The sequence below is a fragment of the Eretmochelys imbricata genome, chromosome 6 (assembly GCF_965152235.1).
Source record: "Eretmochelys imbricata isolate rEreImb1 chromosome 6, rEreImb1.hap1, whole genome shotgun sequence".
NCBI classification, from domain to species: domain Eukaryota; kingdom Metazoa; phylum Chordata; order Testudines; family Cheloniidae; genus Eretmochelys; species Eretmochelys imbricata.
In genome coordinates, this window is record NC_135577.1 from 119,477,148 (window position 1) to 119,719,845 (window position 242,698).

Below are 242,698 nucleotides of genomic sequence, written 5' to 3' on the forward strand. Positions count from 1 at the left end.
TGCCAAAAGGCAATGAGCTGCTGCTGTGTAGCAATGCAGTACCGCATCTGCCAGCACCCAGGAGACATACAGTGACGGTGACCCGAGCGGGCTCCATGCTTGCCGTGGTATGGCGTCTGCATGGGTAACCCAGGAAAAAAGGCGCAAAACGATTGTCTGCCATAGCTTTCATGGAGGGAGGGAGGGAGAGAAGGAGGGGCCTGACGATATGTACCCAGAACCATCCATGACAATGTTTTTGCCCCATCAGGCATTGGGATTTCAACCCAGAATTCAAATGGGCAGCAGAGACTGCGGGAACTGTGGGATAGCTACTCACAGTGCAACGCTCTGGAAGTTGACAGTAGCCTCGGTACTGTGGACGCACTCTGCCGACTAAATGCACTTAGAGCATTTGTGTGGGGACACATACAATCGACTGTATAAAAACGCTTTCTAAAAAAACGACTTCTATAAATTCAACCTAATTTCGTAGTAGATTCATACCCTAAGTGAAAGGAGAATCAGACTTAAAAAGGGGTCTGATACCAAAAAGAATGAGAGGGGATGGAGGGAAAAGTAGTGAATAAAGGTCATTCTCAAAAAAAATTAAGCATCTGGGTGCTTTTTAAAAGTGGGGAAAGTTGGTTAGATGGGTGTTGGGGCTGGTGGAGGAGGGACAGAAAGAATGACTTGTGCCCCCTAGAAATCAGCCGAGTAAAAGCCTGATTTCTTACATACTGAAGACCCATCCAAGGCTAAAAAATCTACCATGTTAAAACATAGATTCATAGATTCATAGATATTTAGGTCAGAAGGGACCATTATGATCATCTAGTCTGACCTCCTGCACATCGCAGGCCACAGAATTTCACCCACCACTCCTGCAAAAAACCTCACATCTATATCTGTGCTATTGAAGTCCTCAATCGTAGTTTAAAGACTTCAAGGAGCAGAGAATCCTCCAGAAATGGTCTTAGTCCAACAACATTATAGCTTTCAGCTTAGTCCTCCAGGAATTAAGTGGAGTATTTGCAAGTTTGAGATTAAACTGTGATGCAGCCATGGTAAGGAGCTTTGCCCTAGGCTATTTTTTAAAAACAGTGCTAAAAGCAGGGTTTCTTAACATGGTTTAAATATTCTATGCAGAAGCAAGGCCAAACATGGCCCCAATCCTACAATCAAGTCCATGTAAGCAGACCCTCGCGCCCATGTGGAACTGATTGCAGGATTGGGACCCCCATTACTGTGCCATTACTGTGTTTAAATGTGGTGCTTAACTCCAGTGGATTTTGTTATGTAGATGAGGCTTAAAGGGAAATGATGCGACTGATGAGAAGTGTGTGGTGTAAGCAGCCTGAAGTTCAACTCCCTCACAAACACAGCCAAGGGCTGCCCAGGAGGCCATTTTCTGTCCTCAGTTACACACCTGAAATTCCATTCACTACATGGTTGTGAGTTGCACTTTTCTAACTTCCTTGCTCTCGTCCACCCTCAAGATTTTCCATTTCTAATCTTCTGATAAGGGTGAAGGTAGCAACAGGTTTCACTGCAACACCAAGTCATTACAGAAATGAACTGACAGTACCTTAAATACAATGGAGCAAATTCGTCCTCCTTGCAATGCAGAGACAGTCTTTTCTCTGTATGGGCATATAGTGCCTAGCACAAACGGGGCCTCGATTTTTGTGAGCTACTGAAATACAAAGAATTAATAACTGCAATGACTTCAGTGGAGTTTGAATCTGGCCTAGGAATTATTTTATCATCGTTTAGTCAGATTCTATTTTGCTGTACAAAAATATCTCCAAAATTCCACTTGCTCACAAAAGAAAACAAATATGTTTTCCCTTCTGTCTGTAAATATATTGAAATGATCAGCTGAACAGGATTGGCACTCAAGGTTAGAACGCATGCTTGGTTTAGAATAGCTTTTCCCTCGATGATGTAATTTACTTTATTCTACAACTGTGTTAGTCGATCTAAGTAGATTAATGCTGATGCACCAACCTGGCATGCACTCAATTTGCCCAACAGTTATTCAAGAAGGCTGTTATTTTAGGTTGCAGAATGCATGGTCCACATGACTTTCAGATGGCCATTGGTTTGTTTGTGTGTAAATAGATCTAAAATCCCTGAGGACTGACCCAAATACTGTATTAGCAGTTACATAAGAGGAGAGCTAATGTGTTTCCCCACATTGTTACTTGGCTATACTGAATTCATCCCTGTTACTAATAGATGTTGTTTCAAAGGGTACACCAACATCTTTTGGCATATTGATAAACTGATTCCTAAAAGTTCTTTCAGCTCCCCTATGTTCTTAATTTAAAACCCAAAAGAACATTGGATTTGTAGCTCTGAGGCAGGAGGGTTGTTTGTTTAACGTTAGTGAATTTAGTACTCATAAAAAGTGCTGGCCTGACAGCTCTTGGGAAACATATTTTATTTAAACAGAGCTGTCAAGGTTCCTTCTCCACTCTGAACTCTAGGGTACAGATGTGGGGACCTGCATGAAAACCTCCTAAGCTTATTTTTACCAACTTAGGTTAAAACTTCCCCAAGGTACAAACTATTTTACCTTTTGCCCTTGTACTTTATCACTGTCACCACCAAACATCTAACAGATATATAACCAGGAAAGAGGCCGTTTGAAAACATCTTTCCCCCCAAAATCCTCCCAAACCCTACACCCCCTTTCTAGGAGAAGGTTTAATAAAAATCCTCACCAATTTGCATAGGTGAACACAGACCCAAACCCTTGGATCTTAAGAACAATGAAAAAGCATTCAGATTCTTAAAAGAAGAATTTTAATAGAAGAAAAAGTAAAAAGAATCACCTCTGTAAAATCAGGATGGTAAATCAGGGTAATCAGATTCAAAACAGAGAATCCCTCTAGGCAAAACCTTAAGTTACAAAAAGACACAAAAACAGGAATCTACATTCCATTCAGCACAGCTTATTTTCTCAGCCATTAAAGAAAACAAAATCTAATGCATATCTAGCTAGATTACTTACTAAGTTCTAAGACTCCAATCCTTTCCTGTTCTCGGCAAATGCATCACACAGACAGAGAGAGAGAGAGTTTGTTTCTCCCTCCCTCCAGCTTTTGAAAGTATCTTGTCTCCTCATTGGTCATTTTGGTCAGGTGCCAGCGAGGTTATCCTAGCTTCTTAACCCTTTACAGGTGAAAGGGTTTTTTCTCTGGCCAGGAGGGATTTTAAAGGTGTTTACCCTTCCCTTTATATTTACGACAAGAGCATATAGAGCAAAGTTAAGAATAATAAAACCTTTCCCATGACGCACTGTTATGTGCCTCAGAGCGGCCTGTTGGAACTACCTTTAAGACGAAAGACACTAATGACCTCCATGCAACCTCAAGCCTTGGTCTCTCTGCTGAGTTAACACACTGATTTTGTGCATCTGATCATGTCTCCCTCTAGTAGCTGGCTCCAAATACTAAAACACCCTCTTACATGAGGCTAAATGCGGTCTCCAGTAGTTTAAGTGCTAGGCTGCTGGTGCTAAAGATTCCAGCTTCAGACTCCGCTAAGGCAATGATGCATGGCAACGAATGACATAAACTGTGGTATGCTCTTCGTTACACTGGGATGCCCAACAGAATGTCACTAATTGCAACATCCTCAAAGATCTAGACGGAGCGCACAAGTCATTTTACATAAGCGCCCAGACAGCCATTAGACCAGGGGTGGGCAAACTTTTTGGCCCGAGGGCCACATCAGGGAATAGAAATTGTATGGCAGGCCATGAATGCTCATGAAATTGGGGTTGGGGTGCGGGAGGGGGTGCGGGCTTTGGGGTGGGGCTGGGGATGAGGAGTTTGGGGTGCAGGAGGGTGCTCTGGGCTGGGACCGAGGGGTTCGGAGGTCCGGAGGGGGATCAGGGCTGGGGCAGGGGTGCGGGAAGGGGTGCAGGTTCTGTCTGGGGGTGCAGACCCTGGGGTGGGACTGGGGATGAGAGGTTTGGAGTGCAGGAGGGTGCTCCGGACTGGGATTGAGGGGTTTGGAGCAGGATCATGGCAGGGGGTTGGGATGTGGGGAGAGGCTCAGGGAGTGAAGGCTCCAAGTGGCGCTTACCTCAAGTGGCATATCCCTTCTCCAGCTCCTATGTAGAGGTGTGGCCAGGCAGCTCTGTGCACTGCCCCATCCGCAGGCACCGCCCCTGCAGCTCCCATGGAGTGTGTAGGAGCTGGAGCAGGGCCATGCCGTGGCTTCCAGGAGCCGCGTGTTGCGGCCCCCAACTCTCTGCCCTGGCAGGAGCACCAGAGCGGGGCTGAGCAGTGTGGTGCGGCCCTGACCCAGCGCCCTGGCCGGAGCAGAGCCAAGTCGCATGGTGCAGCACACGGGCTAGCTTAAAACGGCTCGTGGGCTGCATCTGGCCCATGAGCCATAGTTTGCCCATCCCTGCATTAGACAGCAGCAATTTTTTGGACATTCTTGGCCAAGGCTGAATTCAAATCATGGATCTAGAGGTGAAGATTCCATATCCGTTTACAAGCCCCTGACCCACCCAATGCTCTAGTTTTTCTGATTTCTGACCTCCCATTTTGAGGTGGCAAGGCTGGCCAAGAAACTGACAGCATCTGCATCCGCAGTGACAAGAATGCCCCCCCCTTTCTTTTTAGGTGCTATAAATATTCACTGTGCATGCAGAATGTACACAGATAAGGTCGATTGCACAGAGACAAGTAGTTAATCTTGGACATACTCAGTTTTTGTGGAAGGTATTACCTATGCTCAAGACTTTCTGCTGCACTTTCCTCCCTTAAATAATAGCATTTTGCTACAGACTTGTGAAACAAAACTGGGAGCTCTAATGGCTGCTCCTGTAACTAGATTTATCTCCCCGCTAACAGTTTTATGGCAAATGATATTTCATTTTGATGTAAAAGCTTTTGAGCAGAAGCCAAATTGCTCCAGGCAAAGCAGATTTTGTTTTCCTACCATTTAATCAGTAGGAAATTAAGAGACCAATGAGGCCAATGGCAATTTTGGGATGTATAAGTAGGGGCATTGCCAGCAGATCGAGGGACGTGATCATTCCCCTCTATTCAACATTGGTGAGGCCTCATCTGGAGTACTGTGTCCAGTTTTGGGCCCCAAACTACAAGAAGGATGTGGAAATATTGGAAAACATCCAGCGGAGAGCAACAAAAATGATTAGGGGACTGGAACACATGACTTATGAGGAGAGGCTGAGGGAACTGGGATTGTTTAGTCTGCGGAAGAGAAGAATGAGGCGGGATTTGATAGCTCCTTTCAACTACCTGAAAGGGGGTTCCAAATCTAGACTGTTCTCAGTTGTAGCAGATGACAGAACAAGGAGCAATAGTCTCAAGTTGCAGTGGGGGAGGTTTAGGTTGGATATTAGGAAAAACTTTTTCACTGGAGGGTGGTGAAACACTGGAATGCGTTACCTAGGGAGGTGGTGGAATCTCCTTCCTTAGAAGTTTTTAAGGTCAGGCTTGACAAAGCCTTGGCTGGGATGATTTAGTTGAGGATTGGTCCTGCTTTGAGCAGGGGGTTGGACTAGACGACCTCCTGAGGTCCCTTCCAAACCTGATATTCTATGATTCTATGACCAATATTGTACTGCCACTGACTTGAAGTCAAACATTTGAGCTCACTGAAATGGGCATTTCCTTTCTGTTGCTCTCTGCATTCTCTTTGTAATGTACCTGGGAGTCAAACAAAGATTCGGTTGGGAAAATATAATTTTAATTTTCTTGTTCCATTGATCATGTTGCCTAATATGAAACAGAAACCAAATCCCAAACTAAACTTTAAGGGGCAGAGCTTCAGCTGGTGTGAATGAGTACAGCTTCACTGGTTTTACAGGAGCGATGTAATTCCCACCAGCCAAGGATCTGGTCCACAGAGTTTTAGTGGCCATTGTCTTCTGAAATGTTCTAGGATCTGACTCATCTAGTTGCTGATTATGTTAAAAATAAATGTGACCTGTTAAGGCGAAATTGAGGACATTGCTCAAATTCCTGTTTGTGCTTTTGTTCCTAAGCGGCTTCTGCTCTGGCAGCTATTCAAACAGCATGGACTTCTACAGAAATGATATTTTAGGATTCCTGCTGCAAAGGATCATGGTGTGTTGCCCTGAAAGAAGTGTTTCTCGAGTAAACCCGCATATGACAATGTAGCATGTGTCTCGGCTACCAAAATATAAGCCCTTTTGAAGCATTTTTATTTCTATGAAAAACGTGCTCCGGGGCCCTGTGTCTGCTAACGCCAGGGCTGAATTTGACTCAAAGTCTTAAAACTAGATGCAATTTTTCTCAATTTGGGGGACGGATTGAGGGGAGGGGGAAGAAAGAGCCTTTTTTTCTTTCTTACCCATATGGAGCAAAATTTTATAACATTATCTATAACAGCCATGCAAATGCTACACCAGGTTCCATAAGTTTTAAGTCTGGATATGAGATCATATATTTACTCGTATGTGAATATAAAAATGGCCCTTCTTATATTTCACTCTTAAGTTATACGTATAACATCTATTACTTGCAACCCATGGCCCTGATCCTTCAAATGTGACTGTATGAACAGACCCCTATGCTCAACTCAAGCAGAGACTGATTGATTTCAATAAAGCTTTGCAGAATTGGGACCTATGTGTATTAAATATATGTCCTTTCCACATACATAGAGCCATATTTGGCACTGTCTTCGAGCCACACTGTGGCAATTGAGGATACAGCTTGAGGGCCCAAGATTTACTGCAAGACTGTAGTTAAGTATGTCTTTTCTACCTATTCAAATATCGCTGGCTATTAGCAAACATGGGAGGGGGGAGTGAGTGAGAGGTACATTGATTTGCATCTCATCTGATATTTGGAAGTTTTCAAAGTACAAATTCTAATCACAACTGGGAGCAAACAGAACGTGGGCCAGATCCTCAGCCGGTGTAAACTGCCCAAGCTCCACTAACTCCAGTTGAGCCAAGTCAATGTACAGCTGAGGATCTGGAGGGATGCCTGTTAAGGACATACCCCTCTTTAGCATCATAAAAACCCAACTGTCACTGCAAACCAGAAAACATTGTAGAACATGTCTGAGGTAATACAGGCTTCTCAGGGATGATACTGTATAGAATGCAAGCAGCAAAACAGAAACTGCTCAGACCTATTACTATACTTCTTACAGGCAGTTCTGAGGTTGTTCCAGGGTATAAAACGTATGTAACCAAAAGCAGGTCTACCTTCTTCCACGTTTACAGAGTGTCTGGAAAATGCTTCCAGTTTTTTCATGGCCCCCAGCCTAAGGGCTAGGCACGCTACAGAAATGTACAACGATTTTAATAAAAGGCTAAAACAAGATACCCAGAAATGCCTGGACGCTGCACAGCAAAAATGGGGATGAAGAATCACATTTATAAGCACAAGTAATACACAGGACAGAGAGGACGGGGAACCTGATCCTGCATTAATGAGGGTGCTGCTGCACCACTAGGAACTTACTTCTGCTTAGTGGCAAGAATATGGCCAAAGAGGAATGTAAGCTCATGTAACTAAGCAGTTTGGAGAAGATCCTGGCTCCCTTGAAATCAATAGGAGTTTTGCTTCTGGATTCAATGGAGTCAGGGTACCCTTTATGTGAATGAGAAGGATCATACTTGTACTCCCATCTCCACACACCCACACCTTGCCCCTTTTTTACCCTCTGTTGAGGGCACAAGGGCAAACACACACAAGGCTTCAGAACTTCAGACTTGCTCCCCGTGCTGCTCCTTACATAGGTGGGGGGGCTCATTCTGCTCTGTACATGAGGGTGAAGCAGATTTTGTTCTCCCCCAGCAGTTCTCTGGCTCTGCTCCACAGGCTGGTGGGCCCAATTTGTCCCCACTCCCTTTTTGGAGATCTGCTATCTAGGGGATGTAAGAGTGAGCAGTTGCTCCCTAAATGCCCAGGGAGCAGAGTGTGTGTTGTGAGTGGTCTCTGTGCAACAGCTAGGGAAATTACTTGCTTGTCCCCACCCCTGCATACACACTCACAATCTGGGCCTTAAGCTTTGTACGTTACTAATTTCTTATAAGCTTGTAGATGCTTAGGGCCAAATTCTGCTCTTGGTTACATAGCCATACTCCAGAGTAACTCCATCTAAGAACAGGACCTGTCTACACTAGGAACACAAACACTTTCTGACAATGGTAAGAGACAGAGTATCCTTCCAGAACCTCATTAGGAAGCCATTTGACTGCTAGTGTAGGCCTGGGCCAAGTTGTTGGTAACTTCATTACATAAAATATACAAGACCGAGCAGAACCTGATGCATGTTCTACAGGTTTGGTCCCTTCTGTGCTGGCATCCAAACAGTTTTCAACAGGAGCTGCAGGGGGCCGTCAGGACTGATTAACATTGTCAACAGCAGTTCAGGGTTCCAGGGTAGCAGAGCTTTAGATTTCTGCCTTCTATTCAGGGGCATCTAAGGTGACGGCAGCTGGCACTGCATCTGCCCAGTCCTCTTAAAAACTCATTATAATCAATATTGAATTGAAACTAATGTCAGTGCTTAAACGGACTCTCCCCACAATGGGAATTTCCATCACATCCTTGTCAGGTTTTGAGGACAAGACATCTTGAATTTGTGAGCTTCATAACTAACATTTCCACCCTTTCCATTACAATGTCATGGCTAATGCCTTGTGAATATGTTTTAAGTAACTAGCAGATACAGCTAGATTATCAGGGTTTGTGGGGTTTTTTTTTTAAAAAAAGGGAACCTTAATATTCACTTTCTATTTGGCTTCTGATTTCATATTGATCTCTGTCCTTACCAGTGTCACCTCTTACCCCGCTCTCCCCGCAAAGAGTCTGTGGGAGAAAGACAGCTTTTATCTCTGCTGGCATCTCTCATCAGCTGAGGCTGCAGCAGGCACGCATTGAATCAGCCCATTTCCTGGACCCCAAAGCCACCACCTTTCCCAGGCCACAGTACCAGTGGGTTCTCCGTGAATGCCTGCAGAGTGAGATTGGTGATGCCTCACGCTGCCACAGGGCTTCCATTATCCAACCAGGTTGGTCTTGGCTACTTAGCCTCCACAAGGGTTTGCACCAGCTTTCATTGGCATGGACTATGGAAGGAGCCTGGCCCATTGTACCTAAAACCCAGCAGATTTATCAGTTCTGTGCACTACACGCTCTGAAATACTACACGTGCCTGGTTTTGCTTTCCCATATATTGCATGGTTTAATTACATGACATTACATTCAAGGTCATACATGAACCTCTATTGCCAGCATCATCATACCACTTAGCACTTCTGCAGCAGCTCAAAGCTCTCAGAGCAATTTACACCAAAAACCCACGAGTGATTCATTTTGACAAGAAGTGCACACTAAAACATCGGCAGGGATGATCAGTGTTAAGGTATCTATTTCACAGGGTAAGAATGGTCTGTTGGCATAGCTGAGCCATTGTAATGGTTTTCAATGGAAAACCAACGGAAGCTGATAACATCTGTTCTTATGGCAGGAAATGGGAGGGAGACTAGGGGATTGAGCTCAGAGGGAACCAACCAGTGCCAGCTTTCACCAGGTTTCCTTATTTCAAGCGTCAGCGTTCTTTACAATACCACTTCTGGAGAAACTATTTAAAGATTTTGTTAATTAGTCTGTGGTCTCTAGCTATTCCTGTGCTAACTGTTGTGATGCCTATGTGATGCCATATGGTTAAATTTGCCCGATGCAATGTCTAGACATATGAACTGCAAGGAAACAGGGTATTTGCTCACTCCCAGATGTACTGTAGAGTGAAAACAGCTAAGCTGGGATTTATTTGTGGAGGTATCCTGATAATAAGGGACAGTCTTTCAATGAGCCTTGCCTGCACTCAGCCTCATTTGCAGAGGGCTTCTAAGAGCTAGGCTCCAGGCAATCAGTGCCTGCACTGATCACAGCAGGGGTTGCTGGGGATTCTCACTAGAATATCATCAGGGAGCAACTGCTCAGATTCTGAAAACTTTTGAAACTTCCTCTTCCCCATCACAACCTGCCATACAATTTATCAGTGTGTTGGCCCTGAAAGCATCACAAAAGACATGCATAGAGAATTAAGTATGACTATACCTCCTTTTCCCATAACCACAGCCCCTGGCACAGGGAACTGCACCAAGAGTTCTTTCACCTCCCCTCCTTCCCACATGCTGAAGGGAGAGGAGCAGGTGATTTTTTGGGGGGCTCTTCCTCAGAGCCCAGCAGAAGCTTAAGTAAATGTTTAGCTGATGGTGGGAAGGGAGCACAGCAAACAGGGTTCCCCTAGTTCTGCTTATCTGTAGTTCAGACCCAAACTCAGGAAATTAAGAGTGGATGCTCCCAAGTTAGCAGAAATGGAAGAATCACCTAAAGATGGGAATCCATTCTCTTCAACTCTATCACCATGAGGCTCCTACTGCTCATGCCTTACCCCTTCCTCTACTTCCTATTTAGCACACACTCACTCCTTCTCTCTCTCCTGCTGCTGCTCTCAGACCACTGCTTGGGCTGCCATGGTACGGCATGCCCAGGGACCACCAGTGGCACCAAATGAGGAGGCCCTCCACCCAAGGTTTCTGGACTTCCTCAGATTTCCATAGGCTGCACGGCTGGGGTGGGTGTGGCCTGACCACTCTTAAGGGGCGGCCCCATCCCAAATCAGTACGGGTGCTGCCAGAGCGGCCTGGAGCATCACTCCAGCTGCAGGGCCGCAACACCCCTGAAATCTGGCGCAGCCACCCCCTCTGTCGAGACGGACAGGCAGGCAGGCTAATGCTGTGAGCTGGTGCACAGGGTACGGTGGAGTGCGGACGAGCCCACAGAGAACTTGACTCCTGGCAGCACCAGCTCATGGACATAAGGAGACAAGACCTGGGGTCCCTGTGGGAAGGGGAGGGTGGCGATGAGTGGGGACAGGAATTTACAGCACTAACCTCCTCCCCCCGAAAAAAAAGAAATCACCTTTGTCTCAAAGTGCTTGTAGTGAGTGAAGTAATTCAATTGCATAGGTAAAATAAACTGGAAATAGTTTTTCAAAAAGAGGTTTAAAGACTGAACAGTATTTTCCTTCACTTAGGCTGGCATTTGATATTAGTAAAGAAGTGTAATTTGATTCTTAAAGTAACTCTTAATGCCCGTGAGGGATTACATACCTTCCTCATCAGGATGCTGGGAGGATTAGGTAGTGAATGTTTGCTCGGTGCTTTGAAAACGTAAAGTACTAGATAAACCCGAAACATGAATCCCTTTCCACAAGGCTGTAAAATGCCAGGGTTCCTGGTATTCTACCACCCCCGGTATCTTGTGCTGTGTCTTGTGCCACTGCATTATGCTGTACAAACAGCAGGCTGAAAAAACCCTCGATTTTGTCACGGATGAAAGATCAGGATTCTGCTCTCAGAGCAGTGTGACACCACTGATTGAAGCAGAGTCTACTGATTTACACCAGGGCATACAAGAGGATGGCTGGGGCCGGTCTGTAAAGGCCTGCGGCTTTCCAGGCCTTTGTTCTTTGATATTCTTTGTGACGCTGGGAAGTACTGTCCATAATTCCCTCCCTCTCTCTCTCTCTCTACTTAGTGTGGAAAGAAGAACCCTGCTGTCTCTCTAGATATCCTCCAGAAGTCCTACTGCCAACATCAGGGAGTGCAGCATCACTGCAGATGTAGCCACATGGATCGGGCTTGGGTAGGGCTTTGCCTGGGGACATTCAACCCAAGCTAGGCTAGTCCAGGCCAGGTGCCCAATCTCCTGGGCTAACTCTGCACTGAAGGCACACCCTGCCTACATCCTGCTCAACACTTGGCAGACCTGAGTGTGTGTTCACACATGAGGCTCTTTAAGTGAGTTTGCCTTTTTAAAGGTTTCAGAGTAACAGCCGTGTTAGTCTGTATTCACAAAAAGAAAAGGAGGACTTGTGGCACCTTAGAGACTAACCAATTTATTTGAGCATGAGCTTTCGTGAGCAGCTCACGAAAGCTTATGCTCAAATAAACTGGTTAGTCTCTCAGGTGCCATTAGTACTCCTTTTCTTTTTGCCTTTTCAAAGGGGATTGTCAGTTTCTCTACTATAAACACATTAAGTTTCAGCCTCTTTAATGAATGGCCCTTTCAGCCTTTGGGGGATAATACTCTGCCAGGCACCAGCCTGAGGCAAAGCCATTTGAAAATCTCCTGGAATAACACCACCACTTTGAAGATATCTAGTGAGGCGACACACATTGTGTTAGGGTAACTGAGATGGGGTGAGGGAACCAGAGACTCCGACAAGGTGTGAAGAGAGAGAGCCTCAACAAAGAATAAAGACAAAAGGCAGATTATGCTAATGGCCAGATGCTACTCCCCTGCTGGGGAATTCCTGTTCACTGTCTGGGTGTTAGCTATCTCTATGCACCCACAAGATGGGCAAAGAATATTTGTATGACATAGCCATTAGAATAGGATTTGATTCAGAGGGTAAAGCTGTGTCTTCAATACTTCAGTGATTACACTTAGCTTGTTAGTTAGGGATACCTGTCATCCTATTTAATTCCACGGTTTTATAGCTGTGCATTAGATTGGATGTTAGAATCAGAATAAAATGCACACACAGTATGGCAAGTCCTTCATTTTCCACATTTTTCTTTTTGCAGCAATTGAATATTTGCCTCTGTGGATGAGAGCACATACCGACGCGAGTGGCTGCCCTGAGATCTGGGGTGTGAGAACTGAGCATGCCATGAGCTACCTGCGCAGGGAGAGTGGCTTGGAAGAGGATGGGTAACAACAAAGTGGTGTGTTTGCAGTATATGTATGTATTTACACACAGAGGTCTGCAGATAGATGCACTATCTAAAGCACAGAGCTTACTGACATTTATTATTGCAAGAGAAAAAGAGGAGATAAGAAAATGAAAATCTTTGCACCATCATCTTTCAGAATCACTTAGCAGGTTCTGCATCTTCAAATTTAATTGCCTTTGCATCACAGCTATAGAAGCTGGAAAAATCTCATGAAGTAAACATTTCAGAGAAACAAACAAGCCAAGCTCTGTCTTTGTCTGCCTCAGGAGAGCACCAGAAAGGACTTGTAGTTACTTTAAAAAATATCAACTTACTCATGAAGGCTGGCCACCAAAGTTCTGATACCTTCAATCAAAGTGGACATGGATGTATTTTAAATTGGTGCTTCACCACTTATTACAAAGGAGCTTGTACCTAAAAAAGGCTCCCTGCTTAGGAGAAAATGCGGTTATATTAGGGCCAGATCTGGATGCACTGCTTAGCACCTTACTCTGTGAGCATCCCCATCGACTTCAGTGGGACTGTTCCAGAAGTGAGGTACCAAGTGTGACTAGCAATGACAGACTACAAGACTTGACCCTTAATTTCCAACTCCAATTAGCCTCTAAAGCAAAACAGATGATTCTTTGCAAAGAGGCTTGAAACAACACATTACTGAGTTTCAGAGTAGCAGCCGTGTTAGTCTGTATCCACAAAAAGAAAAGGAGTACTTGTGGCACCTTAGAGACTAACAAATTTATTTGAGCATAAGCTTTCGTGAGCTACAGCTCACTTCATCGGATGCTGTAGCTCACGAAAGCTTATGCTCAAATAAATTTGTTAGTCTCTAAGGTGCCACAAGTACTCCTTCACATTACTGAGTGTCACTCTAACGGATGAGAGAATAGCATAGTTTCCATTTTATCACTTCGAATCAGCAACACAAATCAAGATAACAGGATTGGACAAGAACAAATATTTTTGGATCTACACAGTTTTCCAGATTCAGGCTTTGCTGTTATCAGATTCTGGGAAAGGGTGGCAGCATGTTTTCCATAGATGGCCTGATTGATTGCTAAAGAGGCCATATGAATTATGCTCAAAATTCCTGGATAATTCATTATCTAAACTTGCATTAGCAAATTCTACATACGCAGTTTATACTTTGTAAAAACAAGAGCGATTGCTCTGGCAACGAATGTTTCCCTTCTGTTATGTTTCCTTCGCATTAAGTACCTTTGACATCAGTGTGTATGCCTAAGTAGAGACATTAAGATGACTGAAATTGCAAGATTCTAGGAATCACAGATTCCACACAACCAGTAATACAGCTGCAGTGTATCTCACCAAGACCGAAAGGCATAACCATAACACAAGGGAAGAAACTGTTTGGGGTTTTTAAAGAGAATTGTTCGGGGGCAGAGGGGAAAAGTCAAGAGTTCTGCTCTGTTAATGGTGCTCAATCTCTCTTGCTTCTGGGTTCTGCATGAATTGGAAACAATTGGCACCTTTTCAGTCTGGTTTCAGAAGACACCTACTGGATGAATCAAATGCTTTCTAGGGACAGGTTGGCTAAAGAGCCATTTCTTAAGTACTAGTCCTAAGTAGAACTGGCCAAAATACTTGTGTGTGTATTTTACTGAGAGATTATCATCATTAGGTTTGATTCTGCTCTCACCTACATGGGCTGTAAAACCAGGAGTGACTCCACTGAAGTTAATGGAATTACACTGGTGTAAAACCAGACCAACTGAGAGGAGAATCTGTTGATGAGTTGCCAGGATAGCACCAATCAAATATTCTGAGTTGGGTTTATCCATGAATCTTGAACTCTAAATGCAAAGTGGGAAGAACAGGCCATTCTTCACATTAAAGGTGAACAAGAATCCAAATACATTCTCTAGCAATACGTGGCTACCATTTTTGCCCTTTTTTAATAGGACTGATGCATAGGAGATATTTTTAGATGACAACTGAAGCGCGCATGCAGAGCTCATTGCAAGCTGCTATGAATTACATGGTTTAAAATCAGTTGAAGAGGGGGATAGAATGATTCTGAAATAACAGAACTTGCCTGATAGGAACTTTGAAACTAAAGCGTCCTGCTTCTCCCAAGCATTGCAGTGGTGAAGTGCATTTTTATCTCCCGCAGTGTCATCACCGTGGACTTCTTGCTGGGAAGTAGAAGGGCAGCTCTTATCAGGAGATACTAACACCAGTCATGGAAATCTTGAGATGGGGATAGTCTCTAAGGTGCCGCAAGGACTCCTCGTTGTTTTTGCTGATACAGACTAACATGACTACCGCTCTGAAACCTAAAACCTCTGGGGAGCTCAAAGCAAATCATTACCTATCATCTTCTATGAATTGACAGGATCAGGTTTATTCAGGCTCACTTTTAACTACTCTGTGCATTTTTTCTTTAACAACACTGAAAGCCAGCAGCTTTTTGGGGAAGAAAAAAAAAAGTTGGAACAAAATAGTTCCAAGTCACTCAATTGCACTCAGTGGTGCAAGTTCTTGGTTTCAGAGTAACAGCCGTGTTAGTCTGTATTCGCAAAAAGAAAAGGAGTACTTGTGGCACCTTGGAGACTAACCAATTTATTTGAGCATAAGCTTTCGTGAGCTACAGCTCACTTCATCGGATGCATACTGTGGAAAGTGTAGAAGATCTTTTTATACACACAAAGCATGAAAAAATACCTCCCCACACCCCACTCTCCTGCTGGTAATAGCTTATCTAAAGTGACCACTCTCCTTACAATGTATATGATAATCAAGGTGGGCCATTTCCAGCACAAATCCAGGGTTTAACAAGAACGTCTGAGGAGGGGAGGGGGGGTGGGAAAAAACAAGGGGAAATAGGTTACCTTGCATAATGACTTAGCCACTCCCAGTCTCTATTCAAGCCTAAGTTAATTGTATCCAATTTGCAAATGAATTCCAATTCAGCAGTCTCTTGCCGGAGTCTGGATTTGAACTTTTTTTGTTGTAATATCGCAACTTTCACGTCTGTAATCGTGTGACCAGAGAGATTGAAGTGTTCGCCGACTGGTTTATGAATGTTATAATTCTTGACATCTGATTTGTGTTCATTTATTCTTTTGCGTAGAGACTGTCCAGTTTGACCAATGTACATGGCAGAGGGGCATTGCTGGCACATGATGGCATATATCACATTGGTGGATGTGCAGGTGAACGAGCCTCTGTTAGTGTGGCTGATGTGATTAGGCCCTGTGATGGTGTCCCCTGAATAGATATGTGGGCACAGTTGGCAACGGGCTTTGTTGCAAGGATAGGTTCCTGGGTTAGTGGTTCTGTTGTGCGGTATGTGGTTGCTGGTGAGTATTTGCTTCAGGTTGGGGGGCTGTCTGTAGGCAAGGACTGGCCTGTCTCCCAAGATCTGTGAGAGTGTTGGGTCATCCTTCAGGATAGGTTGTAGATCCTTAATAATGCGTTGGAGGGGTTTTAGTTGGGGGCTGAAGGTGACGGCTAGTGGCGTTCTGTTATTTTCTTTATTGGGCCTGTCCTGTAGTAGGTGACTTCTGGGAACTCTTCTGGCTCTATCAATCTGTTTCTTCACTTCCGCAGGTGGGTATTGTAGTTGTAAGAATGCTTGATAGAGATCTTGTAGGTGTTTGTCTCTGTCTGAGGGGTTGGAGCAAATGCGGTTGTATCGCAGAGCTTGGCTGTAGACAATGGATTGTGTGGTGTGGTCAGGGTGAAAGCTGCAGGCATGTAGGTAGGAATAGCGGTCAGTAGGTTTCCGGTATAGGGTGGTGTTTATGTGACCATCGTTTATTAGCACTGTAGTGTCCAGGAAGTGGATCTCTTGTGTGGAAACTCTTGTTGTTTGGTTTTGATAATAGAGATTTGTAGAGTCTGAATGTTCTTCAAATGAAAGGGACTTAATGCTGGTAAATCACTGCCTAAGAACTGTCCCCATCCCGCAACAACATTTCTAAAACAATCAGTCATGGAAATATCTTCTGGATGCCTCAGCTCCCAGAAGAAGATATTTTCTAGGTGTGCCTAAAGCTCAGTCAAACAGAGAGAAAATGGCACAAGCAGAGAAGTGGAGCTGTAGTGAAATAATGAGTAAGAAACTTGACATTTTGTCGCTGAAGAAAAGAAAATAGCAGAAGATAATGATTCTATGAGAAGAGAAAATGTTCCTTGGATGCAGATGCTTAATTGAAGCTTTTCCAAACAGCCTGGACCAGATCTGGCTGCAGTTGCATCCTTAGTTGCATCCTTTGCATCCAGGGAACTGCTTATCTCAAAACACACTGAGACTCAAGCTATGAGCTCCAATGAAGGACATGAATCCAAACCGCACGCCCTAAGTTCTATCCAGCATGCAATGGGCTCAGTGTAAAACCTAGGATGAATCATCTCTGGAAATGGCCTTCTCTTTGGCTGTTCCAAAGTCCTGGTCAGGATTATGTAAGAGGCACTCCCTGGACATTACAATGACCTTCATTCCCTGCTCTGTTCTCTTGAGGGGGCAGGGAACTGTTAGCTGGCCTGCTTACCCCTAGCTGATTATAGCTTTCCTCTATGGACAACTGACTAGTCAGGTAATCAGCTTATCCCTATAGACAGGCCTTCCCATTAGGGAAGCACAAAGGCAGCACAAAGCCCAACTTAATTCTCATTAGGCTGCCTAGACAGTCCAATTCCCTCCTCAGTCTTCTGCATGGGACTCAGTAGCCTTTCCATTGTGGGTCCTGCTTTATATTTTAGAAGGCCCTCCATGTCTTCAGCAAAATTATCTTTCTTGGAGAATCACCTGCTTGATTATGAAACCCTAATATGCAAGATCCTCCCTTTCCCCTTTTAAACTGTAAAGTAGTAAGAGAAATCCTAACTACTCGCACCCCTCTGTGCCTCAAATAGACTGTCCTCCTCCTGGGCACAAAGGGATCTTGCTCTTCTCCTTCAAGCTCAAATCTCCCAGCCACCCTTCCACTTCCAACCTCCCCTCCAGGGCCACCTACTCCTGAGCTTATGCCTGAATAGATGCTCTTCAAATATAACTCGCCAACAACAAACAAGAAATCAATGTTGGAAGAGGAGACAATCCCAGGACTTTATCCTCTTGAATCCCTTCCTCCCCCCGGCCCATCCTATTTCTGCCCCGACCCTACACTGTGGTGGTAGCTGAGCCTTCACAGGGGAGGTCTGCATGCCGATCTGGGCCTGTAGATCTTTGCAGTGACCTTTATGGAATCCTCTTACACTTCTATAGAACCCTAGTTGTTTCATTCCTCCATTACAAGTTCTATAGATTATCAATCAATCAATCAATCAATTATCACCAGGGGATGCATACCTAGGGCACTATATAAATAATAAAGCAATGGGGTCTGCCCCCACAAAGGAGGGCTAGTGGGTCCTGTTGCAGAAGACTGGGGTGGATAAGGAGAAGAAATGGACTGCAGACCCTCTGATGAGATCTGCCTTAACAGGGGAGTCGGCCTTTTCTTGCTGCCTGCCCACCCACCAACCAACCCACACCCAATAGGACCTGCCGCTGTATGTAAATGCCCTTAACTAGGCATTGTTGCACCTCCAGGAGACTCCCTTTGCCTTCTGGGATTCATTCCCAGGGAAGGGCTCTCATTTTATCCAACCCCTTCACCCATCACCAAAAACAGTTTCCTGCAGGTATCAAACTTGCCGATAATCCTATTAAAAAAATGAAGCTGTGAGTTTGCCACCAGTGAGCCCTCTGCGTGTAGTAAAGAGCCCTCATGCGAGGCTGGTGAGCAGGAACATCGGAAATGAGTGGGCAATAAAGAGTGAAGTTTTAATGGATCCTGTACATCACCTTTCAGGATGTTCAATTGTCTGCTTGAGCCAATAGCATTCAGCTCTTGCTGCTGTTGCAGGATGTGGAAAGAGGAAGTCAGACGAAGAATGGAGACAGGCTATTGTTGCAAGATCTTCAGGGTTTCCCCCTTGCTGCAGCATGAAGCAATCTGTATGCTTGCTATGCTTTAAACTTGCTGATTTAATTTTCCAAGAGGACTCTCTCAGAATTATTGTTCCGAGAGGTGTGTTAATAATTCTGCATCATGATCCGGTGGTGCTAATGAAATTCTGAAAACAGGGCTAAGGAGAAAGGATGTCAGTAGCACCAAAGACAATACTATGAAGGAGCAATATTGATCTGGTGGTTTCTACTCAATAGTGACAGAAATGGAAAAAGACTTGTTTGGGAAAGTAGAAGATTCAGTTGGGGCCAAACTGGAATGGGCCATTTCCATCTAGGTTTACTGGTCTCCGAGTCTATCAGTGCTTTTTGTGCATTGCTCCAAGATTAGATATAACAAGTCACGGATCTTTGACCTGTGCTATTATAATGTATTGGAGAGAGTAAATGAATATGATCTTAACTGTCATCTCTAGAGCAGGAATCCAGTGCAATTCTAGATGATTTAAGGGTTACATTTCAGATTGATCAGTGAAGGATGCCAATGTTCCTTTCCCATTGTCTGATCCCACTGTTCTAATATTAGTTCTTAGCTCAGCTGCTTTTCCATGAACTTAGTGGTATTCTGGGAAGTGTTATCAAGAGATACAAATCCAGGTCTTAAATTTGCTCTTTCTACCCCTCACTTATCCCCTGAGGAGATCTGAGATGTCAGTGAAAGAATCCTAATTTTCTTTATGCAATTGATTGTTTTATAGTGACTAATTCTGGCAGCCAAATACTGTGCCTGCCCCAATAATCTACCCAAGAGATCTAGAAATTGACTTCCTTGGTCTTTTCTTTTTTGGCTTTCAACTGGTATCACTCACGGGTCAGTACTTGTGAATAAGGCAATAAAACAATGTAAAAAGAGCCCAAGACTGCTGGGCTGTGGAACTAACTGCTCCAAACGCTCTGGAGCTGAAACATTGACCTTGATTGCTCTTGGACTGCCTAAACTGCTGTCTGCCCTCTGGCAAGGATTAATTCATTCACGTATTGATGTTTCAAGCAACTGTCTTGAAATCATAAAAAAAAAAAAAAAAAAAATAGCAGAAAGCTGTTCCATAAAAACTTTGAATGTTAGTTCCCTATCTTTTTCCAGAGATGCGCATTAACGGGTGGGAACGGTGGGAAAACTCCATCTTGTGTATGGGTAGCAGCAGCCTTTAATGTCAGGCTAAATTTTCTTTAAAGAGACAGACAGATTTAGGGTCTGATTCTCCTCTCATTTACACTGGGGTAAACCAGGAGTAGAAGTCAATGGATTTACACTGGTGTAAGGCTAGCAGAAGTGAAAGTGGCAGTATGCATCCGATGAAGTGAGCTGTAGCTCACGAAAGCTTATGCTCAAATAAATTGGTTAGTCTCTAAGGTGCCACAAGTCCTCCTTTTCTTTTTGCGAATACAGACTAACACGGCTGCTACTCTGAAACCTGAAAGGGGAATGTGACCTCCAGGCTCAGATCTTGAGCTGGCGTCAATCAACAAATTTTAAAGGAGCCACACTGATTTACACCAGCTGAGGATCTGGCCCTTAAGCTTTATTTTGTGGACAACTTTATAAACTGAGACTGGATCCATCCATCAGTTTAGATTTCAATTCAACTCCTATCTTATTGTCCACCTTGAAGCTGGCACTAGTTCTATCTCCTGTTCCTCTACTGGAGCTCATCTCCCTTAGATAAGAGTTAACACAGTTATCTTTTCTCTTTAAATCTATCTGAACATGGAGACATCCCATAATATTCAACAGTTCACGTGATCTATTCTGACAAGTGAATTTCTGCATTAAAGAAAGCTGTGCATGGCCCCCACGCTTTCTTCAGTACAAAGTGTTATAAATATACCTTCGAAGTCAGGAAAGCTATATTTAAAAAGCTAACACCCAGGGCTTGATAATTTTGACCCTCAGTTACTTTTCATGGGCTATTTCCACATCACCTTGCACCAAAAGGCACCAAAGTTTCCCTTTGTGAACATTGCTGTAAGGAAGAGAAAAAGTGAGTAGGGGAATGTCAAAGAGGATGTTGGTGTGGGAAGTGTGATGTTTCCTAGACCTGACTGTTCCTCCTTGCTTTATATGGAGATGCAAAAGAAGCTACAATTTCTGATTGTCTTATATATACACATTTGTGACTGCTACCTGAATGATCAGATTAATTAAATTCTTTGTTGGTTCCCTAGACATGAGCTGCCCGAGGAAAGATCAATGGAAACTGGCACAGTTAGCTTTGGCTGGGAGAGGATGTTGGTCCTTTTCACATGTTGCACGTGACATGGGGAAGAAATCAGTGCACTGGCAACTAAGCACAAATCCTTTTGTTTGCTGCTATGAGGCACCAGCACGGCTGGGCAATAGGGGAGAGGTGGAAGAATCTGCTGGGGTCTGGCATGTCAATGAGCATACAAAGCACCCCATTTTGCTTGAGAACATCTATATCTGGCACTGTCACTATAAGTAGCCAGTCAAGAGATACACTGCAATATAAACATGGCCCTACCAAATTCATGGTCCATTTTTGTAAATTTCATAGTCATGGCGTATTAAAAATATTGAATTTAATGGTTTCAGATATTTAAATCTTAAATTTCACAGTGTTGTAACAAAGCATGAATATGTATTTAAAAAACACAAACATAATCATGTGAAGCCCTTAAGTTAACAAAAGCTGGTGGGGAAAAAAATAGTTCTGGTTTCAAATGTCATTAGTTGAATGTGAGCATAGAGAATCCTGCAACTGTGTCTTTCTTCCTTCCCTGTCTCTGTGCTGAAAAAAATCTGTCTGTGTTTAGACACAGCTCTCCACATCCACGGAGTATGTTGGAATGGTCAGACAGCGCTGCACTAGCCTTTTAAGGTGGGCGATTCTGCCTTCCATGGAGTTCCAAAACCGTAGCACAAGCAAAGTTCAGTCTGCTGCTTTTGTGATGTTTTTTGTAAGCAGGAACCTGCCGCTTATAATTCTTGTCAAAGCCAGGAATTGCATTAAGGGAAGTTAAATCCCCCCATCAACAGGAGCATTTGTGCAGGGTCAAAAATATGCACAGCTTTTAGGAGCCTTGCTGCAGGTTGCTGAAACTTTTGAGTCAGTTTTTTTACATCGCTTGACTCTTCCCCATAGCAGTAATATTGTCCGAGTTTCTTTGCCATGCAAGAAAACACTTGCTGAGCACGGGCATTTAACTCAGTGTTGTCAGAGTGATTTTCATTTGACTGTCAGCCAAGAACAGTGCGTCCATTACTTCATTGTAAACTTCATGGATTATGACATGTCGAGATTCGAACCAAATGATTAAGTCCATCAGCCCTGTGTCATTCTTGGCAATGAACTGAACTTCCTCATTCAGCTGAGCATTGTTCAGAAGGATTGAAAGTTCTGTTAAAACCTGCGTTTTTGCTGTCAGTGTCAATTCTTCTGAGACAAACTCTGAGCAGTATGTCAGGTGAGCTGCATGATATTGTACAGCCCAAAACCAGGAATTCCAATAACTGGCTCTGGGGGAAGTGCGATTTTTTGTTCTCCAATTTCAGTGGCATTTGCAATGTATGCCTGTATCAAAGTTTGTGGCTAGGGCAATGTTTAAAGATCCTTTTAATGTAGTGACCAGTTTATCAACTTCACCAAACTTGCATCTCCACACCTCACTGACAAGAGAAATTATCTGTGTATGCACAGCATTTGGCATTAGACGTTGGAGAACAGATCTGAAAGATTTTGTCACGTAAGTTGCATCGTCGCTCATGAAAGCAGATACTTTGCCAAAGTCTGCACTGTATTTTGAAACGGTTTTAACTATCACTTGAGAAACTGTAGTGTAGTTAACAGCATCCAAGTAAATGCAGTTGATGAGCACGGTTGTTAGCTTTCTGTTTGTACATCTTTGGCCTGGTCAGAATAAAATCAAACAGAATGTGTAGTACCTAGCTATCTTGCTCATCAGTGGACTCAGCAGAAATAATTGCCAAAGATTCACATGAGTTAGAGACCTCATCTCCTCAAAATGTGTTGCAAAACCTTTGGAAGATAGTCCTGTCATAGCTTATTCGCACTTGGTTAGCAACCGGCATTTTGTACATTCTGTTGAATAAATTCATGTAGCTTTTGGTGATCACGTTTTTCAAACAGTATATTAGCACTTGCAAATGCATCCACAAGTTCCATTTTAGCTAAATGACAGGCCTCAGAGCTCTCTGACGTCTTCTTACAAAGAGAAGAAATTGTTTGTTTGTTTTTTTAACTTTCATTTCCCAGCAATGCACTATCTGCAGCCCTCTTGCTGCTTTGGTGGCTTTCCAAGTCTAAGTGGCGCTGAGCCATTGCCCGCTGTGTGTGATCCAACACAACATTGCAGCTTGTACAAACGGTTTGTCACCATTGGCTTCCAAATTCTTTCACACGATCCACTGCAGCAGTGATTGTAGAGGTTTTTGATTTATTTTGGACACTCATTTTAAAATAATTTCACTTGTTTTACGGTAGGCTACCAATTGAGATCACTATGCTACAAAACCACACTGGATGCCCCTATCTACCAATCAGTGAGTTGAGCCCTGAGTGTTATTTGCTGATGTAAAATGTCAATCAACAAATCCTGTCAAGTTCATGACCTTTCCTCTTTTTATATTGAAACAAGCTAATAATCGTATCTGGAACCTGTAACAGCACATATAATTGCATTGCATTTTATGATAGGGTAAAAGTACACAAAAATACCAGATTTTACAGGGAAAACCAGATTTCATGGTCTGGGATATATTTTTCGTGGTCATGAATTTGGTAGGGCCCGAAATATAAATGCCATAGAGAGACGGAATTGGAGACAAGCGTATCCACAAGATTATCCCTTCTCCTCAGATTTGTTGGATATTGTCAATTTTCAGGGTGGTTAGTCTTCTCTTTATTTGGGACTTGTATAGTAGTGTCGTGATGTTGCACCATGTTGTCACAACAGAACATTGTCATGCAGTCACACAACATCAGGAAATGGAGATGCAAATCATAGAATCATAGAATCATAGAATATCAGGGTTGGAAGGGACCCCTGAAGGTCATCTAGTCCAACCCCCTGCTCGAAGCAGGACCAATTCCCAGTTAAATCATCCCAGCCAGGGCTTTGTCAAGCCTGACCTTAAAAACCTCTAAGGAAGGAGATTCTACCACCTCCCTAGGTAACGCATTCCAGTGTTTCACCACCCTCTTAGTGAAAAAGTTTTTCCTAATATCCAACCTAAACCTCCCGCACTGCAACTTGAGACCATTACTCCTCGTTCTGTCCTCTTCTACCACTGAGAACAGTCTAGAGCCATCCTCTTTGGAACCCCCTTTCAGGTAGTTGAAAGCAGCTATCAAATCCCCCCTCATTCTTCTCTTCTGCAGGCTAAACAATCCCAGCTCCCTCAGCCTCTCCTCATAAGTCATGTGTTCTAGACCCCTAATCAAATATAGAAAGGGCCTCTGATTAGAGCACTGGATTGGGAGTTAGGAGATCTGGATTCAATTCCTCGCTCTGCCACAGAATTTCTGTGTGATTTCATCTGTGAAACAGGGAGAACACCACTTCCTTTCTCCCATCTTTTGGCTAATTCTTCAGGGAGGGGACCGTCTCATACTATGCAGCACCTAGCACTCTGGGACCCCAATATCAGTTGAGGCTCTAGCCACTTCTGAACTACAGATGAGTACCAAATAATCGTTGTGGTGTTGCCACAGTGTTGCACTGTCACTAGGCAGTTTATTTTATCCTACCAGGGTAATAGTTACAGACAGCTATACACACCACAAGCAGTGATTGTTTTCAAACATTCTTCAGACTTCCGTCCCGCATGGGATTCAAGGAGAAACACCTACACCAGAGGAGGCAGAAATGCTTCCCAATAATCAGATTTTCAGTGTTTGCCTTTATCATCAATTTGACTTTTCTCCTACCAGAGGCTTTCCTAAGAGTCCCTGCATTTTAGGATTTTTCTTTCCGTGTCTCCCTTTAGGTTACTTGATTTTGGAACGTGGCACCAAATCCACATGCAGTTGCCCCGTTCTCTGCCTTCCTCTGAAAATTTTGCTGTGACTCAGATTCAAATGACCCCTATAAACTTGGTGAATCTGAGCCCTAACCTGCATGGTTTGCCTTGGTATAAAAGTTTTGCACAGCTTCGCAGGGCCAGTGTGGAAAACTGTCTACGGCCAGACAAAAAGCAGCAGCTAAGACACTCAAATCAGTTTTGTCTAGACCCTAGACTGCACTGCTGCTGCATTATACGATGACTGTCAGAAATAAATACCACACCACTTTGATTAGCTGACTCTATCCTACAGTCTCAATGGGTTACCTGGCATTGAGCTATCAAACCAGTTATCCAACAAAACATGAACAGACTTCTCACTCATCTGCCCAGGGCCAGATGACCTTCAGAGCCCTAAGCATTGAAAAGATTATGGAGCCCCCCCATATGTAATTCAAAATAAAAACAATACTATACCGTAAAATAAAATTTTATTTTTCGAAATAATACAAAACTTACATGTATGCTGAAATTAAAATAGCTTCTTTCTAGGTTTTCTGATTGCAAAATTCTGGATAAGTTCATCGAAGCGGACTCGACGAAGCATGTCCGCTTCCATACACAATAGGGAAAGTGAATCAAGTCTGTCCTGACACACTGTTGTTCTCTGAGGGTTTTTTATTCTTTTCAGCTGAGAAAAAGAGCATTCTGCGGAGCAGTTAGTAACCATCCATGTTAGAGAAATACGTCGTGCGATCTCTACATTTGGAAATACACATTGTATTCCATCTTTCAATATTGTGTCGTGAAGATCAATGTGACTGAATTTCATTTTTCCTGTTTCATTAAACTTTGCGTGCATATAACAGTGGAACTGCTGTACTTCTCCACAGAGATTCATGTTCAAGTCAACAGGGTATGCATCAACTAGCTTTTGGGAACCTTGTGAATATTGTTCATCAGGTAAGTCCATATTGTTTAGAAAAGAAAATCTACTTGATACTTCTTTGTACGCTTCACCTCTTCTCTTCATATGAGCTTCAAGTGTATCAATTATAGCGTAGTAAGTAGATACGTGCAATTTGTCTCTAGGATTCAATGCTGTTTCTGTTGCACTGCTATCATTTGCTTGTTTTTTCCTGATTCACTTGCAGGACTGGGCTTCTTTGTAGTTAGTATCAGGCAAGATATCTTTTGATATGTCTTCAAATCTTTCGAAATCATTCCTCAAAGTGTGTAAGTGATCTGCTAATGATTGACAGAGGTCTGCATATGTTTTCAAATCCAATTCTTTTTCTTGGAGAGCTTGACTTGTGTGGTAAAAGTGTTGTAAAATTTCATTCCACATGGTCAACATGAATACAAACTCTAGTTCTTGCATCTTGTTTGCAATGTTTTCTGCCTCTTGTATAGTTTCTCCCTTTTGTGATTGGTCTTCAGCTATACTTTCTAATGCATCCACAATCTCTGAGTAGGACTCCAGAATTGCACTTGTTGCCACTGCATATGCCTCCTAGTGAGTATTAGAAAGAGATTTAACACACAATCATTGCCCAAATATGTTTTAAGAACTGCCCATCGGTGTGTTGAGGCAGAGAAAAATGTATAAAGTAACTGGACTGTTGAGAAAAAACTCACTGCCACCAGACAATAATCAACAGCACTGCAGCCAACAAGATTGAGAGAGTGTGCAGCACATGGTATGAATATGGCATATTTGTTCTGTTCTAAAAGCTTCGTCTGCATTTCTTGATACCGCCCTCACATGTTGGCAGCATTGTCATAAGATTGACCTCTGCACTTTGAGAAATCTATTTTGCAAACTTGGCACAGATAATGCAGTACTTGATTTGCCATTTCTTCACCAGTGTGGCTTTTCAACTTGAGGAATGTTATAAATTGTTCAACTGGTTTTCCATCTGTGGGAGACACATATCTTAGTACAATACTCAACTGATCAATATGTGAAAGATCAAGTGTAGAGTCGACAGATAAACTGAAGTACCCAGCAGTACTTATTTCATCCACAATAGCTGACAGTTTCCACGGTATGCATCTGATGAAGTGAGCTGTAGCTCACGAAAGCTCATGCTCAAATAAATTCGTTAGTCTCTAAGGTGCCACAAGTACTCCTTTTCTTTCTGCGAATACAGACTAACACGGCTGTTACTCTGAAACCTGACTGAACTTTGTCACTCATTAGACCAATGAGTTCATCACATATTGTCTTGGATATGTATGACGAGTTACCTTTGCCAGCCTGAGATATTGCCTGCTAAAAATGGCTCAAACTGCGCCACAAGCTCCAACAAGAATATAAAACTCAGAAGAATAGATCAATAATAAAACATAAATTTATTGCAATACATGACAGGATCTGATTTCCTCACATTATTTCGATCTACGGTAGTAGGACTCCCCCCGGTTTAAGTGGGGATAAGTAATAAAAAAAGAGAAAAATGGGGGAAGAGTGTGTAGTGGAGTGTAAGGAAGTCTAACAAAGTTCTCATTTTTCCCATGATGACTACTTAGACGCTTTTTTTTTGAAATATCAAATATCAAATTTTTTCAAAAAAAAAAATCTCATTTTTTTTGGTGCCCCCTGCTTTGCTGGTGCCCTAAGCACGTGCTTAGTCTGCCTATTGGGTAATCCAGCCCTGCATCTGCCCATTATGGGACTTTCATAAGTTCAAACCTCTTTCTATACCAAAACAGAGGGGAATTTATTAAGAATTAAATAATATACACAGTGAAGTTTTCAACATTTTGAGACCTCCTCTATATTCCTGCCATTGAAGTCCAGCCAGTAAGGCTTCATCTTCACAAAGAGCTCAGTTGTGTTTAAAAATTATTTTTAGCAGTCAAGTTAGCCAACATGATGCTGATTGGTGAGTATAGATAAGACGAAGTTGTGTTTAGCTAGTCACATGTAAACCTTACTGGGACAGGGGTTATCCACAACTAGCTGACATGATGTTGAATGTGACTTGCCCTTGTCTATGTTGACCAGTCAGCTGTGGTCAGCATAGATTGTTAAAAGTCAAATTTAAACCTGATTCAGATCTCTCTAGCCCCTTTAAAACATAGAATCAGAGAAATTTAGGACTGGAAGGGACCTCGATGGGTCATTCTAGTGCAGTCCCCTGCACTGAGGCAGGTCTCAGTGTTATCTAGACAGGAGTTTCTCTCACCTGTTCTTAAAAACCTCCAATGATGGAGACTTCACAACCTCCCTAAGTAATTTGTTCTAGTGCTTAATTACTCTTACAGTTAGGAAGTTTTTCCTAATGTCCAACCTAAATCTCCCTGCCATAGTTTAAGCCCATTGCTTCTTGTTCTGACCTCAGCAGATAAACTGTTCTCCTTATTATGCTCTTCTTTATAAAAACCTTTTACATTCTTGAAGACTGTTATCATGTCCCCCGCTCCTCCCCTCAGTCTTCTCTTCTCCAGACTAAACAAATCCAGTTTTTTCAATCTTTCCTCATAGGTCATGTTTTCTTGACCTTTCATCATTTTTGCTGCTCTTCTCTGGACTTTCTCAAATGTATCCATGCCAAAGGGAACAGGTGTATTCTCCCTTATGTTCATGCATGGTCTACACTGTTCTAGACATCCAGGGTGGTATTCACAAAGGTATTCAGGCACCTAACTCCCATTGGTTTCAATGGGAGTTAGGTGCCAAAAAATTTCCAATCTGATCTCACCAGCCTGCCCTCACTCCTGCAAATAAGGAAAGAAAACAGAAATCCACCAGGACCACATAAGAGGACGCACCACTATCCATTTCAAGGAAACCTTCCCCCTGACTTTTTCTAACAACATCAAGGTAATGTAATCTATGAGTGCCAGAGATCTGAGCAAAGCTGCTCCATATGTCACAATTGATTCCAACATCATATTGTATTGGGTTTAATGCAGACTTTTCCACCCCATCCAGCTATACCCCTGACCTGAATATCCGTAGAATTATCGATTTCAGAGTAGCAGCCGTGTCAGTCTGTATCCGCAAAAAGAGGAGGAGTACTTGTGGCACCTTCAAATTTATTAGAGCAGAAGCTTTCGTGGGCTACAGCCCATTTCATCAGATGCATAGAATGGAACATAGATATAGATATAGATTGTGACAAAGTTCCTGCGCCACCTTGGTGGGTCTTGCGCTTATTGGTGGATTTGCTCGCCTTGGAGCTTCACGGCAGCCCTCACCTTGGCCATTTTTCTGAATTCACAGTCCAGGTCGACTCCTCCTGTGTCTGACCAGGAGTTGGGAGGATTTGGGAGGAAATCGGGCCCGCCCTCTACTCCGGGTTCCAGCCCAGGGCCCTGTGGAATGCAGCCGTCTAGAGTGCCTCCTGGAACATCTGTGCGACAGCTACGACTCCCTGGGCTACTTCCCCATGGCCTCCTCCCAGCACCTTCTTTATCCTCACCATAGGACCCTCCTCCTGGTGTCTGATAATGCTTGTACACCTCAGTCCTCCAGCAGTCTGCGTTCTCACTCTCAGCTCCTAGTGCCTCTTGCTCCCAGCTCCTCACACGCACACACAAACTGAAGTGAGCTCCTTTTTAAAACCCAGGTGCCCCGATTAGCTTGCCTTAATTGATTCTAGCAGCTTCTTGATTGGCTGCAGGTGTTCTAATCAGCCTGTCTTAATTGTCTCCAGAAGGTTCCTGATTGTTCTGGAACCTTCCCTGTTACCTTACCCAGGGAAAAGGGACCTACTTAGCCTGGGGCTAATATATCTGCCTTCTATTACTCTCCTATAGCCATCTGGCCCGACCCTGTCACAATATACACATACAGAGAAGGTAGAAGTTGCCATACAAACTATCAAAAAGAAAAGGAGTACTTGTGGCACCTTAGAGACTAACCAATTTATTTGAGCATAAGCTTTCGTGAGCTACAGCTCACTTCATTGGATGCATACTGTGGCATCCGATGAAGTGAGCTGTAGCTCACGAAAGCTTATGCTCATATAAATTGGTTAGTCTTTAAGGTGCCACAAGTCCTCCTTTTCTTATTGTAAGGAGAGAGTGGTCACTTTAGATAAGCTATTACCAGCAGGAGAGTGAGTTTGTGTGTGGGGGGGAGGGTGAGAAAACCTGGATTTGTGCTGGAAATGGCCCAACTTGATTATCATACACATTGTAAGGAGAGTGATCACTTTAGATAAGCTATTACCAGCAGGAGAGTGGGGTGGGAGGAGGTATTTTTTCATGCTTTGTATGTATAAAAAGATCTTCTACACTTTCCACAGTATGCATCCGATGAAGTGAGCTGTAGCTCACGGAAGCTCATGCTCAAATAAATTGGTTAGTCTCTACGGTGCCACAAGTCCTCCTTTTCTTTTTGCGAATACAGACTAACACGGCTGTTTCTCTGAAACCATCTGAAACCAAACAGCTATGAGAGGCTAATGAATTAAGCAAAAAGAAAAGGAGTACTTGTGGCACCTTAGAAACTAACGAGAGACTGTCCGGTTTGGCCAAAGCCCAGTGCTAACTCTGTCCACATACTTATTCAAGTTTTAGAGTAGCAGCTGTGTTAGTCTGTATTCGCAAAAAGAAAAGGAGGACTTGTGGCACCTTAGAGACTAACCAATTTATTTGAGCATAAGATTTCGTGAACTACAGCTCACTTCATGGGATGCATATTCATTCAAGTGACACCATCATAGGACCTAATCACATTAGCCATGCCATCGGGGGCTCATTCACCTGCACATCTACCAATGTGATATATGCCATCATGTGCCAGCAATGCCCCTCTGCCATGTACGTTGGCCAAACCGGACAGTCTCTACGCAAAAGAATAAATGGACACAAATCTGACATCAGGAATCATAACATTCAAAAACTGGTAGGAGAACACTTCAACCTCTCTGGCCACTCAGTAAAAGACTTAAGGGTAGCAGGTTTGCAACAGAAAAGCTTCAAAAACAGACTCCAACGAGAAACTGCTGAGCTTGAATTAATATGCAAACTAAATACCATTAACTTGGGTTTGAAAAGTGGCTGGGTCATTACACATATTGAATCTATTTCTCCATGTTAAGTATCCTCACACCTTCTTGTCAACTGTCTAAATGGGCCATCTTGATTATCACTACAAAAGTTTTTTTCTCCTGCTGATAATAGCTCATCTTAATTAATTAGCTTCTTACAGTTTGTATGGCAATTTCCACCTTCTCTGTATGTATGCTCTAATAAATTTGTTAGTCTCTAAGGTGCCATAAGTACTCCTGTTCTTTTTGTAGAATTATCCTTTCCCTTTAGGCTCCAACCAGAGTTTTCCTGCTCTGCTGCCTACACTGTGAAAAGACTGATGGGCCCCTTGCTTTGCCAGGCTTGGCATTTTTCCACAGTGCCTCCCAAGTGCAATTGCAATGTAACGTCTTGCCTTCAGCCAAGAGGACAGACATGTGGCTTCCTCTTTTATCTGCTGCCAAGGCTGGGAGGAAGTCCTATGGAGTGGAAGGCTGTTCCCTTTGTACCTCTCTAGAGCTCCCAGCCTCTTACAGCTTGTTGTACAGGGTAGCCAGAGATCACACCACACTAGAGTTTCCCCAACAGATTGTAAAAGCACGGCCAACACATCTACACAACATGGCAGACAGGAACAGCCAAATCCTCCTCCCACTGAGAGCGAGGTCACTTGATTGATTTCAGTGGAGATGCTCTTGATTGACCCTGCTGTGGGAAGAGAATCTGGCTCTGAACAACTAGTGAGACACGTGTCATGACAAAAAGCTTCCCAACAGGGGGCATTATGGTATGATTATACATAGGGGAACGTCTAGGAACTTGGAGAACTCTATTTTCAGGAAGTGCTTGCCGAGAGAGGACAGTACATGTGAAGGAAGGACTAAAGCCTGAATATTGCCTTATCTTGGCTCTTTCTTTTTCCACACCCAACAGCATAGTACTTTGCCATAATGACCAACAAACATAAATGCAATATTTCCCAGAAGGCTCAGCAATCATTTCCTGAGGCTTTTCACCGTTCTTGATTAGGAGCAGTGAGTGAGGCATGCTGTGCAAGGCAACCAGAAGACCATCCTTTTGTTACTGTTCCACCCATTTATTGCTATTGACATCCACTGATAAGCCTATGTTCAGGGCCGTATTAGCACACACCTCACTCAGCCACACGTGGGAGTGAATGCCCGCCTGCAACCTGCTCCCCTGCTTAGCCCTATGACTTTGGAATGGCCAAAGCAGATGATGATGATGATATTTGCCTAGTATGTCCCTCTGAAGGAAAGTGGGGGTAAGTAGAAGCAGTCCTGGCTCCACCCCTACCGCTCACCAGCCTGACACACTGGTTGGGCACATGGGGCAATTAAGCTGCTCCATTGAAAAGGGGAAAGTAATTTACTCTCCACCCCAGGGCAAACAGGGAGCAGGGCAGGACTTGTGACTCAGAATCCCAATTCACTCCCCAATCTGATCCTGTGGCAGTGCAGCGACATATCACCCTTTGCCTAGACCAGACCGTAAAGTTACAATCTAGCCCTAAATGTTCGATATGACATTGTGAGGTTTTCTACTCCAGTGCTGTAAGGCAAAATACACAATACTGCTGGATCTGGCACTGCAATTCACTCTGGCTAGAGCAGGCTGGACATGAGAATTTCCATCCTGTGATAAATTCCAATACATCAACTCACAGACTCAGACTTTACGGTCAGAAGGGACCTTAATGATCATCTAGTCCAGGGGTGGGCAAACTTTTTGGCCCAAGGACCGCATCTGGGTATGGGAATCGTATGGCAGGCCAGGAATGCTCACGAAATTGGGGGTTGGGGGGCAGGAGGGCATGAGGGCTCCAGCTGGGGGTTTGGGCTCTGGGGTGGGGCTGGGGATGAGGAGTTGGGGGTGCAGGAGGATGCTCCAGGCTCGAACCAAGGGTTTGGAGGGCGGGAGGAGGATCAGGGGGGTTCGGCACGGGAGGAGGGCAGGGTCCATGGTGCTTACCTCAAGCAGCTCCCAGAAACAGTGGCATGTCCGCTCTCTGGCTCCTATGCGGAGGCACGGCCAGGTGGCGCTGTATGCTGCCCTCTGTGCAGGCGCTGCCCTTGCAGCTCTCATTGGCTGCTGTTTCCGACCAATGGGTGCTGTGGGGACAGCACTTGGGGTGGGGGCAGCATGCAGAGCCCCCTGGCTGCCCTTAAGCATAGGAGCTGGAATGGGGACGTGCTGCAGCTTCCGGGAGCCATGCGGAATGGGGAGAGACCCCAACCTCGCTCCCCGGTTGGAGCGCCAGAGCAGGGAAAGCCCCAGACCCCGCTTCCCGGCAGGAGGTCGAGGACCAGATTAAAACATCTGGAGGGCCGGACGTGGCCCCCAGGCCATAGTTTGCCCACCTTTGATCTAGTTTGACTTCCTGCACATCACAGGCCCCACAACCTCACCCACCCACTCCTGAAACAGACGCCTAACCTCTGGCTGAGTTACTGAAATCCTCAAATCATGTCTTAAAAAGACTTCAAGTTACATAGAATCCACCATTTACACTGGTTTAAACCTGCAAGTAACCCATGTCCCATGCTGCAGAGGAAGGCAAAAAACCAAAAAGACCCACCAGGGTCTTTGCCAATCTGACCCAGGGGGAAATTACTTCCAGACCCCAAATATGGAGATCAGTTAGATCCTGAGCACGTGGGCAAGACCCTCCAGCCAGACACCTGGGAAAGAATTCTCCGTAATAACTCAGAGCCCTCCCCACCTAGTGTCCCATCAGTGGCCATTGGAGATATTTGCTGCTAGCAGTCACAGATCAGCTACATGCCACTGTAGACAGTCTCATCGTACCATCCCCTCCATAGACCTTTGTTTTAATCCCAAACTGGGAAGAAATTTTTTCACAAATTACATTTTTCAAGAAACAGGAAGCTCTGAAAATTTTTGATTTAGAAAATAAAAGTTTTGACATCCCAAAATTTAAGTATTTCATTTCCAGTGAATTCGACATTGAACTGTGTCTGCCTGAGCTGCTGCAGAGCCTCATGGGAGTTATAGTTTGATAATGGGGACATGATGCAGCTAATGGGTTTTGCTTCCTGGCTGGACTACATTTTCCCATGAAGCACTGCAATCTCACCTTTGGTTGAACCACCATGGAGCTTCATGGGATTGCTGTGGCAGTGGTGCACCATGGGAGAAGTAGTTTGACTGCAAAGCCCAGCCCTTAGAGGAGAATGGGGACATGATGCACTCAGACTACAAGTCCTATGAGGCACTGCAGCAACTCCTGTGGAAATTGCATTTTGCATTGAAAAAATATTGACAGAAAGTTCCTGACCAGCTCTACCTCTTTGAAATCATTAGAAGATTTTAGCAAGCATGTCCAAATTAACTCCATTTTATGGCATGTTCAAAAGCCATCAGGTGGATACATCAAATCCTGATAAATTAAAGCTAAGTAAAGCCCAGATTCAGTGTCCCAAACTTTCTGTACGTAGGATTGCATAATAACTGGTAGCCTAAAAGACAAGGTGCCAAGTGTGAAGTAACAGTTAATTATTCATACATTTCAGTTGTCTCAACCTGCTGACTTCCTGGCCAGGAAGGAGAAAAGGGAAGTAAGGGATGAGCAACTAAAGCAGAGAAAAGAGGTTGTTAGAGATGCAAGACTCATGATGGCTCCCGATTCACAGTTTGGGCCTGTCCTCCTTCTACAGGCCAATCCTTCTAATTAGTGCCCTCAACACCAGCTGAAGTTAATGGAGCTGCTGAGGATGCTCCACACCTTAGCAATTGGGCCTTTAATTCCTACTGGATGGCGATGGCAATTAACATTTCTGGGATTCTCAGCACACCGTCCAGCGGACTGGAAGAAGGAGACCTGTGCTCTGTTCCCAGACCGGGTATTGGCTTGCTTTATGATCTCAGGTCAGGTGCTTCAGGTTCCTCATCTGTGAAATGGGGCTATTAATCAGGGGCAGAAAAATTCAGAGCGGTCTGGAAAGTTGTGTCAGCATCCCCACTTCTGCCTTCCCGGTGAGGCCGTGGGGTTAGTGGGCTGGTCCCATGCCAGAAAGGGGGGGGAGGGGGAGGTGGTGTGCTGGTCCTATACCACGTGTAGGGGGTCCAGTGGCCTGTGGGCTTGTCTCACTGATGGCCAGCCTGGTCAGGGATTGGGGCCTGGCTCGCTCCGCACTCAGCTCAGACTGCTGCTTCCTGTCTGGCCACTGCGGGGGTTGGGGGCCGTGCTGATAACCAGGTGATTAGGAGCCCTGGCATGGCCCACGCCACAGCAGCCCAAGGCAGGTGTCACAGCACTGACTGGTGAGGCACTATGAAAAGTCAGGGGAGGGGGACAACTACCTCTCTGCCCCATAGAAAACAACACCCCAGATATTAACACTCACCCATCTTTGCAATACAGAGATGAAAAGCACTATGTAAAAACTAAGCATTATTAATGGCCAGCCAGAGCCTATCTGTTCTGAATCCTTTTTTCTTTTATATCTCTAAATAAGTACGTTTTAAAATGTCTGTGCGTTTCTCTTCTAATGGCAGTGAGTCATCAGTCTAGTGTGATCACACCCCAGCAGCTTGCCATGTTCTGACAGACTTAGAAGGAGCTTTCCCTCAGGCCAAGGCCATCCATTTAACTGGAGGGGAAACGGGGGAAATTTACCTTAATATGGGAGCCATTTGTTACTTTTAGCAAGAAATTCCGCCCTCTGCAGAGATTCAACACCCGTTGGAATCCCACGCAAGTCCTATTTTCAGAGCCTAAGCAGTGCACACGATACTCTGTGCATGATCTGCATAGGTGTGAATTTTACCTGTACAGAGGAGTTTTTACTCCCTAGATTTTACAGGCCAGTTTCCCTGCTGGTGTAAATTGGCATTGACTTTGGTGGAACTCTACTGATTTACACCAGTTAATAATCTGGCCCTATATGTTTTGACCTCAGTACATTGTCGCTCACTGTGTCCCCTAGTTGCAGGCAGATTAATTAGGACTGAATCCTGCACAGAGCTGAGTGTCCTCAACTCCCACTAACCTCAGTGATCAGGTTTCAGAGTAACAGCCGTGTTAGTCTGTATTCGCAAAAAGAAAAGGAGTACTTGTGGCACCTTAGAGACTAACCAATTTATTTGAGCATAAGCGTTCGTGAGCTACAGCTCACTTCATCGGATGCATACTATGGAAACTGCAGAAGACATTATATACACAGAGACCATGAAACAATACCTCCCCACACCCGACTCTCCTGCTGGTAATAGCTTATCCAAAGTGACCACTCTCCTTACAATGTGTATGATAATCAAGTTGGGCCATTTCCAGCACAAATCCAGGTTTTCTCACCCTCCGCCCCCGCCCCCCCAAACTCACTCTCCTGCTGGTAATAGCCCATCCAAAGTGACCACTTTCTTTACACTACAGCAGGAGAGTGAGTTTGGGGGGGAGGGGGGGCAGAGGGTGAGAAAACCTGGATTTGTGCTGGAAATGGCCCAACTTGATTATCATACACATTGTAAGGAGAGTGCTCACTTTAGATAAGCTATTACCAGCAGGAGAGTCGGGTGTGGGGAGGTATTTTTTCATGCTTTGTGTGTATAAAAAGATCTTCTACACTTTCCACAGTATGCATCCGATGAAGTGAGCTGTAGTTCACGAAAGCTTATGCTCAAATAAATTGGTTAGTCTCTAAGGTGCCACAAGTACTCCTTTTCTTTTAACCTCAGTGAGAGATTTCACAGGAGGTGTTCAGCAGCTCACAGAATTGGACCTAAAAACAAATGTGACATTTATGATGAATAATACTTGCACTTCTTTCGGTAAGTGACACTCCAGCTTACTGATCAATGTTTTGACCCAGTATATTACATAACTGTTACACGATTTCTTATTACCCTGGAGGGACCTTTAAAAATTCTGTTTCATATTCCATCAGCTTGACTTTTAAAAAGTTATGCTTCCATTATCTGTATGCAGTACAAACAGAAGTGCCGTTTGCATTTATGTTGCAATGTTATTATATGCAATTCTCCTTTATGCTGATATCTGTGGAACATTGAAGATTGCATTAAAAATGCACAAAACAAAAAAAGGAGTGCCGGCCAAACTTCGCTCTCAGTTACACTGGTGGAAACCTAAAGTAACTCCACTGAAGTTCATGGAGGTACTTGATGTTTACATCAATGCAAGAGCAGAATTTGGCTTGACAAGTCATAATTATAGCTATGAGGAATGTTCATAGCCAAAACCAGATAAAACCTGGAACCATGTCAGTTCTGTTTCAAATACAAAACAGACCATATTCATCAGAGAGTTTGTATGGGTTCATGAACCCTTTTGAGTGTCCTGGGGCAGATTAATGGTTTCAGACCACAACCACGCAGAACGTGTCATTTTGACTCTCAAAGCCAGAGAAATTTGGGAGTTTTCCTTTGAGAGCCCGGCTTGTTCAAACTGAGAATTCAAAGGAAAACACTGGTGCAGGAGCACAAGGGAATCATCGCAGAAGGAAGTGTTCACATGAATCCCTGCAAAGCAAAACTTCCAAGTATTGTATAAGTCTGCAGCTGCATCCGAAAGTTGAATTGGGTTCATTACAAGCTTTTTCCATGAAGTCCATGAGTTGTGCCACTTACACCAAGGATAACTTTGGTTCAGTGATTACTCTGATTTCGTTAAATGAAAGAAACCCATCTCACTGCAATTGGCTGTGCACTAACATAACAGACATAAGCTGTCTGATGCTGCCACTTTTACTCATGTTGTGCAGGACCTTACTGATTCTATAGCCTCATTTATTTCAATGAGATTACTCAAAGCCTAAATTAGTACTCTGAGTAAGGGGGAAGGGTGGGGGGCAGGATCTAGTTCCTAGGATGTAGCTTGTTTCTGCTCAGAAGGAAGGGTTAACGGCAAGACACCTCCCAACGAAAGCAAAATTTGTAAAACAATTCACACCAGCAAGTTTTATTCTGATCAAAGCAAGTTTGACAGGAATAGTGTCAAGTCCCAATAGGCAGTAGTCTGTATTCATGCCTGCCTCAACTACTATGTAGCTCCAGGAAACAAAGGGTTGAGCAGCAGAAAGAAAAATCTAGATGTATCCCAATACAGGGTGTGCATACTCTGTAACAACTTCCTTTTTACCAGAGATGATACAGACCTGAACCAAAATAAATTACTCAATCACCCGGAACTTGGAGAGAGGCTTTTTTTTGAAATCCTGATTCAGGTCTGGGTCTGGATTTTGTGATTTATACTTATCTCCGTATTCACCTATTTCAGCTTGATAACATTCCTTGGTAAAACAGAGGCAACGCTTTAAACTTTTATAAAGTGAGAAGATTATTGAGGCCACGATTTTCAAAGCAGCCAGTGATTTTGGGGTGTCCAACATGACGTCTTAGAGAAGCAGATTTTCACACAGTCCTGAGCACCCGCCTCCTGAAAATAAATAAAATCAGGCACCTTTAAAGTGTCTCAAGTTGGGTACCCAGAAAATTGAGGCGCTATTGGAAATCTTGGCCTAACTAGTGCCCAGTTCACGCTAAGTAGTTTCAAAGGCACTGCTGACGGAGCACGGTAGTGCTCAGTGGAAGTAAGGTGGCAGAATTGTTGGTTATTTATTGAGATTCATCACAACTCCATAAAAATGAGCTCCCGTCCCCAGCTGTGGACACCCCCAAAGTCCAATTCATACATAACACACTCAGGCCACTGACTTGCTGAGGGCACTACCCCAGCAACATCACTGATATAACACACAGTGAATAATAAAAACCCCAGCAGCATCCCAATCTCATCCCTCGTCCTATTCCCTGGGGACCAGTGAGACGAGATGAGCCCTGGCAGTTTACAAATTTAGGCTGCTATGAACCAAGTGGTGAAGCGAGCTACAAAGACGTGGGGCTCCAAAGGTAAATGCCTGCCCAGCCAACTTGTCTCTTTTATACCAGTGGACTTGTAGCTCACGCACCTGGAGTCACAGATTCTAAGGCCAGAAGGGACCACTGTGATCATCTAGTCTCACTTCCTGTATAGCAGAGGCCAGAGAACTTCCCCAAAACAATTCCTAGAACCGATCTTTTAGAAAAACATTCAGCCTTGATTTAAATATGGTCAGAGAAGGAGACTCCAACACGACTCTTGGTAAATTGTTCCAAGGATTAAATTATTCGCATTGTTAAAAATTTTACCCCTTATTTCTAGTCTGAATTTGTCTAGCTTCAACTTCCAGTCGTGTTACAACTTTCTCTGCTAGGCTGATGCGCCCATTATTAAATATTTGTTCCCCGTGTAGGTACTTACAGACTGTGTTCAAGTCACCCCTTAATTTTCTCTTAATTAAGCTACATAGACTCAAGGACCTCAATCTATCACCATAAGACATGATTTTTAATCCTTTAATTATTCTCCTGGCTCTCCTCTGAACCCTCTCCAATTTATCAACATCCTTCTTGAATTGTGGGCACCAGAACTGGACACAGTATTCCAGCAGTGGTCACATCAGTGCAAACAGAGGTAAAATAACCTCTCTACTCCTACCCAAGTCTCCTCTATTTATGCATCCCAGAATCACATTAGCTCTTTTGGCCACAGCATCACACTGGGAGCTCATGTTCAGTTGATTATCCACCATGACCCTCAATCTTTTTCAGAGTCACTGCTTCCTAAGATAGTGTTCCCCCATCCTATAAGTACTTTCTTTGTTCCCAAATGTATACATTTAGCGATATTAAACACACAGTCTTTGCTAGATCGCTCTGAATCAGTGACTTGTCCTCTTAATTATTTACTACTCCCCCAATTTTTGTATCATTTGCAGACTTTATCAGTGATGATTTGTTTTGTTACAAGTCATTGACAAAGATGTTAAATAGCACAGAGCCAAGAACCAGCCCCTGTGGGACCCCACTGGAAACAAACCCCACTCAGTGACAATTCCATGTTTATAATTACATTTTGAGACCCATCAGTTAGCCAGTTTTTAATCTATTTTATATAATTCTTGTTTTTTAATCAAAACGTCACATAGCACCAAGTCAAACGCCTTGCAGAAGTATATTACATCAACACAATTACCTTTAACAATCAAACTTTTAAATACACAAAAAATATCAAGTTAGTCTGACAGGATCTATTTGCCTCAAACCCACGGATTGCAATTGCAGCAGGGTACCATGATTGCCTCTTACTGAATGTCAAGATATGAATTGGTAACCTTTTAAAAAGAAAGACCATTGCATATCATGCAATCTCACATTACTATAATGGTAAGGATTCAGAAATTAGTATAAACTGCAGCAGCACCATTAAAAAAGGACAACCACCCAGACTTAGCAGCAGTACATGTCACTGTGCAGGACGAACCAGCCGTGGGTACAATCCTAGATCTTTGGCTGCAGGGACAGGTGGAACATGGGTATGTTGCCAAGGTGACATGAGCCGCCCTAGGGTAGAAGGGTGCCTTCTGTCAGCCAGTTCACTGAGAAGCATTTGGCGATGATTTCAGAGAAAGAGCTCAGCTGCCCTTCTGGCTGCCGGTGTGTTCCAACCTGTTATGGAAGGGCATGATCGAATGGGTCTCAGAATTACTGCTCAGGCCCCATCTCAGCTGGCCTCAGGTCCACCAGATGTGGCTGCAGAGATGGCTGAAGTGTAAACCCACCAACAACCAGAAAGACGGCAAACATCTCCCATGAAGTTTTAACTGGATTTGGTTCATGTCTTAAACTCTTATGTGCTGTTCTGTGATGGTGACTGTATTGGTTACACAGTGCAGCTCAGAACAGCAGTAAACATCCCAATCCTCAGATGGGATTGCTCTATTAGCTTCAACAGAGAGAGGTTAATTTGCACCAGCAGAGGTTCTGGCCCCTGCCATCTTTTGAGAGGTGGTCTGGTAACTGCACAACTACAGACTTGGAAGCAAGCGCTGTAAGGTTTGTCCCAAGATCTGTGAGGCTGGAGCCATATTCTCTGCAGATCCATGGGTGCTGTATGAATGGAGTACCCGGTCTATGCGCATTTCCCTAGATTGTGCACCTGCTGAGCCACCAACATCCAGATCCTATGATGGACACGTGGAGAGAATTCCAGACATTTCCGCTCCTAGAGATTTTTTTTTCTTTTTTTACTTCATTTGTGCGAAGGGAGAAATTAATTCTTGAAAACAAGTGCGTAGTTCTTCCAGTGGCCTGAAAGCAAATGCAATGACATACCCAGCCTTGGCAAATATCTGAAACATCTACTCCCAGACTTCATTTTCTCTGTGGGTGAAATATGCAAGTTTTCCACCCAAGAACTGTTTGTGAAAAATATATGGGATAAAGGCCTAGAATACTTTGGTAACCCAAAATAGCCAAGGATCAAGACAGCAAGCATGAGAGCCAAATGCATCTGTGTGCACCTTTTTCTTTCTTGACTTCATAACCTTGACTTAGTTGGCAGTCTAAGTAACTGAACATGTTTAAGTCTTAGAACAGGACGTGTGATTCAGAGGTAGAATTAGTCAGACCTGGCAAGAGTCTAAAGGAAGGTAGGTGTTGTACTGAAAGTAGTACAGAGAAGACAAAAGATCCAGGGATCTGCAAAATGAAGAGCTTTGAAATGCATAGTAGATCTGCAAACAATGCACGTATACTGGCCCATGACGTGTATTGGGGGGGATGAATGGATGTGCAACCAAAATCTTTTATAAGAATGTTATGATTAAAGATGCCATGAGGGTGGGGGGAAGGAGGGAAATGTAAGGTGGATTCCTGACAATGATTGGCTTGTGACTTCTGGCAAGGTTACAGCCTCAGGTGATGTGGTGACAGCACATATTACTGTATCTAGGAAGGCCACAAATTAAAGGGAAGGGCTTCCTACTCTACCTTTGCCACCTGCCCTTTTACTCTTTATTTGAGGGGCTGGGAGAGAGATACTTTTATAGTTTAAATTGGACTGTAAGCTGTTCAGAGCAGAGACTGCACCTTCCTAGGTGTTTGCACAATGCCTGGTACAATGGGAACTGACGCTGATGGGGTCGTAGGGCACCACACCAATACAAACAACATTAGCTAGCTGCATAGTAGACCATAGTAGATTAAAGTGAGTGACTTAAACAATGTTTCTTCAAGATGTTGCAAGGGGCACAGACCCTTTCAGTTACATATTTCAGCTAAGTGAAAATGAACAGGAGAGAAGTGGAAGAGTAGTTTTATCGCGACTTCCTGAATTATCTTGTCAGACAGGGCAGGCCTGTCTTTAATCCTCGTTTAGTAACGATGGGGTTTTTGTTAGTGTCTGTCACTGCAGTACCTAAGTTGCTTCTGCAGGCGTGACCAACAAAAGCCCAATGCACTTACTTGATGGCAGGAAAGGGCCAGCTGTGTGGGAAAGAGGCTGACCAAGAAGAACTCTGCCTCCTGAGTAAAGGGAAGAGGAGGAGGAGCTCTGGTTCAGAGATTGCAAGTACACTGACCTCCATGCTGAACAGCACAACTCAAACTTCTCTGGAGTTGCTTACAGCTTAAGTGCACTCCCATCCAACAGGCACTTTGCTTTACGTTTACCGTAACCCCACCATTCTTGTCTCTCTGTGTGGTTATGGATTAGAAAGGCTTGCACCTGTAGGCTGCCAGTTCAAAGCCTGCCATGGTCAGTAGCTAAGAGAGGTGTCCTGTGGAAAGTGAACTGCTGGTCTCCTTCCAGTGGAGAAGTGTTCACAAAACAAAGACTAACCCGCAGCCTTGTTGGCAATATCAGAGACCATGGGTTGCACAGAGTGCATGGAGACTGAGTTACCTCTCCCTTCAAAGGCCTCTTACCTGAGGCAGGATAGTGGCTTGAGGCTCAAGGAGAGGCACATTGGTGGGTAGTTTGGGGGAGCCTAGGTTGCTGCCACAGCTCTTCTTCTGGGAGGTCTCCAGGGCTGTCAAGCCGACACCTTCCATAAACACAACATTTCACGGCAAACACAGCTTTCAAAGTCTTTTGGCCAAGATTTTTCAAATGTTTCAAGTTTTGGGTGCCCAACGTGTCATGAAGGAGCCCGATTCTCAGCAAGTGCTACACGCCCACCCTCTGAAAACAAGGCCTCTTTAACATAGTCTCAAGGTGGGCACCCAAAAATAATTGGTCACTTTTGAAAATCTTTGCCCCTGCCTCTGTACTTTCAGATCCACATGTAAAATATGGTTAGTTACCACCAGCCCCAGCCCACACAACCGCAGGATAGTCCTGATTTCGGAACATCTGTCCCTACACACAAGAGACAGAGGGAGGGAGAGAAGCTGGGCTTTTCAAATTCTCCCTTGCGGTGGATTTTGGGCATCCAAATCCCTTAAGTTTCTTTTTTACAGCTCGAACTGGGATTTTTACAAGCATCACAGTGGAGCAGTTAGCTTCCTGGTAGGAGTAAGGGGCTTTGTCATTCTTCATCAAACTGAACTGATTATAAACTATTTTGTAGAGGGATTATTAGCAGATTTTGCAAAAAAGCCTAGTCAGTAAATGATTTACCAGGGCAATAAGAGATCAAGGAAGTTATTCAGATTGCATCACAAAGCATTTACAAGTTTGCAGTCTATGCAGATCTTGTCTGTACCCAATACCCAGCCCTCCAGCTCTTTTGGAACTTTGTACCAGTTAATTGCCCTGCGTTAGATTTTTTTCAATAAACTCATGACTAAGCCTACATGTCTGTTAATGTGTGCTTTGCTCCAACATGCATATGTATCGGATCCTAGTAACAGCCCAGAGAAGAGACACTGTCAACAGTCTTGAATTTCACATACGATAGGGCTAGGGAAACTGCTAGGAAGAAACAACCGGGAGAAGACTAGGAACAACTAAACAACAGAGGATGTTTTGAAACCTATCTAGTTCCAATGAGAAAATGTGAAAGTCTCCTAGCCACAGTGCTGCTGAATGAGAAATCTACCCGGACCCCCACAATGAATGAGGCGGAATTCACAGACTATGTCATAATGTCTTAATCAGAGAGATTCCACAGCCATGGCAACTTCTACCATTGCTCACGCAATACAATCACAGGGCCAGATCCTCAGCTGATGCAAATCAGCATAGCCCCACTGACTTCAGCTGAATTATGCCCATTTACACTAGCTGAAGATCTAGCTTCAAGCTCTACTTGAATTCAGAATTAATTTGCAAACCAGACAAATGAATAAAAATAAGTGGCTACAAGCAACTTATTAGATCAGGCTTCAGATAATCAGACCTGTCTGTTCCCCCCTCTAACAAGTTACTCTTCTCTTTCCTTGAAAGGTAACCAAACATGCACTAAAAGAAAAGACCATAAACAGACAAGAAGGAGGGAAGAGATGAAGGATAATAAGAAGCTGCATCTACTCTGTGAGGCACATACACATTGGCAGACCGTCACGTAGGCTCCCGAATAGGCTTCTAATGGTAACAATTTTCAGCTAGTCCTACAGTAGTTTGGTTTGAGTGTGAACTGCTGCCCAGGAGGTAGGATGGCAATGGGAGATGGAACCTAACTCCAACTCCCTGAGCTAAGCAGTCTCTCCTTTAGAAGAAAAACAAACTGGGCTGAGATGTTCAATACCACTGACAGGATTTGAACATGCAATTCTCATGAAAATGAATAAGAACTGGGCATCTGAGACTCTTGGCAAATTTCAGAGCTTCTCGAGCTGCCTGGATCGTTAGTGGCCCACAATCTTCTGGAACGTTAGTTGTGTTTTCTTGCTGAGATACAATTTCAGCACAGTGCAAGGAACAACATTCACGTTCTTTCTCTTCCCCAAACATTTAAACAGCCCCCTCAGCGAAAGCTGAATATCCTTTTGGTTACAGTGACCGCAGACAACTACAGTTATTTCAGTTGGTGATGCAAGAACTTGTTCTGCAGCTGAGATAAAAGCCAATGTCTTGCCGTTTCCCTACAGGACTAAATTACTTTGCCTGAGTGTTTGCAATATTGCACAGGGAAAATACAGGGAAAGACTTGACTAACCTTCTCTTTTTATCTAAGCTGAAGGCTGGAGGACCCATATACAGCTCTCATGTGTTCCAGGAAAACTCCAAGCACATAGAACTATTTGAGAACTTTTAGAACTTATGCAGACACCACAAGAAGGTTTGTTTCAGGCCGTTGTTTGCTGCTAAGTTGGGTTTATCCCTTGGGTTCAGGGGCATGCACAAGGGGGACATGCCCCCTCCCCAATCAATGGAGGCAGAAAACTCCTCTGGAGCTGGGGTGTGGAGAGTGAGCTCCTCTGGCCCTGGGTTGCGGTGGGAGATGACAGCTCCTCCAGCCCTGGGGCAAGATCCAGTTCCTCCAGCTGCCGGGGGAGAGCAAGTTCCACCAGCCCCAGGGTCCCGGTGGGGAGAGGCAGCTCCTTCGGCTCTGGGGAGGGCAGGGAAGAGCCAGCTCCTCCAGCTGCAGAGGCAGGAGAAATTCACCAACTCCACTGGGGCTGCAATGGGGAGAGCCAGCTCCTGGGGTGCGGGGCAGGGGAGAGCCAGCTCCTCCGGCCATGGAGGGCACAGAAAGTGCCCCTTCAAAAGCGGCCAAATTTTTATTCCCGTGCACGCCCCTGCTTGGGTTTGTGTCCTGTCTACACTATGATTTAGTCACGCTGTTAACGTGTTAATTAACATGTTAAAGCATGTATGTTCTTTAGAACAATGCATATGGTGGACTGGATTTTAGTGTTACTTTCACTAGGATTACCTGCACTCCTCCCCCCATGGGAGGGAAGGGAGTGAAACCCCCCATGAGTTTTGTTAGCGAAGGCAGGGCTGCCTTTCATCCCGGGATCCAAAGAGCCCCACAGACAGAGGCTGCCCAGCTCTATGCTAAATGTACTATCCCAAGATATGCTCCTGTATCTGCTGGGCTGGGCTCCAGGGCCATTCCCCTTCCCCAGCCTGCTTCTGGGCTGCACCAACTGGCTCCGGCTCCTCCTTCAAAGTAAGGATTGCAGCTGCTTGCCTTACCTTGGCTCCACCCACCCTCACAGCAGATTTTCATTAGCCCAGATTCTGCCAGCTTCCACTGGTGGAACCCAGCCAGTGACCCACACCCACTGGAAACAGCAATTCAGCCTGTACCTCCTATAGCAGAGAAGCAGGAACACGTCACATGCTAGTCTCCATTTGTACAAACCCCGAGGAGCCAAGCCTTCTCCTCCCCCCCAGCTGCAGTATGTTTCCACAGGTGTCACTTTCTCCTGGTGCTCCGCTGCTGTGACCGTCTGAAGCATCTGTGCTAAGAGCCCCCGGGTTTACGTAGGAGATGGTTGGGGGCAGCACATGCTCAGGGAGGGGCTGCCAACTTTGGAATTCATTTCTCCCTTTGATCTGCCAGAGCCCAGGTCCTTTTTGTTCCGTCTGTACAGTGCTCAGCACAATGACCCCTGGGACTGAGGCTTCCAGGTGCTACCACAATACAAATAAATCACAACTCCATGGTGTGATCTTTAGAGATGTTAAATCTCATCTGTTTGCAAAGGCTTTTTCTGGAGGGGGGAGGGATTCATAGATTTCAAAGCCAGAAGAGACCACTGTGATAATCTAGTCCAGTGGTTCTCACCCTATTAATCATTGTGGGCTGCATATGCAGCCCACAATATGTTACCTAGGCTGCAGGTTGAGAACCACAGCACCCCCCCCCACATCCTTCCCATCCCCCTCCACACCACTAGGCCCAGCGCCCCCAGCCCAGAGACCCCTCCACAGGGTGGGGCCAGGAGCAGAGCCCTGGTGGTGGGGCCAGGCAGCAGGGGCCCTGTACCCCGTTGTGTGGGTCCAGCCCTGACCCAACCCTTCCTCCAACCCCAATCCCCGTTGTGCAGGGCTAGGCGCCAGCCCCAACCCTGGACCCTGCTATGTGGGGCCAGGCAGCAGCCCCGACCCAACCCTGCCACCAACCCCTGCTGTGTGGGGCCTGGTGGTTGCCCCAGTCCTGGACTTTGTTGTGCTGGACCCTGCTGTATGGGGCCAGGCAGCAACCCCGACCCAACCTCTGCTGTGCGGGAGCCCCGACCCAGGACCCTGTTGTGCGGGGCTGTGTGGCAGCCCTGACCCCAACTCCAGACCCCACCATGTAGCAGTCGAAGCCCTGGACCCTGCTGCCCTGGGCCGCGGCTGTGTGCTAATTGGGCCACATGCAGCCCACGGGTTGAGAACCACTGATCTAGTCTGACCTCCTGCCTAACAAAGGCGGTAGAATTTCACCTAGGGATTCCTGCATCGAGCTACCTAGTTTATGGTGGAACTGGAGCACATTTTGAATTAATCTCAGATTAGAGGATAGCTGGGTTTGTAAACTCTTAAGGGCAAGGACAGTCTCTTTACTACATGTGCCTGCGTGTATAGGACTTACTGAAATGGGGATCTGATGCTGACTCAGGCCGCTAGGTACTACAGTAATATAAATGATAAATACCCCATTATTATTATTACAGGAGCCTGTTGTGGGGATGGGCTGCTCTTCCAGGAGCTTTGTTTTCCTCTGAACACTGCTTGGCATTTTTGATGATAATTGTTTGTGGGTCTGGTTTCTGGGATGGCCCTGGAGAAGCTGATAGACGCACAAAAGAAAAAGGCATCTGAATAAATGAATCCAGAGCCCCATCCAGCTCCATGTTTGAGGATGCTGCTGAAACCTTTGGGATAAATGGGTTTGCACCAGTCCTTGAAAGCAGCCATCACATTTTTAGCCTTGCCCACAGTCGGACCTCTCAGTGCTTTTGGTTTCAGACAGCAGCTCTGGCCTCTCGAGTCTATAGTCATGGCAGATTAGGCACCCACAATTCTTGTGGCTACAGAAGGAGCCCCTAAAAATCAAAATAAAATTGCCTGCTCCTGCCAAGTGGTGGGAGAGCGTCTTCTCCACCCAAGGAGGTTCCCAACCTCTCTCTCACCATTGAGGGGAGGAGACGTAATGAAGACCAGATCCACTTTTACATCATTTCCCTCCCTGTCTAAGAGCCTGCACCAAAGCCCAATGAAGTCACTGGGAATTTTTCCATGGACTTTGTTGGACTTTTTGATGAGGGCTTGAGAGGGGAATAGGCTGGGGATGCTCTGCTAGCTTTGCAGAGCCACCAGTCACACCTCTCAGTACAGGGACTGTTACACATTGACCTACTTTCCCTTGCTTTTTATCATAGCCCCATTGGGCACCCACTCCCAAACGTACTGGAAGTGAGCACAGCTCCACTGAAGTCAATGGAGTCGCATAGCTTAAATCCAGCAGAGTTTAGCCCTAGAGCTCCATCTTACATCCTGCTGCCTACCCCACCCAGACAATTCCAGTTCCTCACACTACATTGTGGGATTCCCACCCAGCTTCCTTCCTTGACACACCCTCTAACCTTCTAAGCAAGCCCCAGGAATAGCCGTATTTTTATTCCCCAGGTACTCTCGTCGAGATGCCAAAGAGTTTTTGCTTTACAGCAGTTTCAAGGTCAGTTTTTAAAGGGACAGACTGTGACATGCTGGGAATTTTTAAGGTAACAGCACCATTGACTGAAAGGTTTAAACACTTAAGCACACTATCATTTATACCCATTGCAGATCCTTGACCGAATGTAACTGTGTTTAGCCCTTGCCCTGTGACATCCCTTCTATCTAATTGTCTAGGCCTAGATCCTCAAAGTGCCTAAATCCCATTGACTCCAGTGGAAGTTAGGCACCTAAATACTTTTGAGGATCTGGGCCATAGAGGCTGATTTTCAGAGTTGCTAAGCACCTGCCATTGACTTCCACTGGAGTTTTGGGGGTTGGCTTCTCTAAAACCAGTCTGAGACAGAGTATGACACTGAAGGACCTTTGCTGGGTTTGACAGAGGACCACTTTAGTCACTGAGATAAATGTGCCAGGTGAGCAGAATTTGACCATTAGTGAACAATTAGCATTGCCCTAATTGATATCTGCCAGCAGAAAGTTTATGGGGTCATCAGAGAGTTTATGGGGTCATCAAAGTATCTCATTAAAGGGCTAATTCATTTGTGACTCTGCAAGAGCTTTTCAGCACGTTTGAAACAGATTAACACATTCTCAGATACATCATACATTTTAAAATCCAACACACACTATTTATGTCATTATGACCTTGACATTTCATTTCATTCTCCATTTAGTTGAATGCAATGGGGCCCAAAGGTGAAACAGCCTAATTAGTAATACCACAAACTAAGTAGTGATCTGATTACAATAGCCCATCTATAGTGTGATCTGCACACAGTATCGCTTAACATGATAATCACTAAGTGCAGCATGACAGGTTTCAGAGTAGCAGCCCTGTTAGTCTGTATCCGCAAAAAGAACAGGAGTACTTGTGGCACCTTAGAGACTAAAAAATTTATTTTGAGCATAAGCTTTCATGAGCTACAGCTCACTTCATTGGATGCATTCAGTGGAAAATACAGTGGGGAGATTTATATACATAGAAAACATGAAACAATGGGTGTTACCATACACACTGTAACGAGAGTTATCACTTTAAGGTGAGCTATTACCAGCAGGGGTGGAGGGTAGGAAACTTTTTGTCATGATAATCAAGGTGGGCCATTTCCAGCAGTTGACAAGAACATCTGAGGAACAGTGGGGGCGGGGGGGGGGGGAATAAACAAGGGGAAATAGTTTTACTTTGTGTAATGACTCAACCACTCCCAGTCTCTATTCAAGCCTAAGTTAATTGTATCCAGTTTGCAAATTAATTCCAATTCAACAGTCTCTCATTGGAGTCTGTTTTTGAAGTTTTTTTGTTGAAGAATTGCAACTTTTAGGTCTGTAATCGAGTGACCAAAGAGATTGAAGTGTTCTCCAACTGGTTTTTGAATGTTATAATTCTTGATGCAACAGAACCACTAACCCAGGAACCTATCCTTGCAACAAAACCCATTGCCAACTGTGCTCACATATCTATTCAGGGGACATCATCACAGGGCCTAATAACATCAGCCACACGATCAGAGGCTCATTCACCTGCACATCTACCAATGTGATATAGGCCATCATGTGCCAGCAATGCCCCTCTGCCATGTACATTGGTCAAACTGGACAGTCTCTATGTAAAAGAATAAATGGACACAAATCAGACGTCAAGAATTATAAAGAGCTCCTTTTCTTTTTCTGAATACAGACTAACAGAGCTGCTACTCTGAAACCTTTCCTTAAGTTAAGTATCCTCACACCTTCTTGTCAACTGTCTAAATGGGCCATCTTGATTATCACTACAAAAGTTTTTTTCTCCTGCTAATAATAGCTCATCTTAACTAATTAGCCTCTCACAGTTTGTATGGTAACTTCCAATTTATCTGTATATCTATCTGTCTTACTATATGTTCCATTCTATGCATCCGATGAAGTGAGCTGTAGCCCACAAAAGCTTATGCTCCAATAAATTGGTTAGTCTCTAAGGTGCCACAAGTCCTCCTGTTCTTTTTGCGGATACAGACTAACACGGCTGCTACTCTGAAACCTGTTCTAAGTGCAGCATATGGTTTAAATATCTCCTTTATACTAATGCTAAATGCATTTATAGTCCTAATCTCCTAATTGATTGATTCTAAATGTGACAGATTAGCATTCTAACTCATTGTATGTATCTAATCAGCAGCTGAGGGGGTGTATTTCCTATTTAGATAAATGGAAAAACATGCCTCGCAACACCAACACCAAATGCATCCGATGAAGTGAGCTGTAGCTCACGAAAGCTCATGCTTAAATAAATTGGTTAGTCTCTAAGGTGCCACAAGTCCTCCTTTTCTTTTTGCTAACACCAACTAAGGTAAGGTTACCCAGCACTTGGTTCATTACAGTCTTCTCCTCCTCCCCATCATAGAAAGCAGTCACCATTTATATTATGACTGTGAGATGGAGAGAAAACCACAGCAGGGTTTCACCTTAATTTGAAGGCCTGAGTGAAGAAGTATTGCAACTAAACTGTAGGGTGTGTCACCACCCCACCATACCCCCAAATCATGGTGAATTTCTTGCTCCTCTTTCATCACAGCACTTCTGAGCATTATAATGAATCTGAATCATACATCTCTGAGGAACTCAACATATAGGGCTCTATTCTCCAGGGAGCTGGCTGATGCTCCCTGATCCTAAATTACCTAGTCCTGGCATAAGCTAGAACAGCTGAAGAGCTACTTTAATTTATATCACTTGTGCAAGGGCCTTAAGTGATCCTACACTAGCAGGGAATAGACATATTGGAGCTCTGCAACAGCTCCTCACCCCTTCCCACACAAGACCCATAGGCCAAAGATTTGAGGGGGATGGCTGAAACAGGAGTCAGGTACTAGCTATGCCACCTTTGCTAGTTTTATGCCAGCGGAGAGTTCCCCTATGATTGAATGGTGCAAAGTGGCCATAGCAGACCGGAGAATCTGGCCTATAATGCATTATTGTAGCAGAATACAGATTAAAGGTGTCATGCCCTGAGAACAGAGATTTGGAGAAGGCATCCTGGGTATGTAAGAAAAAAAACCTCACTCATTAAAGGCAAAAATAGTCACCAATTAATTGATAGGGAATGGTTTAGAAAACCTGCATAATAAAGATCAGTAACAGGCAAGAATAAGAGGCATGGGAGGCACCCACCAGAACAATTTCATCTCAGGAGAGCAACGTGTTCAGATCTGTTTATCGGGCAAGGATATTTAAAACTTATTGCCCAAAAGTCAGCTCAAAGAGTTTTAACCAGATGACTCAGCCTTACTCATCTCTAATATGATCTCCTTGCTTTAGGCCACAGGGTTTCCAGCTGCAAGTGGTGCTACTATGGGGCTGGTCTCACTTCACAGATTCCAGCAGAAATCGCAGACGTTGTCAGTAAAATCGCAATTCTTCTGGCTTTCACAAAAGCAAGGGCCCAGTTCTTAGGTCTCTTAATGGCTACTTTTGCACAACGCCTGGAGCACAATAATGTTGTAAAGCTAGGTTAAGTTGGCTACTGGGGAAGCCCCTGGCAGAAAAGGGAATCTGGGGGTGGCACTGAACTGGTATAGTGACTCCATAAACCCGTCCAGCCCCATAGTTGCTGTACAGGGCGATGTGATCAGGAGAAAGGCTGTGTAGACTTTATGGCCTGCTGTTCCTGGTTAATGGATTGGCCTCTTAGGGGAGAGGCAGATGGGGGCTAACTAGTCTGTGGCTGGCTCTGGAATTAAACAGCCACACAGCTGACATAAATCACTCCACATTTGTCAGAAATGGGTTTTCCTCAACCAGAACTGAAACATTGTGACTGCAAGTATAGACAAGGCAATGCTGTTTCAAACCCTTAGCCAGAAAAATACATTCTGGGGCTGCGCTGAAAACAGTTCTTGGGTACTTAAGTCACATAGGCACTTTTGAAAATTTTACCTGTGGTCTCTAGATAGCGAAGCAGACATTGGGTCTGACCACCAATTGTCCCCACTTCTGTTCCCCCACAGCCACTTCCTTTGTTTTATCATAGCACAAGCTTCTTCCATAGCCCTTACAAGATAGATCCAAAGCTTCTGGTGTTTTCCTGGTCTCTCCTTGGTCCGAGAGAAGGGGTTGTTGATATCTTCTGGCACTCCCTCCCAGCATCCCTCTTGTGACAGCCTCTAATTCCCACCAGCCCTGGGAACTACAACTCCCAGAATTCTCTGGTTCTGACTCATCTCAGACCATCCTGAGTGTGGCGGATGCCTTATTTATCAACTCTTAATACATGTGGGGGGTAGGGAAGGAGAGAAAGTCCCTCCAACTACCTTCATTATTTCCTAGACAAATGGGGCTACAAACTGATTTACCCCTCCCTGAGTGTGAGAGACTGTGTAAGCAACCAGAGCTTTCTGCCCTTCCCAAGATTGGACCCCTGAAGTGGGCTGTGGGTGGGAATGGCATAATGTCCAGCCTAGCTGCCCAGATTCAGGGCCTCTACAGAAATAACAAACGTGATATTTGCTGTCACAACCTTCCACAGCCTTGGGGGAACACCCGTACCCCAGTTTCATGGAAGAATAGAGCTGGGCACAAAGAAATCAGGGCGAGAGAAAGTCAGAGAGGAAGCCCAGCAGTTCATAACCACCAGAGGCAAGAGGTCACAGCAGCATTCTTCATGGTTGGAGACACAGGAGGATGGGTAGGCTGTAGCCACCAAAGAGAAGAATTATGTAGGAAGAATTCTGCACAGTTAGAAGTTTCTAGTTGATACCAGGTTCTCAGCGTGGAAACTATAGAAGATAACTCTTGAAATCCAGCAGGTCCAAAGGAAAGGAGACATACAGGACGCATATTGGGATGGCAGCTCAGCCCAACCTGTAAGAAAAATCAAGCTTCCCCACAAAGAGTTCTCCAGCAGTCCAAGGAAGACAGACAATCCTTGTTGGCGATTCAGTACTCAGAAGAATCGAAAGAACATTCTGCCAGGGACATGTGGGCAACAGGACAGAGTCCTGCCTTGCTGGAGCCAAGACATGCAATGTCCCTCTAAGATTGGATAGGCTACTGAAGGCAATGAACAAGGATCCATTGAAAATGTTTCATATCAGCACTAATGACGCTGCATTGTGGTATATCTCACAGATAGTAGATGACTTCAAGGAACTTGGAAGCATGCTGAAGAAGAAGAATGTCCAAGCAATCTTCTTGGAGATTCTTCCTGTCCACTAGTAAAGGAAGACAGATGGTAGAAGATTCTGGAAGTAAACCGCTGGCTAGGTAAGTGATGCAGGGCTTTGGTTTTGTGGAATACTGGTCCACCTTCTGTGGGGAGAGGGCGGTGTATAGTTTGGATGGCTTTCCCCTCAGTAGAAGGTGGACCAATTTGGGGATAGGCTGGCTAGAATAGTCAGGAAGGAGTTAAACCACTAGCAAAAGGGGAAAAGAGGGAGGATATGAGCACTTAGCACAAAATCAAGAGGTTGAGAACAAAATCAAGAAACCAAAGGACATGGAGAGAAGACATGGCTGAATTACCTGTATACTAATGCTAGGTGCCTAGGTAATAAACAAGAGAAATCACTCATTTATGAACATAAATTGGATCTAGTTGGTAGTACTGAAACCTGGTGGGATGAGTCGCACAATTGGAATGTTAAAATCAATGGTTATAACTTATTGGGAAAGGGGAGGTGGAGTGGCAGTCTACGTCAAAAATGGGATTACCTGTTTCAAAGTCACTGATCACATGGAAGAAGATTATCTTGAATGCTTATGGATCCATGTCCAAACACAAAAAGCTCAAGATAAGGTTCTAGTTGGGGTCTGCTACAGACCACCAACTCACAGTAGGGAAAAGGATGGCCGCTTCCTTACACACCTATAAGGTGTAGGAAAAAATACTGTGTGATCAAGGGGGATTTCAATTTGAGTGACATACAGTGGAGATCTCATGCTGCCCACACTAAAACATCCTTGGAATTTCTAAACATTGTAGATGACAGTTTCCTAACTCTAAAAGTGTTCTGGCCATGTCCTAACAGATAAAGAAGAACTGATCACAGAGCCAGAAGCTTATGGGAGCTTAGGTACAAGTGATCATGACATGATCACATTTATAATGTGCAAGCAGAATAAAGTCTAGACTAATAATATATTTACTTGGTGCTTTAATAGGGCCAATTTCACAAAGCTGAAAACAATTATGAGCCAAATCAGCTGGGAGGAAGAATTTAATCAGAAAAATGTGAATGATGTGGTGGAGAGAGAAAGAGCATGGGGCCTGGTACAAGACCTGAAGCCTAGTCAGCAAAGCTAGGCCATGCTCTGAGCCAAAGTCAGGCTCTGTCACAAAGCAGACACTTGCTTACAAGTTCACAGTCTAGTATATGAACTTAGCAACACTTGCTGAATCTTTGCCAAAACACAGGCTCTCCCAAGTACTGGCTCTTCATGTAAACACAATCCTGGGAGATAGTACAGGAACACACTGACCCCGAGTAAGACAAGGATCGGAGGACAGGATAACAGAGGCGGATGTTTTGTTCCAACCAGCAGGTACAAGGTGTAGGGTTGGTAACTAACCACATCAGGAGTCAGAGTGGTAGCTGTGTTAGTATGTATCAGCAAAACCAATGAGGAGTACTTGTAGCACCTTAGAGACTAACAAATTTATTTGAGCATAAGCTTCCATGGGCTAATGCCCACTTCATCAGATGCATGCAGTGGAAAATACAGTAGGAAGATATTTTTATACAAAGAACGTGAAAAAATGATTTCTTACCATACCAACTTTGATGAGACTCATTAAGGTGGGCTATTATCAGCAGGAGAAAAAAAACTTTTGTAGTGATAATCAGGATGGCCCATTTCAAACAGTTGACAAGAAGGTGTGAGTAACAGTAGGGGGGAAAAAAAGCAAGGAGTTCTTGTGGCACCTTAGAGACTAATAAATTTATTTGTGCATAAGCTTTCGTAGGCTAAAACCCACTTCATCGGATGCATGCAGTGGAAAATATGGTAGGAAGATGTGTATACACAGAGAACATGAAAAAATGAGTGTTGCCATACCAACTGTAACGAGACTAATCAATTAAGTTGGGCTATTATCAGCAGGAGAAAAAAAACTTTTGTAGTGATAATCAGGATGGCCCATTTCAAACAGTTGACAAGAAGGTGTGAGTAACAGTAGGGGAAAAATTAACATGGGGAAATAGTTTTTATTTTGTGTAATGACCCATCCACTCCCAGTCTTTATTGAAGCCTAATTTAATGGTGTCCAGTTTGCAAATTAATTCCAATTCTGTAGTTTCTCATTGAGGTCTGTTTTTGAAGTTTTTTTGTTGGAGAATTGCGACTTTTAGGTCTGAAATTGAGTGTCCAGGGAGGTTGAAGTATTCTCCGACTGGTTTTTTAATGTTATAAATCTTGACATCTGATTTGTGTGCATTTATTCTTTTGCGTAGAGACTGTCCGGTTTGGCCAATGTACATGGCAGAGGGGCATTGCTGGCACATGATGGCATATATCACATTGGTAGCTGAAGTGAAGAAATAGATTGACAGAGTCAGAAAAGTACCCAGAAGTCACCTACTACAGGACAGGCCCAAAAAAGAAAGTAACAGAACACCACTAGCCGTCACCTTTAGCCCCCAACTAAAACCTCTCCAGCACAACATCAAGGATCTACAACCTATCCTGAAGGACGATCCCTCACTCTCACAAATCCCTCACTCTCACAAATAACAAACCTGATATTTGCTGTCACAACCTTCCGCAGCCTTTGGGGAACACCAGCACCCCAGTTTCAAGGAAGAATGGAACTGGGCACAAAAATCAGGGAGAGAAAAAGTCAGAGGATCGTCACTCTCACAGATCTTGGGAGACAGGCCAGTCCTTGCTTACAGACAGCCCCCCAACCTGAAGCAAATACTCACCAGCAACCACATGCCACACAACAAAAACACTAACCCAGGAACCTATCCTTGCAACAAAGCCCCTTGCAACAAAGCCAACTCTGTCCACATATCTATTCAAGGGACACCATCATAGGGCCTAATCACATCAGCCACACCATCAGAGGCTTGTTCACCTGCACATCTACCAATGTGATATATGCCATCATATGCCAACAATGCCCCTCTGCCAAGTACACTGGCCAAACCGGACAATCTCTACACAAAAGAATAAATGGACACAAATCAGATGTCAAGAATTATAATATTCAAAAACCAGTCAGAAAACACTTCAACCGCCCTGGTCACTCCATTTCAGACCTAAAAGTCGCAATTATTCAACAAAAAAACTTCAAAAACAGACTCCAAAGAGAAACTGCAGAACTGGAATTAATTCGTAAACTGGATACCATTAAATTAGGCTTCAATAAAGACTGGGAGTGGATGGTCATTACACAAAATAAGAACTATTTCCCCATGCTAATTTTTCCCCTACTGTTACTCACATCTTCTTGTCAACTGCTGGAAATGGCCCATCCTGATTATCACTACAAAAGTTTTTTTTCTCCTGCTGATAATAGCCCACCTTAATTGATTAGTCTCATTAGAGTTGGTATGGCAACACCCATTTTTTCATGTTCTCTGTATATATCTTCCTACTGTATTTTCCACTGCATGCATCTGATGAAAGCTTATGCTCAAATAAATTTGTTAGTCTCTAACGGTGCCACAAGTTGTCCTCGTTGTTTTCATGTCAGGAGTGTAATAGGTAACTTGTTTGTATCAATGTATAAAAGAGAAATCATAGAAGGGGCAACATTAGAAAGTCCTGTTGCTGACTGAGCTGGTCCGTTGATCACGGGCATACATGTGCTAGTGTACCTGTAGCACTTATGGGGCAGTAGGATCGTGATTTGTCGAAAATAAACCTGGCTGAGCACCAAACCGAGTCTGTGGTTTTTCTGGATAGAACTATCAAGGTCTGTGCAGAGGTGGGACAGCCCACGGAGAGAAAACACACATGCCACCTGACAACAAATGATAATTGGGAATCATTTAAGAACACCTTACTAGATGCCCCAAAATTGCACAATTGAGGAAGGTGGCTTTGCTGGTTGGCAAAAAGAAAAGGAGGACTTGTGGCCCCTTAGAGACTAACACATTTATTTGAGCATAAGCTTTCGTGGGCTACAGCTCGCTTCATGGGAGGCATGACTAACACGGCTGCTACTCTGAAAACTTTGCTGGTTGGGTAATTTACCTCCAAATTAAAGGGTTAAACCGCTTGAAAATCTCCGTTCTCTCCTTTCTCTTCTCTCTTAATCAGGGTTACAGTCTTCTCTCCACTCTAGGGTACAACTGTAATGGCCCCCTGCTGGTCCCTTGGAATCAAAGGGGAGCTCACACCCTCCCACTTCCACAAACTCTAGTCCTGGGGTAGAATTTTTCCAAAGCACCTACATGACTCATTCCCATTGACCTTTAATGAAATGTACACACCTAAGCCACTTAGGGGCTTTGGAAATTTTTCATCCTTGGGGCCCAAAACATCAGATCTGACCAAGTTTTTCTGCTTCTCTTCTCTCTTTTGTTGGGCACAGTTCAAGCTTCTTCCAGGGCCCCAACAAGAAAGGCCCAGAGCTCTGGGTCATTTCCTGCTCTCTTCTTGGACTGAGAGAACAGGTTGCTTATATCCTGCCGCACACCCTCCTAGCATCTGTTGATGTGACAGCTCTTATTCCTGTCAACCGTGGAGATTACAACTCCCACAGTTCCCTGGTTCCGGGCTGAACTGGGAACAGGGCTTTGCTTAAAGGACCAGCACACCCTGGTTATACAATGCAAAAAATAAAACCAGGTTTGTGTGCCACCGTGATGGAAACACATTGTGTATGAACATGCCAACAGCAAGAGGTGCCTGCTGCTTCATGTAGAAAACTATATGCCAAGGCATGGACACTTAATTAAGGAGCAATGAGATGTAAGTGCAAAATGAGTGCATTAGTAACTGTAGTATCACCAACCACAAGCATTCAAATAAGATTTTTTGGTTAAATTTTTATGGTTTTTAGGCCAATATATCTTGGTTTCTTTTTACTTGTCTTCTGCCTTTAGAGTCTTTAGGATGCACTTGAGTCCCATTTTTAACTCAGTCAGAAAGGTTAGACAATGACGGTTTTGTTAAAAATGCAAGCAAAGATTCTTATATTTACACGACTGCAGGAACTGGGGCTCTAAGAAAAAGAAGAAATATCACGAGACTTGCAGATCCCGAGAGTTGACAACACTGTAACTGTAACATCCAGTACGCCATGACTGTAGGGTGACCAGATGTCCCGATTTTATAGGGACAGTCCTGATTTTTGGGTCTTTTTCTCCCATAGGCACCTATTACCTCCCACCTCCTGTCCCGATTTTTGACACTTGCTATCTGGTCAGCCTACATGACTGGCAAGCAAGAACAGATAAGATGTCACTGACAAACCCTCTGCTTCATCCACTGTTAGGTACTTTAGCAACCAGCAGGCAGCCCATGCCTCATTCACAGTGTGGAGGGTGTAAGTTGCAGAAGGTACAAAAAAGACCTTCTCGTTGCAGGCACATTCTACTCTTCAGCAGCTGCAGCTTTTGAGCCTTGCAAGAGAAAGGATCCTTTGCAGTTGCTTTCCTACAAAAATTCTGAGCTCCCTTAACTGTGTCCCTGTGTCCTCCTGCACTAAACGAGACAGGGGTCACCATATTTTTACTACAGTGCCACCAGCACTATAGTTGTCAAGCCCATATAACTCAGCTAAATCAACAGAATTTTTGCCAGGGTAACAAAAGCAGTATTTCCCACCCAGATGTTCAAAAAGCATGAGCCAGCCCCCCAAAAATCATGAGGTTGGCTCAAAAATCAAAGAATTAAAAAAAAAATCATTCTGAGTTTTTTTTTTTTATTTATCTTCTGGTTTCTGAGTCTTTTGGGAATATCTGGGTCACATTTTTTCAGCTTTCCTCTGCAACCATGAGGACCAGAAACTTTTGTAAAAAACAAAACCTGAGGTTCTCACCTAATCCCATGACTCCAAGAGCAGGGGCTTTAAATAAAACAACAAATATTGCAAGACTCACAATACAATTGCAAGAATCACCAATACTGTGAAAGGCACTTTGACGCTATAAGGGCTTTGCAATTCAAATTGCTTAGTTTGAGATATTTTGCAATGGGAAAACTGAACTTTACTCCTTGCCCATCCCCTTGTTCTCAAGCTTGAAAAAAGATATGGAAAATTTCATCCTGGAAGTTGAAAGGTATGGAAGGTAATGAGGAGATTAGGGCAGAAATGCTTAGACAACATCAACTGTATGCAGCCATTGCTTGTGCTACAGTTCGAAAATGAGTGAAAACATGATGTGGCATTTTATAACTTACGCAAAGCATCTTTATACAATTGCTAAATTTTATTTTAAAATTAAATTCCTAGAAATATTTCGAGGCTATTGACAATGTTTTTTCATTGCCTTCCAAGCCATTGCATTAAAAACGATTCCTTTGATAGCCTACTTGTCATATATCTTGAGCCATCTGCCTTCTTTGAATTGCATCTTCCCCTAAACTTTCAAAGGCCTTGTATGAGATTTAGCCCATTGAATTTTATGGCTAAATCTCCTGCATCTTTGAAAATGAAAGGATAGTCCATAACAAGAATTCAGAGCTGAGACATCAAAGAGACTTTTCTTTTTAATGCAAGTATTAAAAAGCCTGCATTTACCTTTTTAGGGCAAAGTTGCTTAATAATAATTTGCTCCATGGCCAATTTTCATACTGGAGTGAATACAAGCTCTCTGTACTTTAATCTTTGGAAACCAGTGGCTGCTAGTTTAATGCATGGTCTAAAATTAATATACTAAAACTGTCTAATCATATCCACCCAAGCTGGTCATGCTGTCAAAATAATTGGCAGAGGAACTCACGCAGGAGCTTCTCCGTATGGACGCTTTGTTTTAAAAATCAACCTTTAGCTGCATATTCAACAACAGCCTAAATGCTAGATCTGCTTTTGCAAAAACCAAAATTATTGCATGGATACTTTCTAATGAGCTGATATTCATTCTACAGCCAACATGGTCTTGAAGGAGTGAAAGCGAAATATCAATTCCTTCTAAAAGAATGACAGAATTCAAGGAACCTGGCCAATTGCGCTGATTCTGCATCTGCTGACTATGGCAGCTAAATCATTATGTTTGCCATTCTAGCTCCAGGAAGACAGCAGAGATGAATGGTTATTCTGAATTGTGAAAACCAGTATGATTATTTTACACTGCACAGCAGAATTGCAAATTACCATTGAATTTCCAGCCCAGGCAAGAGATCTGCACGCACATGCTTTTACAATGATGAGGATAATGTAAAAGGATCTATGGGGTGAATTGCTGGGGCCAATAACATCAATGGCAAAATTACCATTGACTTCCATGGGGCCAGGACTTCACCCCTGACATTTTACTCACCCGTCCAAAAACGTTACCCCTGGTGAATGACCAACCAGAAATTGGCTGTACAAGGGGAGATTTTTTCCTGCTGGGCTCCCTTCAGGATGGTGTTATGTGCAATTAGAGATACTCCTACTCCCTACTTTCTAGCAGAGATTTTTGTGAAATGTAAATCAGAAACCATGTCACAATGGCCTGTTCCTTGGATTCACTCCCAATATGGATCCTTGGGGGTACATCAATAAAAGTCTTAAAAGTTGGGTTTTCCACATTCATCTTGCAATCAATGATGTAACCATTGATGTAACAGGAGTCCGGTTAGCAGGGTGATGCAACAGTAAGATTCAATGTTTATGGGTGATTTGGCAGCTCTAACTCCTGAGGAGGGATTCAAGAATGGCATCCCATGAGGCCCATGGATGTTCAGAGGAGCAACACTACCAATAAAAGTGAGAGGGATGATACCAGCCATCTGGTGAAGGAGGCATATCACAAATCACCTTCATGGCACAGGTATCCCCAGGAGGCTACTCTACAATTATCTCCAGTGGGACTAACTGCCAAAGGGGCTTACCCATGGAGAATTTGCCTGCTGAAGCACTCCTTCTAGTGCTGAAAGTAAGGTTTTTCTAATGATCATTTTTATTCATTTGGTGCCCACCACGTGCTTATTGCTTGTTAAAGAGAGAATCTCCATTTTTACCAGTGCTCAGATGTTGCTGTGGTGGGTGTGGCCTGATCCAAAGACCACGGAGGTCAAAGAAAGGATACCATTTGACTTCCATAGGCTTTGGATTGGACTGTAACGTCTTGTCTACATACACAACTTGTACCACTTTAACTAGCCCAGCATAATTAAAGTAGTGCAGCCCCCAAGTATGGATGCAGTTACAGTGGTATACAAGTGCTTACAGCAGTATAAAATCTATTCCTGTACAGGAACAGAAATAAACTATAACAATATACGCACAGACTTTATACTGGTAGAACTGCATACATACTCGGGCTTGCATGCATTCAACTCTATGAGTAAGAAAAATAAATATAATAAAATAAATCACCCCCCTAACCAACAGAGTTTTGCAGGTATATTGTCAGTGTGTAGACCAGACGTGAGAACATGGACAGTCTTCCCAGACCACCCTTTTTTCAGATTAAACTTGTGACCTGTGATACAAAATAGCTTTGCAAACTGTTTAAAACCCACCTCCTCTTCCCACGAATTGGTATCTGCCCAGGAGGTAGTCAAATCCTCAGGAAAAAATGGTTCTAATCCTGACATGCAGGCTGAAGCTTAGCATTGGCTAAAGAAGGCAGCATTGGAAACGGACATATGATATGTCCGCTTTCCAGAAGTGAAGGTAAAGCACATCTGAATCTCCTACTGGAGTGACTGGTGTCTAGAAGCTGCTTTCAGCATTGTACCAACTTGACTATGGCTCACGTGCTTAAGGCTACCATTGATAAGGCATCCCTTCTGAATAAAACCAAACTAGGTCACCTCTCTCCTTGAATCTTAGCAAAGGTTTATCCTTCTAATGGGGAGAGTGTTGTCCTTTTATGTCGTTGCTTATTATTTGACAATTCTGCTTTCAAACAGCTTGCCAGCTTTGCAGCTCCCGTCACAACAACACTACGAATAATTTAAGAGCTACCATTTTCCATCAAAGTTTTAATGAGCCAGGGAACTCGCAAAAGGGGCTCCGTATAACATAATTAAATAAAATCTAAGTAAATGGCAAGGTTTCACACACCATATTTTAGTTGAAAACAGCTGGTATGCAGAGAAAGAAAGGAGCATCGAGTGTGCATGATGCAAAAAGGCATTTCACAGAATGCAAATGCTAAAACTTTTCATATCACACACATACTAAAACGCTGAGTTACAAGTGGCTTCACTCCGATTTGGAAGAACAGGTAGGGGTGACACTTTTTTGATAGTCTGCACAGTAAAATATTTGACATGGAAGCCCAAAACAGGTTCAAAGAGCCATTTGTCCTTAGGATAGAAATAAATACTCCAGAAACAGGTAGCGCCACATACATCATCTTGCTCAAGGAGCCCAGTGGTTGCTGGTTCTTTCCCATGTTTCCAAAGAGGGGGCAGTTCTGGATCCCTCAAAGCTGAGTCTTGCAGAGGTCGGTATTGTAAAATGTCTGTTTGGCTCAGAGCTGCAAAACTCTGCTCATTTCATGCTCACACCAACTCCCCAAACTCATTGCAAATTGCAACTAGTCAGATCTGTGCTGAACCACATAGCTCAGCATTAATAGTCTGCATTGACTATTTATGATACTGTACCATGTTTATTCCAGCCCTATAAATATTTGATATCAGAGTTGCACAAATCCTAGAGGTTTTGTTGTTTTTTTTTTAATTTCACATTAAGGTAACTTTGTTGTTGGTGCTGTTGCATAATATAAGGCCGTTTCAGTGTATTCCTTGAGAATGAAACTCCTGGTAAACCAATTTTCACTTCTTCCATCAGATTCTATCACCACCTTGCACAACCTTCCATGTGGCTATGGCTGTAATTCTGGATCAGTGTATGAAAAGTTTCTAAATTCCTCTTGGTTAATCATTGCGATAATCCCTTCTTCAATGGGGGTTAGAGCTGGTTCTTCTTTTATAAAATCAGGATCAAAATTACTAACATCTTCGCTGCATTTCTGCCAAACAAAAAAAAAGACAAAAAGAGGAGAGGTCAAAAACTTGCACCATCACTTTTCTATTCTCTTTGTTTGTAACTTTTTCTGGTCTTGAATGAGATGCGTGACTGCCTCCATGGAGTGCTCAGCTATTCTGTAACTCACTTTGGGCTGCACCCTGTAAGATGCTGCATGGCCCTGCTTAGCCCTTTAAAGCCTGTCCTTTGTAAGCCTCCATAGGCCTTTTGCTGGCAAACCGCTCGCTGACTTAGTTGACATCAGCTGGAGTTTTGCCTGCAGTGCTGCTGAATGGCAGACCCCATGGAGCAGTAATCCCTTACTTTGTTTAAGTGTCAGATTGCACAGGCCCAGCCATTCACAGTAATTATACACACTGTTTCCAATTAGCTGAATCTACACAGTCTTTGCTTATCTGTGCAGTGTCTGAAATGGCCTAGTTGGGGGATCTTCTCCTTTGTTCAAAAGCCATTATACTTGTACAATAATGAATTAGTAATGCCACAGGAGGAACAAACACCCTGTCTCCAGGTGCCAGACTCCTACCCACCCAGTACAAAGTATGATTGTTTTCAACAGAGACCCCAAAGTTGGCTTATGGTACATTTTGACACAACACTGATTTTGCCTGCCCCCGGAACAGCAAGGAGAAGTTTTATCATCACAAGAGTTTATTTTTCCAGATCCACTCTAGCCAGGGAATTCACTGGACCCGGTGGAATGGTCACTTTACACTGTGCAAGAACATGTGTACGTTTAGAATGGGATTTTCAAACATACTCAGCATTGGCTCAACTCTGCTCCCAGCTGTGTCTCAAAAGGGCATTTTACCACTGATTTCTGGGGGGCTGAGAAGGGCAGGGCTGAGAGCCTTGGAAAATCCCACCCTTATGGTTTCCTTGACAAGTCTCACAAACCTTGCACAACCCAAAAAATTTGCAAGCTCAGCAGACACACAGGTCTCTGGATGGCAATAGAAAGCTTGGTTCTGAAGTCCGAACTCCTCATTAGCCAAAGCAAAGGCCAAGTACCAGGGACGGCTGGGCCAGGGTCCCAACATTAAGACTGGGGAAGACCCTGGTCCCAGGAAGATTTGGATTCAGGTGAAGAAAAAGGCATAACATAAAGAGCCTGATCCTGAAAAGTACTGAGCACCTGCAAGGACCACTGGGCCTGATTCTGCATGCTCTGAACTCACTGGGATTTGAACAGGAGGGGGCCCACTGACTGCAATGTGAGATAAAGGAGCTCAGCAGCCCTGAGGATCAGGCCCCAAAAGGGAATTTAAAAGGCAGTCGTGCCATAGGAAGCTAACTGGAGAGAATGAGTGTGAAAGCATCACGAGGAGCATCCGTGGGGCAGTATGGTATCATGGGACAGAGGCATCAGCACTCTGTGCTCCCCGTCATCGTAACTATTCAATGGCATTACAGTAGCACCCAGAGGCCCCAGCACGGATTACTGCACCACTGGGCTGGGCACTGTACAAATACTCAGTGAGAGACATCCCCTGCCCTGGACAGCTCACTGTCTCAATAGACAAGGCAGGGCTAAATTGGGAGAAGGGAAGGATTATTACCCCACATTTTGTATAAGGGAATTAAAGCACAGAGGGGAGTTAGGTGCCTAATCTGCTTAGGCTCTTCTGAAAATGTGTCTTTAGATGCTTAAGTATCTTTCTGTCCCAGGCAGATTAAGTGACTTGACCAGCATCACACAGGGAGTCTGTGGCAGAACTGTGAATTGAGCCCTCTTCTCCTAAGTCCCAGTCCAGTGCCTTAATCACAAAGCTGCCCTTCCACTGCATCCTTCTCCCCAGTAGTTATACAGGTAGGGAGATAATTCAGCAAAAGGAGGGAGCGAGCAAGAGACTCCATCACTCACAATTCTTGGCCTGAAGGGTGGTTCCATCTGGCGCTGGTTCAGCAGGTCCCAGTCCAACCCTTTAAAGTAGGGGTGCCTCAGGATAGTGTTCTCCCCACCCTGAGCCAGGCTGCCCAGGCGTGAGTTGGGGTTCTTGGTCATAAACTGCAGAGCAAAATAAATGAACCTGGTTAGTCCTTTACTCACACCCAGCAAGGAGACAGGGGAGACACCTATTACTAGCAATCACACAAACACCGGTCCTCAGCTTTCTTGTTGAGCCGACTTTGCTGGCCAGACTTTCCACCTTCGTTACACTGGAAGAACATGCAGGGATCCTGACTCCTCTTTTAGGGAGGAAGCATGAGTATATTTATGTCCTTGGCCACTTCTATTCCATAAAAAAGAACAGGAGGACTTGTGGGACCTTAGAGACTAACAAATTTATCAGAGCATAAGCTTTCGTGGACTACAGCCCACTTCATCGGATGCATAGAATGGAACATACAGTAAGACATACGTCTCCACGCAGAAGAATAAATGGACACAAATCTGACATCAGGAATCATAACATTCAAAAACCAGTAGGAGAACACTTCAACCTCTGTGGCCACTCAGTAAAAGATTTAAGGGTGGCAATTTTGCAACAGAAAAGCTTCAAAAACAGACTCCAACGAGAAACTGCTGAGCTTGAATTAATATGCAAATGAGATACCATGAATAGAGACTGGGAGTGGCTGGGTCATTACACATATTGAATCTATTTCCTTAAGTTAAGTATCCTCACACCTTCTTGTCAACTGTCTAAATGGGCCAGCTCGATTATCACTATAGAAGTTTTTTTTCCTGCTAATAGCAGCTCATCTCAACTAATTAGCCTCTCACAGTTTGTATGGTAAATTCTAACTTATCTGTGTGTGTATATATATATAATCTTACTAAATGTTCCATTCTATGCATCCGATGAAGTGAGCTGCAGCTCACGAAAGCTTATGTTCTAATAAATTTGTTAGTCTCGAAGGTGCCACAAGTACTCCTGTTCTTTTTGCGGATACAGACTAACACGGCTGCTACTCTGAAATCTTCTATTTCAGATACATCCTTGGTTACCATGATAATAAAAGAAAGTTAAAGTGCATCATCTGCAGCACTATAGACATTGCACATTTTGTTTTGGGGATTTTCTTTTTCAAGAACAAAAGCTCTTTATAAGGTTGGTATTTGCCAGCTGCCTGGGTTTTGGATTAGAGTCAGTTTTTAACTGTGCCTTTTTCCAAAACCTCAGCCTGCTGAAGTGAAGCCAGAAACCTGCCACGTTCTTCTTGAAGTCTCTCAGAAATCAGAGACGGCTGAGGAGAATGAGGAAGGGTTTGAATGTCACAGATCATTAAGAAGGAAGCGGCAATCCAAAGAAAACTGAACATATGAATTCACAGAGGTGACACCACCTTGTGTGTGTGAAACCCATAGGAAGACTCTCCCACCTCTGCTACGAGAGGAAAGAAACCTCTGTATAGCAGCATCAAACTTCAGCTAGGGGTTCTGATCTGGAGGAAAGTAATAATAAAAGCTATGGCTCATCTAACTGGTTCAGTACTGGTGTGAGAGGGATATGGCTTGTATCTTTCAGATTCTGGAAATAATACTCAAGTGAGAATGCATTTTCAAGCAGTTTGGAAGTCTTTTCTCATACGAGGAATATTTTGTTTTGTTTTTAAACTTCAGGACCTAATTTTTTAAAAGACTGAAGAAACCAAATGAAAATTCCACCCCGCCACTACAAACATTTGATTCACTAGAGTAAGAGAAATCCAGTTCAATTTGCCGGCCCAGCTGAAATGGCAGCAGAAAGGAAAATCAGGATCGTTGGCTGCGTTGTCCAGATGAGTTTCTTGAGGAGGAAAGAGCATTAAATTCAGTAAATACTGCGCCAGTCACACCAGTCACTGTTGATGGAATTTTAAGTCTACTGCATCCTCGGCAATGAAAACATTAAAATGGGCAGGAGGAGCTTTGAGAAATCTTCTTGAATCTGACTGGAAGAACCTTTCAGAAGGCTGGAATTCCTCAAAGAGGAGTTACTAAAAGGCCCAGTCATTCCCTCCCCTGGACAGACCCATGAGAGGGGACAGAGAACACTGGAAATTCTGCAAGATTCACCTTGAGGAGTTTCCTCCACATTTACCCCCTGAATGGGAGGGGCTTTCTGACCTCATGCAAGTGTGCATGGGCGATTTTTCAGCCTGGGAAGCCTATAGGACCCTCAGCTCCACAAACAGACCAACCACCACCCTGTTAGACTTCAGGCCACCAGCACAGGGAGCTAGCTCCTGTATGGAGCTTTCTGACCTCCCAACCTCCTTCCTTGGCAGCATGGCTTCCATATGCTGTCACTGGCTCTCCCATCCTATGTCCGTTTTCCACCAACCCTGTCTGAAGGTGCAGAAGGGAAGCTAATGCCGTTTACTGCAGCTGATAATCTGGATTCACAGGTGACTGCACCATGCAAAGCAACTGCTCTGTGGCTGTGCCTTAAGTGTGCCCCTTTTTTACCACAAAGCTCCAGCTATGTGGTATCTCCTGGGTGGGGACAAAATGCAGTGGAGGGGCTGTTTACTCCTATGAACCCCCCTCCTAGTCTACCTGCTTTTGTTCCTCTCTGCCAGCACAATCCAAGGGAAGTACACATCCCCAAAACACTCTGATTTGGGATTAGTCGATTCCCCTTGATCTATTTCTCTGTAAGATCTTCCATGACAGCTCAGATTCCAATCCATATACAAATCAGTGAGGGGCAAAGCAAAACCCATTCAGAGTCTTTATATGAACTTCTTAGGTTTGCAAGAGTGGCTGGAAATCACATGATAACATATTCGCTTGTGAGATTCCCTGTGCTTTTGCTTCCGGTCATGCTGGAGAGATGAGAACCTCTCTCCTACTGTTTCAGCAAACCCACTTCTGGACCCAGAGAGAAAGTAAAAATTACTCTTTCTTATTTGTATTACAGTGGTTCTTAGAGGCCCCTACCATGGTTAGATCCCATTGTGCTAGGCCCTGTACAAACACCTAGTACAAGCGAGTATTTTCCCAAAAGAACTTAGATTAAATAGGCAAGACAAAGGAGGGGAAGGAGAAATGGAGGCACATCTAGATGAAGTAACTTATCCAAGGTCACACAGCAGCTGGAAATAGAGCCCAGGTCTCCTGACTCCCAGCCCAGTACCTATTCACTACACTATGCTGCCTCTGCTTAGAATGAAAAATAACAAAAATTTTCAAATCTCAGCAAAGTCTCATGGAGGATAGGTCCATCAGTGGATATTAGTCAAGATGGGCAGGGATGGTGTGCCTAGCCTCTGTTTGCCAGAAGCTGGGAACAGGTGACTGGGGATGGATCACTTGATTATCTGTTCTGTTCATTCCCTCTGGGGCACTTGGCATTGATCTCTGTCGGAAGACAGGATTCTGGGCTAGATGGACCTTTGGTCTGATCTAGTATGGCCATTCTTATGTTCTAAAGGGTTGGTACATTTAGGTTCAAGTCATGCAACCAAAAAAATCTGCATGGTTCTGTCCATTCACAAAACCAATCCAGAGCCCTGGGAAGTAGGAGTGTGTTTACAGTCTCAATGGCTTGTTTTATCAGCATTATACCAAAACTGCATCAAGCAAAGGCATCCAGTGCAACAAATCAAGTCCATCCAATTGTTCTGGTTCGGTTAGCTGGCTCTGATTAGCACAGTAGACCTCCTGCACCTCCTCAGGAAATTATAGCTGACACAAGGTATCTCAACCCCAAATGTGTCTGGTTTTTGGTATCCAAAGGAGGGAGGAAGGGAATCAGCCTTTCCCATTTGCTCACTTATGGAACGCACTTCTGACTGCCTGCCCCCTGGGGCAGTTCTGGGAAGATGCATAATTACTGCCAAGCTCATAGCTGGGCTGCTGCGAAAATCCTTTTGAAGTGATCCCTGTTTCAGAAGGGAAATTATTTGAACCACTGGATCCCTGATCAAAGAGCCTCCTTCTCCCGTGCTTCATATTTTATGTATAAATTCAGTCCTGTTCTGCAGTTGGTCTGGTTTTGGAAGTGTGAGTGTTCAGTGTGCACAGGCATTGGGACTCAAGTGATAAAGCAGAAGCCTGAACAATTATCTTTATGTCTCTCTAAAAAATGAAGGGCCTCTACCTCATTTACAGTAAGGCCCCTTTACACCACTTTGACAGAGTAGTGGGGCCTTAATAGTGAGCGTAAATAAGTAAATGTTCCAAAGGCGCCTTTACATGACCAGAGTGATAGCAAAGGGCTTTATTAAATGAGAATCAGGCCCAAAAGATTCTGTTTTAAAACAGGCAGGATACAATTTGAAAGGACAGGCACATTTATTATCATCCCACATAACTGCATCCATCTCTGACTGACTTCTTTTACACGGTACTGAGGCATTTTGCATGCAAATGCCGCTCAGTATGTGTGATTTATCATTCTGAAATTCTAGTCCTTAGATGCCATTATACAGTACCTGTAAACTGTTACTATAGTCATGACACCCCAGAACATCCTACCCTATTACATAGGCTGATGTGCTGGCCTCATGCCTCTGTGACCCAGGGGCTGTCACAAACACCCTGCTGTTTGCCATTTCTAGTCTTTCAGAACATGAAATCTTACCGTGCTTTCTGGAAATAGTGGGTCTGGATAGAGTCGACATGCTTTATGTGGGAAATGGTTGGGTTTAACATCATCGAGTAGGTATCTGGCAACTGAGTCCCAGGAAAAACAGAACACGAACAGCGCCTCTTACTACTTGTGTCAATTTTAATACTTTGTCCCATAATGTAGTTACATATCGTATCATATGATGCACTTCAAATTAAAGGCTGAAATGTTCAAAGCCGCCTAAGGGATTTGGATGCCCGATTCTCATTAAATTTAATAATCTAAAAGATATGCTCTAATTCAGCCCAAAGTAATGGGGTTCACGCAGGATTCACTGGCTGAAATTCTAAGGCAGGAGGTCAGACAGATGATTATGATGGTCTCTCCTGGCCTTAAAAATCTATGAAACTCCCTAGGCAGCTTAGAACCTCAGTAAAAATGTTGTATTATTTATTCTTTGTATTACGGTAGCATCTAGAGGCCCAATAGCAGGGACTCAGTATGCTACGTGCTATACATATACACAGTCAAAGACAGCCCCTAAATAGACAGGACAGACAAAGAGTGGATGAAAAAAAACAGATTATCTCCATTTTACTGATGGGTAACTGAGGCATAAGTGGCTCAAGGTCACAGAGCAAGTCTGTGGCAGAGCAGGGAATTCAACCCAGCTCTCCGGAGTTGCAATCCAATGCCTTAACCACCAAGACCAACCTTCCTCTCCAAAGTGTTTATGTGACATTATGGGAGATTGAAGCCTGTGCCAATGGCTCAAAAAGTTTAGCCAACACCTTCCTCACTAGTCAGTGGCAGGACGGGTATTGCAGCATGCCATTCTAGGCCACCAGAGAGCTCTGAGGGCTTCTGGATACCAGATGAAACATGAATAGGGCAAGGGAAAACACATAAGGACATTTAAAAAATCCAGGGCCTGGCCTCTAGGATTGTACTGGGAAATGATAAACTCTGGAAGAGGAAAGTCTTGGCCCCACTTAGAATCCAGAGAGAACCAAGACTTATCCTAATATATATTCATAATCAGGCCCAGGTCTGAAAGACCTACAGGGCCTTCCAGGTCCAACTCTATTGTGTTTTGGCAGGTAATGGGAGATGATTCACAGGTAAAAGGTTTCTCTCGGAAAATGTCTTTTAGTACTTAATCAGTATCTGTATTTTGCACCAATATCTAGACAACTAATACGAGTATCTGCCTCTTTCCCCAGCTCTATCTACAAACTGCCCATCAAAGAGTTACATAGAAAGAATGAGACAGCCCTTAGCAAAAGCAAAACAGGTTAAAAATCATATAAGTCACTTGATCCTGCTTCCATTGAAATCAATGGCCTAGACTCCTCTGTCTACATGGGTTTGTAAAGCTGTAAACTCACAGTTATTTTGAGCCTGACCTCATCTGAACTTCTCAGAGGCACGTCAGCCAAAAACAGCACATTGAGCCAGAACACCTGACCTCCATGGGATTGTTGATACATATTTACTGAAAGAACATGTAATGAATCACTCCATACAGTTAAGAGTGGAAGATTAGTCTGCCAGCGAAGCTACAACAGAGATTGTAGGCATAAGGGAGCTCACCCACTCGGAAAATATTTTTTCACCCATAAGAGTTAAATCTGTAGACAGGTGGACTATTCTGTACACTGCTTGCCCCAGAGCACTGCAACTGATTTATAAAGAACCATGGCTTTATAACCTTGTCTAGAGACTTGAGAATGTGCAGAAATATTTGTACAAACCAAGTTTCTAATAATAATTTCCTTGCTTTTTAGAGTTATATATAATGATCACACACACACGCTCAGCATTATTTTAACATATCTATTTTGTATTTATTTATAGCAGTGTTGATTAGTTTCACACACAATATTGTGTTGAGTAGGCTACTTCTTAGTGGGGGGAAATGTTAAAAAAAATAAAATAAAATAAAAAAATCCAAACACGAGGGGTGAGAGGAAAAGCACCTCAGGAATCTGGATGGGTGAGCAATGAAAATGACTTCTTTAGCCACAACAGTTGGATTCTACTAGCAATAATTATTACTACTTGTACTACAGTAGTACGTAGCTGTCACAACTCAGGTCATTAAGTTAGGCTGTTTACGTACACTTAGTAAGACACAACCGAAGCTCCGAGGAGCTTAGGATCTAAACAGGCGAAGGAGACGCAGAAGGTAAGTATTTAATGAAGTGTTATTATCCCCATTTTACAGATGGGGAACTGAAGCAGAGAGAAGTTAAGTGACCGACACAGAGAGTCCGTGGCAGAGCCGATGACAGATCTCCTGAGTCCCAACCCATCTCTCTTAACCACAAGACGAACCTCCCTCAAATGGACACTAAGCCAAACCATCCCAATCCAACTCTTGCCTTCAAGATGTTAAGCAAAAGCAATATTTCCTTGTACTTTTTCTTAGCGTTTCCCTCTTGTGGTTAGTGAACTATGATAAACGCAAAAAGGAAAAGCAAGAGTGCACTAGACTAATGGAACCAAAATGCAGCTCCCTTGGGAATGAGACAGAATGGGCTTTCCAGGATCTCAGGCTCATTAAGAGGAGTGGCCTGAAACAACAAAACAGAAATTAACTTTAAAGGAAACGGGGTTTCTCAAAGATCTATCTGATTTTAGACAAAGGGGAATTGTTATATAAATAGAGCAATTACTCTAATTAAGGCTTCCCTTCATGAATCTTGTGACTGAACACTGGACTTGCAGCAAACGTGGTTTGACTATTATGTAAGCAAACCAAACCAACAATATATGATTTCATTAGCCTTTAGCAGCCCCTAAACGAAAGGGAAGAAAGATGGCTCTACATTTGTTAATGACGTGAAGTCAGGAGGCACTCACACAGCATAAAGAAAAGGAGGACTTGTGGCACCTTAGAGACTAACAAATTTATCTGAGCATAAGCTTTCGTGAGCTACAGCTCACTTCATCAGATGCATCAGCTGTAGCTCATGAAAGCTTATGCTCAAATAAATTTGTTAGTCTCTAAGGTGCCACAAGTACTCCTTTTCTTTTTGCGAATACAGACAAACACGGCTGCTACTCTGAAACCTGTCACATAGCATAGGAGCACTTCATTAGCAGCTCTTACAGGGCTCGGTCCTGAGCGTCTTTCTTGGACAAGACTCCCATTACATTCCACGAGAGCGCTATCTGAATCAGACCAGGAGTATAACTTCCAAAAGTGTCTAAATGGCTCAGAAGCTGTAATCCTATTTTCAAAAGTGATTCAGGTTCCACTCACTGTCACTGACAATTAGGCTCCTAAGTGCTGAAGTCATTTTTGAAAATAGGATTTAGACTTCCAAGTCAGTGAGGCACTTTTGAAAATGTCAACTCTTCTACATTGAGGATTTGCCCCGATTACAGCTATCAGCACTGCTGCTTGGCCCCTTGTGCAGTGTGGTAAATTGCTATAAGCTGTGATTCCTGCCAGGCAGTTTACCATAGGGTTTAAGCAGGGGTGAGCTCCACTGATGCAAATAACAGCTTTGCCTGTCTGTGTTGGGGTTCTGGCTACTGATGGCAGGAATCAAGGTAAATTCTCCTATGTAGACAAGGCCTAAAGAATGCAGCATTAGGTCTAGGGAGTAGAAATATACTTGAAATGCATTTTTGAAAATGGGGGAAAATTTTTTGGTTATTTCACCTTTCCATCTATGAAGTAAAAGGGATATGGGTAAGACTACATCACTCCTCTCTGCTCTGCCGAAAGCCACATGGAGCATAAAACTTAACAGCTATCACAATGGCACTAGCAAAAGCTTTAGTGCTATAGCCCCCTGGTGCTAAGAATAAAACTGTCAGGGCTGCAGAGGTTAACTTCACTGATATTAAATTGAGATAAGTTTGGTCTCACTCCTGCTTGGTCTCTAGATGATCATGTGACCACTGGATGAGGGGCTGACAATTCCAACCGCTATAGAGAACAAAGAAGATTACTCTGCTGTAAGGATTGTTGAGGAAGATGGATACTCAAAATAAACCAGGGTAGAAAGAGGAAGCAGTGTGAGTGATCAACACATCTGGGGCCACATTTTCTGCAGCTGTAAATGGGTAAAGCTTCATTGACATCAAAGGAATTTTGCCCATTCACACAGCAGAGAATCTGGTCCCAGAGGGTGGCTCTCTGCCCCCAGGTGAAGTTAGAATACTGATTGTTTAGCTTCACACTAACTTCTTGTACTGGAATCTGCTTGCTTCCCCCCAACTTTTTCAGATGTTCCCATCAACACAAATACAAAATAAATAGACTTAGGCCAAAATTAGGCCTGGGTGCCTAAAATAAAAATATTAATCGCAATTAATCATGCAATTAAAAAACTTAAGCACGATTAATCGCACTGTTAAACAATAGAATATTATTTATACAATATTTTTGAATGTTTTCCACATTTTCAAATATATTGATTTCAATTACAACACAGAATACAAAGTGTACAGTGCTTATTTTAATTAACACTTTTTTTTTAAACAAGTGTCATCAGCATGGAAGCATGTCCTCTGGAATGGTGGCTGAAGTATGAAGGAACATACAAATGTTCAGCATATTTGGCACATAAATACCTTGCAATGCTGGCTACAAAAGCATCATGCGTACGTCTGTTCTCACTTTCAGGTGACATTGTAAATAAGAAGCAGGCAGCATTAACTCCCGTAAATGTAAACAAACTTTAGCAACTGGCTGAACAAGAAGTAGGACTGAGTGGACTTGTAGGCTATAAAGTTTTACATTGTTTTGTTTTTGAGTGCAGTTATATAACCAAATAAAAAAATCTACATTTGTAAATTGCACTTTCATGTTAAAGAGATTGCACTACAGTGAATTGATGCGAATTGAAAAATACTATTTCTTTTGTTTATCATTTTTACAATGCAAATATTTGTAATAAAATAATATAAAGTGAGCACTGTACACTTTGTATTCAGGGTTGTAATTTAAATCAATGTATTTGAAAATGTAGAAAAACATCCAAAATATTTAATAAATTTCAATTGGTATTTTATTGTTTAACAGTGCAATTAAAACTGAGATTAATTGCGATTCATTTTTTAAATCACAATTAATTTTTTTGAGTTAATCACGTGATTTAACTGCAATTAATTGACAGCCCTACTAATAATGTATTAATGTAGATGAGTTTCTCGTAGGCTTGGAAGAAGAGAGAATATTTAGTGTGATCCCTTTGGAAGTTCCCTCAGCTGGGAAGCTACAGCGATTCCAGAATGATGGTTCTGAGGTCAGACCTGGAGAACTGCTCAGGAAACGCAAGATGAAAAGTAAACAAAAGTTGTTTACAAGGATCCAGCATGGAGCTTCAGAAAGCGAGTCAAATATTTGAGTGTGGCTTTGACAGCCAAAGCTCAATCTAACTATAAGACAGAATTTATTGGGTCTGCCAACTCAGAAAAGATGCCAAAGGGAATGATGTACTGGCATATTTGAAGGCATTTTTAATATCTGCTTTTGTTAGCCAGGCTCCTTGACTCTGAGGAGAAGCAATGAGTTCATCATGGCTCCTCTTTGATTTCAGTTGTGTCCACCATAGTGTTCATTCTTTACCCTTTAATTCTTGTCTAAAATTTTATAGTAACTGGTTCATTGCACAAACAAAAGTTCACGCTGCTTGTTCTGACACTGTGTGCAAAACAGATTAGCTGCTGCCTTCTATTTGTTCTTAATACAAAGAACTTGGGCTGGATCCATGGACAATGAGTGCAAAGAAGGGAGAGCACTGTGGTAACACTCCATGTGTTCTCTGGGTTCTGCCGGTATAGCCAGCTGTAAGCCACCAGCTCCTGGTTCTCCCCTCGCACACTCCAGTCCACTGTAGGATGCATTCTGGGGTGCAGCTGGAGAGCACACCAGCCAGCAAAAGTTACAGCAGTCACAAGGTTGCTCTGACTTGCACAGGGGCCAAACTGGGCCTAAGATTGGCGGGGGGGTGGGGGGCGCTGAGGCAGAAAGCTGAGCTCAGTCCTATGGATTTTGTTTCTCTGCTCCCCTGGCACTGGCAGCAGTTTGCTCGTATCATGTTCTTTACAAAAATCTGCTTCATAAAAAAAAAATCTTTTTACTGCAAGAACCCTGGTCTCTCCCACCATCTCTCCTAACTAATGACAGTTTCAGGTTGCTGATTGGGACGAGACTGAGGCTCATGACTGCATGCTCTCCCTCATGGACTCGGGAAGGCCTTTGTAAAAGTATGCTGATGAGCAAGCGTAAGGTTGTCCTACACCAGGTGTAACCAATATAGCTGGTAAAGTTGACATCCCCTAGGATGTATCGTTTATTTCTCCTGCATTCTCATTGCTTTCTTTACTGCTGCTTGCCTGCACTGAGGGCCATAGGGGAATTTTTTTCAGTATCTCTCAGATCTAGTTTCTGGCCAGATTGTGGTACGCTCATTTGGCACAGATTTAGTCTCTGAGCACTTCAGTTTGGAGCGATTATCTCCATTTGCTCGGACTGAATTACATTTAGCACTTAGCACATAAGAGATTAAAATGATTTTAGCTCTGCTTTAATTGCATTTTTGTGGGGGCCTCACCATTTTTTGTGCTTCCTTACTTGGTATCATCTGCAAACTAGGAAAACCCCTGTTTTCTATACACTGTTCTCTACCTAATCTATACAAACAAACTGGTTCACTGCACTAGAGTTTGATTAAAAGGTGCAATTATGGTGTTATTTATATGAACACACAAAGCATTGACCAGACTGCACTACCAGAGTTCCCCTATTTAGCATGCTGCTTTAGTGCTCGATTCTGCCATCCTTATGCACCCTGAGTAGTACCTAACTCTGAGTAGCCCCACTGATTTCAGTGAAACTACCTGTGGAATTACTCAGTGTAAGTAAGGACGGCTGAATCACACCTCAAAGCAACATGCAAACAGAGGCACCCTGGCAGCAGGGCATTCTGGGAAATTTGGTGTGCTCATTTCTCTCCAACAGTTACAAGGTGGATGTGTGGCTCTGAACTAGCCTCAAATCTTTTGCTCTTATGGGCTACAGTGGAATGACAACTCTTTACAGAAAATTGTACTCTGCTTTTTTGATTAATAAGATTAAAATTGGGGGAGGCAGAGGAAGGCACTGTGCCTTCGTATGAACGTACAGCACCCAGCATCATGGGGCCCTGATCATGACTGGGGCCCACTGGGCAGGACTGTAACACAAACAATAGTGATAATAATAAACAATTAAACTTTTAAGTAGCTGTTAGGAGTTCTACACACAAGACTCTCTCTCTCTATTGAAAATTAAGTGACCTTCCTTGTGCTCTGCTCTGAAAGACTTCAGAGCCTTGATTGATTGGGGATAGACGTCAGGGCTTTTATCTGCTCCAGTCACCCTGGCCTGTCACTCGGGGGTACTTTGGTATTGGAATCCTGTCTTTGAGCCCCTGAATGAGAAGTCCCTCTGGAGTGGGATTGAAAAAGCCTCAGTCAGTATCCCAAAATACACTATTCTGGGGCCACGGGGTGGGAGCAGACACCTGGTTCCATGTTTAACCGTTGCTGTTAAAAAAGCTTCAGTCTCTTGAAAACAGGTTCAGAGGGCACATTGGGGTCAGTGCAGGGGCCTTTGACCTCCAGACGTGTTCATATACTAGATCAGGACACACATCCCAGCTGATGGAGCTCAGCCACTAACGGACACTCTCCTGAAGTCATACGGTTTGGAGCGATACTATATCCAGTTGTCTCTCTACATGCTCTCGAGCACTATGGGGAGATTCTCCATGACTGACTGCATCCGGAGAAGAAACTCCCAATTCCCTCTTTCTCTATCTTGTGCACCAGTGGCCAAGAACTAGAGCACAGACAGGCCCCGTGAGAGACAAACTCCCAACTGGAGTTGTCATGGAATATACAAAAACCTGAAGGAGAACACTTCAACCTCCCTGGACACACAAGAGCAGATGTAAAGGTAGCCATCCTGCAGCAAAAAAACTTCAGGACCAGACTTCAAAGAGAAACTGCTGAGCTTCAGTTCATTTGCTAATTTGACACCATCAACTCAAGGTTAAACAAAGACTGTGACTGGCTCGCCAACAACAAAAGCAGTTTCTCCTCCCTTGGTATTCACACCTCAACTGCTAGAAGAGGGCCTCATTCTCCCAGATTGAACTAACCTCGTTATCCCTAGCCTGATTCTTGCTTGCATATTTATACCTGCCTCTGGAAATTTCCACTACATGCATCCCACAAAGTGGGTATGCACCCACGAAAGCTTATGCTCCAATACGTCTGTTAGTCTGTAAGGTGCCACAGGACTCTTTGCACAAAGTGGCGGGACCTCCTGCCACCTCTAGAGGGTGAGGAGCCCCGGTGGGCCAGCCTCTATTCCACCTTAGTCCCGAGGCCCGCCGGGGATATCAGTTGGCGGCTCCTTCACGGGGCCGTGAGCACGGGCATGTACTTGGCGCGGTTCACCCCAATCCCAGACACCTGCCCCTTTTGCGGCGTGAGGGAAACCCTGCCGCACATCTATCTGGAGTGCGCCAGGTTGCAGCCCCTATTCCGGCTCCTCACGAATATTTTGTTAAGGTTTTGGTTGCACTTTTCTCCTCACCTCCTTATCTATGCACTCCCTGTCCATGGCCCCACTAAGTCGCGGGACCTCCTGGTCAACCTCCTCCTGGCCCTGGCTAAAGTGGACATCTATAAAACCAGGGTGAGGAGGTTGGCTGATGGAGTCTCCTGCGACTGTGGGGCCTATTTCCGATCCTCTGTCTGCTCACGCCTCCGGGCAGAGTTCCTCTGGGTGGCGTCCACTGACTCCCTTGACGCTTTTGAGGAGTGGTGGGCGCTGTCCGGGGTTCTCTGCTCAGTGTCCCCATCCAGTTCCTTTCGTTTGACCCTTTGACCGCACTCCCGTCCCTGTTGTTCATTAGTTGTCCCCCGTAATTATTTGGTTTCCCAGGTCCTGTGGATCCCCCCCTTAGGCTGGGGGGGGATCCTTTAGCAGTGGGCGAACTTCGCCCACCCACTTCCTGGATCCCAATAAGGCCACAGGACTCTTTGCCTCCTGTTGTTTGTTCCCACTGTGCACAGGAAGCAGAACTTTGTACACTCTTTGTGAATAAACAGGATTGAACAAAGAGATACCCGACTCCCAACATCAATTTCTCCTCCTAATGGAAACAACCCAGCAAGGCCTCCAAATTGGCTCACCACTCAGCTGAAAAGAGGCAACAATAAGATTCTGGAAGTGCGTTGATATGAGGAATAGTAAGGAAAGATATTGGACAAAATATGCTAACTTCTGCTGAACTTGAGAGAGTGGCTTTTCCTATTCATTGATCTATTTGTATTTTTCAAAACAAATTCAATAAAAGAATAAGTGATAAAGAGAAATATGGAGGACCAGCGATAACACTGACCACTCTGCTCAGGAATTGACATTAGAAATCCTTCATGACAGGTACTCAACTTTGCTGCTCTTGTTTTAATGCTGGGTTCAGACATCTGCAAGTGTTAACCAGCATCAAAGGGGTTATGTAGATAACCACAGAAGGAAGTGAACTCAGCGACCTGTGGCAACAGACAGTTTGGTAAACCAGAGAATTTGCCTTCTGAGTCAGTGTCAATTCTAGATAATTGTGATCTATAAACATAGATCAACTTCCTGTGTCTTCTTTTCCCCTCTTTTTGTCACTGTACTTCTGACAACATCACTACCTCCAAGTACTTTTCGGGCACCTCTATGCCAGCAGGATTGGATTAGCTCCTATAACCATGCCCATTAGCTCTTTAAATCATCCCCTCTACAGCCTCATCGAGGCTGGAGAATGCTCTTTTTGCTAACTCACCAACATAAGGATTACCCCTCAGTATTACACCTGCATTTCCAAACTACGTGTTGAACACAGACTACTGAGACCCCAGGCTGTCCTTCTAGCATCTGACTCTTCTCTTGCAGTATGTTTCAGCTTATTCACTCTTCATTCAAAATCAGCATTGCAGGCTCCTACCCCAAGTCTTGATTTTGACCTCTACAGGGTCAAACAACAGCAGGGTTTAAATAATACTACTTTTTCTCCATTATATGCATCTCCAGCCAGGGGTGCTGGAACAATTTTTACAGTGGGGGTGCTGAGAGCCATTGAACCAAACTGTAAACCCTGCATATGATAGAAACCATTTCAAGCCAGGGGGTGCAGCATCACTCCCAGTTCCAGCACCTGTGTCTCCAGCAGGCCTGAAGTCTAGTTTGTGATCCACACCAGTTTTTGGAGGAGTGTCTGAGTGTAAGAAAGTGTCTGAATGCTCACATTGAGCACAGAAGTTAGCAGCCATCTCCCAGTGAGCACCAGGTTCCTCATTTGACTATCAAATATGAGGCGGGGGTGGGAGGGGCCTGATGGTTAGAAGCTCTGGGCTGAGAAGGCAGGGATAAAGCTATCCTGGGGTGCTACCATGCCTTAACCCTTGAGGTTACCTACCTTGTAGAGTGAGGCTTTAGTACAGTTGATAAGCTCCAGAAAACCTTGGAAAGCATCTTCAAATCTCCAAGCCTTTGGCCCACTGATTACCAGTTTTATCTATTACCCACGCCATCATCCCTTGTAATGACTCCATTGTCTTTGGGGTCGTTTAAACTTACAGCAGCGTAGCGCTTAGTGAAGACTATCTGTGCTGTCAGAAGAACTTCTCCCGTGGTAGCTATATGGGCGGGAGAAGCCCTCCCGTTGACATAGTGCTGTCTACATCAGGGGTTAGGTTCGTATAACTATCTCGCTCAGGGGTGTGGATTTTGGTAGTGTAGACCAAGCATTCCTTTTCCCCTTGCCCTGAAGCCAGGTGCAGAAAGCCTGTGTACCTTTCATGGTTTTACCTCCCCTTTAGACCATTGCTCCTTGAGCCTTGGTTTTTAACATGTCTCCTTTTCTGTTAAACAAAACTTCCAGCAAGCTGGTGCAGGATCGGATCATACTCAAGAAAAGCACACAGATATGAACTCAACTAGAGTTATAGTGATGGTGCTGAAATCAGATATACCATGATGCTCCTGGGCAAAAAGGATGAAAAAGACAGTCATATTTCAGGTGGTAATTCATACGGCTGGGATCCCAAGATCTCCAGCTGCTTGGAATACCATTAGCTCCACTCTAAATGTTATTGTTCACTAGTGAGAAATCAGACATCAGACTTCTGTGTTAAAATGAACCCTAGCTACACACAGCCAATGTGAGTCACTGTCTAGGAACTTGCATAATGACATTTCCAGTACAAGTTTCCTTTTCACAGAGTCCTCCCCAGAAGATGGGGGTAACTAGGTCAGCTTATATCAAGGAGGATTTTGAGGGGGTATATTTTATAGACATTTATACAGCAGGAACAGGGGCCAGATTCATTCCTGGCATAGCTAAACAGAATTACTTTGGGGCTGATAATGAGTAGTGGGAGACGGAAGTTGGAAAATGAACCTCACACAGCTCTAGTTACAGCTAATGGGCCAGGTCCCCGGCTGGTGTAAGTCGGCATAGTTCCACTGACTCCAACACAGCTTTGCTGATTTACACCAGCTCAGAATCAGCCTGCCCTTCCCTCCAGCCCTTTACAAACATTTTTAAAATGACACAAAACATTGAAGGGGAAACAAGGAACAATTTCCTTTTTAAAGCACAAATGGTTTCTGCTCTGGCTTCTACACAGGCTCCATGTGCATCTAGGTTGTTTTTTTGTTTCCCTACAGCAGCAATGCTCAAAAACATTCCTGGAACAGCTGCTGACCAAACAAAAGCTTATGACCTAAATCAGCACTTGAGAATGGATAGTGGCAACCTTCAGGAAATTACAAAGATGCACAGGGTGCAACCTACCTCACAGGATACAAGCACAGATGACTTCTAGGGTGGAGGGAGCTGGGCAAAGAACAGTGGTGAAAAGCAACTTGAAATAGGCCCCAAACTTCATGATGCTGAACCACAGCATAAAGCGATACACAAAAATAAACTGCTCCTGTGCTTATTTATCCTCTGTATCAACTTATAAAAAAATCTCAAAAGGCCAACTGTTTAGCAGATCAAATATCTTCCCACTTAGTTTGATGGCCCTTTGCCATTCTGGCTGGAGGGAGAATTTGATTTTGGTTTCAGGGATGTGTGTCACTCGTGCTCTGCATTCATTAGTATTACTAGAACTGTTGAAGGTTTCAAGCCAGGCCTGTTGGTGAGGAAGGATGGTCCAGTAGTTAGGGCATTGGTCTGGTATTAAGACGACGCAGGTTCAATTCATGCTCTGCCAGACCTCATGTGTGATCTGTTCCATTCTATATAGGCTCTTCTACCATGCCCATCACTGTAGTGTCAGAGTACTTGGACAAATCACTTAGTCTCTCAGTGCCTCATCTGTAAAATGGAGTTAATGGTTTCCTGCCTCACAGGAATGATGTGAGAATAAATACAGTAGAGACCGTGAGGTGCTCAGACACTATAGTAATAGAAACCATATAAGTAACTTAGAGAATGTTAAAAGCAGGAGTCCTCTACCACCTGAGCAAGTCTCCCAACCGGCAGCTATAGTAAGCTATCATCCTTTCATACAGACCAACCATTAGAGGGGAACAAAGACCCACATTGTACTAGAGTGTGTTATATGGGAACTTCATATATAAATATTGAACTGAGCTAATATCTGTGGCAAATATATAAATTCAGTTATTAGCACTAAAATTCCTTCTTACAATTCAAAAATAGGTAAAGAGCAAACAAGCATGTCAATTATTCATTGGAATTTAGAGGCCAAAAACATCCCTTTGTATCTAGTTACAAAGAGTTGCCTTTTCTCTAAAGTTGATGTGCTTTGGCACTATTGAAAGTACAACATGAGAAAGTGAGAAGGGACCAGTGAAACTACCTGATGAAATGGTCTGTAACCAAAAGCAATTAATCAGGGACTGAAGGGAGCTCATGCTCAAGATATACAAAGTGTCTTAGTGCTGCAAAAAGTGACTTCATCTCTTCAATCATAAATAAAAATGTCTGGTGCAGTCACCTGAAGCAGAAGCCACCTGGAAAGTGACAGATGTGTAAGGAATTGAACCAAATGGCATATATAAAATTCTGTGATGCAAACTCTCATCAGTTCATCACAGACTCCTGGTTATTGCTCTGAAATTGACCTGCTCATAACTTCAGTACTTTAAAGTCTTCTCCCTCCATGCCCCATTTTCTCCCATTGCAGAAATTCCTTTCAGGGCACAGCTTTTTGCAAGCAATGCTTGTAAAGTGCAGAAAGGCAGTTCTGCTCTGGTTTGTGTTTCATGAGCAATGAGCAATGCTAGGGTGAGAAAGTGTTGTAGGAGAGAGATCTTTACGCATTATGTTGAGGGTCTACAGCAGGGGTCTCAAACATGTGGCCCGTGGAGCTATTTGCTGCGGCCCACCAAGCTCCCCGCCCTCGAGTTACTTCCTGTGGCCACCAAGCTCCCCTCCCCCGCCGTCCTCCTCCCCCTCAGCACATCACATCCCTGCTCCTCTGCCTACCTCCAGGCGCTTAGCACCTTCCAGGAGGGAGGGAGGAGGAGCAGGGAGCTGCGCGCTCGGGGAGGAGGCGGAGAAGAGGCGGGGATTTGGAGAAGGGGTTTGAATAGGGGCAGGGAGGGGGTGGAGTTGGAGTTGGGGTGGGGACTTTGGGGAAGGGGTTGGAATGGGGGCGGGGAAGGGGTGGGAAGAGGCAGGACAGGGGTGGGGCCTCATGGAAGGGATGGAGTGGGGGTGGGGCCGGGGCAGAGGGGCGGGGCTTTTGTATCTTTATATGAAAAAGTGTCAGTGATGTGGCCCTCAGGCCAATGTACTAGTCCTCATGTGGCCCTCGTGGTGATTTGAGCTTGAGACCCCTGGTCTACAGTTTGAGGGAGCTGCTTGGCTTCCGATTACATTCCTAAACACCCTGGTGTCTTACTGAATTAGGCCCCTCCTGAAACCTGACCCTCTTTCACCAATTCCACTCACCATGCTACTATTTGCAGTTACACGAAGATTACTTAAAGTAACATGTTTGAAAGCTTATTGTGATGACTATGATTAGAGAGCTCCTTGATTCTTTGCCCCTGCCCTGGCGCCAGCATGGGGCAGAACAGCTTGGGGGTGAATCTAACTTGCACCAGCTGGTGTGCCGAGGTGCCTGTTGTAATTAGTGAAATAAAAATGTCATCAGTTTAATCCCCCTTCACCTTGTTCTGACACGAAATAGGTCATATTACACTTCGTACTTTCTTGTGTGATTAGCGTCTACTGTATCACACTTTGCACTCTGTCTCAGGCTTACGTAAGATTCCTGGTAATGTATGAAAGTACAACTTTAATCTGGTTTAGAACTGATTTTTGATTAGCTGGCGCTCACACACCTAAGAAGGTATCCTTTCCAGGACATAAATTGTCCGAAGCATTTAAGAGCACTGATCTAGCACTTCAAATACTGCTCTTGAATTTCCACTGCTTTGGACCACCATCTTTTTTTTTCCTTTTAAATTGTTTTGAGAGATTTCCAAGCCCAAGAGAGCCTTCAATGAGAAAAGTGATCATCTCTGGCCGGAGCCTATGGATTTCATAGCACAATCCTTCCTTAGGAGATGGATTTTGTTTTTAGTGTGCTTTTAGGAATATTATGGATGTGCTGACAATGTTGCAAACCGTATTATCTGCTTTATATCCCACAGAAGCCTTCCACATCAATTTCCAGAGTTTCGTTACTAGATTACTGCCCTTTATAGAGTTGTTGCTATGGTGCTGCATTTATTTATGCCGGTGTTTCTCAAATCATTAATTACTTATGTTAGGTATTTATATGGTGTTCCCCGCATTAACAGAGTATCTGACTGAGCATGTCAAAGTCTTTAATGTACCTACCTTCACAATGCTGCTGCAAGGTAAGGAAGTAACTGAGGCACTGATAGGCTTAATGCCTGGGCCCAGGTTACACAAGAAGATTGTGGTGGAGCAAGGACTTGAATTTAGATCTTCTAAATCCTAGGGGAGTGCCTTAACCCCTGGACTACCCTTCCACTCCTTACAGCAGTGCCAAGCAGCTCCAATGTGGTAGGTGCTGTATGCACATAAAGTAAAAGACAGTCCATGCCACCAAGATTTTACAATCTCAATGAACAAAGGAAGGGTGGTTATTCCCATTTTACAGGTGGAGACCTGAGGTGCACAGAGACTGAGTTGTCCATGGTCACACAGCAGTATGTGGCAGAGGTGGGAACTGAAACCAGATTTCCTGAGTCCCATGCCAGAGCTTTAATCACAAATCATTCTTCCTCACACTGTTTGTTGAGACCTCTCCAAAGCGGGTCTCCAGGCAGGTGAGGGATTTTCCATTGTAAACATTAAAAAATGAGAATTTTCTAGTGATCCCCTTGGGAAAGTCAACATTACCTACAGTTAGTATATAGGACTATCTGAGATACTGCAGATATTTCCTGCTTCGCTCACACAGCAGTAACATGGTATCTGATGGTACATGCTGAGCACAGTATCGCTTCTGCTATGGAAGACGAGCATGTGCTACAATCATGTAGTCTAAGAAGGAGCATGCATGCTGCTTGCCAGCCTGATTGTTGAATCAGTTAGGGGATATAAGCAGCAGGTGAACACATGTTAGCACTGCAGTTCTTACCCTTCACCCCAAGGTAATGAAAGGATCCTTGCTACTCCACTCATCCACTTGCTTTCCAGTGTGTCTGCCCCCCTCGTTTTAACTTTTTTGAATGCTTTTTAACTCGGGTTTCCCGCACTTCAGGAGAGTGCAGTATCCCCTGTCCTATAGCATAGCCTGGTGTAGGCCTTTCTCACTCACTCCTATGAAGGCTGTTACACTTTGCATACATAATTATACAGTCATTGGGCCAGAGAGAGGGAGTGACCTTATAGCCAAGCGGGTAGGACACTGTCCTGCAGTGTGAGAAACCCAAGCTCAAATCCCTGCTCCAATTATTATTGAATTATACGTCAGACAGAGGGGAGTCCTGAACGCAGGTCTCCCATATACTGGGATAAAACTTATACATAGGCTTAGCAGAATTCAATTTTTATAACTTTGATGGATAATATCAATGGTTATTTTTAAGCCTTTTAAAGATTTTTTTTATTGATTTAAATTTTTCACATTTGTGCAAAAATTATGGGTTTTAAGCTTGTTTTTAATTTTTATCAATTTAACTTTCACAGTTGTGGGAAATTTTTTATGGGGTGTGTCACACAATACTTCTTTAATGTCAGCAGACACTGAGATTCAACAAGAAAGCTTTATGACTGTTCAAACACAACTTCACATGTCACAACATACAAAAAGAAATCTCTTCAAATCAAAACTCTAATGAGTTCTCAAGCAGCATATTTCTTGCTTTGCCTATTGGAAATTTTAATTACAGATGGAAATATTTTTACATCAGTTTGTGGGCGTATGGTGAAATCAATGTTTACCGACAAAAATCTAACCCTTCCAAGCCCGCTTATAAGGAAGACACTAACTTCTTCTCCAATCCCCTGCCCACTCTGTAAATCTAGCCTCTTATAAACTCCCAGAAATAAAATGTTTTGTGTCGAATGAAATGTTTGTTTGACCTGATTCCCCTACATTTTTTTCCAGAATCTTCAAATTCAGTTAAATCTGAGCCAAAATATTAATTATTTTTTTCCATTTTTGGGAACTGCCAGGGAACTGAAACATCAATTATTCACCCAACTCTATTTGCATCAATGATATCAACTATTAGTTTAAAGAACACATCAGGCTAGTGTGAGCTGGCATAAAGGACACAGGACACAAAAGCAAAGGAACTTACAGCTTTCAGGATCCCTACTGCATCCTGCTGAAGCCAGGTTGGGTAAACAACTTCATCATTCAGAATGGCTTCAAAGAGGTCATCTTCATTCTCTGCTTCAAAAGGGGCATGGCCACATAGCATCTCGTACAGCAGCACCCCCATAGCCCACCAGTCTACATCAGGACCATAGAGCATCTCCTGCAGAATCTACAATAGGGATGAGGAAGGGGATAAATATTACTCACTGGGCTTAACCATTGTTTTTCTAAGTGGGGGAGAAAACGGATTATGGAATATTAATGTGAACAAAACACATCACCGCATATTAACTAATAGTATTCTCTTCTGTGCTTGCCATTCCTCCTTTCTCAGAGCCCCTCTGTGATGTACATGTCCAGCTGGCAACCCGTTGATTTACATCTCCAATAAACAAGGGGTCTGCCAGCTGTACTCACTTACCAGACGTGCTTCGGAACAGACTCTTTAAAATAAAGTGCTGAGCAGGAGCTGAAAAGTTTTTCAATCAAATTGTTCTAGAGAAATGGATCAGCTGGGTCTGTGGCTTGAGCCTCTTCACTCCCCTTTGCCTCCCAGAAGGAAAGGCTTACATGGCTCCAAAAACACATTTCCAGCTCAAGGAGGGACAGGGTGTGAGAGCAAAAGAAGGCATGAGTGTGAGGAGTGGGGCAGAGGAAGCATGACCACAGAGCTTCTTAAAGCTGTGTTTATTCATTTTAAAATTAGACAGATGAATGATGGGGGGGGGGGAACAGACAGAGGCAGAGAAGGGAATTGGGGAATGAGGGAGACAGCAGCCTGCTTTCAACCACACTGGGATGGTACCTGTGCCATTTGCTGTAACCAGCATTTTGGCAGCTACAGTCTGGCATCTATGTTTTTCAAGATGTATTTTCTTTGCCCCCAAGGGAGCTGATGCCCCTGTATCAGCCCATAACAATCTGAAGATTTGTTTAGTCTTCACTAGCCCATGGGGCTGTAAATCTCAGTGCGTTTCTGAGACGAAACTTTCCACCTGTCAGCCCCATAAGATGCAGCCAAATTAAGTGGAGATCTCATTCGTTGCGTTTAAACCAGACCTGCTAACAGCTCAATGGACTTTCCAGTGAAGAAGGGTTTCCTGTACCTCTGGAGCAATGTAGTCCGGCGTGCCACAAAACGTTGCTGTAGTAATTCCATTGCGAATCCCCTCTTTGCACATGCCAAAATCTGCCAACTTGCAGTGGCCTTCGTGATCCAGCAACACGTTATCCAGCTTCAGATCCCTGCAATAACAACAACAATTATTACTCTTATTATTTCAATTGCTGCATAGTGGGAGCTATACAAATCCAAATGAAGACACAGTCCCTACTCTCCAGAGCTTAAAATAAAACCTAGACAAACATGTATCGCTGGACCCAGCGGCCAACTGCACCATCATCTTTTGAAAAAACAAACGGTGTGCATGAATTTGGCACTTGCGGAAGGGAGGAACGAATAATGTTGGGCTGAGCCAGATTTAATGTGGTCAGGTTTTGTATGAACTTCCCCACGTGGCTTTCCTAAAGCACCACAAGTCTGGCCTGCAGAACACCCTGCTAATTCAGTTTTGAGATGCGTTCGAGCAGAGTGATAGTTCTACATACACAAAGGCCTAAATGTTTTTAGTTGCCCTGATTTCAGTGAGGTTGCACAGTGAGGTTGTATCCAAGAGGAGGACTTGCAGCCAAGAATCCTGTTATTATTTATGATTTCTTATCTCATCCCCACATTATTGTCAAAATGTCCAGTGGCTGCACCCAATAGAATAGGAACATAGGAAATATGCACTTTCCAGTTCACCACCTATCGGGATGGAAGACCGTAGTTTAAGCTAAGTCCAAGAAACAGAGAATCTAGAGGATCAAGCAGTGTAGAAAGCTTGTCAGCAGCTTGACCTTGAGATGGCCCCAGGGAATATTCCACAGTCATAAGTGCAGTCAGGAGCATGGTCAGAGCATCCAGAGAACACTGGAGCCATCTGCAGACCCAGGCAATGCTTTCCTGAAAATATACTCCAGCTCTTGGCATCTGGCCCCTTCAGCTGTCAGGCTTATCCTGCGCACACTCGCAGATGGGGGGAAGCAACCACTGTCACAGAGCTGCCCCAGTGACGTTAACATCAACAGCAGGACGCCTGTGTACATGATAGGAATGGGCTCTGTTTCCTCTTCCTGGGTCTTGAGGAAAAGATATGTGACTTGGCCTCTCGAACATATTCTGCTTGCCAAGCATTCTGTCAGATACGTCAGTGCCTTCCTGGTGTGGTACAACCCAAACGTTCTGGTCGGGTCCCAGAGCAGACACACTAGCTCTGAGCTGGACAGACATTCTGGGTATCTAATGTAGGTACTCATATGGCCCCCCATTGCCATGGCATCTGGGCACCTCACAGCACACCAAGGAGTTACAGCAGGGCTATTACCCCATTTTACCCAGGCACACAGAGACTAAGGCACAGGAAGCCTATGTCAAAGAAGGGACTAGAACCCAGGTCCCCGGCTAGCATTCTAACCATTGGGCCACCATTCTTCTCTACTACAGTGCCCTGAAAATGAGAAGGCCAGTTATCCCACTCTGTCTCAGAAGTCCTATAACCAGAACCACCACAGGAAACATCTCTTAAACTAGCGTTGAGACACCACGGAGTTTATTATTATTTCTATTACAGTGGAGCAACTGGCCTCACTGTTCTAGGCAACTGTGTTAGTAAGAGTCAGGTCCTGCCCCAAAGAGCTTACAAATAGACAAGAGAGTGGGAGAAAAGAAAAATAATTATCCCTATTTGGCTGTTGGGGAACTGTGGTGCAGAAAGATTAAGTCACTTGCCCAAGGTCACCAGAGCCAGGAATGAACCCTGATCTCCTGAGTTACACTACAGCGTTTGCTCTGGATGGGATGCAAGCAAGTAGCAGAGTTTTTCTTTTTAAAATGAAAAATGGTCATAAAGCCTTATGGGCCAAAACCAACCCTGGAAGGGACTAGGAGGACACAGAAACATATTACGTGTGTTGGGTCATGACAACCTTGCAGTGTGGTTTAAAGAGTGGTTTACAGTTAGAGTTCCTGGAATTCTGCTATGCGCTACTGGTACATCAGGAAACCTCTCCAAGCATAAAGGCAAGCCCTGTTTTCCAGAAATTTGCAGGAAAGTGGTTAAAACAGCAGATTATTCTTTATATCCAGTAAAATCCTTGTTGGTTCTAGGCAAGACTGGCTTTGGGGCCACTACAAATATGCAGGTGGGCAAGGCATTTTGATGAATAGGTGAATGCCTTGGAGATACCCCAAATAAAATCCAAGTGGTTGGAGATTCACTATTTACTACGTTTCTTGGAAACAGTTTGAATGGAAACTCTTTACTTAGGTTCAGACAAGATAGATACATGAGAGAGGGAGGGAGAAACCAGGTACAACCACAGTCCTTGAAGGCTTTAGTCCCTCTCAGAGGCTGTGAGGTTTAAGCAAGCTTCAGGCTTCATAGTGGAGCTGCAACACCGGGGCCTGTTTTGCCTGGAAGCCATGTCTAGAATCTCCACTGCCTCCCATCCAATGAGCTACAGCAGCCCTGGGCTCCCTGTTAACTGGGCAATACAATATGATCATTAGCGCACCAGTATGAAAGGAGCATTTGCAGGTGCAAGCTCATTGTGCCCCCTAAAGGAATCTCTGTTTGTGTAATTCCCATTAAATTTAAACCAGCTGCTGCCCACTCACGTTCTGGATGCAAGTACAGTTTTAACCACATCAAAGCAAAGCTCCAGCCTGGGGGCTTCTCAGGCTTCCATATCAATCCTGTTAATAACGTCTGTCCCACACTGCAACACGGTGGACATTTGCACATACTGGCATCTTTTTAAGAGATGTGAAATCTAAAGCTCACATTTTATTATTTCATGTGGCCCAGAATGGGGTATTAATTGAGTGTTGCTTGGTCGCAAGATGCTCCAAGTTTGGCTCCTAATATAGGATATGCCCAAAAGGGTTTATTTCACTCTTCACTAACCCTATCCGCAGTCAGTGGTTTTCTCAAGTGATGTCAATGGTATTAATCTGTATACTTGCTGCTTTGCATTCACTGGTCCTACTGTTCTTTATGCCAAATGAACCAGTGAGGTCAAATTAAAAAAACCAGGATTCTAAAGATTTACAAGGCGCTCTTCAGTTCAGCAGCAAGAACTCCAAGAAGCTGATGAAATTGGAAAGTAGCCCACTCACAAAGTCAGATTTACCTCAGATTCCCTTAATGCTTGCATTTTCCAGTCAACATTTTTAGTAGTGTCATGCAGCAATAAAGGGAGGGATATTTTCGAAGGTCATTATGCAGTTGTTATGCTGTTATTCTGAGGTCATGAAGTACTGATGCAATCATTTTGCAGACAAACTCCTACTGGAATAAGGACTTTATGCATACGAAGGAATGAAACACTTGTCTCTACATGTAGTTACAGTGTGTCAGTTTAACGCATCCTGTTATTTTAGGCATGGAAGAAGTGACAAAAAGCGAGCTGTTCTAGCCTCTTGCATCAGAACACGTGCATTTGCTATGTTGGCAGTTGTGACGGGGCAAGGCCAGATGTCTATAGAAAAGTAGTGGGAGATAAATATATTAGCTCCAGGCTAAACAAATCCCTGGTACCAGGATAAGTGAAATGGCAGCTACTCCAGGTCAATTAAGACACCTGCAGCCAATTAAGAACTTTCCAGAAGGCAGGGAGAATGCTAGGTTGATTGGGACACTTGAAGCCAATCAGGGGCTGGCTGAAACTAGTTAAAAGCCTCCCAGTCAGTCAGGTGGGTGTGCATGTCAGGAGCTGTGGGAGGAAGTTGTGCTGTTGGAGAGACTGATAGTACACACCATATCAGGCACAAGGAAGGAGGCCCTGAGGTAAGGGTGAAGTGGAACTTGAGGAAGTGCGGGCTGCTGTGGGGGAAGTAGCCCAGGGAATTGTACATGTCATGTTTCTAAAAGGTCAGCTACCATAGCTGATACTATTAGGGTCCCTGGGCCGGAGTCCGGAGTAGAGGGTGGGCCTGGGCCCTCCCCCCTTTGCCCCCTGATTAATCACTGAGACTGGAAGACAACAGAGACCGTGCAAGGAAGGATAACTTCTCCTCACCTCCCTTGCTGGCTTATGATGAAAATGGCTCAGTAGACTGTGACCCTTGTCTCTAGAGAGAGAAGGGTTACATGGAGGGTCACAGTGAGCCTCTGAGGCTAGCGAAATCCGCCAGGAAATGCAGGACCCACGAAGGCAAGGACAGAGCTTTGTCACACAGTTTAAAGATCAAAATTTTTCCAGAAAAAATATACAACTTGCCTGGTTCCCTCTGCAATATTTGCACATTTTGGCTTCCTCTGCACTATTGGGAATTTTGCCATGGTGCACATAGTGTTCAGAATAGCCTTTGGAGTTGATCCTGCTGAAATGTATCTTAAAAGGGCTTTCAGTTCATCACCTAAATCACTCGCATCAATATCTCGCATGTCATCATGTGTCATCACTGTCTCTAGTGCCCTGTATTGCTCGTGTAGGTTTTCTTCAGGTATAGTGAGGAGTTTTGGAATATCATACAACATCCCAAATATACTGCTGTGTTCCTTGAGCTGCATGAAATGTTCTTCAATTGTCTGTATTGCACAATCTAGCACCTGGTTAAAAATTCAACTTTGAATTGTTGTTTGGGGTCTCTTATGGGATTATGCTATGCCTCGTAAACAAAATGTCGTCTTCTTCGGTGACTCTTGTATTCTTGAATGGGTGGGAAAATAGCTTCAGTGTGAAGTTCCTCTGCTAAATTCTGAGCACTCTTCAGAACGTTTTGAAATCCCTCATCTGACCCGTAAGACTGAAGGTATGACTTTGCTTTGTCCAGTTGTTCCATTGCTCCAGATATATCAAGGTCAACACCTTGGAGTCTCTTGCTTACAACACTTATTTCAAACAGCATGTCATGTCTCAACACTAAGCCACACAGAAATTTGAAGTTATGTAAATTTCTGGTGATTCCATTTCCCTCTGCCACTGTTCTCCCACGAACAGTTCCTGTCATAGCATTATCCTCCATAATGGCAACTATGGCATCATCTATCTTCCCAATTTGGTGTTTGATGAGCTTTATCGCCTCCACTTGACTTTCCCATCGTGTGGCACTCGGTGGTTTCAGTGTCAGAGAGGATGTTCCCAGATGTTGTGGAGAAGAATACATAGATGCTTTGAATTACATTAAAAAATTCAGTAGCCTCACTAGAAACTGATGCTGCATCACTAATCACCAAGTTCAATGAATGAGAACTGCATGGGACAAAAAAAGCTCGAGGGTTTAACTCTCGGATCCGTGTCTGTACTCCTCTGTTCTTTCCTCTCATGTTGGCACCATTATCGTAGTCCTGACCTCTCATGTCAGGTATTGCAATTCCCGTATCTTCCAGCTTTTTAAGAAGCACATTTGTCATAGCAGCTCCTGTGGTATCATAAATGTCAATACATTCTAGAAGATGCTCTCTGACTGTCACCATTGCAGGGACATTTTCACTAGGTTCTGTTGTTGTTACAAAACGCACCATTAAAGTCATTTGTTCCATATGGCTGATGTCAGGTGTGCAGTCCAGAATAACAGAGTAATATCTTGCAGACTTCAGATCTGCCACAATCTTCTGTTTGACTTTTCTTGCCAGTAACTGTGTGATCTCATTTTGAATTGTTTTTCCAAGGTAGTGGTGTGTGTACATTTCTTGGGTGGTGACTCTTCTTAGATGCTCCTGGAGTACAGCATCAAACTCAGCCATCAGCTCCACAATTTTAAGGAAGTTTCCATTGTTTGGCACACACTGCTGATCAAGCAGTGCTAGGTTTTGGGTAGCAAACATTCTCACAATGGCAGTGAGCCTTTTCAGAACATTTTGCCAGTAAAGAGACTCTGATGCAATCTTCTCTTGATGCTGATCATCTATGGTGGCCTTTAACCTTAGTCTCATCTCAAGCTCTTTCCACCTATGGAATGCTCTCTGGAGATTTGCTGCCTTCTCATGACATGCCAGATTTCTAGCCAGATTTTTCCAGTCCTTTGTTCCTGTAGAACCCAATGTGGCTGGAACATTAGACTGGAAGAGTTTGCAACAAAAATAGCATGCAGCATTTTGGGTTTTTGAGTACATAAGCCATAGCCTCTCCACTTTGTCACCATTGGGGATTTCACACCAGTAATGTGTTGGATGGAAACTTCTATTTTTATTGTCTTTGGGGAACATGAAGTTTTTCACTTGCTGTGGCCCATGCAGTACAAGGAAGTCCCTCAGGCTACTGCTCAAGTGGGTCCACAGTCCTGGATCATCTAGACTTAAGGAAGTAAACTCAGCAAGAGCTGTTTCTTGCACCTCCACCACACTCTTCTCTGATCTACCCTTTTTCTTCAGGAATGTGCATGGTTACATCCATTTGAGATAGAGATATGGATGCTGCAGTAGCTGCCAGGTCACCTGCACTCTAACTGGAAGATCAGGCATCTCCTCACCACTCACATCCTCACTGGGGCAGGAAGGCTCACTGTGAATATTTGTGTCTATGTATCTCAGGAGAGCTCCTTCCTGCTTAGATAGAAAAGCTTCCTTTGCTTTCTTTCTTTTTCTGAATGCTGCTCCAGAGAGGCTGTCAAGGTTCCTTCCCCACTCTGAACTCTAGGGTACAGATGTGGGGACCTGCATGAAAGACCCCCTAAACTTATTCTTACCAGCTTAGGTTAAAAATTTCCTCAAGGTAGAAACTTTGCCTTGTCCTTGAACCCTATGCTGCCACCACCAAGCGTGTTAAATGAAGAACAGGGAAAGAACCCACTTGGAGACATCTTCCCCAAAAATATCCCCCCAAGCCCTACACCCCCTTTCCTGGGGAAGGCTTGATAAAAATCCTCACCAATTTGTACAGGTGAACACAGACCCAAACCCTTGGATCTTAAGAACAATGAAAAATCAATCAGGTTCTTAAAAGAAGAATTTTAATTAAAGAAAAGGTAAAAGAATCAGCTCTGTAAAAATCAGGATGGTAAATACCTTACAGGGTAATCAGGTTCAAAACATAGAGAATCCCTCTAGGCAAAACCTTAAGTTACAAAAAGACACAAAAACAGGAATATACATTTCATTCAGCACAGCTATTTTTACGAGCCATTAAACAAAAGGAAATCTAACGCATTTCTAGCTAGATTACTTACTAACTTTTTAGAGAGTTCTGAGCTGCATTCCTGATCTGTTCCCGGCAAAAGCATCACACAAACAGACAGACCCTTTGTTCCCCCCGCTCCAACTTTGAAAGTATCTTGTCTCCTCATTGGTCATTTTGGTAAGGTGCCAGCGACGTTATCTTAGCTTCTTAACCCTTTACAGGTGAAAGGGTTTTGCCTCTGGCCAGGAGGGATTTTATAGCCCTGTACACAGAAGGGTGGGTACCCTTCCCTTTATATTTATGACAGGGGCGTTTTCTTCTTTCACTCATGATTGTTGTTCTGTGCCAGCTATAGTGCCTCTCAACACTCAGTTGAAGGGGACAAATGAGCAGGCTCATAGCAGGGCCTGAGTGAGGGAAGATATCAGTGTCTTAAGGGCCTAACTGGCTCCTACTACTTCAGTTGACTGCCTGTTCTCCTCAAGTGAGTTCAGGAAGCAGCAGGAAACAGGAAGCTCCCTGAGAAGCTGGGGTTAATCAGTCCAGGCCCCTGGGGGTGCTACAGAGGAACATAAGAGGCGGCTCCTCCTCCTCTCTCTCCCTGCAGCTCCTGCTGCTTTCTGTTATTCCTGCTCACCTTTTCTTCTGCCTGCCTGTTATGTCTCTTGTGCCCTCCTTCCTCCAGCACAGCACTCCACCATCTCTGTGCATCTAGAGCAGAGAGAATACATATGCACCAGCAGCAGACACAATTTTCTACACGCTGGGTCCGAGTGGCGCCCCCGCCACAGTCTGGCACCTGAAGCGGCCGCCTCATGGTAAGGCCAGCCCTGCTGAGCAGTACTTTACTCTGAGAGTGGTCACAGGGGCTACTTGCACTCCACTTGAATAGGAGGAGCAGAATCTGGCCTAATATTTGTACAGAGACCTCATCTTGTCTCACCCTGTGACACATCAAAGGGCTTGAGCCAAAGGCCACTGAGGTAAATGGAAAAACTCCCCTGGGCTTTGGATCAGGCCTCAAGTGATCCTTTACCTGATGGTATTTCATTAATGGTATTTGCAAACCCATAACTTGAAATCATGGAGAAATCATTATTGAATAATCATTTTTTTGAGAGGAAAAATCTCACCTCTTCCAGATTTTTTCCAATAATAAGGCATGCACGTGGTCATGAATATTTTTATAACCAGGAATTACCTATCACACTGCATCATGAGAATGCTTTGCAAATTTCCAGAGCACCAGTAAAGCTGAGTAAGCATCAGCAAACAGTAGCAAATGGTGTCTAAGGAAGACTTCTGCACCTGTTACGCTGGAACGCAGATAGAAAAACCAGTCTGAGCTGCTGTTCTTTTGGTTAGGTGCCAGCGAGGTTATCTTAGCTTCTTAACCCTTTACAGGTGAAAGGGTTTTGCCTCTGGCCAGGAGGGATTTTATAGCACTGTATACAGAAGGGTGGGTACCCTTCCTTTTATATTTATGACAGGGGCGTTTTCTTCTTTTACTCATGACTGTTGTTCTGTGCCAGCAATTTTTGTCAATGTTACCACATCAGTAGGTTTAGAGAGAGATTGAAATCACAAATGGAAAACCAGGGTATTGATTTGTGAAAAAGGAAGCCACAAAATGGAGATGAGAAATAGATGCAACTGTTTTTAACATAAGAAAAACAGCTTGCAAGTTTCAGGTCTGCAAAATAAAAGACAGAATTATCACTATCTTTCAGCTTTGGATGCTTGCTATAAATCTACTGTTGTGGAACTTTAAAGAGAAAATCAGTAGAGCCAGAACAATTCTGTCATGAGAAACAGTACATATGGTATACACAGAGCTCAGAGAAGGAACACTTTCTTTTTGGCACAGAGACAAACGGAATACTGAAGGTGACACATTAGGCTGATTAGCTAAAGAAATCCAGTACCCATACTGCCATTTATGGCCACAGTATTCTTGCCTGGCCCAAGTTTAGAAGGTTGGAATTGTTATAGCTCTGTCCTTCCAGAACATGATCCCAAAACTTTGTCAAGATTTAACTTCAGCCTCCTCTGCTACTTTCCCTTATTTAAAATACGAAACAATGGATGTTGTAGGTATGTGCACAGTCCTCCTGATCTTTGAAAATGAAGCATCAAAATAAAGCTTTCAGTTAGCGAAACGTTAGCTCACTAACCCCCAGTTTTCTAGATAAATGTTCTGTTTGTTGAGTGTGTGAAATTCTCTATCTAGTTTCCAAGTGGCTGTTAAAAGCCCCTGTAGTGTACGAGCAAATTCGGTTTCAGATCACTAGTGCACTGAATGTGATGGCTGGTCCAACATAACTATGGAACATGGAATGGTTTGCAACTTTAAATACGATAAAACCAGAATGAAGTGAAGGACGAGCCTTCATGGGGTGTCATGGCTCCTGAAAAATAAACACAACTTAAAAAAAGGAGGAGTTAAATGTAATGATGTGCACATTAAACTTAATGTAAAGATTGTCAATGAAATGCCCTGTTTGTTGTAGTGATAGCAGACAGCCATTCTGAAATGCTTGCCAGACCTTAGGATAAAGGAATGAGGAACATTACTGTAAAGGCTCCAACCTAGACCTCCACATTTCTCCTGAATACTAGCATAGCAAATGGTAATTTAATATACAGTGAAGTCAGAGAGTCAAATCCAGACCTTGTATAAGTGAGTTTAACTCCATTAAAAACGTACACCAGCACTCATATAGAGCCAGATGCTGGCAGGTAGCTACTTGCTCTTGACAGAGTCTGGGTAGAGTTGTGGGGAGGGAGAGAAGGCCCTTTGGGAAGGACTGTCCCTCAGGAAACAGTCCCTGTGCAGCTCCTCCTGTGGGCACGGGGAGTGTTCACACTGCTCCATTCCATGGGATTGTACAGCCCGCTCCCCCATAGCACAGCCTGTCAGCTTCACAGGCCAGCGCTGGGAAAGAAGCAGGTGATAGGGGGAGAAGAGAGCCACGGAATGGCCCCATCTTTTCTCCACCCCCTCTTTGATGTATCTTATGCCCTCAGGAATGTATGGGTTTGTGTTGGGAAAGAGAGGCGTGTGTGAGTGTGAGAGAGACACAAAGAGAGAAAAGGCTCCTTGCCTTCCATTCCCCTACTTGTGCACCTTTGCATAGTCCAGGGACCATCAGATTTATGTTGTTTTATGTACCCAATGGGATAAATCTCATTTAGCTTTAGAATTAGTTCCTGCTGTGTCTGTTGAGCTATATGAAACAGTATCTTCACATCTAGAAATATTATTATTCCACGTAATCTTAAAGACAACTAGCACTTTGAGCACACAGATAAGTTTTTGCAAGCTGTCTGTCCAGGCCATGTCAATGCTATTCACTTTTCAACAGATCTTGGACTAGAACACAGGAGCTCCTGGCTCTCAGTTTTGCCCTCACATCACTTGATACTGCTGCCTTGTATCTTGTATCTGTATACACCTGCAATATAACTACACAACAGCACCTGTAAGACCCAGAAGGCTTGGCTTCCCAGGATGGTGTTTACAAAGACGCAATGCCCAAGCGGCTGACTGCAGGAATAATACATGAAGGGATGCAAACACTGATCAGACTTTTCCTGCTTCAGAGACCTCTCTGCATTCATTTTAAAACCCTGCTTCACCATCTCAGCCCCGTTTAGACAGTCTAATTGCTCAGAAGAGCTTCCTAGGGAAGATAACTTTTTAATATGGCTTCATTTTTACTGAGCCGAATGAGGCCTGATTCAGCTCCCAATTAAATTTGAGCTGGTAGGATAGAAAATACAGCCACTGACAAAACCTGGCACATCACAGTATATAATCACAAAGCTTCCTTGATGCTACTGGGCCTGAGAGATGCAGAACCAATGGGCAGCAGTGGGTGTTCTACACCTTTCAGGATTAAGTCCACCAATAAAAGCTGCACCCTTATTATACCAATGGCGGCTACTAGATGGTGTAACGACAGTTTCAAAAAGCGGCCTTAAAAGAACTGAACTACTCTGGTTTATGAAATTGGGCAGCAGAAAAACATTACTGCTGAAGCACAGATGCTGCTAGAGATTGCTACGTTAGGGCAACCCCAACGATCCATCCTTATGTACATACATAGCACTTTAGCACACATTTACTTGCTGCACTTTTTCATGGTAATCTCCTCAGGAAAGAGAAGGAAAGGAGTTACACTTGAGGCATTTCCCAGAATTCCAATGAAAATATTCTCTCATTTACTATGCAGAGGAAAGCAACAGAAAAAAGTCGTTATTTCAAGTTCATAGTATGTATGCTGTACACATCCTGTCTGGATCCTGAGCCACTGGACTGACAGCCTTGATCTGGAATTTGCTGGCCCAGGCAATGCCATTTACCTAACAGTGCTTCTATTTTATGCTTGCCAAAATAATTAAAAAAAAAACCAAACATTCCATCCTCGTGCCTGAAATCATCATAGTAGGTGCACGGTAAGCATCAGCCATAAATATACCAACAAGAGTAAGATGAAGATTCATGACTGATGGTGCCAAGAGAGAAAGAGGGCGAGAGATTAAGAAGCATTAGCCGGTTAGGTCACTGTGACCGAAATAGACCCACACTGAATCCTGGATAATAAAAATGAAATTAAAATGAAACAGCACTTGTGCCAGCTGTACATCTGGGAGTGATGAGGTGGATGAACTACCTGACAAGATGAATGATTAAGCCCAGTTATAACCAGTTGTTCAGTATCAATCCACAGCCCACCTAGTCGTTAGTATCTGCTTAAAGGGCCAGCCAGAGCTCTGTCCTGATAGAATTAGAGCTGATTTATTGAAAAGGATTCTGATTGCACCGAGGGAGAGAGAAATGGCCCCTTTTTGCCTGAGCCTGCCATTTTGAAACTAGAGAATGGCTCAAGTCAAAGCAACTCTTTCTGCTGCTTGGTCACTAATCTCACAACTGCCTGTGAAATCTACCTTCCCCAGGTCCAGAGTAACAGACGAAATATTTCATTTCTGGAAGAAGCAGAAAACAGTTGGCAGAGTCGATCTGGATCATGTGTGCTGATTGCTGCTGGGAACAGCCCAGACAGTAAACTAACCTGTACCAATATTTGTAATGCCTAATAGGGTTTTGTGGGGAAGGAGAAAATCCTGAACTGAACCTAAATGTCTGGCCAAACAAACAGGTCTCTCCACACTCATAGAATATACACCTGCAGTCCTCACTTCCCCAGCCCACTCAAATCAGTGCAAAGACTTCCATTGACCCTGGTGGGCTTGGATCAGGCCCTTAAACAAGAAAACCCAAACATTACTGAGGCTCTGATATACTTATAAAGACTTCAGAGAGACAAAGTGGGTGAGGTAATACTTTTATTGGACCAACATCTGTTGATGAAAGAGACAAGCATTCGAGAACAGAGCTCTTCATCAGACCTTCCTCAGAGCTAAAGAAAAGCTCTGTGTAAGCTCAAAAGCTTGTCTCTTTCAACAGAAGTTGGTCCAATAAAAGATATTATCTCACCCAACCTATTCTCTCTAACATCCTAGGATCAACAAACACTGCAAGCTCTCAAGGCTTCAGGCTGTTTGGTAGCACTTCCTCTGTTACCCCTTTCTATATAGAAGCAGGAAAGCAGATGGTAAATTATGAAATATTCTGGGTGCAGGGATTTTCAAACATATTCAGCTTTGGCCTGTTTCCACTGAAGCCAATGGGACTTTACTACTAACTTCAGTAGGTGCAGCGTCAGGCTAAACACTCAGTATTTCTGAAAATCCTCCCTCCCCTTTGTGTATAGCTTCTGTTTACATTAGGAAGAACAGGCTCCAGGACACATTCTCGCTGGCTACAGAGCAACACATTGGGGGCATAATGCACTTATGATACATCTACACAGCAAAACAAAACAACCAATCCCCTCCCCAGTAGCAAGTTTCAGAGCTTGGGTTAACCAATTCAGGGTTGTAGGGCTTGTGCTGTGAGGCTAAAACTAGCAGTGTAGACATTCGAGCTTGGGCTGGAGTTCAGGCTCCGAGACCTTCCCCCTTCGCTGAGTTTCCAAGCTGGGCTCCAGACCCAGCCTGACTGTCTCCACTGCGACCCTGTCACAAAAGCCCGAGTCTGTTGAGACTCGCTGCTGCTGTGTAGACACACAAATATTTTAAAATATTTACTGGGGGAACCGGTCTTCAGATCCAGTTACAATAAAAGCCAAGACCAGCATCGGCATTATTGGTACTCTCTCTTTTAAGACTCTGTAGAAGCTGTGGCTAAACAAAAAAAAACCAGACAAACTCCTCTGAGCTCTCTCTTGCCACAAAAATCACTTAAAATCCATTAGTGAACTTAAATGGAGATATATTTGTCAGAGCATAGAAGATGGGATATTGTCCAACGTTTTAGCTTCTCCTTTAACATGGATTATTATTGCTATTCACTCATTAATGGTGATTCACTCCACCCCCACGCGAGTTGCAAGTATCCTGGCTTTTTATGGGTGGAACAAAGCAAGATGAAATTCACCCCACCCACCGCAGTGCCAGGACGCTGGGCTACTATGCAGCCCATCCTACATCTATAGGAATGTCTGCCCAGCTGCTCAGGCAGCCCGCACGTAGCTGGGCAACTGGCTTTGCGTCAGCCCTCCACACTTGAGGCAGATTTCACTCTGCTTGCCCAAAAATGCCACACAGACAAGAGATGCCAGTCCTGAAGAGCCTTGATTCTAAATGCCACACCTATGAAGCAAAGTAGCGATGTGGAATTGGCACCAAGGGGAAAGGTTACGTGACAAAGGTGGTTTGAACAACTGGCTGTTTTAGAAATAGATTAAATAGGTATAAATAAATAGGTGACTCATTCAATAAAACAAAGCTGTCTTGGCTGACCCTCCCTCCCCTTTGTAGGAAGTGGAGGTGGGTCTTGAAGCAGGACTCAATGAGGAGAGGGTGGTGTATGGGGAATGTATGTCTTTACACTGACCATGATTTGTCCCTCTAGTAATAGGAACAGCAGATAGGGCCTATAAGGCAATACTGGGACTGGTGATTAACTGTGGTATGCAGTGAAGACGGGGATTTTGAAGGTACCATCCATGAGTAACATGCGCCTGCCTGCCAGCTCATCCTGAGTCAATAATTGGAGGTTCGTCTACTAGGTTCACATTTTTTCCCCCTAGAACAGAGGTGGGCAAACTACGGCCCACGGGACCCTCCTGCCCGGCCCCTGAGCTCCTGGCCCGGAAGTCTAGCCCCCGGCCCCTCCCCCGCTGTTCCTCCTCCCCCGCAGCCTCAGCTCACTGCGCCGCCAGCGCCATGCTCTGGGCAGGGGGGCGGCGAGCTGCTGGGGCAGCGCAGCTGCAGAGCCCGGCACGTGGCTGGCTCCAGCCAGGCGGCACAGCTGTAGTGCCGCAGCCACCGGTGCTCCAGGCAGCGCGATAAGGGGGCGGGGAGAGGGTTTGGATAGAGGGCAGGGGGTGGGGGTGTGGATAGGGGTCGGGGCGGTCAGGGGGCGGGGAACAGATGGGTTGAATGGGGGCAGGGGTCCCGGGGGGGCAGTCAGGGGTTCCGGGGGCAGTCAGAGGATGGGGGGGGTGGAGGGGTAGGGGTCCCAGGGGGCAGATAGGGGGTGGAGGCCGGGCCACACCCCTCTCCCCTAACCGGCCCTCCATACAATTTCCAAAACCCGATGAGGCCCTCAGGCCCTCAGTTTGCCCGCCCCTGCCCTAGAACTAGACCTTTTTGATTAACAGAGGGTAACTGTGAAGGTCTATCACTCACTCCTCACCAGATTGAAACTGAGGGTCTACTGTTCTCAGACTAGACTATTTAAAACCAAGGAAGACCTAAATTGCAGATGAATCCTTCTTCCATATAGCCCTCGGTTGAGGACGTGCATTCAGGTATTTGCATTGTGAGTCACTTTTCTTCACTCCAAAAATGTTTTATTTAAGCTTCTTTTAATCTACGGAGACAAGAAACAACAGGCAACAAGGAAAGAAATCTTTGCTGGATGGTGTGCCTGGAAAACACCTGTCAAAATCTGAGATTACATATTCTACCCTCAAACCTCCCCTATTTTCACAATATAGAATTGCATAACCATAAACGTTTCCTATTATAATCTGAGGTTTGTCTCAATCTTAAAACAAGATTTTTCAAAGCACTTCTGATCTAGGATTGTTTGAGGTACAATGACCCAGGTCAGATCTAAAGTGCACTGTACTTCACTCATGTGCTGATTAACTGATTAAACTTTTAATGCACAACACTCAGAAGTCCTATTTTCCCCATCATTCTCCCGTCGCATTGCTGTGTTTCTGTACAATGGCAACTGAGCGGCTCTTAAGTTCTGTATGCATAGCTATTGTCAGTAACAAGGACACCACATTGAACAGTACACTCAAGTGTTGGCACAAATAATACCATCCATTTGTGTTTGCTGTTTTCAGACACACTCCCTTCAATAATAAATTCAATGGCAACTAATCAAAGGCAATGGAAGCTAGTGGGAAGCTATGGGACACCCTATAAAGGCACTGAATGTGAAACATTTTTGCTTTTAGTGTATATTCTGGAGGTCATTCATTCCACCACATAAGCTAATGAATAATCTGAATTATTAAGCGCAAGGAGCACTTGGCAAGAGCAAAGAATAGGGTGGTACTATGTTCCTGTCTCTGCATTTTGGAAAAACACCACACACACACTTTTATGAAGCCCATGCCTCCGCTCACAAGCAGAATCAACCATATTTCACATCACAATTGGCTCTCAAACTTTTCCCACATTGAATCTAATCTTAAAACAGAGATCCTCTCTTTCCCTCCTGGCCCCACACCTTGCCTGAGGCAACTACATCACCCAGTTACATGATAGCAATGTAATGGAGACAAGTGCATCATTTTGTCCTACTGAATGTGTCTAGGACTTCACAATCATTCGTACCAAATAGCCCTTTGTTACCTGAATCCTGCTGTGATGGGGTAGTCGGCCCCTTAAGGGCAGTAGTGCCTGATGATCAGCCCTCCCTGCCACATGGCATGGCCCTTTAAGGGTTTGAAAGGGCATATGGATAGAGAGGAAACAGTCCTGGGAATGAGTGGTGCATGGCAGGAAATCCTGTCATTTTATCTTTAGGGGCCCAGGGCCAGGAGCATTGCAGAGGGGCAAGGCTCCCCTCTCACCCAACTGATTGGGAATGAGCTGGAAGTGGGGGACTAGTATATATCATAGCAGACACCAGCAGAAGGCTGCCAAACCTTATGAGCCCGAGGACTAAGTGGGACCAGCTCAAGGAGAAGCTTCCTAATGTCCTATAGCCAGCTAAACTACAACCCAGCTCCAGCAGGAGAGCTGGGGATTCCTGGTTTAAGAAAAAGGATAATTGTCTGTATTACCCAGCTCCAAGAGCAGGGCAGGGGGCTCCTACCATAAGGAGACACACACAGACTGAGAGGTAACCCTAAGGGTTACAGAGATCAGAGGGTGAGCTTCAGAGGAACCCCAAAGGCCAGAAGAACTTTTTGTATATTTGGGACTTTTGTTATGGACTATTTTGTACAAGGTTTTATAAGAAACCAGCGCCAAAAAGGGTATTATTGAGGGTATCAAGAGGACCCAAAATGGAGTTACTGGCTTCCTGAGAGGGGAAACTGAGGCAGGGAGTGCCTGGAATGCCACACTTAGCCAGAAGGAGTACTCCAAAGCAGTCATGCCCTGTGACATGCTGTGCTGCTTTAATCAAATCATTCTGAAGTTGGTTCTATCCCCCCAAACTGAGCGTTTGCTATCCCTCACATTTTGGCTGTGTCAGCAAATAAGATCATGGTTGAATTGACTCCAAATAGAAAACTCTCAACAAAGAATTAAGCAGTAACATTTTATCTCCTGTGCAGCAACCCAAACGGGTTCCCAGGGAGATTCAGCCTGGACACTGACACGCATAGCTGACACTTTTGTAGGATGTTTGGAAGAGCGGCCTGCCTCTGTTGATCACGTGGAAGTGCTCCCACAGACCCCATCATCCACATGCCATAGTCAAAGGCCCTTGCAATGCATGATAGGTTGCCTTGCCCAGCACTTTTAATTGCAACTTTCTCTCTCGAAGCAAAGTGCTCTGAAGGTTGAACACGGCACAGTCCATACTGCATCTTGACAAGACAGAAAGCTAAATTTGGCACCTGGTCATCCGTGACTTGCTACTGAAACTTGCAGCCAAGGAAAACTTCTTTCTGTCCTTAAAGAAAAGGAGTACTTGTGGCACCTTAGAGACTAACCAATTTATTTGAGCATGAGCTTTCAGCTCACGAAAGCTCATGCTCAAATAAATTGGTTAGTCTCTAAGGTGCCACAAGTCCTCCTTTTCTTTTTGCGAATACAGACTAACACGGCTGATTTCTGTCCTTAGTTGCACCCTGGTAGCTACAGCTCTTCCTAGCATTTCACTGGCAACTGTACTGACTTATATAGGTGGAAAAACTAAATAGAGAATCAAGCAGCTGCTGGTTTAATTTCTTCACCTTTAAAGAAAATGTTAAGATATAAAATTGGCTCTGGCCAGCTGTTCCAGACACCAGAAGGACTCTTTTTTAATGAGGTAGTTTTCAGCTATATGGGCATGGCTGCCATTAATCCTTCATGTTCTGGTCTCCTTTCCAATGGTGTTGCCAAACACTTTCCTTACCTACATCTGTCACATGTGTTTCGTCCTGTCTGGGTTACCTTGCATGCTGTTTGGGGCAGTGATGGTGCCTCACGTGGTGTTTATAAAGCACCACACATCTATGCACTGCTCTGTAAATAAAATATTACACAATTCAATTTCGAAGCCCTTTATGCTCCTATTGTGAACTCCCTTCGTAGAGCTGGAAGCATTGCATATTGTGTCAATAGGGGCTTCCCGCTGGGAGGATTTTTATGACAGGCATTTAAATATCTCAAACAATAAAATTTCGTAAGTTGCTCTGAGCCACACTTTGGGTGGGCTACCGGCTCTCTCTGGAAATGTAAGTCAGCTTCTTCCCTCACCCACTCATGCCTTTCTCCTTGCCAGACTGCCACTCTTTCTCGTGCTGAGTTGTACCTTACCTTACCACTAGTGAGTGGGGCTGTTTCTGGAATGGGTCTACTCCAGGGGAGAAAGACGGGCAAAAATCTGTCCCCACATGAATGCTATATTCTCTTGTGATTATTTTTCTACCACCCTTAACCCAGATCTGCAGCCAGTTTGAGTGGTATGGGCTGCATGTATATACACCATCTTCAGAGGAACCATGGAGGGGTTAAGCCCCTTCCTAGGGCTGAGAGGAAAAACCCAATCTGTAAACACTGCCTCAGAGGGAAGGCTTGCAGAAAAGGGCTGACAGCTGTAGCACCTCAAAGACTGAGCCAAGAGACATGACTCAGGAGCACCAGCACCACAGAAAGTTAGGGCGTTCGCTGGGATGAAGGTGCTCCTGTAGGAGGAGATTGGCACGTCCCTCTAGACAGGAGAGGAGCAATTTACCTCCCTTCCCCTCATGCAAGAGAGGCCTGGAATCATGCAACTTCCCTGCCAAGAGAGGAATCTTTATTGCTCAGATATTTGTATTAGTCTGATCTTGATAAAAAGGGGAGTGTGTGAAAGACTAATTGACTCCCAGGAGGAAAACAGTCTGAGCTGCTAGACTGTCTGTGTGGATTGTTGGTTGTTTCCAGGCTGACTTAAATGGGTTAATGACTTCCATGGGCGGGGGAAAGGGGGAGGAGGCAGTGACCCAATGAAAACATAATCCCTACAGGCATCTGTTACTAAATTTGCCCTAGACATAAACCATCACTACAACCTCACAGTATTTACTCACCAGACCAGAGTTTGCTGTTCTTGCCTGTTTGAGGTAGCTCTACAAGGACAGGTTTCAGAGTGGTCACCGTGTTAGTCTGTATCAGCAAAAACAATGAGGAATCCTTCTGGCACCTTAGAGACTAACAAATTTATTTGGGCATAAGCTTTCGTGGGCTATAACCCACTTCATCAGATGCATCTACAAGGACAGAATAAGGGAAGAGGCTAAGGCACATCTTGAGGTTTTTTTTATCCAGCTGATAGGAATTCCCAAACCTCAGCAGTTTAAACAAACTTTTATGGTAGCTTGCTCAGAAAAAGCTCCATGTGACTTCAACATGGCAGGGAAATGAAGTGAAAGTCACTGAAAAAAATGTATGTGCAGAGAAAGAGCATGCGCTTAAAGGCTTCTCTGGGTACAGGAAGAAGGAGCTATTTATAAATTATGTAATGCATTAGGGGGTAGGTGGGTTCTTAATCGTGTGTGTTTGTTTCACTGTTAAAAGGACGTAGGTGGGTCTTGAAAAATCACACCCACAAAAAAGTGTTACAGAAGGTATGGACAGCCCCGAACCAACTGGATTGAAAAATCCCTGTAGAAAAAGCCTCCAGGACATTGCTTTAATTCTGTATTTGTTTACAGCAGTCCCACTGAAATCAGTGGGTCTATTTTCAGAGCAAGGTACTACTCAGGGGGAATAAGAGTAAAGAATTGGGCCCTAAGCCAACAGACATTTATTAAGCACAAACAGCTATTTATTATCTTGGAGCCCTAGTTATGGATCAGGGCCCAATTATGGTGCGTCCTGTACAAACACTGAACAAAAAGACAGTTCCTGCCCCCAAGAAGCCTCGAAGCATTACTACATGATCGATAATCACATGATATCCCTAGGTGTATATATTGTCGTGTATTGGGGGTAGGATTTTTCCAAGGAACCCAGGGGAGTTAGCCACTCAGACCCAGACCCTTAAAGTTATTATGTGGCTAATTCCAATAGGAGATAGGCACCTAAATACCTCTGAGGATTTGAGCCTCAAATCCAGACTTCCAAGGGGATATGGGCACCTAACTACTTAAAATGCCTTTGAAAATCCCAGACTCTGGTGTCTTTTGATTCTTACCCTTCCCTGGAATTAGCTGTTTTTTCCTATCAAAATTCACATTCAGGGCCAGATCCTGCAAATGTACTGAGTTTCTGCTGGGAGATGCTCAGCACTCTCAATTCTAGGACTTCAGTAAGTAGAGAGGTTGATCAGCTTTTATCAAAAGTAGGTTTCAGAGCTAACTTTCAATCGTCACAGCAGGGTTACATCATCACATAGCATTCAATCGCAGTCTTTCTAATCCTTTTGGATGCCAGATGTTCAGAAGTCAGCTTGCTGCAAGTGACCAGCTTGAGAGCACTTGTGCAAAACACTCAGTTGCAATTTCCCACGGAGGAAGAAAGGGATCACTTTCTTGTGGCAGCCTCAGTCCAAATGAAAGGTTGCACACGCAAGCACTGGGAGTTGTGAAGAAAAAAAAAAAATCACCCCCACATTATTAGAGGCTCCTTGTGAAAAACCGCCTGTAGACGACACAGCCAGAGAGGTAGTGAAGAAGGGTTTAGAGAAGCTGCTTGGATAACACAGCCTATGCCACATCGTCTGCGGTGAGCTCCTCCATGCCAGCACTGTATCTTTAGTAGCAGGTGGCTTTTTACTTGGTGACAGCTGCTGAGACTTTTATATCGAAGAGAAAGAATGTTTGTTCTGAGGAGGAGAGGAAGACTCACACCACTTGTGGTTCCTGAGACAAGAGGCTGTATGGCAACAGGTAAGGCACCAGAGTCCTATTAAAACCAACAGAGGTATCAAAACAGCCATAAGAGGAGACTACAGCATTCTAGACATCCAGATGGGTCTATTTCAAAAGCAGACAAGCTCATCCCTCTATTCAAATAAATCCCACTGAGGGATGGCCAGACTGAAGTTATGCATTTCCCACAGATGTCAGTAAGCAGCAGGAGGAGCAGGACTTGAACCATGCAACAGCAGACCAGGGTCTGAGGTGCCTTCCCATGGAAGACAAAAACAAAGCAAAGGTTTGGAACATTTGTTCTACATTAGAAATAACAGTGGGAGTAGTGGGAGGAGTTCTAGCATTTTGGTATATAAGAAAGTAAAGAACTCTGAGCAAAATCCTTTCCTCGGTCAAATATGGATAATAGTAGATTGACCTAGATATGCCAAAGCCTGGAGGTGTTTGACCCCTGTACAAGGTGAGGGTCTGCCAGGTTTGCTGCTTGGTCTCAAAGAGTTCCACCTGACATCCCTATTGTCCCAAAGCATGCTCAGTTTAGGATTCGCCTCATGGTCTACTCATAGCTCAGTGCAATTTGGACTCTGTTCCTTGCTCCCTGGTCCAGCAGGGACTATGTCACTCGAAAGGCTGCCTCTGGTTGACATTCACATAGACAAACTTTAGAAGAAATCCCATCTGGCCAAGGGAATGTCACCTTTCAGGGCCCTTGAAGGTGGTTGCGATGGGAGATGCTCTACCTCTGTAAGTAGTGAGGAGCTAAGAAAGCTTTCTGCACAATCTTTATAAAAGAAAACCACTTTTCCCTTCACTGGGCCTTCAGGTTAGCCAGCAGTTTGCATGGTCAGGGTGGAACAACTTCCATAGATCCAAAGGAAGTAGGGGACACAATACGGAGAGCTTCCACTCATAAGTCACAGTTGCTGAAATTGCAACACTTTCCCCCGGAAAGTCACCTGATTTCCATCTGAAACAACAAAGCACCATGCTCTGCTCCCATTTCTCCACAAAGCATTGCGAAGAGATGTGCCCTTGTGGGCTGCATCTTGATAAAGTTCACGATTTAATAGCAGAACTCAGAACCTCAGCAAGTTCCTGATCCATGTTCTGAGTTGCAAGGGCTTCATGGTGTTTCATACAATGATGAGTCCACGATATATGTGGAGCAGTTTCAAACCTTTGATCTTCAAGATAGAAGAGGTCCAGCTGTGCAGATTTGGATGCAGGCTTCCCAGTCCAATGCGTGAGAAATTAGGAAGTCATTTAAAACGTTAAACAGTTCAGATCCAGTTGCACACATCTTAATTGGCTTACAGACCAAAAAAACTTCCAATATTGATGTTTCATGAGAGTAACAAATGTAAGCAATTAAAAGAACTTCTTTTGAGATATATATATATATATATATGTTGCTTCATCCAGCTGGATTGCAAATAAACTGGACTGCAATTGAGAGATCAGCTGCACCTGGATATTTTCTGACATGTCAGAGATTTGGTGACTGACCATGTTGGCTGACAGCAGGATCATTTTTAAACTTCTCTGCTGTGCTGTCACCAAGTGTGGTCCTGCAAATGTCAATTGCTGCTGGGAGAATCAGCTTTTCCCCAGTTATGTAAGGCTTTTTATTCTTGGCAATGTGGTACGCAACTTGATATGATGCATTTAAAGCAGTTGCAAGGGTGGATACCACATTTTTCATTGTGGTTTTTTGTTTGTTAATTTCTTGTAGATTTTGTTCAAAAAAATCTCTGTTCTTTCCTATCAAATCGCCATGTTTTGTTTCTAAAAATGGCATCTTAATTATGGCCTAATTTCTCTGTTAACTGCAAAGGAAGTGAAAACAAAATCCAAAAAGGTTTCATCATATTTTTTGTTTTTACAGATTTGTCCTCTGTATTGACTTCAGCAGTTTCAGCTTCTACCTTTTGTTTCAGAACATTACCATCTTTTGGCAATATGTACCCATCCATTTTTGACCACATAATGATATGAAAAAATATCAAACTCACCAGCAGAATAAACATTGCACAACTGCTTCCTGTAACGACAGGATATGACATACTAAACCAGAAGGCGGGAAAGGTAGTTGTGGCTATAGAAGATCGTCGGCTTATAATTAAATACATTAAAAGAAAAGGAGGACTTGTGACACCTTAGAGACTAACAAATTTATTTGAGCATAAGCTTTCGTGAGCTACAGCTCACTTCTGTTAGTCTCTAAGGTGCCACAAGTACTCCTTTTATTTTTGCGAATACAGACTAACACGGCTGCTACTCTGAAACCAATTAAATACATTGTAACACACTCCTGTGTACTGCATCAGCAGCCTTGTATCAGCCAAAAAAGTCCATCTGATTAAATAAGTTGCAAAATGTTTACTCATACTTAAGACCCTACTTACCTTGCGACTTTGCGGATCCTGCAATATCAAGCTTCCACCGCAATTTGTCGGCTGGGTGGTTGGTTGCCGGGGCTCCCACTGTCAGCCCCAGGTGGCTGACAAAATTGTGGTGGGAGCCTAATATTACAGGATCTGCAATTTCCACAATATCGCAAATTAAGTAGGGCCTTAGTAATAATAATTTTTTTAAAAGTAAAAAATGCCTTGCACATCGCACCCCCACAGCATTCCTCCAGGCCTCCCAAGAGGGGCATGCCCCACAGTTTGAAAATCTCTGGATTAGACACTCTGTCAGGGATGGTCTAGGTTTACTTGGTCCTGCCTCAGCACAGAGGGATGGACTAGATGACCTCTCCAGGTCCCTTCCGGCCCTACGTTCTATGAGTCTATGATTGTGGGTTGTGTTAAAGTGCTAAAACATAGATACAAATTTACACATTCTTCAAATTTCATTAACTTGGTGTGTTTTGAAATATAAAATACACCAAATTCAAACCCTTTTGCCAGAATTAAGTCAGGACACATGACAAACCTCTTATATTTTCTCACTTAGGAAACTCTCTCAAGAGACCAAACCGGATTCATATCAAGAAAAAAGCCTGTATGCTACGTGCCACACATCAGCTCAGCCACTGCTTCCAACGTGCTAGAACCTGTGAGCACTGGAGTCTGCAAATGGAATACTCTGCAGCCTTCCGGCGTACATACAGGCATATTTACAGAAGAGAGTTTGGATTAGTGATTTCTGTTTTCAAAGTTCCTTTTTCCCCACAAACTTGCATGTGATGAAATTCCTGACTGTTGCATTCCAACGTCCTATCTCATACTGCATTTCTCTGTCCACCCCGGCCCAAATTTCAGTTACTCTGCAAAAAACAAAAAAGCCATGGTCACTTTGGCAAGGCTTCATGACTCTGCAAGCCTTCTCGGAGATGGCATGTATCCAGTGAGTTTGGACACCTCACAATACCACATTCTCCCACTGCTTTAGCAGCTCATATTGAATGTTAAAGCTCTTGGATGAGTTTTGCGATGGCAGTATGCCTGGAAGTGGGATTTAGCTGCAGGAAAACACTTCCTAGGTGGAAGTCATTTTCCTGATTCACGAGTACTTCTTTGCTATTTCTAAGCTGTTGAGAGAGACACTTGTGAAACAACTCTAGATATTTATAATTTATGCCTCTGATATGGATATAAACAATTGATTCAAATGAGGCCTATTCAGAATTTGGAATAAGTGTTTCTGTGGTTTCTGGAGATATTATATCTTGGATGTACTTCATAAATCTGAAATCAGACTCTGAAAAGCTCTGCTGTTAGTTTCTGAGGTCTGCTCCTATTGCAGTCAAATGGGAGTTTTTGCCACTGGCACCAGTGGGATAAGGATCAGGTAATGCAGCTTATGGACTAGACTGTGCCTTTAGGCACAGCTCCAAGCAAGGGGTGGTGGTGTGTAAACTGCACTATCCCAGCAGGTATTGTGACACACCTATGAGGCACGCTTCTCCATTTGCTCTGTAGCTGGGGTGTGGTTTAGCAATTTGAATTCTGGTCTGTACCAGCAGCAAGTCATGACACTCCCTGCAACAATTCAACTGCACCTGGCTGGTGTATTATGGGATGGAACCAAGGCTTTACCCATTCTCTACCCACCTGCCCTGCCCTGCCCACTGCAGGGATTAGGTGAGTGGTACACACCAACAATGTGGTCAACTTCATGTACCCTCTCTACATGCATGCACATCATACATCATTTGAAAGGTTATGATGTCTAATTTAAGATGAGATATGATGTGGCAATGTCTACTGGTGTTGTTACCATAGAAACAGGGATAAACAATACCACCATCAATGCATCAAAATGACCACTTTGAAATATTTGCATTCTTTTCTCTGAGTTTATTAACTATTATTTCAAGACACAAAATTGGATTTCTTTGTGACCTCAAAGCACCATAACAATCTAAAGGGTAAAACAAAATCTAATAATAAATTTGGACAAGTATCACTGAAATGTAATAGCTCTGGTGACATTTCTAGTCAACATCTTGTTCAGCATTAAGATCCCTGTTGAGTGTATGTGGGTAACCACAGTCTTCAATGCCTTGGCATGTACAGAGTTCTGTGCATGGAAGATTGTATTAGTAGGGGTCACTGCACAATCAACTATGTCCGTAGTCAAAACAGACATAAATAAGGTTTTGTAGAAGCTCAGATGCCATTGGGCTCTTGACGAATAAATTTTTTCCATCCCTGTTGCAATGGTGATCCAATATCTAGTTTATCTGTGAGTGAAGAAATTCAAATCTTTGTTTGCTAAGATGCTCTTTTGACATGCTCTTCAAAACTGTCCTCACACTGTGGGAGTTTGGCCAGTGACTTGTCCTTTTTGATAGCTAGATTGAAGCACAAGCAACTGAGGTCTTTGTGGGTCTCTTTCTTTCTCACTCTGGTCAGACAACACTACTACCAACTACTTTGTTGCAGAGATTGTGGCTTGTCTGCCACTCTCCTAATTCAGCAAGATCTCTGAACCAGTAAGCATCCTTTGTTTCGACAACATTAAACACAGATTTTCCGCTCCCAATACCAAATAGGGATGACACAGAGTCACATCCCACTAATGCACATACAGCAGGAAGTATGTTGGAGAAATCAGGAGTGAGTGTGTCACAAGTTGCATGCACAGGTATGAAGTGAAGCGTGTCAGTTATGCTCATAATGGTGCCTGTTTCAGTCCACATTATCTGTGCGTTCCATTTTTGGAAAGTAGTGAACAGCAAGGACCAAAACATCTGTATCAGGTGACCTAATTACTACGGTTCCTTTGACACCAAGAGACCCAAAAGCCATATTGGCACATACAGCATCCTTGCGTCTGGTTCCTCCTGAGTACTGTACAAGTCTTTGGCTTCTTCAGTACCTCTACTGGCCACTGGAAAAGCTTCCAGCAACAGTGTATTTGTGTTGAGCGTGCTTCTACACATTCAGGTGCATTTTGAACAATACATTCACAGAGGAGTTTTACAAGTGACTGCATGTTGGATGCCACATTTAGAAACGTCTTCCTTGGAGGCACAGGGCGTCCAAAACTCACCTGGTATTTCTTACATCCAACCTTAGATCCTGTCCAGTGCTGTCCTTCTGCAGTTTTCACAGACTTACTGTTCTCATATCTGTTAAAGACTTTGATTAAAGAATTAGCTTTGTCAAATCCTTATAGGTCCTGTCTCTAGTACTCAGCAGCCAATTAATTGAATGTGTGGAATTTGTCTCCAGACATCCAATTGTATGACAGCCATGGCACCTCTGATGTACATTGTGGTTTCTTTGTTGCCTGCTGTTAGCTCATGGATTCTTTCTGTTTAAACTTCCAGCTGTTGCCATAATTCAGCTGTGACTCTTTTTTCCATTGTTACATCAGCATAGAAGGAGGACATAGGCACAGGTCCTTTTGGGTGACTAAGAACATTTGCCACTGAAACACCATTTCTGTATTTTGCTAAGGACAGGGCTCCGTAGAAAACAAATTTCTGGATTGAGAGCTGCTGGGATTGTCCCTCCCTTGCCAAACTTGAAGTTGGTCTTCTTGGTCATGTCAGCAAATGGTTTGATGAGACATGTCTTGACAAGGCTGAAGAATCTACATGTTTCACCAAAATCAAGCACACCTCTCACAAATCTCTCCATTTGATCTTCATCAAAAACATCTCTTTTTTCAGCAGAGACTCTTCTACATCTGATGGTACATGCAGTCTAGTAGATATGTTGATAAGCACCTCTGGATATGATTCCGGGTCAAATGGGTTTGTCATATTGTTGATGACATGGTTGGCAAAGGCTGTAACTTCTTCTTTGTAATGCAGAGGCATGGACTTGTTTGTGGAGTTTATCTTAATTAGGCCACTTCTTTCTCTCATTGCTTTTGCATACTCATAATCTAAAACTGGGTATTGTCACCTCTAACACTAATACTGAGCTGTGCATAAGTGTCACTGAATTAAAAAGCTGGTTTCTAGACTATTTCGAAGGCTAGTAGCACATGCATAGGCAGTTACAAATTAAAACCTTCTACCAGGCAGACTAAATGCTACATTGTATGTACAAAAGCTTACAAATGGGGAAGTATTACTTTAGGATTTCACGCACATTTATGTCTACCCACTATGCAGTACAAACTGTGGGCACGCACTCTATTGCAACTGGTGCACAACGTGCAGTGTGAGACTGATCTGGTCAGCAAATTTCAACTTAAAATATAGAAAACTATTATACTTGCTTGTGAAATCTTTTGACAATTAAGAATATGAGGTGTGAAAAATTTTCATGTTTGTATATTGCATTTTTGCCACACGCTAAACAGCTTAAACATTTCTGGGGGGAAATAATACTTGCCCATGCAAAATCAATAAAAATGCTCCAATATATTGTTGTCTAGTAGCTTTGACAAATAGACACCACATTAAGGTGTTGAAATTAACTTAAGCAGTAAAAATTGCAGTCAGTCATATTGCAGTGTTTCTGGAACCATGCAAATAAATGATGCATTCTCATTTTGAGTACCATTGTTTCACCTCACCTACAGTCTTATGGCACCACTTGACAGCTCCGCATCATATCTCATCAAAACAAACTTCAAATATGTTTTCAAATGATTTATGATGTAGGTGTGTATAAGGTGGGTGCATTAAGCTCCAAAAACATGGCCCTTTTTGGAGAATTGCCACATGCCTAGGTAACAGTGGGGTTCCCGCTCACCTACATAAGCATGAGTCCAAGTCACAATCAGTCCCCATAGCAGGTATTAGTTACTACTAGTGATGAAGATACCGCCTAGAACCCTTGTGAGAGAAGAAAATTCCGTAGGAACAATTCTACACCTCACCCTGAAGTTCTTGTTCTGCAACTCATAATAACGTTGGCTATTCATTAGTTAATTCAAGAATGTAAAGTGCCAGACAAATACTAAATGGTATTAGAATTATTATTTATTTGTACTGAGGTAGTGCAAAGGACTCCCTGTCATGGACCAGGACCCAACTGAGCTAGGCGCTGTCCAAACACAGAAATGAAAGATGGCCCCTGTCCCAAAGAGCTTACAATCTAAGTAAATAGTAAAGCCAAGTAATATATTGCACATACAATGGTTATTCTGTTTCTATGGCTTATTGCTCACACTGAGGCTTAAAGGAATCAGTGACATCAAACTCTGGTAACTTAATTTGTGTCTTTTTTTAAATTTGTTTTCAAGGAGAACTTTAAATAATTGATGTAGGCATCAAGAGAAAAGTCACATGCTACATAGAGGGCTACCATAACTGTGAGATATGCAATACGGCAAAGACAGAGTGAGAACAGCAAATCAAGTATGTCAAGCACCATCTGAAATAACAGAGTTAGAAATAAAGGCTTATACAATTCATCTCCTTATGTGTATATATATTTTACTTGCACGCACACACACAAAATGTTTTAAAACTAATTGGAGTACTAAACAGGAATTATAGACCAAGGAAACCTCAGTAACTGGACCTTGCTACTCTGAAAAGCTAATTCAGATTTCCCCGGTATAGCCTTTCTATCTGCTAATGACTAACAATGTCAATATTGCTGATTTTCTTACTGCCACTATTACATACACAGTTGTTTCACCTTCAGTAACATGTCATGTTGCAACAATTCTTCTATTTCAGCAAGTAGGAAAGAGTTAATGAAATGAAATTCCGTTGATATAGTGTTCGTTTTTAAAAGTATACAAAGCAGTCATTATAATTAAGGTTGATATATCACCTCTCCTAATGCAAACTTAAGGGTTAGGTCTCCCAGTATCGATGTTGAAAATTTCCTTCAGAAATGGTTCAATGTCACCAATTTATTTTAGATGACAAATGTGTACTAAACTGACAAAACAATTATGGTAATAATACGGGACAATTTTAAGGGTGCGAAATATAAGATTTTCAAAGCTGGTTGCCAAAAATCAGGCTCTTAAATCCATAATTAGGCACCTACATGCTCAGCACCTTTGAAAATCACTTATTCAGGCACCAACATACTAGAGCTAATTGAAAGATGACAATAGTTTGTTGTGGGAAATTTGTAAAAATAAATAAGTAAAAATAAAAAACTGAAGTTTCCTATGAAAACATTTTATTTTTTGACAAAAAAATTGAAACACAAAATGTTTCAATTTTCATTTTTTTGCCCCTTTTCCCTCTTCCTTTTTCAATTTCCCACCCCTTTTCCAGCAGCAAAATGGAAAAAAAGGAAAGGGGGGAGGGGGCGGAGTTTGTACTTACAGAAGAGGCTGTTTGACCAAAAATTGTCCATTATCTCTACTAAGTATGGATTTAGGGGTTTAACTTCAAACTTGCATACCTTAAAATGTTGGCTGAAATAGTTATATGTAGCTATCTCTTACTTGTATGCTTTAGTGAAAAACTTTAAGGATGTATTATTAAAAATAAGAAATACAGATCATTCCAAATTTGAGCCTAATCTCATATACCCTTATGCATGTGAATAATATTGCTTATTTGTATTACACTAGCATCCAAAGTCCTCAATCAGGATTGCCCCGCATTGTGCTAGGTGCTGGGCAAACACAGAGTAAGGAACAGAGTAAGGAATGTAAGCTCTGCCCCGAAGAGCTTACATTCTAAATAGACAAGATGAAACAAACAAATTGATGAAGAACCAGTAGAACAGTATCAGGACCATGTTTTTACATAGACTAGCTATGGGCACAGGTTGTATGTTTTGAGTCAATTTGTTTTAACAATATAAAAATACAACAGGCATCAATGATATCAGTAATTCCTGACGATGACCCCTCTAGCTAAAATCAGTTGGTAATTTAGTAGCTCTTACTCATACGAGTAGCCATATTAAAGTCAGGGGAGCTATGCACAATGAAGTCATTGTGATGAGATATGGATATACAATATGCAACAGAGATCTGAAAGCAGGACTTTTGCCCTAAGAGCAAAACTGAAATTCAGGGCTAAGAGATACCACAGAATGACTAAATGCAGTTTATTTGAGCATAAGCTTTCGTGAGCTACAGCTCACTTCATCGGATGCACACTGTGGAAACTGCAGAAGACATTATATACACAGAAAGAAAAGGAGTACTTGTGGCACCTTAGAGACTAACCAATTTATTTGAGCATGAGCTTTCGTGAGCTACAGCTCACTTCATCAGATGCATACTGTGGAAACTGCAGCAGACTTTATATATACACAGAGAATATGAAACAATACCTCCTCCCACCCCACTGTCCTGCTGGTAATAGCTTATCTAAAGTAATCGTCAGGTTAGGCCATTTCCAGCACAAATCCAGGTTTTCTCACCCTCCACCCCCCCACACAAATTCACTCTCCTGCTGGTGATAGCCCATCCAAAGTGACAACTCTTTACACAATGTGCATGATAATGAAGTTTTTGGCCTAACTTCATTATCATGCACATTGTGTAAAGAGTTGTCACTTTGGATGGGCTATCACCAGCAGGAGAGTGAATTTGTGTGGGGGGGTGGAGGGTGAGAAAACCTGGATTTGTGCTGGAAATGGCCTAACCTGAAGATTACTTTAGATAAGCTATTACCAGCAGGACAGTGGGGTGGGAGGAGGTATTGTTTCATATTCTCTGTGTATATATAAAGTCTGCTGCAGTTTCCACGGTATGCATCTGATGAAGTGAGCTGTAGCTCACGAAAGCTCATGCTCAAATAAATTGGTTAGTCTCTAAGGTGCCACAAGTACTCCTTTTCTTTTTGCGAATACAGACTAACACGGCTGTTACTCTGAAACCTGTCGTTATATACACAGAGACCATGAAACAATACCTCCTCCCAAGGAGAGTGATCACTTTAGATAAGCTATAATGCCCTTTATTCAGTTGCAGGAAAGGGATTACAATACGAAGAGAATTTAGGTCTGCTGCATACAAACTCTTCCTCAAGGGGCTATACTACTTGTAAGCTACCATGCTTTATGCCATTTTTACAGCTTTTAACTTAACAGCTTTATTAGTTCCTAATAAAATCTGCTTATTTCCCATTCTTTCTACTACCCTCACAAAAGAGCATAGCCCCTGCCTATTCTATCATGCATATTTCAGCATACTCTAAATACTCTTTCTGGCCCCCAATTCAGGAAAGCACTTAAGCCTGTGCTAAAATACTTTCCTGAATCAGGGCCTCTAAGATTACAGCAATAATGAACTTATTCAGTCACTGGGGATTCTTGGAGCTACAATGAACGTATGAGTGTGGATTCAAAAGTGTTTCAACATTGGCCTAGCTCTGCTCACATCCCATCCATAGCTTCCCCATTGGTATACAGACAACATGTACATGTATACGCATATTTCTGGGATTAGAGGGGGAATACAATAGAGGGGACATGTAACTCACTGGTGAGTGTGTGTTACAGTCCCCCTTTGTACCAATCCACAGATTACATGAGTTCCTGAAAACCCCAGCTAGAGACTTTTAGCTGAAGCTATAGAAGCTCATGTGCTTAGCTCTGGACGTTCCCAGTGCATCAACCAAGTTGGCAGCCATCACCGATGAACTTTTTATGAAAAAGTATAACCTGGTCTCTAGATGGTTTATTAGTTGGGATGCATTCAGGATTCTAAATGTCTCATTAAGCAGAAGTTCTATCTTTCCATGTTAAGAATGCAGAAAAAGCAAAACAATAGTAGTTGTAAAAAGAAAAGGAGTACTTGTGGCACCTTAGAGACTAACCAATTCCACAAGTACTCCTTTTCTTTTTGCGAATACGGACTAACAAGGCTGCTACTCTGAAACCAATAGTAATTGTGTCTGACCTAGGCAAAGGAATGTCTTATGCTCTGAGGCTCCCTCTGCTGGGTGAATAGTACAGCCTTAAGTGCAAAATAGTGCTGACTTCATCAGCAGCACCGATCTCATCCTTGTTTAAGACATTAGCAAAAGTCCCCTTGACTTTAGTGCAGTGGTTTTCAAGCTTTTTTCATTTGCGGACCCTTACAAAATTTCAAATGGAGGTACAGACCACTTTGGAAATCTCAGACAGGCTGCAGACCCCCAGCATCCGCAGATCACAGGTTGAAAATAACTGTTCTATGGTAACAACCACCTTTTGCAGACCTCTTAGACATAGTCTGTGAACCCCCCAGGGTTTGCGGACCATAGGTTGAAAACCACTGCTTTAGGGGAATCAGGATCTGAACTCAGATGTATAGACATGGAAACCAACAACAGAGACAAAAAAAGAAAATAAAATCACCATTTGCAAAAACTGAAAAAGTAAAATGTGTGTGAAGAGGGGGAATCTCTTGGCTTGGGAAGAAGGGAAACTATGTACTAGAACAGGATTGGGCATGTTGCCTCCGCCCCAAACACTGCCCCCCACAGCTCCCATTGGCCAGGAATTGCGGCCAATAGGAGATGCAGGGGCTGCGTCTGTGGATGGTGCAGTGCGTAGAGCCACCTGGTCGCACCTCCGCATAGGAGCCAGAGAGGGAACATGCTGCTGCTTCTGGGAGCTGCTTGAGGTAAGCGCCGCCCGGAGCCTGCACCCCTGAGCCTCCCTCCTGGCGGCCCCAACCCCTAACCCAGCCCTCCAAACCCCTTGGTCCCAGCCCGGAGCATCCTCCTGCACCCCAAACCCCTCATCCTCAGCCCCACCTCAGAGCCCACACCCCTAGCCAGAGCCCTCACCACCTCCCACACCCCAACCCCCAATTTCATGAGCATTCATGGCCCACCATACAATTTCTACCCCGATGAGTCAAAAGAATAGTAAATATGGCAGGCGACCAGCTTGGCTTAATGGTGAAATCCTAGCGGATCTTAAACATAAAAAAGAAGCTTACAAGAAGTGGAAGGTTGGACATATGACCAGGGAAGAGTATAAAAATATTGCTCGGGCATGTAGGAATGATATCAGGAGGGCCAAATCGCACCTGGAGCTGCAGCTAGCAAGAGATGTCAAGAGTAACAAGAAGGGTTTCTTCAGGTATGTTGGCAACAAGAAGAAAGCCAAGGAAAGTGTGGGCCCCTTACTGAATGAGGGAGGCAACCTAGTGACAGAGGATGTGGAAAAAGCTAATGTACTCAATGCTTTTTTTGCCTCTGTCTTCACTAACAAGGTCAGCTCCCAGACTGCTGCGCTGGGCATCACAAAATGGGGAAGAGATGGCCAGCCCTCTGTGGAGATAGAGGTGGTTAGGGACTATTTAGAAAAGCTGGACGTGCACAAGTCCATGGGGCCGGACGAGTTGCATCCGAGAGTGCTGAAGGAATTGGCGGCTGTGATTGCAGAGCCATTGGCCATTATTTTTGAAAACTCGTGGCGAACGGGGGAAGTCCCGGATGACTGGAAAAAGGCTAATGTAGTGCCAATCTTTAAAAAAGGGAAGAAGGAGGATCCTGGGAACTACAGGCCAGTCAGCCTCACCTCAGTCCCTGGGAAAATCATGGAGCAGGTCCTCAAAGAATCAATCCTGAAGCACTTGCATGAGAGGAAAGTGATCAGGAACAGCCAGCATGGATTCACCAAGGGAAGGTCATGCCTGACTAATCTAATCGCCTTTTATGATGAGATTACTGGTTCTGTGGATGAAGGGAAAGCAGTGGATGTATTGTTTCTTGACTTTAGCAAAGCTTTTGACACGGTCTCCCACAGTATTCTTGTCAGCAAGTTAAGGAAGTATGGGCTGGATGAATGCACTATAAGGTGGGTAGAAAGCTGGCTAGATTGTCGGGCTCAACGGGTAGTGATCAATGGCTCCATGTCTAGTTGGCAGCCGGTGTCAAGTGGAGTGCCCCAGGGGTCGGTCCTGGTGCCGGTTTTGTTCAATATCTTCATAAATGATCTGGAGGATGGTGTAGATTGCACTCTCAGCAAATTTGCGGATGATACTAAACTGTGAGGAGTGGTAGATACGCTGGAGGGGAGGGATAGGATACAGAAGGACCTAGACAAATTGGAGGATTGGGCCAAAAGAAAAATGATGAGGTTCAATAAGGATAAGTGCAGGGTCCTGCACTTAGGACGGAAGAATCCAGTGCACCGCTACAGACTAAGGGCCGAATGGCTAGGCAGCAGTTCTGCGGAAAAGGACCTAGGGGTGACAGTGGATGAGAAGCTGGATATGAGTCAGCAGTGTGCCCTTGTTGCCAAGAAGGCCAATGGCATTTTGGGATGTATAAGTAGGGGCATAGCGAGCAGATCGAGGGACGTGATCGTTCCCCTCTATTCGACATTGGTGAGGCCTCATCTGGAGTACTGTGTCCAGTTTTGGGCCCCACACTACAAGAAGGATGTGGATAAATTGGAGAGAGTCCAGTGAAGGGCAACAAAAATGATTAGGGGTCTAGAACACATGACTTATGAGGAGAGGCTGAGGGAGCTGGGATTGTTTAGTCTGCAGAAGAGAAGAATGAGGGGGGATTTGATAGCTGCTTTCAACTACCTGAAAGGGGGTTCCAAAGAGGATGGCTCTAGACTGTTCTCAATGGTAGCAGATGACAGAACAACGAGTAATGGTCTCAAGTTGCAGTGGGGGAGGTTTAGATTGGATATTAGGAAAAACCTTTTCACTATGAGGGTGGTGAAACACTGGAATGCGTTACCTAGGGAGGTGGTAGAATCTCCTTCCTTAGAGGTTTTTAAGGTCAGGCTTGACAAAGCCCTGGCTGGGATGATTTAACTGGGAATTGGTCCTGCTTCGAGCAGGGGGTTGGACTAGATGACCTTCTGCGGTCCCTTCCAACCCTCATATTCTATGATTCTATACCCGGATGTGGCCCTCAGGCCAAAAAGTTTGCCCACCCCTTTACTAGAAAGAGCTGCACTTTAGACAATGGTTCTGTACAAATGGGGAATGGGGCTAACTTTAACTTTTGAGCACATAATTTTACATTAACTTTATTTCAAATTGATTTGGTCTCAGTGGAAACCTTCTGTCCTTCCTGGCTATTATAAACCTTTCTTGTAAAATTAGTCTCTTTAAAAGGCTTGTGTAAACCTCTCTCTAAGTGTCACGGCCGGTCAACTGAAACATCAAGTTTATGAACCTGTTACAAAAACGTGTTCCTTATAAAAGTCTATAGCCTATGAGACATGTGATCTTGTCAGGCCTTATAAGCTAAGAAAGGTCATGATCTCATAAACCTGCCCCAGTTCCCAGTTCTTGGACTGGGAGATCTCCAAAGCAACTGCAGCTCCTGGAAGATTCAGTAGGTGGCACTCTTCCTTGTAAGTCAGTACTGAATGCTGTTAGGGGGCATGGCACTGATGAAATTGTATAAATGGGTCCCTGATCACTTCTTCATTAACAATTCTGTGGCACTTTTAACAACAGTTACTGTTAATCCCTAAATCATGGCCACATTCTAATCCAGATAATTACATTGTGCCCTCCAAAGGCTTGAGGGACCTACCAGTACTCTGCTAAAGACTTGGACTGTCTCAAGGGATGGGACTTCCGCCACCACTTTCCTTCAATGTGCTAACTAACTGCAGGGCTCGTCTTCACTACAACTTACGGTGGGCCTGGCCCAGCCTGGTACACAGCTAAGGGGCCATCTACAATGCAAGAGTAAACCATGAGAGAGCAAAATTATGCTGGAACTGGGTCTAAATGACATGGTTGTTTCTGTAGCACAAGTGTACACTCAGGAAGGCAAAATGTCATGACCCGAATTAGAATTTGGTGAAAACACGGGCATTAGCACCCTGCTCTCTTATGAAAAGTGCCTCAGGACCTTCGTTGCCCACAGGTGGTTGGGATCTTGTTTTTACATCACATTCTGAAGAGGAGCCTCCCAATCAAAAAGAGAACAACTTGTCTGGGCCTGAGAGATCCTATACACTCACTGAAATCATTGGCAGCTGCTGGTGCATAACACCTCTCCATGCTGCGCTACCCTATAGAGAATACCTTGCGGGGGAAGAGAAGGAAGGTAGAAGTGTCATAAGAGTCAAGAATGTATAGGCTGGTTGAGCAGACGACTGTGTGCTGCTGATATAGGAAGCCTGTGATCTGTCTGATCCCTACTAAACTCTCTGAAGGAAAGGAGCACTTCAAAGACAGGTTTGCACCTTGGTGTGCATGTATAATGCCTCAGTTTCAGGACACTGCAAGTGAAACATGACAAGAGAACCTAGTAGACAGCAAATCTATATGCCAAATGCTGCACTGATTTGCCTTGGTCTGAGCTGGGATACAAGAAAGCAGCTCACCCATTTAAATCATTAGATCAGTATAAAATTAATATGTGCCTTTTAAAAAATTTATACATTAAGTACGCTCTCATTCCAATCCCTTTTGTTATTTGTTCAGGCTAGTATATATGGCAGCACTCATAGGCTATAGTCCAGAATACTGTAGCTCAGATATAATACTGATATCGTGTTTTGCTTTTTTTTTTTTTTTTAAGTATGCTCAACATTCAAGTGTCCTTTATTTCCCTCAGAGAACTAGCAAGCTGGAAAATGCAAACTAAGAATAAGCTGCCTCAAGAAGAATATTGCATACACGCTTCACACGAAGTTGTGAGCAAACTCATATATCCTTGCCGAAGTTGATCATCGTGTTTTTCTTTGGATGTAGGTTTAAAAAAAAGCGCACAACTACTGCACTATGAAAGAGGATTCTACACACAACCTTAACTGTGATGATGCTTTTACCTAGTAATATATAGCACAAACTGAGCCAAAATCTGCTCAAAATCTGAAAGACTAGCGTAGTCCAGGGAGCAAAGACCTATGATTTGGCATATGAAAAAGCATGTCCTTAATTCCATGGCTGAATTTCATTCTAATTTTTCCCCCATGTATGATGTGATATGGAACTGCAACATACTTATCAACATTCTTCAGAAAGCAGCTCTAAATAGCAGGTGCTGACTTGAGAATTAAACCACAGCTGATATTTCTTTGATAATGCTAGTAAAATGTCACTTCTGCAGCAACACAAGAACATGCATGAAACTGAAAACCCTCTTTATAAAAAACAAAGCCACAAGTTTATGGGAATTATTCTTGAATCTGTGGTTAACAGCAAAAACCAGACTTTTATCTAGTGACAGCTTCAAAATGAGGTGATCTGAGCAGCCACTGAAAATTAAAGGGCTACCATTAAAGTTATTTATCTTGAAATACTTAATTTTGAAAGATGGAAAATTTCAGTATTGTTACATTTAAAGCTACCCTGGAAGAAGAGCTAATTATGCGGGGCTATTCTGGATCATCCTCTAAGTTACTACTTTATTCAAATGATGATTTATATTAGTATAGACCAAAGAGGATTGTTGGAAAGACACTGGCAAAATGCTTTCATTTCATAAAGTTTTTTCGCTGATGTTTCAATATCCTTTCTGTTAATAAACAGCACCAATCATTCTAACATCAGGTCAAATGGCTCCCTCCTGTACATCTTCCTCTGACCTGCAAACTGCTTCCTATGAGTCACTATATCACATGACCATCCAAAGAGCAATTTATGAGTTAAAAGACTGACTGATTTCCTCACTGGCTTCAACAATCGATAAAGCTGAGACTTTTAGACCAGATGGAGGGATCATATTTAATAAAACTGACACCATACATGAAAGCACACTGTTCTTTCTGGCTAGCATCCTTATCTAAACTAAGATAATCTACCATGCATTTATAAGGCACCCAAACCTCTGGGATCTGTGTGCTACAGACACACTTACATTTTCTAACGAGCTCCAAACCAGTTTAATTGCCGAATCAGCCCTTGGACATCTCCAATACCAAGGCTTAGTTTTCTGTCACGAACTATAGCGACAGGTAGGAAGCTCCTAGATATAAACAGATTGACTCCTCTCGTCCAAGGGACAGGCAGCAGGAGAAAGCATTCAAACCACAGAGCGGGCGAGGTATTAGATTCTGTGCAGACACGGTTCTGTCAGTGACTGACTGAAAATGACTATTGGAGGTCACTATTTTAAAACCATGTTGGTTGTGTAATTATCTGGCAGGACCTCCCTTTCGGGGCTGGTATTCTACACAAGGGAAAAATCAGAATGAAATCTATCCATGGGATGGGTGGACTTGCTTTTACATGTCGGTCACAGTGCTTTAGAAGAGCAATATGCGTTGTAAATATCACAGGTAACGGCTGGGCTATATTGGAGTTGGGGAATATTAAAACTGCATCTTTTTTCTTTTCCATTTTATAAGCTATGTAGCAGACCATTTTGTACTTTAAAAAAATACAGCGAACTCTGCTCTCTACCTGCCTCTCTACATTTTCTGGGAGCTCCATCTGCAAAGAGAAAGAGCTTTAGCACACTTTCCCTAACTTATTTTTTTGCCCTGCTCGACAGAAAACGGTTACTCACCTTCCTGTAACTGTCGTTCTTCGAGATGTGTTGTTCATGTCCATTCCAATCAGGTGGGTGCGCGCTGTGTGCATGACAGTCGGAAGATTTTTCCCCTAGCAGCATCCATAGGGTCGGCCTCGGCGCCCCTGGAGTTGCACCTTAATGGCGCCCAATATAGGGCCCTGCCGACCCCCCAACCCTTTCAGTTTCTTCTTGCCGACTACTCTGACAGAGGGGTAGGAGGATGGGTATTGGAATGGACATGAACACCACATCTCGAAGAACAACAGTCACAAGGTGAGTAATCGTTTTTTCTTCTTTGAGTGCTCATTCATGTCAATTCCAATCCAGTGACTCACAAGCCCAAGTTCAGGATGTGGGGTCGGAGTCGTCCGCTGATCGGAGCACTGCTCGTTCGAAGGCCGCATTGTCTCTGGCCTGCTGGGTGATTGCGTAGTGTGTGGTGAAAGTGCGTGTGGAGGACCACATTGCTCCTCTGAGGATTTCCTGGGTGGGAACCTGCACCAGGAACGCCGTTGAAGAGGCCTGAGCCCTGGCGGAGTGCGCAGTGATCGAAGGAGCAGGCACCCTTGCCAAGTTGTAGCACTCACGAATGCAGGACATGATTCATGACGAGATATGTTGAGAGGAGACAGGAAGACCTTTCATCCTGTCCACCACTGCCATGAATAACTGGATGGACTTTCGGAACGGTTTCATTCTCTCGATGTAGAAGGCTAGCACCCTGTGGACATCCAATGAGTGAAGCCTTTGCTCCCTGGCGCTGGAATGTGGCTTTGGGCAGAACACAGGGAAGATGATGTTCTGGTTGATGTGAAACTGTGACACAACCTTCAGGAGAAAAGCCAGGTGAGGCCTGAGCTGAACCTTGTCCTTATGGAATACAGTGTAAGGGGGCTTTGATGTTAGGGCCCTGAGCTCTGACACTCTCCTAGCTGAGGTTATCACCACCTGGAACGTCACCTTGTATGAGAGATATAGCAGGAAGCACATTGACAAGGACTCAAATGGCAGCCCCATAAGTCTGGATAGGACCAAATTGATGTCCCAAGCCGGGACAGGCTGTCTGACATGCGGGTATAGCCTGTCGAGACCCTTAAGGAAACAGCTTACCAACAGGTTAAGACTGAGCGTCCCTCTGCACCTGAATGGAAGGCAGAGATAGAAGCCAAGTGAATCCTTATTGACAACATCGACAGTCCCTGCTGTTTGAGATGGAGAAGATAGTCCAGTATTAGTGGCACTGAGGCGAGCATCAGAGACGAATGGTGCTGTGTCGACCAGACTGAAAATCTCCTCTACTTGGCAAGGTAGGTAGCTCTTGTGGAGTGTTTCCTGCTGCCAAGGAGAACTTGTCTGACTTGATCAGAGCAAGAAAGCTCCACCGGGTTCAGCCATGGAGCTTCCATGCCGTAACGTGGAGCGACACAAAGTTTGGATGTTGGACACAGATGTGATCCTGAGTTATTAAGTCCGGGAAGAGTGGCAAGGTGACTGGGGCTTCCAAGGACATTTCCAGGACTGATGTGTACCAGTGCTGGCGGGGCCAGGCTGGAGTTATCAATATCACCAAAGCTCATTCACTCTGAATCTTGAGGAGCACCTTGTGAATGAGAGGGATGGGCGGGAACACGTATAGGAGAAGGCCTCCCCATGGGAAAAGGAACGTGCCCGCGATAGAGTCTGGGCTGTGATTCAGGAAGGAGCAGAATTGCTGATCTTCCTGTTGCGTTGTGTGGCGAACAGGTCTATCTGGGGAAAACCCCACTGATGGAAGATTGAGTTCACTATGTCCAGGGGAAGGGACCACTCATGGCCATGGAACAACCTGCTGAGATGGTCCACCAACTCGTTCTGTACTCCAGGGAGGTACGATACTTGCAGGTGTATTGAGTGTGGTACACAGAAGTCCACAGCATGAGGGCTTCCTGGCACAGAGGAGAGGAGTGTTGGTGTCGCTGTGGTGTTGTCTGTAATGACTGATACACATCTCCCTGCTAGGTGGGTTCTGAAAGTCTGGCATGCCAGGTGCACCGCTCTCTGATATTGATGGTGTAGAGCGAGATCTGCCTGAGACCAGAGGCCTTGTGTTCTGAGGTCTCCCAAATGTGCCTCCCAGCCGAAGCCTGATGCGTCTGTCACTAGTGAGAGGGATGGTCACTAGTGAGAGGGATGGCTGAGGGTTGGTGAAGGGGACCCCTGCACATACTACTGTGGGTCAAGCCACCACAGGAGGGAGTTGAATACCAGGTGAGGCAGGGTTACAATCCTATCCAAACTGTCCCGGACTGGCTGATACACTAACGCTAGCCATGACTGAAGAGGTTGAAATCTGAATCCCTACTACGTAGATCTCAGGAGTTTCAGGCAATTCCTTGCTGTGGTGGTGGGGAACTCCCTGAGACCTCGTATGATGTCACCCAGGGACCGAAACCTTGCTTCTAGGAGGTATGGCCTGGTTTGTATCGAGTCCAGTACTGCCCCCTATGAACTCTATCCTGTGAACCGGGGACAGTGTTGATTTCCCCTCGTTCAGGAGGCCCCAGTTCATCAAATGTCATTCTTATGAAGTTGACCTGTGCCTCCACTTGGGACCTGGAGTGATCCTTGATCAGCCAGTTGTCGAGGTACGGGAACACCTGTACCTGACCCCTGTGTGGGAATGTGGCCACAACAGCGATGCACTTGGTGAACACTTGAGGTGTCACTGTCAGGCCAAAAGGGAGAACTGAACCGATCATGGTTGTTGTTCACCACAAACCTGAGGTATTTTCTGTGGGGCATAATCATTGCTATTTGAAAGTACGCGTCCTCCAAGTTAAGGGTGGCAGGAGGGGCCTCCTTGGGCTTGGAGGCAGGAGAGCGACCCCGCTCTGGCCTTTTCTTTTTCTGGGGCACCGGGGACTGAGACCGGTGTCTCTCAGAAGATTGTCTATGGGCGGACCTGTGGCAGTGCTGTGATTCCTTGGGGTCCTTCCTCAGCACCGGCTTGCACAGCTTCAGTGCTGGAGCACTGCGCACCGATGAGGAGATGCTGGGCGTGGGCTCTGCCAAGCACGGGTAGGATTGTGGACGGAGTGCTGCCTCCATTAGAAGGATCTAGAGCCTTTGTTCCAAGTCTTTTAAGGTCCAAGGGTGGAACTCTTTGCAAATTCTGCACCTCTCCTTCTGGTGGCTCTCCCCGAGACACTGCAGACAGGAAGGGTGCAGGTCGCTCTTAGGCATTAAATTTTCCACATCGTCACAGAGCTTGAACCCTGGGGGACGGGGCATACCCTTGTACCAGGGGAGCGTTGGTGGGGATGACGAACCCCCAAAAGGAAACTTATGAACTACTACTAATACTAACTAGCACTAACCAACTCATGCCAATCCCTTTTGTTATTTGTTAAGGCTAGTACATACGGCAGCACATATAGGCTATAGTACAGCATACTGTAGCTCAGACATAATACTGATATCGTGGGGTTTTTTTTTTTTTTTTTTTTTAAAAGTATGCACAACATTCAAGTGTGCTTTATTCCCCTCAGAGAACTAGTGAGCTGGAAAATGCAAACTCAGGGCTAGTCTACACTGGCAACGCTTTTACATGGCTTGTGTGGTCACGGCAGAGCGGTGGGAGAGAGCTCTCCCAGCGCTCTAAAAAACCCCACCTCCACGAGTGGCGTAGCTCCCAGTGCTGGTCCACACTGGTGCTTTACAGCACTGAAACTTGCTGCACTCAGGGTGGGGTTTTTTCACATCCCTGACCGAGAAAGTTGCAGCGCTGTAAATTGCCAGTGTAGACAAGCCCTAAGAATAAGCTGCCTCAAGAAGAATATTACATACACGCTTTACACAGCGTTGTGAGCAAACTCATATATCCTTGCCCAAGCTGATCGTCGTGTTTTCCTTTGGATGTATGTTTAAAAAAAAATAAAAAAGAGTGCACAACTGCTGCACTATGAAAGAGGATTCTACATGCAACAAGCTTAACCGTGACGATGCTTTTGCCTAGTTGTATACAACACAAACTGAGCCAAAATCTGCTCAAAAGCTGCAATACTAGCAAAGTCCGGGGAGCAAAGAACTATGATTTGGCATATGAAAAACCATGTCCTTAATTCCACGGGTGAATTTCAGTCTAATTTTTTCCCCTTGTATGATGTGATATGGAACTGCAATATACTTATCAGCATGCTTCAGAAAGCAGCTCTAAATAGAAGGTGCTGACTTGAGAACTAAACCTCAGCTGATATTTCTTTAATAATGATAGTTAAAAGTCTCACTTCTGCAGCAATATACAAACACGAAGAGTGGACACTGCCCAAACGCACTTGCAAAGCAAGAGCAACAGTTTGTTCCAGCTAGTGGTCACCAGCAGTAAGAAGGAACTGAGGGGCTGGCGGGTCAGCAGGGTCCTATATTGGGCGCCATGAAAGCATGACTCCTGGGGGCACCCAGGCTGACCCTATGGATGCTGCTAGGGGAAAAATCTTCCAGCCGTCGTGCACACACCTGATTGGAATTGACATGAACCAGCACTCGAAGAAGAACAGATGATTGCTGAGCACCAAGCTAAACCGGTTTTGAAAACAAGTTTTCAACATTGATATTGTGAGAAACAATCTGGGAATAGGCTCAGATGAGCGAAACCTTAGGAGCTAATGATCAAATAGTGTTTGGCCTGATCTACAGTACAAAATAATACCAATGGCCACTGTCTTCAAGGGGCTGTTCTGCATAGGCACAGGAGTCTACCCGTGTGGATCCTGTTGCAAGATCTAGCCACATATTTGTAACCAGACTGTAACATAACGTGGTTGAATCGGCACAGAGCATGTCCACACCCCCACAAAGCTCTTAACAGTCCTGGCATACCATGTAAAGGCCTGGCTGGAGAGTGGGGCTGTGGCAGGATTGTCAGGCCATAATTGAATATGAAACATGACAGATTTGCTGTTGGGAACCCCTGAAAGAATCTGTGTAATCTAATTAGCCAGCCCTCCTACCCTCTGAATGAGAGGACATCCTGAAGTGCATTGCACCAAGTGTTATAGAAAGTACTCTTAATCATGTCCTCCCAGTATCTTCGATGCTCACTGCGCTAGACATTCCATCCAGGTCTATGAAGTGTCTCACATAGTCTGCCCCCTTGCATACATGCTGGAATTCTCAAAAATTTCTGGCATCATGATCTTTGCCAGACCAGCCTCCATGATCCAGAACCAGTGATCCACTCTGGCCTGATGATCACAGGGTAATCAGATTGGCAATTGTGAAGCGTTGGGGCATTACACAAGGGACAGTCAATAGCCAAACTGGCTGTGATAAATGAAGGGGGGCAGGGAAGGGAAGGGACCGCTCTCTTTTATTGCCACCCAGCCAGCCAGCCAGCCATGAAGTCCCTCTTGGTGGCTGTTCTTTGCTTGCTTTACCTGTGAAGGGTTAAAAAGTCTCCCTGGCTAGGTAAAAGAAAGGGAGTGGGCACCTGACCAAAAGAGCCAATGGGACGACTAGAACTTTTAAAAACTGGAAAAAACTTCCCTTTGGTCTGTTGCTGTTCTCCGGGGAAGAGGGGAACAGGGCAGCAGTTATGATATGAGAAGCTTGAAGCCAGGTATGAAAAATCATGAGATCATACTAGAACTACTTATTTGAAACCCCCAGATGTGTAAGTAGATGAGGAATCTCTAGAAAGACTCGATTAGGTTTATCTCTTTTATTTCTTTATGGCTTGTGGACTCCGCTGTGCTAACCCCAGATGCTTTTGTTTTATTTGTAACCTTTAAGCTGGACCTCAAGAAGCTATCTTGATGCTTAATCCTTGTATTGTTTCAATAAAATTTACCTTTTTTAAAAACAGGATTGAATTTTTGTGTCCCTAAGAGGTTTCTGCATATGTTGTTTAATTAGCTGGTGGCAACAGCTAATTTTCTTTGTTTTCTTTCTCAGCTCTTTCCTGGAGGGGGGGTGGTGTAAGAGCTTGAGGGTACCCCATAGGAATGAATTCCTAAGTGCATCTTCCTGGGTTTCAAAAAGGGGGTTTTTGCACTTGGGTGGTGGCAGCATCTCCCCACCCAAGGTCAGAGAGAAGCTGTAACCTTGGGAGTTTAATACAAGCCTCGAGTTGCCAGTATCAATTTTTAAAAATCCTTGCAGGCCCCCACTTCTGGACTCGAGTGCCAGAGTGGGGAATTAGCCTTGACACTGGCCCTCCAGACCCTGATGGATTCTGGGATTGGAATGCTATGTAGCCATGGAGAGGGAAATGGTATCTTGAAAAAACACCCATAATCCTCTAGCCTGACAGGAGCATCTGAAGCTTCATGGGGACAAAACTTAGATTTTCCTAGACTGCACTGATATAAACACAATCGTGCAAAGTGGTGGGTGTGGACAAAAGATGATGTCTGATATTTAGTGGTGCTAGGAAAAAAAAAACCTTGTGTGGACGTTCTGAGTCATGTTAGAAGTGTGTGTTGGACTCATTGTTCTGTCTGTTGCATAAATGGGCATTGAGGGGGAATGCAGAGGAACAACAGCCCCGGTTGGATTCAGGCCATGCGGACAGGGCTATAAATGACAAATCACTCACTGGCAGGGGATACAGCTCATCGTATTTATGCCCCAGATAACACAGAACGCTTTCACCTAACCTACTCTCTCTTTGTTGTGACCTTGATTTGTACTCAGCAGCGGCAGGCTACGCTGATTCCTATTGAGAGGAGGCATCTGTTTTTCAGCAGCTAACACTCAGCAGCTATCCAATTTCCCATTAATACAGGCGCCTTGATAAGTGCAAATGTCTGTGGGCCAGATGCTGAGCTGGTGTAAATCAGCTTTGCTTCACTGAAGTCAGTGGAGCAATACTAGTTGACACCAATTCAGCATTTGGCCCCGTATCTTGGGCATGTAAGGGTGATATTTTCATTTCTGTTCCTAGACATATAACTGGTCTTGCAATGATGGTTCCCCTCCCCTGCTCCCCGTAGTAAATATTGTATCAGGTAGTTTCCCTGCCTCCTGCAGGCTGTGAGCACCTTTGACAATAAGCAGCAAGGAAACAAAGGGATTGTCATTACATTTGCTAACTGATTCCCAGTGGCTAGCGAGGGATTATTCGCCCAAGTGCAAAAAGGGCAGTTTAGACCAGGAGAGTAAATGAAATCCAGAACTCACCGATAAATGATGCCTTTCTCGTGGAGAAACATGAGGGCTGAAATAATTTCTGCAGCATAGAAGCGGGCTCGAGCTTCATCAAACCGACGGGACTTCTGAATATGGAACATCAAGTCCCCACCATTCACGAACTCCATGACAAAGAACAGGCGATCCTTCACAGACACACAAACATAACATGGACAAAAGAGCATTAATCAGCTTATCCTGTCCCATGCAGAAATGAATTCAAATCTAAACTATTCTCCTCAAAACAAAAGCAGAAAAAACACCAAGCGATGCTGAAAAATGTGATCTTTCCAGGGAGGTTAAGTCAAAAACTAGATCTGTCAAAGCCCCCCTCCCAAACATCTCAATAATGAAATATGTTCATTTGGTCTGTACACATGAGCAGATGCAAGCTTACAAAAAGACTCCTAGAGAATTTAATAGATAATTGTAACCTTTCTATAGGTTTTTATTAACCACCCCAATCCAATTCAATAGAGAATTATATCCCTTCTGTAGATATCTCTGGATGGCTCAAAAGATCTATAGAAAGTATCTCAATCTTTATTAGATGCTGAGGCTTCTTAAAGTAGAATCATACTTGAATTTCTATAGATCATCTACTAATTTTACCCTCTACTATACTCTATAGGGATTTGAGACACAGTTAGGTGCACATGATGGAGTGCAAGTAATGCACAAGTACATATTGTAATACTTTCAATTCTAGGACTTCAATTTCCCCTTTATTCAGGGAATAGGTGTTGACTGTCAAACTCAAGATGTAAATACACTAGATTTGTGGGCATCACTATGCCATGTTTGCTCAGATTGCTTATAGGGCATAGCTTTACCATTTTAAAGGAAAGGTTATAACAATAATGATGTCACACCTAGAGCATCCCTAGAATCTGCTTCAGAGAATTTTTATTGCTTTACAAGCTAGGATTATGGAAATGGTCTTTAAAATCTTGAAATGTCAGCCTTTCATAACATTGATTATTAATCTACAGACCTTTGTTGGATGTAGGAGATGATGAAGACTGGGTATACAGTAAAGACTCTGCTGTGTGAAAGTGCAATACATAGTTCCTTGCAGTAAATGAGCAAAGAGTCACTGAACTGATGCTATTCTTTGAGTGCCTATATTTTTGCAGAGGTCCATAAATGTGGAGAAAGCTGTTGAATATGCAGTTCATGCAGCTGGATCTCCAATTAAGCAATCTGGACACAAAAATGAAAAATGTGCATGTGCAAAATTGGTGCATGCTCTGTGTTGGGGGGCATAGGGAGGAAAGAATGCAGTCCAGTGTATGCAAAAAAATTGCAAATGAAAATAAATCAAAGGCTTGTTTGACCTTGGCTCAAAATTTGCCTCCATGTTTAAATATCATTATGTTCTGTTCTTCTAATTGTTTTGTCACTAAAGCTTTCATTCTGAACCACAGAAAAGTCCCGTCTGGAAGGTAAATAAAGGATTAACTTGAGAAAGTTTGATTTCTTTATGATGCTTTTTGACCTGCCCTTCTCCAAATCCCCCTCCCATGATTGAGCATTACTAATCTATGACCCAAGGTTTTAATCTCATCTCTAAATTCTGGGTGTTTGGTTCTCACCAGTCTCTTACATCTGGCCAGCTTGAAATGACCACTGCCATTAACATCTTGAGATGCAAACAGCAGAAGAAAAGCAAACCAGGAATCCTTTCATTTTACAGCTGGCGCTGAAGACATAAGAGGGAAGCCAAATGGCTTGTGAGTGGTGATAACAGCATTCCTCTCTTCACCCTCATGGGCCTTTGTTAATCTGCTGCTTGAGTTGATGGACTCTTTCAGTTCTCTTCAAAAGCAGCAAAGTTAAGACAGATGAGCCCCCAGACCCGGGAGTCTAAAAATACTCAGCCAACATTTGGAACTACTGTGGGGAAAACAATCACACCACAAGAGCCTTAAATGCTGTTTGAAATCCATACAAACAGCAATGATCCTTTACTGTTTCCCTCTGGTCTAATATTAGAGCTCGTCTACATGGAGAAATAGCCTGGAATAGCTATTGCATACTAGTTCCCCATGAGGACACCCTTATTCCTTACTATGAATGTCTTTGTGTGGTTTACCTTAATCCATATGTACTTAGTTCTGGGTGAAGTAATAAACTGCCGATCAAATAAGAATAACCAACTCTCCCAATCTGAGAAATACTGTCAAGGTAAAAGTTGACCTGAAAAGAACCTAGCCTTAACATTAGTAAGCTAATGCTTCCTTGACTCACTGGACTAAGCTACACTGCATAAAAGGTACTCTTACTAGGGAATAAGCGTGCGCACACAAGAAGTTAGTGAAGAATAGCTGTTGTGCTTTAAAATTTTTCTGCAATAGCACCTCAGTGTAGACAAGCCCTTAGAAGGACGTAGAGCAAGAATAAGGAACATACACTGTGGTAAAAACAACGAGGAGTCCTTGTGGCACCTTAGAGACGAACAAATTTATTTGGGCATAAGCTTTCGTGGGCTAGAACCCATTTCATCAGATGCACGGAGTGGAAAATACAGTCGCAGGTATAAATACACAGCACGTGAAAAGGTGGGAGCAGGTATGAAATCTGGTAGAATTTACATCAGTTCACTAGGTCATGGCCCACCTCTTCATTCAAATTCCTCCTTAAAATTCCTTCCTGACCCACTGCCTACATGAAGTTATTTAATTCACCAGCACCATATTGTTTGGGTATGTGTATTTAGGAATATAGTGATTGCAATAGTGCAGTGTTTTTCACTGTTGTTTCTTTTTTTATAGCTGAACTTCAGGAAAATGAAACCACTGCAATCCCCTCCTATCTTAATTCATATATGCTCTGCTTCCCCACCCCAGCTAGTCCTTCATGACCTCCTTGGGGGGCATACCTCACACTTTGGGCTCTGTTGCTGTACATTTTCATAGTCTAATACTTCCCTCCTTTCTCACATGCTTACAGGTGCACTGAAACAGCAATATTTAAAATATCATTGGCATCTGAATTAACAGATATTGAAATGAATGGGGCAGTCCACAGCTATTGTTTCGGGCTCTCCGCAAACTCAGGCAAACATCACTACATGGGTTACATTCAGGTCACAGTCTGAAGGTTTTCTCCGCAACCATAGCAGCTAGAGACTTACCTCTGCATACGCTCACATGCAGAGACTATAAATCAGGATTGTTTCGCTATTGAGACTCTCCCATTTAGCCTTCAGCATAACTTCTGACTATCCAAATTAAATTCTTTCCCTCAGGGTTGCTAATTGCCCAGTTTACTAACACTTTTCAGTACTGTGGGTCTGACTAAGTAGAAGAGATGGGGTGGGTATTGTAATTTGTTCACAATTTAGCATTTGTGCATTGGCTTCTTACATGCATGATAGCATATATTATAAAGATCAGCACTAATGAATATGCTTGGGGGAGGAGGAACTAAGTAAGATTTTCTATTGGTATTCACAAGTGGGGCCATCAACCTGCTAAACTGCAAAGACCAACTAAATAATCACTCCAAAGGTATCCCAAGGAGAAAAATAAGCATTCTGAAACAATGACATTTTATTAACAAAGGATATTACAGCATTTAAAAATAGGGACAAATATTATGAAATGTCGATGAACCAGGAAGGGGGGTTTACACAGCAAATGGCTTTAATAATAAAGTTAGGGGTAGATTATCTGGCACTCCACAGCAATGCTTGGCACGCCCAGAGGATGGGCAGGGATAGAGAGCTTTACATCGCTATTCTGCCTCTCCTGACCTTGGGCTCTCAGCACAAGTTAGAGCAGTCTCAGTGCAGCTCTAACTCGTACTGATGGATAAAGGCTCCCAAGGAGCTACTCCGCAGGCCACGACTGCCCACTCTTCACTTGGGAATGTCCCCTGTACTGAGGTGGGGCAGAGGGGGCGAGAAAAGTCTTCATCTGCTAGTTTAAGACAGCTTTCAGTCCACTTTGAGTTGCTGGATAGGTACAAATGGGAGTTAGGATGGGCTGAGGATTGGACTGTGTTTTTGACAGAGACGCACTGCTGAAATCCTCCTCAGTGTTTTACATGCTGTGTCTCAGAAGAAGCTTTCCCTGATCTGTTATCTTTGTCTGACACTAGCAATAAGAAGAAATTAAGAATTTGAGTCAACAGGAAACAGCGACGTTAGAGGCTTCACAGCAACGACAACCACAACAGGAAATCCTGTTGCACCATTTTGGATTGGAATCAACAATCAACAAAGCCACAGGGCCAACTGTTACTGTAAATTAAAGAAACAATTCAGTGAAATAAAGTGATCTGAGTCAGACGGGTTTGTTTTCCGGCTGGCCAGTGTCCAAACATGAGTGCTGTAGATTCCTCTGCAGGACAATTCGGTTTATTTCTCATCTTGCTTACTAAGCTGGCAGGAGTTAGGAACAGGGCTGGGCAAATAATGGTGGTGGTCGCAGTGAAAAAAACAAAAATAATTTGGGATCAGACAAACAATTTTTTAAAAAGTTTTTCTTGACAAAACCAAAAAACTGCAAAAAAACAAACAAACAAAAACAAACCTGGGGGGAAAAAAAATAAAAGTTTCAGATCAAACCAAATGTTTTGGATAGCACCACAAATGAAATGTTTCTGGATTTTCCCCCCCCCGATTTGTTTTCCAACCGAAATGATTCACTGCATTCAACCCAAGTTTGTGAATAGTTTTGGTTGAGCTGAATCTGTATTTTTTGGTGAAAAACATATTCTCTCTCACACACACACACACGCACAAAATTCCCCAGTCAAGAGTACTGTGGGAGCTACATGCTCTGTCCCTAATGAGGGGGCCTCATGTAACTCAAATGCACCTCCTCCCTTTTGCTTGGAAAGGCACCCTGGGGCTTTGAAGGGAATTTCTTCCAGTTAGGCCCGGATTCTGCAAGCTGCTCTGGGTAGATTTCCAGGGGGCTCTGTGTGGGCACTGAGCAGCTTGCAGGATTACGATTAGGGTTAAGGGTATGTCTAGACAGCCCGTTAGAACAAGCTACCCAGTCCAGGCTGACAGGCTTGGGATAGCAGGGCTCGTGCCAGCATTTTCAAAATAGGTGGGTAGACCGGGCTTTGAAGATGCAGCTCTGGCTTGAAATTGGGCTCTGAAACCTACCCCCTCCCATCCCCTTGGGCTTCAGAAGTCGAGCTCCAGCCCAGCCAAAATTTCCAAAGTGCTGCCTACACAACTATTTTTAGAGCACTAGCATAAGCCCATCTACCCCAAGTCCGTCAAACCAGGCTGTGTAGAAATACCCTTTGAGATTAGTGGCTGGGACACTGGCGCTTTTGTGAGTGAGCTGATTCAGGCAGGAATAGGGACACTGATTTCTAGGACTGTCTGGGGCACTGAAGTGAATGGCATCTGCCTGTGAAAATAAGTTATAGTTGCATAGCATGGAACAGCAAATGAGATACACTTGTTCTCCAAAGCCTGGCACATACTTATAACCATGTCTGAAACGCTCTTCAATGAAGTGAGCTGTAGCTCACGAAAGCTTATGCTCAAATAAATTGGTTAGTCTCTAAGGTGCCACAAGTACTCCTTTTCTTTTTGCGAATACAGACTAACACGGCTGTTACTCTGAAACCTCTTCAAAAACTGTTACAGCTAGAATTGGCTGGAAAACAGAGATCCCTTCTTGTGAAAAATTTCACTTTCTTGAGGGGAAAAAAAATCATCCCCCCAAACAGGACAAAACTTTCAGGCAGAAAATGAAATGGATAAGATTCCTTCCAGCTGAGGAAATCTGGTTTCAATTTTCCCCAATTTTTTCATTAGAATTGTAATTTTTCCCACAGATATTTTCCGTCAAAAAAATTGTTCTGTTGGAGAATTCCTGACCAACTCTAGCTATAACATAACAGAGCTGTAACACAGTTAGTGTCCACACACAAAATGGTTACAGGCTGTGCGAGATCAGCATCAGTCTAGAGACTTGCCTTAGGCAGTCTATCTGGTCTGCAGCTCAATGATAAAGACTTCTGGCATGAAATCCTCACCTCTGCTCAGACCCCTTTATGCTTAATCAAAGGGCTGGAGTGGCATAAATGGGCCCTAAAAATCCCAGTTCAGGACAGAAGACAATTCCCCTGATGCAGGAATGGACTAAGAGGGCAGTAAGGCAGCTTCAGGGAAAGCGTCCTCACAATTCTTTGTGTAGGGGGCATACCAGGAGCGTGTCAGGGCAGGGATGCATCAGAGGGTGGTGCAGAGATTCTGAGACATGATAGGACCCATAGAGAAGCCCCAAGGAGGCTGCCCTACTTAGATAGGCCTCCAGATCTGTATAAATTACACTGGGGGCCTCTCCTGCCCTCAGAGCAGCCCAAGATTGAAAGGGTGCAAAGGTGGCTTAAAGCCACATTAGACCCTTCTTCCTTCAGGCTGCACAGCATAGAATCTCATCCTGAAGTTGTCATAGGCCTCAGTCCTGCAAACAGATCCATGCAGGCAGACCCCTTATACCTACTGACTCATGTGAATGCCTTTGTAGGATCAGATCCTTAATTACTCGTTTAACAAAATTTAACTACGAGCAATTTTATTTTTTTCATCGAAAGACTTTAAAGTTTGTAGTGTTCATATAAGGGAGCATTTGGAGGAGACTGAAATCTGGTATATGGTTATCCAGCATGTTCAGAAATTCCACTTGAATGTGGAATTCCACACTGTGTAAAGCATTTAATCTCCACATATATGGCTGGTGCATGCGATTCATTGGCAGGCAGATTTAGGGCCCAATCTGAAACCCATCAAAGTCAAAAGACTCCACTAGAGAGCAAGGGACATTTTCACTCTCTGTTCCCTTGTTGAAAGTGCTTTACAACAGTACTCAGCAATTTACTCTTTGCACAGTGGAAGCCAACAGGGTCAGGTCAGTCTTTGTTCAATAATGGAATTTTATTAGTTCATAATAAATAAGTAGTAAATAAGTGTAGGGGTTGGACAGCTGGTAAAAGTATTATCATCATGCCATCTCAACGGCAGTCGGTTTGCCTCAGGGCTACTCAAAACTCCTGCTTTATTTATTTTTTTTGCATAGCTCTGCAACCTCACACAACCCTACTCACTTTAAGTCTTGGCTGGAAGCTTGGAAATCAACGACTGTTTTCTAAATACCATGCTGATAAAAAACACAGGTCAAACTTCACCAGCATTGCAGTGCTCTATCTACAACGGAGTCCAGATGCACTAGAGCATGGAACAGGCCAAATGATTTATTTGACAAATTTCACAATTTCCCCCCCAAAAAGTTATGAGTCAATAATATGACTGATCATCTTAGAAACTCTCACCCACTAAGCCAGTCCTGAATCCTAATGAGCTCTGGCATTCTAAACTAAGAGGTTTACACAATTACAGAGGACAGACTGATAGACTGGATAGTACTCAGCAGTGTCCAGAGTAAGAAGGGATTAGAAGCAGCAGCAGCGGAGGAGAGAAATGGAGAGAAGTCACTAATACAATCTTTCTTTGGAAAGTGTTCTGAAGTAGATTTAATTTTGGAGCCAGATTCCTAGCTGTCTGCAATGGAGCTATACTGATTATACTGACCTTCAAGGCCTTTGCTTTCAAGTCAGAATAATTAACGGAGATAAGCCATTACGTCCACTCCAAACTTTGTCATAGGAATTGTTCATACACATTAGCTATGGCTCTTAAATACAGTCAAATTGATGATAGCCAGTGGCACACTGTTTAGCTGGCCATTTGGAAATCTTGTGGACTCTGACAAGGACTACGAAAATTCAGCAATTAACAGTTAATTGCAAACTCATTTTGTTGCAATTTCACTGGACATTTTATTTGCATGCTGAAGCCTTCAATCAGTCCACAAGTTCATGCTGCTATGAGCAACAATTTATGCCTAGGAGAAATCAAATTGCAGCATGCCACAAATAGTATTATGAGCCCTGTAAACCTAAAGGCTGTGAACTGCTGGGGTTTATTTATTTTTTTATGTTTTTGTTATCTTTATTTAGCTAATGAAGGCATAATGAAAAACTAACACATTTCAGAAATGACAGAGTAATGCTGCATTTATTTCTCCAAAGCAAGCAAAATCATGCATAGTGGCTGTCCTTTGAGAGGGCAGAGGACTTCCTCTCATTAGAAGAATTTAATCTAGGGTTTTGCCTGGCTTATATTTAGTGAGTACATTTCTGAGAAACACACATCAGTTTCTCGCTCTGGGCCTGCTCTTACAACAATGAATTCCTGACGTCACAGTTCCAGCTCCAGGAACTGCTGAGTCATCATTTGACAGTGCTTTGTTATTTTACACGGCTGATAGCAAGCACAAGACAAACTTCCATTCACCGCACTCCTAAAACAACTGAACATTACTTCAGGAAACTCCCTGGAGGCACAGACAATTAAACTGGTTCTTTCCAGCTTCCTGTAACATTTCTCCAGTCTCTCTCTGAGTAAAGGCGTGTGAGAGAGTGTGTGAGAGAGAGAATCAGTTAACACTTCATCAGTGCATGAGAATGCAACAAACTAAATCACAATGTTGGTGTATTTTCTTTACCCCTTCCGGGTAGTGGAAACCTTGTCTGCTGCAGCAATTTTAAGAGGTTTCAAGTCAATCTCATTCATCTCTCTGGAACACTGCACCCTTTGAGGTACCAGAGGCTCCTGGCTGGTCGCCCCAGCCCAGGAAGGGCTAATGCCAAGCCCAAAAGTCTGCTCAGGCCCTTCCTTTGGGGAACTGTTTTATTCTTCAACACAAAAGTTAAACAAAGCTATTCTCTTGACCAAAGCAGGCTGAAAAGCCTTTTCCCCTGCTTCTCCCTCCCCCTGCTCCTGGGGCCAGCAACAGGAACCCACCCCCCTCCTGCAGCAATCCTTTTCATCGGAACCACTTGCTGGCTTTTACAATCACTTGATCAGTCTCAGCTAGGAGGCAGCAGATCCATCACAGGTGATGTTGGGCCCCAACTCCTCTTAAAGGGCTGCCCCTCCCCACCCCCTGTGACACATACCTCCTGCAAACTCTATGTTGCTCCTCCCACTACCTTAAGTCCAAGTACATCTTATATGACACAAAGGTTCCATGGTGAACTCATCACATGATCACAAAATTCTACCCAGAATGCACACAAAGGGATGATGTTTATTGCTGCTTATTTATTCATTTCTATTTCATTAAAAAAAAGAATCCCCAAATCTAGGGGTCTAAACATGGAGTTAAACACTAAAAGCACATCCCCCCCAAAAAACCCCTCTGAGTCCTTATCCATAAAGTAAATACTTCCACCCACTGTAAACAAAATATTCTTCTCCTGCTTCATTTGTCCCCTTGTGAGGAGTGTGAGAAGCTATGTAGCCCTGGCAGCATGTCTGGCAAGTCAAAGAGTCAGGTCCTGTTAGCTCTAGAAGGGGAATAAATTTAAGAATCAAGGGCACTTGATTATGTCCAGCCACCAACTGCTCCCATTCAAGACAGGGAGCTGTGAGTGTATGCATCTCAGCTACTGCAGCTGCCATAGGATCGCACAAGGAGAGAGGGCTCTCCAAGGATAACCGGGACCACACCACTTGCAGCCACGTTTTCAAAGGCAGCCCCTGGATTTGGGTGCCTCCGTTTGTGGGCACGTGACTTGAGACAACTCTGGACCGAGTTTCAGAGATGCAGTAGTGCCTGCAGCTCCCCCTGGCTTCAGACGAAGTTGTGGGTGCTCAGCACCTCTGGAAACTAGGTTCAAGATCTTTCCAGTGGGGGGTCCAAAAATTAAGACACCCAACAGTCACTCTGAAAGTGTTGGCCTTAGGGCCTGATTTGTCAGGCCTGTGCCGACCTCTTAAACATCATCTAGACAGCAAAGCAGGTTGCTCCCTCAGCCAAAAAAGCATTACCCCTGCCTCAGCAAGGCCGAGTCTCAGCTGGCTGGTTCTCAGCCAAGTTATGACAGCACTAATTTCACCATGAGTTGGCCCCCAGCCACACAGGCTGTTCGTGAATTGGTTCAGTTTCAATCCCTTCTACGCCACAGATTCACAGATTTCAAGGCCAGAAGGGACCATTTGATCACGTAGTCCAGTGGTTTTCGAACTGCGGGTTGGGATCCCAAAGTGGGTCGCGACCCCGTTTTAATGGGGATGCCAGGGCAGGTTTAGACTTGTTGGGGCCTGGGGCCAAAGCCCGAGCCTAACTACCGAGGGCCGAAGCCCAAGAGCTCAGGTGACAGGACTTCAGCTTTGGTCTCCCCCCAAGAGGCACTAGGGGCTTGGGGTTTGGTTTTTGCCCCCCTACCTGGAGCGGAGGTGGGGGGGGGAAGCTCAGGTGGGCTCAAACTTCACCCCACCCTCCTGGGGTTGTGTAGTAATTTTTGTTGTCAAAAGGGGGTTGCGGTGCAATGAAGTTTGAGAACCCCTGATCTAGTCTGACCTCCTGCGTCATACAGACAAAGTATCATCCAGTTACCCCTGGATGAAACATAATAGCTTGTGTTTGACTAACTTCTAAAACGTGTAATAAACCGTTGTAGATGGAGGGGCCTATATAATGGCTCTCACATTGTTCTCCTATCAAAAATACCCTGTCCACACAGGTCAGGAAAGTCACCCTAGCTAACAGCAGTGGTATTTAAAGCATGGATGCAGCTAACACCATATTAATTCCTGTATGAGAGGGTCATATTTTACACGTCACCAATTTAAATCAGGACATGCAGGATCAGATTGATTTTTCCTGTAATAGTCCATAGATTGGAGGCAATTCACTCTGCCGATAGGAACTACACTGCTTTCGACACTCATGGAGTATCCTGTAAACTAATCTACACTCTAGAGTTGGTGATGAACATAAGAACTGCCATATTGGGTCAGACCAAAGGTCCATCTAGCCCAGTATCCCGTCTTCCGACAGTGGCCAAAGCCAGGTGCCCCAGAGGGAATGAACAGAACAGGTAATCATCAAGTGATCCATCCCCTGTAGCCCATTCCCAGCTTCTGGCAAACCGAGGCTAGGGACACCATCCCTGCCTGTCCTGGCTAATAGCCATTGATGGACCTATCCTCCATGAACGTATCTAGTTCTTTTTTGATGGCCTCAAAAGATACTATTCCACACCAGAAAGGAAGGCAGTAACCTACACATCCTACACTTGAGTACCTCAGCTACAGTCTGACCAAAAAAGGGCTTTGTAGCAGGTCCCTAACGATGCTTCCCTTTCTGGCCTCTACTTATGACCCAAAGGAATGCCAAGCATTACTGAGCCTCTTGGAACATGCCATGCTAGAAACATTAGTCTCAGCCAAATCCAAATGTCGTGGCAGAGGGCTTAATGTCTACACAAGGGGTTTAAACCAGATTAAGTCAAATTAATCCAGTTCAAAAATGCTTGCATACACACAATGCAATCCATCACAGCACACAATCTCTGCATTTATCACAAACTCTGGAATCCTCTTCCAAAGTGGACTACATTTGTTGCAAATTGAGTTAGATGCAATGTTGCTGTTGAGCAGAGCCAGATAAAGCACAAGCAGATCAGTAGGACCTATATTGAAACCCAGGATGACCGGAAATAATCTGGCAAAGGACTTGTAATCTACCCATTTTCTGAGGAACTGGACAGGATTTTGCATAAATACATAACCACCCAACCCAGAAAGGTTGTGGAACCTTCTGACCACTCTTCTCCACCCCTCCCAAGGATAACCAGCAACACTCACTGGAGGATGAGAATGAAGAGGGCAGTGAGCAGTTGTCCCCTGAGAGCCAGGCTCTGATGCCAGCCAGGTAGAAAGTCAACCCAATTCCTGTCCTGCAACAACAGAGCCCAAGTCCCAGCCAGAAACCCAGGCTGGGGTCCAAGAGGCAGATCCTCTGGAGGGAATTTCAGCACGTATCTATATTTACAATGTATTATTATTTGTGGATAGCCATGATAGCTTCTGTTTCAGGTGCCCCATTGCCCCAGCCATTTTAGGCAGAGGTGAGCTAGGAGACTTTCCAAGCCTCCAGCCCCTGCCTCCCTCCCTCCACCCATGCTGTCTGCTCACCTCCACCCCCATATACATTTCCAACTACCCTGCTCCACCCAGGTAATCAGCCTCTGTCACATGCTAAAGCCTTGATCATTGACCATTTTCGGGTCATGCCACGGAGGGCAAATGCCCTTCTACCTATTTTCCTTTCCACTCCCCTCATCTGTCCTGCCCAGTGAACACCCACACCTGGCGGTCTTCAAACATAGCTGCCTCATTGCCCGCTGCTGCCACAGAGGAGAAAAAAAAAAAGATCCAGTCAGCAAGAAGTAAGGATCCAACAAGTACATCTGCACTTTAGGTATCTGTAAATTACTCAAATCTACCAATTATTTCAAGACACTAGAGAGAAAAGGATGGATGTTTACAACACCGGGAGTGGATCAACATCTTCACTATAGCTGTAGCTTTAGCCCGAATACCCTAAACAGGCTCCTACGAACCCCTTCTCAGGCAGAAGCTCCAACATTTCCCCCCGCTTTCTGATTTACTTTCCCATTAGCACCCTCCACCACCTGTGTCGTGATGTTTTTTCCTCTGGCTGAGGGAGAGCTAACTATGGCATTCTGGAGTTCCTCATCTCTGCTCCTCAGAGCTCTGCCCCAGTGATTGTCACTGCTGTAGTGTGCTCAACCTCAGATTTCTGGGTAGCTGCTAGATTACAAAGCCAACTTCAACGTTCACGCCATATGTTATGTAATCCTGGAGAAAACAAAACCGAAGGTGTCCCCTTAAAAAGTAATCACAGCTCGATCCCTTACGTAACATATGCACAGGCTCAAGTTTAGCCCGATCTCTTCCTATATTAAATTTTAAAATGTCACAGCAACTGAGGACAGGCCCATCTGTTAAATGTGTGGGAGATTTGTGACATAATGATCATGTTCATTCTAGACAAAACAATCTGAATACCATGGGAGACATTAGAGGCAAATGAGTAACTTTCCCAGGCTGTTCAGTCATTTAAGTGGCATGACATCAGCGAGTATCTTTTAGAGGGACAGAAATGTATGTGCCCTACAAAGCCTCCTGGCTTTGCAAAATGGTACTATTCAGTGATTCGCTCTCCTGGAATCTCTTGACTTCAAGAGTATCCCAATTTGTAGGCTATCATTTGAGAATGTGTTCATTACAGAAAAGCATGCCCCAATGCCAAGAACTCAGGTCTCGCTATTTTTTCAATGACACACTCAAGGCTCCTTGCTTCAGCAATTGGGAGCACAAGGACATGGAAAATAAAGCCACAGGATGACCAGATCTGCAGTCCTGCTAACAAGGACAGTGCCTGAAATTGCATCCCAGGACCAGACAGTCCTCTGAAAGTATCCTGGGCTCACTAGGAGAAAGGGATGAGGGCAGTCGGAGCAAAACCTAGAAGCGTTAACTTGGGTGACATTTGACACCACTTGCTTGGGAAACCGATCATTCCAGTCACTTTCACGGATGTTGGGACAAAGAATTTAAAATCAACTATCCTCACAGAAATAACGGTTCCTCAGCCCCCAAGAAAATAGATTGTGTATAGTACAAACATATATGTGATTAATACATTCCAGGAAAAACAAACCCCCTTGTTCTAAATTCCTGTCTAAATCCTTATAATCTCACTCAGGCTAGGAAGGTATTTATACTGCGCTCGTCACCGTGGTATTTAATGACTTGGACATCATGTAAATAAACATTGAAATAAGAGTATTCTTTAGTGATCATTGACACTAAGGAACTAATACATATGGTTCCGCATGAGAAGCCCCAGATCAGCTATAGGACTAGTTACCATACTATATAGGATATCATTGCAGGGGTATCATCCTGTATGCCATCCGATAGGATGGCTCAAAACTGTATAGAAGGAGATGGTAACTGCATTAGGCTAAGCAGAAATCACCCCTCATGTAAAGATGTGTGATTACAAAAACCGTGAACAGCATTAAAAATACCATTTGGAAGGGTGGACTTCAAAGAGCAGATGTCCATCCACTCAGGCCCAGCTTCAACATGGTTAAAAATCATCCAATGAAAGGAAGAGCATGGCATTTTATTTTCCTGGATGACAGGAATTCAGGGATTAAAGTTTTTTAAAAAAAAGTCCTTCATCATCCCCATCAGTTAGTGGGAGTTACAAGATACAGGGTAACCAAGGAGCAGCATGGGTGGGTGTCCTCAGCCAGCCTGTTGTGTTGTTAACAGGTCTTCATTAGACTTCAAAAACATGTGACCCATTGTGACTAAAAGTACACTGGTAACTCCTGCCGCCTAGTGGTAAAAACATTTCCTTTCTAAAACAGCAAGTAGATTGCCTTGGGGTCAGTTGACTCTAAGATTGATAACAGAGCTGGGCCTTTTCAGGGTTATTACTATTATTTATTATTTGTATCGCGGTCGTGCCTGTGCTCCCTAGTCACGGACCAGGACCCCATTGTGCTAGGCACTGTACTGAAACAGACCAGAAAGACAGAAAATTATCTGCAGTAGACGCAGGAGTTCTTATCAAGAAATGAACTGCCTCTCTAATCAGCAGCAAAGCAGTTGTCTATGCTTTGCTCCTAACTTGGGGCAGTACAGTTTGTTTCACTGCACCCAAATAGTATATAGGGGTCTAAATAATCAAATGGGGCCTGCGTCCACCAACATCCCCAAGGCGACTCTTACCCATCCGCCCTCAAAGCTTCAGGGTACTTCAGACACTTTTCTACAGTAAAGTCTCCATCACCCCAGAAAGCCCTGCTGCTGGCACAGCCTCACGTACATTTATGCCACAATATCCTTTTGATGCTTATCACTGTAACTTTCAAACGATGCAACTCTGTGATGAGGAATGCATTTTAAAAAAACTTGCTTTGGATCTTTTAAAGGGAGCTGTTGAGCATCCCCAACTCTCACTGGGGTCGGACCCTATGTTTATTCCAGATGTTAAATAGCCCTGCAGGGAAATGTAAAATGGGCACCTCAGAGGAGATGTGGGAGCTCAGCACTTCTCAGGATCAGGCTCTTCATTTCCTTTAAAATAAGACAAGCCCTCAAAATGGGTAGTTATTTTAAGATTTCTAATGAGAGGCCTGGCACTTTATCAATTGTAATGTACGGCCCAAGTTTTGAAAATTTATATGAATAATGAATGACAATGTCATTTTAAAAACAAAGCAATTAAGCTTTATTAATGTAACTTCATGGAAAGAACAGAAACGAATACAGGAGGAAATTCACCCCTGTGCAGAGAGCGAGCATAAAGACTATACATCACTTTAGCCCCACTAAGCCCTGTTTTGATAACTTAAATGTCGTCTGCACAGGAGTGAATTTCATCCCCAGTCAATACATGTCTCTCTGCAAAAGGACCCAATCATGCTCCCAGAAACTAACATAAATCCAGTTATTGTGGGTTGCAGCTGGCGTGGCTGAGGACAGAATTTGGCCCAAGCACTATAAATCACAATTAACCATGTTAATTTGAAATCTATTTATTTTTTAGTGTCTCTACTATTTTGTTTTAATTTATTATTATAGGCGCACGGATGTTTACCGCTCCTCTCGGACAATCCTGATAACAAACCAAGCTCTCTCAATTGGGGGGATTCTCCCAGGAAACATTTTAATTAAATAAAGTCACAGCAAAGTAGGGTAGCTGTTACTGGCAGAAAGTCCTGTCACAGTAGATCTGAGCTCTAGTAATATCTAACATTACTAGACCTTTCCAAACATATTTCTATGCAATCCATTAGTGAGGTTATTAACCTGGGTCCTTGTACCTTTGTGCTATGAAAACCAAAGTGAGATTCAACTAAGGCCCTCTGTACTTGTGAGAGGGCTGATATATAAACCCTGTTTCTGTTCAGGATAGGTTGCTTTGTGAAATACATAAACTCTAACAAAAATCCTCCTCCATTACATGGGAGTAGCTTCCCAGGGCTCCACCCCAAGCTGACATAGTGCTTGAGCTCTCCGGCTGGCTGTTGCACCACTCAAATGAAACACTAACACCATCAGTCAGGTTGCTGCCAGAGCGCACTCCTTCCCTGTTAGGGATTCACCAAGCAGCAGTGAAGTATGTGTGATTAAAGAATAATTTCTTCTATGGCCCTCTGAGGGAAAAGGCAGACTATGAGACGTCAGTAGAAGACAGACTAGTAATAGCTAGAAATGAGTTGTAGCAGTTTGAAAGAGCTTCAGTACCTAAGGTACTTGGATCTCCATGGGAAGGATGGTTTAGCTCATCGAATGTACGTCCACATGCTGAGAGACAGCTATTCTACATTGGGCTGGCCCAATGTTCACTAAAGTCAATGGGACTCTTTCCATTGACTTGAGTGGGTTTTTGATCAGACTCCGCATTAGCTAGTAAGATGGACTAGAGCCAACAGGTTTTTCCCCAAAATCTAATTCTTTGAGGTTGCAGAGTTGTGCTGTAGTGGGGGCAGCGCAGTCTCGTTCAATTCTCTAACCAGGATCTCTAGGTCCGAGATCCCCCACTGACCAGTTCAGAGGATTGTGTGGAGAAGGGAGGCTCAGAGTATGTCGGGTGGTTGGCACCGACACAGGCTCTGTTGCCAGGAAGGACGGCACAGCAGGTCTTCCTCATCATTGCAGCTTTGTTAAGCAGCTCGGAACGAGGCAGGATTTTGCCAGGCAAACGGAGATGATGATGCTAGAGGTAGAGCTTGCTGGAACCTTTGCCCTGCCCTCAACCCCATCAGTGGCATGGAGAAACCGTGACTACAGCAGGTTTCAAGGGAACTGTCCGCGGATGCTTTGCTATCCACTCAGCTCTGCTTATAGGAGGTGAGGAAAAATACTCAGGAAGCCTCCATGCTACCCAGTGCGTGGGGAGCAATGTGGAAGCTGAGCCATACTCACAGGTGTCTGAAAACAGTAGAAAAGCTGGGTGAGGAATGGGTGGCTCCTGGCCAGGGACAGGATGCGCTTCTCTGTCATGGTGCATTCCACATCGTCATCCTGGAGAATAACATCCTTCTTCAGCACCTTCACGGCATACAGCTGGTCCGTCTCTTTTATTTTGGCAAGCATCACCTAAACCAAAGCAAGAGAATGAACCATACAGGCTAAATCCTGCTCTCTCCCACACAAGTATGGCAGGAGGACACAGGGGCCTCTCACACAACCTGGCAGGAGATGGAAGACAGCATATCTTCACGGCACACAGTCGTGAAGTCCAGCCAACTAGCGACGTCAGTGTCAGCGGACGTGGGCGTGGCCACCAGTGTGACCATCTAGTGACAAAGCTAGCTAGCATGTGTGCTGCCATGAGAGCAGGCCCTATCCAGCAGAAGTGGCCATGCAGGTTGCTCAATGCTGTAAGGAGCAGCAAATCTCTCCTAGACCTGGTCAGTGGCATCCTTCCCAGTGCCCACAGGAATCCTCTACCATAACACACACCACGCCATGCCATCTGTCCCACCTTGCTGCACGATCAGAGTTTGGCCCATTCACCAGTTTTGACTGCACCATTTGCACAATGGCTTTGAGGCAAAAACCAGGCCCATGGTTTCCTGGTAGATGGAGAGTGAGCTCTGAACTGCATTGAGCTCTGACACTATTACCTTGCATCCTTTAAAGGAGAAAGGAAAGGAGGACTTGTGGCACCTTAGAGACTAACCAATTTATTTGAGCATAAGCTTTCGTGAGCTACAGCTCACTTCATGAAGTGCCACAAGTACTCCTTTTCTTTTTACGAATACAGACTAACACGGCTGTTACTCTGAAACCTTTAAAGGAGAAGTTCATCTTCCCAAGGAAGTGCTGCACAAGTGAGCATACTTGACATTTCTGTTATGCTCCCTTGCATGCGGAAATTATTCTTTTGGTTGTGGCTGTTTTCCCCTTTTGTTGTAGTCAGTGTTTCAGTTTGTGGTTGGTTTTATATTCCCCTCCTCTCCCCTCTATAGCGGGTCTTTCTGCATATATGTGTAATCACCCTGATATTCACACGTGCTGAGCTCCCATGCAGCGCCCACTGATTTCCAGTCATGTTTCTCCTGACAGGGATCTTACCTTTTATCTGGTTTGGGAAGCACCTCATGTACTTGGGAGCCACTAAAATAACAAACAACAACAACTACACTACTATTTCGTGAAGAGCCAAGAATAAAACTCACCTTCCCAAAACTGCCCTTTCCCAACACTCGGATGAAGGTGAAGTCTTTGATCCCGAACCTGCTTGCTGAACTTCCACTCACACCATTGCCGTCGTTTGGACTTTCTTTTCCCTGGCGCCTCAGCGTGGATCTTGAAACTAATTTCTGGGGAGGAAAATAACCGAGTTTGTCTAAAAATTGTATTTCCACTATGATATGCTGCAGTGTTTACTAATGATGTATCTGTCTGGGTACGTCTGCTGTGCTCAGCTGCACTGTACTGCAGCTGAAATACATTGGGCATAACATCACTCCAGGTGTCATGTGCAACAAGCCCACCCACCATCATCCGTGGCCACAAAGAAACATAAGAACTGGTTCTTGCTCTGTGTTTGACCTTGTAAAGTCACTTTGCTAAACCTAACAGGCAAGCCTGACCTCCCTACTTTGGAAATGGGAGAGCTGAGTGAAAAAACCTGGGAATCTTCCATCTGAATTATTGGGATATGAATAAATATGGCTACTTAATACCTCACAGCATGAATAATATCAGTGACATTTGGAATCCAAAAGATTTGTGTCTAGTCATTTCCCCTTCTCAGCCTCCCTTCCTGCTTACTAGCTACCTCCCTACCACTGCTTCCTCCTTCAATACAAATTCCTTTGACGCTTTCTCCTCCCTAACTATAGGGCAGATCCAATTTAATGGTGTCCCTTTACATTTTCAAGAGTACTGCCAGTATCAATATCTTTCTACCGCTATTATTTTTGCAGTAGTTAGATCAAGTCAATATCCAGTACTCTCTGTTCATGGCTCTACAGATGTGGGTGCATAGACAAGCCCCAAATACTTACAAAATAAAGGAGACTCTTGCTCCTTTCCCTTCCCCCCGAACTTAGTCACACACAGATTTCTTGAGCTCCACCTTGTGACTGTTTCATAGTAATGCAAAATTCACAGCTGCACAATGAGACCTTTGACAAGGCCAATGTTACAGTAATTGAAAATTCAGCTGTGCAGAATGAAACAAAACCATTTGGAACAGCTCCCCAAATCCCTAACAAATATAAGCTCCCAACACATCCTGATAACTTAATCACATCCTTTACCTCACAAACAATTAGGAAAGCCCACTATGTACCAGGGCACAGATACGTTGTATCTATATGTTGTGCAGATTATACAGAGGACATACTACAGCGTCTGCTTGTTCAGAGCACAGGCTGCCCCCATTGAAATCAATGGGTGCTTTGGGAGCTCTGTAAATCAGAGAATAAATGGTTAACTCTATTACAGTTTGTGTTACGGACAGACGGATGATGATGAGAGATTTGAAAATCCCTGTAGGCCTATTTTGCTATGAGCTTGATCCAAAGCCCACTGAAGTCAACAGGGGCAAGAACCTCAACTTGTCCCATTGATAGGCTATGCAGATTTACATCATCTGAGGCTCTGACCTGGGAATCTTTCCACTGAGTTCAGCAGGCTTTGGATCAGGCCCTTTGTAGCTGGAGAATCAGCATATTATTTGTCTTTCTTTTCCTCTACGTCTCTTTCTTCTTCCTGTTCTCTCTCTTTTGCCTGTTCTATTTCTTTCTTACCTTGGTTCTACATGAAGACTAAGATGGTTTTATGACTTACGCCAATATACAAGTGTTAACTTCCCCTATGTTGAAATTTGTCATGTCTGATTATTTATTTTGTCACTTTTTAGGTTTTATTTATTTTACCTTTTTATGTATTTTTTGAGAAATATTAGTCATCATAAAATTGAACAAACCATTGTAAGTGGATAGGTTACCAAGGCCTACTCTTATTTTCTGGGCTGCACAGAGGTTTGGGGGGGTCTGGGACAAAATCTGAAACTGAGGCCCTACCAGCCTTCCAAAAAATTTACCATGGAATGAAATAGTTTAAGTAGAATATTACTGAAAAACTTTAAAGCTGATTTATTATCACAAAAGACAAGTCACACCATGTTTATCTTTCTTACTCTTCTTGACAAACACATTTCTGACGCTATCATAATTTGGGCTCTTTGCAAGATCACACACTGTTAGCATCACTAAGGCCAATATATGCATTTTTGGCTCATGGTAAATCAGAGGCAGTTTTTAAATCAGGGCTGACTTGTTTGAGTGCTCCCCTTCGGAAAGTGAAATCAGTATGGAAATGAAAATCCTTAGAGCAACACAGGTCTGTGGGAAAGCACACTGCAGTTCTTTTTCATAAATCTTGTTTAATTTAACTGTAGTTACTTTTCCAAATAGCGTCTCTCTCTTAGATTGTTAAAAAAGGTGAATTTCCTTTTCTATTAAATCTCTCAAGTAGCCTTTTGATAGTTCTCGAGCTTTTGTGATATTGGAATTGGCATAATTTATAATTGGCTTCCAAATAAATGAAAACATGCTGTTGATTTTTGAAGCGGGTTCAGATCTTCTTCTATTTGTGTGGATAAGCGAGTCTAAAGCAACATAAAAAATGTCAACCCTGAACTCAGTTTCTTGGTTTTCATGGTCGTACGTGGTGGTCCTGTCTTCACCATAGTGTGTTTTCCTCCTTCTGCTTCTTTTCTTCTTGAAATCTTTTTGAAGGCCCAGGTCCACTTCTACAAGTTTTGACTAGTCAAGAATCAGAGGGCAAGATTCTCAAAGGCGCTCCAGTTCACTTAGGAGTCATTTCGTCAGCCTTGATTCTTCATCAAGTGTAAGCTCAGAGTCTTGAAGTAAACTCCTTAAGATGCCAATGGCTTGTAGAGCTTTAACCAGAAAGTAGCCAGTACAACAAATTTGAAAGACTTTAACCATTTAGACAAACATTCCACTTCGCTGCATAAGTCCACGGGCAAGTCAAATCCTTCCTTCAGTTTCACCAAAGGTTGTAGAATTTCCCCTCTCTAGTAGTTTCACTGCTTCAATTCCTGCACCGGGTTTGCTACAAACTATGCAACAAAATGTTTGCAGCTTCCATCGGGCAGGACTGGAACAGAATATATCCACTGACAGACTGATCAGGCAGAGAAAGGGTTTTGTACCTTTGCTTATTTCTATTGATATACAGATCCTCTTTAATTTTATTCCCGATACGTGAATGACTGACATGTAGAATTGTAACCCACCCTCTTCATAAAATTCCATATGAGTTTTATTTAAGCTAGAGTGCCTTCATCACTTGCCCTTATACAGCTCAGTAATAAATAAAGACTCATGCTATTCAAAGACTGACTGTCTCACATGCAGGCTGTGCAGAGAGTACTGCAGCAGGACCTCCTACTTTTATATGGAGTCCATCACAGCATTGTAAGCCTTTTTTCCATTTTCTGCATTTTCTTGTCTTTGGAATTCATGTAGTATAATTGGGTTGTGCATAGTAGTTGTGCATATTGTTCCTTGGGCTTGGAGGCCCCCTCAAATGGGGGGAGGGCTCAGGGCAAACTGCCTTGTTTTCCCCTCCCCTCACCACCTTGGCCAGCCCTGCTTATTTTCATAAATATTTACAGACATTTTCACTCTTTGTTACATTAAATTTTATAACGGTCTAAAAAGATTGCAGAATACTTTAAAATACATGAATATACAGCGCACACTTAGGCCTCAATCCTGCAAACTCTTACGCACAATGGGACCAATCAAGTACTTAAAGTTAGGCATCTGTGTACTGTTTGCAGGACTGGGGCATTATACCCCTGGAAAGTTCCCACTGTTATATGACCTCTCAGCTGAAGGGATAGGGGCTGCTTTCAATATAACTCCAATAAATAATAATATCTAGTTCTTACATAGCACTTCCTATCCATAGATGTCAAAGCACTGTACAAAAAAGGTGACCACCATGACTGCCGTTTTACAGATGGCTAAATCGAGACAGAGGGAGGTGCAGCGACTTGTCCAAGATCAGCCAGAAAAGCAGTAGCAGAGCTGGGAATAGAACCTAGGTCTCCTGAGTCCCTGTGTAGTGCTCAATTCACTAGGCAACACTGTCTCTCTATTTGCCAGTGGACATGTCCCTGAATAACACTGACCTTTAAACTAGATTTGGGGCTGGATTCTCCTCTCACTTGTACAACTCAGGCACAGTTCAATGGAGTTTCACTGCTGTAAGTGTGAGAGGGGAATCAGACCCTGGATTTTGCCATATTTTACATTGACCTAACAGGAAGAAACACACATTGAAGCCTCTGCAATATAAGCTTGGAAACTAAACATTCATTTTCCAGATGAGGTGTTTGTTGAATGTCACACAACAAAAGGCAATTGGTCCAGTGCACCCCGCAATGCCATTCATTCTAACCAAAGCCCTAACCAACTTCTCTTGTGCTTGTACAAACGACACGGCTGTAAACTCTGATAAAGAAAAGAGAAAAGTCTCACCGAATTTGGAGAAATATTTCCTGGCTGCAGGCCCATACATGCCAAGGTTTTGGCCAGTTCTGCTGCATTCACCCCACAGTTGGGTGCCACGTTGGCTTGGCACCTAATATGTACATTCATTTTACACACTGAGGGGGTGAAAAATAAAATCAAATGAACAACTGGAACAATGCTGAGAGAAAGGCTCAGAATGTTACTGCTGAAAAATAACATGGACTAAAGGATTTCACTCCAGAAAATCTACATCATTGCCCTGATCCTGAGCTACAGAAGCCAAAGAGAACAAGGCTATGGACATCAGGTGACAGTACACCAAACATGATGCAACATGGTCAGATGTCCATTTGTGTACATGTATGAGTGTGCTGGGTACAAGGGGTACATACACTACTTTGAAGCTATGCCCACAGGTACAAATTAGCTCCAGGATGCCATGGAACTTAGTGACACACTTCAACAGTGGTTGTCAAAAAAGCTGGATGAATAACTGATGTTTCAGTTTGCTGGGAAAACTGAAAATTTTAAAATTATTATCAGGGGACCAAAAAGTTGAAAAAAAAATGTTGGGGGTTCCACAAAATATTTCATTTAGTTTTTGAGCTTTTTTAAAGATGGTTTTTAATTTTTTTAAGGTTTTTTTCAACCAAAACTATTCAGCTAATTTGAGACAAAATTGCAAAATGTTTTGGTCAATTTGAACCTGCATTTTTTTAGCAAAAAAAAATTTGACGAAATTTTTTTGCCCAATTCTAGTTTACAACTCTCTAATTTCACATCCATATCATTCAACAGAAAACTCACACAGACAGAGAACATTGGGGGAGGTGAAGGCAGATGGAGATAGAGCATTGGTTACTTAAAAGGCTTGATAATAATAGTCATCAAACAAAAACTAAATGCTGGAAAAGCCTTTTCAGTCAATTAACCATGTGACAAAGAGCCATGTTAATCAACAAACACTGATGACTTTTCCCCTGTTAATGTTTTTTTCCCGCTACCTTGTTAGTATTCACTGCTTAAGCAAAGGCTCTCAGGTACATAGAAAGAGCAATGCTAGAAGTAGCAATATCCATGAGTATTTTCAGCTATGTGAGTGAAAGAAAATTGGACAAACAGTGCAAATTAGAATCCACTCTGCAGCCTGGAAAAACAAGAGCTATAAATCACTTTTGTATCCACGGACTAGAGAGGAGTGTAATATTCTTTCAACAGTTTAAGCTAAAATATTCAGGAAATTGTTCCTCAGTTCTTTGATTTTCCACACATCCATAGAAGTTTTCCTAAGAAAGCCTGAAGAAAGAATAAGGCTGGCTTACTTTTACACTGCAGCCCTTGCCGCATTATCCCCCACAGCAAAGAACCACAATGATCGCAGAAGGTTGGTACTTTGTAGTTGTGGATCCTAAACTTGTGAGGAATGTTGATTCCAAATCTTTGTTCCAAAACCTGAGAAAGAATCAAAAAGACACACAGGGTAGAAAACTCCGTGTGTGTGTGTGTATATATATATATATATATGAATACACAGATATACAAGATAATTTTATTAATAAAAAGTACATTAATGTAAGAGCAGGGGGTTGGACTAGATGAGCTCCTGAGGTCTCTTCCAACCCTAATCTTCTTTGATTAGGAACAACTGCAGAATTATTTTAAAAAATCCCAGTTCTGAAAGTGTCATCTTTGTTCTCCACTGCATTGTAATTTACCGAATGAGAATACTGTAATGTATTGACTGAGCTCTAATCAGCAATCAGCCTGCTCTGGCAGATTTTTTGACATGCCTTGTAAGTAGAACAAAGTAGATTTTACAAAGGATTCATTAGCTAATTTCAAATTCTAACTAATCAGCATTAAAATGTTTAACTTATGCGTCACATGCAAAAATAAAATTCTTTAAAATGCTGACTCTCTCTATCATTTTTAGTACATGGCAACAGTTTTCCCAGGCCTTCCAAAATTCCTCATCTCTTTTTTATCACTTCTTATCAATGTTTATTTCCATTTTGGACACTGATTCATCTCCACTTCTCCCCCACCCCTCTCCCACACACACATCTGGGGTTATCCCTCTTTTCCAGTGTGAACTATTTAGATCACAAATGCAGAATCAGAAAACTTTAGAAAATGTTACACATGTTGAATAAATGGATCCTGTTTTATTTTGTGCCTCAACATTTCGGCCCTGGCAGATTGAAAGGTGAATCCATTATCTTAAGTAATTAAAAATATAGGTGCTAATGGAACAACAAGTTTCAAGTCAATTATACCTCTTGAACTTTCTCTCTCTCTTTTTTAAAAAAAAGATTAGGTCTTTTTTTCATTGAAGTGATTAATTGCCATCTTGAGAGATTCGGTATTTGACTGACATTTTAGGATTGGTAAGAAGACACATTAAAGTTTAGTTCAACAGTTCTGGTAAGAAATAGTGAACAACGGCATCTGTTCGCATGTTCTGGAAAGAACATTATTGGTTACAATACACCTTTTGTGGTGTAGATTTACTCCATGACTAGTAATATTCCTCATGGATCTTGGTCCTGGATGGATACTATAGAAACACAGGACATAGGATGAGAAGTGATCATCTGGGTCAGAGTCCAGTCGCCTGCTCTCGCAGGTAACCCTGTCATATAATCCCATTCATAAATTTATCAAGCTCCGCCTTAAAATTAGTTAGGTTGTTTGTCTTCACTACTCCTATTCCGAGGATTGTTCCAGAGCCTCCTTCCTCTGATGGTTTGGAACCTTTTCCTAGTTTCCAGCCTAACTTTATTCATGGACAGTTTATACCCATTTGTTCTTGTCCCAACATTGTCCTTTAGGTGAAACAGCTCTTCTCTCTCCCTGGTGTTTACTCCCCGATGTATTTATAAAGCGCAATCATATCCCTTCTCAGGCTTCATGTTGCTAGGTTAAACATACCAAGCTATTTTATTCTTCTCTTCTAAGAAAGGGTCTATAATTCCCCTGATTACCCTAGCAGCCCTTCTCTGAATTTCTGGTTTTATCATGGACTGGGACATGGGTAGTCTGAACCAGTGGTGAGGGCCCGGGCATGGCCTAGTGGGTAGAGCTGAAGCTCTTCCTAGTGGTTGGAGCCAGGAACAGGAACCAGGAGTCAGAGCCAGGAGATGAACAAGGGCACAGGGCTGGCAGACTGGAACTGGACAGGAACAACGCATGAACAGGTCTGGAATGAGGCTGGAAACAAGCAGGTAATCGCAGCTGTGGGGGTAAATGTTCAGCAGCATGCAACCTGCTGCTGAGTTTAAATGCAGACCTGTAGGCTCCTCACAGCCAATCAGGAGGCCAGCCAATCAGGTGATGCTGCCACAACCCAAGTAGGCTCATGAACCAACCTGAGAGCTGAGCCAGCCAACACCAGGCTCAGCTGAGGGAAATCGGGCCCAGAGTTCTTAACAGTTTTGAATTAATCCTTCTTGAACATGGGTAACCAGAATTGTACCTAGTATTCCAGATGAAGTCTTACCAGCACTTTGTACAATGGCAGAAATACTTCCCAATTTCTAGAGGAAATACCTCACCTGATACCTCCTAAATATTATCAAGCTCTAGGAATGAGCCATACAATTCACCAAACAGTCACATCCTTACCTAAAAGTGTGCCAAACAAAGCAAAAGCTATGGAAGAAGGAAGAATTAATAATAATAATAAAAGATCAAGAGGTGATTTGATTATGGTGTACAAGTACTTTCTTCAGGGGGAAAACAGCTACTAAGGGGCTCTTTAAGGTGTAACAAGGAGTCCAAGCCAGAGAAATTCAAACTAGAAATAAGACAATTATTTAAAAGTGAGAGTGATTAATCATTGGAACAAACTGCCAAGGGGAGTGGTAGATTCTCCAGCTCTGGAAGTCTTCAGATCAAGACTGGATGCAAACACAACAGGCTTTAGTCAAACACAAATTATTGGGCTCAATAGAGGATGAAATTCTATGGCCTCTGTTATGCAACAGGTTATACCATATGATCTAAATGGTCACTTCTCCTTAAAATCTATGAATCTGTGAATGGAGATAAGAAGCCAAAGAAGGATAAATTCCACTATTTTGCAACCACTACCACCCACACAAACCTGAAGATTCAGGAAGTCTTACGATCCAAGTAACCAACTGTGACTTTACCTTGGTGTCTGTATTGTCAATATTGTTTTGGCACGTGCAGGCTGTAACAATTAGATGATGGCAACGCTTGTGTACAACACAGGTGCATACTAAGAAACAAAAGAAGCATATTGAACTTTATCAAAAAAGACTTAAAATGTATCAAATAATAAACTGGGCTCTGCTAGATTCCATGTAAATCATCAGCAGATAATGGAACAGTAGGAGAAACGTACATCCTGGCTGAGATTTTCAAAGCCACCTAAAGGATTTGGATATCCAGTTTCCATTAATTTTAACAGAAATTGGAGCCCAAATCCTCTAAGAAGCTTAGAAAATCTCAGCCCATATAAATATCGGGAGATACATGCAGAAATGTCAGTGCAATCCAAACATGACTAACAATGAACTAAATCAATATGACCACCGAAATCTTCCAATGAAGAATATTACACGTGATGCAAACAAAGGCCATAGAGGACATTGATTTGATAAATTTCAGACCCCAGACACAGTCCAAGGCAGTGCCTCCAAGAAGGGATATTTGTGAGGCCAAATGTAACTCACTGGTGAGTGTGTGTCTAGAGATCCCCCCATAGCCTTACGCTTGCTTGCACTCGCAAGGGCCTATCAGTAAATGAACCTTTCTTTTTGTTGAGCTTAGGCAGGAGACATTTGGTTTATCTGCAGTTCAGGTCCATGTGAACGCACTGGTGTCCCAGCACACCTCGTAAGAGCCAAGCTTCATTATTAGACTTACTGAAAGACCATTCCTGCAGGAAGCCAACTTAGAGGGCACAGGGAAAGGGAGAGGCCAAGACAAACTGATGAGAATTCATTAAACAGAAAAAAATACTGTAAAAATCAATACAGCATATTACTTTGCATTAGGCAAAAATAGTAGGTCAAACCACAAAGTTTCCTTTTGAAGTAATTTCTCTAATGTCAATTGGTTTTAATTGCATTGTTAAAGGAATTATTGCAGGGAAAAGCCATCCACCCAGGGACCTGGAGACTGCATGCCTAATGAAGGCTGGGCACTATGTTGACGTGACACAGGTCCCAAACTGACAATAAGCTACGAGGAGCTCCTCTGACTTCAGTGGGGCTCAATGAAGTGGTAGGAGTACACCCCCATGGAGCACAGGATTGGGGCCATAGCATGAGAATGTTTCTGCATGCATATGTATGAGCATACTCTCATGCAGCCAGCCTGATAGCTGCTAATTCACACCTTCTTGGTTGGCTCAAAGAGCAGAATGAATAGCGACTTCAGAGAAAAGAGCTGGCAGCATGGCCCTGCTGGAAGAAGATGCATCTCAGTGTTGGAATATTCAATAATATACGGTATATGGATATAACACTTTACCTTGGCACTGGTATCCCTGCTTCCCAAATACTCCCCTGTTCAAAACAAAACAAAACATGGAACGTGATTCACAATCACAAACCAAAACAGTTTGGCAGTAGTCTCATGAGGGCAGAACTGAAAGGCAATGAAGCCCAAGCATTCTGTTTTCCAAAGCAAACAGCCAGTGGTGACAAGAAGACAGTGAGCTGGCTGAGATTCAGTGCATGTAACAAAGGGACAAGGAAGGCTTTGGCTCACAGGGTAGGCTGTCAAAATGCATCTTTCTTTCCACATTAAATCTCTCACTGTATTTCCTTAAGTATTTCACCTACATTACTCTAAACAAAACAATTATTATTTTGACCAGATTACACGAGCTCCATAATTACCTCTGAAGGCCTCATGTTCCATATGGAACGGAGAGACAATTACCTCTCCCTCTACCCACGCTCTTCTCAACCATTTCAGTTTAATGGATTGTTACCCCCTAATCTTTCTACCCATATTAGTTCCACATCTATTAACCTGCTCTTTATGCCTTGAATGGTTTTTGTCTCCTCATCCACCCAGCGCTCTCTCTCTCCTCCTTCAAACCCACTTCTGCAAACAGCCATTCCTGCTTTCTTCTCACCATCAGTAATTCACACAGCATGAACTGAACTGCTGTCCAGGGTCTCGTGCAACCATTAGTCTTGTCTAACTCAGGCTGTAAGATCTGTTTCTCAATCAACATTTGTAAAGCACCATGTAACTAATTCAGTATTGATTGCTGCATGGGGGTATACCTGCTAGAAAGAGTGTAAAGGTACGGTTATGGGCTTGTCTACATGGTCACTTAGCACATGGTAAGCTGGGGTGTAAATCTACAAAGCACCAGCTTGCTGTGTACTAACTCACAGCATGGACCCTGCTACTATGCACTAAAAGTTCTGTGGTGCACTTTGACCTACTGCTGCAGTAGTGGGGTTCACATGGCGACTTAAGTGTGCAGCAGACTAGTGAGATGTACAATCACGACCTAGGATGACATGTGCTCACCATGTGCACAAACCCACAGTGGAAGGAAAGGCCCAGGTTGTTGTTTTTTAAGTCATTCTTACCAGATAAACTCCTTGCAGTGGGAGCAGTACGTTGGTTGTCGCAAATATGTAGCCATAAATTTGTGCCCGTTGACTTGATGTACTCTTCTTCTCATAGCCCTCTGGCGTTTCCGAGTAAAATTTTTAAAAATTCTCTCTCTCTGGAGGGTTCCTATACAGAAAAAAAAAATACAACGTAAAAATTAATTTATGATTATCTATAGAACAGGGAGAATAATTATTAGTTTATATAATGCTTTTGACCATATATCTCGGAGCGCTTTACAAGGTTATCAATCATAATAACCCCAATTTAAAGACAGGGAAATTACAGAGAGAAATTATTTGGGCCAGATCACAGAACAAGACAATGGCAAAGAGAGGAACTGAACCCACATCTCCAGAGTGTCAGTCCAGTGTCCTATCCACTAGATCATAATTTTCACTTGCTCGATGAATGCTATTTACCTCACCTTTGGTGCTCTCATGCTATATCTAAGCATCACCCTTTGGGGGATTTTTTCCTTTAAGTATTAAACAAAACGTAAAGGCCTGATCAGTGGTTTTAGGGGACTCAATTTTTTGGTGCCCACCTGGCGGCCTCTTAAAGGAGCCTGCTTTATCAGAGTTGTGGCATTTAGCACTTTCTGAAAATAAGGCCCCTTTAAGTTCTCTCACTTTGTGCGCACAAACTGAATTACTCCAAATCACTACTCAATTAAAAAATGTAGGACTAATTTAGCCATATAAAAACATCTTCCCGCAAAGCTAAAGTTATGCAAAACATGCACTGACTCATTTCTAAAGCACAGAAATGCTGTCTATATCAATAAAGCCATTCACAGATATTAACGGATATCTAACATAAAATCATAGTGGTCTTGCATTTTCCTATATACAGAGCACTTTTCATCTAGAACGACCCCAGCACTGACCAGGTTTGACCTTGCGTAGCTTCTCAGATCAAAGGCAGTAGACATTTGCATCAGATAAGACATGAATATTGCAACGAACAGGCCAGTCTAGATGTACTGCTGCCCTCTACTGGATGGAATCAGAGCTGATCAACCGTGTATTGTGCTACACTTACTGTAGAATGCTAATGGAGAGTCTCCTCTAGTGAAAGTGCTCAGGGCCCAGGCCTTGGGATAGGAGATTAAAGGTTCTATTCAAGTTGGTGTCAGGAAGTTCTGCATGCCATGGTGTTCAGCATAGTGACAACTCAGGAGACTGTCGAGCTGCAGACTCATTCGCCTATTAGCTTATGATCGACACCACTTCCCCTAATCATATCTGAAAGTGTAGCTACTAGTACCAGAGGTGATGCGTCGGGGTGGGGCACATGGGGTCACATGCCCTACTCCTCTCCCTCACCCCCCAATTTGCTGCTTGACTTATATCGAGCATGCTCAGTAATGGCTGCTGAAGCCGCTACCCTCACTCTTCCCCCCACACTATCGGCACGTATGGGTCATCTCTGGCTACTAGTGTAATAACCACCACATTTACCTCCTAAGAATGGCCTGACAGAACGTACCCATGTCCACACCCTACATGCTACTGTTATAATCTCTGTACAAGGTATATCTTGTAAGGTATCATTCGAAAATTCATAATTCGCTGGTCAATATTGTCCTGATAAAATGTGTGTGGCAACATTGTATGTGCGGTTATAAGATTTCCCCGTATGATGTTAACGATAAGTTTCAAACATGTGGCAAATAGGTCTGTCCGGACGTAAGTAGTAAACACGGTTATCAAGCAGGAAGGGAGACAAAGGAAGCTAAAACAGGTGGCAAAACCAGCAGGAAACATCCTTACATATAGATACTCTATCTCCTGAATCTCAGCTAGAAATGTTTTCCAAGTGGGGGACTGACACTATAAAAAGGAAGAACCACCAACCCCAGGCACCCTATCCTCTCTCTCTCCCCCTCCCTCCATCAATTCACTGCTTGAGAAGGGACAAAGGGAGCAGCCATTGAACAGAAAAGGGTTCCTGGCCTAAGAAGTCGGGCCAGTCAGACTGTTGAGAGCATGTGGTGAGAAAACTTTGCTTTGAATTTAACATTGTTTGTCAAGTTAGGCCTTACTTGTGTTTTATCTTTATTTTTCTTGTAACCGTTTCTGACTTTTATGCCACATTACTTGGATTCACTTAAAATCTCTCTCTTTGTAGTTAATAAACTTGTTTTACTGTTTTATCTAATCCATTGTGTCTGAACTGAAGTGTGTGAAGAACTATTTGAAATAATAAGCTGGCATATTATTATCTTAAAGAAATAAAGGACCTAACACACTTGTATCATCCAGGAGAGGGTGGGCAGTACAGGACATATACTTCTGGGGGAAATCTAAGACTGGGAGTGAGTTGGGGTCACTCTGTACTATAAGCAAGGCTGGTAAGAGCCAAAGCATGGCTGGCTGGCTGCAGCGCTCACAGACACAGAGCTGGGAGTGACTTGCATGCTGGAGACCTTTTGTGAGCCAGGAGGGAGGCTACAACAGCAAAGCAGTGTGAAGGGCACTCCAGGTTAGAGGGCAGGGGCCACACAGCTCCCCGTTAGTCGGGACTGTATCCTCAGTATGTCACAAATGGGTTGAAAAATTTTCCCATTTTTCAACCAGCTCTGCCCATTAGACATTTTTTTAAACAACAAAAAATGCTGCCAACTTGATCAAGGCTTGAGGGGGAAAAGAGTTAAACATCGTAAGCATATTTCATGGTCCTTTCTGCAGGAACAGAGATAGAGGAAGTCATGCTATCAGTGCGGCAGCCAACCATATGATACACTCCAGTCTCTTTGAATTCTTGCTGTACAGCTTAAAAAGGAAAACTATCAGTAAAACTCAGATTTTTTTCTGCTGGATACTTTAGTCTTTTCTGCACATGCTTCCTTTCACTTGCACAAACTGGAAATTTCATACCTGATGACATAACTAGGACACTGAAGACTGCTTGCCTTTCAAGACAGCGTGAATTTATTTTTAAAATGAAAACACACCACAAATTGGGATCTGCTCATTAAACAAAGCAGGGATGTGGTATGTATGATCGAAGAACTTAAAAAGAAACTTGCTTTCTTTATAGCCAGTCTTCTAGCTAACGTAAAGGATATTGCTCAGAAAGACAACAGGAAATCATCCCAACACATGCTTAACTCCCATTGAAGTCAATGGGGCTTAACACAGGAATTGTTTTACTGAATGGGACCCATGGTCCATCTAATCCAGTATCCTTTCTCCAACAGTGACCAATATCAGATGTTTCAGAGGAAGCTGTAAGTACCCTGCAGCAGGCAGAGACGGGATAATCTGCCTCTGACATTAAGTCTCACTCTGATTTCTAACAACTAGTTTAAGACCTGAAGCACAAGGTTTAACATCCCTTCCAAATGTTTTGTTATCATTAATCATGGTGACTCTGGATATTCTTGATCTCCATACAAGTCTCCAATTCCCTTTTGAATTCTCCTAAATTCTTGGCCTCAGTGACTTCTTGTGGTAATGAATTCCACAGTTTAATTATACATTGTGTGAAAAAACATTTTTTATAATTTTTTAGTTTGCCATTTTCTAATTTAGTTGATTATACCCTTGTTCTTGTATTAAGCACATGCTTAAGCACTTTCCTCAACCACGGCCAAAAAAAATACCAACAAAAAACCAAAACAGCAAGGAAAGTATCCTGCATCAGAGTTTCAGCACTGATAATGCACCTCCTCGGCATTGAAGGTGAAATGAAGAGAAAGGACTATAATGTTTGTAAGTGTCCCTGTTTATTCAATGCATAGTAAATGGACTAAAGAATAATTTCAATGTACAGCTTGCTTTCCATCAGTTGTTCCACTGGGAAGCCCAGAAGATCCTGCCCTTCACATTTTGTCACTCATGTCTGCCAGAACTTAAGAGAATGTGTTTTTAATTTATCATGTATATTTCCTATTTTCCTTTTGGCTCTCCTCAGGGATCTGCACAGAGAAAATGCTCCCCTGTGCCATCCCAATTTCTAAGCATCCGATGTGTAACGACAAGCAATCAAGTTCTTTGCAAAAAGAAACAACTATTGAGAAGTCAGACTCATTAATCTCACTTAGGGGGATTCAGCTGTGCATTCATGAGCTTTGCCTCATTATTTTAGAGAGGCTGAGCTTTGGAATCATCTATCTAAGTCAGGCAAGTTAAGCTCTTGTTTTCTTAAAAAACATCATCCCACTTGCTGGTGCTAAAGTTTCAACACCTACTCACTGCATCGACTATATTTTCAAAGCATTTCATGGGTGTGATTAAATCCTGCATAGCGTTTTGATGCTTTGAACAGTTCTTCAGACCCCACTAAGGGGCTTTTCTGTGGTTACCAGTTCATAACTGCTTTGGCTCAGAACCAGTACACTCGTGAATCTATGTGTTATTCCTTTATGCCATTTGGGGGCTTTGATCCTGGAAACAGGTAATTTGTAGACAAAGGTCCCCCTGCCAGGGCGACCCTACTCAGGTCTGGAGGTGGTCATTTTATTCCCCTCCTCCCAAGTATTTCCTAGGAAACCCACTCAACAAACAGTTCGTTCTTGTCTTAGCCCACTGTTTAACAGAGTCCTCTGAAGCTCATAATGGTTCCCTAGGTTTACATGAGTCATGTCTTCTCGATAAGTTACATACAATCCCACCATAACACAAACATTTGCATTTTTAATACAAGCTCCTCAGATACTTACTTCAATAAGTTTTGTCCAAGATATTGAAGAAATTGCCATACTTGTTACACTCAGCAACTCTTAAATCTGGCCCAAATTTATTATAAAAATGTTTGAATACACTAATTTTCCCTTCCAGTTCAAAGTACCTCCTTCCCCACAACCAACTTCCATCAAGATGGCAAAATCCCAGCAAATAACCACTGTTTCCACCGATGTAGTCATAACTCATGAAAACTCATGCTCAAATAAATTGGTTAGTCTCTAAGGTGCCACAAGTACTCCTTTTCTTTTTGCGAATACAGACTGACACGGCTGTTACTCTGAAACCTTCCAGAGACTGTACATGGAACAAATAAGAGAGCATAAGAGCCATTCTTGTTTGACACAGGGGGCTGATGTAGTAGCCCCACTTGTCTATAATTTTTAATATCACAAATAAAAAGTAATTTATAGTACTATCTATAAAAATTCACATTGAATTCTGGCCAGTTTCCCATAGAATCCCTCCTCCCGTACCCACCCACTTCCCCATTTTACAACAACATTTTACAAAACAAAGCAAAAAAGTCACGATTTGAAAAACTCCAGATTACTTTAGTACTTATAAACTTTTAAAACCCTCCAAACTCTGGTAATGTAACTAGCAGTATGGTCCAAATTCTGCTATCATATACATGCAAGCAGCTCCCCAATGAAGTCAAAGGGAGTGGCCCATACTGTGCTGATGGCTAAATTCAGCCCTCTATAACAACAGGGTGCTTACTGTGCTTGGTTATTTGTAACACTAACTACAGAGATGAATACTGAGGAGTCTCTTCCCCTTTCCCTCTCTCCAGACATACCCAGCACACATTCACATCAGTGGAAATTATGCATGCTGAGGAGCAGAGAATAAATAAACCACTAAGTCATTTGAGGACATCTGTATGTAATGGCATGCTATTCACCCTATCAGCAGTGTAATTATACTGCAGTACCCGCCATATTAGATTAAGTGATTCCAAAATTATTTGCAATGGAGATTCTTTTATTCTTTCCACTGCATACATTTTTAGGTGAATAAACTCTGAGTCAAGAAAGTTCCATAGCTATAAAATAGAGATCATTCACCCACCCTCAATAAAGCTCATATGCGCATTTGTATTTTTATTCCAACAAAATCATTTATTCATACTGTTCAGAATGTTACTACATATTGCTCCCTCTACCCAATGTTCTTTGCTAGGGTTCAACTCCCCCTCTTAATAAAACATGAAAACTTAATTAATTCTGTCTCTGCTGAAAAGGCAAATGAGTGAGTTCACTGATCAGCATTTGCAGAATTTATTTGCTTACTCAGTGTTTGCTTCAGTTCAGTCCTTATCTGGATTTTAAAACTGCACCAATAAAAAAAAAAAAAGCCTACAGAGCCAGTTGTTCTAAGTGTTATGCTGCATAATCATTTGCTTCAAAGGAGATGTGGGATGAAATAGACAGACTGCCAGATCTCATTGACCAGAAATTAATCTCACTGTTACTGTACCTACTGGTATTACTATGCTGGTTTTACAAATATAGGGACAACTGGACACACAAAAATTCCATCAGCGTTATATTGTTCTTCTCCTCACACTCACTCAGCTGAATTCTAAACTAAACAAAAAATAAGAGAATTTGATCAAGTAAATAGTCTTAAATAATAATGCCAGTGGAATCAAATTTAGTCCCAGGATAAGATTCTCCTCCTGCTAGATAAACACGGAGGCAATTATTGAAAATAAACAGAGGCAAAACCAAGATGTTTAATAGGAAAACACTGATCCTGTGACAAAACTTTCCTACAAAGACTTAATATCTTTTAAACCAAAAGAGTGCTGCAGATATAATCCTTCAGTTCGATGAACACAAAGGGCTGAAGACCCATTAGTTAAGACATTATAAACCCAACATAGCAATGGAGAAGGCACAATTCTACACTGACAGGAGGATGTGGAAGATACGATTTAAAATAAAAGGAGGACTTGTGGCACCTTAGAGACTAACAAATTTATTTGAGCAAAAGCTTATGCTCAAATAAATTTGTTAGTCTCTAAGGTGCCACAAGTCCTCCTTTTCTTTTTGCGGATACAGACTAACACGGCTTCTACTCTGAAACATGATCTAAAATGTCACTACCATTGCTGACTGATCTGATTCTATGATTATTACTGCTGGGGAGTGAAAGTTTCTCATTTCATGACTAGTGTAACGTTGCATTCTGGATTAGCTGACTCGAGAATGCTTCTATCTTTATGATTCAGGGTCTTTTTAAATACTCAACGTTATACATTTTATGAATAAACTGGTTTCAGATTAACGGAAGCTAAAAGTTTATTTTTTTAACAAACAATAATAAGGTTACACTTATGACACTAAGATGACATGAAGCTGGGGGACAGGTAGATACACTGGAGGATAGAGATAGGGTCCAGAGTGACCTAGACAAATTGGAGAACTGGGCCAAAAGAAATCTGATGAGGTTCAACAAGGACAAGTGCAGAGTCCTGCACTTATGAAGGAAAAATCCCATGCTCCGCTACAGGCTGGGGACTGACTGGCTAAGCAGCAGTTCTGCAGAAAAGGATCTGGGGATTACGAGAAGTGGACGAGAAGCTGGATATGAGTCAGCAGTGTGCCCTTGTTGCCAAGGCCAACGGCGTATTGGGCTGTGTTAGTAGGAGCATTGCCAGCAGATCAAGGGAAGTGATTATTCCCCTCTATTTGGCACTGGTGAGGCCTCACCTGGAGTATTGCATCCAGTTTTGGTCCCCCCATTACAGAAGGGTTGTGGACAAATTGGAGAGAGTCAAGTGGAGGGTAACGAAAATGATTAGGGGGCTGGGGCACATGACTTACGAGGAGAGGCTGAGGGAACTGGGCTTGTTTAGTCTGCAGAAGAAAAGAGTGAGGGGGGATTTGATAGCAGCCTTCAACTACCTGAAGGGGGGTTCGAAAGAGGATGGAGCTCAGTTGTTCTCAGTGGTGGCAGATGACAAAACAAGAAGCAATAGTCTCAAGTTGCAGAGGGGGAGGTCTATGTTGGATATTAGGAAACACTATTTCACTAGGAGGGTGGTGAAGCACTGGAATGGGTTACCTAGGGAGGTGATGGAATCTCCATCCTTACAGGTTTTTAAGGCCCAGCTTGACAAAGCCCTGGCTGGGATGATTTCATTGATGTTGGTCCTGCTTTGAGCAGGGGGTTGGACTAGATGACCTCCTGAGGTCTCTTCCAACCCTAATGTTCTACGATTCTAAGGTTTGGAGAGTCAAAAATTGAATTTGCTGACAGTTTCCACTTGGTACACTATCACACTTTAGATCACATTTTTGCTACGTCAGAACCAAAGGATTTTTATCTGATGTTTAACAAATTCAAAAAAGAAGATCACCTTTTTCTTTTCATTTGAAGCTTTTTTATACCCAGAGCTTAAACCCTGCTGAGTTCACCCCATTGCTATTTTCCAATGTATATATTTAGTGCTGCCAAAATAAATTCATTCCAGTAATTACATTTGCTTGTAATCTTCAATTACTGCTTATGTTTAATCTTCTCTACTACCTACTTTTGGCACCTAGTAACAGGGAAGGACAGGAAATGGGTGATTTCCATTGGTGATCCTACCTGCAACAAAATTTAATAGCAACAGAGCAGATATTTTAAAGCATCTTATGTTTATGCCATAATTGTTCACTAAAGAAAGACTCTCAGATTCACCTGACAAGTGCAAGCAAGTCTCTCATAAGGGAAGAGCTAAAGGTTTCCAACCAATTAGGCTTCCATTTCTGCTTCAAAAACCACCTCTTGAACACTAAACTATCTGCATCCTAAATTTGGCAGTGCTTATGTTTTGTCAATCATGAAAATTATGGTATGTTTACCCCGTTTTCTATCTGACCTGTCCATTTCTTTCAACCTTCCACTTCCTAGAGATGTTCAATGTTGAGTGTTAAAAGATAGAAAGAAATAGTTAGTTCTCTTGAGTAGACGGGAATGTGGTGTGACAGATATTGCAGCCCCGGGGAGTATCTTTGGGGATCACTATATTAAATTTATGAATGGTTTATATATGATTGTGCTCTACTCCATGTGTTCTGTTCTACCACAGCTCCTCCAGGAACTAAAAAACAGTGCGGGGGGGTTGGGGGAGGGGTGATTAAGGCGAGTCACCAAGACTAAACAACTCTAGAGAGATACCACCCCATGGAGAGGTTTGCATAAACTGGTTCAAACTGAGTTCCCAGAAACTCACATGAACAAACGGCTTGGTTTAAGAAGGCTGAGTTTGAACGGACACAGGGCCTTCTTTGTGAGCCAGCAAATGAACATGAACTTTATGGCCTCCTTGGACCAATCTACGGAAGGGCTGGTAAGACTTCGGCCTACTAGGGCCTCATAGAACTAACAGGTGTTTCATGGTATGTTTAATGTGAATTTAAAATCGGGGGAGGAGGAGAGTGTTAAATATTTTTTCTCTGTAACGCTTTTACCTTAAGAATAAATGTGCTTGCTTAGAACTGTGTGGTAACTTGTAACTCTTGGTAATGCACTGTTCATAGCCCTGGAAGAGAAAGACTGGCTTGCTGGGGATATTGCAGTGTACAGCAGGGAGCAGTGCAGCCTTAAAACCTTGTCTGGAGGAATGAGCACAAGGGATGAAATTCTGACTCCAGTGAAGTGAATGGGGGCTTTGCCATTGACTTCAGTGGAGTCAGTATTTCACCCAAGGTTAGGAGTCACATCCATAGCTCTAATCCATGCTCTGTCACTAACTCATTGTGCAGTTTAGGGCAAGTCATAGTTCCTTTCCATCTCAGTTTACCCATCTACAAAATGAGGACTAAACACATTCTCACCTACCTCACAAAGGAGTTTTGAGGATTAATTTGTTAATATTTGTACAGTGCTTTGAACACAGAAAGCATGATATAACCACTATGTCATACAGAATACTAATACTTAGGAAAAGAAAAATCACAGAAGCATCAGTCTCTTAGTAAACCATTTGCAGCTCACTTGTCCGTTGTAAAGAATTATTACCAGCCGTGGAAATTCACTAAATAAGGCAATCCATCCATGATCAGCGTATGAGCACAAGAACAAGCAGAACTCTACACACAAGGCAAGGCATTCAGCCTCCTTGAATTTCCTCTTTCCTCTGTTAAAGAAAGCAGACTAGCTGCACTTCATTTCTATTTATATATTTTTGCCACATGAGGGAAAGAAGTTAATTTATGAGTAATGCCATCTAAGCCTCACCCTCAGACAAGTGGTAGGATGCAGGCTGAACTACTGGTAGTACTTGAATATGACAACAGTCACACATGATAACAGGAACTACCTGATTAATTTAGCTGACTGTGCTGTCAGCACCAGGCTGTAACACCTACCTTCCCACTGGAAACTTCTTTTCAAAGGTCCAATAATTACTTTACCTTTCAGATTATTATTACTCTTCTCTCAACTGTATTCCTGACACTGTAGGGCCTTGATCCTGTAAGATGCTTAGTACCTTCTAGAAAATGCCGAGTGCCTTCTATTCCACCTAGGTACTGAAAATGGCCTCCATCACCAGAACATCTGAGTGCCTCCTATCATTAATGTATTTATCTCACAATGCCCTGTTGAGGAACGGAAGGATTATAATTCTCATTTTAGAGACAGGAAATTACGGCACAAAGGGAAAGTATTTGCCCAAGGTCACAAAAGTCTGTGATGAAGCTAAGAACTGAACTCTGCTCATTTGTGTCTCACACTGTAGCCTTAACCTTAAGGCCCTCCGATTCAACACCCTGCAGGAGGCACATGCACGGTGCAGGATCAGAGAGGCTGGATGATTTAGACAGCACAGAGAGGACTGGGAATTTGGAGACCTGGGGTCTATTTCCCTGCTGTGTGACCTTTGGCAAATTGCTAAACTTTCTGTGCCTCAGTTTGGGGATAATGATAGCCACCTTTCCTGGGTAAAGAACTTTGAGTTGTACAGATAAAAAGCATTAGGTACTGTTATTAGTTCCTGAATCAGGAGAGAGTAAACAGCTGATTTCTCTCCTTTCCCCCCCGAATTAAAATCCTTATCATCTCCTTGTGCTTAGGCAAGAGGACCCCCTACTGTAAAACATCATGTTAGTTCTTCTTGTCTATTCAACTGAAGAGAATTTTTGAGACATAGTTTATTAGGGGCCGAAACCATTTAAATAGATTATTTATTAAAAACAGGTAAATAAAATTAGCAAAGCCACTTTGATGTGTCTGGTGATTTATTCATGTGCCAGAAGCCTCCCTGCTCCATAGATTTCAAAGCTTTCATATATTACATGGCTGGAGATTATAAAGTGTTGGTGGAACAACAACTTTTATAGATGAAGGCTGGCAGTAGCAGGGGGAAATTTTGGGGAATTTACATCCTGTGGAAATGGCAGGGACATCCTGAACTTCCCCTGATCCCGATGCCTCAGGGCCAGTGTCTTATTGTAGCAACCAGCAAATCACATTTGGTCAGTAGTTCTGTAATAGGGATTGCAATGTGCAGTGCTTATTTAGACCTTGCCTACACAGAAAAGTTTTACTTAAGTCAGTTTTTAAACCAATATAATGAAACTGGTGCAAACCCCGAGCGGACACACTTCTTTCAGTCTGAAAGTGGCTTATTTTGGTTTATTTTATCAGCTTAAGCTGAATCAAAAAAAGACACCTTTATGCCAAAATAAAAGTGTCCACACAAGGTTTTGCACTGCTTGAACTAATTCTATCTAAATTCATACTTCATGCTAAACTGGTGCAGTTTCCTGTGTACGCAAGGACTTAACATCCATCTCAAAGATACAGTACGTGGAAAATACTCTTCAAGTTGACAGAGAGTCAATGCAGAAGAGAAAATACATTAGGAATGGTCAGAAAGCCTAAAGAGAGAATCCTGCTTTTTTTAAAAAGGGCAAAATTTATTAATAAACTTAATGATCATCTGAATTTCAATCAACTTTCATCCAAAAGGAGCCAATGTACTTTAGCAATTCTGTGACTAGTGATCATTTTACTTACCACTACAATGCAGCCACCTCTAGTGTGGACCACAGCAGACCTTCTTCACTAGCAGCACTGCAGCTTTTAGGAAGGAAAGTAAATTATAACTGAAAGTATAATTGGAATTTAGAAGGGGAGAAATTAAATTAGGAGAGTTGGACTTTGGCCAAGGTAGTTAACAACTTTCCACTTCCACAGTGACGAGTGCCTCAAATATATCTTTCATCTGACAGATAGAAGGGACTGTGCAGCTGTGAAGCTAACACATTGCTGGCACATTCGTTTAGTATTAACTCAGGCCTGGTCTATACCTAAAACTTAGGTGAAACTAGCTACATCACTCGGGGCGTGAAAAATTCACAGCCCTGAAAGACGTAGTTAAGCCGACCTACACCATGGTATAGACACTCCTAGTCTGATGGAAGAATTCTTTTGTCAGCTTAGCTACCGCCTCTCAAAGGATTAACGACAGCAACAGAAAAAACCCTTCCATCACTGGTTTTAGACTAACAGCCGTGTTAGTCTGTCTTCGCAAAAAGAAAAGGAGGACTTGTGGCACCTTAGAGACTAACCAATTTATTTGAGCATGAGCTTTCGTGAGCTACAGCTCACTTCAATGGAAGCATACCGTGGAAACTGCAGCAGAGATTATATACACACAGAGATCATGAAACAATACCTCCTCCCACCCCACTGTCCTGCTGGTAATAGCTTATCTAAAGTGATCATCAAGTTGGGCCATTTCCAGCACAAATCCAGGTTTTCTCACCCTTCACCCCCCCACACACAAACTCACTCTCCTGCTGGTAATAGCCCATCCAAAGTGACCACTCTCTTCACAATGTGTATGATAATCAAGGTGGGCCATTTCCTGCACAAAACCAGGTTCTCTCACCCCCTCACCCCCCTCCAAAAACCACACACACAAACTCACTCTCCTGCTGGTAACAGCTTATCCAAAGTGACCACTCTCCCTACAATGTGCATGATAATCAAGGTGGGCCATTTCCAGCACAAATCCAGGTTTTCTCACCCCCCCACCCCCATACACACACAGACTCACTCTCCTGCTGTTCCATCACTGTAATAAGTGTCTATACCACAGGGTACAGCTGCAGTACCATAGCTGTGCCACTGTAGTGTCTATACTGTAGATATATCCTCAGAGGGATGTCTAACACCCGAGCCATCAACACATTTACCACAAGCCTCAATTGTCCTGGCTGGCCAGTCACCCAATCCTTGAATGGGCCCAACCCTACTTAGCTGACAACATCATAGCCCCAAGTGGTATAGCTACATATATAATCAATGTTAGGTATGTTTGTTCCTTCCTCCTCTGAGATTTCCACATGAGAGCTTGCTAAACATTTCTGTAACTGCAACTGCCCTAAAAGCAGGTCATTAACAAGTTTATTACCTTACACAGACTCCTACATATAAAAGGAGAGAACAACAACACAGACATGTGAATAAGTTAAATATTTCTCCAGAAACTCGTATACCAAACAACTGCTATGGTGAAGACTTTTGGCAAACAGCTGTCGTTTCTCACACTGGGAGACTACCTTCACTTTGGAAATATAGTAATGAGAACTTATCTTCAAGTCTTTAGGCTAGCAGTAGCATTGGCTTGGCTTCATAGGTAGCCCTAAACTGACTAGTAGAGTGAAAGAGCTTACACAATGGCATATACTTTGTCACTGTTCTGCTAATGTAGCTGTAGGCAACTTTTCAAATCCAAAAGGGCTGATTCCCAAGATGGCTATATTCCAGGAAGATTGATCAATGTTTGGAAAACGTAACTGCCACAGACAACCCCTGATGCAGCTAACAAATGACTATATCTGGTCAAAATTTTTCAACAGGAAAATTTTCCCACTGAAAAATTCCCACTGTTGAATTGAAAATTTCAAAACAAAACAAGATTGTTATTTGAAAAGAGAAATAAAAAAGTTTTTGATTTGAATCAAAAATAAACAGTGTTTTGTTTCAGATTTTTTAAAAGAAATGCTAACATAAATGCTTCTTGTTTCAGGAACAGGGCTTCCCTCATCATCCCAGACCTGCATGATGATGCGATCCCACCACTCAGTGCTAGTTTCCTGAGCCCACCATGTGCAGCTGTTCCGTGAATGCAAAAAATAATCTAACGTTGCTCCTATCCATATCAGACAGCACGTCAGGCAACTGTGAATCCTGTTGAGTTAAGAACTTCACAATTAACTTCACTACCGTCTGTGATGTGTTAATGGCAGTTAGCGGAGCATTGAAGAGCAGTGCGGGATCCCTCCTTTCACACAGGGATGGTGGGGCAAACAGCAAACAAGAGCTGTTGAAAAATGCTGCAAATCGAAGTTGGAAGTACATGGAATGCTGGGACGGAAAACAATGTATCATGGGACACTGAGACTGGACCCATGTTGCACTGCGATCCATTCCGCCTTCCCACAAGACCTAGTGGCAGATGGTGGTGAGCTGAACGGTGGATAACTTACCCACAGTGCACTGCTCTCACTGTCAATGATAGTGTCCTAAGTGTGGATGCACTCTGCCAACAGAGGGAGTGTAGTGTGAATATGCAATATCAATTTTCTTATAGCACTTTTTGATTGTTGACGAAACTTTTGCCGACAAAACTCTGTAGTGTAGACAACGCATCACTCTCTGTAATCCTTTTACTCCTCTGAATCACACCTAAGCACAGTTTAAACATGACTGTGATCTAACTACGTTACAGAAATTATAACCTAATGCACAAAGGGACTTATTCTCAGTTCTTGTTAGTGACAACCTAGGGACGAAAGAAGTGAATAGCTTTTTTGTGGTGAACTACTACAAAGAGGGTGGATATGAATATCCCTAATAACAGGACAATGATCAGTGGAGAATCGGTACAGAATAGGTTTAGAAATATAAATATAATATTGTGCAGAAAAAAAAATCAATCACATCTTTAAATCTGTATTGCAACTTTAGAATTATTTACAATTAGCTCAGCACCATAGCCAATAATTTATAATATGCTATTTCCTGCAGTTTTATACCTAAAAAGAATTTCTGGATTCCCACTATAGCCAGTCTACCCAGCAGGCAATTACATAAGAACATAAGAACAGCCACACTGGGTCAGACCAGCAACTCATCTAGCCCAGTATCCTAGATGAGCTGCTGGTCTGTCTTCCGACAGTAGCCAGTGCCAGATGCTTCAGAGAGAATGAACAGGACAGGGCAATTTATTGAGTGTTCCATCCTGTGTCATCTAGTTCTAGTTTCTGGCTGTCAGAGGTTTAGGGACATCCAAAGCATGGGGTTGTGTCCCTGACCATCTTAGCAAATAGTCACTGATGAACCTATTCTCCATGATTTTATCTAATTTGTTTTAGAACCTAGTTATACTTTTGGCTTTCACAACATCCCCTGGCAATGAGTTCCAAGGTTGCCTGTGTGTTGTATGAAGAAGTACTTCCTGATGTTTGTTTTAAACCTGCTGCCTATTACTTTCATTCAGTGACCCCTAGTTCTTGTGTTATATGAAAGAATAAATAACATTTCCTTATTCACTTTCTCCACACGAGCCATGATTTTATAGACCTTCATCATATCCCCTCTTAGTCATCTCTTTTTTAAACTGAACAGTCCCAGTCTATTTGATCACTCCTTGTATGGGCGCTGTTCTATATCCCTCATCATTTTTGTTCCCCTTCTCTGTATTTTTTCCAATTCTAATCACAGGCATAGTTTGGGGGGACAGGGAGGTGCTGCACCCCCAAACTACAAGCCTCATGCAGGTGTAGAATTCACCACCCTCATGTGTGGCCCCACTGGCCTGAGTGGAGCTGCCCCCCCATCCCAAATATAGAACTCAAATTACACCTATAATTCTAATTTATCTTTTTTGAGATGAGGCAACCAGAACTGCATGCAGCATTCAAGATGTGGTCGTACCATGGATGTATATACTGTAGTGGCATTATGATATTTTCTGTCTTATTATCTAACACTTTTCTAATGGGTCCTAACATTCTATAGCTTTTTTGACTGCCGCTGAACACTGAGTGGATGTTTTCAGAGAACTATGCATGAAGACTCTTTCTTAAGTAGCACCAGCTATTTGAGAGCCCAACATTTTGTACATATGTTTTCCAATGTGCATTACTTAGCATTTATCAACAATGAATTTCATCTGCCATTTTGTTGCCCAGTCACCGAGTTTTGAGAGATCCCTTTGTAACTCTTCACAGACAGCTTTGGACTTAACTATCTTGAGTAAGTATGTATAGTCTGCAAATTTTGCCACCTCACTCTTTACCCCTTTTTCCAGACCATTTATGACTACGTTAAACAGCAGAGGTCCACGTTGAGCTCCTTGGGGGACCCCTCTATCTACCTCTCTCCACTGTGAAAACTGACCATTTATTCCTACCCTTTGTTTCCTGTCTTTGAACCAGTTACTGATCCATGAGAGGATCTTCCCTCTTATCCCATGATTACCTATTTTGCTTAAGAGACATTGGTGATGAACCTTGTCAAAGGCTTTCTGAAAATCTAAATACACTACATCCACTGGATCACCCTTGTCTGTAGGTTTGTTGACCCCTCAAAGAATTCTAACAGATTGGTGAGGCAAACTTTCCCTTTATAAAAACCATGTTGACTCCTCTCCAGCATATTGTGTTCATCTATCTATGTATCTGATAATTACTACAGTTTCAAACAATTTGCCATGTACTGAAGTTATACTTACTGGCCCATAATTGCCAGGATTGCTTCTGGACCCTTTTTTAAAAATCGGCATTACATTAGCTATCCTCGTCATCTGATACAAAGGCTGATTTAAATGACAACTGTGGTATGATAATGTAACCTATCAGTTTTGCAATTTCATATTTGTGTTCCTTCAGAACACTTGGATGAATACCAGCTGGTCCTCGAGACTTATTACTTTTTAATTTATCATTTTGCTCTAAAACCTCCTCCACTGGTATCTCAGCCTGGGACATTTCCTAAGATTTGTCACCTAAATACAATGGCTCAAAGAAGCAGTCATTAATGATATCTAGAAATTTTATCTCTGCATCCCAGCCTGAGGTGACATGTTCCCAAACAATATGGGGATAGTTGGAATCTCCCATTATTACTGGGTTTTCTATTTTTGTAACCTATTTTCCCTGAGCCTTTTACAGTCACCAGCAGCATCCTGGTCAGGTGGTCAGTAATATATTCCTACTGCTATACTCTTGTTATTCAAGCACAGAATTTCTATCCACAGAGATTCTATGGTACTAGTTGATTCATTTAAAATTTATACTAAATTTGACTATACTTTCTTTCACATATAGCGCCACTTCCACACCAGTGCAACCTACTCTGTCATTCCTATATATTTTGAACTCTGGTATTGATAAATTATCATCGTTCCACCAAGTTTCTGTGATGCCTATTATTTCAAGATCTTCTTTTAATACCAGACATTCAATTTTACCCATCTTACTACTTAGACTTTTTGCATTTGTACACAAGTACTTATAAAAGTTGTCAATACTCAGTTGTCTGCCTTCATGTGATGTAACTGAATGGGAGTCTTTTGTATGACTGTTTTGTTTGACCACCAGCTCCTCCCCAGAACTGCACTAGTCTGTCTAGATGTCTCGAGAGCTCCACAATCTTCGCACCCAGCAGGCAATTCACCATGCAATTCTTCCAGTCATCACAGACCCAACTATCTATATTTCAAATAATTTAAACCCCCCTTACTATTACCTGTTTCTTCCTAATAACAGGGGTCCCCTTCCTAACCCTAACCTTCTTAGGCATTATGAAATATGTGAGGCAAGAAAGTGGCATGCTATCATATCTCATTCAAAAGAATTGCATGTTTACGTAACAAAAGAAATCAATAGGAAAAAATATTTTAGTCATATGACTAGGACAGCACTGATTTTATTACTTATTTGTAAATGAATAGCAGAGGTAGCATGGGATATAGAAAAGAGAACAAGCCTGGAAGACAAAATCCTGAGTTCTAATCCCAGTTCTAACACTAATTCACTGTGGACCTTTAGGGAAACTGATTTGGACATAGCAAAATCTGAAGTGAAACTTCACCATAAACTTGAACCAAGCTCCTGATTTATTTATTTAGAAGATCAGAAAAGTCCAGTGTAGGTGGCATAGCCCCACACATTATATTTTCACAACACTTTTGCACTTCTTGGTTTCAACTAAAGCAAAGGTACTGAAATAGCATGAGAAAGTCTGCTCTGGAATTATTTCTAGCCCAGTTAAAAACAGTGAATATGAGGAATATCACAAGACAATCTGAGTTTGTAAAATTTAGAGCCCCATTTCTACTCCATAGAGGTTTGGAAAAGGCTTCATAGATCACTGAATACCTACCAGAGCCTCCTAACATTTTACGGTTCACCTGTCACTAACACAAAGAGAAGAATGGTTTCAGAGTAACAGCCATGTTAGTCTGTCTTCACAAAAAGAAAAGGAGTACTTGTGGCACCTTAGAGACTAACCAATTTATTTGAGCATGAGCTTTCGTGAGCTACAGCTCACTTCATCGGATGCATACCGTGGAAACTGCCAATTTTCAAGGCTCATGCTCAAAGAGAAGAATGACACTCCTCTTCTATTTTCAATTTTTAAAATAGCTACAAATATATATAAATTGTCTTTTCCTCTGAAAGGAAATCATTGAGAGAGCAGTCACCACTTGTACTACAGACATTGCTTTGGTGCATGTTTCTTTCAATTTCTGCTTAAGACTTGCACCGATATAGTCAGAAACCATTTAGAGAGAAGAGGGTTCACTGAAAAGGTATAGGATGGATTCATGATCTGAAAAACACCTTACATGAGAGACTAAAGGAGATCAATCAGTTTAGTTTATCAAAGAGAAGGTTAAGACTCTAAACTTAAGAGGCAAACTTATTCACAGGGATGTACACACATCTGATACTAAACGTCTCTTGAATCTAGCAGATAAACCCATAACAAGGTCCAGTGGCTAGAAATTGGTCAGAAAACATGAAAAAAAAGAAAAGAAATAAGATGCAAATTTTTAACAGTGAGGGTAACAAACCATTGGAACTGGTCTCCAAGGAATATCACAAATTTTTTATCGCTTGGAGTCTATAATTCAAGATTTAATGTCTTTCTAAATTATATGCTCTATTTCAATCACCAGTTCTTGGATTCAGTTCAGGAATCTCTATGTGAAATTCTACAGCCTGTATTATTCATAGTTTTTAAGGCCAGATGGGACCATTAGATCATCAAGTCTGACCTCCTGTACATCACAGACCATTAAAAATTTCTACTAGCTCTCCCTATACTGACCCTAATAACTTGTGTTTGACTAAAGCACATCTTCCTGGAAGGCATCTGGTCTTGAAGACCTCAAGAGATAGGAAATCCACTACTTCCCCTGGTAGTTGTTCCACTGGTTTATCACACTCACTATTAAAAATGTGTGCCTCATTTCTAATATGAATTTGTCTGGTTTTAATTTGCAGCCATTGGTTCTTTTATGCCTTTCTCCACTATATTACACAACTCTTTAGTACCCGATATTTTCTCCTCATGGAGGTACTTACTGTAATCCAGCCACATCTCAGTCTTTTCTTTGATAAACTAAATAGATTGAGCTCTTTAAGTCTCCCAATTTAAGTAATTGGTTCTCAACCTATTCACTATTGAGGGCCACATATGCAGCTCTCTGTGTGTTATATGGGCTGTACCCACACACTATATCTATACTACCTGTGTGGCCCTGAGGATGTCACATGGGCTGCAGTTGTGTGTTGACTGGTCCACAAACAGCCCGCGTGTTGAAAACCACTGCTCTAAGGCATTTTCTCCAAACTTCAAATCACAGCTGCAGCTTTTCTCTGCACTCTCTCCAAATTTTCAACGTTTTAAAATGTGGACACCAGAAATGTACAGAGTATTGATCTCATCAATGCCATATACACAGATACAATTACCTTTCTACTTAGTACACCACAAACACAGCAAGAACTCTGTTTTTTTTCAGCCAGGCACTCAGATATCACAAAACATGTTCTGAGAACAAAGACCAGGATACACAACTTAACAGTCTTAAAACTGTCTTCACAAAGCAAGGACACTCCACCAGAGAACTAGACTGCATCATTGAAAGGGACACCCAAATACCCCAAGAGAACCTGATTCAATACAGAAATAAAGCCCCCCCACACACACACACACATCCCTCGTTGTCACCTACCACTCCACACCAGAACTTATACGGGGGTATCATCGAACAACTACAACTCATATGTGATGGGGAACCCATCCTGAAAGAAATCCCCCTTCTGGCCTTCAAACAATCCTCCAAGCTCATCAGAAGAAGAAACAAGCACCCCACAGACCAGGACACACCAACTCAAAGCGGAACCAGACCCTACCAGAACAACAGATGCAAAACCTGCAGACACATCTCCACTGCTACAAATGATTAACACCCCCCACAGCACGCCTTTCAATTCCCGCGGATCCTACACATGCCTATTACAACATCCAGTGCACTAAATGCCCCAAAAACAACTATGTCTGTGAAAACAGACAATAACTATGCTCTCGAGTGAATTCACACAGGAAAATGATAAAAGACAAAAACACCCTCTCACCCGCAGGTGAACACTTTTCACAAAGTGCTCACTCTATATCTGACCCCGAGTCCTCATCCTCAAAGGAAACCCACACAACACTTTCAAAAGATGAGCCTGGGAGCTTAACTAACACGATAACGTTAACAATTTGTAACAATTGCTAGACACTAAAAATAATGGACTGAACAAAGAAACTGGATTTATGGCTTATTGCAACAATCTGTAACCCACGAATCCCCTCTTTTTGTCCTATGACTACAGAGGTGTTAAAGGCCCACTGTACCTTGAATGATCCCTTACAATATGTGCTAACTACTTATGCTAAACAACCTGTTCCACCTTGCATTTTGCCATGACACTGGGTGTACCTTTCCCCTCAGCTGAAGGAGAGCCCCGTGTGGCTCAAAAGCTTGTCTCTCTCATCAACAGAAGATGGTCCAATAAAAGATCCATCCACCTGGTGTCTCTAATATCCTGGGACTGACACAGCTACAACTACACTGCATTTGTTACATCTATGCAGTTGCCTTTATAAGCCACATTTGTAATCTTACCCAAAAATGAAATCCGTTTTGACAAAACAGATTTTCCATAAAACCTTTTGAACTGTCATTAAATATATTCCCATCCTTTAATTCTTTATTTGAATCCTGTAGCAATTTTTCAATTATTTTGCCTGGGACTGATGTCAGGCTAATTGGTCTATAATTACCCAGGTCATGTCATGTCATTTGCCCTTTTTGAACACAGGCACTAGGCCTCTTCTGGTCTCCTGGAATTTCCCTGGTATTGCAACATTTATTAAAAATTAACATCTCTGGGCCAGAGCTCTCCTTGGCTAACTCTGTGAAGACTTTTAAGTTATCTGAGCCTGCTGATTTTAAAATGTTTGTCACTAGTAGATGATGTTTAAAATCCATTCTCGTTAGTTACAACAGCCTGTTTCTTTCTAAATATAACCTAGAAACATTTGCTGAACACATCTGCCTTTTCTGCATCATTAACTAGGTTACCATCTCTATCTAACAAGGGGTTTGTCTTATGCAGGGGTGGCCAAACTGTGGCTCCAGAGCCACATGCGGCTCTTCAGAAGTTAATATGCGGCTCCTTGTAAAGGCACCAACTCCAGGGCTGGAGCTACAGAACTTTCCAATGTGCTGGGGGGTGCTCACTGCTCAACCCCTGGCTCTGCCACAGGCCCTGCCCCCACTCCACCCTTTCCCGCCCCCTCCCCTAAGCCTGCAGTGCCCTCGCTCCTCTCCCTTCCGCTCCAAGCCTCCTGCATGCCACGAAACAGCTGATCGGGAGGTGCGGGGAGGAAGGGGGAGGCACTGATTGGTGGGGCTGCTGGTGGGCGGGAGGCGCTGGGAGCGGGGGCAGAGCTGATGGGGGGCTGCTGGCGTATTACTGTGACTCTGGCAATGTACATTGGTACTTAAAACATCTTCTTATATTGTCCTTAGCCCTGCCAGCCATGGATTTTTCCCTGATGTATATATTGATTGCTATTTACTTCCCTTCTCCTCCAACCCACACACCTTTTTCTTTAAATTGAGGTCTTCAGTTCCCTGCTGAACCAGGATGGGGTTTTGTTACAAGTTCTGGACCCAGTAGACTAGGAGATAGATACAGACACAAGAGGGAGCTGACAGAAACACAGCTGTTTCCTGTGCTTGCTTTATTGTTCTTGCAGCAAAACTAAAACCAATACAAACCAACGCAAAAGTGCACTGGAGAAGGGGAGTGCTCAAACATTTAAAGGGTCAAGACATCACATTTTTACCTAAAATTGTCCTCTTTCCTGATTGTGGAATCATGGCTTTTTTGACCATCTAATCATTCAAATTTTTCTATTCCCTCCTCAATCAATTTCACTCATAATTTATCTCCGCTTTGGGATACTAGTCCTTCTATAGTGATATTTATTTATTTATATAGGGCTGTTGATTAATCGTAGTTAACTCACGTGATTAATTCAAAAAAATTAATCTCAATTAATCGCAGTTTTAATCGCACTGTGAAACAATAGAATACCAAATGAAATTTATTAACTATTTTTGGATGTTTTTCTATATTTTCAAATATATTGATTTAAATTACCACACAAAATACAAAGTATACAGTTCTCACTTTATATTATTTTTATTCCAAATATTTGCACTGTAAAAGTGATAAACAAAAGAAATAGTATTTTTCAATTCACCTCATACAAGTACCATAATGCAATCTCTTTATCATGAAAGTGCAACTTAGAAATGTAGATTTTTCCTTTTTGTTACGTAACTGCAGTGAAAAACAAAACAATGTAAAACTTTAGAGCCTACAATTCCACTCAGTCCTACTTCTTATTCAGCCAATCACTAAGACAAACAAGTTTGTTTACATTTATGGGAGATAATGCTGCCGGCTTCTTATTTACAATGTCACCTGTAAGTGAGAACAGGTGTTCACATGGCACTTGTGTAGCCGGCATTGCAAGGTATTTACATGTCAGATATACTAAACATTCGTATGCCCCTTCATGCTTCGACCACCATTGCACAGGACATGGTTCCATGCTGATGACACTTGTTAAAAAAAAAAAGAAAAAGAAAAAAAAGTGCTAATTAAATTTTGACTGACCTCCTTGCGGGAAACTTGTATGTCTCCTGCTCTGTTTTACCTGCATTCTGCCATGTATTTCATATTATAGCCATTCATTTTTTTAATCGTGTGATTAATTTTTTAAATTGTGATTATTTTTAATTGCTTGACCACCCTAATTAAAAAACTAGTCGGGACTGCCCTTTGTTTGTCCGTATTGAGTGTGATCTGGACATAACAACTAGGCCTTAGGCTTCCACCAACTTCCAGTCCACTGATTAATTCATCTCCACCCATCATAATGAGATCTGAAATAGTTACCCTTGTGTTAGGTAAAGTACTTTTTGTGTTAGAAAATCACCAGCTATGATTTTTGGAAATATGAGGTTTTGCTACTGGTTGCATGAGACCGTCAGCATATGTCTCCTAAAATTAAGTCCCCATAACAACACATTTTTTCTTCTTTCCACACCATACAGACAGGTGTTCACGGGGTATTTATCCTGTTCTCTAGTTTAAGTCAGTGGACTATAACGGACTCTCACCAGTACTCCCTCCTCGGCTTTGTTAGTTAGCCCATTGATCTCTATGCATTCAAGATCCTGAGGTTCTGAGTCACCAAAAAATTAAACAGGAAACAGTGTCTTTAATGTAGAACACCAGCCCTTCACCTCTTCTACTCATTCTATCCTTCCTGAACTGGTGGTAACCAGTGATTTTAACAATCCAATCATGCAAATCATCTCACCAGATTTCAGTTATATCAAATTTCTTCCCATCAATGAGAACTGTCAATTCTTCTTGCTTATTACCCAGACTGCTAACATTGCTTATATACCAATTTAAAAATTTCTTCTCTTATTATACAGGAAGTCAGGCTACAAGTTCATAATCGCCCATTTTGGCTCCAGGACCTTCTCCCACTTGCTCCTCTTGGCTCTGTTGCACAGGAGCCCTCAAAACTGGAACCCTTGCTCCCTCATCCCTTGCTCCCTCTCCATACTCGATGAGCCTATTAGGTCTTACGTGCAAGCTGTACAGCAAATACTCATCCTCTGTATCTTTGCTTTCCACTGCCAACCACAGAGTTTGCAAGCTATCAAGATCGCAGAGTTTGACAGATTCAGGCCCTTCTCCCTTTGGATATAGTTTGTCAATCCACTTTGTTGTGGCATAACACTAACATTAAAGTAACGTTGTCTTCAAGGGGAATGACGCTGAGTAAGCCACCAGTACCCGTCCAAGAAAATATGTTAAAATGAAGTGAAAAACTCTGTTCCTCATTATGACCAGAAATTCCGAGATCGTGGAACAGATGGTGATCTTGTATATTATAAATAAGCTTCAAAAATCACACAACACAGCTAGCTGAGGGTATAATTTAACCCTGATGTTATTTGCTAAATTTATATAAGATCCCCAAGGTTTGGGTATGCACACTTGTCTGGCAGATATTTTCTGGTTTATTTTTTAAAATATAACATGACTAGTGTTGAATTACAACAGAAAATCTTTCTGTGTGCTAGGATTATTCCAATAATTACTAAACTCAAGTGGATTATTTCCAGGAAGGAAGGATGCCCTGTGGTCAAGGCCAAGGACTAGATCTCAGGTGATCTGTATTTATTTTGTGTCAGACTCCCTGTGTAATATTGGGCCAATCACATTATCTCTTTTCAGGATCAGGCTCTTTATGGTCTGCCTTTTCCTTAACCTGAATCCAAATCTTCCTGAAATCTGTGGGACCAGGATCTTCCCCAGTCTTAATTTTGGGACCTAGCCCATCCCTGTTACTTGGCCTCTGCTTTGGCTAATGAACAGTTTGGCCTTCAGAACCAAGCTTCTTATTGATATCCAGAGAGCTGTGGTATCTGCTGAGCTTGAAAGTCTTTTGGGTTGTGCAAGCTTCTTGTGCCCTGTCAAGGGAACAATAGAGATGGAATTTCCAAAGCTCTCAGCACTGCCCTTCTCTGCTTCCATGAAAGTCAATGGACCTTTGAGACATCAGTGGTAGCAGAGCTGAGTGCATCTGAAAATCCGGCCCTACAACTGCACATGTTCTTGTACAGTGTAAAGTGACCATTCAGCAGGCCCTAATGAATTCCCTTGGTAACTACTGAGATAATTTATTTTTCCAGATCCATCCTCTCATGGTAATAAAACTTCTCCTTGCTGCTCTGCATCATGTGTGGCCTCAGGCTAGTCACTGAATCCCTCCATGATTCTGTTCCCTGTCTGTGAAATGAAGACAACAATACTTCTTTTCTCCCACTCTATGTCTATTTGGATTGTAAACTCTTTGGGACAGAGACTGTCTTTTAGTAAGTGCATGTACACTGCCTAACACATGCCTCTGTATGCTTTTGTCTGGGCCAGTAACCTTTAAGTTAAACTGGCCCATTTAATCACCCGTCAATTCATCAGCTTGTTATAAGCTATATCTGGTTGTTGGGAACTAGAAGTTTGCCGTTCCTATTTCCATTTGGTTTTTACCTACTTCTCAAAACAAATGACTCACCTGACTTCTTAAACCGCTTGAAAACCACATATTAAATGTATGGGTGGGGGAGAGGGAACGAAAGATCAGGACTAGTCTCTCTCTTTTTTCTTATGGAAGAATCTAACAAGGCATCTGTGTTAGAAATTTTATTGCTGAGGGAGGAGGGTACCGCGTTATAGGAAGGATAGTGTCCTGACAGTGTTAAAACTCAGTTTGATTTTGACTGTATCGCATAGGACTAAATCATGCTTTAACCAGAATACAGAACCATGCTGAAGTCTTAGTCTTTGGTTTTCTATGCTATGGAAACCTGTCATGGTGCCTGACCCAACTACAGTATGACAGTGTTTGACATACTCGCAGCGAACTGGACCTTTGTTTAATTGCATTCTCAAATCATGTTACACCCTTGGGCTCTACTAAGATGGGCATAAAAACACAGTTTGGTCAACTCAAACCAAATTCTGCATGGTGCTGAGCATCTCAGCTCCCATTGACTTTAATGGGAAATACAGGCATTCAGTACTTCTGGGGCACTTCTCCTTGTAGGATCAAATTCCTCTACTGCAAAACCAAATCTTTTTTAACAGCGCCAGTGCTGCTGTCTTGTGTGGCCTTCCTAACAGAAGGTGGCTTTTCATAGTGTAAACAGGACCCCCTGTAAAGTTACACTATTACTTACTATATGTATCGCAATAGCACATTCCACTAAGCACTCTACACACATAGCAAAAAGACAGTTCCTGCCCCAAACAGTTTACAGTCTAAATATAGGACGAGACACCTTGAAGTTTAGCAGACAGAAGTTGTAACTAATGAGGGGTTACATTTTAAATGTTCAGAAGTTGGCTGAGATACACATCCAAAAGTTCAGAGCTATCAGTCTATTGGAGCCACGAGAAAGGGCTGGAAATAATTACAAGCCTAAAGAAAAATTCCATATGATTTCTGTGTGAAAGTTTAGGGAGCCAGGAGCTGTTGCCGGGAGGAGGAATCTTATCAATCCTTGTGCATGTCCATATTATTATTATTTGTAATATCATAGAGCCAGGAGCCCCAGTCATGGGCCAAAATGCCATTGTGCTAGGCCCTGTACAAACAAAGAACAAAAAAGACTGTCCCTGCCCTAAGGGGCTTGCAATAAAAGGGTATGTCTACATTATGGAGACTACTTTGGCATAGCTATAGTGTAGCCAGTAACTATAGCCGGCTTTACCCAATAGTGTAGACACAGCTTACTCCAACAGAAGGGGTTTTTCTGTCAGTGTAGGAACACCACCTCCCCAATGATGCTAGCTAGGCCTCTTCCATCCACATAGCTGCATCTACATTGCCAATTAGGTTAGCACTGTGTTTTTTTCACACCTCTCACCAACACAGCAATGCTGATATAACTTTTCAGTTTGGACCAGACCAGAGTAAGGACAATAGACAACAAATAGATGGATACAGGAAATCGGGGGAGTACAAGGAAACAATGAGACAAAAGTGGTCAACATGATAAGCAGTGGTCTCAACACTGTCTCTAGCTGTCAGGTGAATGTTTTGATGACTCAATAAAGCCGTGTAACTAAATATTTCCTGTCTTGAAACCTCTACAGCTGCCTATGGAGAGGAGGGGAAGGACGGGGCAGGGGAAAAGACGACAATTTTTAAATTATTATTATAAAAGAAAAACACTTGAGAATAAAAACAAGTATTAAAAGAAACTAAAGATACAAAAAAGGATATATTACTATCCAAAAATACACCATCTGCCTGAGATTGAGAGTTACAAATTGCAGAGGTTTTTCTGGTTTACAGGCAGGTTCTGGTCTCCTGGCGGCAGCAGCACCACCTACTGTCATTAAATATTCAGGAACAGGTGCCAAATCTGCACTATCGAATGTTTGTCTGCTGAACATTCTCTTTGTTCTATTTCTAGCCGATAGCTTCAATTTGTCTTTTCTCTTTCCTGGCTCTTCAAAACAAAGGACTGGAACAAGAAAGGCGGGGGGAACCCAGAATGGAATTTTATGATGGAACTATGATTTTGAGTGGCAATTTAGAAAAACTAGGCAAGTTCAAACGAGTCCGAAGCACTAAAATGGAAAGGATTATTATATTCTGTACTGTTAATTTTATTAAAATCAACTCAGCAGAATGAATTCATAGTATTGGTTTCAAGTAACCTTGGTCAAAATGGAAAGGAATAAGAAGCAAGATAGATGCTGTGTTGTCTCACTGTCTCCCGGTAAACTCCCATCTGTTTGGATCCATCTGTTGTCTTTTGTTTTATATTTAGATTTAAAGCTCTTCGGTGAGAGATTTTTTGTTCATTGTGCTACATGCTGTACAAACACAGGAGTCATGGTCCGTGACTAGGGCTTCTAGGCATTATGGTAACACAAATAATTAATAATAATAATGTGTGTATATTTTGTAAGCATAATGCTACACCCTATGTGCAAAGTAGCCTGCCAGCAGACTAAGATAGCCTTATGCTACTGGAGTTCCAATGGAGAGGAGTTTCATGCCATCTCTCAGCTACATACTTGAGGTTTCTCTGTGCTCATTCTGGCCCTACCTCAGCAAAGCACTTAAGCACATGCATAACTATAAGTCCATGAGCAGTCCCACTGATTTCTCGATTTCTGGGCATGTGATTGGATAACTTGGTATTGAGAGTAATTAATACATACTGCATGTGGGTCTTTCTACCATATAAAAATTACTGATTTCCCCTTTTACAACAAAGTCAGTATTCAGTAGAATAAGGGATGGGAACAGGAAATGGATGGCAGGTCTTAATTTATAGTTCATCTCTATTCATTCTGAATCATGGCTGATTCACAGAATACCTGCAGAGGGCACTGACAGAGCTGCAAAACCACTAATGTAAATTGCGTAAATTGCACAAACTCTGTGTATCACTCATCTTATCTGAAGAAGAGTGCCACATTTCACACAGACTAAGAAAGGAATCTGAGTGAAGCTCCATAAAAGGCACAATATCAAACAACTGCTGGGGACTATAAAGAGTGATTAGAGTATGGAACTATATCAGTAATGTCTCATGGCTATACAACATATTTGTCTGTGGTAGCATGCAGGATGTGCTAGGTGCTTTACAGATACTGAGGAAGGGACAGTCCATTCCCTGGAGAGCTCACAGTATAAGTACAAAGAGTCCTGTGGCACATTATAGACTAACAGACATACTGGAGCATAAGCTTTCGTGAGTGAATACCCACTTCTTCAGATGCATGTAGTGGAAATTTCCAGAGGCAGGTATAAATATGCAAGCAAGAATCAGGCTAGGGATAACGAGGTTAGTTCAATCAGGGAGGATGAGGCCCTCTTCTAACAAAGACTGTGAATGGCTAGCCAACTACAAAAGCAGTTTCTCCTTCCTTGGTGTTCACACCTCAACTGCTAGAAGAGGGCCTCATCCTCCCTGATTGAACTAACCTTGTATTCACCCACGAAAGTTTATGCTCCAATACGTCTGTTAGTCTATAAGGTCCCACAGGACTCTTTGCAGCTTTTACAGATCCAGACTAACACGGCTACCCCTCTGATACTTGACAGTATAAGGACAGACAGACCACAAGCAGACAGAGGTTAGGAGAAGGGGAAAATAATTAGGGAATTTTATACTGTTAATTAGATTCATTGTAGACAGCACAGAGTGTTTCAGAGGGACTTAAAGCAGAAGTGATTTTTAAAAGGGATTTAAAACATAGGGCTGGAAATTTATGGATGATCTAAGAGTGATCACACAATGCCTAGGGAGCTGTATCAAAAAAGGCACAAAGGTGATTGCCTTTAAACCAATATTCAGATGGGTCTTCCCCAGTCATAAGACACTGCTGAGAGAGAGCCATTTTCTCATGACAAGGTACCTCCTCCATCTAAGTCCTGTGTACAAAGTGTCCCTACGTCATGCTACTCAAGACAAGGGCTTCACAAGGTATGCTTCATGTTCATGTATTGGAGATAGAATGGGCATTAACTGGCTTCCAGCAAAAAGAAGCCATCCACTATGAAGTAGTGGGGAGAAAACAACCAAAAAACTAAGTATTAAAAGCCCATTCAAAAAAAACCAATAATAAAAAATATAATGTTAAATGAAAGAGCACTGATGATCACTATTTTCAAAAGTATGTAGTGATTTTGGGTGTTCGCCTTTAAAAGGACCTGATTTTCAGAAAGTGCTGAGCACAACCCTTTGGAAAAATCAAGACTCTTTGAAGTGTCTCAAGTTGGACACCCAAAAACGGAGGCACACGAAATCACTAGCCTCGTCTGAAAATCTTGACCTACAACTACATGAAAAGATGAAAAAGGACTGTGAAATAGATCTTTTTTTAAAAAAAGAAAAAGCTGGTGTTTCTTTCCACCACAATAGAGTATTAATTGCAGCAACAAATTGCAGTTGGTTGCTTTGTGCAATGTTCGCAGCACTAGCAGGAACTCGGTCAGTAACATGTGTGTGTCAAGCATGTGGTGATCACAGTCTGAGGCAGAGAGGTTAATTATTTCTGTCTTGGTGGGTTCACACAGGAAATACAAGCTGAACAGGAGGGGAGTCTGTACAGAATAATAAGCAGAGAGAGCAAAACAATTTTTGTCAAATCCTGTTTTGCACAGAGATACGAGCCCATTTGCTCAACGCAGCTAGAAAACAGAGAGAGACCATGGCTAAATTATCCTCAAAGTCACTTTTTCTCTCTTCCTATTGCACCATTTTCCCCTCCTAACAAAAATGATGTGTACTTTTAACCCAAGTAACTGGCATATTTCCATGTCTCAGAACAGCAAGCCAGTGCTGGAAGAAAGATGAGCCATCCTCACAGGAGCTTCCCTTTGAGGAAGTAAGGAAGTCTTCAGAGAAAAACAAGGATGCCATTCAGTTAAATTAATATTCAGTAGCATCCACTTGGAGTTGACTGAAGAATATCCTTCCACCAAATCCCTACTAAATAATATCAATGGGTTGTCCAGTGAAGGAAATAGGGTCTGAGAATAAAGTAGTAACACTAGGGCTAAAAGAGGGTCATTAATATAGGGAGGGATTTATCTGCACAACACCATTGTGAGGTAGGTGTCACAGATTCAGGATAACTGAACATGTATTCTCCCTCCGTTGTCGCTCGAGGGCACCCACTTAAGGTTTCTGCCTCCCAGCCATCACCTCTCTTGGGCAGAGATCCATGTCTCTCTTCCTGCTGACTGGGGTTTTAAGGCTGTGCAGCTGCCTGCCCTACACCGCGATATCCCCAGCAAGCCAGTCTGACTAAAGGACAGACCCTGTGCCTTGCTTTCTCTCCAAGGGCTCTGAACAGCATATTGCCAGCAGTTACAAGTTATCACCTGGCTCTTTCTAAGCAAGCACCTTTATTCTTAAGGGGAAAGCATTACATGGAATACTTGTAAAAAACAATAAAGGTTCCTATACATGCTAAAATCTTACTAGAGATCACCCATCAGTCTTATGGTGCCCTTTCCAACCCTTCTCAAAGGATTGGGGCCTTTGGAGAGAAAGTCCTGCCTGTTTGCTGGCTTCGAAAGAAGGCCCTTAGTCAGTTTAAATGCAGCCCTTTTAGCCAAAAGTCCTTTCTTTGTCGAGGGTCTCTGGGAAATCCAGTTTGAACCAGTATATCAAGCCTCCCCAGGGGTAGTACCACTCTGGAGGTGTTTAGAACCTGAACAACTCACCCTAATCCTCCCCCTCCCCCGTTTTGTTTTGTTTTTTTACTGATTTTTGAAGATTAAACATTTTTAAATGCACTTTTAGAAACGCTGCCTCCCTGCAACTAAAGAATCACAGTCCCCACAGACTCCAGACTGTGTGTGTGAGAGAGAGAACACACGCACCTGAGACCTGATCAACCCCATATTAAACCAGCCTTGGGTGAAACTCAGGGAGTTCACCACTAAAATCGAAAAAAGGAATGTTCTGCTGCTGATAAAGCACCCCCACCCCAGGAATGTCCCTAACGAGAGTTATACCCACCAAGGTTGTAAAGACGCTGGGAAATTAGGGAGAATACACAAAGAGACTCAACAAATGGTAAAATAAGCTCAGACCTGAGCTTTATGCTGACCATGTGTTCAAATAAAGGTCACAATTAAGTTACAATTTGGGCATGAAAAATAAAATGTAAAGAACTTGGGCAGGAAGGAGGACACATAGATGCCAGTGTGTAATTGGTTAACATTTTTGTTATTTAGGAGCGTGAAATAGTGTGACAGGTTTAGTAAATTGAAGGAGGGAGCTAGTTTTACCTATATGATGTAAATAAAAAACAATGCTCTTTGGGAACCATTTCCAGACTGCAGCTCAACATCAAGCTGCTGGAACTCTGACCCCTCTGCACGACCATGACGTGCAGAGGCATCACCGGGAACCCACAGATGAATTAATCCTGACTGGCCATTGGGTGAAATTTGTACAGTGGAAGTGGTGAGCATAAAAGATTTGCTTGGTAGATGTATTCTGTGTTTGTTGCTAATAAATAGATGTTTAGAGCACAACTGTGTAAGGCTCTTTCACTGGGAAAAGGTTCCGCAGACCCATAGAGCCCTGAGGAAAAGGGCGGGTACTTAAATTGACCAGGTTTCTTCCTGAGCCCCGTGGGTAAGGATAGGTGCCTTACACACTGAGCCCTCTGAAAGGAAAGGGTGGGGGTGCCTAAATTGATTGGGTCATGCCTTAAACCCTCCGTAGCGTGCAGGCGGGGTGCCTGAAATTGACCAGGTCACACCTTGACCCCCTGGATAGGCGGGGTGCCCGAAATTGACCAGGTCACGCCTTGAGCTCTCGGTAGGCGGGGTGCCCAAAATTGACCAGGTAACAACAACAACAACTCAGGCCTAGGGCACATTCAAATTTTACACCTAAACAAAAAGGGCACGTCTTGACTAGGATTTAAAGATGTGATGTGATGTTGTTATCACATCTTTAAATACTAATCTAGACAAGGCCAAAGAGTTGCTTACCTTATGTTTCATTACTTAACTAAGCTTCACAAACCAAAGACCATGGAACTGCACAGATCCACCAGGTACTTCCATTCTCCCATGCTACATCCCACTCTACTGGCCTTCCTGCCCACTCACCCTATCTAGCTCCTGGCTACATCTCTTGGCAGTACCTCATCATGGCTTCTCTGTCCCCTTCATTCACATCCCATGCCATCTGACTCCTCCTGCCAAGTCCAAAGTCTCTAGAGAGATCAAGCCTTGACAGTGGAAGTCCCAATCTGACATACCTGGCCTGGGCTCACTTCTGGTAAGCTATAAAGCCAGAGACCCAAACTATCTCTGTAGTGGAGCTGCTAGCTCCGTTTCACATGGCAACTTTGGACACAACTCTTTCCCTCTCCCTCATCCCTGTTACCTACAGAGTTGCATCCAAAGATGGCTAAACAGGCAGCCTCTCTATCTGGTGAACCTCAGTGATTCATGGCCTCTGGGTCATGGACCTTAGCAGGCCTGTCAAACTGGGATCCATGCTGCACAGGCTCACTACAGCCTAGAAATACATCCCAGGGAACATTGGCAAAGTTGCTGGTCTCCCTGCTCCCCACTTAACTCCAACCTCAGCTAGAAGAAAGCCTTGTCTGTACTAAAGAATTTCACCAGTTTAACTAGAGTGATTCAAAATCTATTTTTAGTTAAACTGGGGCAATTTTCTGGTACAGACATGCTTGCACTGGTAAGTTTACCTTGCCCTATTTGTTACAAGTAAATAGATGAGGTCAGAGTTAAGGTTGTGTGACTAACTGATTGGACGTGGGATGAGAATTTTTATGCAATGCAGAAAACAAACACCAGTGTGTCTGTGTGAGCTCAGCGACTGGCAGTGGTATTGCAAGCCGATGGGCTACCTCACTGGCTCGCACACCAAAAAACACTCTCCAGCCACAGGATTGCACTCCCTTTTTCTTCAGTGCTTTTGTTTTAGTTCTTCAAAATAAAGTGATTTGACACAAGTTCAACATCGCAGTAATGTCCTTTCCCCTGACTTGGGGTCTTCCACAGAGGCCCCATCTATTCCCTACAAAGTTAGTCTCTGTAGGCCATCTGGCTGGGTGTTAAGGCAAGCCTCCTTCTCCTTCCTAGCCTGCCCCCTGCAGGATTACACTCTGTAGGCCCTCCTGCAGCTGGGAGGCAGCTGATAAGTCATGGGTGGGGATGGGGCCAACTCCTTTTAAGGGCCAGTCAGCCTCTGACAGGGATATGGAAATTTTCATTTTTAAATCACCGACTGAAAATTTTTTCTGTCACCTGTGACTTGACAGACTCCTAGCAAACAGGCATCTGCATCGCAGCACTCAGACGTGGCACTCTTGTTAGCAGACTCACAGAGGTGAAATAACTGATAGAGGGGTAACATATTCAAAAGTGATCAAGTAATTTAGAACCCTAAGTCCCATATTTAAAAATGACTCAGGCTCCTAAGTCTCAATGAGTCTAGAGTTCGAAATGCCTATATCGTTTTTGAAAATGAGACACTTGGCGCAATGCTGGAGCTCTATAAACAATGAATAACTGGACAGGAGGACAAAGCTGTCTCTTCAGGTGAAGGCTGGCACACACTGAAGGGACGGTGCTGAGACACAAAGGGAAGCTTACACTGCTACTTGTGCTGTAGCTCGTTGATATATGATCTTCCAGGGACACCCGGCCCCTGTGACAAGTGATGAATTCACTTATAAATAATTTGTTGCAGATGAGATACCTCATTAAAGTCAAATCCACTAAGAGAAGATTATCAATAGTGGGTCAGGTTCACGGCCTGGATCCTTGACTTCCACAGGGAGAAGACAGGCTGTGAGGCCCTCGAGGCCTACCCACAGCGAAGGTGCAAGCTGTGAACAACTCCCACTCCTATCAAGGGCTGGAGCCACCTGGCACAGCCCACAAAGTGGGAGGGGGCGGCTAGGGATGAGGTGGGACCAGAGCACCCTGGTGATGTGCAGAATCAGCACATCTTCTGAGCAGGTTCTGTGTTTAAATTTCCCTTCCCTGGCAAAGAATGGCAGAGCTACCACCCCATTCCTAATCCTGGAAGTGAATTCCCACTCTGGCACTGCTGGGGGCAGGGGGGAAACTGAATCAAGTACAATAAACATAATGAGATAATTTCACAGGTGGCATAGACCAAGGTCTGGAATAACACATGGCTTAGTGAACAGGGACACCAGAAAAAAGCCAAATACAAATGACACCACTGAGAAGTAGTATGCGGATTTTCAAACCAAAACCAGGACAAAACCCAGCGGATCTTTGTGGGACTCTGCAAATGTACGGACAGTAGGAGAAAAGCAGAGTCTCAGTAAAGAAACAGAATAGAACACCTGTGCCAGATACTGAAAGACTATTTAGCAAAATTATGAGTCCCACTCCAGCTCCCATTGAAGTAAATGGGAATCCTTCCATTGACTTTATCGGGAACTGGACAGGACCCAGGGTCAGCAGCCATGCATCCTTTGGAGTCCTACAGAGTGCAGAGTCACAGAGCACCTAGAACAGTAGGACCATCTAAATACCAACATTAAACTCAGCGTTCCTCTCAAAACAGCTCCTAATCCTTTTCACTGGGAAGAGTCTTCCAGATACAAAACACATAAGGATCTTCCAGCATCTCCTTACTGCCTACACCCATGTCTGTCTTCCCTAAAGCTAACCATTCCCTCCGTTAGTTTAGGAAGGCCTAAGGCCTTCACACCCCCACCCAGGTGTCTGTGTCTGCTCCCCTGGGAATAGCTGCCTGACAGCTGCCCCTGCCTCTGGACTAGGATTGACCTGGAGTCTCTAGGAATTAAAGATTGTAATAAAAGGTTAGACTGTGTTAATCGAAGAAACCTCCAGGAATACGTCCAACTAAAATTGGCAACCCTACTCTGGACAGGTGACTGTTTACAATCCTTCTGAGCGCTGGGGAAACAAGTCTTGGAACTTGGTTGGCACCTGGAAGTAGAATCTTCCCAGCTAATAGCTCAGACACTGTCTGTCAAAGACTCAAAACATGTTTAGTGGGAGGTTATTTATTTGGAGCTATTATGTTGCCTTCCAAACAGCCCTGCTACTGAACTAAACTAAACCAAACCAGTGTATGCATATAGTAAACATCCCAATAAACCAATCCGCCCACATATTTACTATCCCATAACCACCTCACATAAAATATTAATAAATTATTACAGATCAGCTCCATACCCTTCACATTTCCACCTTATTGAAGTCAATGCGACTTAAGTACATGTGTGTGCTGGAAAGAAGCTGTTTTGTCTTTTCCAAGCAGGCATTCCAGCTTTCATGGCTTCCTGTAGCAAAGCAGTCATCTGTGCTCACATACATACCTGAGCATGCTTTAATTGTTATCAGAAGAAACAACTGGAAAGTTGAAAACATTTCACAAAAGGGGTAGTCATAGAAGTAAATTTAAATCAGAAGGGAAAGAACAAATGAATATTTTTTAAAGGCAACTTTTGCACTGAGAAGCGTATAGATGTCCAGTATTATGTGTCTTTCTTGAAACAGAAGCACTTGTGAAGTAGATGGATGAAATTATGGAATGAAGATTACCAGGAAGAAATTTATATATTTGGCACACCCCATCAAAGGTACTCACATGGAAATTTCAAGTGAATGAAACTATCAGTTTGAAGGATAACCTGGGAGAAATGAACCACATCAGGCACGAATCAGCTCACTTGGTCAGAGATCACAATGATAAAGGTCCATGTCGTATACAGAATAAGCAGTCCATAAGAGGCTCTTCAAAAGTACCTTTGTTACTCATAAAATATTCAGTGTTCAGCGGTACGTGAGTTTTACATGAAAAATACTATGATCCATAATATTTACAGTACATTAGCGAGTGACAGCTTAAACTTAAGCAATGATGGATTTAAAAACGTCTTTGAAAACATGCCAAAATATTTCTCTTACCTTCAGTGAAGCTACCTGTAAGAGTGATTACCACAAACACTTTTCCCTCTGGCTCCAGATCCACCTGAAAAAGATTGGGGGACAGGAGGAGAAAGTATGCTTCAGAATAAAGTCTTCTCTTTGCATGTTAAATTAATCCAATACTTGACAAACATTTAAAGTTGTGTAAGTTACGCTCTTTAGACCTGATTTTCAGAAATATAGAGCACCCTCAGCTCCAATTGCTCACCACCTCGGTGCGGGAGGGAGAATCTGATTCTTAATTCTTTAACAATCCAGTGTGTTGAACAGTCTCATTCTTGCATTAAAATATGTGAGTGAAATAATCAATAGACTCTAATATTATTATAACTTGTCAGGCACATTCAGTGGTAATAAGCCCCTAGGTTATCTGGACAGAATGGAACCTACAAGGTGTATCGCTGTTAGTCTGGTGAATTAAAAAAGTTTGTTCATTTAGTCCCCTATTATCTCATATTGTGCTTGTTTTAGAGTCACTGGAAAAACATCAGTGCTGTGTATAACATAAGCCCCCGTCTGTGCCTGATCCACATACCGGGCCAGCCAGGGTATGCTGTCCTTTAACTCAAGCTACAGATGGCCACATGAAACAGTTCTGGAGGTCCCAGGTTCAATCTCCAATGATGATCAAGTTGAAGGCCATTACCTTCCAGCTGAAGGAGCCAAGGAATTTTTTATTTTGAAACGTTTCTTGAAAGTTCACCTCATTTATTGCAGCCTTGCTAAAAATGACTGATGTTCAAGTCAGCCTGCCACATGGTACCTATAAAAAGTCTCTGCTAATTTTAGCCTTGCTAATTTAAAGACAAGCTTCACACCAGGTGTGTATTGATAATATTTGCAGAAGAAAAATTCTGAAAATAGAGCTCCCAGGAGGAATGACTAAACACGATAAATTTCCAGCTGTCTTTGTGCTTGTCTTAACTTGTTTTAGATAGGAAAAAAAATGATTTAACAAGCCACTAACGCCACCATTAGATAACAAAGTTTAACACCTAGGACCGACATGTTTTAAATACACCTTGCTGTGCAAATGTAGGTGGGACTGATATACTGTCTAGTAGAACAATGTGTTTTCAGGGGTTGGGTCAAGACTGTGAGACCAAATCCCATAGGATTTTAAAAGTACCCCCGAATTCACCACTTCTGCTCCAAGTGCCAAATGCATATTTTTAACTTTGCTTTCCTTCGTCAATATAAACACAATGCACACCAGCCAATAAAGAAAATCTGCACAAAACCTTCCCGCTGGAGAGAGGGAGAGAGAAAGAAGGATGAACCCGCATGACACACATCATTTGAGGCATGCTTGGAAAGCGCTCAGATACCACAGTGATGGTCATGCTGTAACAGCCTGAATAGAAGACAGAATAGTATGGTTGTTCCCAAACTGTGGTCTGAGGACCATTGGTGGGTGGTCTGGAGGACAGCCGCAAGCGGTTCACAGAACTCTAGCTCATCATGTGGTGCTAGCTGCTACTCGTTATCTCCAGCTGCTGAACTGCAATAAAATGCAGTTTAAAAATTGCATTTAAACAGTTGCTGTAGGAACTATATAAGTGCTGCATGACCATGAACGGTAGGAGAGGTGGTCCCCACAGCTATAAATGGGAGAAGTGTTGGATAAGTCAGTCCCTCTACTGAGTTGTGTTGTTAATATTAATTAGCACTTTCTGTTAGCACTGTCCAAGAAATGGTGCAGCACCACTACCAGGGAGGCTAATTACAGCCGGACTAAGAAAAGCAAGAAGCAAATGATATTCTGGAAGGGACAGTAAAGTGCACCATTCCCACACCTCTCTCATGCCCCAGATCTTGGCACCAGCATTGAGAAATAATCAATACTTTTAAAATTCTCACTCAGAAGTGCAAGCAAGTGAATATGAGACACCACAAAGGAGGAAAAGAGCAAAGTGAGGGTGAAAGAAAGGATGAGAGCTAGCATACAATGGTTATTTATACAGCCCAACAGCAGTTCATTGTGCTCTACAGACAAAAAGAATGACAGGTACATGCATACAAGGAATAAAAGACAAGGAAACTCATTGTTTCCTGACAATAGCTTAACCAGAGTTGCTTGGGAATTTTCTACTGAAGGGTTTTTTTGGATGGAAAATGTGTCAATTATGCTGAATCCCACCCTTCCCCACACCCTCAACTGGGAAAATCTAAGCTGAATGTGTCAGTTTGAGTCGACATTAACCGATGCATCTGCCTTAGCTACCACTGTCTCACTTGTGCCTCCGTTCTCTCCTATGAGATCAGCTCCCTGGCTAGACTACGCTTCCCACGATGTCACGTCCCCTGTGGACCTAAATTCCAATCTTACAGGGTTTCTATGCACTCTTTCAACTGTCCTAAATAGTTTGTTTAAAATAAATAAAACTGAGTTATGGGCCTTTGGGAACAGACAGGTCAAGCTTCTGTGGATAAATTCTTCATTTTATCTTGAAAATGAGCTAAGTGGATCTTCAAACGTAAAATCTAAAATGCAAAATCTGTCACTATGCATTGTTTTTCTGCTAATTTCATTAGGTGAAGATGCCTCAGTCTTTCACTTCCACATCCAAGAAGAGAAACATTCCCTGTTTCTCTTCTTGAAATTTAATAGTAGGCCTTAGTCCTTCCACTAGAGTTCTGCCCAAGTAAAGACTGCAGGATTTAGCCCTATATATATATTTTCAATGGACCTTACATAGTATTTGATACAGAACAAAAGCACTAAACATGGAGTTTGGAACAGCTTCTGCATGAGCTCTTTGTGGTTTTGCACTCCACTTTAAATATGGTTTGTGCGGCCAAGGTACTATGCAGCTTTAGGAGATTGGCACGATCGCTCATTTTAAAGATACAGCAGGAGACATTCTACCACATCAAAGAACCCCAAACTTCTCCTCATTCTAAAGTTGAAGGATAGTCAAATCCAGTAAAAGGATTTAGCAGCCATGGTCATAGAACGTCCCTGTTTTTTCCCCCAGCAAGAGCCTGGAATGCGGAGGGGCCTAGCTGTAATTGAGACTTTCTCATGGCACATCCTGGTGAGTTCTGGAAATATATAATGTTCATCCCCCATCATATAGTTCTTAAATTATTTTTGCAGTAGCACCACAAGGCCCCAATCCAGAGTGCCAGGCACTGTATACCAGAGATATGCTCTAGTTCAACACCAAGCCATGGGGCTATATGCAGGAATTGCTGGGTGTAATCTGTGGCCTGTGTTATTCAGGAGGTCCAACTAGATGATCCTAATAGTCTCTTCTGACCTTAAAATACATTGTACTTCAGGTTTCATTAAAGAAATTGTTACAGTGAAAGGAACTATTAAAAACATCAGATTGTCAATAATAGTTTGGATTTTTGACCTGCAATGCTGTTTTTTAAAGGTGACCTTTGACAAGATTGTGAAGAATCCCATATAACATTCATCATTTGAACCAAATCAGAGGTACATGGAAAGAGGTGAAAACAAACTATAAACTTTAAGTAGGGGAAGTAATAGAGGAAATTGGAGTATTAACATCCATCTCCAGCCCGACATTCCAAGGAGTCTGCCTGAGACCTGACATGGACAGACAAGCTGTCCAGTCACAGCGGTTCAAATCTCATGGGATGCTCTTGCTCTTGACTCCTAGAACTGAACTCTACGATGAGGCACATTCGGGAGAAAACTAATGCCTGTGGAATCTGCTCGCTGAGGCTCCAATCCAGAAAGGCACAGAATTAATTTTAAGTACATCGACAGCCACACTGCAGTCATCCCATTTAAGTCAATCAGCCTACTCACTTGCTTAACTCTGTGCACAAGTAAGGCTTTCGCTAATGTCTCACATGACCTCATAAAAAACTACATAAATATAGCCTAGATGAACCTACTATAAGGTGGGTGCACAACTGGTTGGAAAACTGTATTTAGAACATAGTTATCTATGGTTCACAGTCAAGCTGGAAGGGCATATCGAGTGGGACACCATAGAAATCTGTCCTCGGTCTAGTTCTATTCAGTATCTTCATAAATTATTTGGATAATGGCAAAGAGAGTACACTTATACATTTTGTGGACAGTACCAAGCTAAGAGGTGTAGCAAGTGCTTTGGAGGACAGGATTAGAATTCAAAATGATCTTGACAAACTGGAGAAATAGTCTGAAATAAATAGAATGGAATTCAATAAGGACAAATGACAAGTACTACACTAAGGAAAGAATAATCAATTGCACAAATACAAAATGGGAAAGGAGGAGTACTGCAAAAGAAGATCTGGGGATTATAGTGGATCACAAACTAAATATGAGTCAACAATGTAATACTGCTGCAAAAAAAGCAAACATTATTCTGGGATATATTAGCAGGAGTGTTATAAGCAAGACACGAGAACTAATTCTTCCACTCTACTCAACACTTATAAGGCCTCAAAAGGAGTACTGTGTCCAGTTCTGGGCACCACATTTCGGAAAAAGATGTGAACAAACAGAAGAAAGTCCAGAATACAGCAATGAAAATGATTAAAGGTCTAGAAGACATGACCTACTGAAAAAACTGGGTTTGTTTATTCTGGAGAAGAGAAGACTGAGGGGAGGCATGAAAACAGTTTTCAAAGTACACATTATTATTAAGAGGAGCACAGGATAGGAAGCATTGGGTTTAAATTTCAGCAAGGGAGATTTAGGTTAGACATTAGGAAAAACTTCCTAACTGTCAGAGTGGTTAAGCCTATGAAGGTTGTGGAATCTCCGTCATTGGAGGTCTTTAAGAACAGGTTAAACAAACAACTGTCAGGGATAGTCTAGATAATACTGAGTCCTGCCTCAGTGCAGGGGACTGGACTAGATGATATGTTGAGGTCCCTTCCAGGCCTACATGTCTGTGATTCCATATGTAAATGCCTTCCTCGATATAGGCCCTAGAGCTTAAATCTGGTAATTTTCAGTGCATGGTAAAAGGCGTTCCCTAAGAACTGTACTAGAAAGTTTTACTATTTTAACTATATTCAGCATGGACGCAGTTATACCAGTATAGAAGTGTTTATAATGTTATAGCTTATTTCAGTTCAGGAAGTAAACTATATCAGTATAAGGCACCTTTACACTGGTATAACTGCACCCACCATAGGGCTTATAGTGGTATAACTATACCAGTTTAAAAAAAAAATCATACCCCTTACCAATGTAATTTTACCTCTATAACTATTCTAATGTAGACCAGGCTCTCATTTAATTCATCATCATCACAGCTTGATGCAAGGCATGTACATACTATGGACAAAGGGCAATACAGAAACTGTACTTTGCCTCTCCTCCTGGACCCCATAAAGGGTTTCAATAAAAAAAGGGGAAGAGCTTAGGGAATATAAATTATCACACCTTGAGAATGTAGTTAGAGAAACTTCCCTTTCTAGTGTTTCCAGTTCCTTGTCTTGAGTAAAATGCTCACATACAAAACACTCAAATTTTAATACATCTAAAAAGAAACCCCACAACATAAGGAATGTGCATGGTAGCAATATTTTTAAAGATGATTTTGAATCACATGCCCCCTGGCCTAGAAGAGGATAAGGAAGCATTGCTCAAGAAGGATTTTCAAGGGTGCTTTACACTTATGACCATGCTGTGATGAAGGCAGGAATTCATTGCATTCAGATTACTGTGAGCTCCCATACAAACAAGAGTGTTGGAGGCTACATCTAGAATATTTTACATCCTGATATTACAGATATTATGAAAGCAAGGGTAAACTGAGAGGCACAAGCAGCTTAGGTAACATATTCTGAGCAGTCTACAACATTCTACTGGACTTAGCCCCACCATTTTATTTACCAGACCCAGGAATGTGCCTTTTTCATCCAACAGAAGTTCTGGTAGAATTTTGTCAATCACTAAAGAACTATATACATATACTGTTTATGTGCATTTTTTATTATAGGACTTTTTTCCCGCCCACAGTGTTCTTTTAAATAATAGGGCTTGAGCACTTCAAAAGGGAGCAGCTGATATGGGACAGTCCCTCAATCCACGGAAGGTGCCGCCACAGCTAGCAAATGTTTGGTTACAGAGCATACCAGGCCAGGACTATGTGCAGGCAAGACTCCCATGACTTAGGATCCAGTCCTTACAACTGGTATTGAAGTCTGTAACTACAACAACCGCACTAATATAAAGGCAAATACCATCCATACACCAAGTTTGCCTCTCATGTTCTCTTTCTTTTCATCCCAAAGTTAATTGTAGTTGCTTAAATTGTACTTTTATGGAAGGGGAGGAAACAGAAGTTACAGTTTTATCACGTTAGAAATTATTAAAAGCAAGAGCAGATGAGATTAATCAGATTCTTTTGGGAAGGTGGAGTTGATACAGATCTCTCTCCACAAATTATTTCCAGGAAGCACAAAGAAGCACAACAATATAATCTGGGGGCTAGACGAAACGCGTATGGAGAACGCTGTATAATTTGTCCAAGAGATGAGCAAGAGATATTTGGAGTGCGGAGCATTATTTAGGGTGAAGAAAGAGGGTATAGGTAGGAGAAGTGAAGGGACAGTCAGAGAGAGCATTCAGGTTGAATAGCAGAGAAATTTCACTGACAGCAAGATCATTCGGCTACAGAATAGTTTCCATAGGGAAGTGGTGGGACAACGCTTGGAACATTTAAAATTAGAGTGGGAAATGGACAACATGGAATAATCCTGCATTGGCTCAACTACAAAAATATAGTCTTAATTTTCTCATTCCATTTATACTGATTTCCTATGCTCACCTGCACGTGCCTCACAACATTAACTATACAATACAAACCAAACTCAAGACATGCAATATGACTGCCTACATGATAACATCATATTACTTATTCATGTGCATAACATAATACTTGCTCACATAATACTAAACAGTAAACCCACCTGGCCACATTGTAATCTTCAATCCACTCCTTCCTCAAATTGTTGGGGGCAGAGGGGGAAATTTTTTTTTGGAAGAGTTCCCAGAAAGTTAACAAACCTGGGCACTGGTAGGGCGGTGAATGTCTGTCAGCCTATTATTAGCCGACTTATCAGACTTTTCCATCTCTAGTATCTATGATAGAGATTAAAAATCCTATGCCACTTTACAAAATGAGGACGGGATAATGCCAGGTGACCTGGCCAAATTACCCTTGTATGAAAATAGGTGCAGTACAGCACTTCGGCCCGGATTCAAAATGCACTTAAGTACCTGTTCTAACTTGGTGTAACTTAAAGCTGAGCATGTGCTTGAGTGCTTTGCTGAATCACAGCCTTGAAAATACTGCGTGTGCTGCTGTTGAGAACCCTAAGGCCTGTCTTGTTTAGCTACGGTGTCACCTCACTCCCATAATTTAACATATTGCTTTGACAGTAAAGGCACTATATAAAACTAAATAGGGCTTTATACTCTATTCTGTAAGCAGAGCTACTCACACAAAGCCCAATCTTGGAAGGTGCTTAGTGCCCTTAGTTCCAAATGACTTCAGTGGGAGAGAAAGGTGTTCAGCACCCCACAGGATCAGTCCCCAAATTAGTATTTTACCTACTACCTCCAGGTAAAGTTGGAGACTGGCATCACTCAGATTCATATTAAAATCTTTATACTGAAAATCAGACAGAAGTTACTAACGCCTCTTCTCCAAAGTCTGAGTTTAGAAGTCAATTAATACAAGGAAGCGGAGAGACCGAAACGAAGGATTCCTCAGTCACAGATCTTCATGTACATAATAGAAACTAGTCAGGTATGAATCATCAGAGGTAGAGGCTAGGAAAACAATCTCCAAGGAGGAAAATCTCTCGGGCAACACATCAACACCCATCCGAAGCATCCACTAAACCTGAAGAGCAGGTACTGCCAGTCAGCTTCTGAGACAGAGCTTGGCATTCTTCCATGAATATTTCACCATGGCTGAGAAAAGAAGGATGAGGAGAAAACCTAGATGGAGGCCTTAACTTCCATTATCTGCCTGCCAGTTTCTGTCTAAATCTGAGAGCAGTGTGAGCAAACCGAACCTCTGGAATACGAAGGAGGAATGTTCAATAGTCTTTACGCCACGAATACGAATTCCCGCAGAAATGAGATTCAATGAATAGGGACAACTCTCTGACTTTCACCCTAACACAGTGTTTCCCAAATGGCAGGTCTTTCCCGGGAAGGTTTTAGGTGGGTTGCAGGCCTGGGGCAAAGAGGAGACCAGGGGAAGGGACAGAAGGAGGACTGGAGAACAAGCTCACCCAGTTCTCACTCCGCAGCAGTTGTTCCTGTCTCCGGGGCTGGGCCCAGCTCCTCGCTCAGGGCGTTGTGACCTGGCGCACAGGGTCACACCACCATTCAGGTTTGGCCTGGCTGTTCCTCCATCATGACACATCTAGATTACTCATTCTTTTTTCACCATTAATTTCAAGGACTGACACAGCTGCACACCCCATGAAGCATCTGAGACTGAATTCTCTGGACTGTCATATGGCAGGCATGGCATTTCTAATGTTAAAGTACTTCAGTAGGCTGAAACTGTTTGTTTGTCAGAAAAAGGGTATGTAATTAGCAGTTATGCCAACAAGCCTACAAAAATGGATTAACTTGCTGCTTTCCCCATCCACAAATGGTAGTGTAACCCATTAGTAAGGCCCTTTTTCGGTTTTTATTTGTTTTGAGCTGGGTTGGTGGTTTTTTATTAATTTCTGGGGGTTTATTTAAAAGTTTTTAAAATGGGGGGGGGGGAGAGAGAATCAATAAAAAACAAAACCAAAAAGCACCAGGCAAGGGGGTGTGGCACCCGCTAATCATGGGGACGGGTACTCACCATTTAGCAGGTGAAGAAGCCTTCTGCCCCCTGCAGCAGTTGGGCAGCCTTGGCTGCCAGGACGCAGCTCCCTGCCCTTCTCACTCTCCTACTGCAGAGAGGAAGCAAATGGGGCCACACTGAAGGGCCAAGGTCACAAGAGGAGGGAAGGCTGCAACCTGTGAGTACTGACTCACACCCCCTCTTGGACAGAGACCCCTTTGGACTCTGCTGGCCCTTCAGCACAGCCTTATCTGCTTCCCCTGCAAAAAATTCTTGGGTCCCAAAACTGCCAAAATGTGGGTGGAAAAAAATTGGTAAAACCCAAATATTGGCTTTAAAAAAAGGTGGGGAGGGGATTTTTCATGGTAAAAAAAAAATCATTAGATGCTGATAACAAAGGGCCTTAGCCATTAGTCAGTACATGTTACGTTCTCCCTTTGTGCCCAGTCCACAGAGAATGTGTCTGTTACAGCCCCAGCCAAAAAGCCAGGACGCTTCAGCTCAGGCTGTAGCTACTCATGCTTTCAGCTCTGGAGGTCCCTGGTTCAATCCCCAGTGTGATGACAAAACTGTGGCCCTCATAAAAGGACATCATGAAATCAGCATTCAAAAAATATTTACCTCCTTCCAAGTTTAGTTACGGTCAAAACTTGCCATGGATATAAAATATCTTAAAGTAACCACTTCATTGCCACTTGCATAGCACTGTAAAGTTAATGGAATTTCACCCCCATTCATACTAGCGGGAATTTAGTCTGTTTAGTAACTCCTATAACCAGTTATTCCAGCCACTGCTCTAATATCTTATCTTCATTCTGATGTATGTTCCAGGATGGGTGCTTAAAGCATGATTTCTTTTTCAGTAATGTTACAAAATTACAGGCTATAGGCCAACCATGAACAGGGTCATTAAAACAAATCAAACATAGCTAACCCCGATCACTAACCTAATGTTTTTAGTCCATTTTACTCACGGAAAAACCCTAGTGACTTCAATGGGACCTTTGCCCAAGTAAGAAACAAGTAAGGTTTTATGATTTCTGGTAAAATCATTCTATTCTCATGAAACACTTGTTGATGAACCTACTTGATGGGACATATAAACCAAAACATTGAAGATAGTATTTTCAAAAGTATTGCCTTAATTCTCCTCCCATTTAAATAAATGGGAGTTTCACCACTAACTTCAGTCAAAGTGGGTTGAGCCAATGCTGACTGCTTTTGCAAAACCACACCTCTAATGCACTGCACACCCCAGAATAAAGAACCTCGTTTAGAATTCCTTGTGACTGGTCTTTTGTTTCTGTAGTAGAATGCCCTATTGTGGTTTAATAGAAGAATCTGGTTTAGGTACTCTGAAAATATAAACTACACAGGGAGTGTATATGAAAACAAAAATCAATATCTATTGTCCTTTCTTTGGGGACTATTGTCCACTTATTCCTGAATTGATTAAATAAAAATAGAAAAACTAATCAAAACCCAAACTACAGTCTTACTGTAGATCATACACATATATTCTCATTACCATAGTATCTAAGTACCTCACAGTCTTTAACGTATTTATCCTCATAACACCCATGTTAGGTAGGGAAATGTCATTTTACAAATGTAGAACTGAGGTAGAAAGACAGACTAAGTGACGCGCCCAGGAGCACACAGGAGTTTGTTTCAGAACAGGGACTTGCACCCAGATCTCATGAGCCCTAGGCTAGTGCCCTAACCCCTGAACTGTCTTTTGTCACCAAGGATGAGACTGTTTTGGGGAGATCACCTTTCTATATCTGGAGCATGCTAAATGTGAATCACTGAGTGAAAAAAAAAAAAAGGCCAAGAAGAAAGGCAACAAGGGTCCAGACTTTCCCAAGAGCTCAGCACCCACAAACAGGGTCAAATTTTCAAAAGGGTGCAGCATGTTGTGTGCAAAGCAATTTTGAAAATCTGCCCAAAAGCATCATACTGGGAGCTGCAGGAAGAGGAGTTTTGAAAATCTGGCAGTCAGTTAGGTGCATAAAGGGAAGAAGAGCTCTTTTGAAAATCTGGTCCTGGATCTCTTAACTCTCTCAAGTTAATGGTGTTTTTCTGATTTCATGGTAAAGGGCATGTCGGGGAGAAGTGTTAGATGGCCACATACGCTTCCTGCTGTCTCGTCATCAAACTTTGTAAGCACTACACAGGGTGGGCGTTTTACCACAGAATTCGGTGTTATTGCCTGGGCTCAGTCACGCTAGTGAGTGCGACTTCCTGCCCTATGTGGCTACTGAATTCAAGCAGCGCAGCGTTACACCGCTGTGGGAAACATTTCTTACACCATTCAACTGGGGAAAGAGCAATGTTCAGTGTTCAGCTAATGGAACATGTAGCTCTCCCTCACACTTTATATTTGACAGAAGACTGCAGATGAGCCTAACATACTATTGACTCAAACGATCCCCTGCTATGGAAAATCCCACAGGATGGGACTCTGAGAGAAGAGGGCTGCACATAATGGAGGCTTTAACCATCTTTGCACCTGTAATTTTGAAGGCATCGTCTGGCTGAAAGTTATAACATTCTGTTCCCCTTTTTTGACCCAGGTCATTAGTCAAAGTACAGGGTTTTAGGGATATTCCAGCCGGAAGTAAAAATTGATGGAGTCTGGCATTTTCTTTGATGCAGTGTTGTGGATTTACAAGAATGTACGAAGTCCTGTGTCTCAGTGCAGAAGGAACCAAGAACTTGCTCTTTAGCTTCTTCCAGGGTCACACTGTGCTTAAAAGCTTCTCCTTCCCTCTTCCTCTCGTGTTCTTGTCCGTTCTCAGTTTTTGTATGAACACTCTTCCCACAAGCACGTGCACATATATATACATATGTACGCCCCACCTAAAACAATACTCAACCCAAAGTTCCTGGGCGGGTTCACACATCCCTTTTATCTTAACTAGAAGCATAAGCCCCTATGTTAATTGAAGGGTGAGTTCACACCCATCAATCTCAATGAGGTTTTAACTCAACCTATAACAAGGTCTCACCAAGCTCATAACAATACATTAGCCATCAATGGCTCCCAGGGGCCATTATAGCAGCCAAGTGCAGAGAGAGCAGAGTCATACTCCCAAACCTCTTAAACTACACTACATCTGGAGGGTGGCATATCATGGGCTATTGTGGCTCTCTAAATCATTGCAGGGGAAATCTTCAGTGGACAGAATGATTGGGATAAGGCTGCTTTGCGCTACTGGTGAATCAGATCATGGGAATTTGGTGATTGTGCAGGGAAATGGAGCTAAATCTGCATACAACTTTTCATATCAGAACTCATTTTGTTATGAGAGAAAGCGCATCAAATACCACTGTGCATAGTCCACCACTGGATATGTGGTTTCTCCTCCTCTTTTCAAATAGGGATCATGGGATCATTAAAACTTCCAAATGAGTGAAAACTGAGAAAGCCACAGGACCACAGAATTGAAGTTTTGCAAATACAGGGCTCCATTTTCAGACATTCACACACACTGTTACCAAAAAGAAACCCCAAAACATCCCATCACTGTTTCCATGTGTATATGATTACCCCATTTGCATGTGCAATCACTGTAAGTGTGCTTGCAAAACAACTGCACATGCCATTGCATGCACACTTGTCTGAAAGTAGGCCCAGAGTATTTGTTCTTGTGACAGAACTTCCAGGGGCTTTGACAAAGGCAGACTCAATTTGATTTCTCTTGCAGACAGTGGTGGTTAGTCAAGAAACTCTGCTGGCTAATTGTTTAGTAAGGGAAGGGAGACTCAACACTTAACAAGAGAAAGACATGAATATCCAATGGCTTGTGCAGCTGTTGAAACCTCACCCCTCTTCATTAAAAAGACACACACCCGCTCACTTCCCCGTTTCCCCCCCAAGAGTTTCAGAAATGACTATCTGGTTTTGGAATGTGTCTTGATTAGCTCAGTATACATTGGCAGAAAAACCAGGAAATTGCTACACTCGCTATTTCCAATCAAAAACTAAATAAAGTAAATAAATAATTAAAAGAAAATACAGACAACTGGCATGTGGGCAGACTTTCCAGAACAGAAACAATTGAAATACCACAAGAAAAAAGTACGTTTGTGGTGTTTCTCAGTACTAAAACAGCACTGCAAAGCCTGTGCCAGACCATTTTGTGGAAGGAAGTGTATGGGTTTGTGGATGAAGTTTGGGTTTAGGGCTACCCAAAGTTCTCAGAAACAGCTCATCCCAAATAAAGGCCTATTTTCCTCCATGCCGCATTGAAGGGTTGACCCTTTGACTTTCTGTCTGGGAAGAAACAGAAAGCGTGTTCATTTGGCTCCAGAGGAAACTGCAGAAATAAATGGAGAAAGAGGGACACAAGTACTAGGAGGAGCAGCGATAAAAAAGGGTTCTTGGTCTTGAGGCACTCTCCTTTGGCTTGAATTGAGCTTTAATAGCACATCTGAGCAAACCTAGAAGTCACTCACAACTTTAAAGCTTACATTGAGCAACGAGGACTGTATCAAGGCCTTTGGTACAAGACATTGCTTCTATGGCGTTGGACGTCTTGTGCTTGTTAACCGCCATTGCTACCCATGGATTTATAGCAAGGAAAGACTGGAGAAATAAGACCTTGATCTATACACCTTTACCTCTGGTGAATATAACTCAGGTGATTATGGAGTCCTAAGCTATTTGCAGATGTTTACATCTTGTATAAAACTAACATTTCTCTTGTGATCCTACTTAATTTCCTTGGGGTGCTTAGTACTTTTTGTGGCTTTGTTCTTTGATACAAAATTCTGGAAGACCATTATGGTAACAATTACAGGGTTATGGTATAATCTTGAATTTGTTGGGATTTCTTTTTATACAAATCTCTGTTAGTGCTCAGAAATAGCCTATACAGCTGTTTCTAATCAGCCATCGCATTTAATTCATTGTGGTCTATTGCTGCCACTCCATTTTTGACCAGTAGGTTTTCTTCAGTTGAGAAAATAAACATTCACTAAATACAGTAACCAACATGTAAGCCGGCGAATTCCCCAGATTTGGTCTCCCAAATTGTTAATGTCACAGGGAGAAAGATGAAAGGTCTTCCTTTAAGCTAATAAGGTGCTATTCCAGTAACGTTTAAGAGACCTGACTGGCTTTTGCCAAGCCCAGCACCTTCTTATTAATTACAGCAAAATTAAGGTTATCATGGTATATCTCAGTTTACTGAAGAAGTCAAATTATTTATAGTGTTTCATTCCTACAGCGATAAGCATGAGGAAAAAAAAAAAAAAACCCCAAGACAGACATATCTCTACAAGCTTTTATCTTGCAGGAAGGAAACTGGGGGCTACATGATGTGGAAACTAAAATGAAACATTTTAAAACAGTGCAAAAAGTACTACTGCTCTGTTTAAAAAAGTGTCTGGTGGATTTAATTTCCCCAAATATTAGCAGAATATTTAAGGAAAGGTACAGGCAGTTATTACATGAGCTACCACTATTGTATTCCAAATTGTATTTCTTGGATAGCAACTATTCAGTTTGTATATGTGCAGAGACCATGAATGTCAGCTATGATTATCACTTGCCTAGGCTATGCTTCCAGACCAGTGTGTTATAACAACAAAATCTACCTCTGATATTGTGCTTTTCAGCCATAGAACTCAAAGTGCAGTACAAAGGATGCAAATCTCATAATCCCAATTTTACAGATAGGGAAACTGAGGCAAAGAGACTTGCTTAAGGTCACCCAGCAGGCAGGCTGGTAGCAGACAGAGGAACAGACCTAGGTCTCTTGAGACCCAAGCCAGAATCCTATCTGCCAAGCCATAATGCCTTACAATTGCAAGGGGCCTGCAATATCAAAGAATACAATACACTTTTTGATTCCATAGAATCCCCCAAAGCCTGAGGGGTAAAATTACTCTTTCCTCCTCGAAAATAAATGCAAACCTCTCTCTTCCTAAACATTACAAAATGCTGCTCTAGTTGTATTATCTGAAAATCTGTCAGTGTTGCAATCCTCTGGGGATAGGGGATTTTGTGTACAAATTAATAGTTTTGGCAAAAGTGGGTGTTTCACATGACAGAGGAGACGCATAGAGGCCTATGTATTCAGAAACTGTCAATGACATTGCATATGCAATTCAGATCTGCACCCATTTAAAAGCCTAACTACATTATTAAAACCTCCCCTCAGCTAGCTAGGTATCTAAAAGGGAGCAACCAATTGCTATCTCTATCTGATGCTGGATTAACGTCTAGCTGATAATATGGGCTATGACAACATGGAGAGGTCTAATCATTTGTGCTCATGTGATTCTTGGCAGGTCATGGCTTAATTACATTCTCTCTCTACTGCCAGTTTTCTGGCATTTAACTATATTACGGGATAGTCTGTATTTTGACTCCTCGTCCTTTTACTATATCTTGAAGCTGCACTATGGTATCTCCTTGACAGTCCTCAAGAACATATTGTTAAAGCTGTAGCAACTTTTGTCCATCTAGCCTCTTAGACAAGGTGTTTCCAAAGATGGAGTACCAAGGAGTGTACTCCCCCAGCATTCCTGGGGGGTTTTATTTTTGCTCCTAGTCTATAGATATAATGCCTACAGATGTTGCCACTTATTTGGGTGTCCTAATCACATTAGGTCTGGCTCTAAGAGACACAGCTGAGTCTTTATTCAGTAACCAGAATGTAGCATAGGATTCAATATTCAATTGACAACATCCATGAGCTCCATTGTGCCATGTACGGAAACCTGCTATTTCTATTCTACTTAATTTCTGTCCTACTTTCTTTATTTTTTAAAAAAGTTAAATCAGAGAAGTAGTTGTAAGAGATTGACACCTAAAAAAGATCTTCTACATGGAAAACTTTAAATAATGACATTATGCTCCATATTTCTACAGCAAAGATTAGTTTTAAAACATTCATGGAACCTCAAAAGTTAAGATGTACAATAAGAAACTAGTGTCAAGGCCCTCAGGCAATTTTTAGTACCATCAACTCTGGGATCACGGTTACATAGTCAAGGAAAAACAACAAAAGAGTGATCTCATTGTGCCTTTGCAAACTTATAATCACAGCTACCACTCTAGTGGCTGTGTTCAGATGGGAAGGAGCTAAAGAGGGCCTCCAGACTTTTGCAGGTCTGCTAGCGTATGTGAGCCTGATTGTTCACCCTCCATTTGCAAAATGAGATATGTCTGGAGTTAGTAATGAAAGCCCCAAGGTAGTGCATTGGCATTTAGTAACATTTACCATGTTTTTCCTTCCAAAACACAGTTTCAAGGTAAAGGAACATTTCAAATGATATAACTGAGCTGTGTCTTGGATGCAAAAGGTAAGTCTACACTGCAATTAAAAATCCGCGGCTGGCCCATGCCAACTGACTAGGGCTTGTGGGGCTTGGGCTAAGAGGCTGTTTAATTGCAGTGTAAATGTTCAGACTCGGGCTGGAGCCCAGGCTCTGGGACCCTGAGAGGTGGGAGGGATCCCATTATTTTGCATGTATAGTTTTCCAATATGCATTACTTTGCATTTATCAACACTGAATTTTACCTGCCATTTTGTTGCCCAGTCACCTAGTTTTGTGAGATTCCTTCGTAAGTCCAAAGCAGACTGCAAAGAGTTAACATACACTGATGCTACTGAAGGATATAAGGTTATTATTGTTAATCCACATCTTATGTGAACCCGGGCATTGCCAAACTGTGGAGTAGCCTGCAAAGTTCCAAGTGCAGCAGCCAATGCTCTCCTCTTTAATATGGAGCTTTTGTCTGGGAACAAGACATGCAAAGCTCCACCTTGACCCCAGTGGAAGATGGGTAGTGTTCATTGCCATACCTCCGTACTTCAGAGGAGAATTGTCATACCCTCTGCTTGTCACAGCAGCCCACGGTCTGTCTTGGTGTCAATACTTTATTTGATAAAAACACACACTTTTAACCTAAACATTAGCTAGTAGAATAAGTGTAAATTCCACCCTGGAAGGAACGCTTCCCCATCTGGATGGCACTACCATCATGTCCTTTTAACCGTAATTCTGTCTCTTTCCAGTTGACTGGACACAGCTCTTTCAGAGGTGCAATCTCCTACTGTGGGGTTCTCATGCCATGATTTTTTTAAAACCTATAAATGCCCATTTAGAGTTATAGCCAAAGAGACTTCATTGCCAGAGGGGAGTAGTCTCTAGAGGACATTTTCATAAATCTTCTTTTAAAGGAAGATGTTTGAATAACTTAATTGCTTTAAGATTCACTGAGTTCTGTAATAAACAGCCTATAAGCAAGCATAGATCTAGCCCTGTAAGTGGCATGTCAGATCATCCGATTAATGACACTAAAAAATAAATGCAGATGGTATGGCTCCTTTGGCATCTGACATATGATATATCCATATGAAAGTCCTTAAGAACAGAAACTAAACACAAAGTACCACACAACTCCTACTATGTATGACATTTACTGAGCTATAGATAAGATTATAGAATCAAGGGCCAAATCCTCAGCTGGTGTAACGTGAAATAACTCCACTGACCTTGATTGAGCTATGCTGAATGACCGCAGCTCAGAATCAGGTCCTCACTCTGACTTAACTGACACTTCACGATGTAAATATTCATCTTACAGTAGAATAGCGCTTGAAAGGTTTTGGGGATGAACGTCTACAATGAATATTTTCAGCCACCTAATTAACAATCTTTTTGCAATAAAAAGGTCTGAACAACTAAAAACTAACTGGAAAAAATTCATAGCAAGAGATGGAAAGATTTGGTCCACTTGCAAGTGTCAGAACACCTACACTCCATGACTGCGGCACAGCAGCAAGCCACAACAGGGTCTATTGTAAAGAGTGCAGTTCCTGTGGAAACTGTTGCTACATATTGTTAAGAGACGACCTGCCTGAAATACAGAGTGATATGGTCGTTGGTTAAAACTCTGCAACTGCTTGCTAATTTACTGACTTAAAAAAAAAAACCCGTGCTTTTTGTCCTGTCTGTGATAGTCCATAGTGAAGCATCAGCTTTGGTTATTCTTTTCAAGCACTCTTGAGGCTAAACTATTTTTGCAGACATTTTTTCTGAACACAGTGCAATTTTGTTTTTTACATGCTCTGGTTTGATGTTGACAGCTGCCTAGATCATGTATTAATGAGCCACGTGGTTTATAGTGGGGAGGTATCTATTTTACTGGGGGGAGATTTCAGGTGGTCAAAACAATCTTTTGAATCGTTCTCCCCAGAGCCTGTATACAGAACCCTGCATCAAAGGTGCTGTATAAAAACCAAAATTTAGTATCATAGTCTTTCCTCCCCTACCATTGCTGCTCAAGGCAGTAGCAGGTGCTTCAGAGCCTGTTATTTAAATGAGATGTGACACTGCTTGAAAAACAGGGTACACAACAAATCTATTATCGATGCAACTCAATTTGTAGTAAGAGAACAAAGATTACTTTTTTTAAAGGACCAAAGTATATACTCATCTCCTCTATTGCTTACACATATACACTGCTAAGTGACAAAGGGAAATGCCCGAGTTACAGCAAATGCCAGAAACGCATTATGATCACTCACAAAAAAGCATCTATAACACAGCCTCCTGTAAAATAGCGTAACTGAATTGGGGTGGGGGGGGAAGGAGGCTCCGGAAAGACACAAATTGATTTTTTTTCTTGATGAATAGAACAAAAGTAAAAAAATGTAATGGGTGGCCTGATCTTAAGGTCACAATTATGACAAACTTAGAACTAAGACCTCGATCCAGCAAAGCACTTAAGTACATGGATGGTCCAAGTGACTTCAGTGAGACTACTTATGTTTAAAGTTACACACATGCTTAAGCGCCTTGCTAGATCAGGGCCTAAATGGTCAAAATTGTAGTAGCTTCCCCCCCACACCCCAGTTCTGATGTTTAAAACACTTGTGCACTGTTTATATTTTGTGTGTCAGCAGAGATACTTTCAACACTGTATATTTCTCCACTGGTCTTGTCTAACCCAGGAAAATGAGTGGTGCTGGAAAACAGGCTAAGGTTTTGAACACCTACACTTACTTCTCTAGCACTTACCTTAGAGACTGTGAGATTTAAAAATGTATTAATAGAGGTTATAGTTAACCCTGGGGGAACTTCGGATTGACCATGATCAGCTAACACATTAAACCTTGTACTATGCTACATACAGGTTCATATTTGAGAACACGTTCATATTAGTTATGTTAGCCAACATGCTTTAAAGCACATTTTCCTAGTCTAGACATAGGCCATTTTGTAAACTTTCAACCAAATGACAAGTGTAAACAACTTCTGAGGGTCCAATCCTGAGTTACACATTCAATGCATTTTGTTTGCAGCGTGCAAGGCATTGAAAAATGTTTTGGAAGCGTGACAATGTAGTCTGAACCTCCACACTATGCCTGAAGTTGCTCGAAACACCACTAGAAGAGTGTTTGAACAGCTTCTGTTCAAATAAGACAGAAAGTGAATATGTTCTGGAGAAACAACATTCTATCTTTAGCACAGAGAGCATGTAAGGCATGAACTCGTTAGATTTCACACATCAGAACACTGTAAAAAGTTTTTTCTGCTAATCCAACAAAACAACATGCTCTAAAAATAAAGACATAAATGAAATGGGCCCAGTCCTGCAAAAAGACACCAGTGCTGCAGTATCTGCACTGGCTTTCTATAGTTCTCCAGGTAGAGTTTAAGGTGTTGGCCATGACCTCCAGGGCCCTAAATCTCTCCTCCACAAGCCTTGCTGAAACCCTCCTTTCTTGATCACCATAGACAGCAACACTATCCTGCCTGTCACTCCGGCCTCTAAGTATCTTTGACTCGGAACTCTTGCTAGGTCCTCACACCCAGGCTACATCTAAAACTTGCCAATTCTTTCTGCCTAAAATCTTTAAGATACTCCCTTTCCTATCCGTCCACACAACTAAAACTGTCATCCAGGCTCTCATTGTCTTGCATCTCAATTTCTGCGACATCCTTCTCTGCCCTTGACATATGCAATCTTGCCCAGCTCACATCCATTCAGAAAGCTACTGTTAAGATCATTTTCCTAGCCCGTCACTGTAGCCCCATCACGCCTCATTTTACATTCCTTCACTAGCTGCCCCATCTCTACTCCAAATATAAGCTACTTGTCTCATCCCCCCCTTCCTATCCTCTCTCATTCTATATCAAAAGGTCTACTCCCACCTCCAACTGGCCAATGATGTCAGCCTCCATCACCCATTTACTTCTCTTATGCTGCCCTTCCTGGTTGGGAAGAGCTTCGGGTAACCATCTGTAAAGCAACCTCATTATCTTTCTTCACAACCCCTCCTTAAAACTCTCCTTTGGTGTCACACCTACAAAAAAAATTAACAGCAGTTAGGCTGCTGGGGTGCGATGAGACCACTTCTGATCACCAATATTGTCTCATTGTTTCCTGGTACTCCCCCATCCATCCTTGTCCATCTGCTGTCTCTTGTCCTATACTTAGATTGTAAGCTCCTGGGGTCAGGTACAGCTTTTTGTTCTGTGTTTGTGCAGTGCCATGCACCATGGGATCCTGGTCCCTGACTAGGTCTGCTAGGTGCTATGATAATACAAATATCATCATCATCATCATCCTGGGATCCGCCTATCAGAGAGATCGCTTTTCTCACTATGACATACTGGCCAAAGATACAGACTGCTAATAAAGGAGAAAAATCAACGGGCTGGGTGTTCTCTGGGATGGTCCTAGGACACTAGAACTTGCTTCCTCCTTGGGATGAAATAGCCTGACTTGATGATCTTCCAGGCATGCTCCAAGGGTTTGGAAGAAAGATGAAAGCATGTTCATGAGGGGAGAGAGGGTGCTTTTGTTTTATTTTGTTTTTACATTTATTGGCTGGCTGAAATAATTTTTTATCTCCCACCAATTATTTGATGCTGTGGGCTGAACTGATTTTATTTGTTATTATTTATTGCTGCTGGGGGGAATTATAAATGTAATTATCTCTAGGGTGCTCAATGCTTCTGCACTGGGCTCTTCACTGTTGTTAAATCTACATTATTAATAAAGTGATGAGCACCTATCTGTGGTTCCAGTCCTGCAAACTAATTTGCGCACACAGATCTTTTTTCCAGCAGAGCCTGGACAACGTCATTGGGGCTCCATAGGGATACGGGGTTCTGCCCACCAGATCAGCTTGCAGGATCAGGACCTTGGTAGGGTCTACATTCATGTTTTACATACAATTGCTAATCTCTGTTCTGATGCAACAGCTTTCACATCCACAAGAAATTGCACCGTCTACCTGGGCAACACAGCAAAGCAGAAGTAGCTCCATTGAGGTCAATGGGTTCACACTGATGTAAAGCTGGTGTGAGTCAAATTAGAAGCAAGTGTCAGGATTTCTGTTCCAAAATTGCATCCCACAAAAGACAGGCACCTAGCAAAAAACAAAACTTTTTACAGACTGACATTTCACAATGAACTGTAAAAGGAGGAGGAAGACATTTGTTAGGATGGCCTTAAAAATAGATGCCAGAAAGAACAAAATTTGATGCCAGAAAGAATGCTGAGAGCCTGACTTCTCTCACAGCAGTTTTACACCATTAACTGTGCTAGTGTTACTCCTTATTAACATGGTGGATTGGATCAGAATCAGAATTAGCCTGGAAATTAGAAGGTTTCCAGTCATCAGAAGAGGTAGGTTCCGGAATAGCCTGAATAGTAGGGGCAAACAACCTAACCAGTGTTAAGATGCAGTTTGATAAATTCATGAATGGGATTATATGACAGGGTTACCTGTGACAGCAGGGGACTGGACTTGATGACCCAAAAGGTCCTTTCCAGTCCTGCGTATGAGAGAGAAATTTCAAGTTCTTTCCTGAAGAATGAAAAATAAGAAATTGCTTACTGAGTCACAGTCCACTTAAGGCCACCTGTTCTTATCGCTCATGGCAACAAATGCCCCTTACGCTTGGGAAGAATGTCCCATCAAAATTCATAGAGTCACTGCCTTCTCCTCTTCTCAGGGCCTCCTTAAATATCTACCTCTGCCATGATGCCTACAACTCACCACTGACTGACACTGGCAGCCACTTGCAACTACTTTGTCCACTGAGGCAACTAATTTGTCCAGACATACCCAAACCCTCTCTACTGTTCCACCATCCACCACTCCCATGTGTCTGCTTATCCACCTATTGCAAACTGTCATAGCCCTAGACTGCAAACTCTTTGGGTCACAGAATGTCTTTATTTTATTCACAGGTACATGAGCGAGCACAATGGGGGGCTGACTGAAGCCTTTATAGGTTCTATCACTACATAAAAGAGCAGCAGCTACCATTTTCTTTTTCAAAACATTTCTATACTGGCAAAAGCCCTAGTGTGGCTGCAGTTATGCCAGCAAAAGCACTTTAATGTCAATATAAGCTACATCTATACTAGGAGAGTTTGCTGGGATATCTGTATCACAAACCTTTTCTAGTGTAAACCTTGCCTTAAAAATAAACCAGGATGTTCTACTTGATCTTTGAATTTTTGACTAGTCTAAAAACGCTGCAGCCTGGAGCATGAAAATTATTGTCGGTAACCCACCACTTCAGATGTTGTCTCCTTGATATTAAAAACTAAGATTTCACACTAGCCAGAGGCAGACTCATTTAAAGGCTTATGATTGCTGAGCATGTCCCTGAATTTCCAAATGGTCTGAAATTTTGAGGACAGAGAAGTGTGGTGTTTGGTATGGAACCATTTACAGGAATACTTAGAGACTGATTTTATTTGATATCTCTTCTGCTTGTCCTTTTCCATGGTTACACAAAAGCTCTGGGGATTTCTTGAATGTATTAGCAAAGCACAACAACTCACTCAAGCATGAAAAATGGAAGGAACTTGTATACTGTGCAAGGAGGATAACAACTGAATTTCCTTCATTCGGCTTAGTAAGGAGATATGCTTTCATATCGAATTACACTATAAACTGTTAGGTTTTCCAACCGTTCAATAGTCCAAGCCGCCTCCTTGGTGGCCCGTTATAGCCTGTAGCGCAAAATAAGTCAAAACCAAATTGTTTTGCAGAAATTACTCAAAATCAAAAACCCCGATCATGCTGGCTAAAACGCAGCCTTACAAAAAAGCCTATGTGGTAAAGACTTAATATAAATGCAAATGCATAGAGGCCCCATCAGATTAGACTATAAGAGTCCTACAGAACTCAGTTTTGTACAGAAATCTCTCCAAGGTACTTGGTTAGCTTTTTTCTACTGTTAACCTAACCTCAGCTCCCTTTCTTAACAAGCAGCCTCTTCTAAAACAGCGACCAGGGGCTCAGGCCTGTAAACATTCATCCCAGAAGTGACTTTACTGACATGACTGGTCCCATCGTGAGAGTATGTTCTGACTCCAGTACCAGATTAATAAATCCCAGACCTATGCTCTTACCCTCTAACGAGGGTCTCCAATTAGTTTCATCAGCATTCCCTGTGATCTAATTTGGTAACCTGGTATATAATAGCAGGAAAGCCACACTTTCTTTCTGTTTAGCTTAGTCAGTCTTCATTTTAAATGAAAGATGTTGCCACATGGAAGGAGTGGCTATTTGATCCAACTCTGCAAGAAGCAGGTCTCCCTGCCTTTAAAGATGGGCAACAGACTGACTTGAATGGGTAGGCAAATACCCAATCAACTTTTTAAAACTTCTTTCTGAACCCAATAGTCAGATTTTGTCCATCATTCAACCTCTTGTTCAAATCTCTCTTTACAGATTTAGAAATTTTATTAAGCTAATATTAAAATTATATAATACAGTAACTCCTCACTTAACGTTGTACTTATGTTCCCGAAAAATGTAACTTTAAGTGAAACGATGTTAAACTAATCCAATTTTCCCATAAGATTTAATGTAAATGCAGGGGGTTAGGTTCCAAGGAAATTTTGGGGGGGCAGACAAAAGGCATTATATACTGTACAGTACCGTACTGTAGTTGGGAAATGCCCCTGGCTTATGCCACACAGGCATAGCCCGCTGCAGGCAAGGACACTAGGAAGCACCTTCACAGCAGCAGTGGCAGCTTACCCGGAGAAGAACAGGTGCCGACTTTGCTGGGGGATGCTCCAGGCCCATCTCTTCCTATCCCTGCTCCACTCCAGGCCCACCTCTTCCCACCTCCACTCCACCTCCTCTCCAGAGCACACTGCACGCCCGCTCCTTCCCCGCCCCCAGAAAGTCCTTAGCACCGCCAAACAATTGTTTGGCAGGCTTAGGACTTTCTGGGAGGGAGGGGGAAGAGTGGAGATGTGGCACTTCCTCGCTCCTTCCCCTCCCTCCCAGAAAGTCCTAAGCATCACCAAACAGCTGTTTGGCGGTGGGGGAAGCGCTGTGAGGGAGGGGGGGGGAGGCAGAGAAGAGGAATTTGTGAAATGCTCCCTTGTAAAGTCATTGCTCTTCCACAAAATCTTACATGCAGTGTACAGAGCAGGCAGCCAAACAACATTATAAGGGAGCATTGCACAACTTTAAACGAGCATGTTCCCTAATTGAGCAGTGACATAACTTTGAAACAACGTTAAGTGGGAGGACGTTAAGTGAGGAGTTACTGTACATAGGTTACAAAAAAGAGTGTCTGTACATCTGGGTATAATAATTAAATTATCCAAAAGTACAAAGGTTGGTTTAAAAGTAATACAATCTATATAGTACATAATCAGCAATAACCCAACTTTTATGATACAATTTAGATATTAGTATCCACTTCTGCAAAGTCCACAGTGACAATCCATGTCAGGAAATATGCTGTCACAGGCTACAAAAATCACTCACTCACACACACACACACACCCCAACAACAACCTATGCTCAGTAGCCTGAATCAGAAAGGTGCTGAGCACCCTCAACTTCCTACTGGCTCACAGCTTTGCGTCTTAAAACAAGCATCCTCTAGGGCACCCCTGTTCACTATGTCATCTGTCTGCCCGCACACCTAGATTGTGGAAGACTTGGGGAAGGGACAGTGTCCTCCTTTGGGTCTTATACACCGGTTAGCAGTTAATGCTTAACAATAAATAATAATTATTCTACTGATCACATTCAAAACAAGGGAAAAACTTCTGCATCTGCTACAAGAAAATTATAACCCTACCAAAGAAAATTTTGCAACCCTGCAAGAGAAATTTAAAAGGGTTTTTGCAAGGCAACACAAGAAGGGCGAGGCTAGTTTTCACCCCCATTGCAACCAAGTGAACTCCTAACAAGCCACTGTGCAAGCATCCATCATGGGATCAGATGGAAATAAGACTGTCAAGACATGCCAGCAGTTCCAAGCCCATCAATCTAATGGTCCATCTGTGTATTTTCCCCTAGTAGTTTTAGAGATGTTTAAGTAGGTGAATCCCTTGACTTCATACTCTTCAAGATCAAAGCTAACAAAAAGTTTGAGGTAGTTTAACAAGGCTGGTGAGTAAAAGTGCTGAAAATTCTAGGAGCTATATCTATAGACTGACAACCTTTGTAACAACAATTAAATCACTCCCTAGTAACTATGACAATTCAATGCTGTTCCAACATGCTCTTACAATTACTATTTGTCCATGCTTAAAAGTTACATCAGCTACTACTTAAGTCCCATAGGAATGAATATTAAGATATTTGGTAGTGATCTATTGTAAAAATTTCTCCATTCAGTTAAAACTTCAGTACTTTGCACTATTTATGGCGGTGTTTCTCAAACTTTTTGAGCCAAGCCCCGCACCTCCTTTGAGTTACAATTTTTGGTTGCGCTTCCCCAAACCAGACAAAAAGAGGTGAGTCAGAGGGTAGAGGTGGTACTCCCGCCCTAAGTCCCACCGCACTGGGCTGAATCCAGAGCCGCCTGGCATCGCTGCTGGGCCCCCCAAACATTCTTACACTCCCCCCAAGGGACACACCCGACAGTTTGAAAACCTCTGATTTATTGTGTCTCAGGCCATATCTACACTACCACCTATGTCTGCAAAACTTATGTTGCTCTGCAGTGTGAAAAAACACATCCCTGAGCGACATAAGTTTTGCCGGCATAAGTGGTAGTGTGCACAGCGTTATGTCGGCGGGAGAGTTTCTCCTCTGCTTGCTGGTGGTGGTTTAATTATGTCAACGGGAGTGCTCTCGCTGTTGCCATACTGCAGCTACACGAGAGATCTCAGAGCAGCGCAGCTGCATCGGTACAGCTATGCCGCCGTAAGATCTCTTGTGTAGACACAGCCTCAGTGTCATCCGATTGTCAGCAGAGGCACAAGTAAACGAGGCACCGTACTTGAGCTACTAGCAAAATCCTTAAACAAATGTCTGCAAAGCTCAATAAATGCTTTAAAATAATTCTTGTAGCACCAGGGTTGTCATCACAATGCAAATCACAACATAACAGCATCCAGAGTATAATGATGAGCTTGATTATCCACTGCCTTGCACCTGCTGTAGCTGGATGCACCTGTGTAACGCAAGTGTAAGGTGCTGCCATTCAAGTTTGGCAGAGTTTTACACCCACTCAGCACGCAAAGGTACAAGATAGTGGAGATAGCTATGCCCACTTTATTCATACGCAAGGCATGTTGGCACTTAACAGGAGATATTAAACATACCTAAAAAGGTAAACAAAAAAGAGAAAGAGAGCAGAGCCTCACTACAAATCTTCCCTATTAACATGCTCTTACAAATGTGCAAGATGAATGTCACACCTGCTTAATAATGAATATGCAATTACAGAAATATTCAGTTTGTAATAACATTTGTTTAGCAGAGAGGCTTTGGCAAATCAACTCATCTGAAGAGTTATGAGACATAGGTAATTCTAAGAAGATCCTCCGAATATGAATTTCAACATGCACCCCAAGCACAGTATTCCATTCTGATAGCCAGACTACTCACATGCATAAAGTTACTCATATATGTAAGAGTTTGGGGCCTAAATTGCTATGGATTAAGCAAATCATCACATATATGACATTAACTGACAAGGACCAGTAGTAGTGACAAACTACTTGCTAAAGATGCCTCTCTTTCCACATCTGGATGCTCAAGCATACTAAATTGTCTAATTACAGACTGCAAGATTTGCACTGTGCTTTCCTATGGCTTTCAGGAAACACTAGCCATCGATTAGTTAGATGCATCAAGGGCTACAATATTACTTTAGAACACCAGACCAAAAAGAGTGCATTAGTTCTTAGGCCTTGTCTACCCACAAAAGTTGTACAGCTTTTATTATACTGGTGTAGTTAAAAGCGGTACAACCCCCTTTTTGGTGAGGACCAATTCTACTGTTATAAAAGTGTTTATACCAGTATATCTTATTTTCGCACAGGAAGGGGAATAAGCTATACTGGTATAAAGAACCTTTCATACACAGAATCATACAAATCATAGGTAGTGTAGAAGGGATCCCAAGAGTTCATCTAGTCCATTCCCCCCATTTTGAGACAGGACAAAGTAAACTTGGACCATCCCTGACAGCTGTTTGTCTAACCTGCTCTGAAAAACCTCCAATGATGGGGATTCCACAACTTCCCTTGGTAACCTATTCCAGTACACACCTATCCTTATAGCAAGAAAGATTTTCCTAGTATCTAAGCTAAATCTCTCTTGCTGCAGATAGCCTATTATTTCTTGTCCTACCACCAATGAATATGGAGAACAGCTAATCGCCATCCTCTTTAAAACATATCTGAAGATATGTTATGTAAGAATTCTTCCACTGACCTAGCCACATCTGCAGTGGAGGTTAGGCTGACAATGTTGCACAGGGCATGAAATTTTTCACAGCCTTCAGCAATGTAGAAAGGTCAGACTAAGTTTTAGTAGTGTCAACCTAGCTATGAGCTTGTCTTCACTATGCGGAGATCGACACTGCCACAATCAATGCAGCAGGGGTTGATTTAGTGGGTCTAGTGACGAGCCGCTAAATCAGGGGTGGGCAAACTATGGCCCACGAGCCATGTCTGGCCCATCGGACCTCTTAATCCAGCCCTCAAGCTCCCTCCAGGAGCGGGGCTAGGGTTTGCCCTGCTCCACGCTCCAGCTGGGGAGCGGAGTCGGGGGCTTTCTGCACGACTCCTGGAAGTAGCGGCACGTTCCCCCTCCAGCTCCTATGTATAGGGGAGGCCAGGGGGCTCTGCATGCTGCTGCTGCCCCAAGCGCCTTCCCCCACAGCTCCCATTGGCCAGGAACCATGGCCAATGGGAACTGCAGGGGCAGCGCCTATGGATGGGGCAGCACGCAGAGCAGCCTGACCATGCCTCCACATAGGAGCCAGAGAGGGAACACACTGCTGCTTCCGGGAGCTGCTTGAGGAAAGCGCCACCTGGAGCCTGCACCCCTGAGTCTTTCCCTCCACGCCCCAACCCCCTGCCCCAGCCCTCCAAACCCCTCAGGCCCACCCCAAACCCCTCATCCCTATCCCCACCCCAGAGCCTGCACCCCCAGCCAGAGCCCTCAACCCTCCGTGCCCCAGTCCTGAACCCCCTCCTGCCCTCCGAACCCCTCGGTCCCAGCCCGGAGCACCCTTCTGCACGCCAAAACCCTCATCCCCAGTCCCACCCCAGAGTCCACACCCCCAGCCGGAGCCCTCACCCCTCCTGCACCCCAACTCCCTGCCCCAGTCTGGAGCCCCCTCCCACATTCTGAACTCCTCATTTCTTGCCTCATCCCAGAGCCCACACCCCCAGCCAGAGCCTTCACCACCTCCCGCACCCCAACTCCCAATTTCATGAGCATTCATGGCCCGCCATACAATTTCTATACCCAGATGTGGCCCTCAGACCAAAAAGTTTGCCCACCCCTGCGCTAAATCGACGGCAGAGCGCTCTCCAGTCGACCCCGGTACTCCATCTCTCCGAGAAGAGTAAGGTAAATCAACCGGAGAGGGTCTCCCATCAACACAGTGCAGTGACGATACCCGGGTAAGTTGACCTAAGCTATGGTGACTCCAGCTACACTATTCACGTAGCTGGAGTAGCATAATTTAGGTCGACTTACCTGGGTAGTGAAGACAAGCCCTATCAAAATCAAGAGTGTGGCAAATTCACATGCATGAGAGATTTAGTTAAAATGACCTATGCCCTGGTGTAGACACCATTAGGTCGATGGAAGAATTCTTCTGTCAACCCAGCTAAAATCCCTTCCATCACTGTGGCCAGTATCTACACTACAATGGTGTAGCTGCAGCACCACGTACAGATTTTGCACGGATATCTATAGGTGTGTAGCCCATACATTGTATAAGGAGGACTTGAGCCCTTCCACCTAAAACAAGTGTTATTGAAATAGGCGACAAAACTAATAACCAATATTAACAAAAAGATTGACAAGATGGGTGTGAACCACAATGCTGTCACACTGCATGAGGCTTCTCCCTTGCCTTATCCTTTCATCAATCCATTATGTATTTCAACCGCTCATTCTACAGGGCAGGAACCTCATGCTTGGCTGGAGAGCACTTAGCACACTGTTGGGGGTGACAATAAATAAGCAGGATGTGTAGCACCAATGTTGTATTTTTCTATAGACACAATCGTCTCTCTGGTACTTCGATACATAATGCTATTTCTCAGCCACTGTGCTGAACTGAGAAAGGAAAGCACTGGCAGCTAAGATTTCGATATCTATCTGTTCTCTCCAGTGGCACTTCTCTCCCCCACATGCATCATCAGTGTGATTTGACTGGTGGTTTTTTGACTACACTGACTAAACTGTCTGGTCTCAACAAGTTATTAACTGTTAATTCCTTCTGGGAATATCCAAACTCCTCTGCAATCTGTCTACCTGGAACGGTGTGTATTTTCATTCAGCATTTCTTGTCAAACTGTAAACTATTGCTAGATGGATACACTTCCCTTTCCCATATTCTAGCTCTGGAAATGAAAGCAGGAGAGCCTTTAACTGACACAGAGATAATTATTATGCACCACATTTTAAGAAAGATGTGAAAAAATTGGAAAGATTCCAGAGAAGAGCAGCAAAAGTGATAAAAAGGTTTAGAAATCCTGACCTCTGAGGAAAAGCTGAAAGCATTGGGCATGTTCAGTTTAGAGATGAAAAGACTGTGTGAGGGATGGGGGACCTGATAAGAGTCTTCCAATATGTTAGTGGCTCTTACAAAGAAGACGGTAATTAATTGTTCTCGAAGTTCACTAAGGGTAGGGCAAGAAGCGATCGGCTTCACCTGCAGTAAGGGAAATTTAGGGTGGACAATAGGAAAAACTTGCTAACTCTAAGCATAGTTAAGCACTAGATCAGGTTTGAGGTAGGTTTTTGAATCCCTGTCACTGAATCCCCTTCACTGAAGAACAAGAACAAGGTACACAAACACCTGTCAGGGATGATCTAGGTATATTTAATCCAGCCTCAGCACAGAGGGATGCACTCAATAACCAGCTCAGGTCCTTTGAAGCCCCACATTTCTATGATTCTGTATATCATCTACTCCATCATTAGAGTTGAAACATGAACTATAGCTCTGAGGGGAAGGATGCAAATTGCACCTACTTGGAAAGTTGGGGAACAACCTGCAAATACTGATGTTTGGCTTATGCTGTTATGTATGTGATCTATGCATGATCATGCATTGCCAAGTTCATCCCTGTAACTTGTTTAAATTCAGGGGTGAATTTCGCCCAAAGTGTGTGTGCATATCCACAGGTGTATGGGTATGTACGTATGTAGATTTGTAAGGAAATGTATCCTTCCTGGTGTGCATACGTCTGCAATTAACGGCAAGCATACACATATGGATGAGAGTTTGTAGGTGTGCCTGTGTAACCCACTAGTGAGTGTGCATTACTCACATATTCAGAGAGAATATGAGTTTTTACAGCCCCTTGTTGGGGCTCTTGAGCTCATATTTTTAGCCCTGGAGGTCCCCAGTTCAATCTTCAGCAGGTTGTCCAACATGGTGGCCGTCCCAGATGCACCTTGTCGCCCTTGCATGCAGAATGCACGGAGCAGTGTGACTGAAGGCAGGCGTAGGAGCGCAGAGGCATGGGTGTATACATAAAGGTGTACAAGTGCTCGTGCATGCCCTCAGGTGTGTGAATGTACATACCAGTATATAGGAGCACACACTCCGTGGGCAGCCCACGTCCCCACGGAAGGATAGCTACTCACCCAGCCTTCGAAGCTGTCAGCGCTGCCCAGGGTGTGTAAGAGGTCATGGAAGCGCAGGGTGCAGTTGGCCACAAAGTCATCGTAGCCGATGGGGGTGTCATGGAAGACGGCCAGCTCCAGCTGACGGCCATCGGTGACGGGGGCAGAGAACTCCTCGTTGTAGGTGGGCTTGTTGGTCTTCTGTTTGGTGCTGGTCTGCCCCACCCGCACCTGGTCCACGCTCACCGCCACGTAGGGGTCCAGCAGCTGGTAGCCCTTCTTGAAGAGCGAGTGTCTCAGCGACCAGCGGGTGGGCTGCAGACCCACCGCCTCGCCGATCCGCACCTTCATGTACCCGTTGAACTTCATGGCCCCGGCCATGGCAAGCCGGCTGGGCAGCGAGAGGCGGAGGGGGCACTAATGGAGAGCCGGCGGGGATGCTGAGCGCAGCAGCTCCCGTGGGGGGGGGGTCCACCAGCGGCAGCCCCTCCTCAGTGGGGCAGGCAGCCCCCGCTCCCCCACCTCTGAGCCATACTGCCCGAGACCAGTCCCAAGCCCCCCTCCGCCGCCCAATCCAGGCGCACCCCTCCCTTGCCCGCCGGGACGCCAATCACCGGGCTCGGGGCGGGGACGGGGCTCTGGCCGCAGCGAGCCCGCCGGAGTTCGCCTGCCGCGGGGAAGCAACCACCCGCCGCCCCAGCAGCAGCAGCAGCAGCGTCCCCGCCCCAGCCGAGGCGGGCCCGGCCGGGCTGCCGAGTCCCCGCAGCGGGAGCTCCCGGCCCTCGCCGCTCCGCAGCAGGAAGCCGCCGCCGCCGCCAGTTCCGCACCCGCCCGCCCGCCGCAGCCTCCCCTCAGCCGGCGCGGAAACTCGGGCGCCGCCGCCGCTCGCGCCGGGCCCCGGCAGAGCGCATCGCCGGCCCTGCCCGCGCGAGCCAGGCGGGCGAGCGGGCAGGAAGCACCTGAGGCATGTGTGACAGCGCGGGGAGGAGCCTGCAACCGGCCCGGCCGGGGCGAGGCGAGGCGAGGCGGGGAGGCTGCCTGGGGCTGCTTCCCGCTCCCCCCCCCGGAGCTGCTGGAAAAGCCGCATCCCTGCGCCCAGCCAGCCCGGGGCAGGAGGGCGGCGGGCCCCGGGGCGATTGGTTGCCTGGGGGACAGAGGGGGACCCTCGCCGCTGCCCGCTTTGTCACCCAGGGCTGGGAGCCCGGCCCGGCTCCCTCGGGAAGGGGCGGAGGCGGGAGCTCAGCCAAGCGCTGGGCGCGGAGCCGGCACCGCGCGCGGGCGGGCCAGGCAGCGGAGCAGCGCTGTGGTGGTGGGCAGGGACTTGCTCCCGCCCCCGGCGTTTCCCGATCCACAGACCAGAGCGTGCTCAAGCTGGAAAGGCGGGTCAGCTCTGCCTGCCCGGGGTAGGTCCGCCCCGCAGCTGCACAGCTGGCCCGTCTCCGCTGACTCAGACTCCGGCGGGTAAAACTGCAGGGTAGAGGTTCAAGCTCATGCCGGAGCCCGGGCTCTGAGACCCAGTGAGGAGGGAGGGTCACAGAGCCCGGGCTCCAGCCCGAGCCCAAATGTCTCAGCTGCAGTTTTGGAGCCCCACAGTCCGAGTTTGAGTCAGCCGACGTGTGCCAGCCGCTGGGGTTTTATTGCAGGGTAGCCAGACCCCAACAGCCCATGCCGGGACACAGACGGGAAAGGGGAGCCCTGTGCCAGTGGTGAATCACTTTCTTGGAATGGAGATTAGGTTATGCATATTAGAATAAAGAGAACGGTTTTCATTCCTGACCCATCTCACTGCTAAATCTCTCCTGCGATCTCTAACAAAAAGTGCCCTAGCCTGAGCTTTGGTTTTGTGGTGTGTCGTGGAAAGTAAGATGGTTTAATTCCCTCATTAGCGATAAATGGCTGGGAGAGTTTCTTAATTTCCATATGGAAGTATGTGCACCTGCCGTGCTTTGTATCCTGAAGACTCCTGTGAACCTTACAAATTACAAAACCCTGCTATTTCTCATGTTGCTATTCTGCAAAGTGGTTTCACACTGTCTCATGTTATCTCACGAAACATTAAATCGCAGATCGCAGCGGGAAGGATTGCTATTATATAATTATATGCAACAATTGACATTAATGCAAAAAGTCAGGAATTGCAAGAGTTAAATCTTCCAGCAGCAACATTGCATTGGCCCGTGCAAAGCTTTGCACATCTTGTGTTTTATCACACATATTTTATAACAGAAATAGTAATATTAAAGCTACACATTGAACCAGAAAAACAGGAATAGAAAATGTACAAATATTTTTGCTATTCAAGCCTTAAAAGTTGCATTGCCTGCATTTTGTGATTAACTATGCCATGTACCATTAACATGGGCTTTGGCATTTAAGCCACGTCTATACTCTAAAGTTTTATGGTGAAACACTTGCCCACGTAACAATATCAGTATGTCGCGAGAGTGAGTTCACATTTAGCTGTCTTTGCCCATGCACCAGGTCCTGTTAGGATGTGTCTACACAGCAGCTAGACACCTGCAGCTGGCCTGTGCCAGCCGATTCAGTCTCGGGAGCATTTGGGCTGCGGGGCTGTTTCATTGCAGTGTCAACTTCCAGGCTTAGGCTGTAGCCCGAGCTCTGGGGCCCTTCCACCTCGCAGGGTCCTAGAGACCTGGCTCCAGCCTGAACCTGGAAGTCTACACTGCAGTGAAACAGCCCCTTAGCCTGAGAGCCCCACAAGCCTGAGTCGGCTGGCACTGGCCAGCTGCAGGTGTCTAGTTGCTGTGTAGACATACGCTTAGAGACAGCATGGGTAGACATCCCAGTCCCCCCATTGCCACCTTGCAGCACACTGCCTTGTAGGTAATGTTTGCAGTGTATTGTGGGATACCAGCACTTCTCTTAGGGAATTGTGGGAGTTGGTGGCCAAGTTTCCACAATTCCCTCTGTTCCATAATCGGCTCTTCCTCATGACTGTTTTCAATCTCTCCACCATCTTGCTGTCAGACGCACAGATGCTGAACGGATCAGTGGAGGTCTCATCTGTTTTAGAGACAACAGCTACAGTTGCAGAGCTACAACCACCACCACAGCAGCCAGGGTTACAGCACTGAAAATGGGGAAACTGAGGCATGGATGATCTGGACAGTGAATAAAAATCACCAGATGCTGCGGGCATTCACTGACCAGCTGCACACAGTGGAGCGGCGTTTTTGGGCCTGCGAAATGAGCAGCGAGTGGTGGAACCTGATCACGATGCCAGTCTGGGATGAACAGCAATGGCCAGAGAACTTTCATGTGCAGAAAGCTACGTTCCTGGAGTAGTGAGCTGAGCTCACCCCAGCTCTCCAGTAGAGAGACGCCAAAACAAGAGCTGCTTTGGTCCGTGCACCCCTACTAAAGAAGTCTTAGACTGAAAACTGTCTGAACAGAATTCAACGATAAATGTTACACCTGCTTGGCATGGCATTTTGCGCAGCATTAGAAAGGGTGCTAAACTGTGGGCTTCTATGGTAATGACAACACTTCTTTGATTTTGACCTGTAGGTGGGGGGATATTCAAATACTTTTCATTGATCAGAAAAATGGATGCCTTTTCTGGGATCTGAAACTTTATTTTCATAGTCACCTTTTGTGGACCCTTTAGACATAGCGTGCTGACCCCCAGCAGTCTGCAGACCATAGATTGAAACCCACTGAGTTAGACCCTGAGCATATGGGCAAAATCCACCAGCCTGGGAAAGAATTCTCTGTAGTAGCTCAGAGCCTTCCCCATCTAGTGTCCCATCACCAGCTATTGGAGATATTTGCTGCTAGCAGTCACAGATTGGCTACCTGCCATTGAAGGCAGTTTCATCATACCATCCCCTCCATAAACTTATCAAGCTTGGTCTTAAAGCCAGTTAGTTTTTTTGCCCCCACCGCTCCCTTTTGAGGGCTATTCCAGAACTTCACTCCTCTGGTGGTTAGAAACCTGAGTACATAAGCAGAAAGGGGTACTCTCAGAGATGAAAATAACGCCGAAGACTTACTGGTTCGGGGCCTTGGGCAGAAGGGGCAGGGCTGGGGCCGGGGGGGAGGGTCAGCATCCCCCAGCCAGCCCATCTGCATGCTGCCTGGCCTGCACCGCCCAGGGCTCCAGCAGCAATTTAAAGGGTTCGGGGCTCCAGCCACTGGTAGTGGCAGCGGTGGCCGGAGCCCCAGGCCCTTTTAAATCGCTGGCCCCAGGGCAGCTGATCCTTTTGCCCCCATCCCCTACCCACCGTTGGCAGCTGGGGGAGGGGGAGGCAAAAGGCACAACAATTTTAAAGCACTGCCATGTCAACGCTTTAAACCAGCGGCCACTTTGTACCAATATGCCGTACTGGCCCGTAATGGCTTACTTTCAGCCCGGGTACTCTTTCATGATTATGCAATGATTAGTGGATCTCTGGGGACATTTCACTGACGTTAACATTGATGGTCAGGTGAGGTGTGTGGTGCTTGCATCTTGAGGAATACAGGACTTTTTGAAAAAGCTGCAAGCAGGGACATTTTTCCCAGACTGGCATATTGCTTGTTTGTTTTAAAAAATAAAAATCATCTGTCGTTAGTAAAGTCAGTATTTAAATACTCCTCATTAAGTTCTGAAGTTCACAGCTCATTGTGGGGAATTGGATGGGTTCCTACCTTCTCTGCTGCTATTGTTTGGCTGGAGTTTTCTAGTGAGTTACTTTGTAATCTTTGCAATACAAGACAATTTGGTCCCTTGAAGGTCCCAATTTAAGCACAGAGCAGGCCTGACCCTGCTTAGCTGTGCTTGATCTGATGAGAGTATCCAGAAGAATGGCTATGGCGGATTAAGGTACATAGGCCCTTGTTGATTCTGTCTTGGTCTCACTGAAGCCTCTGATGGATTCAGGAATCTTGGAGTTTATTTAATCTTGAGATCAGATCCACAGTTCCCAGAACTTGGATTTGGTTGGTGGGAATCCTGGTCTGGCCCCCAGTCAGCCTCAAAACTCTCCCCCTGCAGCCCTCTGGCTATATTTAATCTAAAAATTATTCCCATCCCACTGAACTCTCCTCCTTTCAGCCATTGTACATTATTGTGCAAATGGAATACCGTACGTAAATAAAGCAAATCTTTCTAATCGTAAGAGGGTTTGTGGTTTTTTTCCTGTCCTTCCATTTCCTCATTCTACTCTTTCCTTTCCACCTCTCTAACCTTCCTACCATTTACTCTTTTTAACTTTTGTTTTCTTTTTCTCACCTTCTCCCCCCTCCTCCCATGGGCACCGGGTATCATAGGTGGGGGCCACACCTGTGCCTCCCCAAACAGCCAGGTGTGGCCCCCACCCACTCTCTGTCCCCAGGCCCCCTCCTGCGAGCTCCCCTGTCCCTGTGTTGTGGCCCCAGCTAGGTTCTCTGGGGCTGGGGAGGCTGCGGCCACGCCACCTGCCCTCCTGGTGCTCTAGAGGCTGCGGCCACACCACCTGCACTCCTGGCACTCCGGGGCTGGGGTCATGCCATCCACCTTCCTGGCGCTCTGGGTTGCACCACCCGCCTTCTCAGCGCTCTGGGGATGGAGCCACGCCTCCTGCCCTCCTGGTGCTGGGGGCTCTAGCCCGGGGCGGGAGACAGCAGCCACGGTGGGGGGCTCTGAGCTCCGGCGGGGGTGGGGGCACGGAAGGGGTGGGGCTGGGGCAAGTCTCCCCCAACAAACGTTTCACGCACCACCCATGCATCCTCCTCCTCTTCATTTTCTCTGCCCATCTCTCTTCCCTGTCACTATTGCCTTTCTGTCCCTGTACGCCCAATCTGTTCCTTCCATAGCTTCCCTCTGTCTTCCTCTCCCTCACCTACTCTCCCCATCAGATGATCCTTACTTTGCCCCCAACACTCTTCTCTTACTCCCTCCAGTTGCTTCATCACTCCACTTCTCACAACACCTGGCATGATGGAGTGGCAGGTTCAAGATCTTTTCAGACACAGGGATCCTCTTCACTCCCCTAGAGAGAGCAGATGTAACAGGTTCAGTAGTTTAATATTTGCCCCATTGTTTCTCTCATGGAATCAACAGATCTGCCAGAAGAGCTTCTATCAGACCTGATCATTGTTTTTTATTAGGGCTGTCGATTAGTCACTGTTAACTCAGGCAATTAACTCAAAAAAACGAATCACAATTAAAAAAAATTAATTGCAATTAATTGCAGTTTTAATCGCACTGTTAAACGAATAGAATACCAACTGAAATTTACTAAATATTTTTGGATGCTTTTCTACATTTTCAAATATATTGATTTCAATTACAACACAAAATACAAAGTGTACACTGGTCACTTTATATTATTTTTTTATTACAAATATTTGCACTGTAAAAATGATAAACAAAAGAAATAGTATTTTTCAATTCATCTTATATAAGTACTGTAGTGTAATCTCTTTATCGTGAAAGTGCAACTTACAAATGTAGAATTTTTTTCATTACATAACTGCAGTCAAAAACAAAACAATGTAAAACTTTAGAGCCTACAAGTCCACTCAGTCCTACTTCTTGTTCAGCCAATTGCTCAGACAAACAAGTTTGTTTACATTTACGGGAGATAATGCTGCTTGCTTCTTATTTACAATGTCACCTGAAAGTGAGAACAGACATTCGCATGGCACTTTTGTAGCCGGCATTGCAAGGTATTTAGGTGCCAGATATGCTAAACATTCATTTGCCCCTTCATGCTTCAGCCACCATTCCAAAGGACATGCTTCCATGCTGATGATGCTCGTTAAAAAAATAAATTGTAAATTAAATTTGTGACTGAACTCCTTGGGGAAAAATTATATATATCCTGTTCTGTTTTACATGCATTCTGCCATATATTTCATGTTAGAGCAGTCTTGGATGATGACCCAGCACATGCTGGTGTTAAGAACACTTTCATAGCAGATTTGACAAAATGCAAAGAAGGTACCGATGTGAGATTTCTAAAGATCGGTATATCACTTAACCCAAAGTTTAAGAATCTGATGTGCCTTCCAATATCTGAGAGGGACGAGGTGTGGAACATGCTTTCAGAAGTCTTAAAAGAGCAACGCTCCAATGTGGAAACTACAGAACCCGAACCACCAAAAAAGAAAATCCGCCTTCTGCTGGTGGCATCTAACTCAGATGATGAAAATTAACATGCATCGGCAGGGCTGTCCCTAGAGGGGTGCGGGGCCTGAGGCGAAAGTGATATCACTTCCAGGACCAACAGTGCTGGGGGTCAGTAGGGGAAGCTGGGGGAGGCGGTGCCTCCCCAAACAGCCAGATGTGTCCCCGCCCAGACTCCACTCCCCCCTGGGCCCCGTTTCGGCAGCGCCGCTCGCCTTCCTAGGGCTGGGAGGCTGCAGTGCGTGCTCACCCTGCTGGCGCTCCGGGGCTGGGGAGGCTGCAGCGGCACTGCTGTGCACTCTCCCTCCTGGCGCTCCGGTGCGCGTGCTCTCCCTCGAGTGGAAGGGGCAGGGCTGGGGGTAGCTTCCCCCAGCCAGCAGTTCACCAGTGGCCTGTGCGGTGCTGGCCAATCGCGCTGGCCCGTGGGGCCCCTCAAAGTGCGGGGCCCGGAGTGGTCGCCCCAATTCACCATTCCCTAGGGACGGTTCTGTGCATTGGTCTGCTGTATTAGTAGGAGCATTGCCAGCAGATCAAGGGAAGTGATTATTCCCCTCTATTTGGCACTGGTGAGGCCCTCCTGTACCTGGAGTATTATGTCCAGATTTGGTCCCCCCAGTACAGAAGGGATGTGGACAAACTGAAGAGAGTCCAGCTGAGGGAAATGAAAATAATTAGGGGGCTGGGGCACATGACTTATGAGTAGATGCTGAGGGAACTGGGGTTATTTAGTCTGTAGAAGAGAAGAGTGAGGGGGGATTTGATAGCAGCCTTCAAGCTACCTGAAGGGGGGTTCCAAAGAGGATGGAGCTAGGCTGTTCTCAATGGTGGCAGATGACAGAACAAGAAGCAATGGTCTCAAGTTGCAGTGGGAGAGGTCTAGGTTGGATATTAGGAAACACTATTTCACTAGTGGGGTGGTGAAGCACTGGAATGGGTTACCTAGGGAGGTGGTGGAATCTCCATCCTTAGAGGTTTTTAAGGCCCAGCTTGACAAAGCCCAGACTGGGATGATTTAGTTGGTGTTGGTCCTGCTTTGAGCAGGGGATTGGATTAGATGACCTCCTGAGGTCTCTTCCAACCCTAATATTCTATGATTCTGTCATCTGCCCCCATGAAGGTCTCATCCTGCTCACTAATAGTTAGAGATTGATTTGTACCAAAGGTTTTTAATTCCTTCCAAAATTTGTGTTAGCATTAACTATGATCACTCTGAATATTCTTCTTATCCATATAAATGTCCAATCCTTTTTTTAATCTTGCTAAGTCCTTGGCCTCAGTGACCTCCTGTGGTAGAGAGTTTCACAGGCTATTTACATATTGTGTAAAAAAAAAATCCCTTGATCTGTTTTGAATTTGCCACCATTTAATTTTATTGACTGTCCCCTTATTCTTGTGTTATGAGACAGTGAGAAAAGAATCTCCAGATCTACCTTCTGTAGACCATTCATTATTTTAAATACTTTTATCACCTCCCTTCTAGTTAGTCATGATAGCTGTCCATAATAGTCAGCATGGACCTTACACTCCATGGACTTTGTAAGTTCCATGCTAATGATGAAGGGCAACTTGCAACCATTACAAGGCTGCAGTCGGAGACATTGTAAATACTGTAGGCAAGACCTGAAAATTTAAAAGTGCCAAACCGTGGAGCTGAAAAGTCCACAGAATGAGCCAGCAGACCTTATGTGGGCTGAGCAGCAACCACAGATCTTGTAAGCTCCACGATGGTAAGCATGAAGCTTCCAATGTCCATAGGCCTTCAAGGGGTCAGGTTTCAGGTGCTATAGTAGTAAACAAAGGACATTTAAGTTTCTTGAAAAGGAGTTAGTTTTGGCTTTTGAAATTTACAAGGTTCACCTGAAATGTCTGATTTGCACCCAGGTTTCTTTGAAAAGTTTTTTTTCTTATGGGGCTTAAAAATCTCTTCAGGCTACTCTAGCTGAGCAGCTAACCTCGGGAAGACTTATTTAGAAGTTTATAATATCTGCCAAAACCTGTGGGAGCACACAAAGGTTTATGTTTATGCAGAAAATCCATATTTTGCATACTTTCCAACTTTACAAGATAATAACTGGTGCAGAAGACTGCCAAGGGACTAAGGAATAAAATGAGTTTAGAGTGTCTAAACCAAACCACTTTTGCAATGGTTAGATAAAATTTGAATTAAAATAAAATATGTCCGACAACATTAATTACAAAGCTGCTCTATAACACACTAGAGATCTGTCTTTCTACTTCTTCCTTGGTTTTCTAGTCAGAAGCAGAGGAGATCCTTCCTGTGAACCTCATTAGAAGTAATGGTCATGTTAAATCAGATCTGGAAAGACCATTGGTAGAAATGGGGAGAGGTTCTAATGAGCACTAAGGACCTAAGGTAGTCAGATTCTGGCCCGCAAGGTACTTATGCATGTGCCTAACTTAAGCACGTGAGTAGTCCCTTTAAGTAACTTACCTTACATGGGTGAACTGTGGGGAAGGAAGGTGCAAAGAGCCCTCTTCCTCTTCACCTTCCACTCTTACACACACAGTACTGCCAAAGCCAAACATTCAAAAATCAGGGGTCAAGCTTCCCCCAAAACCATGACATTAGCTTATGAGACTTTAAAAAATGAATAAATAACACATGTTGGGTTCTTTTTAGTTACCTTTGGGTTTTTAGCCTTTAGAGTTCATATTTTCAAGCTCTTTTCCACAACCATGGGGGCCAGAAACATTAGGTTAAAAAAAAAACAACTAAACTGAGATTCTCAGGTAATCACATAACTCTAGGATCCGTGGCTTTAAGAAAAAAACACCAAATATGGTGATGATAAAATTGTGAGCTAGTACCCCCCACTGCCCCTTTGCTGAGCAACAGAGATGTCCAGGTCCTGCTAGTCAGCTTCCCATCCAAGAAGAAATCAGTGATGTGCAGTTTGGGTACATTCTTAGCGTAACTTGTTTTATTTATACCAGTGGTTCCCAAACTTGTTCCGTGCCACTTCCGGCAGCTCCCATTGGCCTGGTGCAGCGAACCGCGGCCACTGGGAGCCGTGATCGTCTGAACCTGTGGACGTGGCAGGTAAACAAACCTGTCCGGCCCGCCAGGGGCTTTCCCTGCACAAGCGGCAGAACAAGTTTGGGAACCACTGATTTATACATATACACCAGTCCTGGAACAGTGATGGTCACACATGGCATGCAGGCAAGGCCCTCACTCAAAACTCTCAGCCAAACACCAGTCCCCAGCCAATTCTTCCTCCAAATTGATTCTATTTAGAGAGATTAAGGCAGCGAGCAAATCCTCTTGCTGCTTGCCAAGCTTTCCGAAAGAAATTTCAGAAAACCAACAACAATGCAGCATTTCTTCCAAGACTAAAAATTTGCTCAGATCCTGCTAAGAACTTGTAAGACTGTGTGTAACAGCACCATCTGGTGACCACTGCCATAACACTTTGCTATGCACAGCTCAGAGCGAGAGCAGAACTGCAGTTCCTGCACTCAGGGCAACACCATTCCTCTCTACTTTTCTCCAAGAGATGCTGAGATCCTCTGTCAAGAAACTGAACAAGGAGCCCTGAAGGAGAGTAGAGAGGGGCATGTTCCTATTGTGCATAGGAGTGTCCCGGAAGTCAGAACACTTCCTGGTGCTTCCATTTGACTTGTGCAGCTTTGTCCCATCCCCTTATGCTGGGCTATGCCTAATGGGAATGATCTAGCCCTAAGTGAGCTCACTCAGGAATGCTCTCTCTTAAAACTGACTTGGCTTTTGTTTCCTCAATGCAAATGACCATAGAAGGAAACGAAGTAGTGAGAATACTCTTGCACTTTCTCTTTGAATCACTGTAATCTTAAATATAATTTTATGTATTTTCCCCTTATGTTAGCGCTATTTGGAAAACCTGTTTTTTTGCCTCTGAGAACAAAGCCAGAACACTTGGCTTTGCCTTATTCTAACTTTATGGTTTAGTCTGCCCTCAGTTCACACTGAAGCTATACAAAAATTAGAGCACGCTCATTCAGCGTCTAGAAAATAAAACAAACAAAACCTCTTTATCCTCCCAAAGTGTAAGCTGTTCCCTTTACCAATAACCCATAATTCTCAAGTAATTTGGTATCATCCCCATTTGGCATGGTAAGGGCAATATGCAACTAGCCCTATTTTTAAATTTATACAAAACACTGGTTACATTCACAAGTGAGACAGTAAGTGACTGGAATACCTTGGCTCTCACAGCTACTATTTCAGAAATGCTACTGACCTTTCTTGTAAATGGAACTGAAGTTGAATACATTAAAACCAAATAGAAACAGCTGCACAGTTTAATGTACCAGGAACTAACTCTATTTAGTTCCTCTACTAATTTTAATCTATTTATACCACTTCCTTCTCACAGCTCTTTCTATAATGGTGCTTCTTAAACCTCTGAATAATGACAGCTGCTAAACCAACTATCCCTTGTGTGGAATAATTTGTTGCTGGAAAAAAAGACCAAATTCTTCTCTAATAATAATAATTACGGAACTGATCCAAAGTTCATTGACACCAGTGACAAAGCTTCCATTGACTCTAGCGTTTCAGGTTCAGATCCTGGGCTGCATGTGAACCTGGAGACATTCTGCTGAAGTTGAGGTATTGCTTGTGATTTACACCCCTACAAACTGAAAGCAAAATCTGGTCCAATATCAATTTTCACTCATTTTAGATCTATAAGTATTTCCTGAGACTAAACTGGAAGCTCACCCAATCTATATTATTTTTTATTTTTAGCAAAACACCATGTAATTTTATAAAACGGTCACATTATAACAGCAGACTACTGTTTATCAGAGCATTAACTCCTACAAGCCAATCATTAATACAGCTAACAGCCTATTTGATATATTAAACTGCTCTTGTTAGTCTTGTCCATTAACAAACAGTGGTCACTAACTGCTAATAGCAAGTGAGTTATTAAATATAATTACTTGTGCAGGAAACACTGGAGAACAAGCTGATTGCTCAGAAAGAAATAAGCCCTACTAAAGCAAAACAGTGTTGCTCCTTTATTTGTAATTTAGCCCAAACATGACTGATACCGGAGAGCAGATTTTAGTTAGCAATTTAAGAAACACTTGCAAGTCAGTCCCTACTCACAACACCAATCCTGTCAAACGAACCTCCACACTAAACCAGAGAAATTCCAGATGCTGGTCACTGGAGCTCTTTCTGTATTTTTTCTGATGAGCAGTTGTTTAATCTAAATACAGACAGAACCATGGGATGATATATATAACCTACTGTAAGCCAAGACGATGTGGGACCCATTGCTTCATTCGTAGTCTTACTTTTAATTTTTTTTTTACCAAAGTCCAACATTCAAACATAAAAACGTCTTTCACTTTTCCCACAGTTGGGCTTGATGCATGAATTACTGGGTGAAATTCAGTGGCTCATGTTATTCAGCATGGCAGACGAGATAATCATAATGGTCTTTTCTGTCCTTAGAATCTCTGACTAAATCTAAAGCCCCAGTCCTGAAAATACACGTGTGTAAATAGTCCCATGGGTACTTCACATGCATTTTATGTTCGTGTTTGCTGCACTGGGGCCTATATAAGTATTTCCAGCTCAAGCATTCACAAATCATAAGTCAATTCCCAGAAATCATGGCGTCGGTTTATAAATCATGAGATTTTTTTAAAAAATATTTCATTTTGGGCTCTTTATTTGCCCTTTGGCATCTGAACCTTTGAGGTGCACTTGGTTCATGTTTTCCAGCTTTTCTCCTCAGCTATGAGAGCTAGAGACTTATTTTTTAAATTAACACAGAGTCTTACAAAATAGCATGACTCCAGCAGCTGAGGCTTTAAGAAAGACATCAACTGTAATAAGACCCCTGATAAAAACAGGACAATTAGCAACACTGCTCCATGCAGAATTAAACCTCAATGGGCAGCCCTAGAGACAAGAACTCAAATTTAGCCCTACCTTTTGATTTTTCTTTAAAGCAAACTTTAAAGTACTATAAAGC

The 242,698-nt window shown here is 43.4% G+C and overlaps 1 protein-coding gene across 1 annotated transcript; it reads right to left on the minus strand.

Moving 5' to 3' along the window:
• Positions 1-62,279: 62,279 nt before the first annotated feature.
• Positions 62,280-229,975, minus strand: PRKCH (protein kinase C eta). The gene is made up of 14 exons (XM_077820580.1): positions 229,616-229,975; positions 198,724-198,787; positions 162,334-162,484; positions 161,252-161,286; positions 159,904-159,992; positions 157,072-157,201; positions 155,756-155,883; positions 151,406-151,549; positions 150,147-150,320; positions 133,280-133,434; positions 87,679-87,817; positions 86,553-86,741; positions 65,089-65,232; positions 62,280-63,207 (listed from the first exon to the last, which is right to left on the minus strand). The coding sequence occupies exons 1-14, from the start codon at positions 229,973-229,975 to the stop codon at positions 63,061-63,063; spliced, it is 2,049 nt and encodes a 682-aa protein (XP_077676706.1). The 3' UTR covers positions 62,280-63,060.
• Between the last annotated feature and the right edge of the window lie 12,723 nt (positions 229,976-242,698).

Coding starts and splice junctions, on each gene's coding strand:
- PRKCH (XM_077820580.1), bottom strand. CDS start 229,975: ATGGCCGGGGCCATGAAGTTCAACGGGTACATGAAGGTGCGGATCGGC. Junction 198,788..229,615: donor CTGACAGCTTCGAAGGCTGG/GTGAGTAGCTAT, acceptor AATCTTTTTCAG/GTGGATCTGGAGCCAGAGGG. Junction 133,435..150,146: donor TCTACTGTTTTCAGACACCT/GTGAGTATGGCT, acceptor GTGTCTGTGAAG/GATCGCCTGTTCTTTGTCAT.